General features: G+C 39.9%; 12 protein-coding genes, 1 long non-coding RNA gene, 3 other non-coding genes and 1 pseudogene across 20 annotated transcripts in view; 13 read left to right on the top strand and 4 right to left on the bottom strand.

Annotated features, from left to right (window-relative positions):
• LOC127663050 (activated CDC42 kinase 1-like) overlaps positions 1-19,046 on the bottom strand; it is a 22,318-nt gene extending 3,272 nt beyond the window's left edge. The window contains exons 1-13 of one of the 2 annotated variants that reach the window (XM_052154463.1): positions 18,805-19,046; positions 17,519-17,575; positions 15,309-15,497; positions 14,995-15,065; positions 13,532-13,720; positions 12,367-12,519; positions 11,652-11,929; positions 11,369-11,495; positions 10,349-10,492; positions 6,797-6,891; positions 6,375-6,584; positions 3,897-3,961; positions 413-891 (exon numbers count right to left, since the gene is read on the bottom strand). In XM_052154463.1, the coding sequence (XP_052010423.1) occupies positions 413-891; positions 3,897-3,961; positions 6,375-6,584; positions 6,797-6,891; positions 10,349-10,492; positions 11,369-11,495; positions 11,652-11,929; positions 12,367-12,519; positions 13,532-13,720; positions 14,995-15,065; positions 15,309-15,468 (1,971 nt within the window). In that variant the 5' untranslated portion in view covers positions 15,469-15,497; positions 17,519-17,575; positions 18,805-19,046. The remainder of the gene's footprint in view (positions 1-412; positions 892-3,896; positions 3,962-6,374; positions 6,585-6,796; positions 6,892-10,348; positions 10,493-11,368; positions 11,496-11,651; positions 11,930-12,366; positions 12,520-13,531; positions 13,721-14,994; positions 15,066-15,308; positions 15,498-17,518; positions 17,576-18,804) is intronic. The other variant, XM_052154455.1, reaches the window with a different exon arrangement.
• Positions 19,047-41,946: 22,900 nt separating this feature from the next.
• Positions 41,947-51,348, top strand: LOC127663061 (uncharacterized). The gene is made up of 11 exons (XM_052154476.1): positions 41,947-42,084; positions 42,656-43,396; positions 43,491-43,646; positions 45,200-45,311; positions 45,476-45,623; positions 45,767-45,814; positions 45,948-46,025; positions 48,849-48,986; positions 49,149-49,232; positions 49,347-49,397; positions 50,513-51,348. The coding sequence occupies exons 2-11, from the start codon at positions 42,694-42,696 to the stop codon at positions 50,621-50,623; spliced, it is 1,629 nt and encodes a 542-aa protein (XP_052010436.1). The 5' UTR covers positions 41,947-42,084; positions 42,656-42,693; the 3' UTR covers positions 50,624-51,348.
• Positions 51,349-52,572: 1,224 nt separating this feature from the next.
• Positions 52,573-59,161, top strand: LOC127663069 (eukaryotic initiation factor 4A-I-like). Its single transcript, XM_052154487.1, has 11 exons — positions 52,573-52,664; positions 53,872-53,920; positions 54,069-54,201; positions 54,738-54,877; positions 55,243-55,411; positions 55,633-55,742; positions 56,883-57,026; positions 57,366-57,503; positions 57,597-57,686; positions 57,986-58,065; positions 58,286-59,161. The coding sequence occupies exons 1-11, from the start codon at positions 52,642-52,644 to the stop codon at positions 58,428-58,430; spliced, it is 1,221 nt and encodes a 406-aa protein (XP_052010447.1). The 5' UTR covers positions 52,573-52,641; the 3' UTR covers positions 58,431-59,161.
• On the top strand, positions 57,142-57,277 carry LOC127619837 (small nucleolar RNA SNORD10). Its single transcript, XR_007967625.1, has one exon. It is a non-coding gene; the product is annotated as a small nucleolar RNA SNORD10 (small nucleolar RNA).
• Positions 59,162-66,698: 7,537 nt separating the features above from the next.
• LOC127663103 (transcription factor Sox-19b) lies at positions 66,699-70,245 on the top strand. The gene is made up of 2 exons (XM_052154549.1): positions 66,699-67,645; positions 68,484-70,245. Exons 1-2 carry the CDS (start codon positions 67,026-67,028, stop codon positions 68,728-68,730), a joined length of 867 nt encoding a protein of 288 aa, XP_052010509.1. The 5' UTR covers positions 66,699-67,025; the 3' UTR covers positions 68,731-70,245.
• A 26,511-nt stretch (positions 70,246-96,756) lies between these two features.
• Positions 96,757-98,099, top strand: LOC127663122 (transmembrane 4 L6 family member 1-like). Its single transcript, XM_052154587.1, has 5 exons — positions 96,757-96,948; positions 97,105-97,170; positions 97,368-97,500; positions 97,617-97,807; positions 97,989-98,099. Exons 1-5 carry the CDS (start codon positions 96,757-96,759, stop codon positions 97,995-97,997), a joined length of 591 nt encoding a protein of 196 aa, XP_052010547.1. The 3' UTR covers positions 97,998-98,099.
• A 1,883-nt stretch (positions 98,100-99,982) lies between these two features.
• Positions 99,983-102,483, top strand: LOC127663078 (lysophosphatidic acid receptor 6-like). 2 transcript variants are annotated; one of them, XM_052154508.1, is made up of 3 exons: positions 100,000-100,124; positions 100,879-101,119; positions 101,223-102,483. In XM_052154508.1, exon 3 carries the CDS (start codon positions 101,265-101,267, stop codon positions 102,231-102,233), a length of 969 nt encoding a protein of 322 aa, XP_052010468.1. In that variant the 5' UTR covers positions 100,000-100,124; positions 100,879-101,119; positions 101,223-101,264; the 3' UTR covers positions 102,234-102,483. The 2 variants fall into 2 exon arrangements, with proteins under 2 accessions (XP_052010459.1, XP_052010468.1); XM_052154499.1 differs by lacking the exon at positions 100,879-101,119 and having other exon boundaries at positions 99,983-100,124.
• A 15,155-nt stretch (positions 102,484-117,638) lies between these two features.
• LOC127655159 (transcription factor HES-1-like) lies at positions 117,639-120,390 on the top strand (annotated as a pseudogene).
• Positions 120,391-139,734: 19,344 nt separating this feature from the next.
• On the top strand, positions 139,735-155,098 carry LOC127659633 (galactose-3-O-sulfotransferase 4-like). Of its 2 annotated transcripts, none has more exons than XM_052149548.1 (4): positions 139,735-139,967; positions 148,467-148,577; positions 149,779-150,088; positions 150,972-155,098. In XM_052149548.1, exons 2-4 carry the CDS (start codon positions 148,471-148,473, stop codon positions 151,923-151,925), a joined length of 1,371 nt encoding a protein of 456 aa, XP_052005508.1. In that variant the 5' UTR covers positions 139,735-139,967; positions 148,467-148,470; the 3' UTR covers positions 151,926-155,098. The 2 variants fall into 2 exon arrangements, with proteins under 2 accessions (XP_052005508.1, XP_052005499.1); XM_052149539.1 differs by lacking the exon at positions 139,735-139,967 and adding an exon at positions 147,510-147,854.
• Positions 155,099-155,560: 462 nt separating this feature from the next.
• LOC127660869 (trafficking protein particle complex subunit 14-like) lies at positions 155,561-168,989 on the top strand. The gene is made up of 10 exons (XM_052151322.1): positions 155,561-156,294; positions 158,971-159,066; positions 159,399-159,528; positions 159,816-159,902; positions 162,672-162,792; positions 164,621-164,768; positions 164,882-165,116; positions 165,518-165,654; positions 165,843-166,042; positions 166,438-168,989. The coding sequence occupies exons 1-10, from the start codon at positions 155,779-155,781 to the stop codon at positions 166,589-166,591; spliced, it is 1,824 nt and encodes a 607-aa protein (XP_052007282.1). The 5' UTR covers positions 155,561-155,778; the 3' UTR covers positions 166,592-168,989.
• A 289-nt stretch (positions 168,990-169,278) lies between these two features.
• Positions 169,279-238,722, bottom strand: LOC127655150 (IgGFc-binding protein-like). The gene is given in 99 exon segments (XM_052142797.1): positions 169,279-169,352; positions 169,466-169,512; positions 169,694-169,784; positions 170,145-170,291; positions 170,783-170,918; positions 171,147-171,349; positions 171,984-172,114; positions 172,389-172,550; positions 173,681-173,882; positions 174,067-174,196; positions 174,934-175,181; positions 175,501-175,645; positions 175,930-176,138; positions 176,722-176,993; positions 177,290-177,417; positions 177,578-177,742; positions 178,076-178,317; positions 178,626-178,770; positions 181,958-182,160; positions 182,344-182,520; positions 184,134-184,228; positions 184,420-184,528; positions 184,671-184,848; positions 184,951-185,198; positions 185,364-185,505; positions 188,709-188,911; positions 189,329-189,498; positions 190,294-190,401; positions 190,510-190,653; positions 190,843-190,988; positions 192,053-192,177; positions 197,391-197,507; positions 198,001-198,139; positions 198,219-198,415; positions 198,601-198,742; positions 198,827-198,965; positions 199,070-199,198; positions 199,294-199,442; positions 199,552-199,796; positions 200,781-200,925; positions 201,017-201,210; positions 202,507-202,648; positions 202,733-202,871; positions 202,976-203,104; positions 203,243-203,349; positions 203,460-203,646; positions 203,648-203,702; positions 205,812-205,864; positions 205,866-205,948; positions 206,028-206,224; positions 210,313-210,454; positions 210,539-210,677; positions 210,782-210,910; positions 211,006-211,157; positions 211,267-211,454; positions 211,457-211,510; positions 212,494-212,638; positions 212,730-212,923; positions 213,620-213,758; positions 214,446-214,584; positions 214,744-214,819; positions 215,059-215,065; positions 215,176-215,363; positions 216,543-216,546; positions 216,638-216,831; positions 218,595-218,722; positions 218,818-218,966; positions 219,075-219,261; positions 219,263-219,317; positions 221,429-221,475; positions 221,477-221,565; positions 221,645-221,841; positions 222,027-222,168; positions 222,253-222,391; positions 222,496-222,624; positions 222,720-222,868; positions 222,977-223,164; positions 223,167-223,220; positions 224,205-224,349; positions 224,441-224,637; positions 224,734-224,814; positions 225,931-226,072; positions 226,157-226,295; positions 226,436-226,564; positions 226,660-226,808; positions 226,917-227,161; positions 230,298-230,433; positions 233,678-233,821; positions 233,913-234,106; positions 234,184-234,261; positions 234,387-234,465; positions 234,589-234,686; positions 235,005-235,175; positions 235,277-235,429; positions 235,580-235,664; positions 235,774-236,039; positions 236,446-236,589; positions 237,334-237,359; positions 238,649-238,722. Coding segments are annotated over 99 exon segments (14,031 nt in total).
• A 14,709-nt stretch (positions 238,723-253,431) lies between these two features.
• trnas-uga (transfer RNA serine (anticodon UGA)) lies at positions 253,432-253,513 on the top strand. The gene has a single exon. It is a non-coding gene; the product is annotated as a tRNA-Ser (tRNA).
• Positions 253,514-253,940: 427 nt separating this feature from the next.
• LOC127660954 (uncharacterized) lies at positions 253,941-259,114 on the top strand. Its single transcript, XM_052151460.1, has 8 exons — positions 253,941-254,086; positions 254,207-254,460; positions 255,181-255,319; positions 256,549-256,691; positions 256,977-257,029; positions 257,615-257,739; positions 257,914-258,228; positions 258,464-259,114. The coding sequence occupies exons 2-8, from the start codon at positions 254,246-254,248 to the stop codon at positions 258,815-258,817; spliced, it is 1,344 nt and encodes a 447-aa protein (XP_052007420.1). The 5' UTR covers positions 253,941-254,086; positions 254,207-254,245; the 3' UTR covers positions 258,818-259,114.
• Positions 259,115-259,417: 303 nt separating this feature from the next.
• Positions 259,418-259,491, bottom strand: trnat-agu (transfer RNA threonine (anticodon AGU)). Its single transcript has one exon. It is a non-coding gene; the product is annotated as a tRNA-Thr (tRNA).
• A 6,275-nt stretch (positions 259,492-265,766) lies between these two features.
• On the bottom strand, positions 265,767-269,074 carry LOC127652771 (uncharacterized). Its single transcript, XR_007971755.1, has 3 exons — positions 268,826-269,074; positions 268,430-268,627; positions 265,767-265,928 (listed from the first exon to the last, which is right to left on the bottom strand). It is a non-coding gene; the product is annotated as an uncharacterized LOC127652771 (long non-coding RNA).
• A 7,024-nt stretch (positions 269,075-276,098) lies between these two features.
• LOC127659038 (plasminogen activator inhibitor 1-like) lies at positions 276,099-282,379 on the top strand. The gene is made up of 9 exons (XM_052148665.1): positions 276,099-276,240; positions 277,614-277,856; positions 278,057-278,281; positions 278,399-278,593; positions 278,742-278,940; positions 279,056-279,156; positions 279,264-279,350; positions 279,463-279,546; positions 281,768-282,379. The coding sequence occupies exons 2-9, from the start codon at positions 277,619-277,621 to the stop codon at positions 281,812-281,814; spliced, it is 1,176 nt and encodes a 391-aa protein (XP_052004625.1). The 5' UTR covers positions 276,099-276,240; positions 277,614-277,618; the 3' UTR covers positions 281,815-282,379.
• A 1,972-nt stretch (positions 282,380-284,351) lies between these two features.
• Positions 284,352-288,358, top strand: part of LOC127652224 (AP-1 complex subunit sigma-1A) — a 17,430-nt gene continuing 13,423 nt past the window's right edge. The window contains exon 1 of one of the 2 annotated variants that reach the window (XM_052138366.1): positions 284,352-284,503. In XM_052138366.1, coding sequence (XP_051994326.1) covers positions 284,501-284,503 — 3 coding nt within the window. In that variant the 5' untranslated portion in view covers positions 284,352-284,500. Of the gene's footprint in view, positions 284,504-286,179; positions 286,278-288,358 lie in introns of those variants that run through there. The other variant, XM_052138381.1, reaches the window with a different exon arrangement.

Genomic DNA, 288,358 nt, shown 5'->3' with positions numbered 1-288,358 from the left:
CACATTCAGTTGAGTGTTTACACTACAAGCCCAGTGTGGTCAGATGCATTTTCAACCACCTCTGAATGGTTGAAGTGGACAAATATCAAAAGGCTTTAGACCCTGTTTACACCTGTCTTTAGCATTGTCCCATTGCAAACGGATCGCCCAAACGCATCTTAATACCAGCTGTACACAAGGCCAAGGATGTCCCTTGCAGGTTAAGCTAGTTACAAGGCATGATGGGAACACCAGCACACCAAGATCCAAAACATATACTGGTCACCAGTCTTTTCAGCAGGGTACTTGGAATTGTTTTGCAAGTGAATACGCTTTATAATATCTTGTGTATTACAAATGTGGTCTATACATAATTTTCACAATATAAAATTCGAATCATAATGAAGACAAAAATAAGAAGAAATCTGCATACTTGTGCTATGAGCGCCTCCTTGTCTACTTGTGGTGGGTACCTCTCCTTTGCTTTCTGGCGCTCTCTTTCTTTCTCTTGCTCCCTCTCTCTCTCCTTCTCTTCCTCAAAGCCATCATCTAACTGAGGGCTTGACTTGGCTAATTGGGCCATTCTGGCAAGGTTGTTAGCCATTAAAAATGGTTGCTGTGGTTGTTGTTGGAACTGTTGCTGTAGGTGAGGTTGAGATGGAGGGGTCCAGGCACCAGTGGCTGGGTTTCCTAGTCTCCGATCATGCATCATCATCTGGGGTTTGATGCGTTTGAAGTTGGGGGGTGGTGGCCGTGGTGGCGTGACGACAACAGCATCACTAAATCTGCGGGGGTCTTGGACCAGTTGACCCTGTATGGGTCTGCGGTTATCGGTTCTTTGAGCAACACTCCCACCAGATCGACCTTTGACATGTGAAAGACCAAGGACGGACTCCAGACTCTTTGACATGCCTGAGCATAGAGAGACACAATGAGACACTGCTAATTGAGCAAAACATAAAATATTTTTAAGCCACTTATAACCTCTTTTATAGTAAGTTCCTGTCTTGTGTGCTACTCATATGATAATGGTTGTTATTGTATACATTGTAAAAATAATAATAATTCTCAGGGAACCTTACAAATTTTCTTTATGTTGTAACATCTAAATAAACTAGTTTTATTTAAGTCTAAAATGTTAATCTATTTAAAAAGTTATTTATAGGTTAAACAAAATTATTTTGTGAGTTCAAGTAGGAATAGGTCCACCTGTTCCTAGTACACCAACTGCAGGTTACCACTTATTTACAGTGTATTTTAAGTTCTAACCTGTTACGAATGGAGGCAGCGAAGGCAGACGAGGAGAGTGGATCTAAATGCAGCTTAACTTTATTTAAACAAACCAACAGATAAACACAAAGAAAAAACCCACAATGGGAAAACAGGAAACTAAACACGATGAAACAAAACTGAGAACTCGGGCAGGGAACACATACCAGGCCTAACAACATTCAACAATTGACCGTGGGGAGTGAAAAAAACGGGTTAAAATACATGAACATGGGAAAACAGGGGCCAATGAAAAAACAGAACTCCAACAAGATAACAAGGTAATAAACTAAAACCAAAGGCACACTAACGAGGGCAGGTGAAAGCAATGAACAGAGAACGGAGAAAACGAAGGCTAACAAGAAAACTATGGAACTACAAGGGTGACAAAAGTGAAAACTAAGGAACTACAAAAGTGACAAAAAATGACAAACAAAGGGCAACAGTGAGACAAGACAAGGTATACATAACAGAGCTCCCCCTCAAAGGATCGGATTCCAGACGATCCTAAATAATAAAAAGAAACAAATAAAAGAAGGCACCAGGAGCAGACGGGCAGACCGGGGGGGCACGAGAGCAAGAAGGCAGTCCAGGGGGGCACAAAGGGCAGATCGGCAGTCCAAGGGGGATACAGAAGGGGCTGGGTCAGGGGACCTGGGAGGTGGCCACAGGACAGGGACCGGTTCAGGGGGCCTGGGAGCTGGCCACAGGGCAAGGATAGGTTAGGAGGCCTGGGAGCTGGCCACAGGGCAAGGACAGGTTTGGGGGGCCTGGGAGGCAGTCGAAGGACAGGGGCCGGTCCTGGGGGCCAGGAAGTTGACCACGGGATGTGGATTGGCTTGGGGGACCTGGGAGGTGGCCGCAGGATAGGGACCGGTTCGGGGGCGGAGCCGTAGAAGGCGTAGCCGGGGGAGGCCTTGGAGCCATGGGGGGGCGGAGAAGCCATAGGAGGCGGAGCTGAGGGAAGCCCTGGAGGCTCAGGAGGCGGAGCTGAAGGAGGTTCTGGAGGTTCCGAAGGCGGAGCTGAGGGAGGCTCAGGGGGTGGAGCCATGGGAGGCTCAGGAGGCAGAGCAGAGGGGGACTCGGGAGGCGGAGACCTGGAAGGTTCAGGAGGCGGAGCGGAGGGAGGTAGCGCCGTAGGAGGCTCTAGAGGCGGAGACCTGGAAGGCTCTGGCGGCGGAGCCGAGGGAGGTTGCGCCGCAGGAGGCTCGGGGAGAAGAGCCGTAGGAGGCTCGGGAGGCGGAGCCCGGGAAGGCTCGAGAGACTTGAGGGGCGGAGCCCTAGAAGGCTCGAGAGGCTTGAGGGGGGAGTCCTGGAAGGCTCGAGAGGCTTGAGAGGCGGAGCCCTGGGAGGCTCGAGAGGCGGAGCCCTGGGAGGTTCGAGAGGCTTGAGAGGCGGAGCCCTGGGAGGCTTGAGAGGCTCGGAGGCGGAGCCCTGGGAGGCTCGAGAGGCTTAAGGGGCAGAGCCCTGGAAGGCTTGAGAGGCGGAGCCCTAGGAGGCTCGAGAGACTTGAGAGGCGGAGCCCTGGAAGACTCAGGAGGCGGAGCCCTGGAAGACTCAGGAGGCGGAGCTCTGGGAAGCTCAGGAGGCGGAGATCTGGGAAGCTCGGGAGGAGGAACCCTAGAAGGCTCGGGGGCCTCGAGAGGCTGACGCCGTAGGAGGCGGAGCTGCGGATGGCGGGGCCGAGGCGGAGCCCAAGAAGGCTCTGGAGTCTCTGGGGACAGAGCCGTAGGAGGCTCGGGAGGCGGAGCTCTGGGAAGCTCGAGAGGCGGAGCTCTGGGAAGCTCGGGAGGAGGAGCCCTAGAAGGCTCGAGAGACTTGAGAGAGTTGAGAGGCGGAGCCCTGGAAGGCTCGGGAGGCTCAAGAGGAGCTGCCCTGGGAAACTCTGGAAGAGGAGCCCTAGAAGGCTCGGGGGCCTCGAGAGGCTGACGCCGTAGGAGGATGAGCCGCGGACGGCGGGGCCGCGGCGGGGCCCAAGTAGGCTCTGAGACGGTATAGGCTACAGGCGCTGGCTCTGGGACGGTAGAGGCTACAGGCGCTGGCTCGCTGACCGTGGAAGGCGTGGGCACCGGCTCGCTGACCGTGGAAGGCGTGGGCACAGGCTCGCTGACCGTGGAAGGCGTGGGCACAGGCTCCTTGCAGTAAGCCGCTAGATCCATTTGCGGTCAATCGTTCTGTTACGAATGGAGGCAGCGAAGGCAGACGAGGAGAGTGGATCTAAATGCAGCTTAACTTTATTTAAACAAACCAACAGATAAACACAAAGGAAAAACCCACAATGGGAAAACAGGAAACTAAACACGATGAAACAAAACTGAGAACTCGGGCAGGGAACACATACCAGGCCTAACAACATTCAACAATTTACTGTGGGGAGTGAAAAAACCGGGTTAAAATACATGAACATGGGAAAACAGGGGCCAATGAAAAAACAGAACTCCAACAAGATAACAAGGTAATAAACTAAAACCAAAGGCACACTAATGAGGGCAGGTGAAAGCAATGAACAGAGAACGGAGAAAACGAAGGCTAACAAGAAAACTATGGAACTACAAGGGTGACAAAAGTGAAAACTAAGGAACTCCAAAAGTGACAAAAATGACAAACAAAGGGCAACAGTGAGACAAGACAAGGTATACATAACAAACCTTCCATTTTCTTTAGATTGGAGCCTTCCTTCTCTCTTCCTAATGGAATCCTCAAACTTCCGGGGCTGAAAAAAAGTAACACATGATGCACACATTTACAAACATCACTGTAGCGAAATAATTTATGTAAAAATGTGAGGCCACCTGAAAACAACCAGAAATAGATCTGTATATAGATCTGTAAATAGATCCTACTGTATTTCCTTGCACAACAATATTAACAAAACTTTAATAAAACAAATATTTCATTTCATTCATATAATTAAGCACAGATTTCTCAAATTTAAGTAATCCCCCCTACATACACACATTGAACCCCTTTTTACCTTTATCAGCTGGTGTTGCTATGCCACACTTAATGTGTGGATTCATTATTTTATCACATTTTTCGTGATATTTTTGTTTTGTTTTTATTATATAAAAACAAATACATCTGTAATATGCATTTTTGATGAGGCATTAAGAACTTGAAGCTGAGAATAATTTGAATAAAGAATAACAAACTGTTGAAAAAGAACACTTAATGAAGGCAAATAATTGTTTATTATTGTTTTGTTTATGCTAAATTATAGTCATTTAGAAACAAATGCAGTCAAATGTGGCCTAGAAGTGTGAAGGATGAGCTTGCATTTTTATGAAAAGCAGCTCAGTCCCTGTTTCAATATTCGTCAGGGACAGTCTGAGACTTGTGCTCGGCTGCAGTATTTATTATTTAGCGCTGTGAACTTTGAAAACCCTGCTTCACACAAATATGTGTAGGGTTGGAGGCAGCTCTTTCTTGGTTATCCTCCTAACTCACTGACAGACAATACAACTATTCATAATTACAAATCCCCCATAGCTCCTCTTACACATGGTGTCCCCCTAGGCTCTGTTCTTCGACCACTTCTTTTCACTATTTATATGCTTCCCCTTGGTCACATTATTCGCCATCATGGCCTCAGTAATAACTGATTTATACAGCTTTTCAATCTTATGAAACCCTCCCACACTCTACTTTAACTGCCTGTATCAAATATATAAAAACTGTTTGACCTGCAACTTTCTCAAATTCAACACTGATAAAACTGGGATGATTAATTTTGGCTCACCAATTCTCACTAGAAAAAATACATGTACACTCACTGAGCACTTCATTAGGAACATTATGGTCCTAATAAAGTGCCCAACATGGTCTTCTGCTACATCCCATCTGCCTCAAGGTTCGACATGTTGTGCATTCTGAGATGCTACTCTGCTCACTACAATTGTAAAGAGTGGTTATCTGTTATCTCACTACAATTGTAAAGAGTGGCCATTCTCTGTTGACCTCTCTCATCAACAAGGCATTCATCATTTTAAGTTGCATTGACCCAGAATTACATTGAGTATGCACTAAAGAAAAAGGTCTCTGCTTTCTAATGATATAATACTTCTATTCTTCTATACCAAACCATTGCTGAGATATAATCATTTGAATGTTGGCTGTCATAAAACCTTTTATTTGAGAAAATGGGATATAAAGTTTCCATTCGTGCATCCATGCTGAGATCCCGCATCCACCAGCACTGAAGCAGTTCAATTCTCTGAAATGAGCTGTATCCACTCTGTATCCAATCTGTTGTTGCATCTCTGACAGTGATGGTATTTAAAATTTTTGCAATTTGATCTTCTCTACAGTTAATTTTATCAAGCTAACAAACTATGGACATCGGGTTACTTTCCTGTGGTAAATGTATACAGTTAAGTGAAGGTTGATGACATCATTGACATCTTCCCACAGTTAAAACACTGATTTGCCGATTACATGAGATATGATTATTTCGGCCAATGGCATTGTGTCTTTCAACATCCTATCTGATGTTAAATCATGTGTTTTTCATGTTGTAATTTTGTAGTAAATAGGAATGCTGATCAAAGGAGATCATATGCAGCGCTCTTGGCTGAACTGACAGCAACGTGATTTGACACACCACATTTAAGAGCATAACAACAATATGTATAGTTTGAATTTCATGATAACATTGACATAATTTGAAAGCTGAGACTTTGTATTATCAAACACAAAGTGACCCAAAATGGAATTAAGGCCAAAATGCATGCTTTTTCAATAACGGCCCATTGTGACATACAACTCATTTTGATGGAGTGCGTCATATATGCGTGTTCACGCCCCCCCTTTCAAACCGTCCATGCCCACTAGTTTGAGAACAACTAATTTATCAGACACTTTCATAATTCAAAGTGAATTATCTGTGTTGCTGCATGTAGCAAAGTACATTCAAGATGTTCCATGAAGGCTTGTCCATGTACTGTATATTGTATGTATTGACTTTTTAAATTTTTAGATCAGATGGTTGTTATCTATTAAAGCCAAACATTACCGGCAAAGTTACCCGCTGTTGTCAGGGAAATATAAGCATTTACACTACATGTGAGAACAGATGTTAATACCAGGTGTAAATGGGGCCTATAACTTCATTCAAATATTTTACTCACTCATCTATTCGTTCTGGTGTCCCCCAGCTGCGTCCTGGGTCAGTGTCTCCATGGCCAGTGTGCTGCAGCCTACCTCTAACAGGGGGAGAGATAAGACCAGGACCAGGCCCCAGACCTACTGCTGTGAGAGAGGGGGCTGCCAATGCAGGGGGAAACAAGGCAACACTGAGAGTTCTCTGGTTTTGCCCCTTCCACTCATTCATTTCCAGCCTATGAAAGGGGAGGAGCACAGAAAATACAGAAATCAAAGGACAGTCCATTTTGCAGAGTCTGAGGACCATCAAAGAGCAATATTTAGCTTTCCCGTTTTACTTAACTTCCTTTGCTTTGAACTATTAATGGAATGTTACAATGCCAAAGAGGGCAGGTTAATAGTTTCCCACTTCTTTTATCCTTTTTTGCCTCCCATTCCCCTCACTTACCCATGGTCTATTACGGTCACTAGATCATTTGCCTGTAGAGAGAGTTTTCTGGGCTCTGTAAAGTCTTTCACTGCACGAACCTCCATAGGCTGTGCCTGAAAAATACATGTAAAAGAATGTACAATTAAGAAGGAGAAATGGGATGGAAAATATACCTATACATGTATCATTCAACAATTTGTCTACATGTTCTTGTTTGGAGTTCATACATTCATTGTTCATGTGCTGTTTGCACAATGAGCACTCTTAAGGAAGAACTTGGTCATTGGTTTTGCCAAAAGGGCATAAAATAAAAGTAAAATAAACTAGATATCCACAAGCTATGTGTTGTCCTTTGTTTTTGATTTATGTTTCTGAAATAATCTGTACTTATTACATTTGGACAGACAGAACATCTGATTACAACGTCTACACATACAGTATGTCCACTATTTGTATCAGTGTATACTGTACAGCTGTCACACTCACAGACCGACACTGCTGTGCAATTAAATTTTGCTCCAGTCTATTATTGTGGTATCAACTACAGTATTTTGATAAACTCGCCCCTTAAAGGGATTGTAATTCTCTCATAATTTACTCACGCTTACGCCATCATAGATGTGTATTGACTATTCGGACAATAAAGGGTATAAAGGGAAGCAGGGCAGCGAGTGCCAGTCAGAATTTTTCTTCGGAGCCGAACGGTTATGCAACAGCAAGCGGAGTTCACCACTGTTTCACTCACCTCTACTGGCGATAAGCACTGCTGTTGGATCTACGGCGCATTTCCAGCTGACATTCTCTCTCTCTGCACGCTGTGCAGTCTATGCTGTGCAGTCTGATGACTCATCTGGGCTGGCACCTTCGGCTACACGGAGGTCCCCCAGGTGGACAGAACGGTACTCTCCTCCAGAGCCTTTAGAATGATGTCATCACTGACCTTGAAAGTCTACAGCGCCACCGGACAGGCCGCCTCCGCTCTGCATGCCATGGCTCTCCTGCAAGTTCACCAAGCCAAGGCACTCAAAGATCTGAACCTGGGCTCCGGGGGCATATGGCATCGTCAGCCGTGGCTGCGCTGCGGGCAAGCATGTCTTGATCCTTTCAGACAGCTCCACGATGGTAGTGTACATAAATCGGCAACCGCAACGCGACGGCGGATGCGCTGTCACGGCAGGTTTTGCCCATCGGAGAGTGGAGGCTCCATCTCCAGATGGTCCAGCTGATATGGGACCAATTCAGCAAGGCACAGATAGATCTCTTTGCCTCCCAAGACAACTCCCACTGCCCGCTCTGGTACTCCCTGACAAGAGCTCCTCTCGGCACAGACGCGCTGGCACACAGCTGGCCCCGGGGGCTGCGCAAGTACGCATTTCCCCCAGTGAGTCTTCTTGCACCGGTGCTGTGCAAGATCAGGGAGGACGAGGAACAGGTCATCCTGGTGGCCCCTTACTGGCCAACCCGGGCCTGGTTTTCGAATCTTATGCTCCTCACGACAGCAGCTAACTGGGGACCTTCTTTCTCAGGGACGAGGCACCCTCTGGCATCCGCACCCAGACCTCTGGAACCTCCATGTCTGGCCCCTGGATGGGATGTGGAAAATCTAGTGGATCTACCACCTGCAGTCGTAGACACGATCAACCAAGCCAGAGCTCCCTCCACCAGGCAACTTTACGACCTAAAGTGGCGCTTGTTCGTGAATTGGTGTTCTTCTCAAGCCGAAGACCCACAGAGGTGCGCAGTTCGGTCCTTCATTACTGCAGGATAGGCTGGAGGGGAGGATGTCCCCCTCCACCTTGAAGGTGTATGTAGCTGCTATCGCAGCCCACCACGACGCAATAGATGGCAAGTCCCTAGGAAAGCACAACTTGATTATCAGGTTCCTGAAAGGCGCCCAGAGACTGAACCCTCCCCGGCCTAGCCTGTTCCCCTCCTGGGATCTCTCTGTGGTCCTCTCAGTCCTTTAGAGACCCCCCTTCGAGCCACTTGATTCAGTTGAGCTCAAGGCCCTCTCCCTGAAGACGGCCCTCCTGGTCACGTTAGCCTCCATCATGAGGGTTGGGGGCCTGCATGCGTTCTATCAGCGACACCTACCTGGAGTTCGGTCTGGCACATCGTTATCCTGAGGCCATGACCGGGCTACGTGCCCAAGTTTCCTATGACCCCCTTCGGGGACCAGGTCGTGAGCCTGCAAGCAAGCTGCCCGGGAGCAGGCAGACCCAGCCTTCTCGTTGCTGTGTCCGGTACGTGGTTTGGGTATCTATTTGGACCGCACGCAGAGCTCTAGATTTTCTGAGCAGCTCTTTGTCTGCTTCGGCAGATGGTGGAAATCATCTTGCGGGTTTGAGCACACTCTATGGGAAGTGTGGCATCCTTGTGGGCACTGGCCCATGGCACCTCTTTAGCAGACATCTGCAAAGTAGTGGGCTGGGCAACACCAATACCTTTGCCAGATTTTACAATCTCAGGGTTGAGTCGGTCTCGTCCGTGTTTTATCAGGTCCGTGCCTGTAGAACTCGGTAACACGGCACAACCGACCGTGTGTTCCGCTTCTACACAGCGCCCTTCATCAGGTTGATCTAGTGCGCATTCTATCCCAGGTTAGCCACTAAGCGTCGCTCCCTGGATGTTCTCTTCTATAGCCTTCTGGCCGGCAAATTCAGCAGAGCAATTCGCGGCCAGACCCACTACGAGTCACAGGTGCTCTGTACTGTGTTCGGGCTCCACGGGCTTAGTTCCCTATTCAGGAAAACTCCCCATGATGTATTTCCCGCAGTACGGTCCCCCTGTCGGCGGATCCGCGTTTCCCTTGGGCTGCCCCGCTGCCCTGGTCGCCGTGCTTGTAGAGTCCCCCCTCATTAGGCTAGATCTACCACTGCGCCATTTCCCACGTACGGCTTCACAACCCTCGTGGGGTATTTGCCACATGTTACCTCCCCCTAGACTGGGCAGGATGTGGCCTACGCAAGGTCTTTTCCCCCAGTGAGCGGCAGTTCTGTGGACGAAAATGCCTTGTTGCTGAGAGAAGGTCAACAGAGAATGGCCAGACTGGTTCGAACAGACAAAGTCTGCGGTAACTGAGATAACCACTCTGTACAATTGAGGTGAGAAGAATATAATCTCAGATTGCTATTCTGAGATGCAGAGTAGAGCTGTTTTGGTGGCATGAGGGGGGCCTACACAATATTAGGCAGGTGGTTTTAATGTTATGGCTGATTGGTGTATATTAAACCACTGGAGTCGTATGGATTACTTTTATGCTGCCTTGGTGTGATTTTTGGAGCTTCAAAGTTCTGGCCACCACTCACTTGCGCTGTATGGACCTACTAAGCTGAGATATTCTTCTAAAAACCTTTGTTTGTGCTGAGCAGAAGAAAACTCTATACACATCTGGTATAGAATGAAAATTAGTAAATTATGAGAGAATTAAAATTTTTGGGTGAACTATCATTTTAACAGCATGCAAGAACAAATAGAAAGTCTGGTTGGTTGTTTTACATTACAGCCAGACAGTCTCTTCCTGTCTGAGTCTGTGGTTCTTAGCCGGAGTGACAAATCTGAAACACTGACCTCTGCAACCATGGTGGTTAGCTGTGAGAAGGTCGGTCGGTCAGTAGAATTGCAAGCCCAACATTTACGCATCACAGAATACAACTCCAGTGGACAGTCTGGAGGCCTCTCCAACCGATCACCCCGCTCTACACAATACAGGATCTACACAAAACACAACCCCCATCAATAAGTCCTTAGCAGAGTCAGTCATGATAAAAATCACAAAGAGAAGAAAAGCATTTCACTGTAGATTATTTGATGTAATTTTAAATCTGAGTTCTTTACAATGACCACTTTACATCCACATAAGAAAACGGTTTATTCCAGGATTTCAGCAGAAATTGGTGTTCTGAAATGTCATGTCAACAAGAGCCATTTAAGGGATTAAGAGAAAGTGGTTTAACACACCCAGGTTTCTCCAGAGAACACGGCTGATTTGGCCATGTAAATGCATTAGCGGCATTCTTAAGTTTTTAAAGAGTGCGCATATCCGTGGTACAGACCGGATAACTGACATCATAGGATGCAGCACAACAACAAGTCAACAACAGTGGAAATAATGCAACATTTCTGGGAGTACAGTGGAAAAAGGTCATACACTACAAAATATACCCAATTATAGACAACAATTTAAAATATCGACAACTGTCCCTCATGTCCACATATATGCACTCAAGTACATTGGGAGAATCCCAGAGTTTTAAGTAAGAGAGTAGCTTCACTATTGCAGGGCAATTTCGTGATGGAAAATTAAGGGAACAAAAACAGCAACAACTCTGGAATATTTGGAAATAAAGCAGAGCAACTATAAAATAGCAATGTCTTCTTTGGATCTCAAGGTGTCGCGGGGTGGAGAAAGTTGCTAACTAACCAAGCCACGCGTAATCAGGAGTAAAGAGAAAGCAGATAACACAGTGCATGCAAACACATACACCAATTTAGAATCTTAAGCAGCTTGAAATAAACTGCTTTTTGGTGTAAACGAGCTCAATGTATCACTATTGACATGGGCCATTTAACATACAGTAGGTGACTAACCTGTCTGCCAGAGAGCCCCAGCCAGGGCTCCTCACAATAAGTGAACATTTCCCACAATGTGATACCAAACATCCAGACATCTGAGGCATGAGAGAAAGAACCCACGCGTAAGCTCTCAGGGGCACACCTATAGACAGGAAGATAGGCTGGAATTAATATCCTTGACCACAATATGCCAAATATACCAAGTAGGTAATGGTGACAACTGCTCTTCAATAAGCGCTTTGTTTCTATTCTTTTGCTTCTAAAAATCTAAAATAGCTTTTTCTAGAAAGCCCCTCACCATGCAAAGGGTATGCGTCTGTGTGCTGTCATGACGTAGTGGTCTCTGTCCTGATCCAAGCCTCTCATCAATCCAAAGTCTCCAATCTTCACGTGATCTCTAGAAGCCAAGAGCACATTCCGGGCAGCCAGGTCTCTGTGGATGAAGCGTCTTGACTCTAAGTACGCCATACCTGCAGCAATCTGTGTGCTGAATAGCCAGAGTCGTGAAAGAGAGTATTCTCTCTGTCGAAGGCGTAGTGTGTCATATAAAGAACCAAATGGAGCCAGCTCCGTTACCTGATAAACAAGCATGAAAGTGTAATAACATCATCGGTCATAACCAGCATTATCAGCTCTGCAACTTACTCCACATTTTTAAACAATAATAGCACATTAATACTCACACTACTTGTTACATTTTCAAAACAAATTTCTAGGATTAAAAGTCTTACAGCAGTTATGAAATAAACAATTGAAGAAGTCAAATAATGAAGCAATAACACAGACAACTGTGACTGCAGTGTATGCACCAAGTTCACTATAGAGAAATAGTTTTTTTAGTTTTTCAAGCAATGTTATATTATATAAAAACTCAATTTAACTTCCACTACAGATTTATTAAACATATAAAAAATATGTTCTAATATAAATATGGCATTGAAAGGTAATAAGTTGTTTATAAACAAAAAATCTTATCAAACACATTAGTAAATAATATGCTAAGTTAAAATCACCATTTTAAGTGGTTGAGTAAGGACAACACCATAGAGGCGTATAATGTTGGGATGATCCAGGGATTGCATGGTCGTAACTTCCTGAAGGAAATCGGCCACCATGTCTACCTGTCTGGATGATCCACCCCTTAAGGTTTTTACTGCTACATGCAGCTTAAAAGAGGGAAACAAGACATGATAAAATAATTAGTTATGTTTTAAGCATTCATCTTGAAAAAAAAAATATCAATGCTACTCATATTTGATGTGTAGTTAAAAACCCATTTAATTCCTTTTAAAATCAATTTTGGTATTCTAAGGAAAAGGGATCTGAATTTTCAATGTACTAAAGCAAACATTCCAATGTCATTTTTATTTTTGAAGCCTAATGAAATATTCAAAGGTAATCTTTCTGTCATCATTTACTCACCTTAATGTTGTTCCAAACCTGTATTTTTTTTTTTTTTACAATTCACTTTCACTGGATTCCGTCACAATTAATTTGCATTGAATTGGAAAAAATTCAGATCCCTTTTCCTTAAAATATCAGAATGGAGACAATATCAAATATTCGACAAATACAACTGCCTTCAATTTACTCTTTTTATTTTGGGTATTATTGGGTCCTATTGTAAACGAAAAATGTTGGGAACACCAACAGACCAACAAACATGAACTTCTCAAGACCAGGTACAAATAGCAGGAATATCAAACACTTTAAACAGTACTAACTGAAAGGAGGATATTAGTGATAGACTGATATATCTGCCAGGCTGAATTTTACCATTTTGTTATTATCTGCATTGGCCGAAACACTGTTCGCTTGCCCAATTAGCAAGAGTTTCAACTTTCACTTGTGTCAATTCTACAATCTGGCAATAAATTTGTCAATGGATAGTCAACACTTTCCGTTTTCAAGGATTTTTCTTTTCAAGTTTATGCAAATTTGAGGAGATAGTCCATAAAATAAGAGTTTCACATTAGAGATTTTGGGTACATCTTATTTGCTGTTGTTAAATTGTGAGATTTTTATCTGCATTTATATTTTCCATCCTGCTCTCTACATATCGGTAAAGGCCATTAAAAAACCCATATTGGTCGACCACTAGATGATACTCCTAAGTTATTGCACTTCAAGACTTCAGCTGCTCTGTGAGTATTTGGTCACTAAGGACAACCAACTCACCCCTCGTCCAGTAGCCGTGTGCCATTCTGCTTTCCTAACAACTCCAAAGGAGCCTGAGCCCAGCTTCTCCCCAAAGATCAGTTCACTGTCCTGGATAAGACAGGTGAGAGCACGCCCTGTGTCTGGCCCCTGGCTGGGTCCAACAGCATTTAATTGGTCACTTCCCTCTGGGGTGCGACCATTGAAGATCTATTAGAATTAAGCCAGAAATTAATATGATTGATGGGTCAGGTAGGCTAGTTTATTAAAGGGCACCTATTATGGAATTTAGAAAATGACCTTTCATGTAGTGTGTAACATAGATTTAAGTGAACAAAAACATCCTGCAAAGTTTTATATATGAAAGTTCACCGTAAAAAAAGTTATTGTCTCTCAAAAGTAGGAGTCAACTCTGAGTCAATGTAATGAATCGATTTTCTAACGAGTCATTTTCCTTTTCGTTGTGACGTCAAGACGAAAAGTTATCAAATTGGCCGCGCCCACTCATTGCACGCGCAGACACCAGGGAAAACTTGAAAACATCATGTCGACAACAAGACGCTGTGTTCTGAAGTGCATATCAAAAGCGACCTTTTTCACTGCCCAGGGACGAGCATGTGAAGAATCAGTGGCTAGAGTTTATATTTACAACTATACCACACAAGTATAGCCTGAACCTTCTGCTGTGTTCGCGTCATTTTAATGACGATTGCTTTACGAACATGAATGCTTTCAAGTGTGGATTTGCGAGCCGGTTGATACTGAAGGAAGGTTCAGTACCAAGTTTATTTGGATCAGCTTCCTCCTCCGAATCACAACCTGTAAGTATTATTAATAATTGTTGCTTTTATGTGTTTTTTAGCATGCTTAATAAGTATTTGTGTGTGTTGTGTAAGTTACGCTCAGCGCAGCTTCTAGGTCTCCAATGTCAATTTTTTTGAAATATGTGAAATGTTTGTCGATGTTATTGGAGTTGTCATAAAGAATAGAGCAATAACTTGTAGTAATGCAGTGCTTTACCAATATGTTTATGCGTTGGGCTAACGCAAACAATAACTGATTGGGTGTTTACCACCGAACTTTAGGCTATGATCGCTAACATAAATCAACTCAAATTCCTTCTCTGATTTAGATTTTTTTAACTACAAAGCGGTGATGGGCGTTCCGTTTCCGACAATCTCTGCACAGAGTATACCAATCACAACTGACTGGGTCATCTGACCAATCACCGCAGATAAGCGTCACGCAAAGGAGGGGTTTGGAAAAATGAGTCGTTGAACGAATCATTTGGGAGTCGGTGAGCAAATCAGGTAAACATAAATGCATATTATAAGACAACAAAAGTGTTTTTTGTCATTGCATGCATGTAAAACTGTTGTTGGGGACTCCCAAAACAATATTAGGAACATTTTAAATGCCATAATAGGTGCCCTTTAAGAGAAGTAATAAAAAGAGAGGGTCTGTAAAGGTGTGAAATACTCTACCTTGGTCATCCATGAACGTGGTCGCATGTTGGTTTTATAACGTTTGGCAGCTTCCCATAGTCGTCGCTGTCCTGTTGACAAACAACAATTTAATTCATCAGGTACAATAAATCACAAAATTAAGTAGATAATTTAAACAATGAACTAATACACCAACACACAAACCACATTATATAAAAGGTACTAATGATATCAGAATCATCATAATTACCACTGTAAGGATATGTCGTTTGCAATTTCGCTGCTCAAGTAAATCAAGCCACCCAAATCATATACAATGATCATGAAATAATCAAATGTTTTACACGACAAACCTGGTTTACTAATGCCAATCTGTTCAAGATCTGCTTCTTTAACATAGTTCAGGTGCTCAATATGTGTCACATTGAGTCCGTCACGCATCCTTAGGTAGAATCTCTCCAGCTGCACTTCTGCAAGGAGCTGGTACAGCCACTGAGTGTCATGATCCATCATTATTACACTCTCATTCAGCAACTCTAAACCTGTTGGTCAAATAGAGCAATGACAAAAGGTGTTTTTCAACAGCAGGAACTTTTCCTAGTTCCTGGAACTATTTCAGATTTTCATAGTTTTTCTACCACATGGACCATTTCCATGTGGAACTAAAACCTGAACCTTTTTAGTACCTGTTCCTGAGATGGTACTTTCAAAATGAAGTTGAATGCAACAGCGTTAAAGCAGTCTCTTTTCTGCTCTTGCTCTCCTGTTGTTTTCCTTCTCTTACAAATTTGAGCACATCTTGTCCACAGAGTCATCCATTGTTTATGTTTTGAAGTGAGTCGGCTCGGCTGTTGTCGCATAAAGTTCAGGCATTGCTGCCACAACAGCGTCACATGCTTACGTCAAAGTTTATTTAAATAAAATTTCATGTCCCTGGTGAGAAAACGACGTTTGGAATTTAATCGGAACCGGTTTAGTTCCACAACAAACTTATTTTAGTCCAGGTACTAGTTCCATAATAGTGTGAAAAAATGGCCTTGCAAAAATTGAGAATTCATGAAGATTTTGCTGTAAACTTTCTGCAAATGTACTAATTATTTTCACATGGAAATAAGCTTTGCTGCAAACTTGTAGCAAATTGTCCATTGTTGTCAAAGTTTTGTTGCAAGTTCAGCAGTACCGGTGAAGAGCAGCAAACTTCTGGCAAACATTTGCATGTGAAAGTAACAAGTGGGAAATTTGAGTCAAGTTTATTGCAAATTTGCCTTGGATTTTTGTAAGGGTGCCTTTACATAGATAGAGGAAGAACTTAAAATAAACAATAAAAATACAAGTTTCTTTCCCAAGAAACTTTTAATTGGTCCTGACATATTTAAATGTACTTAAATATTCACTCTAAATAGACACTTACTCACAATTAGAGGCCTCATTGGGTCATTATGGATGCCTGCAGGGAATATGCTGAAAAGCCAATGAGCAATCAAGCTAACAAGAGGGAGTTGAGAGATGTGCGCTCCTCTTAAAGCACATGCTACCCTAAATTAACTGTTCCCACACAAATATCATTACACATAGTAAAAGTATTAAATAAAACCATGTTTATCAATTCATGTTTCTTATTTCACGGTGCCCTCACTGGCCAAAAATGATTTCATTTTAAAGAGAGAACAGACAAAATGAAGAAAAAGAAATACAGAGGGAAAAGAATACAGTACAGAATGGGGTAGAATACATGCTAATCATACCCTGCTTGCTAACAAGGTGCAAAATTGAGAAAGCTGTGGAGCTTATAAACCAAATAAACCACTTTTTTTCAGTGAGTGGATGCCAATGAGTTCAAAGGTATGTGGCCAACCATTACTTCTGGCATGTGTGTAAAAGAGAGAATGATTTACCTGCTCAGCATGATCAAACTCAAAGCAATTAGCAATGCTATGAATGACCACTGTGGCAGCACTGAAAAACTCTAAAATATCAAAACACATGTTTGTGTTGGCCAGGAAATCCCCTTCTAAATGTTTCATACCTTAGGAAAATGTGTGAAAAACATTATTTGGATGATATTTACAAAATTAGTATAAAACAGGATAAAGGATAGTTTTTGTTTGTTTTTTTGCCTGACAAGTACTTTGTCATTCATGTTTCTATGAACCTGCCAATCAATGTTGTATCAGGACATGTACAAGGGGACTGAGCAACTACTGTTCTCTGCAATCCTATGTTTGAAGAACCATGACAACAAAAAGACCCACAAAGACGCATGAGCTTTAGTGAATAATCAGCCAGACAGGTCTAAAACTATGGGGGCTAGCCTGAGCAGGTAACTCAAAATAGGATTCTCCAAGACAACACACCCAAAGTCCACACCCCGAATGACAAGAAAAATGTAGACTAGGTGGGAAACTTCAGGCACCACTGTTTAGTTTATAGGGTCTGTAAACAAATCCTTACAGCCTACTACAGAACCCATGCAAATGTTTTATTTTAACCAGAATATCTTGTGAGGACGGTAAGAGAAAATGTATTTACTATCAGAATATTTTACTCTCACAAGTCAACTTACATGATAAAGCAGTTCTCAGTTGTTTCTGTTTACATTCGATACAGAGCTCCTCTGAAACTGGGTGTGTACAGAGAGATCAGACAGATTATCCTTCGACGTGATGGTAATGAAATACATTTCAAACATTTTTTAAAGTCTTAAAAGCAGAAAGAGGTTCCACAGTGGCGCATTTTTAAGAGTTATGGGGAAATGACATTGATTTCAAACGTGCAACAAACATTTTAAGACTGATATACAGCACATCCTGTTTCCAATATTCTAGGTTCAATAGAAGCTCAATTAACAGCATTTGTGAGGCATCTACAATGGAAGTGAATGGGGCCAATCCGTAAAGATTAAAATATTCACTATTTCAAAAGTGTAGCCACAAGTCGCAAACATTATACGTGTTAACGTGATTTTAGTGTGATAAAATCTCTTACAAACCTTTTCTGTGTAAAGTTATAGCCAATTTTACAACTTTGTTTTCATGATGATATAATGTCAACAACCCCTAAAACCCTTAAACGACTGTAAAAATTACAATTTAAACAACATTATGCCACAAATACTGTCGATTGAGCCTAACTTGTATTGAACTCAGTATTACTTTAAAAGACTTGGAATGTTCGTTCAAAAGGTGCAACTTTAATCACCTTTTATGAGTTATGACTGCTGACTTAATGTTTGGGTCGTTTTCAGTTCTGTGCTGTCATTACTACAATTATATGAGAGATTTGTTGTTGTGCATAAGGTTGTCTGACAACTTTTTCAATATTCAGAATGAGTGTTAAATCAAAAGTTACTCTCAAGTGTGAAACACTTTCAGTGTAATCCATTTTTTCCTGTATACTTCAAAAAAAGAGTAAAGATACATGACATGGTGGAGTGATCTAAGATAACATGAACTGAAAACACATAGCCTGGGCCTGTGTGAAATGTATACAACACAACAAAAAAAATCCATGCATAGCTAATACTTACAGCTCATAAATGAATATAGAGGATTTATTATAACTGACAAGAACGAAAGTCTTAGTTAATGCATGTAATACTACTTATCATCTTAAAGGTGTCACCTTGTGTTATAAGTCAACCATGACAGCAGATAAGGTTTGATAATTGTGCACAGGTAAGATTAATGTATAACAACAAAGCGGAAATGACGCTGTTTGATGAATAACACAATTGTAAATTGTTCATTTTTACCACCCTGCTCTTTTTCTCCGAGTCTTGTACTCTTTTGATTAAAGATATTAATATCATGGCTATTTGCAGTAAATGTTCAAACAAAAGCGTATACTTACAAATCAACGATCGACGTTTGTGCTCTGTGTCGTGTCACTTTTTTAAGCATGTGTCCATTGTAAGAACTCGCTCATTGTCAGTGAGTTCAAACTTACACGCATGTTTATCCGAACCACCAATCTAGTTTTCATTCATTTCACACTCGTTACCAGTCTTCTGTTAGCGTAATTTTGTATGAGAACAGGTGTTTGACTTTGCGTGATTTCAAAGCCTTCGGACTGAACTCTTCCTCACTTCCTCCGCCTCATACAGTTCTCCGCCCTAAGCACCAATACCTGATACTTCCCCGTCTCCACCTGCTGGATTTCTGCTCTCTATTTGACCATACATACCACAATTGATTGTCATGAAGATTTGTGTCCATTAATTTTGTTGATATTCCCTCTAACCCATTTTATCATGCTGTATTCACGTGCATATATGCCTACTGCATCATTACACATAAAAAGCATCAACCAATGTCTTTTTTATTCACCAGCATAATTATAAAATATATTGGTAACACTTTACAATAAGGTTCTATTTGTTAACATTAGTTAACAACATTAGTTCACATGAACAATACTTTTACAGCATTTATTAATCTTGGTTAATGTTAATTTCAACATATACTACTACATTTTCTAAATCAAAAGTTGTATTAGTTAATACTAGTTAATGCACTATGAAAAAAAAACATGAACTAACAATGAACAATTGTATTTTTATTAACAAACCTTAACAAATATTAATAAATGCTGTAAAAAAAAAAGAAGATATATATATAGTTAATTGTTAGTTCATGATACCTAAGGCATTATCTAATGGAACCTTGTTGTAAAGCATATTTTATTAATAAAGACTTCTAAGTGAGTCAAGTTCAGTCAAGTGCCTGCCTTGAGAGAAAAGATGTGCAACTTTTACAGTTTACAAACTTATCTAGTTGTATCTACAATATTTGGACAATATGAGAATTTCCTGAAGAATTATTTTCTTTACTAAATAAAGTCCATTAAATAATTGCATCTAAATAAGACATTCAGTGAGTTTGTTGTTGTTGTTGTGGTGGTAATACTTATTAAAAGTAATGTTCCAGTCAGAGCAAGCATGCGTTAAACTTAACAGTAAACATAATTGACTCTACTTATAAATACTTTGATGTGAAGGATGTGAACACGTGCTTTATGACTAATTATAAACAATACGTGTGAAAATTAGCTTGAAATTATTCTATTAGTCCACTCAGTAATTATGAACTCACGTTTGGCTTACGTAAAATTTTCATGGAAGCACTAATAACAGAGACTGTTTTTCCCCAGTGCCCGTCATTCCTCTCTGATCCTGTCTTTCCAGTTTGACTGGATATTTATGGTCTTTCTTCATGTCACAAAGACTCTCACACGTATATGCAAATGCGCATGCTCAAATGAAATTGTGTAGGCTATTACATTACTAATAGTCAACCTACATTAATAAAAAATCAGAATGAAAAACACTTAATTCCTGGTTCTGTATATTTATCATAAATATCATAAATCATACATAACTATTAAAATACAATGGTTTGGGCTTGCTAACAATAAAAGGAGTATAGTGGGCAGGATACATTATTTCTATAAAAGTGTGCCCACCGGATTGCAGAAACAAGAATAATCTTATATTCTTTTAACAGTGGACATAAAAAAACTGATGTGAGGGACTCTGAGGACATGACGAATTGAATCAATCTGGAATATTATTGGCCCGAGAGGTTTTTCTCCTCTTATTTATATTAGAAATTATTTGTTGTTGTAGTTGTTGATTTTCTCCAATTTCCTCCACTATTTGGAATGCCCAATTCTCAATGCACTCTTAAATCCTCGTGGTGGTGAATTGACTCGCCTCAATCCAGGTGGCGGAGGACGAATTTCAAGGGGTCTTTCACACTGGGCACGTTTGCTGCGGTCAGATTCCGAGTGCGATTGTTCCCGGTGCCCCCCGCGACGTTGGTCTGGTTTCACAGTCATTGATTCTATCGAAACACGGTCCATTTGCGAGTGCGGTAAAGTTAGTTTTATATTTGACATTCCTTTGATATTCGTGACAATACTCATTAAACTCTCCGTGCCTATAACATTTTCAAGCCAAACAAACTTAGACATGCATGAATGGGTTTTCTTTGCCTATAGCACAAAGCTGAATTAAATAAAAAAAATATTTTTTTTCATATAGGCCTACATTTTAATAGCTCTATAAATCAATTAAACAATTTAACCATTTGATATTATGAAATCACAACAAATATGAAATGTTCTTAAAAATATCCCTTTCATGACACAAGGCTCTGTTTGTGGAATTTACATTGTATATGTTTTCAAATAAATATAGTGGTTTAAATATTTGTAATAATCGAATTCCATTAAACTTTAATGACCGTTTGAGCTAGAGACATGAAACCAACTGTAAAACACTCAGAATTTTATTCTTTATATAGCACAAGACTTGTTTTTGGGAGAAAATATTCAGTATTTTGAACATTGAACTATCTATCTATCTGATTACATGATTGACAGCAGAGGGGTTACCAGGATATCATGTTTGGGGGGGGGCATTTGGCTTGTTTGGGGGGGCAACATAAACAATTGAAAAAATCGGCGCAAAATTAAGCTATACTACACACAATCTGTTTTAGTGCATATCTTTTTCTAAACCAGGAACCCAGAGATAGGCACAGGGCCCCTATTAGACTATCACATAAAAGTTAGTTAAACCAGGTCAACATTAATAATATGATGATGATATTATTATTATTTATTATTATTATTGACAGATTCATATATCAGATCACGGTGATTGCCTGGTGATGAGTGACAGGTGTTTGCTTGTGAGAAGACGTGCTACACGAGTAGGCAACCGAGACGAGAGAGTTTTTTAAATGAATCTGAAGTCACGTTTGTATAGACAAGAGGTAAATTAATTTGTTTCTTCTTCTAAGCTGTTCCAGACTTAGGTGCTACTTTTAGGGCTAAAATGCTTTGTGAATTACTCTTAGTAAAACACATTAGGAGTCTAAAGTTATGAAGCTACTTGTAGCCTCTTATAAGATTCTTTGTGAATGCGGCCCCAGGTAAAAATTTTGGATATGCTCATTTGAACGGTATGAGAACAGTATTTTAATGTTATTCTCTGGTTGTAAGTGGCTTTGGATAAAAGTGTCTGCTAAATGAATAAATGTAAATGTAAACAGTAGGCCTATATAAAAGAAAACATAACATATTAGGCTACAGGGGGTCAGGAGACCTAGAGAGTTGAAATAAAAGCTATTTTTGTGAAACTATTAGAATTGAATTATGATATAATTAGCAGAGGCAACATAACTTTTTTTTATTTATTTTTTATTTTTATTATTATTTTACCCTTTTTGTGAACTATTGTAGTACATCCAGTGTATCCTATCTACAGGACCAGTCTGCGGCTAGTCTTGGCAAATTCAGAAACAAACTGATTCATGTCCAGACCTTTTGTGATTTTCTTTTTGTGTGCCAAAATGACCAAATCTCTCTTCCTTGAATGCAGCATTGATCTTCGGAGAGGGGTGAGAATGCGGCTCAAGGTAGAAAAAGAACTTTCACATGCAGCTGAGGACACACCAATGATGAGTGCTGTGACATACAGCTTATGTAAAATGGGGAAGGCCTCTTTGTACTGCTGAATGCACTTGCATACTTCAGAGAGGTTAGCATCAGTGGACAGTTTATTGAGCAATCAATCAATCAATCAATCAAATTTTATTTGTAGAGCGCCTTACAACAGCCAAAAGGTGCACAAGGCGCTTTCCAGTAAAAACATCAATAGACAACAGTATATAAAAAACATAAGTGTACCTAAAAATAGCAATCGAGTCAGGTCGGAGGCTACGTGTTAAAAGCTTGTCTAAATAGATGTGTTTTCAACTGCGATTTAAAAACACTCAACATGGTAATACTTCGTAAGTGTGGTTGAAGTGCGTTCCACAATTTTGGGCCCTGGACGGCAAATGACCAACCTCCAAACTTTTTATATTTAAACTTTGGAATCACCAGAGAGGTGTGTTCAGAGGAGCGCAAGGATCTGGCTGGTTGGTGGACCGTTAGTAATTCTGTGAGATAGGCCGGGGCCAAACCATTAATGGCCTTGAACACGAACAGCAGGACCTTATACTCCACCCTAAACCGCACCGGGAGCCAGTGGAGCGAGCGGAGGATCGGGGTGATATGTGAGCGTTTGGTGGCATTGCAGAGGAGACGTGCTGCTGCGTTTTGTACCAGTTGAAGCCTACTGAGAAGTGATTGATTAAATCCAATGTAGAGGGCATTGCAGTAGTCTATCCTCGAACTGATGAAGGCATGAATGGCTTTTTCAAGGTCAGCTCTGGACAGAAATGGTTTTACCTTACTCAGGAGCCTTAACTGGTAAAAGCTCGCCTTCACAACTGCACTAATCTGTTTATCGTACTGCATACCTTTGTAAAAAGGCAGGCAAAACTGCTAAAAATACCTAGATTTGCCCCTTGAAGGTCTCTGCGTTGTTCTGTCTTTTCTGAACACTGGCAGTTGAGAAAAGTACATGTAATTGTAAAGCATGGGAAATCTGAATGCAGATTCCTATTATTACAGTTACACACATTGAGGTGTGGGATCATCTGACTACAGAGAACCTTGAGCTCTGGGCCAGCCTTCCTTAAATATCCAGACAGAATACACATTGTGTACCAAATGGTATTATCCTTTGTTCAATGAGAATTTGGGGGTGAAAGGGTTCTTGGCTTCCTGGTGTTAAACCTTCAAGGAGGGGGATAGGCCTCCAGAATTATTCAGTATTTGGCATAAACCTTATAACTTTGTTGTCATTAAGTTTTATAAAGCTGGGGACAAAACACTATACCAGACGCACCGAGACATTTTAAATGATACCAAACATGTTACAAAAGTTACATTATTTGTATACATCAGATATGGCCTCTCCGGGAACCAGCACCTTATCGTGGTGGAGAGGTTTGTGTGCCCTTATGATCCTGAGGGTTGTGTTGTCTGGAGCCATGTGCTCCTGGTAGGGTCTCCCAAGGCAAAGTGGTCTCAGGTGAGGGGCCAGACTAAGAATGGTTCACAATGACTCATGAATAAAACGGCAAGAGGAGGAGTTACCCTGCCCGGAGGAAGCCCGGGGCCCCGTCTGGAGCCAGGCCCAGATGGAGGGCTCGTCGGCAGCGCCTGGTGGCGGGCTTGTCACGGAGCCCGGCCGGGCACAGCCCGAAGAAGCGACGTGGAACCCCCTCTACATCCCTTGGGCCCACCACCCATTGGAGGAACCGCAGGAGTCGGGTGTGCTGCCATATGGGCGGCAGTGAAGGCCGTGGGCCTCGGCCGGACCAGACCCGGGCAGCAAAGGCTTGCTCTGGGGGCGTGGAATGTCACCTCACTGGGGGAAGGAGCGGAACTAGTGAGGGAGGTGGAGGCGTTACCAGTTGGATCTGGTGGGGCTTACATCGACGCACAGTTTTGGCTCTGGATCCGTACTCCTGGATAGGGGATGGACTCTATTCTTCTCTGGAGTTTCCCAGGGTGTGAGGCTGACGGGCGGTGTGGGGATACTCCACGAGTCCCGGCTGGCGCCACTACGTTGGAGTTTACCCGGTGGGCGAGAGGGTCAGCCTCCCTACGCCTCACGGGTTGTGGGGAAAACTCTGACTGTTGTCTGTGCATATGCACCGAACAGCAGTTCAGAGTATTCGGCCTTCTTGGAGACCCTGAATGGAGTCCTGAATAGGGCCCGTTGGGGGACTCCATAGTGATGCTGGGTGACTTCAACGCACACGTGGGAAATGACAGGGACACCTGGAAAGGCGTGATTGGGAGGAGCGGCCTCCCTGATCTGAACTCAAGTGGATGTTTGTTATTAGACTTCTGTGCTAGTCATGGATTATCTATAACAAACACCATGTTCGAACATAAGGATGCTCATAAGTGTGCGTGGTACCAGAGCACCCTAGGCGAAGGTCGATGATCGATTTTGTAATCGTGTCATCGGATCTGAGGCCATATGTTTGGACACTTTCGGGTAAAGAGAGGGCAGAGCTGTCAACCGATCACCATCTGGTGGTGAGCTGGGTCAGGGGTGGGGAAAGACTCTGGACAGACCTGGGAAGCCCAAGCGAGTAGTGCAGGTGAACTGGGAGCGTTTGGAGGAGGTCCCTGTCCGTGAGATCTTCAACTCACACCTCCGGTGGAGTTTTTCAGGCATCCCTCGCGGAGGTTGGGGACATTGAACTGGGTGGGCGATGTTCAAAGCTTCCATTGCCGAAGCCGCAGTGGAGAGCTGTGGCCTCAAGGTTTTAGGTGCCGCAAGGGGTGGTAACCCTCGAACACCGTGGTGGACATTGGTGGTCAGGGAAGCCGTCCGACTGAAGAAAGAGGCCTTCCAGGATTTGTTGTCCCGGAGGTCTCCGGAGGCAGTTGCAAGGTACCGACAGGCCCGAAGGGCTGCGGCCTCGGCCGTGAGGGAGGCAAAGCAGTGGGTGTGGGAAAAGTTTGGAGAAGCCATGGAGAAGGACTTTCGGTCCGCACCAAAGTGCTTCTGGAAAACCGTCCGCCACCTTAGGAGGGGGAAACGGGGAACCATTCACGCTGTGGTTGCCCTCTATGGTAGAGGCAGAGCCGGAGGATGATGGGGGATCAGATTCTATTTCCCTGGGGGAGGTCACTGAGGTAGTCAAACAACTCCGCAGTGGCAAAGCCCCGGGGATTGATGAGATCCGACCAGAAATGCTGAAAGCTTTGGATGTGGAGGGGGTGTCATGGATGACACGCCTCTTCAACATTAGCGTGGAAATCTGGGACAGTGCCTAAGGAGTGGCAGAGCGGGGTGGTGGTTCCCCTCTTCAAAAGGGGGATCAGAGAGTGTGTGCCAACTACAGGGGTATCACACTTCTCAGCCTCCCTGGTAAAGTTTACTCCAAGGTGCTGGAGAGGAGGGTTCGGCCGATTGTCGAACCTCGGATTGAAGAGGAACAATGCGGTTTTCGTCCTGGCCGTGGAGCGACGGACCAGATCTTTACTCTTGCAAGGATCCTGGAGGGGGCCTGGGAGTATGCCCATCCGGTCTACATGTGTTTTGTGGATCTGGAGAAGGCGTATGACCGGGTCCCCGGGAGAGACTGTGGGAGGTGCTGCTTGAGAGTACGGGGTGGGGGGTCCCTTCTTAGGGCGATCCAATCCCTGTACGTCCAAAGCGAGAGCTGTGTCCGGGTCCTCGGCACGAAGTCGAGTTCATTCCATGTGGGGTTGGTCTCCGCCAAGGCTGCGCTTTGTCACCAATCCTGTTTGTGATATTCATGGACAGGATATCGAGCGTAGTCGAGGTGGGGAAGGCGTCGTGGTTCAGTGGGCTGGGGATCTCATCGCTGCTTTTTGCAGATGATGTTGTCTTCATGTCATCATCGGTCCGTGACCTTCAGCTCTCACTGGATAAGCTTGGCAGTCGAGTGTGAAGCAGCTGGGATGAGGATTAGCACCTCTAAATCTGAGGCCATGGTTCTCAGCAGGAAACCGATGGAGTCGTACTCCAGGTAGGGAATGAAGTTTTGCCCCAAGTGAAGGAGTTCAAGTACCTCGGGGTCTTGTTCTCGAGTGAGGGGACAATGGAGCGGGAGGTTGGCGGAGAATCGGGGCAGCGAGGCGGTATTGCACTCGCTCTATCGCACCGTTGTCCGCGAAAAGAGAGCTGAGCCGAAGGCAAAGCTCTCAATCTACCGGTCAATTTTTGTTCCTACCCTCACGTATGGTCATGAAGGTTGGGTCATGACCCGAAAGAACTAGGTCGCGAGTACAAGCGGCGAAATGGGCTTCCTCAGAAGGGTGGCGGGCTTCTCCCTTAGAGATAGGGTGAGGAGCTCAGTCATCCGTGAGGAGCTCGGAGTAGAGCCGCTGCTCCTTTGCGTTGAAAGGAGTCAGTTGAGGTGGTTTGGGCATCTGGTAAGGATGCCCCCTGGCCGCCTCCCTAGGGAGGTGTTTCAGGCACGTCCAGCTGGGAGGAGGCCTCGGGGAAGACCAAGGACTAGGTGGAGAGATTACATCTCCACACTGGCCTGGGAACGCCTCGGGGTCCCCCAGTCAGAGTTGATTAATGTGGCTCGGGATAGGGAAGTTTGGGGCCCCCTGCTGGAGCAGCTGCCCCCGCGACCCGACTTCGGATAAGCGGTTGAAGATGGATGGATGGATGGAGATATGGTACATACAGATCTTAGGTGAGTTTGGGGTGATTCTGGGCTTAAAGGGAATGGATGAGGAGGAGGAGAGGGGAGAGGGGAGAGAATGGGACAGATGTGGAAGGGCGACAATGAGGTGTGATTTTTCAGTCTTCGCTCAGTGGGGTGTGGTGCCTCAGGAAGCATTTGCTATTTGCCTTTGAATGCAAACACATTGGCACCCCACCTTACACCTTTGTCAAAAATAACACCCAGGTTACGCACATTGGGTGCAAACTGAGGTGTTAGAGGACCAAAACTGAGAGACCTATTGGATGAGTCCGGATTGAACAGAATGTACTCAGTCTTTCCTTCATTCAGGTGAAGGAAATTATGGGAAAGCCACTGTTTGATGTTCCGAAGGCAGTTATGCAGAGGATCCAGTGCAGAACGATTACTCAGAATCACAGGAAGGTAGATCTGGTGGTCGTCAGCATAGAAATGGAAATTAACATTGTGATTGGAAATGAGTTTACCAAGTGGCAGCATATACAATGAAAATAGAATCGGACCGAGAATGGATCCTTGAGGCACACCGGAAGACAGAGGGGCAACTGAGGAGGAAAAGTCATTAAGCATTACTGAAAAGGTTCTGTTAGTGAGATAAGAAGAGAACCAATTGAGCACCGCTCCCTGCAGACCGACAACATGTTGAAGACAGGAGATAAGAATGGCATGATCCACGGTGTCAAATGCAGCGGTCAGATCCAGTAACACCAAAACCACAGAGCTTTTACAGTCCAGTGGTCCAAGAATGTCATTATGGACCCTCAATTGTGCCGATTCGGTGCTATGTCTAGACCTGAAACCGGACTGAAATTTATCACCAATGACGTGCAGTTGGAGATGAGACTGAAGCTGAGAGAAAACCAGCTTCTCCATCAACTTGGACAGAAATGAGAGGTGAGATATTGGACGGAAGTTGTAAAGTATGGAGGGATCAAGTTTGGATTTCTTGAGCAGCGGTCTAACAATGGCGTGTTTGAGAGCAGCGGGCACAGTGCCCAAACTAAGACAGGTGTTTATGAAGGAGACGAATAAGGGACCTATGATGTCAATAACCTCCTTCAAAATCTTTGCAGGAACAGCATCTAGAGTGCAGGTGGTAGGCTTCAACTCATGGACAGCTTTTTTGAGGTCCACAAGAGAAACAGCCTCAAAGTTCTCCAGCACACATTGCGCCGCTCGGGTGGACATGGCAACAGCAGGGGCTTGTGTGATGGTTTGCCTGACAGACAAAACCTTGTCCAAAAAGTATTGTTTAAATGCATTGCATGTATTTTCAGATACATCATTCAAAGCAACAGACACCGGATTTATAACAGAATTAATAGTGCTGAACAGGATTCTAGGACGGTGGCTGTTGCTATTGATGAGATTAGAAAGGTACTGTCCTTTAGCTTCCTTCACTGCATTCTGATAGGCAAGACTGTCTCTAAACATCTCCAGTGACACCTGCAGCCTATCCTTCTTCCATTTTCATTCAGCCTGTCTACACTGACGCCTGACGACCCTAGTTGTATCATTGAGCCAGGGGTCCATAGGACCTTTGGTCATCTTTACCTTGTAGGGCGCAACAGAGTCCATAATCTGGGAGCAGATGGTGTGGAAGGAGGACAGGAAAAGGTCAGGACATAGAGGCGATGCCAATCCAGCAGTAGAGGTGAAATCAGAAACAGCGAAAGCAGCAACAAAGTCATCAACTGTGGATGAGGTAATGATGCGACGACGATGGGGAGGCGTGGGCGTGGGAGCAGGAGGAACAGCACAGATGTCAAACCGTATGAGAGAGTGGTCAGAGATGGGAAAATCCAGGACCTCACAAGTTGACACTGTCACCCTGCGAGTGATGATTAGGTCAAGAGTGTGCCCTAACCTATGAGTGGGACAGGATATGGACTGAGTCAGATCCAATGAATCTAAAAGTGCCTTAAAATCGTTAGCAGGTTTATCAGAGGGGCAGCAAACATGAATGTTAAAGTCACCACAAATTAGAATATTGTCAAACTTTGCCAAAAACTCTGTCAGAAACTCTGAGAACTCATTTAAAAAATCCCTATTTAATTTAGGCGGCCGATAGATTACTGCACATAAAATAGGAAGCTGGAATACCCTCTAGTGAGCAGCTGGCGGCACTTCAAGGACTGTCTGTGTGTAGTAGCTATCCCCCCGCCCCTACCCGTTTGCCACGGAGTGTTTAAGTAAAGACAGCTAGAGGGGAGGAGTTCCGAAAAGGCACTGACGTCACCTGGGGGAAGCCAGGTTTCGGTGAGAAAAAACAAATTCAGATTGTAAGAGGAGATGACATCGTTGAGAACAAATGTTTTGTTATTGAGCGACCTGGTGTTACAAAGAGCCATGCTGAACGTGGTCGAGTTAACAGGCGGCGATGTCACATGAGGAATTGGACGGAGGTTTCCTTGGACGCAGCACCGGGTGGATGCAATCACTCGGCAGGGACACGAAAATGGAACGCCAGTGTTGGAGCCAACCGGCCGAAGCCACCGATAGCATTCCCGCGATCCTCCAACACTGCCAAGCCCCGATCGATCTCCACTCCTCGGCGATCCAGGTGAGTCCTCAGCCTGACATGTAACCCACCTCTCCGACCGCGTCTTCTGCGGCGCTTACCGCCTGGTGGCAAACAGACAGGGCGTCTCAGGAAAGGAGGAATTAATGTCAATAGTGGCGATGGTTGTTTGAAGGACTGGGCATTTAGGAGGCGATTAGTTGTAAAACACAACTCCAGCAGCATAGTGCGATCATAAACAATAAACGGCGAGACGGTAGCAAAAACAAACATAACAAAACAGAGGAGCAAGTGACAAGCCAAGCATAGCGGCGCCATCTTGATTAATGCAAATCAACATTGCTTTTGCCACAGCAATTTCATTTTGCAAGGTCATACTATTTTGCTCTGTGCCTGCAAGCACTTGAAGTGGCTTCAGGACAGAAAGGTCAAGGAAAGACACTGATTTTGGTAGGAGAAATGATGTTGCCCTCATTAAATCAACATTTCTTTGAGAGAATCTGGTCTCCATCTCCACAATAGCCCTATCAAGAATGTTGAACATAGCCCTTTTAAAAGTCTGATTAGGAGCAGTTTGGTCATCAGAGTCACCACCATGCCCTATTGTAGACAAGATAACACTACTGACAAGTTGTGAATTAACTATCCGTCTCCTTTTAGGTGGGTTGGTAGGCCTTCTTCCACACTGAGAGAAATGCTCCTCCCAGAATGAATCGCATCGCATCTCCTTCAGTGTGACCAGGGAAGCTGTCACCACTTCCCCTGCAGTGCACAAATCCACTGTTTGTGACTGCAGAATTGAATTGGCTGGCTTCAGCACACCAAGCACATGCAGAAGAAACTTGCCAGTGTCAAAGAAGTTCTGTCTGTTAAGCTGGGTCAAAAGACCACATGCCTCTGTGTTAATGTCAAATGGAGCACTGTCATCCTCTGCTATCTCAGACAGAAGCCTACTGATGACATCCTCATTGTGAACAATAGACTTGGTGACATCATAATGACTGGTCCAGCGAATTTCTAGTAGTCTTTTCAGTGTGGGTGTACTGTATCTATTTGCAACATAATGTCTGTGACAAAATGTATTCAGTGAACTGGACCAGTCAAAGAACTTCTTTGCCACAGGTTCTGCATGCATTGCATGTACCACTGCCAAATGGAGTTGGTGGTTGTAGCAGTGCACATATGGGATATCTTTACCCACTTTGTTTTGCAGCAAAGCCTGCACACCGCCCCTCACTCCAGACATGACAGAAGCCCCATCATAACACTGAGACACTAAATTGTCACCATTGTAACCCAGGTCAGACAGATTAGACAGAATTTGGTCACACACATACTCAGCATCAAGCTGATTCAATTCAATGAGGCTGATTAGGTGTTCCTCTGGGATCGAGTTGCGGACAAATCTAATGATGACTGACAAATTCTCAATGTTACACCGATCCCTGGTACCATCACTTTTAATGCAAAGGCCAGGAGAGTCGGCCTCCTCATATTTGGTCTGGATGTCTTTTAGTACCATTTTGGCAAGAGTTTGAATTATCTCGTTCTGAATCAAATTGGATGTGTATTTCGTTTCTGAATGCTTTTTGCAATCTCTGCGAGTTTAGGGTCTTTTTGGAGGGTGTAATCAAATAGCCGAATTAAAAGACCTTCCTCATCCCCACCCCCGTGATGGTGCCCACGTAGAGCAAGTTCATTAACCGCCAGAAACTGAATAACTTCCCCAATACTTTTTACATAATATCTGTTTTTTTCAATGTGAGTTTGACCAAGCTGGTGAAAAATGGTATTATTGGTCTCTGTCCGGCACTGGTATTCCTGCCACGCAGACATGGCTCTGACGTGCGCAGTGCCGGAGGCATGTTTCTGAAAACCACTGTTTTTTATCAGCGCTTTTTTCCAATTTTTGTAGCCTACTTTTGTGAATGCGTCATCTCTTTCCGAATTGGAGACACTAAATTTACAGCAGGGAAAGCAAAAGCTGGCATCACGCAAGACAGAATATTCGAGCCATGGTCGAGACTGATACCAGCCCACATTGAAACACCTGAGAGCCTGTCCAAATGGGCGCTTAGGATAGCTACTTAGCTTGGGCTGGGATGGGCTATACAAATCTAAGTCAGGGGGAACAGACACACTAGAGCTGGAGGTGGATTGTCTGTTTTGGGGAGGGCAGAATGTTGCTGGCTCCGACACAGATGCAGAGCTGGAGGATGGTGCATGTGGATTTTGTGGAGGCCATGCGTTTGGAGGATTAGCCATTGTGGATGCAACAAGGCTCTGCTCAGTGTTGGGAGCAGAGGTACTGGGCTTGTCAGAGGCAGCATGTTCACTGTTACTAGCAGGTGTGCTGAGCTCAACAGAGGCAGCTTGCATGGAGGGTGAATGACAAGGTGCCTGTTTTTTAATGAGCCACTTATGCATTTTTTTATGTTTAATAAAACTGGTCTAATTATTACCTCCAAAATTCTACTTCATTGACTTCAGTGCCAACTTCATTGACTAGAGACTAGCAATTTAAGTGACTAGCAGGTAGCTAAGCAGCCTGAGCTAGGGTATGTTACCCAACAAATTAATAGCCTGCAAAAATGACACAAAAAAGTGCAAACAAAACTTAACTGTTCAAATACAAAACTTTCTTGAAAAGCTTATAAGTACACACTAGCATTAAATGAGAAAATAACAAAGTTGTGAGCAGTGAGCCTTGTAACACGAGCTGCCAACAGATTCAAAATGTGTGCAGAGTGACTGTCTGACTGTGACTACTGCGCACTCTGGTTGTTAATGTGATCCGGCAGCAGACTGACACACACCCAATAATGGCCAATAGAAAAGCAATAGGCTACATTTTTTTTAATGAACGTTCTAGTTAGGACTGTTCGTTTTTTATTTAAGTGGCTACTGGAGGAGTTTTGAGATCTATAATCAAAATAGACTTAGATAAATGTATTTAATTAAATACTACTATTTTTCACAGTCTCATTTTTACTTTAAGACCGGGGTAAAGCAAGGAAATTTTTTTAAATAAAAGTTGCTGATAACTTCTGGATTTGAAATAAAAAAATAGTGAGTATGCCTATGTGTTTCTGGTACAGTACAGCAGTGGATCAGTTAGCCTACAAAGTAACGCAGCATATGTGAAAGCATCTCGCGCTGCTCGTGCACCGCATACAGTGCACTGCACAATGCTTTCTCATCGCCGCACATTCTATCAGCTGCAGTTCTGGTGTCTCGATCAGTCCCCGAAAACTCGAAGTACATTCACATCATATGTTAATGCAGCGGTAGAGTTACACTCACAGGACACTGCACTTATTCGCAATCACAAAAGTTAATTGTTTGCTCGTGCTTTAAAGCTCTGCCAGGTAAACATTTCATTGGCGTTCTGTTCTGACATAATGCACTTTTTCTGAGCGCGTACGCTCGAGTGAAACAGCGCCAAAACTGGATTTTTGTTGTGTCAGACCTCACTCATCTGCTAGCGATGGAAAAATATGCACAAAACAATCCACTTTTAAATTGTAATTTATCATCAGATGGACAGATTATTTCTCAAATTCTCAGGGGAGGCAGAGCTTATCCTAGGGGAGGCACTGCCTCCCCCAGCCTCCCCCTAGACACGCCCCTGATTGACAGACAGACAGACAGACTGACTGACTGACTGACATACAGACAGATTACAAGCACAGTGCACATGAGACTGGCACAATGCAAACATGTCTAGATCGCAAGCGTATTTCCTGACAACTCTTAACACTGTTACAATTAATAAATAATATTTATTTATATATATCTTTATATTACATTACTTTTTATCAAATTGTTATGACCATACCTGTTACATTAATGTGACCTTTATTAGTAAAATACTTTGTCACTGTCCACCACTGTTTATAAGTTGATGTCACATGAACAGATTTTTAATGAGTCTATTGTCTTTGTGTTATGCAAGGCTTTTTTGTCTTTCTTCTTTCCTTCTGTGTACAGTGTGCACTGTATGTTCAAGAGGATGTATCCGTTCTTACAAGGTAATGACCAATTGACCATATTTTTCTGAATTTACTCTATCAATAGATTTATTATTTTATATGTAGCTTTGTTTTTTAAGAGTTTAAAGTGACTTTACAGGGATTACAATTTTATAGACAGGAGGATTGAATTTAATAAAATTTCGTAGAAAGTATTCCGAGAGGACTTGGCTCCGACCTGAGGGAGTACCAGAGCGGGCAATGGGAGTTCTCTTGGGAAGCGAACAGGTCTACCTGTGCTTTGCCATAACGGTCCCAGATCAGCTGGACCACCTGGGGGTGGAGCTCCCTGTTGAGCAGAGCCTGTCGCAACAGCACGTCCGCTGTTGTTTTGAGGCTGCCCGGGATATGTGTGGCGGGATAACTCTAGCTGCGTGACCGTGGCTGAGGATGCCATATGCCTCAGAAGCCTCTGGAACTGTTTTAGAGGGGCCGCAGTGCCTATTTTGAACAACGAGAGGCAATTCTGCACTGGCTGCGCACACTCGTTTGTGAGGCGCACTACCATTGAGACTAAGTCTGACACCATGCCGAGAAAGAGATGCTCTGAACCGGAGAGCTTGCTCTTTTTCCAGTTGACCTGAAGCCCTAGACAGCTGAGGTGCCTGAGCACCTGGTCCCTGTGAGCGCATAGTGCCTCTCGAGAGTGAGCTAGGATCAGCCAGTCATCAAGGTAGTAGAGTATGTGGATGCAAACTTCCCTTAGCGGGGAAAGGGCGGCCTCTGCGACCTTCGTGAAGATGTGAGGGGACAGAGACAGGCCGAAGGGGAGGACCTTGTATTCATAGTAGCATAATAAAAGGAACAATAATGAGACATATTAATTTAAATACATATTTAACATGAAGTTACTATACCATTGAACCCATTGATTTACTACAGTAATATTGTAGTAGTAACAATGGTTAATTGAGTGGTACCTAAATACCATGGATAAAATATACTGTATTGAAATTGTTAATTTTTGTAAGTGTAAACAAAACAGAAGTCTAATCATTTTCTGTTTAGGCAAAAACTAAATAATAATGGTGACTTGAATAATGGCTCAAATTATTATTTTAGATTACCCATTTTATCCCAAGTAATTGCAAAAAAATAAATGTAACAGAAGTCTCGGTATTGGTATCGACAATATTGGACTTGAAATACTGGTATCGGACAGGTGTTTGAGTGGAACTGAAGCAAGTGAGTAAGTTAAGTAAGTGTTGGTTATTGCAGAATTATTGCAGGTTATTTTCCTGCAAATGTAATGATAATCATATTTATATGCCCCAAATATGCTTCCTGATCTGAAACACTTGCATTTTCGCACGAATGTTGCACGAGCCATCACAAAACCACTCGCGTGAAGCTGCATGGCACCGCAGAGCATCTTGCACGCGCAGATCTCGACGGCCCTAGGCTCACAGCAGTTGTGCTTTTCTCCAGACGAAAACAAGGCTTGATGCACTCTGCTCTATCCTACTGCATCTCTGAAGTGCACTCATCACCTGTGCTTACCTCGATATCTCTGTGCTTACCAAAAACAAACAAACAAACATTGTGTTATATATGGGTATGTTGTTACATTATATTGTTTTCCGAGTGAGTGCTTAGCAGTGTGCACATGTCTTCTCTGTTCCAAGATTTAAAAAACATCTTATTGGATATATACATCTCCAGTATTGAATCTGCACGATAACACATATTTTTGGCGACAAGGATCAATGGATATGTTGATGAACGAGCAGTCGGAAAAGACAAAAGACGGAGTTTGTGCACATGTTCCAGTGGATGTCTTTCTGACTTGAGGTGAGAATCAATCGTGGGAGGAATATTGTGAAATCATTGAGCAGTTTTTCAAGGCAAATTGAATAGATGACGGAGACAAACAGAGAGCCATTATGATCAGCGTAGTTTGGGCACCAACATATAGTCTGCTGCATAACCTCTTAAGTCCCGAAAATCCAAAAGACAAAGCATAACAAGTTGTGCTGATATTGAAGAATCACTTCAACCCACAACCAAATTTGATTCACGCACTCATAAGTCGGAAGAGTCTGTAATGGAATATGTTGCAGAGCTGAGAAGATTGGCACAAAACTGCAATTATGGAGCCACACTAGAGCAGATATTGAGAGATCTGATTGTTTGCGGCATCAGTGACGACAGAATTCAATGGAGACTTCCGGCGGAAGCAAATTTAACATTTGACAATGCCTTGAAAATTGCTTTGTATGTGGAAGCTGCAAATAAAAATATTCAAGATTTGCAAAAGCCCTCTTCTGCTGTACGCCACAGAGTGAAAGTCTTCGCAAAGCCACTGCACAGTAAAAAAGATTACCGTACGGACAGTGGACAATGTTAGCGATGTAAAGGCTCGAATCACACAGCTGCTACGTGTAGATATAAAAGTGAGAAGTGTAATAGTTGTGGAAAAATCGGACACATTGTGTGAGCTTGCCGCAATGCCAAAACAAAAGATCTTACGTTAAAAGTAGACACAGCCAAAGCAAACCCATGGCACAAGTCAAACAAAGTGGAAGTGAATGCTAATGAAAATGCCTTTGAGGATGCTTTTGCCCTGGGTTGTCTCACATACCCGCTTGGCAGTATGACCTGCCCAGATCTGCAGAAGCTGAAACCCTACACAGTGGAGTTGAAAAATGGACAGTGGAGTTTACAATGGACAAAATGTAAACTTTGAATTAGCTACAGGATGCTGCCTGACTGTCATGAATTAAGCTTGCTTCAAAGCAACATGCGAAGAATCAAAGAGTATTGAATTAATACCTGAGAAGATCAGGCTGGAGACTTATAATGGTGAACCTATTCATGTAATAGGAGCAGCTTATTTGGATGTTACGTATCACAAGATGAAAAAGAGACTTCCTCTCATTTTTGTAGAGGGGGAGGAACCTAGTTTGCTTAGCAGAGGCTGAATGGAGCAGATAAAGCTGTGTTGGGGTGAAATCCAAAATGTGAGAAAAGGTAAAATGAGGAAACCTATAAAGTGATATTGCAGAATGAGTTTCAAAGTCATGAGGACATTTTCAAAGAGGAATTGGGCACTCTCAAAGGTTCTAAAGCAACAATACATGTTAAACATGGGGCTGTGCCAAGTTTTTTTTGTCCCAGATCGGTACCTTTTGCAATGCGGTCTAAAGTTGATGCTGAAATGAACAACCTGCTTAATGAATGCATAATCACCCCTGTGATGTTCTCGGAGTGTGCAGCGCCAGTTGAACCAATCCTTGATGGGCTCACCTCGTTTCGTGCCGACAGAAATGCAGCTCTGTGCGGTAAGACTCGCGGTGGTGGCTTGTGTGTTTACATCAACACGGAATGGTGCAAGAACTCTATGCTAGACTCTAGCTACTGCTCATCGCTGGTGGAGCTTGTGACTGTTAGATGCAGTCCTTTTTATTTACCATGGGAATTCACTACTGTTATCATAACCGAGTTTACATTCCCCCCAGCGCTAATGCTAAGGAAGCGCTCTGTGAACTGTATGGGGCTATGAGCGAACAGCAGAACGCTCACACTAACGGACTGTTTATTGTCCCCGGAGATTTCAACCTTGCGAATCTCAAGACATCGCTCCCTAAATTCCAGCAGTATGTGGACTTTGCAATGAGAGGGGCGAATGTGCTTGATCTTGTTTACACAAACGTCCCAGGCGCGTACCGCTGCAACTGGATCCTGGACTTCCTGACTGGGAGACCTCAGTCAGTCCGGATCAGAAACAGCATCTCCACCACCACCACACTGAGCACTGGGGCCCCCCCAGGGCTGTGTGCTCAGCCCACTGCTGTTCATTCTGCTGACTCACGACTGTGCAGCAATGCACAACTCAAATCACATCATCAAGTTTGCCGATGACACAACCGTGGTGGGTCTCATCAGCAAGAATGACGAGTCAGCATACAGAGAGGAGGTGCAGTGGCTAACGGACTGGTGTAGAGCCAACAACCTGTCTCTGAATGTCGACAAAACAAAAGAGATGGTTGTTGACTTTAGGAGAGCACAGAGTGACCACTCTCCACTGAACATCGACAGCTCCTCTGTGGAGATTGTCAAGAGCACCAAATTCTTTGGTGTTCACCTGGCGGAGAACCTCACCTGGTCCCTCAACACCAGCTCTATTACCAAGAAAGCCCAGCAGCGTCTCTACTTTCCTCTAAGTCTGAGGAAAGTACATCTCCCGCCCCCATCCTCACTTCATTCTATCGAGGGACTATTGAGAGCATCCGGAGCAGCTGCATCACTACCTGGTTTGGGACTTGCAACGTTTCGGACCGTAAAGCCCTGCAGAGGATAGTGAGGACAGCTGAGAAGATCATCGGGGTCTCTCTTCCCTCCATCAAAGACATTTACAAAAAACACTGCATCCGCAAAGCAACCAGCATTGTGGACGACCCCACACACCCCTCACACAAACTCTTCACCCTCCTGCCGTCTGGCAAGAGGTACCAAAGCATTTGGGCCCTCACGGATAGACTGTGTAACAGCTTCTTCCCCCAAGCCATCAGACTCGTCAATACTCAGAAACTGGTTTGACACACACACACACACACACACACACACACATGTCCTGAGTTGCACTTTAATTTTGTCACTTTATAACTGGCTGCTACCTCAATAACTGCTATGTGCATAGAACACTATCTTATAGTATGTTATGTTTACATTTGGCATTTTTAGAAACTGTCATCTTTTGCACTTCTGTGTACTGGTTGGCGCTGCACTGTCTCTTACTGTGTCTATTGTCCTGTTCATTGTTAGTAATTTATTGTACTGTCCCGTACTTTTTGCACACGTTTGCACGTGCAATGTGGTTCTGGGTTTGTCCCATGTTGTTCCATGGCATAAGGAGGCCATGCCTCTAGTTGAGTGTTCTTTAATTAGCTTTAATTAATTGGGCAAGTCTTACCCTGCAACTCATAAGCCAGGGGAATTGCATCGACAATACAGTGAGAAAGTCTTTGCTTGGAGATGGACATTCATTAATGCAATTATCTAATCAACCAATCACATGGCAGTTGCTTCAATGCATTTAGGGGTGTGGTCCTGGTCAAGACAATCTCCTGAACTCCAAACTGAATGTCAGAATGGGAAAGAAAGGTGATTTAAGCAATTTTGAGCATGGCATGGTTGTTGGTGCCAGACGGGCCGGTCTGAGAATTTCACAATCTGCTCAGTTACTGGGATTTTCACGCACAACCATTTCTAGGGTTTACAAAGAATGGTGTGAAAAGGGAAAAACATCCAGTATGCGGCAGTCCTGTGGGCGAAAAAGCCTCGTTGATGCTAGAGGTCAGAGGAGAATGGGCCGACTGATTCAAGCTGATAGAAGAGCAACTTTGCCTGAAATAACCACTCGTTACAACCGAGGTATGCAGCAAAAGCATTTGTGAAGCCACAACACGCACAACCTTGAGGCGGATGGGCTACAACAGCAGAAGACCCCACCGGGTACCACTCATCTCCACTACAAATAGGAAAAAGAGGCTACAATTTGCAAGAGCTCACCAAAATTGGACAGTTGAAGACTGGAAAAATGTTGCCTGGTCTGATGAGTCTCGATTTCTGTTGAGACATTCAGATGGTAGAGTCAGAATTTGGCGTAAACAGAATGAGAACATGGATCCATCATGCCTTGTTACCACTGTGCAGGCTGGTGGTGGTGGTGTAATGGTGTGGGGGATGTTTTCTTGGCACACTTTAGGCCCCTTAGTGCCAATTGGGCATTGTTTAAATGCCACGGCCTACCTGAGCATTGTTTCTGACCATGTCCATCCCTTTATGGCCACCATGTACCCATCCTCTGATGGCTACTTCCAGCAGGATAATGCACCATGTCACAAAGCTCGAATCATTTCAAATTGGTTTCTTGAACATGAAAATGAGTTCACTGTACTAAAATGGCCCCCACAGTCACCAGAGCTCAACCCAACAGAGCATCTTTGGGATGTGGTGGAACGGGAGCTTCATGCCCTGGATGTGCATCCCACAAATCTCCATCAACTGCAAGATGCTATCCTATCAATATGGGCCAACATTTCTAAAGAATGCTTTCAGCACCTTGTTGAATCAATGCCACGTAGAATTAAGGCAGTTCTGAAGGCGAAAGGGGGGTCAAACACAGTATTAGTATGGTGTTCCTAATAATCCTTTAGGTGAGTGTATATATATATATATTTATTAATATCACACAATATACAACAGTTAGTTCCGGTCCTCAAATCTGATTGGACGAGAGATGTTCCATGAGTACTGATGGTCTGACAGGATCAGCACTCAGACGCTTCACTGTGTGTGTGTATCACTCCGCTTGTGTTCGTGCCATTCTAAACTATGGCGTAAGAGCAGTGCATATCTGTTAGGAGTTAGTCTTTATTTTTGAAATTACATATGTTTGCCAGCAGGTGGTGGCAAAAGATCATTTTTGTGTGTAATATGAGCCTGTTGGTGACATAAATTGAATCTGTTAGTCATTGTTTACATAGAACAGCCCTCTGTGATCGCTCATATTATAAGTGCATTACTTAAGCTAGGACATTGTTTTAAACGGCTTTAAATTAACAATTTCAGGATTAAGGCTCATTGCAGCTGAGAGACACAAAGGACTGTTTGATTACAGAACACCTGCTTTTATAGCAGACAGCTTTGCGCCAAAAGGGGCCAATATTAGCCAATATTAGAATATTGCCATTATTGTAGAGAGGTTTCAACTAGGTTGTGTGGAAGGCACTCCCCATATGCGTTTATAAATGCAATGTCAAGTGTACTGAGACTGAGTAAGGGAACTGGGGATTCACGCAACAAGGGCTACTGGAAGTTTAATGCTGATCTGCTTAGTAATGAAGGATTTTGTGACAGATTAAGAATGTTAACTGAGAATGTCAAAAATAATAAAGAATTAAATTCTAGTGTAAACAGATGGGAATATCTTAAATATGTTAAAAATTCTGGAATTTTCCATTAATTATTCAAATGTAAGGTAAGAAGTCAAAAGCACAATCTTATTTATTTTATAAATAAATACTGCAGTAAAGATACACTTAAGTATTGAACGAGGCGGTGAACTAGGAGGGAGGGCGTCCCCGCAATGGCATTAGCTCCCTCTTCTTCTATATTCTATCTTATTTCTTTGAATAATAGTGATTTTGGAGGTTTACAATTCCATCATTGTTTAAGAAAATGGGCATTGTTCAATTTTTAATTAAGTGTGATTTTTCATATCAATAAGCTTCCTCTGAAACGGTCAAATTTTCATCAGCAAGTTTTATTATATTGTTAATTGGTGCATACACATTTTACTCCCCATAACAATCCAATTTGGAACAATAGATACATCCATCAGCAAAATAATTCATTGTTTTATGAAGAATGGTTTAGTAGAAACTGGTCTGTGAAAGATTTATTGGAAGACAATGGAGAACTTCTAGACTACAATTCTAGACTCTCACACATGAAAAGTATCCTACTTTATGATCAAGTTAACCCACTGTTGTACATTTGAGAAACTAAGTTTGAGGGTGAGAAATTTACCAATAAACACATAAGACAGGTCCTTAATGAACTGATTACCCATATCAGATTCTAAGAAATAAACTACATCATACTTTTAATATACACATTACAAAACATATTAGAACATCTTACTTGAAATTTCTTGTTCCTCCCAAAGCTAAAGGAACTAATTTCAAAATTCTAAATGACATACTAATCAGTTTTTAAGCACAACATTTAATGTTGAAAATGCTCCCTGTAATTTCTGCAATTATTTTACTGAATGTACAGAACGTATTATTGTATGTGAATATTCTGCTGCCTTTTGGAAAAGAGTGCAGGATTGGTTATTAGAAAAGTTGTGATTGATATTACATTCACTTTTGAAAATATAAAAAATGATTCACAAGAAAAGGATTGTTTATTGACTTTTCTGATAAATAATGTTATCATATTGGCCAAATACTTCATCCATAAATGCTGATTTGTCCCCCACTTTTCCTAGTATTTATGAATGAATGAAAACTATATACAGTTGCCCGAAAAGAATACAAATTAAACAAGCTTTGAAATTATTGAAGATTTATCTGTTAAATATACATTTGTATAAAGACCTGGCAATACCCCTGTAATTTCTTTTAATTTTATTTCTGTTGAATTTAATTTTATATACGGTTTTGTGCAGAGTCCTCCATTGTAAATAGTATATGTTGAATGTAAAAGGAATGCATTTTTAGTTGTACTGATTTTGTCTTTTAATATTAATAAAAAAAAATAAAAAAATGTAAAGACCAATGATGTCATCAGTTACGCGCAGCTTGTGTTTATGCTTTCGTATCAAGAACGCGACTGTATTCGTTGAATGAGGTGGAAATCCTTGCAATGCACAATTTGGTTTATGTATCCCAATTTCCTGGAAATTAAAGGCAACGCTGCCGTGTGTGTTAGTTTTAAACTAATATTACTGTAAAACTGCTCGTAAAAGGTGAGTGATATCGGCATAATTCAGAGACGATGCACGACGCAACGTATTTGTTCGCTAGCCAGCTAATCAGAGAAACGACCAGAGCTACAAAAGCAAACATGCATTATATTATGTATAATGCCCTCATTGCATTACACACTTCAAACGTGTGGTTTCCTAGATTGACTATTAAATAGCTAACGAAAGACTTTGATAAGAGATTGTAGGAGTGAAGCTGCATGAAATACGTAGTCTACTATTTCACAATTGCACAACATGAATATATTTGCAAATATAATGCATCATTTTTGGTACACACGCACAGCTGGTTTAATTATTATGATTATGCGTTCTGTCAAACAACACTGTTTAAAACAGCTTTTAATGAAACTTGTTCTATTTCTTACATAGAATTCTGTATTGTAGGCTTTATACTGGAATAAATGAGATAATGTGCAAATCTAAAATGGGTCGATAATTACTTTTTATATACTGTAATATTGATCAAATAGCCTTATTATGTGAATTATCTGCTTGCAACTGAAGATGCCAGGCACTAAATCTACTCAAATGCAAACTTTCACTTTTGCAGGCAGAGAGCTGGCGCAGGTTGCAGGTTGCCAGTGGACTATGAGAGACAGTGGCGTAAGCCTGGCCCAAAACCGCTGGCAGGGGGAACTCTCCCTGACAGTGAGCCAGGAAGCCAGCAGTGTTGGGGGCATGGCAGGTGGTCTAAAAGATCCAAACTCCCCTCCCAACGCCACCAACCCCATCCACCTCAAATTAGGTCACAAGGAGAGGGTCTGGTCTGGAGACTACATAGAACCAGTAGAGATCGATGAAGAAGTTGAATTTGATGAGAATGAAGAAAATGTGGAAGAGGAAGAAGAACAAGATGAGGAAGAGATAGATTCTGAATGTGCTCCATGGGAGGAGAAAGATGACGTGGAAGACTGGCAAATGCCATTTGAATCAAAACCACAAATCATGCATGTTAATAATTATCAGCACCAGCCATCCTCACACGAGGCAGAGGCCAGATTCCTAGCCAGAGACTTTCCTGAGAATCCCTTCCAGATTCGGCTTCATGGGCTAAGACAGCAAAGGCTGAAGAGATGGCGAAGGCTTCGGTCTAGTGCAGGACTGCGTAACAGGCTTGTGCAGAATTGGAAAACATGGAGACAGCGGGCACAGTGGGTTGGCACCTTAGGATATAGAAGGACAAAGAGGTGGCGCCAGTATAGCCTTAATGCCAGCAAGAGACGAGACCAGGATCATTACAACATGGGTTTATTACAAATAGGTTCGGAGACAACAAGCGAAGGACAAACAGGTGAAACAGACATGATCTTTTCTATTTTGTATTTAAAATATTAATAGAATTGTAGTCAAAACTGCATTATATTATGTTCGTTCCCCCTCAACAGAAAACCAGTTCTGTGGTTTCAATGGTTATCATCAGGATTCTCAGTCAAATTTAGTCACAGTCACTGGACGGCGGGAATATCTTTCTATGTTTGACAAGCCTACAACTCAGAAGATGGAGGTGGTCCTCACAGAGGAACACAAGACTTATGTCGAAGGTAGATCTCTGGTTTTACAAGATCTAAAGCAAATTTGTGTTCTGTAAAAGCCACAAAAAAAGACTTACCCTTATTATCTCTTAGGGTAATAAGAAAGCATTTCCAGTGATAATATTTTCATAATAGAGGTTGAAGTGTGTTACAGACAGGGGTTAAATTGGGTTTTTGAGGAGGGGGGATCCCTGACATCTGCCTCCCCCTCCCTTCCCCCATACACACACTCACACACCTTTCTTCCCACTTGGAGCACTGGATTCATTTGTGATCCCTAACCAGGTAGAGAAGTAGACAGCAGAGTGTAATGGAGCATGTGTGTCATGCATCCCATTAAAAGAGTGCCGCTGTAGCTGAATATAGTGGACCAGGTTCCGATACAGACTAGATGGAAGCATTATGCTTATAGGAATAATTCACCGAAAAATCAAAATTATCTCATTTACTCATCCATATGACTCCAGTGGTTAAATGGTGGGTGAGAAACAGATCAATGTTTATGTCCTTTTTTACTACAGGTTATCCTCCCTGCCCAGTAGGTGGCGATATGCATGAAGAATGCAAATCACACAAAAAAAGTGTGAAATTGAAAGTGGATATTTATAATAAAAAAAAGGACTTAAATATTGATCTGTTTCTCAGCCACAGCTGCTTTTAAAGGTATACTGGAGACTGCCTTTTGTGTTTTTGGAGCTTCAAAATTTTGGTTGCCATTCACTTGCGTATGGACCTACAGAGCTGAAATATTCTTCTAAAAATCTTTGTTTGTGTTCAGCAGATGAAAGAAAGTCATACACATCTGGGATGGCATGAGGTAAATGAGTAAATGATGAGAGAATTTTCATTTTTAGATGAACTATCACTTCATGTAATTTACTTTAAAGAACTTTGTGGTGATGTGGCTGAGCGACATCTGTGGAGAGCGAGGCTAGGAGAGGAAGAGCGGTAAGGATTGACACCTGTGGGAAATTATCTCTAACAGCTGTTCTGTGTTACAGTGTGAGCTGGAAAGGGATAAAAAGGTAGTCCAGACTGCTGGAGGAGAGCGACACACAAAGCTATGTGTGTGCGTGTTTATGTTGAGATGAAAAGCTACCAGTTTGTGTTATACTGAAAAGTATTAAAAAATAAAAGGCTTACTTTGGATTGTTCACCTGGCCCCCACTTCCTCCTCTAGTAGGGAGCTTGTGATATTTCAAAAACATTCAAGGTGTTTTCCAGCGAGTACACTTGCTAAATGGAAATCATAAAAAAATTAATAATTTAATGCAGCTGAGCCAGCCTGCTGGAAGTAGAGAAAAGTGATGAACAAACTTCCAATTTTTTCTTTTTTTTTTTTGGAATCAGAGGTGCCGGAATGCAGACCATTCCGCCCTAATTTAAACCCTAGTCACAGTTATGTTGGAAATATTTCAGATTGTTATTTGATTAGACCTGATTTCTAAAAAGATCCAGCCAGTGTTGAAGCAGTTCTATAAATTTCTTCACAGGCTAGTGCTACAATGGGTGAAAGTGTCCTAAACTGTAGTAGCACCTTAATGCATTCATTTATTTTTCAGGTCACCTTGATGAATACCTTCAAAAGTATGGAAGTCTAATTCCTGTACATACAGATGATATTGTTCAGGAACTTAAGAGCATCTTCAATGAGGACTTCTCCCAGCCTCACAGGTCTTGCATATGCACAACCTCAAATACACTCAAAAATACTTTTTTTGTTTTGTGCTGTACCATACACAGCAGCACTGTGGAATAAATTATTTGAATAATACTACAAACATCTATGTTTAAAAGAAAAGATCACATAGATTTTTTTTGTTTCCATGTGCACACAGGAAAGTAGTGGTGCAACATTTAATTCAGTCCTACCAGAGGTCACCAGGGACGGCCATGGTTAAAGGGTTCCGGGTGAATTACAAGCGGCATGTTCTCACAATGGATGATCTTAGCACCCTCTATGGACAGAACTGGCTCAATGACCAGGTCAGTTTTGAGCTATGCAACAACTGCAGCACAAGTTCTGTTATTTGACCCCTTTGGGTTTTTTGTTTTTAGCCCTTTTTCATTTTACTGCTCCTTTCATTCCTGCCTAATGCACATTCTGATCCTTCATCTGATTTTGAAAGGTCATGAACATGTATGGAGACCTTGTGATGGATTCAGTGCTTGAAAAGGTTATTGTTACTCCTTTTTCCAACAATTCTGCCATATAAACCTGTTTGAAAAGTTACTAGTTAAACCTCAGTAACAATGTTTGTAATCTACATATGGATCCTATCTAAGGGCATCTTTCTCCTTCATTTTTAGGTGCACTTCTTTAACAGTTTCTTTTATGACAAATTGAGGACCAAAGGATATGATGGAGTGAAAAGGTGGACAAAGAATGTAAGAAACTGTAAACTTGAAGCTCATATGTAGTACAACAAACAATTTAGGACCGTATGGAAAATGCTAATGAAAACTATTCACCCTCTGCTATATTGAAAGCACTACAAAAACACATTTGATGATTTACCTTGTGAATCTAATCTTTTTTTATTTTTATTTTTTTAAATATACACACTTCAAATCAGACGATTGCAACACTCTTCAAAAAAGTTGGAAAATCGAGTGTTTACCATTGTGTAACATCACCATTTCTTCTCCTAACACTTATTTGTCAGTGCGTTTGGGAACTGAAGACAAGTTTAGCAAGCGGAATTTTCCCCCACTCATCCATTATCCAGGTCTTCAGTTGCACGATTGTACTGGGCCTTCGTTGCCATATTGTGTGCTTCATAATGCGTCACACATTCTCAATTGAGGACCAGTCAGGACTGCGGGTCAATCTAGCTCTTGGACTCTCTGCTTATGCAGCCTTGCACTTGTAATCTGGTCATTATGTGGTTTGGTGTTGTCCTGCTGGAAAACTACTTCTGATTGCGCATGATCTAGTGTTCATTTTGTCAGCATTTGTTTTTTATTTAGTTTTAGTCCTGTGTCAAATGTCCTTGTTAGTTATCATATTTAGTCAAGCTTATTCTGTTTTTTTTTTTACTAATAGTCTGGGCATTTTAGTCTTAGTCAAAGAAAACCCTCAGTATTTTAGTCTAGATTTAGTCAATGAAAACTTTTGACATTTTAGTAATATTTTTGTCACGTTTAGACAGGTGAAACATCAAGAAATCCAAGTGTTGCACTATAAGTAAATCATTGCAATGATTTTAACTTAACACAAACCATGTGTGTCCAGAAAAAGAAAACTAGGTGGTACTTTATGCAGGTTATGCAGGCATGTTACTGCAGACACCTTTTTGGGGTGTGTTTTTGTAGGCAATTGGTTTTTATATCATATTAAAATTAATTTTTATGCCAAATTAAATTCATTTTAATAGTAATGTGAAGGACAAATAAACAGCATTGACACCATGCCAAATATATAAGTCATTGGTCTATACTCAATCTTGCATTACCTTTGCCACTAATTTTCAGTTACTTCACAACAATTTGCTAGCCTATTAGCTTAATGAGTTCGGTTTAACTATAAAACACAGCCTACATAATGTAACGCTACCGCCTTGTCTTAATATAGCTTATTAAGTTGTCTAATATAGTTGTCATTAGTTGTCTTAATATAACTTAAAACAAACAACAACCTAACATTACCACCAAGATGTTAACCTACCTCAATTTCTTTGTGGTTAGCATTCATATCATCGTCTCTTTCTCCCAAATCCAACTGTTGCTGTCATTATTTTATCGCGGCGCCGTTTTGTGGTCTGCATAACGCAGCAGCTCGTTTTTGCTTATCGCGGCCCATTCGGCACGTTTCGCGGCCAACACACCGGCCCGCTCGGTTCTCCCGATGGTCAGTCATATATGTGTGTATATATATATATATATATATATATATATATATATATATATATATATATATTAGTAATTCAGAAAAAAACAGACCATAATATTTTGTCTCTTTTTTTCCCTCGACAGAAATAAAGAGAGAGTTTATTTTTTTAAACTTAATTTTAGTCTTTTTTCGTCAGTAATATTGCATGTTGATATAGTCACTCACATTTAGTGTTTAATGACGTCGGTGCCGTCTCGTTATCGTCTCATCTTAGTCATGGAAAAAAGGGTCGTTGAAGAACATATTTCGTCATAGTTTTCGTTAACGAAATTAACACTAGCATGATCTCCGATCCCTCAGACGTTACTGTCTTTAAAACCGTCATTCTTCTGTAATGGATATCATTATATGGGCTTGCAAATACTTTGGTAAACCTTTGTCAGTCAACACCATTCGCCACTGCACCTACAGATGCAAGTTAAGACTTTACTATGCAAAGCAGATGCCATACATCAACACTGCCCAGCACTGCTGCTGACTTCTCTGGGCTCAGTCTAATTTTGAACAACTTGAACTGTGGAATCGTGTTATATGGTCCAAGTCCACATTTCAAAATGTATTTGGAAAAAAAAATTGTGTCCATTGTGTTCTCCAAACCAAAGAGATAAAGGACCATCCAAGCTGTTAGCATCAGATCCAGAAGCCCATGTCAGTCATGGGAAACTTGCACATCTGTGAGGGCACCTTTAATGCAGAAAGATATGTAAAATTTTGAAGCAACATATTTTGCCATCCAGACACTGTCTTTTCCAGGGACATCCCTGCATTCTCCAGCAGGACAATGCAAAACCACATACTGCATGGATTATAGGTGCATGGCTGCGTAAGCAGAGAGTGCAGCTGCTAGATTGGGCCGACTGCAGTTCTGACCTGTCCTCAATTGAGAATGTGTGGCGAAATACGGTAACGAATGCCCCGCACAATTGCACAGCTGAAGACCTGCATAATGGGGGAAATTCTGCTTGCTAAACTTAAAAACTTATATGTGTTCTGTTCCCAAACACTTAGATGTTACAAAGTTGTCAACGCATCTAATTTTAAATGAGTGTATTTATTAAAATTTATATATATATATATATATATATATATATATATATTATTCACAAGGTAAAAACATCAAACAATGTGTTTTTGCAGTGGTTTAAATGTAGCACAGGATGAATAGAATTTACAAATGACATTTTCTATACTGTCCCAAGTTTTTAGGGGTTGTACATAAATGCAATGCATCTTTTTTTCTCTGTGGAGAAGTGCTGAAGAAGATCAGTACCAATTGTATTGAGATGCTTTAGTATTATTAAAGTTCAAACATGTTTCAGGTGGACATCTTCAAGAAGGACCTGTTGTTGATTCCCATTCATTTAGAAGTACACTGGTCACTAGTTTCAGTTGATATTAAACAGCGCTCCATCACATACTTTGATTCCCAGCGAACCCTTAATCGCCGCTGCCCGAAGGTAAGAGTCCCTCTGTGATTTTGAGTGTCATAATACACAAAGGATTTTGTCCACATGTCATGAACTTTCTTTGGATCTATGTGTAATGGCTACAACACAGTATAATGCATTTTATCGTAACTTAACTTCACTTAGTGACAAACTGACTTTTTTCCTCCATAGCACATTTTAAAATACCTTCAAGCTGAAGCTATAATAAAAGAGCAGAGAAATTTTCTCACAGGATGGAAAGGTTTTTTTAAAATGGTGAGTCCAGACACTGCAGAGGCAGTCAAATTGGCAGCTTGAAGAATTATTTGATTTGTTTAAAGCAGTTCAAATGTTTAAAAGACAACTAATAGAGCTGGTTTTTTGTTACAGAATGTAGGAAGACAGAATAACGACAGTGATTGTGGGGCATTTGTCTTGCAGGTATGTATATACACCATCTTTTAAAATTGCCTGTGGTCTCTGTCCTTGCAAGAATCCATGCAGGTAGTGTTATGGGATTCAGTTTTACTGACTGCTGTTTATCCAGAGTAACGTACTAAGATAAATTATTGTTTTAAGAGAGAGTTCACCCAAAAATTAAAGTTCTGTCATCATTTACTCAACCCCATGCCATCCCAGATATGTTATGTATGACTGACTTTCTTCTATAGAACACAAATAAAGATATTTAGAAGAATATTTCAGCTCTGTTGGTCCACACAATTGATGTGAATGGTAAAAAAAAACTTTGAAGAGCTCATACAAGTAATCAAAAAGACTCCAGTAGTTTAATCAATGTCTTCTGAAGCAATCTAGTTGGTTTTGGGTGAGAACAGACTAAAATGTTAGTAATTTTTCTCTATAAATCTTGACATCAGCCGTCTCTTTGGCGATCATGATTTCAAACTCTATTACACTTCCTAAAGTGCCATCTACTGCTCTGTGAATGCATCAAGCAGTAGGAAGTGTAATCAAGCTTGAAATCTTGATCGTGCCTTAAGACTGCAATGGCAAGATGTTCAGTGAAAAAGGAGTTACATTTTGGCCTGTTGTCACCTGAAATCGATTAGATCATTCCGAAGGCATTGATTAAACCACTGTTTAATCAGTGAGTCAATTGGATTACTTTAATCCCGCCTTTTGGACCTTCACAGTTTTGGTCACCATTCACTTGCATTGTATGGACCTACAGAGATGAAATATTCTTCTAAAAATATTTGTTTGTGTTCTGCAGAAGAAAGTCATCCACATCTGTGATAGCAGTAGGGCGAGTTAATGATGAGGACATTTTTGGTTGAACTATACCTTTAACATGATTAAATTATTGATGTATTATTGGTTTGTCACAATACTCAGAGGTCAGCAATTTTAAATATACTTTTAAAATTGTTTTAATTTACAAGTATCTTATTTCAATGAGTATTCTTCATCTAAAACAACAACATCTGGCCTCCTCAGAGCACTTAGAATACAGAAAAGATATCAAAGCATATTTTTTAGAAGTCCTGCAGTTTCTCACTCATTCTATTTTTTTTTTTTATCCATCTCTTCTCTAGTATTGCAAATGTCTTGCATTGGATCAGCCCTTCACCTTCATTCAACAGGACATGCCCAAGCTGAGGAGACTTATGTACAAAGAACTGTGTCATTGCAAGCTCTCACTGTGATATTGGTGTAAAGACTGCACAGCCAGTGGGGAAAGTGAAACATTTGAAAGATATATTTGTCCAAATGCCTGAGACACGTTACACAAAGGATATGTCATCTTCACACTTTTTTTCGTTTTTATTTTGTACAAGTGTTCTCTCTTGGTAAGTGACACCCAATGTCTTGACTCAAAGAACTGAGACTGAGTTAACTGATAGTTGACAACCTGTCTTATTGTGACATACTGCCTAAATAGAACATTTTCTTTCGTTTTTTTTTCTTTCTTTACTTTCTGTGCTTAAAGATGTTGAAAAATTCCTGATCAAAAGTGTTGTCATGAGAGTACTGTGCTCTGGTGTGAAAAGAGAATCATATATGCAGTTTTGTTTTTAAATAAATCATCTTATGGAAATAATGATCCAAATTTTTGTCAGAAGACATGACTTTGCAATTTATGATTATGTATTATATTAAAATCATCCATGAAGTGTATGCCAGGATAGGACCTGGTGAGCTTACAACCTTTCAGTAAAACTCCCAAGGAAGGTTGATGATGGGTTTCTGAACAAGGTTTAGATGGATGCTTAAGTTATACAGTACAGTGTTCACAGACAAGACACTGTTTCTTCAAAGAGAGATTTTCACTCATTCAAAATATGGAAATGTTACCAGTGGATTTGTATGTTGTTCTTAAAGGGATAGTTCACCCAAAAATTTTAATTCTCTAATAATTTACTCCCTGCAATCCCAGATGTGTATGACTTTCTTCAGCAGAACACAAATTAAGATTTTTAGAAGAACATCTCAGCTCTGTAGGTCCATACAATGCAAGTGAATGGTGACCAAAACTTTGAAGGTCTAAAAGCACATAAAAGTTATCCATACAACTCCAGTGGTTAAATCCATATCTTCAGAAGCAACATGACCGGTTTGGGTAAGAAACAGATCAATATTTGAATCCCTTTGTACTATAAATTCTCTTCCCTGCCCAGTAGGTGGCAATATGCATTAAGAATTAATTGCCTAAAAACAAAGGACTTCAATATTGATCTGTTTCTCACCCACACTTATATCATACTTAAGACATGGATTAAACCACTGGAGTTTTATGGATTACTTTTATGCATCCTTTGTGATTTTTGGAGCTACAAAGTTCTGGCCACCCTTCTCTTGCATTGTATGGACCAACAGAGCTGAGATATACATTTTATATATATATATATAACATAATTTATTTATATATATATATATACATACATACATTTTTTATTTTTTTATCTTCATTTGCGTTCAGCATAAGAAAGAAAGTCCTACACATCTGGGATGGCATGAGGGTGAGTAAATAATGAGATAATTGTAAATTTTGGGTGAATCTATCCCTTTAACGTCTGCGTAAAAACACTAGGTAAGCACTCTGTCAGATCAGTTTTAGGATTTGCTGTGACTCCATGTAACTGGGAAATGAAACGAAATACTTCTGAACTTTGACTCACTAGTGACAATAGACGACTTGATAGTTATTGCAACATTACGTATATTTCCGACTGTATCTTTGGGCAGGGTCAGAGCAATAATTTTGGGTCCTATTCATATGAATAAAATACCGTTTAAAAATTGTTGTGGGCCTCCTTGGACCTGTGTGAATCGTTACCACCTTTCACCCCATTAGCTACGGCCCTGGAGCAGAGGGCAAATAACGGCCGAAGTAATAGTTTAACATACAATCTTAATTTAAAATAGTAACTATGTGTAAGAAACTATTTTGCAACGTTAAACTTCCAAAGGGCGAAAGAACTTTCAGACTCTAGAAAAATCCGTTCGATTTGACACAGAAATGTACGTAGCAACTTTTCGCTTTTCATGACGTATCGAAAGGGACGATTGGAGCAGGGCGGTACTAACCATATGGGCCAATTGGAATTCCTGCTGGGCGGTTCTAAATCCTGATGGACTGGGAAGATGTCCAATGAAGAGCCTTTGGCCGTCGACACTGTACAAGTATTTGCCCGTTTCCGCCACTCTACAGTCCTTTGTAATAATGTCGTCTGAACATGAAGATAGGTAAGGAAACCATGTGTCTGCAGAATTTCTTGTATCGATGCAAATGGTGACCGTTTTGTTGAGAATTTTTGGTCATTATTAATCTCTTGACAGAACTTCTTTGTAAATGTTGATTTTTTTTTATTTATTTTTTTTACTTTCACCAACGATTTAGAAGCGAATACGACCAGCCGGTTAGGTGCGTTCATTTTCTCCCGGTTCCCGCCTCGTTAAAATGAGCTAGAAAGGTGTTTTTTTCAGTGGTTTACGTTTCAGTCATCTTATTTTAGATATAATAGGTAATGTTTGTTGATAAGTGTCCTCTATAAAATGCTTTTATAACGTCTGTTCGACGATCCGTTAGAATGCCGGCTCTCGTGACGCAACGTGTCTCGCGCTAGTTCAGGTCCTCGTGTGACCAGCGAGTCCATGCGGCACATGTCTGCGTACGTCTCCTCACTTGACCTAATTTACCAAAATGTTGAATATTTACTGCAACGTATTAAACACGTGAACTCCGTATCGATGACACTTGTTTAAAACCTGCGAAATGTTAGGTTTGTAGGTGCAGGCCTTTTAAATGAGGAATTATTTTGGGCACATGGCCTTTTCTGGGCGAGACAAAAGAGCAGTGTAGGCCCAAGGCCTCGCCTCTTATAGGCTAATTTTATGAACGATGGAAAATAAAACACATCTATACATATTGAGATGGAAAACTATGTCGGTGGTCAAGGGATTACTAGTGAATCGTACATCTAGATATAAATAGCTTCTTTTTTTTTTCCTTCGCATGAGCGAAATGTCGTGTACGCTTTACGTACATGATCTAATTTTATCCTGCTGTGTTTTAAATAATGTCATGCTTTGTAATGCTCGATGTATTGTTACGGTCTTAATCAATGTGAGTTTGAGAAGCCACGTTGTAAATGGCGCCGAACGAAAATGGCTGCCTCTTGGCCATTTTCTGAAAGTGCGGTGTGGGTTTCTTTTTAGTTTTCAATGTTTAAAGTAAAGCACGGTGACGCACTGCTACAAATTGGTACTATTAGCAAAGAAACGCGCCCTTTAAACGTGACTATGCTTTAATGTATGGGATGTTAGTGTGCAGTTAAATCTAAATGCTGTATAGTGGGGGTGGGTGACCCTAGAATCAAACATAATGCCCTCGAAATCTGTTGTTTAGACTAGGTATGAAGTGTGACCTTAAGAGTTTTCTTCCTTATTTCAGACCCAGAGATAATGGCCCTGAGGGGATGGAGCCAGATGGAGTCATTGAGGTTGGTGTTAAGAGCCATAAGTGTTTATAAGCATGTGTTGGGCACCTGATTACACTGGTAGGCTTGTCAGACTGACTTTTTCTTAAGATGTGTCTTCTGGGTTTTGTCTTTTAGACTGTTTACACCAACTATTAATCTTATTTCACAGAGCAACTGGAAGGAGATCGTTGATAGTTTTGACGAAATGAACTTGCGAGAGGCTCTTCTTAGAGGAATCTATGCTTATGGTTTTGAGAAACCTTCGGCTATTCAGCAGAGGGCAATTCTCCCTTGTATCAAGGGTATGTATAATTATTTACAGTGTCTGAATTGGTGGTTTTAACTGTATTTTAAGATTGCAATTTTGTTCACACCCTTATCAACTGGGCAAGGCAATGTCTTCCAGTGGCACTGTGACCTATATCTGGTAAGGGCAGATGAAATAAAGCCTATACTCATCCCAGTCAACTCATTCCAGTGAGGCATGGACTGTTTCATGCTATGGGCACAAACAATTTAAATTCTATTTTAAGAGATGGCTCATCCAAAAATGAATTAATACTCCCCATCATCTTGTACCATAACTATGTTGTCCTGTTGATCACAAAATATGTTGGGTAGCGTTCACCATTTTCATTTTGGTGACCATACATTGAAAGTTTTGGCAAACTGATGTTCCTTGGGAGAAATGTATACTTGTATGAAAAATGAGGGTGAGTAAACTGCATTTTGTGGGGGGTGGTGAGCTATCCTTTTAGCCTGTCTCCAACCACTAAAAATCCATGTGATTTTTGTTTTAAAGATTGGCATTGGTTAATATTGTGCCGTTGTTGTGCAGGGTATGATGTCATCGCACAGGCTCAGTCTGGCACAGGAAAGACAGCTACCTTTGCCATCTCTATCCTGCAGCAGGTTGATGTTGAGCTGAAGGCTACACAAGCTATGGTACTGGCTCCTACCAGAGAGCTGGCCCAACAGGTGAGAGAACCATTCATGTTCAACTGCTGCAGTGCTCATTTTCGTCCTGAATTGCTTAGGAGGTGTGGAAAGGGAAAAGTGTAGGATACGCTTTCCAGAATGCTCTTTGCTTGACATAAGCACCCCCTATCAACTGGGCAAGGCAGTGTCTGTCAGTGACACCAAGTCCTATATCTGTTAGGGGAAGAAGAAATGAAGGCCATATTCATCCCAGTCAACTCAACATAATGAGATAAAGACTGTTTCATGCTATGGGCACAGACGCATCGCCTGATGCTTGCAAGCTATGTTGATTCTTCTCCTATTACTCCAGGAGGTTGTATATGGTTTATCTTGTGGGGTTAATTCTAAAATGTCTTCCTCAGATTCAGAAGGTGGTCCTGGCTCTTGGAGACTACATGGGTGCTACCTGCCATGCCTGCATTGGTGGCACCAACGTCCGCAATGATGTTCAGAAGCTTCAGGCAGATGTGCCCCATATAGTGGTTGGGACACCTGGTCGTGTTTTTGACATGCTCAACCGTAGATATCTCTGTAAGTACAGATGATGGTCATTTGATGTTTAAGCATTTAATTTCCTTGACGTGGTTTTGTTTTTAGCTATACAACACTTGTGTAGTAAAAAATAAAAATCACCTGCACTACAAATAAATGTACATTAGCTTGATGTTGTACATTCTCTGTTCTGAAATGACCGTGGTTGTAGTCACCTCAACATTTGCTTTATCTTTGAGATTAGGTTTTTTTTTTTTCAGCTCCTAAATATATAAAGCAGTTTGCGCTGGATGAGGCAGATGAAATGTTAAGTCGTGGTTTCAAGGACCAAATCTATGAGATCTTTCAGAAGTTGGCCACAGATACTCAGGTAAACTAATCCAAATCAGTTCTCTATCAATAAGCAGTTGGCTATAGATACGCTGGTTAACTAATCGGTGGTTTGCTGATATTCTTACTTTATCTGCATCGGCTGATACATTTTCCCCTTTGGCCTTTTTGTTTCTTGAAGGCACTGCAAATTGCATGTGAAGCAACTGATACATGTAAATGACCATTCGTGGTTCGTTTTGTTTGATGCCATAGTGTTACTATAATAATAGACCGTGTGCAACACTGACTCATCTAAACAGTCAACATGTCAGAGCTGCTTCATTCTGTACTCTAACAGTCTCTCCTCAATAGTTCCCTGTAACTTTTCTAATGATAAAAGGCAAATGTCATAAAATGTGAGTGCAACTTCAAAGTAAAAGCAGTTCACGGTTTTTAGAAGTGTCTTATTCACTATGCACTGTATGTGCAATTTAGTTTGATTCGGTATTTGAGACTGCGATTTGCTAACGTGGACATGACATCCATGTTTGCTGGACTATGGTGTATACTGCTTTTTTATATATATATATATATATATATATATATATATATATATATATATATCTCACCTTTCTAATATAACAATTTCTTCATGCACTAACTACTAAAGTTTGAAGACTTCACTGAAGTCAAAAGGAACCGCTTTCTTTACTTTTTACAAAGTTAAAAAAAAAAATTTTTTAGCAATTATATATATTTTATGGGCCACCCTGCCCTCTGGATATTTGCATCAGCGATTTAAAAAAAAAAAAAAAAAATCAGTTGATCACAAACTAATCACCTCAGTTCTGTCAGTAAGCAGTTTAATTTTATCTTTCTGTTGTAAGTCTGTAATGTGTCAAGTTTCTTGATCATTTAGGCGAAGCTCGATTTGTATTTTCTGTACTGTTGCCGCACCAAAGTTCCCTCTCCCACCAGCTTTGTCTGTTGTGATGGGAATCAAGTTCTTTGGTAGAGAATCAAAACTGCTCTCCACAGTGATTGGGTTCTTGTGTCCCTCTTCATAACTATTAAGCAGTTGACATTTTATGCCATTGGCAAATCAATTAGCTTTGACTTGAGTCTCCAGGTTGTGGTGAAGTGTTCATTTTTCTAGTTGCTTGCTGAGACCATAATGAAAATGTTTTAATTTTTCCAGGTGATTCTGTTGTCTGCCACCATGCCTCAAGAGGTGCTGGAGGTGACTACAAAATTCATGCGGGATCCTATTCGTATCCTGGTCAAGAAAGAAGAACTGACTCTCGAGGGTATCCGGCAGTTCTACATTAATGTTGAGAAAGAGGTAAGAGTTTAATTTTGCAATGCTTGATTCACTTATTTAAGTTGCTAGAGGGGAAATCTAACTTGTGAGTTATCAATACAACTTGGTGTTAATTTGCAACTAATGACGTGAAGCTGTTTTGTGATGATCCCCATGCGTGTCAACTGATCCCAGACTCCCTGCAGTGCTCAATGTCTGATTGGCGTTTTGCTAAACAGTGCATTTGAGCATGTAGGACTCTAGGAACATGATCTTGACTTAAGTCTGAGAACAGCACCATCCAGGTCCAAGGCTAATGTTGGTGTTGAAGCAATTGTTCAGGAATGCTTGCTCTATTTGTAAGTTTTCTCTTTCTTTCAGGAGTGGAAGTTGGACACCCTTTGTGATCTCTACGAAACACTGACTATCACTCAGGCGGTGATCTTCATCAACACTCGCCGGAAGGTGGATTGGTTGACTGAGAAAATGCATGCGAGGGACTTCACAGTTTCTGCACTGGTGGGTGTGCCAATAATGTGCAGTGACCTTTAGTTTTCCATAAGCCCTTTGATATGTACCATCAACTCTTTTGGCACTCTTGTGACCTCGTAGCATGGTGACATGGAACAAAAGGAGAGGGACATCATTATGAAAGAGTTCAGATCTGGTTCCAGCAGAGTCCTCATCACTACTGACTTGCTGGTGAGCAATCTTCCTCTACCCACAGTTCAGAGCCCACACCAAAGTTCCCTCCCTGCCAGCAATTTGTGCTGTTATTGGAATGAAGTACTTTGGGAGAATATTCTAACTGCTCTCCACTGTGACTGGGTCCCCAAGTCCCTCAACACAACTATAAAGCAGCTGACATTCATATACACTTGTTTTTAATTGATTTTTCAAACAATTTTAAATGTCATTCAGTTAAAGATTTTCAACCTTTCATTCATGGATTTGAAAGTAATTTGGCTTTAGTGATTGACTGTACTTTTACTGTTTGTCAGGCAAGAGGCATTGATGTGCAGCAAGTTTCCCTGGTCATCAACTATGATCTTCCAACCAACAGGGAGAACTATATCCATCGGTGAGTCTTTGATAAGGCTTGGTGATAAAATATTTTTTAGTCATGTACCTTATTTAGAACTAAATCATAAACTTGAGTGTACTTCAAATTAAAAGGTGTCTTTCCCTGTGAGGTTCACTTGTAAACAAACAAGTTATATTTGCATTCATTCTTGAGGTCTAACAAACTTAAGGAAAGCATTTTCTTCCTCCATTAATGGCTTGATGCTTTACTTGTGCAGAATTGGACGTGGTGGTCGTTTTGGCAGAAAGGGTGTTGCTATCAACATGATCACCGAAGATGACAAGCGCACGCTCCGAGACATTGAAACCTTCTACAATACTACGGTGGAGGAAATGCCCTTGAACGTTGCAGATCTGATCTAAGGCCACTGCCTCATCCTTTCCTCCCCTTCGATTCCCATTTGTTTTCCTTTAAGACTCATTCCAACCCACACCCCTTTTTCATGTAACCCCCACCCCCTCACAAATCAAGTACTGTCACTTTTGAAGGCAAGATATTCTCTTGTGAATCTTGTGTAACATGTTGGCTTCGTCAGTGAATACTCCATTTTAGGATCAGAATTCACGGGATTACTCTTGTAAGGCCCATTTAAATCTTGCCCAGTTCTCTGAATGGTGCCATCTACTAGTCAAGTGGAAGCATTACAGGGCTTATTTGCATGTGTAGTGTAAATGTTAATGGACTGACTGTTGAAGTGGATTTGATATGCCCTGCTTCTCTTGAGAGTGTTGGTCAAACCATATTTGAGATGTGACTGTTTACATTGGAATAAATAAAAAAACAGTTGGGGCAAGGCATGTAAATTACAGAATGATTTGATTGTTTTACATGGGGGACTTGGACTTTGGCTACAGATGTCAAGTCACTGCCATTTGCTTCACAGAAGCATGAGTAGTTATACATGATCTGCTTGAGCAGCAACATGCTTCTGCTCAATAGAATGAGGGACAAACCTAATTGCAGAATGTGGTCAAAGTCAATTTTCCCCACTGTCCAAATTCTTTTGTTACATCTCTTGTATTGTCCTGTTTGTGTTCGCTTGTAGCTTTTTGATTTTTCTAAATATGCTTTACTCTGGTGGGGCAGGTGGCATTAGAAATGGATTTTGGATGGCTGGCAACAGCCCACCATTGTGTTGGCTCAGATGTTCTCTGCATCAAAGTCCTGTATTGTGGAGTGATGCTCCTAAAACCTACCTCACCAAAATGTGTTGGAGAGGTCTAGATATGTAAAGGACCAAACTGCAGTAGTAGAGTATATAGAAATTATTCTTTTTTTTTTTTTTTTTTTTTATTGTTCAAATATGTCTGTCTTTTGGGTGGGTTTGGAAGTGGGGTTTGCAGTCAGTGATGTTTTTTTTTTTTTAAAACAAATTTATTACAAATGTGATTATTAACCTTTTGAGACAGAAGCCATGTATTAAATCTTTTCTACATTGGACTCTGTATAGTATTTATTTTAATGGTTTGAAATAAAAGTATTTCCCATTTTTAACATGCTAAACTGCTTAGTGGTTTGTGTTAAGCTTCCAAGAAATCAACTATTACAGTAAAAAGATGTGAAAAATTAGGAAATCGAAGTATGTTCATGGTTTTGTGGCCTACTTAAGCTTTTTTTTTTTCTCTCTGGTTCTGTTTAAAGCTTAATGTGTAAATGCCTTTGCCATATGTTTCTTTATCAAAATTGAATTGTGTATCTTTGGATGTTTGATCTGTTTTTAGGGTTTGGACAAGATAAATGTTTCAGTCATCCTAAAATGTCTACACTAAAGATTAGTCATCATGCCTGTTGTCATGTAATGAAACAGCAGTTTGTTTTGATGCATTCATACATTTTGCCTTCCTCTGGCCTTGCAGTCATTATGGCAAAAATCTCATTTAAATAAAACAATTAGAGATGGTAGTGTGTACGTTAATAACTAAATAGAACTGATTAAAGTTTCAAGGGTTTGAGCATTTGTTTTAAGAGAAAGCCAGTTCCTTTTGTCTAAGGTGTCAATGTACCATTCTAAAAGCCGTCCAGTTGCTTATAGAATGAGTTGCATGTTTTAATATTTTCAAGAATAACATTTTGATTATTAGTAAATAAATGGTAAATGCTGTTTAATTATGCCGGGTTTAGTACAATTCATACTTGTTTTTAATTCTGTGCGTTTGGAACAGTGCCTGGTAGATTACTTAAGAATTGCAATCTGGTACTGATTGCAAATTACATTACAAAAATTGCAATGTATGATGTAATCATTTGGATTATTATTTTCACTGATTAATATGTACACATTTAATCCATTAAAAGTAACTAATGTTTAAGAGTATTTAAAATGTAATTTAATCTAAGTACAAATGACATGTAATCCATTTCTACCCAGCTCTGTTTTAGAATAACATTATGAGTTAATGGTGACAATTTTTATTTTCGGGTGAACTATTCCTTTAATGAGTACGTGCATCGATATGCATATCACAAGTACCATAATATTGAAGGTTTATAATGCTAGGTTTCCATATAGACCAAACTCCTGATAGGTGCCACATTTGAGTCAAGATATTGCTCTATATAGCTTATCAAATGGCAAGTTCTTAGTGTGTCCACAAGAGGGCAGATAAGTAAGCCATGTGCACTAAAAGAAGAAAAGGGACCTTTTCAGCTGTGCCACAAACTAGGGCTGCATACCAATTAGATTCAGAGACTTGTCGTTCCGTCATTCCAATAGATGAGTATATTCAGTGTTGTGTATTGAAGTATATGTAACACTAGATGGCGCTGTGTACTTATAGAGGATACGGAGAGCGGAGGAAGCGAGTTATGAAGAGTTGTGAGATGTAGCCTACAATAAAGAGCTTGTAGGTAATACGAGAATCCTGAAATTATTCTGGTAAATACACCACGATTAGGAAACGCTAAATTCATATGTATGTGAGCCAATAGGTATTCAAACAATTGGATGGCCTGGCATTACAATTCTATGGCTGCAACTTTTGATCACTTCAGCGGGATTGCTTCACCAACTTCTCCTGACAGAATGAATAGGTTCTCATTCACCTGTCCATCACACAAACACTATGTTAATTTCCGCATCATGTACCCCTGTCCCCATGCCATTCAATTCTCAGTATCAATCCCCTCTCTTTCCAGTCCTTTTATATCCACAACCTTCATTTCCAACATTATCCCTCCTATCACAGGCCACCAATGGATACATTTCAACCTTTACCCTCCATCTTGCCAAGTGTTGTACACCTTATGAGAAATGTTTTGATTATATGTGCCCAGTGTAGGTGGCCCTACAAACATTTTCACCGTCTGCATGGTAACCCCCCACCACTTCCCCCTCTACACCCCCCGTAAAGGGCCTGCCAGGGTCTTTCTGTGCAGTGATGGATGGCTAGGAGCCTGAAGCCCCGATTTACATAAGAAGGGAGAGAACAGAGGCCCCATTCAGCCAGTCTGTCAGTGAGGAATCGGGGACAAACTGCACTCTCTCCAAGTTGCCCTCTTCTCCTCTCAGGCTGTCTTTTCTTCTTTATCTTTGCCATTCCCCCTTCTCCGAAAGCGTTTCCTCATCCGTCCTCCTTTCTTCAAGCTATTGTAATTTATTGTGAACTCAGTAGTTTCATTTTTGGGCCACTCAATTATTCCATTGAGTTTACCAATTGAAGACTAAATTTGTATTTGTTTTGATGATTTCATATTTATGTGGCATTTAAATTGTCATTGTTAGTAGATTAAAAAAAGAGAAGTTATGGTATGCATTGCTATTTTAAAAATGATACGTTGCATGCTGGGTCCAACTACAGTTTCGCCTTCCAAAACGGTCAGAAATCTAGGGGTAACATTGATGATGAGCTAAATTTCACAGACCACATTTCAAAGACTGCAAGATCATGTAGATTTACTCTCTACAATATCAGGAAGATAAGACCCTTCCTCTCTGTACATGCCACACAACTGCTCGTTCAGTCACTTGTCATAACTATGACTGTGCTACTGTAACTCTCTCATTGCAGGCCTTTCTGCATGTGCTATTAAACCTCTCCAAATGATCCAGAATGCAGCAGCACGTCTGGTCTTTAATGAACCTAAGAGAACACATGTTACACCACTCTTTGTCTCTCTCCACTGGCTGCTGGTTCATGCACGTAAAAAATTCAAGGCCCTGATGCTGGCATACAAAACAGTCACTAGGACTGCTCCAGCATACCTAAAAACATTTATGCAGAGCTACGTTCCCACCAGAAGCCTGCGGTCGGCTAAGGAATATCGCCTTGTCGTACCAAAACAAAGAGGCACCAAAACACTTTCCCGGACTTTCAGTTTCATCATACCACGGTGGTGGAATGACCTTCCCAACTCAATCCGGGAAGCTAACTCACTCTCTATCTTCAAAAAACGGCTAAAAACACATCTTTTCCAAAAGCACTTAACCGGACACAAAAAAAAAAAAAAAAAAAAAATATATATATATATTATTTACAATTCTTGTTGCACTTAAAACCATTTTGTATACTATTCTGATGATAGTGAAACTTTGTAGTATGGCACTTTTCGTACCACTGTCTCCTTAAGATGATTTGCTTATGTTTTCCTCTTTTGTAAGTCGCTCTGGATAAAAGCGTCTGCCAAATGAATAAATGTAAATGTAAATGCTGGAGTTTCAACATTGTAAATCATCTAGAAAACCCTCAACATATTTTTACTTTTTTATATTTCCAACAGACTAACAATATTGAATTCAATTATAAATTATATCAAAATATCAATTATCTAGGTTATGTTTTAAAAGTTTTATGATTTGCTAAATTTAAATATTAACAATTAAGATTTAGTTGATGGTGCTTCTAAAAATTAAAACTTGCACCGTTTCGGACCGCAAAGCCTTGCAGAGGATAGTGAGGACAGCTGAGAAGATAATTTGGGTTTCTCTTCCCTCCATCAAAGACATTTACAAAAAACACTGCATCCGCAAAGCAACCAGCATTGTGGACGACCCCACACACCCCTCACACAAACTCTTCACCCTCCTGCCATCTGGCAAGAGGTACCAAAGCATTTGGGCCCTCACGGATAGACTGTGTAACAGCTTCTTCCCCCAAGCCATCAGACTCCTCAATACTCAGAGACTGGACTAACACACACACACACACACACACACACACACACACACACACACACACACACACACACACACACACACACACACACACACACACACACACACACACACACACACACACACACACACACACACACACACACACACACACGTGTCCTGAGTTGCACTTGAATTGTGTCACTTTATAACTGTCTGCCACCTCAATAACAGAACACTATCTCATAGTATGTTATGTTTACATTTTTAGAAACTGTCATCGTTTTGCACTACTGTGTACTGGTCGGCGCTGCACTGTCTATTTTCCTGTTCATTGTTTGTAATTTATTGTACTGTCACGTACTTTTTGCACAAGTTTGCACGTGCACTTTATATAGGTATGTTATTTAGTCTGTGTAGTCTCATGTGGTTCTGGGTTTGTCCTATGTTGTTTTATGTAGCACCATGGTCCTGGAGGAACGTTGTCTCGTTTCACTGTGTACTGTACTAACTGTATATGGTTGAACGACAATAAAAACCACTTGACTTGACTAAAAGATTTTACATTTGAAAGAATATTGCGGGTTCAATACAAATAAAGCTCAATCAATAGCATTTGTGGCGTAATGATGATTACGATATTTTGACTCATCCCCTTTAAAGAAAGCACAAATAAAGGTGACATTGAGGTACTCACAATTTAAGTGAATAGGGCCAATTTTTGGACGGTTTAAAGGCAGAAATGTGAAGCTTATTTGTAAATTAATTCTGTTAAAAATCCAAATGTGTTATTTGAGATGTGAAGTTGTTTAAATAGTCATTTTTACAGTCGTTTAAGGGTTTTAGTTGTTGTTGACATAACACTGTAATGGCAACTAAGTTGTAAAATTGCCTATAACTTTACACAGAAAAGGTTAGTAAGCAATGGTATCACAATAATATCATGTTAACATGCATATTGTTTAAATCTTGTGGCTATACTTCAGAAACAGTGAGTATTTTAATGTTTATCGATTGACCATTCACTTGTAAGTGCCTCACTTCAACACAGATTTGTGCTTTTTTTTTCAGAATAGGAGGGGCAAGTTGAAATACATTTTTGTGGAAATGAATATAATGACACATATGATTGAGCTTAACTTGTATTGAATAGTAAATGTATACAAACTTAAATAATTAAAAAATGTTTGCTAAATTTGATACATTTACTGACAACAAGATTCTTGAAATAGACTTGACCAAATGTTCTCTCCTGTTAAAACAAGCTAGTGTTAAACTGCTTTGTTTCTAATGAGAGGACTTGACAAAATATTTATATGAAACTTTCTTAAAATATTTCAAACCTACTTCATTTTTAAAACAAGTTAGTATATTTTGGATAGTCTTCATGAACCTTCACTTTAGTTCTTGCCATTAGAATGTAAGAATTATACCACTGAAAAGCATTCCTTGTAAATATGAAAACTAAAGATGATTTAATGGTCAAATCTAACATAAAGTTGTCTGATAAGTATATATTTGTACATCTGAAATTGAAGTACAGCATTATTACCATCTGATACAAACAAACAAATAAGCAAAAACAGTCAAGTCAACAGTCAACAAACAAGAACAGTCTAGTATTTATTTTTCTCAGTCTGAGAAATTTCATGTTGATTCTGTGCACTCTTGTACAGGTTCATTCAAGTAGCTCTGTTTGAGCAGCTTAGTGCCCAGCTGAATGGTGGTTATCTTTTGTGCGCTTTGGAAAAACAACTGTGTTGTAACTTGTTGTAGACACATATTCAAACTCATGAAAACACTGGTTTTTAAAAGTGTTAATATAGTCATACAGAGACATGTGGAGCACATGTGTATGCAGACATGAGGTAGTATTTGAGCATTCTGATTGTCAGGTTTTGCAACAAAGTTAAACTTGAAATCACTAATTGTCTGGAACAGCCAACAGAAAAACAATGTTATAAACAAACTAAACACCATCTTAATGAAAATGTAAAACAAAAATGTTTGTGAGGGTTGGGTTTAGAGATAGGGGATAGAATTCTTTTTTATCGCAGTATAAAAACAATAGAAGTAAACAAAACATGGAAAACAAACATATGTAAGTACTGCATATAAAAAATTGTTTTATCTTCAAGCTGTCAACCCATCTTGGTCAGAACGTAAATGGGACAAAGGAAGAGGATGGAAGAAAGTGTTGGGCACCCTCCATAAAGAGGTTTTCTGTTTGTCCAAAAAGGTTTACTGGATACGGTTATAAGAATAATAAAGCCCCATAATTTGTGGTTTGATTGGCACACAGGTGTAACTGTCAGTCACGAATAGAGGCTACTCACATGGTTCACAAAGCACCTGCACACTCACCAGCACTCACACACACCTGTCTACAAATAACAAATAAATTAATAAATAAATCTTACAAGCTTTGTACCCACACCTGAAAATCCCCCAATTTGTGAAATGCACATATCGTAAATTATCATTAAAAAAAAGTAATGGCACACTGCCTGCTGTACTTGATCTGTGACATGAAAACAAGTATTTGTATACACTCGAAACCTCTTTGGATACCTCTTTGGTTGAACTTGATTCATTCGTGGACATGTTCCACATAAATTTTCCTAACTTAAAATTCATATGTAAATAACTAGTGAAAGTAAATGTTAGCATGTTAAATACATAAGAGTAGTTTAGTAACTATGCTAGGGGTAGCACATAAACTACTAATTGAAGTGAGTAATTAATTTAATGTGTGAAATCTGTCCTCTTCACCATAATGGTAACACCCAAAACTCCAACATAACAGAAGCTCTACTAAATCTCAACAGATCAAAACACAGAAAATAAGAACTGATTTTAACATTTACTCTCCCTATCAAGTCCCAGCAAAGCATGCTTGTTAATGGAAATCCCCTGTCCTGTTTATTCAATACTACATTAACACCACAAAAAGTATTCATGTAGTCCTAACTCAACTGGATTAAGTAAACTCCCATTTTACAAATGTACTGTCAGACATTTAACATAAATGCACTTAGAAAACACACATATTGGAAAAACACACAATTTAACAATGTTTTGCACTGCAAATTACCACAACAACAAAAACATCTCCCCCTCTGATTTCCCTTGTTCCCATGACCCAAGGATGAAAGGGTTAAGGTCTTTTGCGACCACAATATAAGCCACAGAACGGTGTGAAGTGAAACTATAGTCAAAGAAAGTGATTCATGGAACAAAGCAAGCAACGTTTGTGTACACTTTTTCAAAGACCTTTTTCAAAGAACACATATATCTCTGGTGTCATGGTCACAGCCATTCAAAAAACAAAAATATATAATTTATAGTAATAAATAATTAATATTCTCTGAACAATAACACGAGCCTCGATTTCGTCCACTTTCAACAAGTAATCGGCTAGACGCCTACGTAAAATGCCACACCCCTACAACTGTTATGTAAATAAGCAAAGAGAAAGCTTTTGAGCATTCATTGGTCAGACTTGGAATACAATTATACAATTGGTGCAGCGTGGACTACAAGCTATTGCTACTCAACAAGTGGTTCGTGGAAAGAGTTGAGTTGTGAGAGACAAATAGCTGTGATTGAGTCACATTTCGCGCCCTTTTTTTTTTTTTTACTATATCTTAGAAGAAGAAAAAAAATTACTTTTTATTCAAGGAAATGTTAATGAAAGTTTTGGTTCATGCTGAAATTATTTTCTGATAGCTGCTTTTTTGGCGTTTCACTTGGTCAGACAATCCCGGCTGTAAAGAGACTTCACCTGCGCCGGATTTGTTTGACCTGATTAGACTAGTTTGGCCACTATTAATTGGCTGCATTACGCATTGAGACTCCACTGTGTATCATGATGTACAGCATGATGGAGCATGAAATGAAGACCGCGGGTCAACCCCATTCTTTCCAGCACAGTCCAGGGATGTCTCCTGCGGTCAGCGGGGTTGGATCAAAAACGGTCTGTCCACCCGGCGGCGACCCTATGGACAAAGTGAAGCGTCCCATGAATGCGTTTATGGTGTGGTCGCGGGGTCAGCGGAGAAAAATGGCACAGGAAAACCCCAAAATGCACAACTCCGAGATAAGCAAACGCCTCGGGGCGGAATGGAAACTTATGACGGACGTGGAGAAGCGACCATTCATCGACGAGGCCAAACGATTGCGCGCCGTACACATGAAGGAATATCCCGATTATAAATATAAACCTCGGCGCAAGACTAAACCTCTCCTCAAGAGGGACACTCTAGTAGGCAAATATCCACTCGCGGCCGGCAACATGTTGGCATCCGCCGTGGCCCAGGGACAAGTTGGGAGCCCGAGAATGGACAGTTATGGCTGGGGTCATACAGGTGCTTATATGGGCATGCAGGGGGAAACTCTGGGTTACCCGCCGCAACTGCACCGCTACGAACTGTCAGCTCTTCAGTACCCCTCAGCACAGACATACATGAACGGCGTCAGCTCTTACAGGTTTGTGTGGTTCTTTTTATTTGGGAAAGCATGCTTAATAAACTCCAGGAACAAGAATTTGTCCTGTATGACATGGAAACAGCATTGATGACCATACACCGCTTAAATTCACCTGTTTACCCTGCTTTAAGCAAGTGGAGGAAACAAAAAAGCTGTCAACAATCCAAAGCGTGTCTGTTTAAATTTGTATTTTTAATTCTAGTATTTAAATTTACAGGTAACACTTTACAATTAAATTCAGTTTGACAACATTAGTAAATGCATTGGTTATCACAGTGTGTGTGTGTGTGTGTGTGTGTGTGTGTGTGTGTGTGTGTGTGTGTATACATTACACATACAGCATTTTATTCAGCTTTCATGTTAGTTAATAAAAATACAAGTGTTCATGCTAGTTTATAGTACATTAATGTTAACATATACAACTTGTGATTTAAAAAATGTATTAGTATGTTGGCTTGAACCCATTGTAATACATCTAAAAGTGTTGTTCGGTGTGTGTGTGTGTGTGTGAAAGTTTCAATGAAGTTGACATTTCTTAAACCACATTATGTGCTGAATGTGAACTCCTAACTAGTCACTTAATTTGATCATGTACATTTATTCCGCAATTATTTATAGATTTTTTTTTTTCTTAGTCACCACGTTTAAGCTGTGTAGACTTGTTATTTGCTTGTCAGCATTACTTGGACCAAATGTACAAGCGTTTATGTACGGATGGTAGACTCTCAAATTGCCATGGTTTTTGTGTTTAATGATAACCATGCAGTGCAGATTTCTGTAAAATTAGACAACCAACATAATTTATATCCTCTAATTGGTAACTTTGTTTTGTCCACAGCCAAATGTCCTATACTGGCAGCCATCAGCAGCCCAGTCCAGTGATGTCTATGGTTAAACCTGAACCCTTATCCCATTCCCCTAGTGGAGCACCAAACCACCATCGTGGGGGTTTTCAAGGGGAACTGAGGGACATGATCAGCATGTATATTCCAGGGGGTGACAACAGTGATGGCTCAAACCAGAGGGCTTACCCTGGTGTCCAGCAGCACTATCTTGGTGGAACTGTTCCCCTCACTCACATCTGAAGTTTGAGAAACTAGCTGGACACTTTCAGGGACCATTGTGCCACATATAGCCTTTATGGATTACTGATGGATGATTGGAATGCTTTTGGTCATTTGCTACCTCCCTTGAAGTATGCTGAACCTTTTATAGAAAATGTAGATGTACTGTTTTCTCACTGTCTTTCACACTTCATTTCACAATTTCTCATGATGGACGTTGTCAGTTTGCCTTTTTTTTTATTTTAAATGCACACTTTTTTTTTTTTTATGAATGTGTATTAGCACAGAGTTGCCCTTTGTTCTCAAACTAATATTGGGTTTTGTTGTGCTCTGTGTCATTTTGAACACTAGCTGTTTATGCAGCTGTGGGCAATCATGATCAGAAATCTAACTTTGGTAAGGAACAGGGCAGAACATTGGGCACTCCTAAAACAGGTCGGCCAGTTATGATCGCAATGGCCAGTGACATACAGTCCATGTGAGGAGTGTGAGAACTAGCTTTGTTTGTGATTCCTGATTTCCCTTGTATGCCTAAACCTGCTTGACCCATCATCCACTACATACTGTGCCAAGTTGACCTTTTTAAAGTAGAGTTGTTGTTTTTTTTTTTTAAAAACACACTGTATTGGATGTGACTTATTTTGGACAATCTCAGGTTTTTCTTCACAGAAATGGAGGGAGGATGACAGCAGCTGTAACATTGCTGCCTCTATTTGTCATTTCATTTAGCTGTCACTAACTGCTTTTTAAGTTTTCCTCTTAACTGATGGATCATTTTATTCACCATATTAGTGTGAGCATGCTTCAGGTTTGTGAATTCTGTTGTAGTCTCCAAGGAAATTGCACTCTTATAATGTTCTTTTCAAAATGCTAAATGTAGTGTGTGGGTTTTTTTTTTTAAAAAAACATTTCAGCCTTTCCATCTTCTGGGTCAAACTGATCCTCTGAAGGCACTGATCTTCACTCTGTCAATGCACTTCATTAGACTAGGCTATTTAGAATATTTATAGACCATTAGACCGTTTAATCTGGTCTTTCTCATTCTGACATGGCATTAAGCACAACTTTAATGTTCTTCAATGGAGAACACTTGACTGAAATTATTTGAGGAGCATGGATTTTGTTCTACTGTGGTCTTGGTAATTCCTCAAGTCCTTGCAGCAAAACGTTTAAAATGCTTATGTCAAAGTCTTTGAATTTGTTTTAAAATCTGTAAATTGTATTAATGGCAGTCAATAATATAGTTTTTTCAGTCTGTGTAGGACCATTTTAAAGCAGCTAGTTACTAATGTTTTTGTCAGTTCTGTGGTAATTTAAGAATGAAATGCATGTTTACATTGCCATCAAAGTAAGTTTACAGATTGTGGTTTAAATTTTAAGACACTTTAAGTGGTTTTAATCTAGGTTATACATGGCTTTAATTTTTTGAACTGTGTGTGTATATTTCTTGATTTGTGTGGCTCTTATAAGGGCCAATTTTACATAATTGCAACAAAACCCAAAATAAAAATGATATCAATGACACATCTCTGGTCTCATGCTTTATGTTGAACAAATCTTTGTTAAAGTTAAATGTGATCAAATCAAGAAGCACAGCTCTGGGAAGTGAATTAAGGCCAATCTGTAAATGTTAAAATTCGGTTTCAAACATACAGCCACAAGATGTAAACTATGTGTGTTAACGTAATTTATTGTGATTTAACATTGCTTAACCTTTTCTGTGTAAAGTTATAGCCAGTTTTACAACTTTGTTGCCATTTCATAACACCATAAATCCCTAAATGTCCATAAAACTGACAATTTAAACCACTTTACGGCTTGAAAAATGCACAAGTTTTAGCAGAATAAATAATGTATGTGTTTTTTTAAGCTTTTAAATGTGTTAATTTAAACACTCCAAAAATTGGCCCCATTGTAACTTTGATTTTTGCACTTGGAGCAGTAAATTATAGGTCAAATTTTTTTTATTTTTTATTATTATTGAAAAGAGGGTCCCTGCAAATACTGAGTCAAGTGGCTTTGTATAAAAACTCAATTAAGTATGGCACCAGTTTTAAGAAGGCAGCCCTGATAGCACACCGACATCTTTTTGATGTGTGCTTGAATCTGGAAGACATATTTTTTACATTTGCGCATCTGTAATACTCTGAGACATTTCCTCTCTGATGTCAAAAGATAAGTTAACAGATGACAGACTTATATGATTTAAAATATTTGTAAATCTGATGTTTTGAAGATGTCCATTAGATCGATGCTTTCCAGATGAAAAGATACAACAGACATCTTGGAGGTGTACGTGTGGGAGCTGACCTCAAGGCAAACGTTCCTTTCATGATTTCTGCTAGATGAAAAATAAAAGCAATATTTTGAAGAAAAATACTGAAATGTATTATGTATTTCCTGGTGTGTTCGAAAATAGCAATACATCTTTTTTTTCTGAGGTATCTAAATGTTATTGCCCTTTTTTAGGCTTAAAATGCACCAGGGAGGTCTGAGAAACTATGTATGTGCAACTCACAGTGCACCCCCCCTCTCAATGTTAATTTGAAAGTACTTTATTGGCATGATTGTGATTACATACAATATTGCCAAAGCATTAATACACAAAACAGATAATGACAAGACAAATAATAATAAAACAGTACAAATAACAATAAAGATAGAATTAAAATAAGGTGCCAGGTAGTGAATCAAATAAAAACTACAATAATTATATACACTATACAAAATAAAATAAAATACGCATTTAACAGGACATTATGAACATAAGAAAATGAAAGTAATGTGAATGAAGTACATTAAGGCAGTAATTGGTTTCTGAGGGTGTGCAGCTCAAAATTGAATTTAGCTGCAACTGATGCATGATGGTCCTCCCCCAGTAACACCAGCATCTGATCTGTTTCTGCTGAACTGGAAAACTGTGGCATGAGGTTTGAGAGTTTGTGGAGGTATTTCTCTCTCACCTCTGTAAATTTCTCACAGTGAAGGAGAAAGTGTGTCTCTGTCTCGACCTCACCCGTGTCACAGTGAGCACAGACTCATTCTTCCTTTGGCCAGACTGTGATCACTGATCCTGTATTTGGAGAGGATCTGTCTCTGTTTTGGATCTCTCTCTCTCTCTCTCTCTCTCTCTCGCTCTCTCTCTCTCTCTCTCTCTCTCTCTCTCTCTCTCTCTCTCTCTCTCTCTCTCTCTCTCTCTCTCATATGTTAAATGCAGACCATTTAACATCTATATATCTATATATCTATCTGTCTGTCTGTCTATCTGTCTATCTCCAGATTAAAATCGGGTTGTTGTCCCGGTCGTAATTGGCCGTTTCGGAGGCACATTGTCCGTTGCTTTTGAGCTCGCAGGTGTACATAGTAGGACTAAGCCACTGAATACGGAGAGGCTCCCTTGGACCACTTTGTTCTCCTTTCTCGCTTCCCGCTGCGCAGAAAATTAGCGTTACAGTCGTCTCTCCGCGTTTTCTCTTCGGATTTAACCCCTTCACCTCCTAATGTCATTCTCATGAAAATGTAAGGGCTCGCTGCCGCTAATCGGAGGGTGAAGGGAGGGGGTGGGATGAGGGTGAACTTTCATTTACTCTGATAAAGTTCGGGCGTGTTCTCAAGCATTAGATGCAATCTAAGTAATATATCGTCCAATGCATACTTGTTTAAAATTCTAAAAGGGAGAAAATCAAGCCCACTTTGTTCTCGAAAGAGCTGCATATGCGCTTATCTCGTTTGACGGCTTTGACTATGGGGTGGCAGGGGGGTAAAAGGGCGAATATGGGCGTAGAAAAAGGTGGGGGTGCTGGATTTTCTGGTGAGAAACATACGATCTCTTAGCAACGACTAGTGAGGCTTCAACAAACTGTTACCGTGGAAAGTCGTGGGTGGCCAGTTTGAAGATAAAAGCAAAAATTCGGTGTCAAGGAATTGACTGAATGAATTGGCACGATTGTTGCTGTAATTTGTTCAGATTTTTTTCTTCCCTTCCAAAATAAAAGATGACAATCCGTTGACAGCCCTGTTACTGTTTCGTCATAAAACCCGGAAACGACATATTAATGGTTGCTCTGGAGACTCGGGGGTGCGTATTATTTACATGCATTCCGAAGGAAGTCTAAAGAGCCGCTCCCCTCCTGCACGCACACAAGATATTGACGCTTCACTGCCCAACAGGTGAAATGAAAACAGCCATGAACGTGGTGATTACGAATATGAACGGACAAAATTACTGTTAAATGTTGACTTTATATTCCTTCATAAACATTTAGCCTACATTTAAAATAAATTAATAAATAAATTATACACAAAACACAAAAAGTCACATAAGCAGGTGACCTGCACCTAAGTGTAGATTCTGATCAAGCCTAGCTTGCAGCATGGTAAATTGTTGGCCACAGCCAAGTTCAGTATTTTAAGTAGAGTAGTTCACCCAAAAAATAATGAGTTTTTAATGAATCTTCACCCAGCTAATGACAGTTCATTGTGACCACATCTGTCAAGCTGGCAGTACGATGCATTCACAATATTCTGTGGCTTCTGAAACATACAACAGTTTTGTGTGAGGAACAGAAATTAGGTTGTTATTCACTGATAATATTCCTCTGCCGCTGCTCAAATCTCATTCTACATCCCGCAAATTCAAATCTGTGTGTCACGCTCGCTAATGAAAAATGTAAGAACTAGGCTTGAGGTCGATGCCTTTTTCACGCATTGATAAGAAAATGTTCCCAAAGATTATTAAAATATATCTGCATTTTTTTTTTATCAGATAGAAATAGGGCTGCTCGTTGTAAAATTGTATTTACTAGTTGTATTTGCCTCTTCAAACATATTTCTCAACACAACTTTTGGCGGACAACATGGAGCATTCTAAAATTAGAAACAATTATTTTCTATGGAAGTACTCACACATACGACACGCCTATGACTCCTAGCTACTTACAACTCTGGAGGCTGCTCAAAATTCTGTAGTGCCATGGAGTGCAACTCACATAGTTTTCCATTAAATCAACCCAAATCATTATCAAAGGACAACTATTATTTATTCTAGCCATTACTGGATGATATATTGTGTATATGTATCTTTTATATAGCCTACACATTGTATTTTCTATTACAAGTATGTCTTGCTGTGGTTTGACAACTTGAATGAAATCTCTACAAAGGTACAAAGAAATTGCATAATAAATGTCGCCATTTCTAATCGTTCAGTTTGCATAATTGCACCAGTTTCATAAACTAACCTGCATCAATGTCACTTTGTTTCTTCTCGAGGAAATACAAAACCCTCATAACTTTTGTGTGTATGGTGACTCGATTTACAACTTTGGATTGCCACCTGTACCACATCGACACGTCCTTCAGTATTAAGTACAGTAAATGTTATATCACCCCCTCATGGTCTCCCGAAGCTATTTCGCCAGACTACATTAAACAGAAAGAAAACACAAAGTGAATTGGAAAGTACACAAATTAGGCTTCTGATTTAAATGTCAGTTTATGTTAATATATCGATGCCACACAAACGTGTCAATAAAATAATGTGCTGATAATTAATTGATATATCAATATTTTATGATATGCCTGGTAAGTACCAATGCCGTTTTCCCATCAATTACATAAAGACTGCTGTTACATGATGAGGTGTAATTTTTTTAATCTGAACGTGATCGTGAATGGAATTTCAGTGCTTTGGTGGAGGGGAAGATTATTAGTGAATAATAACTTATATTTCTCACACAAAGCCATCGTCTGACTTCAAATATTGGGCACAAGTCATATGGATTACTTTTATGATGCTGTTCTGGTGTCCTTTTTAGAGCTTGACAGCTATGGTCACTAAATGTAAACTATGAACTTGTTTGCAAAAGAGTTGCAAAATATTCCTCAAAATTTCTCCTTTTGTGTTACAAAGAAAACAAAAACAGCATACAGGTTTGGAAAAAAGTGAGGGTGAGTAAATAATAACTTTTTTGGGTGAATAATTTTTTTAAGCAAGCTTTATGCCAGTTTAATTCTTAAACTGTCCATGGTTTAAAGGTTTTACACTAAAAAAGGATTAAATCCAGGGCCATTGTTCAGTGGGGACAAGGTGGGGGATGGGGGGGCACCAAAGGTCCTCTAGGCCCACCCATAACAATATTGTGCAGGCCCCTGTGAATTTTAGTGATGGCCCTGATAATAAGACCTGCTTCATCACTCACCTGTACAATGGCTTGTCAGTCATGCCTCAAACGTTGTGTACACACAGGTGAGTGAGTGTGCGTAATTTTTTTCTCTCCCTTTTTTAACAGAGCTGCAACGGTTGGTTGAAATGCCACCAGCGCTGGATACACGCATGTGTGTGAGTCAGCCTAGATGAGTACAGCCTGTCACGCAATAACAGGAGGGTGGCAAGACTCATCTGATAACAGTGTATGTTGTGTCTGCCACTTACCAAATGTAGAAATTTCTAGACAAAAAATATGCAACCTGTTGAAGCAGCCTTATTTTACTAATATATATATATATATATATATATATATATATATATATATATATATATATATATATATATATATATATAAATATTAGATTTATTTTGTATTTTTTTATTAATGCATTTCAATTTCATTCTTTTACTTTTGGCTGCTCCCATTACATATTTGACTTGGCACATGTTTTACACCAGTGGCTGGGGGACTCTCACTCACACTAACGGGGCAATTTAGAGTCTCATATTCACTTAACCTACATGTTTTTGGACTTGTGGAGGAAACCCACGCAAGCACGGGGAGAACATGCAAACTCCACACAGAAAGGCTCAGTTGAGCCGGGATTCAAAACCGGGACCTTCTTGCTGTGAGGTGACAGTGCTAACTACTAATATAATTTAATTTAGTTAAAGATTACACAATTACATTTTATAAAAATTTAAATCAAACAAAAAATAGGCTAAAATATATTTTGAATGTTTGAAAATCAGCCCTGAATCCATTTAGATGTGGTATATTCATTACCTAGTGGTATATCCATTACCCAGTTCTGAATAAAATGAGACACACAGATTCCAGCTTGTCAACAAAACATATCTACTTCAAAGAAGTGGCATAGAGCTAAAACGGTAGTCAACCAGCTTTATCTTACATCATGGTTGGCAAAGCTAGTGCTATAACCATTTGTTTACATGGAGATAACTTTGATAACCCCTGTAAATTAGGTGTTATGTCATAATTAATCTAAGAAGCTGAAGAAGAATTTGAGTATATGGTTATTACATTCAGTTTATACAGCTTTTGTAAAGACATCCATCTAATGCTTGTTTACATGGACCAACAATCTTGTGTACAGTGGAACACAAAATGTGTCCTATATGATTGGCCCCTCTTTAAGCCCATTTAATAATCTCTCAAAGAGGGCTTGACCAAACTAGGAGAACATCAGTTTTGGTATGTTGAATGTGCTCTATAACAGAGACCCCAAACTTTAAAACCCACCTTTCTGAGCAGATGTAGCAGGCTTTGACGGAGCACGTGTACATTTCTGTTGGGTTAATGTGTTTAATAGAGGAAGTGTTTGCCCAGCGATGAAAGAGTGATTGACAGCTAACACTAATGAGTGCACCACACCCTGGGCTAGACTGGTCTTGCAGCAAAGTGAGGGAGAATGAGGTGGGGTGAAATGGAGAGGCAGAGTGAAACAAGATACTCAAGGTGACTATTTCCCAATAAAAGCTAAAGACCTGTGATTTTATAGTGTATCGAATGTTACATTACAGTTTGTTTTGCAGATTAACTTTTGTGATGTTAGCATTCTTTGTGCTTTCACGCAAAAGAAGCCGAGATCTAAAGATCTTGAGAGTCTCTGACAATCCGGTCTGATACATGTAATATGCTTTTTATAGGCTGGATGAAGTATTTTCAAGCACGCAACATACAGTAAGTGGTGAGGTGATGCGTACTGCTGATTAAGAGATATGGATATGGGAAACACTCTCTTCTCAGGTGAGGTGAGATAAGAACATGGACAAAACACAGCTTGCAAGGCTTCCCAGTAGACCAGGGAAAAAGATGTAAGACCTCACCATCAGAGAAAACAAACGCTCTGTGAAAGACATCCCAAAACACAAATATTTCTAGTTCTAAATTGAGATCACATTCCTTTCTAGCAGTTGTATCTACTTTTGGATCCTGTTATCCAACAGTATGCATCATAATAGCAAATAGCATAAATTACTTTTATGAGAAAGCGTCTGCCAAGAGCATAATGGAAAATTGGTGTGTTTTATATTATTGGAAAAAAAGAGCCATCAAGTCTGACAATTTCTGCTACCCGTGATGTATATGGGAACAACACTAGCTATGAAACTGAACATAATGTTAACATAAATCATAAATCATGTCAAGGCTGCACAAATATCCAATAAAATAATCAATATATAATTTGCTACCTTAAGGAGAACTGACTCATTAATAAGGAGAGGATGCACACAGGGGCAAAAAGTAGTCTTTATAGGTGAAGTGTGTAGTTATTTTTTTCAATGCTACAATACAATTTTAGCCTAATGTTCAGAGACAGCAAAACCATTGGTTGGTTGATTTCCCTGAAATTGTAAACACTGGCTCCATCAAAAGTTTGTTTGAGCATCCTGGCTAGCCAATTGCAGATGAGAGGCGTGACTATCATTTACTGATAAACAGGAACTAAGCTGGAACTGGGGTGTGTGTGTGTGTAGCCTATGTATTGACACGTTTTAAACACCTATGGTGCTCATCCAAAGGTCCGACTGGTCTTTAGGGAGCAGAATCAAACTGTAATGCTTTAAAATGAGGTAAACTTAAGAATAGTTTAATACAATATAATTTGAATAAACATATGCAAATTATGTTAACTTTGACAGCCCTAAAATTACATTTAGTAAAAAAAAAAAAAAAAAATCTTAAATTGTCCACAGACCCCACAGAGTCTATTTTTGGCCCCCTTGAAAATCCTTGAGCTAAATGATAAAAACTCCTCACATCTGTATATGGAGTGACTCTTTGCCTCTCCCTGGTGGTATAAATATGTATCACAATCATATTCAACCCATATTCAGTCCTTTAAAAAGACAATTTAAAAAAAGAATATAAACTTTTATTAAACTGTCGACAAGTGTATGCAGCTTACAGGAAATGCTTTCTAAGAAAAAAAACAAAAAAAAAAGGAAAAAAAAAAACTATTAACTAGTTATCTGATGGGAATGTTTTACTCAGTGGTCAAAAGCATTCAAATGAATTTCCTTTCACTTGGAGACAGCTTGAAACAACTTGCATTTGATGGCTTTAAAAAAGAGAAAGTGATTTGTAGTACATTTGACCCAGTTCAAACTATTATATACAATTCATCCGTCATTCAAAATGACATTTGACAGCATTGATACTTCCTACTGAAATACAATAGAATAGTGACACACTAAAAAAAACTGATCCATAACATTAAGACAAATCCTTTATTTTGTCTACCACAAAATAATATCTTCCCTAAGGCTAACAGCTCTGAATTTCTGGAAAACATAAATAGTGTTCATGGGGGTAAATTTGTCTACATAGAGGGGACAACCAATGATGGGAACTATTTAATTCTAGCAGGAAACCTTTTAGCATACGATGACAAATGTAAATTTTCACAAACATTTATAATTCTAGAATTGTAATCTCATTTCAATCTGCTGTGTTGCCCCACAGATCTGGTGTTGAGTTCAAAATCTATGCCATATCAAAATAATTTATATTTGTAATACATTACTAAATTAGTATTTATTTTGATAGATAAGAGCTGCCACCAAGTGTAGCAGTCGCTCCCTGACCAACCAATCCTTCAAGACCTCAACAGAAATGAAGGAGAATAATTGGGAAAAGAACAATTTCTAGTACATAGGCTTTGGCAAATATACAGTTAGCAGGGTGATGTCATAGGCAAGACAGTATGTCAATAATATTTTTTTATTTTTTATTTTTATTAAAATAATTACACAAGTTTGTAGGTGTGGGGTTGAAATAAAAAAAAATAAAAAAATACCATAATCACTGTTCCCTTCCCCGAGCTAAGAAAATGGTCCAAGTGCTGAATATGTAGCCCACTACCTAAACAAAGATTACTGTATACAGACTTTTTGGTCCATTTAAAAGAACCTGAAATACATTAATGTTTATACAGTATTCGTACAAGCCTGTTTGTGCATGCTGCATGATATGTTAAAAATTCCTTTAACAACTGATCAAGGGACAGATCTCAATTTGAATAGAACCCTCATTTTGATTAGGAGACATTTCACCCTAAATCTGCTGTTCAGAGCACATAGTGGTCAGTGAATTAGAAATCTGCCTGCGTGTTGCCTTTTTTTACTCAGCCTTCTTCTTAAGGGCAGGACTGCTTTTCCAATAATAAAGGACCTGAGCAGCGATCACACCATTACAACAAGAGGAAATTATGTAGGTGACAGCCATGAGGGTATCTGTTTCCTGTTCAGAGACATATCAACCTAAATTATTACAGTAACAAAGTCACTGCTCTATTGGACCTATGAGGAAATTATGAAAGAAAAAAATTGGCATGTGGTTGGGTACATTTCAAACTAATTTAAAATTCAAAACTTGATGAAGGTCAATTGTAAGATACTAAGCTATGACAAAACCAACAATCTAAGGTATTGCATGGTAATTCTTTACTGTTGTTATACCTGCACTGTAGTAAATATACATGCAAGGGAACCTGCAAACAGCAGAAACACTGAGATGGAAGACAGCTGCCCAGTGTGGCCATTTCGGTAGTTGGTTCCAGCCAAATGAATTAACTGAAGACAGAAAAAATCTGATAGATGCATTTCTACTGGGTCAATGGTTAAACAGGGCTTATCCAGCTTACCAATTATGATGGCTGGCATATTGGAGGCCTACATGGTAGTGACAATAGACAGGGGGGTCAAGGGAGAGATGAGAACTGCCAACAGACCAAGGTAGACTAGCAGAAACACCAAACCTGAGAAAAACCATATCCATCAGCATAGCCAAAATTTAAAAACAAAATAAATGACACATGAAATGAAAATTCCTATATATGTGCTATATATATATATATAGCACAGACCTTTAAAGGAAGAGAGAGATGTGACCCTGTAATTACATATCTATATATATTTATGTGTGTGTGTGTGTGTGTGCCATATTTGTACTTTTTAAAATCCAAAATGTTAATGTAACTTCAACAGCAGCACAACCTTACTGCATAATAGTTGTCTTATATGATGCCATCACTAGGCTGCTTTATTTAACAGTGAGTTCATTTCTTTCAGGTGTGAGGATGGTGGATCAGGAAAGACAGGGGAAGGCAACAGGTAGGTCTAACATTAGGTGGAAGTGTAGAGGGAGCCACTTGATACCAACAGATTAATTTATTAATATTATTGATATGGAAAAAGTAATATGGACTACACAAAACTAAATGTCCAGTATGGTTTGAAGTTATGTTGACCAACCTATCTTCCAAATGTAACAGTAGCCCTGAGAGTTTTCCTGACAATGCCTATGACAGTTGCCTCTGCGGAGAGATCATTCAGCAAGCTAAAGCTGATAAAGACATACCTTCGTTCCAACATGAGTAATGATCGCTTAACCCAATTAGCAGTCATTTCAATTGAAAACAGTGTGGCACGAACCATTTCATTCGATGCAAAACTAGATAAATGGGCAAGTGAAAAGGCACGCCATGTTACAATTTAGTAGAAACTAAAGAGTGCTTTTGAATGTTTGGTAGCAACATTGTTACTTGGATTGGGCATCGAGAATCGGTGACTGACTAGTTCTAACTGTTTATTCTGTTTGTTACTGTTTATTCTGTTTGTAACTTTTTATTATTTGTTAACATTGTTAATAATATATATATATATATATATATATATATATATATATATATATATATATATATATATATATATATATATGTACATATATACCGTAGGCCTACAGTGGCTGTCTGATATACTTTCAAATAAACCTTTATTATTTGAAACCCATACATGATGATGTCCGGCAAACTTATTTATTTATAAGTGGGGTGTGGGGCGCCAAAATTGTTGCTGCATACCCCTCTAACACTGGGTAGTTGCACCCCTGCTGATGCTCAATAACCATGGACATCTACTTTTGTTTTTGGTGATTATCTTTGTGCATATAGGAAAAAAGGACATAAATATTTATTTTTTCTCACCCAGACTTATCATATCACTTCTGAAGACATGAATTTAACCACTGGAGTCTTATGGATTGATTTTATGCTGCCTTTGTGTGCTTTTTGGACCTTCAACATTTGGTACCCATTAATTTGCATTTTATGGACCAACAGAACAGATATATTCTTCTGAAAATATTCATTTGCATTCAGCAGAAGTCATACACATCTGGGATTACATGAGGGTGAGTAAATGATGAGAGAAATTTCATTTTTGGGTTGAACTGTTCCTTTAAAATTGCAAGCGGAAAGCATTTAATTTCTTTATTCCCCCTTTTTTCCCCAGTCAGTTGCTAAGAGAAGTCCATGGTTGTTGAATGTCAGCCCATGATTACAAATGCCATATTTATACATATATTTTTTTTTAATTTTCGAGAAATTTCATTTTTGGCCGAACTTTCCCTTTACGGTTCTGAAATGCCATTCAAATTTGGAAGAACTGTTTAAGACAATTAAGATCTAAAAGACTAACAAACTTTATGTTTACATTTCTTTGTGTTTGTTTCATTTACTTAGACAGCCTGACAGTATCCAGACTTCTGCCTTCAAAATGTTTCATAAACAACTGAGATCAGCAAACTTCAGATCAGCCCCAAGTTCAGATAGTTTTATGGAAATTGTTGATGAATAATGAAGACAGGATGGCACTTGCATCCAGTAAGTATGTGCCGTGTATTTGTTTACGCCTCTTTACACCGTGAAGCTGACCAGTGATCCCGCCTTTTCTTCGCAGAATTTATTCATAGAAATGTAATACGTGTAATAAAATCGTTGTTATTAAAAATGTCTGTTGTCCATAAGAGAGAGCCAAGACAATGAATAGTACAATCGATTCCTAAAGTGACAAGTGCACTGATAGAAGTTCACTCACTGAATCGCTATCGAGTTAAAACTAGGGCTGCACCTAACGATATTTTTTTTTATTGATTAATCTAACGATAATTTTTCCGATTAGTCGATTAATCTAACGACTAATTTGCTGATTTTTTGAAAGATTTGTTATTATTATTTCTTGATTAATATAACAATTAATTAACCCAAAATAAATATAAGAAACTAGTCTCATTAATATTTCAATATTTTAATAAATGTTCTTCTCTTAAACAAACAAATGTACAAGAAACAAAGTGTGCACTGTAGGGCATTATTCTGCAACAAAAATAGCCCTGTTTTAACTGGTAATCTCCATTTTACAGTCCAACATTAATTTTATTTTGGAGAGATTATATGTTGGACTGCTAAACTCGAGGTTGCACAATGTTTTGATATTCCTCCTGAAAGTGACTTGAATTTTACATTTGATTCATTTATTTTGTTGTTGGATTGCAAAATGTAGATTACGTACTTTAATTTCATTTTGGAGTGATTTTAAGTAAGAACTTGTTCAATTCGAGTAAAAGGAAAGTGCAATCTACATTTAGCAATCCAACAACAAAATTAATGAAATAAAATTTAAAATTCAAGTCACTTTCAGGAGGAATATCAAAACATTGTGCAACCTCGAGTTTAGCAGTCCAACATAAAATTATTTTACAGAAAAATGTTTGCAATTTGAGTAACACTTAAATGTTTTTCTAACAGGAATAACTAAAACTTGTGCATTCTTAAACAACTCTCAGTAAAAGAAACATTTGTAACAAAACATTTCAAGGTAGGAACCTATATTATGAAAATTAGGGTCAGGATTGTGAAATTTGGCTGACAATTAATTGTCAAACAAATAATTGTGATTATGACTATGATTACTGTTTTAGGACTATGACGATTCATTGTCTGTTTTAGGTGTTTCACGAATATGACGATACAAACTCACTATGTGTGCTTCATGCACACAACAAAGTAATTTATACAAATTTATCTTTATATAATTAAAAATTAATATTTTAATTATCAAAATATGTCTAAATAACTAAAATATATCTCTCTTATTTGTCCGATTTACTTTTGATCCATTGGACTTTCAATGTTTTGTTTTGCTTCTTTTGTAACCCAACTAACCTGTATTATATAATATAATATAATATAATATATTATATTATAATATAATATAATATTATATTATATTATATTATATTATATTATATTATATTATATTATGCAATAGTAAAATATATCTGCCTTAAATTTTTCACTTTCACACATTATTTTAAGGCTCTCTGGTTAACTCAAAAGCCCTTATTTCTCATGAAGGAAAACGACTCGGTTACTAACGTAACCTCGGTTCCCTGAGAGGAGGGAACGAGTATTGCGTAAGTAGCTTACGCTATGGGAAAACTCAGTTTCTCGAGAAATATTGAAGTCTTTATGTAAAATGCATTGCAGCTGCACAGCAGACAGTAATGAGCGAGGCAGCTCGGTCATTGGCTGTGCTGCGGCAACTGCTCGAACCAATGGGCGCGCGCCTCGCGTTTGCGCGCTCAGAGCCCGCCGAAATTAGCATAGCCAGGCTATATAATGGGCACCCCGTCATACGAGTTCCTTTAGGTTCAATCGACTGAAGCGAACTGACCAAGCACAAGCACGGCAGCTTACGCAATACTCGTTTCCTCCTCTCAGGGAACCGAGGTTACGTCGTTCCCTATCGAGAGGTCTCTCCTATTGCGTAAGTAGCTTACGCTATGGGAACACCATGTAAAACGCCGTGCGTGCTGACTTCGCTCTATAAAGCCAGAGGCAGATGCCTGAGCCTTAAAGCAAAGTGATTATTCCACGAGCCGGCCAACGGCGAGCTACATAATGGGATAGTATAGAGCGCCCTTCCAAGGTGGTCCATGGTGGGGCGCTCATAGTACAAACACTAGCACATATCTTATGTACTGAGTTTTCTATGTGCTGATATGCATAAAAAATCCTTTAAGTCAGTCAGAGACGGATAATGTTCAGCATATACATACTCCAGTCCATTCTACAGTCAGGCTGATAGAATGTTGGAATGCAATGAGGGGACCTGTAGGTTATAAAACCTGATAAATGTCGAAGGCGAGGCCCAGCCCGCCGCCGCACAAATATCTTAAATGGGTATCCCACTCGACCAAGCCCACGAGGAGGCCATGCTCCTCGTAGAGTGAGCTCTGACGCCTAAGGGGCATTGAAGGCCCTTGGCTTCATAAGCTAGCGCTATAGCATCCACTATCCAGCGAGATAGTCTTTGCTTTGAGACTGCGAGACCTTTAGTGCGGCCGCCAAAGCATACGAATAATTGTTCCGTCTGTCTGAACAGGGCAGAACGTTCCAAATATACTCTGAGCGCCCTGACGGGCAGAGTAAATTAGCGTCGCTTTCGTCTGCTGGGGACGATAGGCTGCCAGAGATATCACCTGTGCTCTGAAGGGTGTGGAGAGCACTTTAGGAATATACCCGTGCTTTGGCCTAAGGACAACTCTGCAGTCGTTAGGTCCAAATTCCAGGCAAGCAGCGCTTGATGACAGCGCGTGCAGGTCGCCCACTCTCTTGACTGAAGCGGCGCCAGCAAGAGCGCAGTTTTGCTGTTTAAGGTGCACGGTTCGGAGAGGTTCTAACAGGGCACTCTTGAGTGCGTCCAGGACCGTGGCCAGGTCCCAGATCGGCACCGAGGGGGGGCGAGGAGGGTTCATCCTCCTAGCGCCTCTTAGGAAACGAATGATTAGATCGTTTTTCCCTAATGAATGTCATTTATCAGGATTGTGCGACGCCGCTATGGCAGCCACATAGACTTTGAGCGTGGAGGGTGTGCGACCCGCCTCCAGCAGCTCTTGCAAAAAGGCGAGTACACTTGGTATCTCACACGATTTGGGGTTCAAGCTCTTGGTATCACACCAGTCACTGAACACTTTCCACTTTTGGGAATATAAGCACCTCGTAGAGGGTGCTCGCGCCTCAGTGATGGTTCTCAAAACTCCACTGGGGAGGTTCTCGGGAACCGTTGAGGGGCCATGCATGGAGGGCCCTCCATAGAGTGCAGGGAGCTCAACCTAAGTCCACCCTGGCGATTTATATACGAAACTACCGTCATGTTGTCCGTTCGGACCAGGACGTGTTCGTTTTTCAGGTACGGAAGCAGGGCTCTGAGAGCCAAGGCGACCGCCTTCATTTCCAGACAGTTTATATGTAGGCGCTTTTCCGGGTTTGACCAAAAGCTGGAGACAGGCCTGCCCTCGTAAAGGGCCCCCCATCCTATTTTGGAGGCATCTGTCGTAATCATTTTTCTCCGCGTGTTCACGCCCAGACTCACGCCGGTTTGATACCAGTTGATGGCTTTCCAGGGCGTCAGGGCTTTTATACAGCCGTGATTCGCTCTGATCAAAAAGTGGCCCGAGCGCCACGCGTGAGTGGGGACACGGCTCTTGAGCCAGCGCTGGAGAGGACGCATGTGCAACAATCCTAGCTGGAGTACAGCTGATGCCGAGGCTATGAGACCGAGCATTCTTTGAAATCGTTTGACGGGGGCGCGCGCGCCCTTTCTGAATGATGTTGCAAGGCCTCGAATAGAGAGCGCACGCTCTGATGAGAGGTGCGCTGTCATCTGCACTGAGTCTAGCACTATTCCCAGAAGAGATATTCTGGCTGGGGGATAGCACGCTCTTTGCAAAATTGATTCTCAGACCCAGGCATTCTAGATGGCTGATAATCCAAGATCTGTGCGTCGTTAACTGACCCTCTGATTGTGCTATGATTAGCCAATCATCGAGGTAATTCAGTATTCGCACTCCCCGCTGTTTCAGGGGGGAAAGTGCCGCGTCCATACATTTCGTGCATGTACGGGGGGCCAATGGTAGGCCGAATGGTAGTACTGTGTACTGGTATGACTGTCCCTTGAAAGCGAATCTCAGAAAAGGCCTGTGATGAGGCGCTATCGGAATGTGAAATTAAGCGTCTTTCAAATCCACTGATAGAAACCAACCCCCGGGGCGAGCTTGCGCGAGGATATGTTTGGTTGTTAACATTCTGAACGAGCAAATCATAAAAGCTTTGTTCAGATGTCTGAGATCTAGGATGGGGCGGAGGCCACCGTCCTTTTTCAGGACGAGAAAATAGCGGCTGTAAAAACCCGCCTCGCTTCATAGAGGGAGGAACAGTTTCTATAGCGCCCTTCTCTATCAGTTCGAGCACCTCGGTGCGTAGAACATGTGACACATCTTTCCTCACTTTCGTCTCGACCACCGCTGAAAAGCGGGGTGGTCTGCGGCGAATTGAAGTGAGTAACCGTGTTTTATTATGTTCAAAACCCATTTTGGCATGTCGGGGATTTTTTCCCAGGCTTTTGCTCGCACAGATATGGGCTGAATGTTGGCTGGGGGCGTGTCGCAGTGACGTATGGGCCCCACCGGCAAATTGCCTTGTGCTAACATTGAGTTTACAGCTTCCAGAGGCGCAGGTGCGCGCTGAGCAGCCGTGTTGAGCTTACAGGCACGCACGCTATCTCCGTAATGCTCGCATCGTGAGCTGGAGAAATGTTTGAAACTGTATAGACAGTGTTTACAGGTGGGGGTGCATACATTGTAATAGGCACGCGCGCCACTTTCATAAAGCTTCCCGCTCTTAGCGGGGAGTTTCTTGAGAAGAGCTTGAGAAGTGGTTCATCTTCACACACTCTCAAGAGCGCTGCTCTTGTGACGTCAGCGGTGCGGTTCCCTGAGATGTTTGGAGTTCAAGTGAATGAGACACAAGTGCTTTTTCCTCCGCGCTCACTGGCGAGTCAAATGTTAAAATTGAGTTGCCAGTGGCTAATAACAGACGTTTTTGGTCGCATAGTGCGAAATTTACTCGCAATGTATTGGGCTGCGTGGCCGGTAAACAGAAAATATAAAACGGCCAAATAACAAAATTAGATGACACATGGTGTAACACATGGTGTTACATTAGCAGTGGTGCAGAAATTACTTTTAACATGGGGGCGATGATGAAACATTTAGAAAATCTATTTTAAGTGACTACTACAGAAACACGTGTTGCAATACTAGCTATCATGTTTGGGTGGGGACAAAAATTAAACAGGACTTATGGTGCTGCCGTCTTGACAAGCGCTCAGGGATGCTTTCACTTCAAGTGTTCATTCATGGCGGTTGTATGGCTGTGATAAGCCATTTCCAATTTTCATTTCTTACACAGCACCACATCGTTGGTTCTCCGGCTAAAATACTCACACGCTTTAGATCACCATGGGCAAGTTTTTTTAGCTGCAGTTTTTTCTTCGGGGAATCCATGCTTAAACTCAGTGCTGTCATTTTAATTATTCCATTGCGACACACTTATGCAAATCGATGTATTTCCATAATTGATTACATCGATGAATCGTCCCAGCCCTAGTTAAAACTAAACTAGTAAAATGTGCTCTTACCGTGCAGAGGTTTAAACTGTATGAAAAGCTTGTCATAACATTTTCCGGCATTAAATAATTGACAAGTACATCTCTAAAGGATCCATGAATGATGCTTTTTTTTTTTTTTTTTTATATATCCGGTGTCATTTATTGAAGCTTGGCCCTACGCATTTTTTAAAAATTTAAACTGTATATTAACATACATTAGATCAAGAGAAAATTCCACAGGCCTAATCAACATTGTATAATTTCCATCTCAGGTACAAAGGATTCAGTTCCATAAATGATGTTGCCAAAGCTACTTTCGATGCCGCCATGATGCAACACGTCAATTCAGCCCCTGACTTGAGGCACTTAAAGGGAGGTTTTGAGTTCAAAACAAGTTATTGTTTTGAACTTGTATGTCATTTTTTTTTTATAAATAAAAAGAAAGGAAAAAAGAAGCAAAACTCGAGCGTACAGAAGGCCTAACAATAGAATTGGGCCAATTTCTGGAGGGTTTAAAGGCAGAAATGTGAAGCTTATTATTTTATAAAAGCACTTACATTAATTCTTCTGTTAAAACTCATGTATTATTTGAGCTGAAAAGTTGTTTAAATAAAGTAATTTTAAGGTTTTAGAGTTTGTTAACATTACATCATTATGGCAAGTTTAGTAAGCGATTTTATCACCCTAAAACCATGATAGCATGCATATTGTTTACATCTTGTGGCTATACTTTTGAAACAGTGAGTATTTTAAGGTTTACAAATTGGTCCCATTCACTTCCATTGTAAGTTCCTCACTGGAATACAGATTTTGGCTTTTTTTTAAAGAAAAGGAGGGGCAAGGATTTGCATGGCACCATGCAAGGGTCTGACGTGTGTACGGCAAGCTCTATGCACTTTGCTAGTTTTTAATACTTTTTGTGTCATAAACCGGTGAGATTTGATACACCCTGTTACATACTGTTCTATGAGGACAATATGTCAAAGAATTATAAATCCTCAGGCTCTGGAGACATTAAAAGACGTGCTTACGTGCTCAAGCTGATACCCCTGACAGGGCTGCAGACTGGGGACTGCAGTTTGGATGGTGTGCTCGGAGAGATTCAGTGTCAACTGTTGAGCATGTCGACAATGCTGGTGAAGGTCATTGCTGACTTGGAGGATCTTGCTGTAATATGTCAATCGATCACTGACATGGAGACAAAGTTCTCTGAGTTGGTTACAAGAGTGGGGGACGTCAAGAAACGGATAGATTATCTGGAGTCATCGGAGAGGGAATTAGTTGCTAATCCGCTAGCAAACAAGACAGACTTGGAGTGCATTTGGGAAATGTTGGAAGATCTTGAGAATTGTAACTGGCAAAACAGCTGCCAAATTGTTGGAATTCCTGAGAACGAAGAAGGCAGAGATATGGTGAAATTCCAAGACGAGCTCTTCCCGAGTCTGCTCGTCATAACAGGCCATAAGCTGGAAATCGAGTGAGCACACAGAGTTCCGGCTTCGAGATCTGCTGAGGGAGACAGGCCCGATCAATTCTGGCCAAATTTATGATCATCCGATAAAGATCTTGTGTTACACGAAGTGAGGAGTAAAGGAAGGCTTTCTTGGAAGAACCACAGCATTTTCTTGTTCCCAGACTTTGCCAATTCGACAAGAGAGAAATGTGATCTATTCAAGGAATACAAGAAACTCTTACATCATTGGAATGTTGCTTTTGCACTGATATTCCTGGCCAAATTGAGAATAGATGTTAAGGATGGCCGCAAAATATTTAGTTGCCCACAGCAAGCGATGTCCTTCATAAGGTCAATGGAAAGAGTAAGTCATTGTGTGATGATCTCAATGCAGCCGAGTGGACCTGACTCAATGAACATTTATTTGACCGTCTGAGGAGACTGGGTGCCTCCTTTGTTTCTTTTTGTGTTGGTGCTGCCTAACAGCTGCAGTGTGTTTTGTGGAATAACACTTGGGAGAGTATGTGGATGAATCTGCACGTTCTCTGCGCTTATGATGGAGTATGTTTTGTGGAATATTTCTTTCAAATCATTAGAGTGATTAGGGCATGTGTTACTCATGTAACAGCCGAATGGGCCTGACTCAGTGAACATTTGTTTGACTGGACAAGGAAACTGATCAGCCTTTTTTTTTTGTGCTGGTTTCGCTAGTGGCTGAAGCTTGTTTTGTGGAGGAACACAACTTTGAGACAGTTATGTGGATGAATCTACATGCTCTTTGTGCTTATGCCTCATATTGACTGAGATTGGAGTCTTGAGATCTATTGACAATTTGGTTTAACATTTTGGGATTCCCAGACCTCAGTTCTATAGGTATACAGTTGCACCACCTGCTCTGTATTGTTTTTGGGAGTAGCACACACCCCTTTAGAGCGGCAGATACTCTGGGAGTGGTGATTACTGCTTTTGGAAAAGGTCATGAGGTATCAGTGTGTTACTCCCTGCTAATTCAGAGTCTGGGGTGGAGCTTCAACTTCTCTCAAGTGATTATGGGAGAAAGATTTAAACTTGGTATTGGAGGACTAGTGTGGGCTAGGATTCTCAAAAATGTAAAGGCTACGTCTAGAGATGCAAGGGTGCACCTTATGCAATTTAAAATTGTACATAGATTTTACTGAACCCCCACTAGATTGTATAGGCTTGGTCTTAAAGGCGTACCCACCTGCTGAATAATTTGATTTCGTATTTTCTGTTATGTTATATTTATTTTGTGAATGGAATCAATAAAAATTGTTCATAACAACAAATACCAGAAAAGCTTGAGCTTGAGAAGGAAGTGTAAGTGTAAGTGTAGCCTACATGATGATAAAGACAAATACACTAGTAAATCATACAAGAACAGACAAAATGCAACCAAGATTATAAAATGAGACCGATGGCAATGGAAGCAAATATTTTCAAAATGTAAGAGCATTTGACTGGCCTGATATGAAAGCAAAGGTGAGCTTCTTTCTTGTGAAATTACATCTTCACGTCTTAGCTGATATTTAGATTATTACACACTGCTGATTTGACCTCAGTGACTTCCCGTAGAACTTGAAGAAGCTGCAGTAAAACCTAAAGTGTAGAAAGTGTTTTAGTGAACACAAATTACACCTACTATATCTGACAAATGGACAAGCATCGCACAATAAGAAAAAGTGAGTCTGGCATCAATCACTACATATCTGGCCAACCTTATTGCATCTTGGTGTTAAATGAGGGTTACTGCACAGTTCAACCCAATGGTTCCTTCAAAGCTGATGGTACTATTTCTTTAATTACTGATCCAAGAATTTTTTTTATTATTTTATTTTAAGTTGAAATGATGAAACAATAGATGTTTGATTTGAAATTAAGATAGCAAATTATTTGGACACTTGAAAATGGCTTCATGAAAGATCACTGTTCAAGGGTTTTTGTTTTATGTTTGCAATCCTTTAGAGAACTTGACAATGTCAGGGCATAATCAACAAGTTCATGTAAAAGCTGTGGTGAAAGTTTCCACCAAGTTTCGGCCACCAAAGCATTGAGTTTTTCTCCACACGGTAAAACAATATCCTGTTAAATTTATGGTAAAAAAAAACGAACAGCTGTGGTTGCCAGAAATTCACCATAAAAAATACATTAAACACCTTTCAGGCTTACTGGAATGAAATTTTGATGCCTGTATATTTTACAGTGCATTACTGTAATTTATATGATTAAATAATAAACTTGATATATTAACCTTCTGAAAATGTAAAAATCTGCTTTTTACTTAATAAGGTATTGTTAAGCACCATAAAGTTCATCAATAGAGGCCCTTCCTGAAGCAAAGACCAATAAACATGCAGAGACAGTGCTCAGTGTCACTCACACAAACACTAAACACCATCAGGGTATCACATGTGAAATTAAAATAATGTAATAAATATGAACTACACTACATCAAATATAACACAGAATACCACAAAGTACATAACTGATATAAAAAATAAGAATAACTATTCCCATAAAATATAATGAAATTAACTGGGTCACGCAGGGAATTCTGGGAACGCTTGATTATTGTTTTTTACTGATACAATAATTTACCATAAAAAGTACATGTAATCCCTTGTTAAACCTAATATACATTTTTACTGTTAATTATACAGAAAATAATATATATATTTTTCCAAATGTTAATGTAAAACTACATGTATTATCCCTTTAAATATATTAAAATGTTTTACCATATATTTTATGGTAACTACCTGTTAACAGTTATATTACTGTTTTTTTTACTGTAGCATTTTTACAGTCTTTTACCCTTAAAATTATTATTATTATTATAATAATTTTTTCAGTGCATTGGAACATTGATAATCTGACATTTTCATTTCCATTTCATCCCATAGGTGCTCTATAGGGTTTAGGTCAGGGCAATACATTTACTTTTTTGTGAAGTATTCTTTCAAAAAGCGGCTGGTATGATTTGGATTGTTAACCTCTTGAAAGATCCACTTCTTTCTTCGCTTATTTCTGTAAGTTTGAATTCTGGATGCAAATTTGTGGTCTTTCTATGCACTTTCTTTTGCAAATTACATCTTGGCTTTCTGATTCTTTAAAGGAATATTCCGGTTTCAATACAAGTTAAATTCAATCGACAGCAATTGTGGCATAATATTGATTATCACACAAATTAATTTTGACTTGACTTGATATATATAAAATGTGGTTTACAGTGAGGCACTTACAATGGAAGTAAATGGGGCCAATCTGTAAACATTAAAATACTCAATGTATAAAAAATATAGCCACACGATGTGAAAATATTTTTAACATGATTTTTTGTGATGAAATAGGACACTATAAAATAAAGTGTAAACTAAATACTTTAAAATTACTTTATGTATTTTATTAGTTATTAAAAAAATTTAATGAGGAAAAAAATTACAGAGTTTACCTTTAAGTCAATACACACAGCTGTTAAATCTGATGTGTGTTGAAATTTGTTAATATATGGAAAACATACAATATAATTGAAATACAAGAGATCAACCGACAGATGGCGATACAGACTGCTGATGTAATCATTCCTGGACATGGGCCATTGTTTAGGGTGCACAGAGAATAGCATTGACATAAACCCCAAAGCTGAAGTTAGCCTGAATTAAGATAAGGCACATATGAATCGTTGATCCAGATGAATACATTATTTTCTTTACTACTGTGATGCAGCGATGTTCCAATAATAACTCCATTCAGATCATATTTCATAGATGTACTTAAAAATGGGTTACTAACAATTATTTTTTTGTTAAATAAGGGTATTTGTGACTAAGTACAATAATATTATTATAAACTTGATTGATAATTTTTTTGTAGACAAACTTTGAAGTTGGTTTGAAAAAGCCTTTTCTGAAAATTGTAAAAAGTTTTAAAAGCTTAGATATATAGATAGATAGATAGATAGATAGATATATACAGTAGATAGATGAACACTGTATGCCAAATTTTAAAATACATCACTTATCTATGATAAACACTACATGAATCTGATTCCAAAAAATAAAAGGGAGATATGATAACAGAAATGAAAATATTTAAAAGTTATTTTCAATACACTGATCACCATTTTAAATCATAATATATGAAAACATTACATTAAAATCAGTTTATGTGTAGGGTCTAAATTTCCCTTAATGCTGACAGAGCGTTATTGTTGTGCATAAAACATGTGCATAAAACAATGCAAGGAATGCAAAAAAAATGCTAAATAAGCAGGATCACTTAGTACATCATGTCCTGCACAATAGAGGAGGTAGAGCAGGCATGGGAAAAGTTGTTTGGGACAGGGGCTACATCACGCTTAAAAAGGAATAATTCACCCAAAAATTAAAATTATCTCATCATTTACTCACCCTTATTCCATACTAGATGTGTATGACTAAGTGAATGTGAAAGTGAATCGGTGCTAAAATACTGAAGCTCCACAAATCACATAAATCAGCATAAAAGTAGTTTAATCCATGTGCCTCCAGTGGTTTAATCCATGTCTTCATAAGCAATATGATAGATGTGGTGAGAAACAGATCAAAATGTAATTACTTTTTTACTATTAATTCTCCTTCTAGATCATTTTATTGCCCAGCCCTATTGATAACATTGCATTAATCTCTGACAGCAGCCCAACAATCTCAGTGATAGATAGTTAAATTGCACATTATAGACACAAAATCTAGTAAGAAGAAATATGAAATTTACCTCGATATGTTTCTTCAAATTAGAGGCAGGATTAATGCTGATATCTGGCTTGAACATGTTAAACTCACATAACACAATCAAGCTATTGGTCTTTTTCACTGCGAAAAACCCTTCCAGGTGCGGCCGGTTATATTCAGCTGTAAGCTGTGCTTGAGGCATTCTCCACATCCATAACCACTTGAGTATTTGTAATTTGTTACTTTACACCCCTGGCTAAGTGTTGCTAGCATGTTTTTGCACATAGCTAAGTGTTGCTAAAATGTTATAGCACTTAGCTAGAATTAGCATGTTTTAGCATGCCGATAAGCTTTGCTAGCATATTTATTGCATGTTTTAGTAGGTTGCAAGGGTGTTCTGGCTAATTGCTAATGAGTTTAAGGAGAGAGAGAGAGAGAGAGAGAGAGAGAGAGAGGGAGGGAGGGAGAGAGAGAGAGAGAGAGAGAGAATAGAGCAGTTTAAAGCTTGTGTACATTTGAAATTTGACTGATGACGTTTGAATGTCTTGGCTCAGTTGAACATTCTGTCAATGTAAATGAATGGGATTTTACTGGTTTTTGATTGTCTCTGTGCAGAAACCGTAAGTCCAAAAATATATGGCATAAAGCTTCAGAACAGCCTGAAGGTCTGTAGCGAGTTTGGTGGATGTAGCTTAAAAACTTTAGGAGGAGTTTGTCATGTTCACTGTTGTCTTTTGTTTTTGTGCTGTTATTTTGAAGTTTAGTTTAGTTACTGTTTCCTGTTTGGTTTTTGTAGTCTTCTGTAGTTTCTTTTTATGATTGGTTTTCCCCTGATTGGTTCTCCTTCCCTGATTGTTTCCCCAGGTGTCCCTCATTCCCTTGTTTGTTCCTTCTGTATTTAAACCCTGGTTCTTTGTTCACTCTTTGTCGATTGTTGATGTTTCTGGATGCTTGTTTTGCCTGTTTCCCAGTTTATGTCCTCCGTGTTTTTGTTCCTCCGTGTTTTGTTTTATTTTTCCCATTGTGGCTATTTCCTTTGTTCCTGTTTTGTTGTGTTGTCATTTTTGCTTAAATAAAGACCCACTGCAGTTAGATCCTCGTCTGCCTTCCTGCTCATCCTTACGGAGTTACTCTTGATAATTTATTAAAAATAGTAAAACAGTAGGCTGGCTTTTTCCAACCAACCTAATTACAGTGGAATCCTGAGGACCAGATTGCTCTAATCTAGGTATGATATGTACTCAAGTCATTCATGAATGTTTGGCTTTACACCCTAATGTCAGTTTTTCAGCTATACCTACCTATTTTGACTGTTAAGTGTACTACTGACCCACTGGCAATTTTAAATAATTTCAGGCTTCAGGCTTTTTCATGAGACACAAGATTATTATAGTAGATGTCAGATGTTGTGACTCACTCTTACTCAAACCAATACTCACCAAAGCAAGGTAAAGATTGTCTCACCAAAAATGTACATTAAAGAATCTTTGGTTTGACATTTTATGTGTGCCATTTTATTTGTTTATACTGGTAAGAAAATATAAATGCTTCTGTTCAGAAAAAAGGTCATACTATCACAATTCAATGTGTGTAACCTGTAGTATGTAAGCCTTTACTCTTGGGCAGTTAGCAGTTGTGTTATAAATAGTTGAATAGTGTTGCAATTAAATAATAAAAGACCAGTTACATTTACATGTCTTGCTATATGGTCTTTCACTCATTGCTTCATACTAAAACCATACCCCATATATTCACTGCCTTCATGCCATTAAATCATGAATTGTGCTGCTGTTCTTGTACTCCTCAGCCCAAAACTTTAAATGTAGAGTGTAAAAATTATGTTTTTCCGCTTCTCAAATCTGCTTTTGATATGAATTCTTAACCAATTTTAGTTTGAGAAGAATACATTGACTCCACTCAAGTATTGTCAAGAATAATTTAAGTACTTGCTCCTACGTTTTAGTGAAATTTTACAATACATTTATTCATACATCAAAATTCATACATTTACAGTATGTATGGTTACATGAGTAATTACAAAACAAGCTTAAAACAATGGCTTTGATAGCAGTAGGAATCTAAGTGGTAAAACACTGTACATGTATTCCAAATCCAAAACCTGATCTCATTTCTTATATTCTACTTACCAATTTGTAGAAGGTTTATCTTCATTCATGCTAAGTTAAGTTAAGTTTAGGTAAGGTCTTTCATTTCAAGGTGAAATCTCAGTGGTTAACCAAAAAGTGTGAAAAAGTGAGTGCTCAGTCTGTGAGATCCCAGCACACTTTTCATTAATGAAATGCCGGCTTGTTTTTATGATGTAAGAGTGTTGTGGGTATATTTCACTCAACAAAGTTAATTTTCTTAGTTTATTTTAATGTTATGTTTTTAAGATTGTATGAAGAATGAGATGAGATTAAGACTAACAGTCTTAAGGACTGTTTGTACTTTTACTAACAGTACATTTTAGTATTTATTTTAATTGTGTATTATTATTTTCCTTTACACAAACCCATATAGCCTTTACCATGTTACTATCCAACAAATAGAAATATTAGCGTATTTGTACCTTGATCCGTGATCCCAATTGACTTGACGTAATCTCTGTTGTCATCACATTAAATTAGAAAAAAAAAAAATCTGATCCAATAATATGAACTTTGTCAGAGTTTCCACAGTTGGTTTATAGACTTTCTGATTAGAGAGATTGTGGCATCTGTAAATTAGTGTGGAAAGAGGTTCAGAGTTCAACCCTGTCCTATAGGGATAGAAACAAAAGCCTACACCTTCAGGCATAACAGCAGATAAAGTTCATTATGATTTCCACAACCAAAGACTGTTGTTATAGTTTTACAATTGCCTTTATTATGCCTGAGTTTAATTTATAAGCATTAAGATATACTGTAACACTTCCATTAATAGAGATCATTGCAATTAGATCTCATGCAATCTAATATGTAGTGATTAATCTGATAATTTTTTATCGTTTGCAAATTCATATTTGGGTAGAAATGCTCATGTAGATAATTGATTGATGATGTCAAAAGCAACATGTAAGGATTGACTATCTCAGCCTCTAGGTCTCACAGTTTTCTGTCCAGGCCATTCAAAGTACAAATCTTATTTTATGGCAACTATTGTAATATGTGATAAAGATATGACATCAGCACCGGAGCTGACGACCTGTATGTGTGATGGTCTGATGACGTACAGTCTTTATGATCATCCCTTTCCTCGGATTAGTACTAAAGAAGAAGGGCTGGCATCAAAATTTTGACAACCTATAAAGGGTTACACTTTCAAAGTCTGCAACTGCCTTACTATAACTTAATAATTACATCATGTGTACAGGAAAGTGCTCCAAGTGTATTGGCATCAGTCTCTATCCACTGGTACTGGTGTCAATCATCTGTAACATTGTTCTGTTCTTCCCTGATTTGAAAAGCATTTATGCCCAACAGGAAACAGAGGGACTTTACCGTCTCACGGATGAGGTAAAATACATGGGAGGTATTATTGGAGGTGGCATCTTGGTGAGTGACAGCTAAAGAAAATGATACATTGTCCTCAAACCTTTTTCGATGAGTTTTCAATTGACATTTCTAGTGTTGTCCAACTTCTTGGACCCAAGAATATTACGGCTATTCCAGGGCTCTAAAATTCATTGCATTTCTATGTTTGTCTTTAAGGTGTTGATCCCTGCGATTCACATCCACAGCACAGGGAGGCAAGGCTGTTGTGCAAATCGCTGTGGGGTGAGTTCTGCTGAACTAGATAAAATAGTGTCATAGCTAAATAATCAACTTACTTTAAAAGACATATTCCTAATTTTAACTTTGTTATAAACAAGATCATTAAGTCGTTATGACCAAATATACTTTCCTACATTCTTCTGTGTAGTGACCCTTTACTGTAGTTCACCTTTGTTAGTTGTGTTCACTTTATCCATTAGATGTTCCTCTCCATTATCTTTGCTGCAATTGGAGTGGTTGGAGGGCTGTACAGTGCCATTGTAGCTGCTGTTGGATTGGTTGATGGGCCAGTTTGCATGAATGAGATTGGCGTCTGGGGCAGACCTTTCAAAATAGGTTTGAAACTTAAATTTTAAATTTTAATGGTGTACATCAAATTTGCTGTGTGAAATGCTACTGAACTGAGAAGACGTTTTTTGTTTGTTTGTTTGTTTTTGCTTTTTAATCTTGCAGCAGTGAAAGCTACTTGGGAAACTCTGACATTTGGGACAGTTGCAAAGAGCCACAATATGTAGTGGAGTTTAACCTTGGCCTGTTTAGTGCCCTTCTGGTGGCTGGATTTTTAGAAGTAGTACTCTGTGGATTCCAGATGTTCAATGGCCTGTTCGGCTGCATCTGTGGTACATGTAGTAACAAAGAGGTAAATAAACTTGATTTCTATAGGCCGATGCACTACTCATTTAATGTCTTTGCCTCTGAATTTAAAATTGTCTTGCAATAATGGCAGTAATATATTGTTTGTAGTTATGTTATGGTTTTAGCACACTGTCTTATTAAATGTTCTTATACATAGTGGGCCTAAATTATTTTTTATTCCTTAGGTGGCATGAACTTAAAAATGACAACAGACTAAATAAAAGTGAAGAAATGGTCCAGATTTATTTCCACACCCTACACATTCTCCTTTTCCTCATTATGAATTAGTAACCATCAGCTGATGTGAAATTTAAAGGGGTCATGACATGGGTTTTTTTATTGTATTATTATGTTCCCTTAGGTGCAATTATAGTATTAATATATTTTTTTTTAAGAAAAACTTTTAAAATCTAGTGATTTATGACCTTTTCCCACCCTGCTTCTCATCCTCTGATTCAAACAGTCTGTTTTGGGGGCGTTTTCCATTTAAGACTTCAGTGTTAACGCCCACTGTTATGATTGGCTAACGTCAGTGCCTATGTATCAATTATTGACGCCCCAGCAGAACAATATGCAAGTAAACTAAGTAAAAACACTGTGATTATTCATAATGAATGAAATTGCGCTTTAAAAAGTAGTTTAAAGTTTAAAATAGATTACTTACATTTTGCGTCGTCGTTGTTCCCAGAATAGTCGGCACAGACTTATCTTTGAGCAACAGTTTTCTGGCAAAGCCAGCATCATATTGAGATTTGTTCTCAAAACAGTCATCCTTAAAATGTACAGAACAAACGCTTAAGTTAACACTGCCGTGACTGGGACGTCCGCAAAAAATAAACTGCATCCATTTTTCCCTGACGTCTGGATCTTTCGGCAGCTTATTCAGAGGTTTTGTTTGACCACAGCCAGGAACAGCACATCTGTGTGGCATCGTAATTTTCCTGTGCACAAGTAGTCTCTGTCAGAGCTCGCTGTCCATCGACTGAACACTTGTGAGGCGACGGCGATACTGAAATGAGCGTAGTTGTCTTGCGCTTAAAGCGTAGTTATCTTGTGCTGGAGGCGGTCATATGCAAACGCTGGTACGTCACTTCTAACCGTCACGTCACTTCTAACCATGAATCCAGAACGAGCTGTATTTTGAGCTTGATTAAATAAATTATTCGTTTAGAATGGGGAGGACGTCTTAAAATATTAAACTTGCAGGACGTTTTAATGATACAAAGACCTCTTATATACCAAAAGATCAAGGCAAATTTGGTTTCTCATGTCATGACCCCTTTAACACAATTAAACAAGACTTTCTCCACTGATGCCATATTATGTATTTCTGTTTAAATATGTCAATACTGAGTGTTAAAACATACATGTTTGTAAAATCATGCATATTTTTATATTGTGAATATAATATTGTGTACCTTAAGATAGTTTAATGTGTTAATGTTAGTGCTTGTATGTCAAAAACTGTTTAATTTGTTCATATCAATGCATTCAAATTTGCATAACAAAATGTATTAATATTAGATTATATAAATTACATTATATTACATTTATTACATTTAATAAATAAAATAGTTTGTTTTAAATTGGTTTCTGCATTATTTCTTTACAAGCATATCAAGAGTGTTAAAAACAACACTGTTAAGAAACTCTTCTCTGCTTAGATCTGCCCCTTTCATAGTGTTGTGACAGGGAGTGGGGGGTTGATTACAATAAAAGATATGGGAAGGATTGGCAGTATCATCCTCTTTATGAGGTAGCCATTTATTTGACTATATATGATCTAAATGTATGTGCAAAACATGTTAAACATATGCTAACAATTTAAGGCTTTGTCAATTTGCATTTCTATTTTGTAATTTCTTGGACAGATTGCATAACTGCAGGTCCCTTTTGCAGATAAAAACATTTCAGGCTTTAGCTGTTGGTCATAGTATTGCATTTTAACTGACTTCCTTTGTGTGTGTGTGTGATTAAAACAGCTTTTTCTATTGTATTGAATGTTCCTCTTCTTTTAAGTGGTCATTTTTGTGACCTATTACTGAGGGACAGTGTTGAAGTCTGTGTCAGTATTTTTTGCATGAATATGTATGCAGTATTTGACTTGATTAACACAACTGTAATTCAGGTACTATAAATAGTGTAGGAGAACTAGAAAAGAGAAACCATGAGGTGTTAACTCTGGCTCTATACCACAAACACATTTCCTGAAAAGGAGGTGAGGTGTGACTGCAAACATAAGAGCAGTGCTGTTTATTTATTTATTTATTTTTGGCATCAGGACCAACAGAAGAAACTGTCCTCTTCTAGAAACCCGAATGGTGAGTGTAATAACAACATAATCCACATGATCATTTTCTTTGCGTTTTTTTAAAAGATCATTTTGACAAAAAATTAAGCTTTGTGAAATGCACTAGCTATTTTAAGGAACGATTTATTCATTAAAACTTGGGTCAGTGTCTGGGTCAGAATGAACAATGAATTATTGCACACATCTGATATACTGAATATTAAATGCAAGTGTATTCCATGTAGGTGTACTATTTTTTTGTACTACATTTCACAAAAAACAAGAATAATTCATGACCTAATTAGAATTTTAAACAAACCAAAGCCATGTGTAAGCAGCAAAGCTAAATAAAACATGTATGCTTTATCAATACATTTGAAGAATTTAACTGTGGAGCTACTGTAATTATAGAAAACTTTGAAGTTCTGATGTTGAAATGGTTTCAGGAATTATTGATGACTTGCCTCTTGTCAGGTTAATAGATGAAAATGTTTTAAAGTTTTAAAAATGTTTTATCTGTTGTTTATAATTGTCCAAGCTGGTCAGCTGTACATTTTACAAAAGCATTGCTTTAATAGATGCCACAATAGAGCACATAGTAATACTGCGCAATGAGAAGGAATTGGTGAAGAGAGATCTGGTGCTATTGCACTTAACACAGCGAGTGACTAAAAGAGGTTCAGAGAGAACAAAGGACAGTGAAAAGGGTGTCAAAGTGTACAACTTTTGAACGGAGGGCTGAATTGAGAGGTTTTCATTCCTCTTCATGTTTTTTTTTAATTCAGGCTCCCTTGTGCAAGAAAGAAAATTATTTGCAATAACAAGAACAAACGTGTGGGTGGAATATGACCAGACTGGCAAGATCTTTGATGCATATGTGCCCTTTCTGAGAAATTTCTTGCCACTTTAACTGTAGATGTACATCCGCTCACCATATATCGGTTTCTAAACTCTGTGAGAAGTAGCAGAAAGAGTTGCTCTCAGACCTGACACAACCTACACTACGCTAAACCTCTGCACACAACTGTAAGAAAGATCACTTACATTTGAAATGCACTTTTGCCATTTTTAAGCACAAATATTTTTGCTAACATTCATAACACAACAATTTGTTTCTCTGTTATTACAGGTCATTACAGACTATTCAAGAAGATACATCCTTAAAGCAGCAATGTCAAATTGTACTTCTCAGAATACAACACAAGGCCAAGTGGATGTGGTTTTTGTCAGTGTGTACGCATTGGTCTTTGTTGCTGGATTAGCTCTCAACCTCACAGCACTTATAATATTTTTACTTAACTCTAAATTACGGTTGCATACCACCGTCTACATGATCCACCTAGCCTTTGCAGACCTTCTTCTGGTTTGTACCCTTCCTGTGCGGATCTATTACCATGGGGGTTTTAGGGAACTGCCACTGAAAATCTGTGAGTTTACTGGTCTAATACTGTTAGCTAACATGTATGGAAGCATCTTCCTCCTCACCTGTATTAGCTTTGACCGCTGCATAGCAGTCTGCTTCCCACTGTCTTCTCGAGTTCGTGAGGGTCGCAAGAAAGCATGGTGTGTTTGTCTGGGGATTTGGCTCCTAACTTTAGGAACAAGCTTGCCAATCTACTTCAAAGATCAGCCCATTGCTCACATCAACAGCTCTTCCAATACAGAGCACTGTTTTGAGAGATTTCCTAAATATGCCACTCAACCAGCTGCTCTCATTTCCACACTAATTGTTGGTTTTGGGATCCCATTAACTGTTATGATTCTCAGCTCATGGGGGCTCCTCCAGGCTTTAAGTAAAAGCACTGCTGCCCAGAATAGTGAGCTAGTAGACAGCGGCAGGATCAAGAGGATGATAACGACTAACTTGGCGATCTTTCTGTTCTGTTTTCTGCCATATCATTTTATGCTATTGCTGCTGTATGTTTATACAGATTCTAGTCTGCAATGCTCACTAGTACCGGTTTACCATTACAGCCTCATGATAGCTTGCCTGAATGCAATGCTGGACCCCCTTGCTTACTACTTCACCACAGAGACTTTCCGCAGGAAAATAGATGTAGAAGCTGTACGAAAAATATGGCAAATGAACAGTCACTGCTCTGAAGGGAACAACTGCCCTCCAGCCCCCCTCACTACATAAGCATGGACCCTTTTCACATTTCCTGGTTTGGAATGCAGAGGTAAACTGTAGGGTGCATGGTGGGGTCTAATAGAAAGACCCCTCCCTCTATTATGACAGAGAAAGAGACAGATTACAAATTTACTTTCACTCCATCAGCAGCTGCACTTGAAACCTCATCACAGCAGTGTTGACTGGTTGTTGTTTTTATATACATGCCGGGGTAATTTATGACAAAGAATAATGTTAGAACTGTACATCAAATCATAATATATATATATATATATATATAAAGTTTAATGTTAATCTTTATCTCTCCATTTGATTGAGGACTCTGGTTCAAAGTTCTGTTCTTTGATTTGTGTACAGCTGTGTTGTGTTCTGTTGTTACAATCTCTGTGGCAGACCTGTTTTTACATTAAAAATAAAACTATAAAAAAATGTGTTTTCATCTCGCAATTGGATGAAGTGTAGCCTACTGTAACATGAACGTGCACATGAGAGCATCATTCGATTTCGGTTTCAAGTTTTAGTCCTTTTGAAACTTGAAGAGGTGATCACCTTAAAATGCCATTGTATGTGTTAAAAATTGTGTTAAGAAAAAGAATGTCTTAAGGGGTTATAAAAATACAGGGGTGAGTAAACAATGAACTATCCCTTTAATTATTAATATCCTTTAAGTTTGCAGTAGTGGTTTTTGGAAGTTTTGTTGTTTTTCAAATGTTAATATTTGCAACCAGAGGTGCAAAAAACATATGCAAGGTATGCAATTAAGGTAGTGGATACATCCTCGAAAAAGGGAAGTTGCGCCCTGTTTGCAACTAATTTGTAAATATTTGTAAGATAAAATAAACTGCAATCAAGACATATAAAAGATAATGTTGTTATTTTAAAGACACTTGAACTTATATATTATAGAAATATAATATAATATACTATAATGAAATATATTATAGTAGGATTTTAGTCAGGATTTAAAAAAATACATTGTTTGAAAATACGTAGCTTGGATTTGATGTTTTTATTTTTCAAATTGTAATATTTGTTAAGTAATTTGTAAATATCTGTATGACAAAATTAACTGGAATTTTTATAAATGCTAAATAATGTTATTGCTTTTTCCAGAGAATGGTTTATCTCTGTTTGCTAAAGTCAGAAATGTATCAAATGCATTTTATTTAAATTAGAAGTTTGAAGTTAGTTTCTCAAGCCACCAAAACCCTTTTCCTGCCAGGCATGTTTTCACACAGTTCCCCATCAGAGTCTATGCCGAGTACAACTTGAATCTAATTAACAAATGAAACAGGTTAATTTCAATGGGTAAAACTCTACTTTGTTTATTTGGTTTTATTGTAATTCCTTTACTGGCTTGAAATCATTTCTGAAGACTTCATTGTCATGGTAAGAACTCCCAGAGGCAGATGGATGGACTCAGTCGCAGGGTTTATTGACAAGGAAAGGGGTGAGAGGTGCAACAAACAAAGGTGAAGTATTTCAAAAACAGGTAGGCCTATGACACGAACAGCAGGTGAGTAAACTCTAAACAGGGTAATTAACAAAGTGTAGATGATCAGAAAACTTTCAACAGTCTTTTGGTCTTTGTAGGAATCATGACAAACAATGGGAGGAATACACAGAGGATGAAACATACACCAAACTCAGACGATGGGAACGAATAATAAGGTAGATAAACAAACTGGTAAGTATAGAAGTAGCTAGTGACTCCGTAGTCTTAGGGTGCACATAGAAGCATGGGCGTAGCCAGCTATGAGGTCCGGGCCTCAGTCATTTTTTCATATGCAAAAATAAATGTAGAGGCTATGTACAACTGAATAAAAATATAAGCGGTTGATAATTCTTTGAGTGTCTGCATGCATGTATAATTTAGTTTAGACAGTTGGAAGTCATTTTTGTTAAACTTAAAGCATATATTTATAATCGCAAAAGAATGATATTGAACTTATGTCAATGATATTTAGTTGTTTTGGTTCGGGTTGTCCCAGTAGCCAAACTTTGGTCATACCAGTAGGATAGAGTGGGGGAAAATGCCCCCCTTAAGGAAAATGTGACATTACTGTGAAACAAAAAATAAATGTGACTAGAATTGCCATCCCAGATTTGAGTGACTGTGGCAGGAGTTATTTACCAAATAATAAAATTGCTCAGCCTTCATGATTAATTACTATTTTGACAAAAGGGGCGTTTTGCCACAGCGGTGGGGTAAAACGCCCCCAAGGTGGGGTAAAATGCCCCCTTTCATAATAGCCAGTTTGCTTCATAGATCAGCAGCAAGACTATTGTTTTTAATCTCTAAAAGTAAAAGGCAAGTAATGTATCAACATGTAGCCTATATATATATTAATGTTTATTTCAGGAATATTTTTTACATTTGATATTACATATAACATATAACTAAGACATACAAACAAATATGTTATAATTAATAAATCAAGGTCTTTGGGGGACTCCAAATTGATGGGCTGCTGCCTTCAAAGCAGTTCCCCCTTCAATAGCTCTGAGGGTATTTTGTAGAGCTTGCTCTGTATAAGCACCACGGTTACTTTGTCTCTTATATGTCCGCATCTATAAGGAGAGAAAAAAATATATATGAGGTTGAAATTTCTACAATAGGCCTACATGGGGTTGATAATTGATGTATTTGTTCACCACTATCATCAAAACAAACAGAAAACCCTAAATAAATATTAAACTTATAAATTAGTATATTTATGTAGTGAAATATATTCAATAAATGCATTAAAAGCCACTGTTTTATCCTTGTGACACCTAACCACCTTCCATCAGCTGACTGTGCTAGCAAGCTAACTAGCTTATGCTCACTTGAGGTAATTTTTTCATGATTTGTTCAAATATTTTGATTTTACCACCTAGTTATCCTGCATTAAGTGTAAAACAAAGGATTTGATAGACAGAAATGTGTTATTATAGTAATTATGATAGAGAGAAACTATGCCCCCTGGGGGGTGTTTTACCCCTCAGCGTAGGCGGCGTTTTACCCCACAAGCTATGACCTTAAAAAATAGTTTAATTTAAAAAATATAATTATATTCCTTATAAATAACATATGCTCTCAAACTACAGACTTCACTGTTCATCTATCATACATCACTGCGATATCCTGCAGAACAATATTCTCTTAAAAACTTGTTTAATAATATCTGAAAATTATAGCGCTTACCATGTAATCCTCTTCTCTTCAAATACGCCGCTGGTGTCAGCTTATCCATGGAGATTTGTTTATCCCCGTTGTCAACGTAGTTCATAGCAACAGTAAAAATGTATCTTGACTCCCTCTAGTGGTTATTTTGGGGAAAACAGGTGGGGGGCGTTCTCTTACGAGAGGTTCGGTTTTGCATACTTCGAGTCGAGCCCGCAGGGTCGACATCGGAAGCTCCTCGCAGAGGTCGCATCCGCCGTCAGCGAGGGCGAGCTCTGCATGCCCCAGTCCCAGGCAGAGAGCGCAGATGATGTGTCGGTCTCCGGCGCTGAGAGGAGCGCGGCATGAGCCGCAGGAAGTGCGAGGCATCTTTAAAAAGACGCTCGATACTCTTTTGTGAAGTTCGCTGAGAAACTTAGCTTGCTCTAAAAAAGGATACGTCGCCGGATATTTAATAAAAATATTTTATTAAAGTTTCCAACAGAAAGGAAGCTGGAAGCAGGTTGGCAGTCCAGGTAAATCAGCTTTTATTCAAGCATTCAGCTTCACAGACAAAGTATAGGCTTTTCAGCTTCACAAACACAAAACAAACTTCATAGATACAGAAGTGGCTTTTCAGCTTCACACAACTCTCCCTCACTGGCGTTCTCTGTGGCCTTTTCAAGCCCATCTCCGGTGTCACTGTAACGAGAAACAGGTGTTATGCATCATTAATCACCAGATGATTGCCCTTACCGCTTCCTCTCTCCTCAGGGACAGACACATGACCACTCCCACTCCCACTCCACAATTTTCTAAACATGCCAGAAACTAATTAGTTCCATTTAGTTAAAGTGAAGTTGGTTATAGATGGTACAAAACATTTAGAAGTATGCAATTTAGAAAACTCTCCATTGGTTCTGTTATCTCAGAAGTTTGGCCTATATAATTGTTTGGTGTGGTGGTTAGCACTGTTGCAGGGTTTGGGTCCCAACCAGGTAATCTAAATATCTTGCTCAACAGAATAGTGCATGTGACCCAAATTATAATCCAATTAAAAGAAAACAGCCATTGATGGAACAAAATTTGAAAATAAGAATGATGTAAGACATTAAGACAAGTTATTTTATTCTGCTTAGAGTTTTAATTGGAAATATACATTTTAGACTGTAGTAGTATACTAACTATCATGCATTGCATTACAGAAATAGTTCACCCCAAAAAGATAATCTTTAGTAATTCTCTCATCATTTCCTCATCCTTATGTCATCTTAAACTCCCATGACAGAACACTGACTTTCCTGTCTTCTAGGAAATCATGCACCGAACGAGCAGTATGGCTGGTGGCATTGTCATGCTGGAGGGTCATGTCAGGATGAGCCTGCAGGATAGGTACCACATGAGGGAGGAGGATGTCCCTGTAATGCACAGCGTTGAGATTGCCTGCAATGACGGCAAGCTCAGTCCGTTGACCAGACCATGATGGACCCTCCACCTCCAAATTGATCCCTCTCCAGAGTACAGGCCTCAGTGTAACACTCATTCCTTCGACCATCAACCCTGGTGAGACAAAACCACGACTCATCGGTGAAGAGCACTTTTTACCAGTCCTGTCTTGTCCAGTGAAGGTGTGTGCCCACAGGCAACGTTGGTGCCGGTGATGTTTGGTAAGGACCTGCCTTACAACATGCCTACAAGCCCTCAGTCCAGCCTCTCTCAGCCTATTGTGGACAGTCTGAGCACTGCTGGAGGGATTGTGCATTCCTGGTTTAACTCGGGCAGTTGTTGTTTCCATCCTGTACCTGTCCTGCAGGTGTGATATTCAGATGTACCGATCCTGTGCAGGTGTTGTTACACATGGTCTACCACAGCAAGGACAATCAGCTGTCCTTCCTGTCTCCATGTAGCACTGTCTTGGATGTCTCACAGTACGGACATTGCAATTAATTGCCCTGGCCACATCTGCAATCCTCATGCCTCCATGCAGCAGGTGCCTAAGGCATGTTCACGCAGATGAGCAGGGACCCTGGGTATCTTTCTTTTGGTGTTTTTCAGAGTCGGTAGAAAGGTCTCTATTGTGTCCTAAGTTTTTATAACATTGACCTTAATTGCCATAGCTGTGTGACCTTATACCATTTGTAAGCTGTTAGTGTCTTAATGACCGTTCCACAGGTGCATGTTTGTTAATTGTTTATGGTTCATTGAACAAGCATGGAAAACTTTGTTTAAACACTTTACAATAAAGATCTGAAGAATTTTGTAAAATAACTTTTTTAATTACAGTGTCTTGAAAAGGGGACGTTTCTATTTTTGCTGAGTTAATAAATAAATAAATATATACTATAGTGTAAGTTAATGTGTGATGGTAAAATGTGTTACATTTGTAATCCATTCTTCTGGACATTAAAAAAAAGTTATATATTTAGACAAATGATCTACTGACATCAGTGTATTATTAACATCAACTTTGAACACTATATTTTATTAGTTTCTTATGTAGACAAAATACATTCAACTGTAAACTAAAAACTGAAGTCTAAATTCAAATGGACCTATTCTTCATTTATTTAGTTTACAGCTAAATTAATTTTGTCTTAATAACTTCTTACCGATGGGTGGCGTCGACGAGCCAACAACGCACGCCTCAAAGTCGTGAAAAATAAAATTTTCTTCACAAGAAAATCGAATTCACCAGAAACAAGACGGAGTACATTTTTTGCATCAAGTTTGCCTCTGGACTCGGATGGAGGACTCCGATAAGAAGAACCCAGCGAAAATGTGTGCTTGTGCACTTGGGTTGGTTTTTGTTGGTTTTTTACTTTTCTACAATGTATTTTAATAATAAGATATATAGTAGCATACAATAGCGTTTTCATTACTGTTATCTTTATTAACACAGAGTAAACAGTTATATTATCTTTTTATGAAAAATAAAACGTAAACATGACAAATTGAAGTAATGTATCTATCATTAATGTAATATGCATATCAAATGAACAAGTGAAAAGATTAACTGTATTATGATCATTGAATTATGATTCTTTTTTTTATTAACGCAAAAATAAAATATTTAATTGCCTATTATATATATATATATATATATATATATAGGTGTTGGTCATATAATTAGAATATCATCAAAAAAATTATTTCAGCAATTCCATTCAAAAAGTGAAACTTGGATAATGTATACATTCATTCCACACAGACTGATATATTTCAAGTGTTCATTCCTTTTAATTGATGATTATGACTGACAACTAATGAAAACCCCCAAAATCAGTATCAATATTGAAGACACCGGGTGCCACACTCTAATCAGCTAATTAACTCAAAACACCTGCAAAGGCCTTTAAATGGTCTCTCAGTCTAGTTCTGTAGACTACACAATCATGGGGAAGACTGCTGACTTGACAGCAGTCCAAAAGATGACCATTGACACCTTGCACAAGGAGGGCAAGAGACAAAAGGTCATTGCTAAAGAGGCTGGCTGTTCACAGAGCTCTGTGTCCAAGCACATTAATAGAGGCGAAGGGAAGGAAAAGATGTGGTAGAAAAAAGTGTACAACCAATAGGGATAACCGCACCCTGGAGAGGATTGTGAAACAAAACCCATTCAAAAATGTGGGGGAGATTCACAAAGAGTGGACTGCAGCTGGAGTCAGTGCTTCAAGAACCACCACGCACAGACGTATGCAAGACATGGGTTTCAGCTGTCACATTCCTTGTGTCAAGCCACTCTTGAACAAGACACAGCGTCAGAACACAAAAAGGACTGGACTGCTGCGGAGTGGTCCAAAGTTATGTTCTCTGATGAAAGTAAATTTTGCATTTCCTTTGGAAATCAAGGACCCAGAGTCTGGAGGAAGAGAGGAGAGACACAGAATCCATGTTGCTTGAAGTCCAGTGTAAAGTTTCCACAGTCAGTGATGGTTTGGGGTGCCATGTCATGTGCTGGTGTTGGTCCATTGTGTTTTCTGAGGTCCAAGGTCAATGCAGACGTCTACAAGGAAGTTTTGGAGCACTTCATGCTTCCTGCTGCTGACCAACTTTATGGAGATGCAGATTTAATTTTCCAAAAGGATGTTGGCACCTGCACACAGTGCCAAAGCTACCAGTACCTGGTTTAAGGACCATGGTATCCCTGTTCTTAATTGGCCAGCAAACTCACCTGACCTTAACCCTAGAAAATCTATGGGGTATTGTGAAGAGGAAGATGCGATACGCCAGACCCAACAATGCAGAAGAGCTGAAGGCCACTATCAGAGCAACCTGTGCTCTCATAACACCCGAGCAGTGCCACAGACTGATCGACTCCATGCCACGCCACATTGGTGCAGTAATTCAGGCAAAATGAGCCCCAACTAAGTATTGAGTGCTGTACATGCTCATACATTTCATGTTCATACTTTTCAGTTGGCCAACATTTCTAAAAATCCTTTTTTTGTATTGGTCTTAAGTAATATTCTAATTTTCGAAGATACTGAATTTGGGTTCTCTTACGAGAGGTTCTCTCGTATTGCGTAAGGTAGCTTACGCTACGGGAAAGATTAATTTTTTCTGAGATATTGAAGCCAAAAAATTATCCTTAATTTTGTATCATTTGTCAACGCAGTGCAGCAACTGCAGACCTTGAGCGGGCTAGCTAGCGAGCTCATTGGTTGCTCTGCGGCAACTGCTGTAGACGAACTTGGGCAAACTCGCGTCCAATGAGAGGCGTCCACGCGCTTACTGCATCAAAGCCCGCCAAAATGGCCGTGGCTAGAGTGCATATAAGCGTAGTTCATAGGCTGGAACCCTGATTTTCATCTCTTCAGCGAAGCTCTTCGCATCTCTGAACTGGAAGCCGCGTCGTTCGAGGGGCATCTAGCAAGCTTGGACAGCACTCGAAGAAGCCTTTCAGATGAACAGCCTCACGCCTCACGAGAGTGCTAGGTTACATGGCCTCAGCCGCAGCAGTACTTCAGCTGGGTTTACTGCGCATGCGCCCGCTTCAGCATTGGCTAAACACCCGCGCGTCCACCAGCCGATCAAGGTGACTCAGACCTGTATTTCAGCTCTGCAGCCCTGGACAGTGGCCGAATGGTATCAGCGGGGAGTGACGATGGGAGCTGTATCTTGCTGAAAAGTCATCTCGACAGACGCGTCCAACACGGGTTGGGGCGCGGTCTGCGAGGGCTCTCCGGTTTTTGGCCTATGGTCAGTTCAGGAAAAGCTCCTTCACATAAATTGTCTGGAAATGATAGTGGTCGAGTACGCGCTTGTGTGCTTTTTCCCGGTCATTCAGGGTCACCACGTCCTGGTCCGTTAGGACAACAGATCTGTGGTATCCTACCTAAACCGTCAGGGCGGTGTCAGATCCAGGAACCTCTTCCATCTGACGAAACGCATACTGAGTTGGTCCCAGTGCCACCTGCGCTCGCTGAGGGCGACGCACGTGCCAGGCCACCTGAACGACGGCCCAGACAGACTGTCCAGAGACAATATTCCTCCAGGGGAATGGTCCCTGCATGCTCAAACAGTCCAGAAGTTATGCCGCATATTCGGCAGAGCAGAGATAGACCTCTTTGCGTCAGAAGAGAACTCTCACTGCCCAATATTTTTCTTGAAAGCGAGGGCAGCTGGCCCAGGACTGGCCCAACCGCCCGCTTTACGCCTTCCCTCCCGTCTCGCTATTGCCACAGGTAATGCAGAGGATCAGGGAAATGCGTCACTCGGTGCTCTGGCTCTGCCAGAAGGGGTAATAAACACCATCATACACGCTAGAGCCCCTTCCACGAGAAGACTCTATGCGTCAAAATGGTCTGTGTTTTAAAAATGGTGCACCGACAGAGACCTGGACCCACGGACATGTGGGGTGTCATCGCTGCTCGTGTTTTTACAAGAGCTGCTGGATAAGGGCAGATCCCCATCCACGCTCAAAGTGTATGTGGCGGCCGTCGCGCCTTCGCCGAACCCCTGCACGGCCAGTCACTGGGAAAAAGCGAGCTGGTCATCCGGCTTCCTCAAGGGAGCTAGAAGGATGACCCCCGCGCCCCATCGGTTCCTATCTGGGATCTTTCTATAGTTCTCGAAACTATGAAAGCCCCCCTTTCGAACCGCTTCAATCCGTGGATTTGAAATACCTTTCACTCTAAACCGTTTTTCTGACTGCCCTGTCATCAGTCAAACGTGTGGGAGACCTTCACGCGCTGTCTGTCAGCGCTGCGTGTCTTGAGTTTGGACCAAGTGACTCCAAGGTCATTTTAAAGCCTAGACACAGCTATGTTCCCAAGGTGATCGGTACTCCTTTCAGAGCACAGGTCATTTCCCTATCGGCGCTGCCAGCATCCGCTAGCGAAAGCGACGCCAATCTCCTTTGCCCAGTCAGAGCACTGAGATTGTATACTGCGCGCTCCACCTCTTTCAGACGCTCTGAGCAGCTTTTCGTTTCGTTCGGAGGGCGCACCAAAGGTCTCGCCGCCTCGAAACAGACACTGTCTAGATGGATAGTGGACGCTATTGCTGCCGCATACGCGTCAAAAGACCTGCCATGCCCATTGGGCATTAGGGCTCACTCCACTAGAGGCATGGCCTCATCGTGGGCATGGTCCAGCGGGATTTCCATTCACAACATATGTGAGGCAGCGGGCTGGGCTTCCCCCTCCAACTTTGTCAGATTTTACAATCTGGAAGTGCCCGCCCTGCAGGCAAAACTACTAGCGGTTTAATACGCTACAGCTCCCCTGGTGAGCTGCACTGATGGGACTCATTCCACACAGACCGGCACCGCCGCTGTGTCGTTCCTTCCCACTATGTGCTTATGTATTACACACACACTGGCCCGCACTCTTGCCGGCCAAATATTATTTCCCCACTCACAAGGGCTCCCCGGGTCCCCCACCCCGGGGCTCATGCAGTGGATGCTTGGCGCGACGGCGTTGACAATGGGTTCCGTAGCGTAAGCTAGCTTACGCATATACGAGAGAACCTCTCGTAAGAGAACGAATCGGTTACCTAACGTAACCTCGGTTCTCTCTAGATGAGGGAACGAGTATTGCGTAGCCGCCGTGCTTCGCGCCACGCAGCGACTTTCGCTTCATTCAATGAAAACCAGGGTTCCGGCCTCACGAACTACGCTTATATGCACTCTAGCCACGCCCATTTTGGCGGGCTTTGATGCAGTAGCGCGCGGACGCCTCTCATTGGACGCGAGTTCGCTCAAGTTCGATCTATAGGCTGCAGCAGTTGCCGCAGAGCAACCAATGAGCTCGCTAGCTAGCCCGCTCAAGGTCTGCAGTTGTTCACCTCTACACACAAGCATTACACTTCCCATGTCCCGATCAGAGCCCACTCACATAAAGCGGACACAGCCCGCTCGAGTGTTAGAGTCAATAAGCGGCTCACGAATACGTCGCGTGCGCCCATTCTCTGCCCGCTCTGTCACACGGCCAGCAAACACTTCTCTGTATGTAAGTCCCGTGCCCGTGACTATGCTCGCAGCATCACTTAACAGATGTGACTCTTTCCCCATTCACCTCAATCGGAAGTCACTCACAGAACAGCCTGTCCCTGCTGTCTGCGAGCAGTCATGCATAAGCACAGTAAGCGCTCACACATTCTGTTCAGCGCTGTGTGCAGCAATCAGGGCGATTTGGCCATTCACCCTCTAGCGTTATGCTTCAAAGCGTGGGAAGCTATCCCAGGGATATCCAAATGGGTGTTAAGCACAATAAAACAGGGCTATTTGCTACAGTTCGATCGCCGCCCTCCCGCTTCAGAGCTGGCTCGAAACTATTGTGAACACGGAAGCAGCCTGCATGCTTCAGCTCAGAAATAGCAAACCTTCTGTGCAAAAGGGCTATAGAGAAGTGCCGCCTTAGCTGAGCGAGTCGGGGTTTTACAGCCATTATTTTCTTGTTCCCAAGAAAGACGGCGGCCTCAGACCAATATTAGATCTCAAGGGTTTGAACAAGGTGCTTGCAAAAGACCGTTCAAAATGCTTACAATCAGGAAACTCCTCGCGCATACGGCGCCAGGGGACTAGTTTATCTCTCTCGATCTGAAAGATGCCTACTTTCAGATTCAGATAAATCCCGTCACAGGCCATTCTTGAGATTAGCCGACGGCCAGGTTTATCAATACACCGTCCTTCCGTTCGGCCTGTCTTTAGCACCCGTACTTTCACGAAGTGCATGGATCGCGGCGCTTGCACCCCTCGTGAGTCAGGGCTTGCGAATTCTGAACTATTTGGACGACTGGCTGATTATGGCACAGTCACATACGGAGCTTCTGTCTCACAGAACAGTTCTCCTCAGCCATCTGAACAGTTTGGGTCTTGTAGTCAACTGGACCAAGTGCTCACTACAGCCCAGTCAGGCAATTTCCTTCCTTGGAATAGAACTAGACTCCGTGGCAATGACGGCTCGCTTATCTACACAGCGTGCGCGCCGTGTTCAGCGACTAGCCGCGTCCTTTCAGATGAACAGCCTCACGCCTCTGAAAAAATTTCAGAGAGTGCTAGGTTACATGGCCTCAGCCGCAGCAGTACTTCAGCTGGGTTTACTGCGCATGCGCCCGCTTCAGCATTGGCTAAACACCCGCGCGTCCACCAGCCGATCAAGGTGACTCAGACCTGTATTTCAGCTCTGCAGCCCTGGACAGTGGCCGAATGGTATCAGCGGGGAGTGACGATGGGAGCTGTATCTTGCCGAAAACTCATCTCGACAGACGCGTCCAACACGGGTTGGGGCGCGGTCTGCGAGGGCTCTCCGGTTTTTGGCCTATGGTCAGTTCAGGAAAAGCTCCTTCACATAAATTGTCTGGAAATGATAGCGGTCGAGTACGCGCTTGTGTGCTTTTTCCCGGTCATTCAGGGTCACCACGTCCTGGTCCGTTAGGACAACAGATCTGTGGTATCCTACCTAAACCGTCAGGGCGGTGTCAGATCCAGGAACCTCTTCCATCTGACGAAACGCATACTGAGTTGGTCCCAGTGCCACCTGCGCTCGCTGAGGGCGACGCGCGTGCCAGGCCACCTGAGCGGCGGCCCAGACAGACTGTCCAGAGACAATATTCCTCCAGGGAATGGTTCCTGCATGCTCAAACAGTCCAGAAGTTATGCCGCATATTCGGCAGAGCAGAGATAGACCTCTTTGCGTCAGAAGAGAACTCTCACTGCCCAATATTTTTCTTGAAAAGCGAGGACGCGCTGGCCCAGGACTGGCCCAACCGCCCGCTTTACGCCTTCCCTCCCGTCTCGCTATTGCCACAGGTAATGCAGAGGATCAGGGAAATGCGTCACTCGGTGCTCTGGCTCTGCCAGAAGGGGTAATAAACACCATCATACACGCTAGAGCCCCTTCCACGAGAAGACTCTATGCGTCAAAATGGTCTGTGTTTTAAAAATGGTGCACCGACAGAGACCTGGACCCACGGACATGTGGGGTGTCATCGCTGCTCGTGTTTTTACAAGAGCTGCTGGATAAGGGCAGATCCCCATCCACGCTCAAAGTGTATGTGGCGGCCGTCGCGGCCTTCGCCGAACCCCTGCACGGCCAGTCACTGGGAAAAAATGAGCTGGTCATCCGCTTCCTCAAGGGAGCTAGAAGGATGACCCCCCCCGCGCCCCCCATCGGTTCCTATCTGGGATCTTTCTATAGTTCTCGAAACTATGAAAGCCCCCCTTTCGAACCGCTTCAATCCGTGGATTTGAAATACCTTTCACTCTAAACCGTTTTTCTGACTGCCCTGTCATCAGTCAAACGTGTGGGAGACCTTCACGCGCTGTCTGTCAGCGCTGCGTGTCTTGAGTTTGGACCAAGTGACTCCAAGGTCATTTTAAAGCCTAGACACAGCTATGTTCCCAAGGTGATCGGTACTCCTTTCAGAGCACAGGTCATTTCCCTATCGGCGCTGCCAGCATCCGATAGCGAAAGCGACGCCAATCTCCTTTGCCCAGTCAGAGCACTGAGATTGTATACTGCGCGCTCCACCTCTTTCAGACGCTCTGAGCAGCTTTTCGTTTCGTTCGAGGGCGCACCAAAGGTCTCGCCGCCTCGAAACAGACACTGTCTAGATGGATAGTGGACGCTATTGCTGCCGCATACTGGCGTCAAAAGACCTGCCATGCCCGTTGGGCATTAGGGCTCACTCCACTAGAGGCATGGCCTCATCGTGGGCATGGTCCAGCGGGATTTCCATTCACGACATATGTGAGGCAGCGGGCTGGGCTTCCCCCTCCACCTTTGTCAGATTTTACAATCTGGAAGTGCCCGCCCTGCAGGCAAAACTACTAGCGGTTTAATACGCTACAGCTCCCCTGGTGAGCTGCACTGATGGGACTCATTCCACACAGACCGGCACCGCCGCTGTGTCGTTCCCTTCCCACTATGTGCTTATGTATTACACACACACTGGCCCGCACTCTTGCCGGCCAAATATTATTTCCCCACTCACAAGGGCTCCCCGGGTCCCCCACCCCGGGGCTCATGCAGTGGATGCTTGGCGCGCACGGCGTTGACAATGGGTTCCCGTAGCGTAAGCTAGCTTACGCAATACTGAGAGAACCTCTCGTAAGAGAACGAATCGGTTACCTAACGTAACCTCGGTTCTCTCTAGATGAGGGAACGAGTATTGCGTAGCCGGCCGCTGTTCGCGCCACGAGCGACTTTCGCTTCATTCAATGAAAACCAGGGTTCCGGCCTCACGAACTACGCTTATATGCACTCTAGCCACGCCCATTTTGGCGGGCTTTGATGCAGTAGCGCGGACGCCTCTCATTGGACGCGAGTTCGCCCAAGTTCGTCTATAGGCTGCAGCAGTTGCCGCAGAGCAACCAATGAGCTCGCTAGCTAGCCCGCTCAAGGTCTGCAGTTGCTGCACTGCGTTGACAAATGATACAAAATTAAGGATAATTTTTTGGCTTCAATATCTCAGAAAAGATGAATCTTTCCCGTAGTGTAAGCTAGCTTACGCAATACTCGTTCCCTCATCTAGAGAGAACCGAGGTTACGTTAGGTAACCGAGTCGATTTTCATTAGTTGTCAATTAAATGAAATAAACATTTGAAATATATCAGTGTATGTGTAATGAATGAATATAATATCCAAGAGTTACTGAAATAAATCAACTTTTTGATGATATTCTAATTATATGACCAGCACCTGTATGTATCTATATATACAGCTCCCGAGTGTTCTCTGGCGCATGGAATTTACGTCAACGTCTGAAAACGCGCTCTCAGTTCGTTCATTCGCTGCTGAAATATAGTACACTCACAGCTATTCACTAGGAAATAGTGAATGAGTGAACGAGTGGATGATTTTAGACACAGCATAAGATTTTTTGCTATTGTTCCTCTGTCTTTGTTAGGTTAGCATAGTCCATTCTTGTTTTGTTTGCATATTACAAATAACTTTGCATGAAGTCAAATTAAATATTCAGAATGCACCACTCCAATAATATGTCCTTTATGACAGGATAAGGAACAAAACCAATGTGGCACATCAGTGGACTTAATTAAAAATTCACTCTTTTAGCTATCCACAGGTGCATCCTAATTGTGATAACATTTTAGCTAAAATTGTTCCTAAAGAAGTTAAGATCAAGTTTCAATTGTAAGCTTGTATGGTAATCAAATTTTTCAGCTGAGACAAATACGTATAACTATTTCTGACAGTGGGTCATACGGATGGGCGATACCACTTATTTTCTTTTCGATCAGATACCAAGTATTTTTAGGTCAGTATCGCCGATGTCGATACCAATGCAGATGCCTCTAATAATTTGACAAATAAACAAAGTCTTTGGATAAAATATATAACTTAAATTATTACTTACATTTTGTATATATTTATAGGCCTAAGCAGAAATTATTAGGCTGCTTTGTTTACCTTTTAAAAATGTGTAAGTACAAGCAACATATAAAACCACAAAAGTAACCATAGGTATTAACATATGGTAACTATTACTTAAACCAAGTAACAATATGAATACTAAAGTAATGCTGTAGCAAAACCATGGTTAATTTAATGCAAAAAAAAAATAAATACATTAAAAAAAAACAATATGGTTCTACAGTCGTGGTTACAAGTCATTGTTAATACAATATTACTACAGTAAATCCATGGGTAGTTTTCATAAGGGTATCGTTTATTAACGAGGATTAAAGAACATTATCAATGTTTTAACACCTCTGCAATTAAATAAGCCTGTAAAAATGGTCACACAAGCCCACTATAATACATGTCATGTCTAGGTTTGTCATTACATAGTGTGAATAACTCCAGATGATGTTTTTCTGTCATTACCTCAGTAAACCACTGCCCCTGTTTGAACGAGCATTATGACTGAAAGGGTGAGCACTGTCTGCTGGTGTCTTTTAGCATTTCTGTGCGTCAATATGAGCGGAAGCCTTGATAGAGAAGAAACGAAGAGAGCGGATAAACTCAAGCCTTGCGCAACTTAAGGGCATTATAGTTCATGCCTACAATTTGGATGTAAGTGAAACAAGTTAAATACACAACAACAAAATATTAACATTATGTATCTCTTTGTACCAGTATGAAGTTATTTTTGTTTATATTTATATTAAATTTAATTTAATTTTCCTGACCTGTCCCACAGCAATCTAAATTGGAGAAGGCTGATGTTCTTGAGAACAGTTCAGCACATGGAAAACCTTCAAAAAGGCAATGGACAAGGTTAGTCTTTATGTGTTAAATATAATTTAGCTCAAAGATTCAATGTCCATAGCATTTCATTTTTAAACCGTATTAACTATCAGTTTTGGGAAAGTTACTTGAAAAAAATGTATCCATTACAAATGACTAATTACTTTTCTAAAATTGTAATCGGAATATTATTCTGATTACTGTATGGAGCAGTTATTCAATTTCTAATTACTTTAAAGTTACTTTTTTAGAACCCTTTCACAGAAAGTGTTTGTTTTTCCACTGAATAAAAAAATAATGTGTATATTTCTTCCGTGTTCATTGTTGCCCAGAAGTCATACACCGAAGCCGAATACCTTATTCGGAAAGGCACGGATAATGACTTCAAAACGAATAACGAATTCATCCGAAAAATATATATATTTTTTTTATTTGACTGACTATCCAAAAAGCACAAGTATAAAGGGAAATTTTAAATAAACTTATCCAAAATACAATGAATTTATGAATCTGTGCAGCCAATATTTTACAACTTTATGAATAAAAATGTGCACGGTGTGATTTCCGATCGGATGGCTGCGGTCTCGACTCATTTGTGGTCTTTGTTAATTGTGCATGTCTGGAGCTTGTCAATGTAACATTAACTAAGATACGACATTATTTCAACTTTCCACTTCTTGAAATGTCTAATGTAATATATGTGATTCACACATAATTCCCATGTATTTATTTATAGCCTAAACCTTAGCGCGATGTTAAATTCCTGACACGAAGTGTTGATTTCACGTCGGAGCTCTTCTAGCCATCTCTCAAAGTTGATCACATTTCTATTCACATCAGCGATTATGGTTATTTACTGGTTTTGACTTAATTCCAAAAAAAAGTTAAAATGCTCCATAGAGTATTCATCTATTAGGAATACTACTTCTTATGGAAAATGAAGAAACTGAAACATTATTTTTTTCTTCTTCTTTAAACTGTGCTGAATTTGAAAATGTTAAGTGTTCTTGAACTCTGGTAAGGTGCTATATGAATTTAACATTATTATTATTATTATTATTATTTAACTAAATAATGGTCTCCTTTCATTAAAATTCCTGATAGATTTATGGGAAATTCATGTGTTTGTGGGCTATATTGATTTTCTTTAAAGGTTTGAAATTGTATTTATTATCCACTGCAAAAAGGTGTGCTTGACATTTCACATTTTGCTTGACAACTCATTCTGTTATACATGTACAGACAAATAAAAATGATTTCATGCAGATATTAATATCTGAAATACCAGGAGAAACCTAAGTTAACAACATATTCCACTGTTAATGCAGCCTACAAATTCAGCATCATCTAGTAAGAAAAAAAAGAATAAAATAATATTTAAAAAAAAATTATAATTGCATATTATTACTATTATTATTATTATTAGTCTATTATTATGAAAAAGCATATACAAGGCATATTTTATTAATAGAAACTAAAAAGAGTAATACTTAAAAATGGGCGTTTCATTTAATTTTGACGCACTTCCTGTTTAAGCCCCGCCAAACCCGGTTCTTTCTGAATACAGAGACAGATACAGATCATTTTGTCATATGAAAAGATACAGATATAAATACAGATAATGCCTCCACTGCACACACCTACTCAGCACCACACATTTATCTCTTATAATTACTTAATAATAGCATTATTGAAAGTCAGTAACTGTAATCTGATTACAAGAATTTAAAATGTAATGTTCCTTTTATTTTATTTTTTAAAACAATCAGATTATAGCCAACACTGCTCAATATTATTTCAAACATATAGATGGACAGTCCCTACTGATCTCTCGGTGGAATTCATGATTGACAAAATGTTTAAAAGAAATCAGACCCTTGTTATACATGTATCACTTTGCTTTGATTTTCAGTTGGTAGTCACAGACCAGGCACTGGGTTAGAGTCTCGACAAAGATACAGTAGTGGTTATATTCATTGCATGCACAAGGTGAATAACTTGCTCCTGAGCTGCCCTGGGATGGACAAGTCTATTGGCACAAGTCTGCTAAACCATTTGCTGAAATCTTTGGCAAATATTAGTACTGAGGCCAGTAGCATGAGTTCTGTTGGCACCTCCAGGCCTCTTCCAATATCCCCTACACATTCCCTCTAAGCCTGATCTCCTTACAGTCCCACCCTCTCCGCCTGCACACCCCTCCCTACTCTCCTTCCCACTCTCCTAGAGTCCAACTCATTAGAGAGCGAAGTTACGACATACACAGAGAACAGCTCTCTTCACCCAGGTCTCCTTCCCCTCAGCATCTGGGACAATCAGCCCTTCCCCCTTCATTCCTTGGGGTGATCCCTCCATGTGGAGGCCCTGCTGAATGAATCCAGCCCAGCCCACATTTGCCTTTCCTGGCCTGCACTCCCATACCAAATCATTTCCATTACATTTGATCTCTTGAGAGGTCGGAGTGCTTTCCATTCAGAGGGGGCTGGATACATAATATTGGGTTACACAGTCTTCCTGTGTTTTGTGGTATCATTTGAAGCACTGTACTGCATGTTTGGTTGATTATGCTGTTTGCATGCTTTGAGGGTATGAATAAAAATGTTTGATGACACCAAAGTCACCCTCTTTGACTGACATTACGATATTGTATGTTAGTGTTCATTTAGAGGAATTGCAGTCTTGACTGCTTTTAGCACAACTGAATGTCTTGTATTGGGCAATATTAGATTACCTTAGGGGGCTTTGTTTGTGTTGATTTTTTTTCTCTCTTACCTTTTTAATTTTTCATATTATTTTACATTGTTAAGTTGTAGAAATTTAATATTTTGGACATGTAATAAAGGGGTTCTGTTGAAATTCTTACCTAAAATGCAAATCTCTGTAATCTGTGGACCAATAATGGCTTAGAATGTGTAAAATGGAGGAGATGAACATCTCAGCCGTTTAGGGCTTCAGGTCAACTGGGAAAAGAGCAAGCTCGCCCCGGTTCAGAGCATCTCTTTTATCTGCATGGAGTTAGAATCAGTCTCAATGTCAATGCGCCTCACCAACGAGCACGCGCAGTCAGTGCTGAAATGCCTCGCCGCCTTCAGGCGTGAGTTTTTCTGTTTCTGCTGTTCTCGATGGAGAATATAATGCGCCAGAGATAAAGTTGCTCAAGATCCACAAAATGAAAAACCATTAATGCATCTGACCAGTAACCAAACTACAAATAAAGAATGATACAAGCAACATTTTCTCCATTATCTAGGAAAACCATACTATTACTTTGCTTTTAGATGTCACTTGTAACATGCCACTTGAGAGGTGCAGCTCGTGCCAACCAGATGCTACACTTTCATGCCAAAATAATCAAACTGCCCCCTAATGGATTGCTCCTCACTTCCCTAGTGTCCCACTACATCTGAAAATACATTTTTCACATCTGGGAAAAACATTGATCCCCTAACTGCCCCCCTCATTCACTGGAAATAAACCATGTAGGGCAGGGATGCTCAATCTTGTGCCTGGACATTTACATCTTTATCTTTAGTTCAGCTTGTGATCATACTCAACACTTGGTAATTGCTTTTGCAAAGTTAGTCTTATAAAGTAGGCTACTACAAAGAATGGGCTTTATTCATGTTGTGTGACCATCCAGGCTGTGCAGTCTGGAAACCAGTTTGGGCCTTGTGATCCCCTGATTCCCCTTGAGGTTCATTATTGAGTATCAGCTGGCGGGGAGAGTGTTCAGAGATGAATGGGGCGTTTGTTTGGCTTTGGATATTGTATGCAAGGGAAACAGATGGGGGTTGCATAACTTGGGTGTACAGTGGTGCATAAAACGTTGGGAGTTCTTTAGCTTCCTAGCAAAGCAACAGAGCCTAAATTTTTTTTTCATACTTAAAAGAAAAATATACTTACAGTTGAAGTCAGAAGTTTACATACACCTTAGTCAAATAAATTTAAACTCAGTTTTTCACAATTCCTGACATTTAATTGTAGAAAACTTTACCCGTCTTAGGTCAGTTAGGATCACTACTTTATTTTAAGAATGTGAAATGTCAGAATAATTGTAGAGAGAATTGTTTATTTCAGCTTTTATTTCTTTCATCACATTCCCAGTGGATCATAAGTTTACATACACTTTGTTAGTATTTGGTAGCAATGCCTTTAAATTGTCTAACTTGGTTCAAACTTTATGACTAGCCTTCCACAAGCTTCTCACAATGAAATTTTTTCCCATTCCTCCAGACAGAACTGATGTAACTAAGTCAGGTTTGTAGGTCTCCTTGCTTTTTCAGTTCTGCCCACATATTTTCTATCAGATTGAGGTCAGGGCTTTGTGATGGCCACTCCAATACCTTGACTTTGTTGTCCTTAAGCCATTTTGCCACAACTTTGGTGTATGCTTGTCCATTTGGAAGAGCCATTTGAGACTGAGCTTTAACTTCCTGGCTGATGTCTTGAGATTTTGATTCAATAGATTCACATAATTTTCCTTCCTCATGATGCCATCTATTTTGTGAAGTGCACAAGTCCCTCCTGCAGCAAAGCACCCCCACAACATGATGTTGCCACTCCCATGCTTCATGGTTGGGATGGGGTAATTTGGCTTACAAGACTCACCCTTTTTCCTTCAAAAATAACGATGGTCATTAGGGCCAAACAGCTGCATTTTTGTTTCATCAGACCAGAAGAAATTTCTTAAAAAAAGTAAGATCGTTGTCCTTATGTGCACTTGCAAACTGTAGTCTGGCTTTTTTATGGCAGTTTTGGAGCAGTTGTTTCTTCCTTGCTGAGCACCCTTTCAGTTTATTTCGATATAGGACTCGTTTTACTGTGGATATAGATACTTGTCTACCTGTTTCCTCCAGCATTTTCACAAGGCCCTTTGCTGATGTTCTGGGATTGAATTGCACTTTTCGGCACCAAACTACATTAATCTCTAGAAGACATAATGCATCTCCTTCCTGAACAGTATGATGGCTGCATCGTCCCATGGTGTTTGTACTTGCATACTATTGTTTGTACAGATGAACAGTGGTACCTTCCAGCAATTGGAAGATTGCTCCCAAAGATGAACTAGACTTGTAAGGTCCACAATTTTTTTTCTGAGGTCTTGGCTGATTTCTTTTGATTTTCTAATGATGTAAAGCAAAGAGGCACAGAGTTTGAAGGTAGGCCTTAAAATACATCCACAGGCACACCTCCAATTGACTCCAATTAGCCTATCAGAAGCTGTCTTTTTCTGGAATTTTCCACGCTGCTTATAGGAACAGTTAACTTCTGACCCACTGGAATTGTTATATTCAATTAAAAGTGAAATAATCTGTAAACAATTGTTAGAAAAAAATATTTGTGTCATGTACAAAGTAGATGTCCTAGATTACTTGAGAAAACTATAGTTTGCTAATATGAAATCTGTGGAGTGGTTAAAAAATGTGTTTGAATGGCTTCAACCTAAGTGTATGTAAACCTCTGACTTCAACTGTACATATAACACTGAAGATCTCAAATTGAATGTCAGTAATGAATGAAAGTTTGTTGGTCTATCACAAGTCACTTTTTTTGTAACAATACCACTCAAATGTTGTATGTTATCAAGATGTTACAGCATATGTTACAGATGAAAAACAGAATAAAGTTGCACTCACTCCTTTGCAGACTGAAGAGAGCATGCCGCGCGGGCACACTTCAAGCGCTGACAGACAGGGATACAGTAATGGAATGTATGGGGGTTGGGACAGATGGATAGTATTTGTATGCATAGATGAGGAAGTCAACTTCTTAAACCAGTTAGAGCACGGTTATTACACTTTAACGGATTGTCAGCTACCTTAGTGTACATCATCAACATAAAACTTCAGTAGGAGTAAAATCTTTCTTTGGCAGGGAGAGCTGCTATATGAGGATACCGTATGTGATGTATTTATCATATTTCTAATATATTGGAGCTGGATGTGATGATAACGGATCGCATTTGAGAGTTGGCTTTGACGTTGTGGATCTCGTCTGAGAGCTGCCGTAACATTTACTGATCACATCTGAAAGCTGGTTATGGAGTTACTGGATCGCGTGTGAGAGCTGGCTGTGACATTAATGGATCGCGTGTGAGAGCTGGCTGTGATTTTAACAGATCGCGTGTGAGAGCTGGCTGTGATGTTAATGGATCGTGTGTGAAATCTGGCTGTGATTTAAATGGATCGCGTGTGAGAGCAGGATGTGATGTTGACTGATCGCATGTGAGAGCTGGCTGTGACGTTAATGGATCGTGTGTGAAATCTGGCTGTGATTTAAATGGATCGCGTGTGAGAGCAGGATGTGATGTTGACTGATCGCATGTGAGAGCTGGCTGTGACGTTAATGGATCGTGTGTGAGAGCTGGCTGTGATTTTAATGGATCGCTTGTGAGAGCTGGCTGTGATTTTAACAGATAGCGTGTGAGAGCAGGATGTGATGTTAACGGATCACATGTGATAGCTGGCTGTGACGTTAATGGAACGCGTATGAGAGCTGGCTATGAAGTTAAGGGATCACATGTGAGAACTGGCTGTGACGTTAATGGATCGCACGTGAGAGCTGGCTGTGACATTAAAGGATCACATGCGAGAGCTAGTGGTGACGTTAACGGATCGCATGTGAGAGCTGGCTATGACATTAACGGATCGCGTGTGAGAACTGGATTGACGTTAATGGATCACATGTGAGAACTTGCAGTGATGTTGATGGATCTAGGTGAGAGCTGCGTTTTGCATAGACAGATTTAGTTAAGAGAGGTGTATTGCTTTGACAGATCTAGGTGAGATCTGGATGTGATGTTAATTGATCGAGGGTGAGAGCTGGCTGTGACGATAACGGATCACGTATGAGAGCTGGCTTTGACGTTAAGGGATCGCTCGCGTGTGAGAACTGGATGTGGTGTTATGGATCTCATCTGAGAGCTGGCCGTGACATTTACTGATCTCATCTGAAAGCTGGCTGTGACGTGAATGGATCGCATGTGAGAGCTGGCTGTGACGTTAACAGATTGTGTGTGTGAGAGCAGGCTGTGAAATTAATGGATGGCATGAGAGAGCTGTCTGTGACATTAATGGATCGCGTGTGAGAGCAGGATGTGATGTTAACGGATCGCATGTGATAGCTGGCTGTGACGTTAATGGAACGCGTATGAGAGCTGGCTATGACATTAACGGATCGCGTGTGAGAACTGCGATTGACGTTAATGGATCACATGTGAGAACTGGCAGAGATGTTGATGGATCTAGGTGAGAGCTGCGTTTTGCATAGACGGATCTAGTTAAGAGAGGTGTATTGCTTTGACAGATCTAGGTGAGATCTGGATGTGGTGTTATGGATCTCGTCTGAGAGCTGGCCGTGACTTTTACTGATCTCATCTGAAAGCTGGCTGTGACGTGAATGGATCGCATGTGAGAGCTGGCTGTGACGTTAACAGATTGTGTGTGTGAGAGCAGGCTGTGAAATTAATGGATGGCATGAGAGAGCTGTCTGTGACATTAATGGATCGCGTGTGAGAGCTGGCTGTAATTTTAACGGATCACGTGTGAGAGAAGGATGTGATTTTAACGGATTGCGTGTGAGAGAAGGATGTGATTTTAACGGATTGCGTGTGAGAGAAGGATGTGATTTTAACGGATTGCGTGTGAGAGAAGGATGTGATTTTAACGGATTGCATGTGAGAGAAGGATGTGATGATAACGGATTGCATGTGAGAGCTGGCTGTGACGTTAACAGATCGCATGTGCGAGCTGGCTGTGACGTTAACGGATCGCATGTGAGAGCTGGCCGTGACGTTAATGGTTCACATGTGAGAGCTAGCTGTGACGTTAAAGGATTGCGTGTGAGAGCTGGCTGTAATTTTAAGGGATCGTGTGTGAGAGCTAGATGTGATGATAACAGATTGCGTATGAGAACTGGATGTGACGTTAACGGATTCGCATGTGAGAGCTGGCTGTGAAGTTAACGGATCTCGTGGGAAAGCTGGCTGTGACGTTAACTGACCGTGTCTGAGAGTTGGCTGTGACGTTAACAGATCGCATGTGAGAGCTGGCTGTGATGTTAACTGTTCGTGTCTAAGATCTGGCTGTGAAGTTAACAGATCTCGTGGGAGAGCTGGCTGTGATGTTAACTGACCGTGTCTGAGAGTTGGCTGTGACATTAACAGATCCCGTGTGAGATCTGGCTGTGACGTTAACTGACCGTGTCTGAGAGTTGGCTGTGACGTTAACAGATCCCGTGTGAGATCTGGCTGTGACGTTAACGGATCGCATGCAAGAGCTGGCGATAAAGTTAACGGATCACGCGTGAGATCTGGCTGTGACGTTAACAGATTGCATGCAAGAGCTGGCGGTAAAGTTAACAGATCGCGTATGAGAGCTGGATTTGACTTTAACGGATCGCATGTGAGAACTGGCTGTGATGTTGATGGATCTAGGTGAGAGCTATGATTTGCCTTGAAGGATCTAGTTGAGAGCTGTGTTCTGGGGTTTTCCGCAGACTACAACGAACACATTGGAGACAACACTTCTCTACTCCTCGTGCCAGGCCCAGCCAAAAGAAGAGTCGACGTACCAAACCCAGGACCTTCTCCACCCCAAGATGTCCAGCCTGGTCATGCACCCATTCCAAAACTTGATTCTGCAGACAATGGGGCACTATCACTTGTTTCATCTGGTCAAGAGTCTTTGGATCGCATACCTCTCTGCAAAGCAACCTCCCCTCAACACATATGCGAGTCCAATGTCGTAGCAACATCTGGGTTGACCGATCTTCTGCTGCTCGCTCTTTTGGGGCAGGCCCTCTCCCTCTGTCCCTGTAGACCCATAACCTTGACACTACAGGATCTGTACGTTGGGCCCTGACCCAATCGGCCAGAAGACTGGGGCCAAGTCTGTCCTCTGGATTTTTCTGTGCTGCTATTCCACCATCCCGGCATTCCTTAAGATGCTCCCTCACTGGAACAAAAGCCTGCACACAGGCACAAACTACTTCAGGTGCCACATATCCGATCCAACCACAAGGGGCTACCCAGTCCTCGGCTGGGCTACCTTCCGTTTCACCCCTAGGCCACCTGGACAGGGCATCAGCATTTCCATTCGTCCGCCCAGATCTATAGCGCACCTCAAACTGGAACCCTGCCAGCTGGGCTGCCTACCGCTGCTCCACTGCACCTAGGTTTGCTGTATTCAAATGATCCAATGGATTATTATCTGTGAACACAGTAAAGGGAGACACATAGATATTCTGTAAACTTTTCCACTATGGCCCATTTTAAGGCCAGCAATTCCAGTTTGAATGAGCTGTAGTTTTTATCATTCCTTTCAGCTGGACGGAGGCTTCTACTTGCATAAGCAATCACTTTCTCCTGCCCCTCCTGTACCTGTGCCAGCACTGCCCCAAACCTTTCTGGCTAGATTAGTGTACAACACGAATGGCAACTGAAAGTCAGCATATGTCAATATTGGTGCTTGTAAGAGGCTGAATTTTAATTTCTTGAAAGCTGTATCCTGTGCCTCTCCCCATGCCCAATGAACTTTTCTACCTGGAGCAGATTGGGTGCACCTCTTTGATGTACCCCACATCATTGAATTCAGGGGTGCTGCAATCTGGGCAAAATCTTTGATAAAATGCCTGTAGTATCCCGCTAGGCCCAAGAAAGCCCGAAGTTGAGTAATATTCTGAGGAGTTGTCCAGGCCTCCACTGCCCGCAGTTTCTCTGGGTCTGGTGAAACGCCACCTTCTGCAATCACATGGCCTAAATACTGGACTTTAGTCTGAAAAAGAGAATACTTGATGGGTTTAACTTTTAAGCCATAATTCCCCAGACGACTGAAAACCAAATCCAGGTGGGAAATATGATCCTCAAAGGATGGGGAATTATATCATCCAAATAAAGCAGCAGTGTTTCAAAATTTTGGTCACCCAGGCAGCTCTCCACCAGTCTCTGAAAAGTTCCTGGGGCATTACATACCACCATCGGCATCCAATTAAATTCAAATAGCCCCATCGGAGTCACAAAAGCAGTCTTTTCTTTGTCAGCTGGGTGCACCCCCCACCTGCCAATACCCATGTGCTAAATCTAATGTTGAAAACATGCTAGATTTTTTCAATGAAGCCAATGATTCCTCAATTCTGGGGAGTGGGTATGCATCTTTATGGGTAACACCATTCAGCCGCCTGTAGTCTACGCAGAAACGAAGGGTGCCGTCCTTCTTTCTTACCAGCACTACAGGTACTGCCCAAGGACTATAGCTTTCCCTAATGATCCCATGGTCCATCATATTCCCCAAAAACCACCTGACCTCTTGGTACAATTTTGGTGGAATTCTACTATATCGTTCTCTAATTGGCGCAGAATCACCTGTAGGTATGACATGTTGGACCTTATCAGTATACCCATAATCTTCATCATGTTCTGAAAAAACCTTCTAATGCTTAGATAATAATTTGGTAATCATCTCCTGTTGTTCAATGGTAAATTGTAACGGCTCTACTCTAAAGAAACAGCTACCGGCCAAGACGCATGTTCTGATGGTAATTCCTGCACTCTAGTCTGCCTGACCCCTACCTCCACGGTCTCCTCATCCAATGGTCTTAACTCTACTTCTCCTTGAGATTTCAAAGGGCATAACTCTACATCAAAAATATGCCCTATCCGACAACACTTAAAAAGTGTCACTGGAGCTGGGGAAAGGTTCAATATTCAGACCATAACTCTACCCTTTGACACTGTACTAAGTGACAGGGCTACCAGTAACTGCCCTGGCAAAGCATCTTCTTGGAGAGGCTCTACCAAGCCCACATAGTCCTTTCCATCAGGTAGTAAACGTGCACAGGCCTCTACCACAACCTCCGAATGAGCTGGAATAACCTTCAGTCTTCCCTGTGGCCAATAAATAGAACTTACCTGCCCTAACTCATCAGCAAACTTTAACAAATCTTCACACACAGAGAACATTTGACGTCACACCTTAACTTGGGCTACACTTTCTAACCCCGAACAACTGTCCCCAGGCTGCGTCATCAAAAATTCTCTACATTCTCTGATTACATTCATGCCAATCAATCCCGGATACGATGACCCACAGGAATCTTTAACAAACAATACTCCTCTTTTTGGTATTATTTCTCCACATATATTTAAGTCCACCTCAATATACCCAATGTATGGAATAACTAACCCATTAGCAGCTACCAGATTAAACTTTTGAATGGGTGGCCGTCCAGTTTCAAAATGTTTCTTAAAGTAACTTTCTGTCAATGTCGTCACTTGTGACCCAGTATCAATTAAACAAGGTGTTTTAACCCCTTGTATAACTACTTCGACTACCGGACATTGCCCTATTAAATGTTCTTTGTTCTCTAATTGGCCACTACCCAAAATACCCACTGTTTGGGCCTGCACAGTGGGTTTTATTAGTTTAAAGACCCCTGTGCTCCATCCGCAACCCTACAACGCCTTTCAATGTGGCCAACTCGCTTACAACGACGGCAAATAGGTCTTCCCCGATGGTCGAATTGATCAGAGTCTCTTCGGCCTCCCCTTAACTCATTCCTAGTTCCTGCACTTTCGCTTCTTGGTAGTAGATTCTGTACCCCCTCACGCACTTCTTTAATCATTCCAGCCAAAATTTCTTTTATTTCACCATTCAACTGCAAAAACACCTCCTGTCTAATTTCCTTAACTAAATTTGTTGTATCCAGGCGAGGTATTACCTGCACTGTTGTGGCTACTGCTTGTGCTATTTCCCCAAACTCATCGGCTCGTAAAATTGCTTCCTGTTTAACCTCTAAAAAAGCAACATTGGGTCTAGCTCGAACCATTCTCCGGAGTTCCCTACGCAATCCTACATCCGACAGTCCTGAAATAAATTGATCTCGTAAAATATTACCCCCAGTAGTACCATCCCCCCTACCTCCAAGACGGTTACTTAATTCTTGAAGTGCCAGGGCAAACTGTCTAACATTCTCATTAGTCCTTTGTTTACGAGTGAAAAATTGTGACTGAAGATTAGCAAGGGGGACTAAATCTCCATAAATGCCTTTTAAAAAGGTCAAAATCTACTCAACAGTTACACGCTGGGCTGCCGGCAAAGCTAGTACTTCCCTCTTTGCTTCGCCCTCCAGATTACTTATAAGAGCTGAAACCTTTTGTACGTCAGAAAAAGGATATATGTTAAACATTGATGTCTGAGCGGTAAGCCACCCCTGAAAACAATTCTGAATAGTTTGTTCACCATTAAATTTTGGACCCCATAGTGTCCCTATCATCAAAGGAAACATAACCGTATTTGTATTAGCTGCCTGGCTCTGATCTATATTAGAGGATGCGCCATCTGCCTCCTGCTGCTGATGAGTGGAAGGTGGCTCCCCTAATTGTTGTGCAGTTGACATTTTTCTTGACCACTGCCCAAGGTCCAGACTGCCGAAACTACGCCAAGTTGTAACAGAACAAAAGTCAGAATAAAGACTCATATACAGGTTCTTTACTGGACCATTAATTTGGTGTGGGCATCAGCAACCAAGAAAAACGCTTCACGGCCCCATGCTTGGTTCAATTATATATAACAATTTTATTTATACAAAAAGGTATTTGTGGCAGCGGGGGGCGTGGTCAAGCGCCCATCTGGGAGAGAAAAGCGGTAAGGGCGCTTACACCTGAGCTAGATTATGTCTAACACCTGTGTCTAATTGCAGTAGCGTGAGGAGAGCGGCATAAAAAGCAGCAAACGGAGAGCCTCGAGAGGGAGAGCCCGACACCAAGCCAAGAGAAACGAATTGTGTGATAATATTGTGTGAAAGTAAAAAAAGATTAAAAGAAGCCTTACCTTTGACGCTGTTTCCTGTCCCTTCCTTAGTGGAAAGTGTTACACTGGTGCCGGAACCCTGGAAAAATAGGATTTTTTTTTCCAAACTATGGAAAAGAGTCGCCCCATAGAGTCCTCCCAGCTGGCGGAAGTCCTCCAGTCCATCGCTACACTCCATCAAAGCCACCAACAATCCCTGCTTGAGCTCCGGCAAGACCAGGATCGTCGGTTCTTCGAAATCATGTGGGCTCAAGCAGAGGACCGGCTCGCTATCTGGAGCCTCCTCAGCCAGGAGGCCGCTCCAGCCGCAGCCGCAGCCGCGACCCCGGACACCCGCGCCACACTGCCCCCGCCCGCGTTACAGAAGATGGGGCCGGCAGATGATCCAGAGGCGTTCGTCGATTTATTTGAACATACGCCGGAAATTTGGGGTTGGCCACAAGACCAGTGGGCAGCCTGCCTAGTCCCTCTCTTGTCCGGGGAAGCACAACTCGCGGCGCAACAACTGCCGGCAACAAGCCTCCTGGCCTATGCAGACCTGAGGAAAGCCATCCTGCAACGGGTTGGTCGGAGCCCGGAAGAAAATCGCCAGCTCTTCCGGGCTATGAAACTGGATAAGTCCGACCGCCCGTTTGCGTTCGCCCAGCGGCTCCGTGATGCCTGTCGGAGGTATCACGGGGGGCCGCGACGTCGAGGGACTTATCGATCAGGTGGTACTGGAGCAGTTTGTTCAGCGCTTGCCCAGGAGAACGGCGGAGTGGGTCCATTGCCACCGCCCGGCGTCGCTGGAGGAGGCCGTTCGTCTTGCGGAGGACCACATGGTGGCGATTCCAAGAGCGGATGAGCTCTCTCTCTCTCTCTCCCCTTCCCCTGTGTCTTCCCCTGTTTTTTCCCCCTCCCCTGTGCCCTCTCGCTCTGCTCTCTCCCCAGGGCCCGTTCCTGCCCTGCGCAGGCGTGGAGGATTCCCGAGATCAACTTCCCGGCCGTGGGAGAACCCGCCTACCCCTTCTCCGTCCTTCAGCCACTCTCCTCCTCAGGTGGGGGCGCCCGCCAGCACGGGTGCGGCCGTGGCGCCTGGGCCGGCCTGCTGGAGGTGCGGAGACCCGGACCACTTCCGGGATCAGTGTCCGCTGATGGAGGTGGGGACAGTGGTGCGGGTCTCCGATGTCCCGCAGGCTGACCCGATCGGGCTGGAGCGTACCGGATTCCGGTAAGGATCCAGGGGGGTACATACCAAGCATTGTTGGATACCGGCTGTGACTAGACCACCATCCACCAATGCTTGGTTCAACCCGGGGCTTTGGGCTCAGCTAAACGGGTGAGGGTGAGGTGTGTGCATGGGGATGTTCACAAGTATCCCATGGTGACTTTGGCGATCAAATTCCGGGGAGAAAAACATAGTGTGGAGGCAGTGGTTAGTTCCCGCCTCACCCATCCGCTAATCTTGGGTACTGATTGGCCGAATTTTAGAAATTTATTGGAGGGAGTTTGTGCGGATGGGTCCTGCATGAAAGTGAAGAGATGTGTGATGTGTGATGCTTTGGCGGGGGAGGCGGAGCCAGGGCTGTCCTCGGCTGCTCCGAATGACGAGGGAAGGGGCGAGGTTGTCGCCCCCCCTCTCAGGGAATTCCCGGAGGGGGACTTCCCCTTGGAGCAGTCGCGGGATGAAACCCTTAAGCATGCTTTTGACCAAGTGAGAGTAATCGATGGTCAACAAATCCGGCCGGGCGTTGCCGTTTCATATCCATATTTTTCGGTCATTAAAGATCGGTTGTACAGAGTGATGCAGGACGCTCAAACAAAGGAGGAGGTGACACAATTGTTGATTCCACGGAGCCACCGGGAAATGGTTTTCCAGGCGGCTCACTATAATCCTATGGCCGGTCACTTAGGGGAAAGGAAGACACTTCTCCGTCTAATAGTCCGTTTCTATTGGCCGGGCATTGGCGGCGACGTCCGCAGGTAGTGTGCGGCGTGACGCGAATGTCAGCTGGTAAACCCACCGGCCACCCCAAAAGCGCCTTTGCGCCCCCTTCCATTGATCGAGGTTCCCTTCGAGAGAATTGGAATGGACCTCGTCGGGCCATTAGAACGGACGGCACGCAGACATCGCTTTGTGTTAGTCCTGGTGGATTACGCAACGCGGTATCCGGAAGCAGTGCCTTTGAGCAACATCTCAGCACGTAGTGTTGCCGGGGCACTCTTCAAGATAATCTCCCGGGTGGGGGTTCCGAAAGAAATCCTCACCGACCAAGGCACTACTTTTATGTCACGAACACTTCGCAAACTTTACGAACTCTTGGGCATTAAGTCGATTTGCACTAGCGTGTACCATCCTCAGACAGATGGACTGGTGGAACGATTTAATAAAACGCTCAAAAATATGATTTGTAAATTCGTACACGAAGACGCTAGGAATTGGGATAAGTGGCTGGACCCCCTGTTATTCGCAGTACGAGAGGTCCCGCAAGCCTCCACAGGGTTTTCCCCATTTGAGCTGCTGTACGGGCGATGCCCATGCGGGGTCCTCGACGTCATCCGTGAAGCTTGGGAGGAGGGACCTTCTAATAGTAAAAATGAAATTCAATACGTTCTTGATCTTCGAGCAAAGCTCCACACACTGGGGCAATTAACACAGGAGAATTTGCTCCAGGCTCAAGAACGCCAACGCCGGCTGTATGACAGGGGTGCTCAGCTACGGGAATTTGCACCAGGAGATAATGTCCTTATATTACTCCCAACATCGAGCTCGAAATTACTCGCCAAATGGCAAGGACCCTTTGAGGTCACACGACGAGTAGGGGATCTAGATTATGAGGTTAAACGTACCGATAGAGGGGGCGCGCGTCAAATATATCACCTCAACCTCCTGAAATTGTGGAGAGAAGAGGCGGCCTCTGTGACGTTGGCAACGGTAGTTCCGGAGAGGGCGGAGCTCGGACCGGAGGTAAACAAAGCCTGCAATCCTAACACCCCGGTTCCTTGTGGAGACCACCTCTCGCCGTGCCAACTCGCAGAGGTTTCCGAACTACAAAAGGAGTTTGCAGACATGTTTTCTCCTCTACCGGGCCGCACAAACGTCATACAACACCACATCGAGACCGAGCCGGGTGTGATGGTACGTTGCCGCCCCTATCGCTTGCCCGAACATAAAAAGAAAGTAGTTCGGGAAGAATTGGACGCGATGCTTGAGATGGGAGTAATAGAAGAATCCCACAGCGATTGGTCCAGCCCGGTCGTCCTTGTTCCCAAGAGCGACGGGTCTGTATGTTTCTGTGTGGATTATAGAAAGGTCAACGCAGTGTCCAAATTTGACGCGTACCCAATGCCCCGTGTTGATGAACTGCTCGATCGGTTAGGTACTGCTCGGTTTTACTCGACCTTGGATCTAACGAAGCGTTATTGGCAGATCCCCTTGACACCAATATCCCACGAAAAAACGGCCTTCACCACGCCGTTTGGATTACACCAATTCGTGACACTTCCTTTCGGTTTGTTCGGGGCACCAGCCACGTTTCAGCGTCTCATGGATAGGATCCTCAGACCGCATACTGCTTACGCCGCTGCCTATCTAGACGATATCATCATTTATATGATGCAATGATTGGCAGCAGCACATGCAACATCTGAGGGCCGTCCTGAGATCGCTGCGGCGGGCGGGGCTCACGGCCAACCCGAAAACGTGCGTGGTTGGGCGTGTGGAGGTACGGTATCTGGGGTTCCACTTGGATCATGGCCAGGTGCATCCCCAAATTGACAAGACCGCGGCGATTGCGACTTGCCCTAGACCCAAGACCAAAAAGGGGGTGAGGCAGTTCCTGGGGCTGGCTGGCTATTACAGAAGATTTGTGCCTAATTATTCGGATGTCACCAGCCCGCTGACTGACCTCACTAAAAAGGGGGCTCCAGATCCGGTCCAATGGTCGGAGCAGTGCCAACAGGCGTTTACACAGATTAAAGCTGCACTTTGTGGGGGGCCGCTTTTGCATGAACCTGACTTCTCTCTCCCTTTTGTTTTGCAGACGGACGCTTCAGACAGAGGGCTGGGGGCCGTACTCTCGCAGGTGGTGGAGGGAGTGTCTGGCCATCAAGTGGGCGGTCCTCACTCTCCGATACTACCTGCTGGGGCGGGCCTTCACCCTCTGCTTGGATCATGCCCCACTGCAGTGGCTCCACCGCATGAAAGATACTAACGCCCGGATCACCCGTTGGTATCTGGCCCTCCAGCCTTTTAAGTTCAAGGTGGTCCACAGACCGGGGGTGCAGATGGCTGCCGCTGACTTCCTCTCCAGGAATGGGGGGGGGAATGGTAGGCAGGCCGGATGATGCCCCGGCCTGAGTCGGGCGGTGGGGGTATGTGGCAGCGGGGGCGTGGTCAAGCGCCCGTCTGGGAGAGAAAAGCGGTAAGGGCGCTTACACCTGAGCTAGATTATGTCTAACACCTGTGTCTAATTGCAGTAGCGTGAGGAGAGCGGCATAAAATGCAGCAAACGGAGAGCCTCGAGAGGGAGAGCCCGACACCAAGCCAAGAGAAACGAATTGTGTGATAATATTGTGTGAAAGTAAAAAAAGATTAAAAGAAGCCTTACCTTTGACACTGTTTCCTGTCCCTTCCTTAGTGGAAAGTGTTACAGTATTAAAATCTAAAACACTGTAGGGAGCAGCAGGTTAAGAACCATCATACATGCATGAGATGTTAAGAGCCTTAAATTGTTTAGATGTTCAACCATAAATTTACAGGCTTTTAAACTGCAAACACATCAACATACCAGATAGAGTAGAGAAGGCATGGAAATTGGGAAAATAACCTGCCCTCATACCCCCACTGAATCACACGCACACACAAATTACAAGCGCCGGGGGCCACTGGTTAATACTCCCAATCAGACCCTGCACCTCGGCAAAAATAAATTCCAACCAGTCAAACATTAATTCATAAATTTAAAATACCTTAAATCCAGACAGCTGGCCTCCTTACCTGCTACCGGACGTGGGTACTTTGCTCGGAGAAACATCAAGGACGGCCGCACCCAAAATCACTCCGACATCCAATTGTCCCTCCCAATTTACTTACAAGCCGCAATACGACCCCCCATCTGAGGGTTGTCCCCCCCTAAAATATCATTAAAATATGTGTATTGTAAATAATATAATGATAGATTCTTAAAATAATGGTTTAAGAAATAAAATAATACAAATGCAAACAGGGCAACAACAAAAAACCCCTTGGTGTCCACTTCAAAAAATTGCTCTTGAGAATTGTTATGTTTATTGTCCCCCCCCCCAACATTTTGATGACATTTTCGCCCCTGCATATCACTGGTATCAAAAACCTAACTCTAACCTAACCCTTTAACCCATTGTATCCATATGAATTTATTTAACTGATTATAACTTATTACTAAACTAATCTTTGTGGAGTAAACAAAAAAATTCACCCCCCAAAATACAAATCTTTCATTATTTACTGACCCTAATGTCATCCCAGATGTTCCTGACTTTCTTTGTTCTGCTGAACACAAACAAAGATATTAGAAGAATCTGTCAGATCTGTAAGTCCATAGAATGCAAGTCGTCACAGTACAAAACATTTAAGCTCCAAAAAGCACATGAAGGCATCTTGACATTAGCAGTCTCCTTGCTGGTCTTTCCTGTACACTGCAATTGCAAGATTTTTTGTGAAAAAGGAGTTACATTTTTGTCAGTTCTCGCCCAAAAGTCTAAAAAAAAAAAAAAAAAGATATTAATTAAGCCACTTATTGATTACTTTCTGGTGCCTTTATGTGCTTTTGGAGCTTCAATGCTTTGGACCTTGACCTTGACTTGTGTTGTATGAAGCTACATACCTGAGATATCCTTGTAAATCCATGTTTGTGTTCAGCAGAGGAAAGAAGGTCATAAACATCTGGTATGGCATGAGGGTGAGTAGATAATTTTCATATTTGGGGAAATTATCTCTTTAAATGTTTCACTGGGATGTGTGGCTCTTTCATGAACACCGGTGAGAAAAGCAATATTTAAAAAAAAATTACAGGACTTTGAGGTGGAATGTTTGTAAATGTTATATAATTATTTATGATGTAACAGTGTATAAGACACTTTATTTCAAATACTTTGTAGATATTTTCTAGAGAATAATTGTTCCTCTGGGATTTTGTGAAAGAGACGCTTGAAGTCATCCTAAGCTTTCTATAAAGGTGTAAAGTTAGGTTATGTGTGTTTAGGTCATAATTACATCCATAAAAAAATATAACATTCACCCAAGAGTATTAAAAACAAAAATTAATTTGAGATGATTTTTATTTTATTTTAGTTAGTTTTGGGGTTATAAAAAATGTATTTAATTTATTTGTATTTTTTCCCCAATCATTTTACTTTTTTTTTTTTTTTTTTTTATTTCATGAGAATTGTTTTAGTTGGTTTTCATTTAGATTTTTTTTAACTGTATTACTGATTACTAAATAGATTACTTTGCATTTTATTGTCATTTGTTTCATTTAATATTTAGTCCTTTCAGATGGAAAACATTTAAACATATAAATGATGTGATCCAAAGTGCATTTGAACAGCGGTGAAACACTTTCTTATGATGTGTTACATTCATACGAGGAGACAGAGAAGTAAGGAGACAGGTTTAAAGTATGTTTGGAACAGAAGAAATAGAAATAAACCTTGTGTAAATTGTCAGCATTACGCATTACGCTACGCTAAGAAATATGCTATTTCTAGCCATTTTACATGCACGTTACCAGGAATGATCATATTTTTTTATCAAGAAAATTCATGTTGGATCATAATTTCTTTTTTCTAGTCAGACCTTTGATATTAGGGCAAAAATCTTATTCTTGATAATAATTTTTTTTATTAATTTCCTGTAAAAATATCTAAAAATCCTTAAAACACAATCAATTTGAACTTGTTTTAGAAACAACACTGCATAAGATATTTAGGTTTATATAGAGAACGTATTTTTAACATGTGTATTTTGTCTTACTGTATTGGCAGAATTTTTATAGTCAAGTGAAAAAAATCTACCAGTGCTGATGAAGTAATCCAAAGTATTTAGAATATGTTACTGACCTTGAGTAATCTAATGAAATACATAAAAAATTACATTTTACTACATGTATTCTGTCATCTGTAGTGGAATACATTTCAAAAGGAACCCTCCCAACCCTGCATCCAGGATATTTGCACATTGCAAGCAAAGTTTTGCTAAATCCACTGGCGCCTATAGACATTGCGCATCTTACACGAAAATGGCAAAAATGTCTGGCCATGTCCACTGACTTTGCATGTATGGCTTATGGAATTGCGCTAAGCTTATCACTAACACTCTTAAAATAGAGCCCCATATCACTAAAATAATGCAAATTCATCTACTTGAATAAATACTGTGTTAACCATTATGAATAAAATGAAAACCATGAATAAAATATGTGTTTTAAATTTTTATCATGTGTGCAATATGCCAAATAACACACATTAATAATGGTGTAAATATATACAGACATACATTATATACTGTATATGTACAAGGCATGTGTGTGTATACAGTATGTGTGTGTCTGTTTAGATATATTAAGTTTAAACGTAAAAACTGCATGATGGTAATGAATTATGTATTATTTTTATATCTGATGTGCTAGCCAATTCAGCCAAAATACTGATGTGCCAAACAACCACAAAATCAATATGGCAACATACGCCAATCACAATCTCTCCATGAAAAATGTTGGCCCCCTACTGTTGCTCAAGCAGGTTTACAAATCATCAACATAACATAGTTATCAAATTACCAGAAAATTACTATGTGGCAACTAACCCCTGTTACCGACGAACCACAGTAACCCCAATAAATTGTTATAGTTTATAGGCTGGTGTGTGATTTTTCCCTTTTTCCATCTGTACTCCCAATAATGTTTTGTTTATTTATTCAAGTATTTTTGGCTTATTAATATGGTGTTTGGCTGTATGTATCCCATGACATATGCTAGTCTAGTAGCAGGATTCCCAAGTACAATCCTCTGAATGTTAATATACCATAATATAATATTTTGACATCAAAATCTAACATTCAATTAGCTAGATTTGAGAAAAGTTTTGGATTAAAATCATTATGGTGTTTCCATATTCAGTTACAGAGTCTCAGTGCAATATGACAGATCTACAGTGTTGTATAGTGAAAATATATAGCTTTTGTTATGACAGTAAACAAATGTTTTTCACTCTTTTTCAAAACATCTTTTTTTTTATTTATTTTTTTTCACCCCAGTCTTTGTGTATCACAGCGTATAAAACAATAAACATATTTGTTTGCAAAGTTTTTGTGGTTTGCAAAAGCACTGACTTGTTTTTATGTGTTTGTTTGTGTGCCACTCCACCCCTATTTATTTAGCCTGTTTTATTTGTCTATAAGATGTTGTGCTTATCTCTCCTAATAATACCACAAAAAGCAATACATGTAGAAAATAATATGCTTACTAGTTTTGCTGTCACCATCACTTACTTTAAAAAATCTCCTTAAAAAATACTCTCTTGTTGTGATTTTTGTATAAAAATGTATGAAATTTAGTTTTAATGTAAGTAAAAGAGAGCATGCCAACTATCGATAGCCAATCAAATGAGTGAGCTGAATCAATAGGAGGATTGTATAATTTGCAGGCAAAATAATCTTGTTAAGCTTGTATGGATGACGACTGTCAGATGACCTTTGCTGCTAAAAGGCGGATTTCAGTAGTCATCCGAACCATTTTGTTTGGAACTTTTAATTCTTTAAAAGACAAAGAGAACACTTGTTTAAAGATTAAGAAATGTATACGCCCTTAAGAAATATTTAAAACAAGACTAAAGATCGCAAGAGAGTCGCAAGAAATGGTGACGCTGACAGATCGAGAGGGAGGAGCAGGTCGAGTGAGAGCTGCCTGCGGTGGTGGCAGGTCTCCATGGCAGGAAAGATTTTACCCCCCTCTCCAAAATGTTGTAGCATTCGTTGCCAGTTCACAGTGAGGTTGGTGCACAACGAGAGACCCTCACAGGCTTGATTTACAGGGAATGCTGGAGTACTGTCCGAACTAATATTTCATCGCATTTAGAGGAAAGGACTAACAAAACATTTGTTGACGCTCCTGAGACATTCTGGGTGAGTAGACCTTCCGTATGAATAATAATAGTGAACAAATCGATTAACAATTGCGTTAAGATTGATCTTAAAGTAAGCTACCTTTTCTCTGAACTTGCTCATACATGTTACATACAATCTTCTTATTTTGAGGACGCCTGGGTTTAAATTTTGGAATAGAGCAGTCCGACCCCGAACACATACGTCACTGCTACTATTATTTATCTTTTACGGAAACCACACTCTTAGAACAGATGTGTTAAAAACAACACATAATGTGTTAAATTTTAACACATGTGCTGAATCAGCTCAGGGACAACACATATTGTGTAAAATTTGACACAACTTATGTGTCCCTTTCTTTAACACATCTTTTGTGTCAACTAGGTCAACACAAAGATGTGTTATTTTTACACAAAGATGTGTTTACTTGTGTTTGGATGGATTAATGTGGAATTAAAAATGTATGATTAAAACATTTTGTGTAGACAATTTACACATGTGCAATCAAGAAAGAAACATGTACATTTGTTCATGTAAATTTATTACAGATTAGATTTGTTTCACATAAAAAAAAACTGATTAAATCCGTTTCTGTTATCCGTAATACATTAGACTTAAACCAATCATCTATTTGAATTACTGAGTTCATATGTGAAGACAATTTTGGTTTTAGGGACTCATCAATATAACAAAATAGTTAACTTTATAACTCTGTAAGTGAATACTTTGGATTGTTAAAATGTCCACAACCATAAAACAGTGCACTTTTATCTTAATTTTTACCAACACATTTACCATGTCTATTCTGATATAACGTCGAAACAGAATACATGGCATTGAAAACATAAAAACAGGTAATGGGCAACATTCGTCATCTTAGTGTTTTCAACATTTAACAATTGGAAAGTTGCGTCACAAGTGCAAAACACATTTACATGAACTAACATTCAAGCTATACAATTTTGTACCTTGGGATCAAATACAGCTCACTGGTGTCAAGGCTTGTCATAATATCTAAAGGCCGGAAATCTGAAGTTTCAGCCAGTGTAATCAGTTCATATTCTTTTGTTCTTTGGACTGCATAGGCATAAAAATGGTCATCAAAGTACTTGACGCTTAGGATCCTCACAAACAAAAGAATCGACTCATTTATTGCCTGTGGCAAGATATGAATGACTTCACCAAACAAACGTTCATCTCTATGGTCTGTTCCCAGTGGCAGTATAGAACCAGTTCTATAAGCCTGCCCACATACATCAACACTGTGAGACACAAATATGGTACTGGTCAAAGAAAGGTCAGTTTCAAGAGTTAAGTTTGACATGTACTTTTGTCATACGGGCTACACCCTAAAGCCCTTTTCTGTTGCCATAGTCATCCCAAGGAATCGAATAGATTATTGGGTCTATTAGTGAAGGTAAGCTTGTATAGAAGCTGACAAATTTGTAAAGAAGTGGTTTGGCCTCATGAGAAAAGCTTTTGGAACAAGGGTGGAAAATCTAAGAAAAGGTTTGTTGATTGAGGTTTCAGATTTTCCACTCAATTCTTTAACATGCAGCTCTCAACTTTTAGATAAAACAAAGTACTACCAACTGATGACTTTCTCTCCAGTTTGGTTTCAATAAAGGATTGTCTCTCTCTCACACAGTAAGCTTAAAAAACTTGACTGAAAGTATAGTGCAAACTTTAGCCTATGGAATTAAATCTTCCATCTGTATAATAATACAACACAAATAATAATAAATAATAAAAAAAAAACTTGTGAAAGGCAGCTTTATTTCATGAATTAGGTGTGCCATATGGTAAAACAATTATGTGACCACATTCTGTTTACATGTCCTGACATTTGTATTGTAAATGTAGCCCCATTGTGCTTGCTGAGTCTGTCTCTGAGCTTTCTTGCATAAGTATCATGATAAATAATAGAAATGCATACTAACAGTGACATGTTTCGCCTTGGTCAAATATTACAATTATGATTGGAGAAACTGGGGCAGATATGCAATCAATCGTGCCTGGCTGGTTTATGGAGTTTCTGCATCAATAGGCATGAAAGAGTTAGATAAATTGCTTTCTTTCTTTACTGATCTTCTCTTCTCATAATTGATGTTGGGATTTGTTAAAGAGAAAAATATAGCTCAAGAGCATTAAAAAGGAAAGACTCTTAAATTCATTTCATCAGGAGGATTATTGAAAAGCTAAATTAGTAACACACGCAGACACTTCTTGAGGAAAACATTTTCCCTAAACCTTCTTTATTAATTTTATTATAAATTCACAAGACTGCTTGAAAAGATTGTTAATCCATCCCTTGTTGATGCTGGGAAGGCAGAGGTATCTGGTGATGGGCCAGAGGTCTGCCACAGTTAAACGATTAGAGGGTTTAGGTCTATATATAGGCATGCTTCTGGAGAACTACCTCAATGCAATGTAGTTCAGTAGGGCAGCCTATAGAATGATCCATATAGAACCCAACATGTACATATAACACATAACCTACATGTGGTTAACAACAAAAATGTCTTGACATTTTACAATGACTTGTAATCAAGTCAAGCCTTACAGTTGCTTTTGACCTTTTCACGTTCTCCTCGGTAAAGGAAATACTACGAGACTACTTATGAGCTCTGAAATGCTTATTATGTTCTTTATATTAGATGCATTAAATAACAATATATTACTGCAGCAAATGCTTGCATATGCAGACTGTTTCAAGATATTACTTTAATATACCGTAACATTATTCTGGCTACAGCTTGTCATCTGAATTATTTTATTATAAGCTGCAGTCTAGTCTACTAAACAGTGTGCAGTGGGGTAGCGTGATGTTGGTAACAGTCAGCTCAGGCTTCAGCAAACCACTAGAGCATTTCACTGTATGAAATGTCACAGTCAAAACCATAGTCCCCCCACTCAAGCTATAGCAACTTTTCGCCTGCTCCCCCAACAAGTAACCCTAGGTTCGTATGTTAAACATCACTGCTGTATTCAACTCATTATGGAGGATTTCATTTCTTTTAAGGCTAAATATGAAAATAACATTAATCAAAATTTGGTCATCATTTACTCATTGCTTTATCATTATTTTGTTTGCTGTGGGACACATAAAGAGTTTTCAGAACTCAGATCAACAGAGTTGTGGCTCTAAAAACAAGAAAGGCACAATAAAAATGATCATAATATTAATCCATTCTTTTTATGCACTATATTCCTAGTCTTCTGAAGTCATATGATAGTTTTTTGAGGAACAGACCCAAATGATCATTGCCACCATTAGGCATAAGACTGGGTAACATTTTTTTATTTTCTGAAGCATCACAAACTCCATCTCAACTTGATATCGAGTTTTAAATCCCAAAATTGATCTTTTGCTATATGTGGCAACCCTCCACAATGAGAGAAAATCAAATTTGCATTATGTGACTAAAAATGCTTGATGATACATTTTCAGATTTCACTCACCACTGATTGTGTAGTTTTGTAATTTGTCATAAAAAAATCCTTGCATCCGAAATTGTGTCCTGTCAGAGTGTGTACTGTATTTGATGAAGATTGAACTTCTCAGCCAGTAAAACAGTACAATCTTTAGGTTGCAACTCAAGACATGACCAGACAGGCGAGTAGTGTGAATAGATTCTAAACATACAGTACGTCATTTGGGGAGGGGGGTTATTGTCTTGTGACCAGATTATATGACGTAAGAATAACAAACGCAAAAATAATCCACTCTGTTTTTTTAAACTAGCACTATTTAAGCACAAGAAACAATGGTCTTGGTATATAAACTGCCTGGCCAAAAAAAATTAAATAAAAATAAAAATAAATGCAGTTCATTATTGCAGTGATTAATATGTTTCAGCTGGCAACAATTATTTTAACCCTAACTGATGCAGTGTGTAGCTTTCCGTTTCTTAAACAACCATGTTGGAAGACGTATCCCGTGGTCGTGGAAGCAAGGTGCAAATTATTGGCCTGCATCAAGCAAAGAAAGCAACTAAGGAGATCACTGAAATCACTGGAATTGGGTTAAGAACTGTCCAACGCATTATTGAAACCTGGAAGGATAGTTGTGAACCATCAGCTTCGCGGAAGAAATGTGGTCAGAAAAAAATTAATGATTGTGATTTGAGATCACTAAAATGCTTGGTGAAGTCACATTCTAAAAAGACAACAGTAGAACTCACAGCTATGTTTAATAGTGAAAGTAAGAGCATTTCCACATGAGCAAATGTAACGAGAACTGATTGGTAGCCGTGTGGCCACAAGAAAGCCAATTGTTAGGGAGGCTAATTGGAAAAAACAACTTAAATTTGCCAAGGAGCAATGGAAAAAGGTCATGTGGTCTGATGAGTCCAGATTTACCCTATTCCAAAGTGATGGGCACATCAGTGTATGAAGAGAAGCGCATGAAGCGATGCACCCGTCATGCATAGTGCCCACTGTACAAGCCTCTGGAGGCAGTGCTATTGTCTGGGGTTGTTTTAATTGGTCAGATCTAGGCTCAGCAATGTTATGCGGCAATAATATGAAGCCAGCTGAATACCTGAATGTTCTAAATGATCAGGTTATCCCATTAATTAATTTTTTTCTTCTCTGATGGCACGGGCATATTCCAGAGCGACAATGCCAAGATTCATCGAGCTCAAATTGTGGAAGAGTGGTTCAGGGAGCATGAGGAATCATTCTTACACATGAATTGTCCACCACAGAGTCCTGACTTTAGCCCCATTGAAAGTCATTTGGATGTGCTGGAGAAGACTTTACGTAGTTTTTCAACTCTCCCGTCATCAATACAAGATCTTGGCCACGGCATGGAAATAAATGTTGTAACATAGCAGAAGGTTGTCGAAACAATGCCACGATTAATGCACTGTAAACCCTAAAGTTGTCGTTACTATAAAATTCAAGTTGTTTTAATTATTATTGAAAATGTCAAGTTTTGGACTCATAACTCAAATATTTAAGTTAATTGAACTTATTTTTCTTAAAAATCCACAGACTTAATGATAATAGTGATAATAACCACCGAGTACAAAACTGAGGCTATGGTTAGCATGTGGAGTGGTTGCAGAAGACTTTGATGTACAGTGAACTAGTGCATACTTACGAGTTGAATTTGTGCCTCAGTACACTGTGAAGAAGGTACATAAAGGAATGGATTAGTGTTTCTTACAGGATTCTATTTACTGGACCAGTATGTACTGATTATTTTAGTCAACACCCAAAAGTGTTCCCAATAATCTTTCTGTGCAGTGGAGAGGAATTTTAAACTAGTTACAAGTACCACAGTGACATAGTTATGTGAAAACCACACACTCTTAAAGAAAGAATGCGTTGGATTTATATGATAATGAGGAATGTGGGCAAATGTGATTCATAGCTTGGAGAACAACAGAAATCCATCAGCATATTTAGCTACATCACATTTTTTTCAGTTAATGATTGAAACTCAGCAATAACAAGTATTTTATAAATGTGATGGGCATGCCTAAGCTTTCAAATAGTTATCACCTGAGTTGCAACAACTAATTAATAAAATAAACATATCATAAAACAAAACAAAAATCAATAATGAAAATACAGCAATCGTCAGTGAATTTCATTATGAATTGTTGGTGTCAGGTGCTTTGACAGATTCCTTCTGCTGTTTAATTAGCTTCAGAGATGTTTATCCCCAGACCATTACTTACATTTGATATATTCTTATTTGTAAATATTACAATATTGCAAATATTACATAAACTCTTTTTTTTATTATTTATATTTATAAATAAGATAGCACACGCACATCTCTTAGATGTTTTGAGATCTTTTATCTGGAAAGCATCACATTCTAATGAATGGTGAAAAAGGAGTTATTTTGGTATTTTCTCACCCAAAACCAACAGGATTGCTTCAGAAGACATGGATTAAACCACTGGATTCTTATGGCTTTAATGCTGCCTTTATGTGTTTTTTGGAGCTTCAACTTTTTTATTCACCATTCACTTATATTATATAGATACAAGACTGAGATATTCTTCTAAAAATCTTCGTTTGAGTTGAGCAGAAGGAAGAAAGTCATACACATCTGGGATGACATGGGGGTGAGTAAATGATGAGAGAATTTTCATTTTTGGGTGAACAATGCCTTAAAACAACAGTACACGTTGAAGAGACTGCAAAGCCCTCACAGCGATTCCCGTCAAAAAATAAAGATTGACTGTACGTGAATAAGGTCTATAGCAATCTCATGGTAATGATAGAAGTTGTTGTTTGATTTTATGCACATTTACAATTAAATCCACCTCACTGTCTCTTACCGCTTGCGAGCATAAAGCCTACTTGACGTCACCTCGACACATAGCATCAAACTGGTCCCTAAACACCCGCCCACAGTGACACACACACACGCACACACACACACACAAACACTCTCTCTCTCTCTCTCTCTCTCTCTACACACACGCACACTCTCTCTCTCTCTACAAAAACAAAGCAGTCCATTTTCTCCGTCCAATCCAACCAATAGTATCCAGCTGCAGACCCGCAGCACCACCAGTTTCAGAACCCCAGCGCCAGAACCTGAAGTGAGGGGCGGAGCTTACGTTCGAAACCGAGTAGCGTCACCTAATGTTTTGGAGCGTAGTTTGCTTTTATTACAAACGAAACATCATACTTTATACGTATGTTATAATGATTATTTAAGGTACAGTACAATAAGCACTTTAAAACATTAATCTTGTGTAATATAATTGTATATAGTTATCCGTTTCATTGTATTATGAGAGTTTCTTCCTGATCATGATGGTGAAACAAAATGCTTGAAACTTATGGGCATTTTATATAAAATATACTTTATTTCACAAGAACATGTGCAGCATGCATTTTTCTTTATGTAAAATAAAACATGTCAAAAAACTAAAAAAGAGAGAAAATTCAGCATAATTTTAAAAGAAACAATACAAATATATACAACAAATGACCAATTCACCCCTAGGCCCGTTTTATCATGACAATCCTGTATAAATTAAACTTAAAATGTATCAAATGAGGAATTCACTCTCAGACCCATTTTGTCCTTACATTCTTGCTAAAATAACTCCATGTCATCCCTGAACACAAAATGAAATAGATAGGGCTCTCTGGAAGCTTCTGAATGTTCCAGGAGATTGTTGCGGGCCTTTTCCTTGTGGTCTTCATTCATTCGAAATGTCTCTACAAGAGATGAAAGCACCACACAATAACCTCAACGTAAAAAAAAACCTCAACTATAAGGTAACATTAACTCACAAACAATGCATATAACAGAGGAACGTGGAACAAACACTTTAACACCTTCACAAGATGTCTTCAAAACGTCACCGCAAGGCTCATTTACAACACGCAAAAATGTATCGAACCATCCGTAGATTTTTTTTTTTAATACAGTAAAGTATGACAACATATTCAAGCTTCATTAAGATGATAAAGTTAATGCACAAATTAAATATTTAGCAGATAAACGCTGAACTTAATATATGCGATAATTTTCCCAACATGATGTCAAAAACGTTAGACAACGTTACACAACTCACCATTCTCTCCGTCATGCTTGTCTCATTGTCAATAACTCCGCCCCTCACTTCAGGTTCTGGCGCTGGGGTTCTGAAACTGGTGGTTCTGCGGGTCTGCAGCTGGATTGCTGTGTTGTGGAAGCTGAAGGAAAGCGCATGCATGCCAAGCAAACGAGGAATTGAACGCATTTGACGACAATCCCGCAGTATTGTTGCACACGATATGCATTGATGGATCAGTTACATTACATCGTCGGGTGGTTTTGAAAGGCATCGGCCGAGGTGTCCGAGATGCACTGTGGCTATTACGAAGCGCTGATCTATAGTGATACCGGCCGTGTTTTATCATGGTTTGCAGAGGGTCATCTCGGTAAGTGTGTCCTGCTCAGAAAAGCAGCAAACAGCGGCGATTGACACCGGCCGCTCGGCGCAATCTGTGATTTATGAGAGCGGCTGCCTGTCTTTGTCCGACGGAATTCTGCTACACCCTTTTGAAAACAAAGTCCATGTTTTTACCTCTTTACCTTCTTAAACCAGGAGGTATCAGGGCTGCATACTTTTCCTCAGCAGATGTGTTCATGCAAACAAATTGGAGTTTTCACTGAAGCATAAATTGTATCAAAACCTGTTTGGCAGTGTAGGTTACACGTTACAGTTTATGTATACAGGCATGTGATTTAGTTACTTTTTCGTGTAGTTCTGCATTGAATATTACTAGGAATGCTTTTTACATGCACAGTGCCTGTTGTTTTGACAAAGAGCATCAACAAATGACAACAAATACAATAACATGTTCTAGTTGTCTTTTGTTTCCTGCTCATATCTAATATCTTCAGTTTTTTTCTGCCACTTGAATTTGTCTCACAATCTCACCTTTTGTTTTTATGCTCTTTTTTATTATTATTAACATTTCACTCTCCTGCTACATTGTACTATTTCACAAACAAGTCTAATAGTCCTTCTCTCCTTCTCCTAATCATAGGAGAATGCGGTGGCTGGGATGTTATCGGCTGGGGCCCATGTGGAAAGGACTCCTGATATTTGTTGTCATTGCTTTTGCAGGGCAGCTTCTGGAAGTCATCTTAAATAAGAGGTAAGAAAATGTTTCCATTCCTTGATTCTTTCCTTTACAAGTACACTGAAAGTTTGTGCTTCATGTGGTTACTAAATCTAAATAAGCTGTTCACTAATAATTCCTGAATCAACCCGACTACATTAGGTTAAACCAACAAAACAAATTTTATGGGTTAGATCATGTAGAAATAGCTCCTTAAAGTAGGCCTATCAATTGCAGGTTACCACTTTTTACAGTGTACCTGACTTCCTCATTCCCTCTCATTTTCTGATATATTCATGTACACCAATCTTTTAGAAGCATTGTATGGATCTATTTCCTGCTACAATGTTTTGAGAGTAGAAACATACTGTAAAAGTCATCCGTGGCAAAAATGTGTTTAAATGCTTTTCTGTGTGGGAAACACAGTTCTCATAAAGCCCATATGATGCCATATTATGTACAATATTACACTAAAACAAGGATGTTTTAACTTTTCTGATAACTCGTGTTTAAACTCTGCATATATTTAGCAATTCAGTATTCCATAAATGTTAGCTAATTATCTGAATCCAACAAATGTTCTCATCATTTACTCACTCATGCCATCCCAGATGTGTATGACTTACTTTCTTCTGCAGAACACAAACAAAGATTTGTAAGCTTTATGCTAATCTTTTATCAATTTTTTGTTTATTATCTACTTCCTCCATCACTTTCTTCTTTCAGTTTGCTCAATGATTTCTCTTGTGTACTCTTCATTATTAGCTACAACCTGACTGGCCTATCTATCTTTTTTAGTTTGTATTCCATTGAGTCAGGTGTTTACATGGTTTCTCTCTTAATTTATGGAGTGCTAGTCTTAGCCTTTTGGGGGCCTCAAGGAAAGTGTTGTGTGGGGCCACAGTCAGTGTGTTCGTAACCCCCAAAACGATTCCCCACCCTTTAAGCCTTTCTCGGAGAGCACTTTCAAAGTAAAACAACATACAGCGATATTAAGGAACATTGGTATTTATTACTTTTTATACTGACAATAAATCCTGGGATCAGGGGCCTTACTCAACTTGCATAGATTGTGTATAGGGAGGACCGACCCTTACTGCATGTCTTTTTCACATTTTACTTTCATTGATTCTTCATTTCACTCATCATTTTCCTTAGTGGATTCAGTGTTACTTGAGAGGATTAATTCTGCTTCTCATGATACATTTTCTGTCACTTGTTTCTTTTTCGACGTTAGCTGGATGCAGCCAGAGAGGCCTCGTTCCTTCTATGCTCATCCCTTTGAGAATTTCCAAGGGCCCTCACTGGGATCTTGTCAGCCCCACACCCACATCATGTTCTTGAAGACTCACAAGACAGCCAGCAGTACAATTCTCAATATTCTCTATCGCTTTGGAGAGGAGCGGGGCCTTAAATTTGCCCTGCCTGTTGGGTACCAATTCAGCTACCCACTTCCTTTTATCGCCCAGAGGGTGAAAGGTTACAGAGGTCATCACATAGCAGCATTTGACATCATTGGAAACCATATGCGGCTCAACAAACCAGAGGTATAGCACACAGTATAGCTAGCTTTTTCTTGGACAATTTAGTGGGAATCATGCTGATTTGATAACATTAATTGTAAAATTGTACTATTTTCATAGCATCTTAATTCTTTTGGACATGCTGAAGTTAGTTTGTCCAAAACATACTTTACACAAGTAAGTGAACGCAGACTCTTCTAGCTCTTTAAGCTTAATTTTGTTATATTGTTGTAATGTTAACACAATTGGTGCTACAGTATAGCGGACATTAGTGGGAACTTCCTCATCTATGGAGACTTTTCTCTTTCAAGCCTACTGTTATCATGGCAGAGCAACAGTTTGAAGATAATATTTTATAGCAAGTAAGGTAAATTTAATACATTTATAGCAACTTACCTGAATAACACATCCAGTTTAATGGATGCCTTTTACAGACTTTTGAAGGTAACTCTATCGCCCCCTTGAGTACTGATGTTTGTTACTGCTACAGTAATGCAAGAATGTATGGAGGCCCAAAGTGTACAGGGTGGGATTTTTTGTTTTCCTGTATTATGATATGGTTTAACTATAAATATCTCTAAAAAGTTTACTATAAAAATATGGTTACTATAGTAAAACCATGGATCTGTAAGATCCATCATCTGTAAGAATGCAAGTTAAGCATGCACAACTGGACCGTGTGCAGGCAATGCACTGGCCTAGCACTGAAAAGTGCATACGTATAACTGATTCTGGTCTTAATTTCACCAACTGTTGAACCAATATTTATAACTTTAATAAATCAGTGATCTGAACTTTTGAGCAGAAAAAGTGTATAAATCTTTTCTTCTATTATATTTATATTCTAATGATGAATTTAGTCACATGATTACTTAATACTTTTATTCTCTTTTTCAACTTTTTACAGGTTGAAAAGGTCATGCCAGCTGACACCTTCTATTTTTCTATCCTTCGAGATCCTGTGGCGTTAGCGGAATCCTCCTACGCCTATTACAAAAATGTTGTCCCTGCTTTCAGGCGTGCCAAGGGGCTGGGTGATTTTGCAGACAACCCCCGTAAGTACTATGATCCCAGACTCCGAAACAACCATTATGCCCGCAACTTGCTCTGGTTCGACTTTGGTCTGGATAACAATGCTAACTACAGCTTGCCCCTGGTCAAACGTGGTGTGGAATCAGTGCGTCGGAACTTCAAGCTAATCCTTCTGTCTGAGTATTTTGACCAGTCTATGGTGCTGCTCCGCCATGCTCTCTGCTGGCCACTAGATGCTGTGGTTTCTTTTAGCCTAAACGCCCGACAGCAAGTGCCCAGTGGAAGGTCAGGATGGGTGGGTAAGGCTGCACCTCCAGCCCCTTTGGCCTTAACAGACAGGCAAAGACTGAAATTACGGGAGTGGAACACCCTAGATTGGCACCTTTACCAAGCTTTCAACCTCACGTTCTGGCAGGAAGTAGAGCACTTTGGGCATAATCGAATGGAGGCAGAGGTGGCCTTGCTTAGGACGAGACGAGAGGTCCTTGCTCGCGTCTGCTTACGTGATGGTGGCCGACCTATAGAGGCCAGTCGCATCCGGGACAAGACCATCCGTCCCTTCCAGAGTGGATTAGTGAAGATCTTAGGTTATGAGCTGCAGCCTGGACTGGATAATGCAACATGGGAAGCTTGCCTATGCATGATCAGGCCTGAGATTCAGTACAAAGACTTACTGGATCTTCGTCAGTTCCCTCGATCCCAGAATCCCCCAGTAAGGAGGGAGACCTCAATATTTAGGACTGAAGACCAAGAGGGGATGAGGTTGGTCGAGAAAGACTGGGATGAGAGAGTGCTGCTTTGGAATCAATCATTAAAGCAGGTTGATTAAAAAGTAAGGCTTCGCTAGTGAGTTAGTAGCACCTTTTGTCTCAAGGTCAGGAGGAGTTCTGACCCATATTTGGCTCAGCAGGGCCACTGTGCTGCACTAATAGAGGTGAAGTGATATCCAAGACTTGCAACAGAACACTTTGCCATTGGCTGTTCCTCATTTTGCCCTTCTAAACTCTTATTTTATACAATACAAGGTTTCACGGGGAAGCAAGAGGTCTAGTGTTCATTGAAATGACTAGGTTGATAAATGGTGCAGACATGCATATGTTAACAATGGTTATAAGGTAGAAAATATGATGTGCTGCTATTCTTTCCATGATGAACCATGATGTATGGTACAAAAACAACTAAGTGGTTCTATGCAGTGTTTCAAATATACTGTTAAAAATGCACTTTCTCACTCAGTACCAACATACACAAACATATACATAGGTGTCTGCTTTGGAATCAAAATTAAATAACAAGCTTCACTGTCCAGCACACAACACTAAAGAAGAATCAAACAATACTGTTCATAGTGGCAAGGATTTGATTTAACAGCCATTTATATGGGTAAATGTTCAACAGGAATTAATAGTGTGTGGATTACACTAGAAAGAGGAATACACTACACTTTGCTTTTTATGCCGCACATTAAGATATTAGAACTGGGAACTGGTAAAAGCCATGAAAGCAGGCCTGCCATAGTCACACATGTGGTCTATGACACAAGATAAGCTGTAACAACTCTTCACATGGGTCTGTGAGAATGACATCTCCAGTTTAACACTGTGAAACAATGTTTACCATGCATGAAAGACAAAATGGACTTGTAGATTTGTATCTTAATTGGGCAATGCACTTCCTGTTATAGTATGTTTTCTAGAGACAAAATCTAAATAGATAGTGAATGTTCATTGGCATGGTAAATGCTGTCATGTCAGAGGCCTGTCATAGACACTTTAATGTGTCAACCAGGAAACTCCACCTCAAATTCCAAATCTTAAAAATGATTATTTTGCCTTAAAATTAGTACATTTGGGAAGCAATGCTTTAATATAGAATCTTGCTGTATTTATTATGCATTTGTATAAATTTTTCTGTGTACCTACGGCATTTATGCCATCAAGCTAAAATGTTTTTGTTATTGTGAGTGCTGAGAAAAATTTGTATAGAATTTGTATATGTGACTGGAATGCACTGTGCAAATAGCCCCATGTATGAACAACCAACTTGTCTTGTGTAAAAATTCCAGTGCAGAGGAATTGACATCTTACATTGCTTAATTTATTTTCTTTGTTCTAATTCAATCATTATTGAGACAAGAGAAGAAAAAACACGATATCTATGGTTATTGTTGTGTGATTGCTATGCATGGAAATGCATAGCAATCATTCATTTGTTTAGTTGACATACTGTTTAATATTTTGATATGCATAGTAATATGATTATATAATTGCCAGTTAATTAACCAGGAAATTCTCCATCTTAATTATTGACACAGCTTGTGTGTTTGGAACTCACGTGCAATTGTTATTGATTGAAATTGCTGGTGGAGTTGTTTCACCAAATATTTTTTTAAACCAAATTCCAATCTGATATAGTTTAGTTTTTTGTTTTTAAATTATAATAATAAAAAAATAATACTGAGAAATCAAATACATTGGGGCTACAAGAAAAAAGACTTTGTAAAAGTAAAATTCTAAAGTTTGCTGTCATTTCAAGTAAAGTGTTCAGTAAATATGGCTAGGGGTGATAGAAGCAAAATTTTATTATGAAAATATATTTAACTTTTTTTATTTATTTATTTTACTTTTATTCACATTATTGTGGAGAACACTCTTTAATCTGAATCAGTTTAAGATTGGTAATATTGTGCTGTATTAATGCATGTCTTACGAATCAGGTTCGGTGTCTTCATAACCCTTTAGTTGGATTACCTGTGGACCTGGTACTGCAATTTAAAGATAAACCAAAGAGGGACTGATGTTTCTGTGCTTGGAAAATCTTATGAAAAAGAAATTGGTTAGTAAATTAATCCTGCAGGCTCACAAAGGGGCAAACACAGATCAGCTAAATTGTACGTCTTTGCAGATTTTACATACAGTAGCTGACATTAAAAATAATCTAATTAGCTAGTTAATTAAAAAGTGTGCTTTCCAAATGAAAAAGATGCTGCACTGCTCTCACAACAGCATGAACAGTATATTAGTCAGTATGAGTTTAATTTGAACAAGACAAATAAACTAATTGAAAACATCTATTCTGCACTTTTGAGGCCATTTTATTAAGTGATTTACAACATGGTATTTCAGTTCAGTTTTCTCTTGACTGAGATTTCTTTTATTTTTTTACTTTGTAATCAGTTATATTTATTATTTATTTAACCATATTTATTGTGTCTTTTGTTTCTTAAATATATTGGGAAACCTGTGTAAATATTTGGAAGTATGGCAACTCTTATTAGGTAATAAAATACAACTTTTTCAGTAATTGTAGTGAATTGACATTTCTGTGTGATGAACATGTTAATGATGTTTATCATCTATAAGGTAACTTCTGAAGGATGCATATTTGAAACACAATGAAGGAGCTGAAACCACAAGTATACATACCTCCATGTGCATTTTCAGTCTGTGCCATTCTTTGTAGCTTACCATGAGCACAATTGGCACATGGAGCACTTAAAATCTAATAAATGGACCTTAGATATTTTTTTAAGGCAATTGTTTTACATGCTTTTTCTAAGTAAACATACTTATTTGGCTGAACTTAATTTTTAAAGTAAAGTTAACTAGTAACAAGTAAACTTTACTTATCTCTGACTGAAGCATAATTTGTTTTTATATGAATTGAGGACGTATTTTACAGCATTAGATCTATTATGATTGGAATATTGGTTTGCCATATGGCACATTAGATTCTCCTCAGTACTTTTTGACATTTCAAGTACTGTTTAATTAGGACAACTTAAATGTTTTTATTAATGACAACATAAGGGTTTAGAGAGTAAAGGTAAATTAATAAAACTAGTAAGAATAGTAAAAAATTAAGTTGAAGATGAGTCAACTATTTTTTAAAATTTGAGATATTTATTAGTATTTACAGTTTTTTTTTTTTTTTTGCATGTTATGATTCAAGATTTTGGGCTTGTGTGCAGACATTCAGTTTCAAATTTGGACAATTTGCTAATCCAAGCTCCCTTCAATAAAATACCTGAACAACAATTTGTATCGATGATTTTATCAATTCTGAAATCTGAAGCTTGATAGTTCACAATAAACATTTGCTCATAAATGAAACAGTGTTTTTGTTGTAAATTATTTTCACAATTGTATAAATATAAATATTTATTATTGAAATTATACCATAGTTAATAATATAATCAGGTCAATTACAAACTAGATCATATATTGTTATTGTTGTTATGATGATACAGTATATTAACAATAATCAAATTATTGAATACAGTTAGTATATTAGTTAATATTAATGATTATATTAATATGAATTAAGTTGTACCAACATCTAGCTTTTACAGCTTGAAGATCATTGTTTACTTTACTCGACAAACAACTATTCTCGCCTAGTTTTGATCACGCTCTGCTCCATCTCATCTCGATAATGATGCCTGCCATATCGCGCACTAGTATGTATGCGCGAACAGAGACTCATGTGGGGCAAAACAAAGATGAGTGTATTTTTTCCCGTTTTGATCACTCGTAACATTCCTTGAATTGAAAAATACGGATTTATTTGATCCATTATCCCATTTCTTTGAATGGGAGTGTTATTTGCAGGCTGAACAGGCTAACCGGATCCCTTCTCTGTTTGCTGCTGTGCAGTGTCAGTGTGTGTGTGGGGGGGGGGTCATGGTGTTAATGATGGAATCGCAATGCGAATACTTTATGTATTTCCCTGCCGTCCCCATCTCAGATCTGTCGGACCCGGCTAGATATCGCACGCTTCCGCGTCGCAGCCATCTCTATCTCGGGGAAACCGTGCGCTTTCTTCTGGTTTTGCGCTCTCAGAACGTCGCATCTGGTTCAGGATCCTCATCTTCCACTGGCACTGCGGCTGCTGTTGATGGCAGCAGCGGGACGGAGCATCACAACAGTCGCTCTTGGAGAGAGCTGGCCGACACTCTCTGCGCCGTGGCCAGCGTTTGCCCCGGCGACAACAGACAGCGAAGTCAGCCTTTGTATCATGACTACCACAGCAGCGGGGACGAGTGTGTGGAGGACACGGACGATGATGATGCTGCTGCGGATGTGGGCAGCGCAGGTAGAGGGGGCCCGAGGTTCCGGGGCTTCAGGGAATGCAAGCCGCTCCTCATTCACAACAGCTCGAGCAACGGCGTGAGGGAATTCCGCAAGGCTCCTGTGCAGGTGCTGTGGTGGACTGTAGATTTTCTAAGTACAGATAAAACTGAGTGTGCATTCAAATAGATTGAACGTTATCTTTATCAGCAAGGAAGTGTTGACATTTCCTGTGTTGTAAACTACTGTTTGCTTCAGATATGTGTGTTAAAGGCTGGAAAACATGCAGAACATAATGCTTTAAAAATATATCTAATAGCAGGTAGTCACACTGTTTCAAAATGGCTAAAGGGATAGTTCACCCAAAAATGATTTTTTCGTTTTCTCATTTTCTCACCCTCATGCCATCCCATGTATGACTTTCTTTCTTAGGCTGAACACAAATTAAGATTTTTAGAATATTTCAGCTCTATAGGTCCATACAATGCAAGTGAATGGTGGCCAGAACTTTGAAGTCCCAAAAAAACTATAAAGGCAGCATAAAAGTAATCCATATGACTCCAGTGGTTAAATCCATTTCTTTAAAAGTGTTATGATATTTGTGAGTGAGAAACAGATTAATATTGAAGTCCTTTTTTTTTTTTTTACTATAAATATCCACTTTCACCTTCTTTTGTTTTTGGCAATTCACATTCTTCATGCATATCGCCACCTACTGGGCAGGGAGGATAATTTATAGTAAAAAAAAGTTTTTTAAATATTGATTTGTTGGTTTCCCATCCACACATCATATTGTTTCTGAACTGAAGTTATTTATTTAACCACTGAAGTCTTATGGATTACTTTTATGCTGCCTTTATATGCTTTTTGAAACTTCTGAGTTCTGGCCACCGGTCACTTACATTTCTTGGACCTACAGAGCAGAGATATTCTTCTAAAAAACTTTTTTTGTATTCAGCAGAAGAATGAAAGTCATACACATCTGGGATGGCATGAGGGTAAATGATGAGTAAGTAAATGATGAGAGAATTTTCATTTTTGGGTGAACTGTCCCTTTACCTAATTCATCTGTCTGGTCAGCGTGCAAAATATTTTTGTAACAGATTGGAAATAACATCTATAGAAACAAATTTTTTTCAATGCAATCTTTCACATGGTTTTTAATAGTAATTTGAGTTGAGGACAAATTCTTCATACTTAACAAGTGTGTGACAGCACATCAAGGTACATTCGGTGATTTCAGAAATAATTCAGACCCCTAAATGTTTTCACATTTTGCTATGTTGCAGCCTTATGCTAATATGCTTCAAATACAACAACAACAACAAAAAAAAAAAAACAGATCAATCTACACTCCATACCCCATAATGACAAAGCAAAAACCAGATTTGGATTAACTTTTAAAATGTATCAAAAAGAAAAAACTGAAATATCACATTGAGATGAAAAATCTCATCTCATTTCTCTGGATCATATTTGAGATGTTTCTACACTTTGATTGGAGTCCATCAGTGGCAAATTAAATTGATTAGACATTATTTGGAAAGGCAAACACCTGTCTATATAAGGTCTCACAGCAGAAAATGCATATCAGAGCAAAAACCAAACCATGAGGTCAAATGAACTGCTTGCAGAGCTCAGAGACAGGATTGTGTTGAGGTACAGATCTGGGGAAGACTACAAAAAAAAGAAAAACAATCAGCTACATTGAAGGTTCCCAAGAGCACAGTGGCCTCCATAATTCTTAAATAGAAGAAGTTTGGAACAATAAGGACTCTTTCTTGAGCTGGACAACAGAGATCATGTGGGGAGAAACTTGCAGAAGGACAACCGTCAATGCAACACTCCACCAATCTGGGCTTTATAACAGAGGCTAGACGGAACCCTCTCCTCAGTGCAAGAGACATAAACAAGCACCTAAAGGACTCTCAGACTGTGAGAAATAAGATTCTCTTGTCTGATTAAATGAAGATTGAACTGTTTGGCCTCAATTCCAAGCATCATGTCTGGAGGAAACTGCTCATTACCTGCACCAATACCATCCCAACGGTGAAGCATGGTGGTGGTAGCATCATGCTGCGGGGTGTTTTTCAGTATCAGGGATTAGTCAAGGTTTTAGGAAAGCTTAATGCAGCAAAATACAAAGATCTCCTTAATGAAAACCTGGTCTAGTGTGCTCAGGACCTCAGCCTGGGCAAAAGGTTCACCTTCCAACAGGTCAATGACCCCAAGCACACAGCCAAGACAACACGAGTGGCTTGGGGACAACTTTGTGAATGTCCTTCAGTGGTGCAGCCAGAGCCCGGACTTTAACCCAATCGAACATCTCTGGAGAGACCTGAAAATGGCTGTCCACCGACGGTCCCCATCCAACCTGACAGAGCTTGAGAGGATCTGCTGACAACAATGACAGAAAATCTCCAAATCCAAGTGTGCAACGCTTGTTGGATCATAACTAAAAATATTTGAGGCTGTAACCACTGCCAAAGGTGCTTCAACTAAGTACTGAGTGGTCTGAATACTTTATAAATGCACTATATAGCAAATCAAGGTGATTAGTATACCAAACAGATTGCACAGATTAGGAAAGTACAACCCACAATGTGAAATAAGGGCTTAGTCTCCTGTTTGCTCTGCTTTCAGTCACACCCAGTAGTGCAAACCTTTTTTTAAATGTGCCTCTCTAGGGCTAGAAGCTGAAAAATTACAGATTCATGCAGTAGGGCAAGGTTGTGTAGCTAATGAAAATAATATACAGACCCTGTCTCACTTTGAAGTGTTTCTTTGACCCTTTTTGTTACTTAGTCTCCTGTGGATGAGCCAGTTGTTTTAAACGACGAGGTAATCTTTCCTCTGACTGTGTCTCTGGATAAACTCCCTGTCAACACTCTCAAAGTGAAGGTATGAGTAGTGTGTGTGTGTGTGTGTGTGTGTGTGTGTGTGTGTGTGTGTATGTTTACGCATACATTTATCCATGTGTATCAGTACCCTATACAGTATTTGATAAGGACAGTATGTCTTCTTTCATCACATACATTATTTGACACTCTTGTTTTTGGTGCACATAATGTTTCTGCTGACCTAGAGCTGTTTGTGTAAGGTTCTTATGCAAAGGATTATGTCTGTGAAGCAATCTAGATGAAAACAAACACCAGTGCACATGCAATGCCACATTACCTCACAATAAAGTGTGTTGCTGATTATACCAGATTGTATTGTGTACCTGAATGCAGATAATAGTGACTGTGTGGAAGCAAGAAGAGGGGAAAGCAGAGATCCAAGAACATGGCTACCTCAGCATCCTCCAACAGAAAAGCCCCTGCCAAACATTCCGCCAGGACTTGAACACCTTCAAAGCCCAGGGTGAGCTTTTGCTTCCATCAGCACAATACTGCACAATATTATTTTGGATTCAGCAGTACCTCAGGTAACTCAGACTGAATGGTTCCCTGTTGTCACTTTATCCTAGATTCTCCTTCCTTTCCTTATTTGTAATATCTTGTTTTGGTGTGTTCATGTAGTGTCATGTTTTTACTGTTGTATTTTATATTATTTCATGGATTTTTCTAGGCATTTTAAACCTTTTCATTTGTTCATTTTAGATATAGACTGTTTTTATTAAACTCTTTTTCTTTTTCTTTTGCTAACAGTCAGCACCACTCTTAATGTCCTGCCCCCTCCCACAGTGAAGTGCCAGCAAATGACTGTTTCAGGGAGACACTTAACCGTCCTGAAAGGTAATGTCTGCTCTTTCTTTTTTTTTTTTATCTCTGTATCTACTGTATATTGTTTACAAAGTGCATCTGTTTTAATCATTAAAGGGGTTATGTCATGCATTTTTGTTTACTTTATTATTTTCCTTGAGGTTCACTTATAATTTTAATAAATGTTTTTGCACAAAAATCAGTCATAATATAGTTTGGCATGACCTTTTTCCATGCTGTCTCAGGCCCTCAGTCTGAAGCTCTTGGTTTTCTGTGCTGTCCTTTTTAAGTCTTCAATGTACACTAACTGAGCACTTTATTAGGAACACCTTCAGTTAATTTTCACATAAACCATCCGAATGGGGAAAAAATGTGATCTCAGTGATTTCGACAATGGCATAATTGCTGGTGCCAGAGGGGCTGATTTGAGTATTTATGTAACTGTTGATCTCCTGGGATTTTCATGCATAACAGTCTCTAGAGTTTACTCAGAATGGTGCCACAAAACATCCAGTGAATGTCAGATTTGTGGACTGAAACACCTTGTTGATGAGAGAGGTCAACGAAGAATGTTCAGACTGGTTCGAACTGACAGAAAGTCTACGGAAACTCTGATAACCAGATTAGCATCTCAGCATGCACAACACATAGACCCTTGAGGGGGGATGCGCTACAACAGCAGAAGACCACATCGAGCACTTTATTAGGACCATAGTGTTATGATTGGCTAACATCTTTGAAGTTCAAACACCCCCCACCAACACTCGTGGGACTGTTTTTGCCAAGAATAAAAGAATAAAAACGTGCAAGCAATTTACAAAACCCCCTGAAAGCACTGGGGCCTGGGTAGCTCCGTGAATATTGACGCTGACTACAACCCTTGGAGTCGCGAGTTCGAATCCAGGGCTGCTGAGTGACTGCTGAGTCTCCTAAGCAACCAAATTGGCCTGGTTGCTTGGGAGAGTAGAGTCACACGCGGTGTCATGCACAGTAAGCCACGTGCTAAGATGCGTGGATTCACTGTCTCAGAAGCAAAGGCAACTAAGACTTGTCCTCCGCCACCAGGATTGAGTTGAGTAACCGTGCCACCACAAGGACCTACTAAGTAGTGGGAATTGGGCATTCCAAATTGGGGAGAAAAAGCGGATAAAAAAAAAAAAAAACATTCCCCTGAAAGCACTCAGTCCAGGAAGTAATTAATAACTATATGTCCTAATTTATGTGGAGTACGCTATCAAACTACTACAGTTGTTCCGACTGAAATAACAATCGAAAACTGAACAAAGTCGGCACACTGTTGCTCCCAAATACTTATATTATTAGGCATTCAAGATATGGTGATACGATAATGATATATATAAATACAGTCGACCGGGGTGTTCGCCTCCCATGTAATGCGGAATACGGGATGTTCGCCGGGTGGGGAGTCGCTCCACCTGTCGAACGGAGTAGGGATTGCCCTCGTTTTTTTTACATAAATAAATAAAGAATAATGCATGTACCGATGCATTCTTTCGGCCAAAATACATGTTGTACTACATCATTGTCTTTCTTTGCACTCCGTGCTATGTGTTCTTGCATAATACAATTATTTAATCTCAAAACAATATTTCATAAGAAATTGTGTATTTTTTTTGAGAAGTAACCATGTAATAAGCACAATCTGCTCCGTGTTGGAGTCCTGATCATAGTTTAGTTTGCGATTAAAACAGCTGACTATACAATTCCTTACATGTCAAACAGACACAAACAGAAACAAGAGTATTATTATTTGTTGGTCATTGACATTACTGTCGTGTCCAATGTAGTTAGCACTGGTCCATATTTCGATACAAGTTTCTTTGCAAAGTCTGAATCATAATAGTTCTCAAAAGTATCCTTAGAGAAATGTGCCAAACAAAACATATAAACCACATTGAATGATTGGATAAAAAATTACTTGCAGCCACTCTTTTCTAATATTGTCATCCTTCAAAAGGCTATGCATAGATGCTAAATTTCCACTGCCAGGAATGGCACAACCTTTTTGAATCTTCCTTGACATCGTTATCTCTTTGTTTGTTAAATAACTGATACAGCAGTGGTCCCTCTGGGTGTATAGTAATGGCCCTACCTGTCCAGATCTCATCACTGACTGACTGCACACCAGTGGGCAAACCAAAGAGGCAATGATGTAATAGGAGGCATTGATCTTTTGCTGTGGAAGTGGCCATGCATTAATGAAGTGATTTAGGGAAGTCGCGGAAATGGAGAACAAACCATTTTTGTAACTTGGTGTTAACAAATGCCCTTTTTGAATTAGGGAGTAAGTTTTGAGTTCTGAAACTTAAAGTATGTTTTTAATAAACTCTTAAATGTCAAAAGATCAAGGACATTTTGATTTCTTAATGAAATGACCCATTTAATGCAATTGTGATTCTCATTGTCCTGAAATCTTATTGTTTCAAAATACATTTGAAGTGGTCACAATATCTTTTTCATAGCTGTGTGTGGCTGTGTGTCTTCTTAATATGATATCGTTGGTATCTCACTGCCTAGTCTTCAAGGGAGGATGTATTTATTTGCTTGTGTTTTTGCAAGAATATATTTTCTCTAAGCTTGTCAGAATTGTATCATTGTGCCGTTTCATGCTAATAAACAGCAGCTTAACAACCACAAAACTTCTCAGAATTGCTACAGCGGTCAGTAGACTTTCGGTAGGTTTTTACCTTGCACTTTCTGTTTGAGCTTTGTGGCTTCCTGTGTCTTTACCTATCAGACGTTCTTTTTGTGCAAGTATGCATGAACATCTGATGCTTTCAGTGTTAAACAGGAGTTCTCAAGAGGAAGTGTGTGTTCGTGATGTCAGAATCCTCCCTAACTTCAATGCCTCATACTTACCAATGATGCCAGATGGCTCAGTTCTGCTGGTTGACAATGTTTGGTAAGATAAATATTTTTATGTAAGATATTACACATGTATTGATATTCCTCAAACATTCTCGTTACAGTTTGTTCTAAACCCCTACAGCTCAAAACACTTGCTACACCAACCCCATTCAATTTTTTTTTGTTGATGATGATTTCAGCCTTAGGTGTGCTATCTGTTTTATATTTTCGTCAACTTTTTACTTTTTAAGAAATTTATTTTTAAAGTTTGAAAATGTCCCTTTTGTTTTAAATTCATAGAATATCAAGTATTCAAACTGTAATAACAGTGATTTCATTGTAAGTTTTGCATACTAAATTCTGGTTGATCTTGTCTAACTTCAACATTTTTAACCATTTATTCTTGTGTGAAGGTGATTGAAAACAAGACACATGCTTAGTGTCATGACAACAGCAATGCTCTGATACGGTGTTTTATTTACACAGAACAAAACCCCAAAACCTAAGCTTCCCTAAATCTGTTCTGTTGCACCTTGCAAACACTGGTATTTCCTTAAATGCAAATCTAGTTGCTATTTGTGATGGCGAACAGGGGAAATAAAACCATGCATATATGTTACTGGAAGGGATATAAAATAGATAATTTGTTAAAAATAAATAATCTCTCTGCATGTTTAAAAATATCTTGGAGTTTTGCCCAAGTCAGATTCATCTGAGAGAGATCTGTTCATATTGATGCATTACATTAAATTACATTGCATTATAATATGTAATATACAAGGGAGTGGATTTACTGTACAGAGAATGGAGACTGCACTTGCAAGCAGTGAGCCAGGTATGGGAGAGATATGGGTTATGCTGCTGTATCTCGTTGCATCGTCCATCTCTTCATTTACTCACTGCAGTCTGAACCAGTCAAAAGCAAAACCACTCAAGAGAGACCTAGCATGTGCGCGAAAGAGACTGAACGGCAGCTAGAGAAAATAGTTTTGAGATTTTAAACTTCAGCAAATGAAACGTCAGCATTCAAGACCTTAAATATCTGTATTTAAAGTATCTAATAATGCATTGGCAAATTCCAATAAAGCTTGATATAAACTAAATCTGCCCATTTGATACTATTATTAAAAAAGTCCACTTGAAAACGTCAGGAGATTTTGCGCAACTTTTAATTACAGAATGTTAAATGATTTTATGGCATGTAAAAATATACTTTTATCAAAGATTTATACCTGTAAAATTTGTCTAATTTTACTCTATTGTAACAATGCTGATGCTTTTAATGATGTGATATACCCAAGTGCTGTTTATTATAAATCATGATAACCAGAAATCCTAACTATAAACGTGAATAAAAAAAAACATAAACAAGAACGACTCAACTATGGACTTGACATGAACAAAAAAACAAAGTTACATTAGCAATAGCTCACAAGAGACAATGGCAAACATGAGGGCTTAAATACACAAACGTGGGTAACAAGAAAACCAATGAACAGACAGAACTATAAACAAGATAACAAGATTATTAAACTAAACCAATGACAAACTAGTACTGATAACAAAGTAATCAAACAATTGACTAATGAAAACAAGATCACATGAGGGAACAGGAAATCACATGACATGACAACAGGAACTAGATTTTAAAAATAAAAGACATGAAAACAATATATACTCCTAATATATTTCTAATTATATATTATTGTTTGTTTTAATGTACCATATACCAGGATTAATCGTGATTTATCTCAGAAAACTGTTTAATGATTTAAATAAAAAAATAAAAAAACTGTTAAACTGATTTAATAAATTACATTGTTTTGTTGATTCTATTCTATTATATTGATGATTTACCCCTTTGTTTATTTGGTTTTCTTCAGTCATCAGTCAGGAGCGGTTGCTATGGCGTCATTTTATAGGATGGACAGTGAATCTAGCCATCTTCCCAGCTTGCTCAATGCTTTGGAAGAGCAGAACTTTCTCTTTCAATTGCAGCTCAGTAACCAGCCACAGGATGATTCAAGTGAGGTGGGCCATTATGACAGCTCGAATTATGTTGGACAATCTTGTGTGGTACACCCCAAAAAATTTATCACTAGGCCTTTACACATTTATCTTTTTTGTGTGTCTTTTTGGTGCAGGGATTGGAGGTGCCATTGGTTGCAGTCTTACAGTGGTCCACTTCTAAACTGCCCTTCACCAATTCTATTTACACTCACTATAGTCTCCCTAGCGTGAGGCTGGACCGGCCACGCTTCATCATGACTGCCAGCTGTCCCAGTGCCGTCAAGGCCCATGAGCATTTCCGGGTGCGATACACTCTACTCAACAACCTTCAGGACTTCCTTGCTGTCCGATTAGTCTGGACACCTGAAGGTGAGAAAGGGAAAAAAAGAGGTTGGGCGTGCATGGAGGATGTTTGAAGAAGGCCGAGAGAGATTTGTCGGATCCTGTTTAGCAGGAAGCAAGTGAAAAAGAAAAGGCCGAAATGAAAGGTCAGAGGACGTTGGGGAATGAGAAAATTGACAGTAAATTTAAAAGTGTTGTGTTAGTGGTTTAGAAAAACATATACATCATTCAGAGAGAAAAAGTACTAGAAGAGACTGCTCTTGAAATTATGGGAAGGACGAGATCAGGACACAACCAGGGCCAGATCTGAATCAACATCTCCCACATTAGCACCACAAAACAATGCACCTAGAGCATGTGTGTTAACCATTTTTACATTGCTGTCTATGTCCTTATAGTTTTTCAATTCTCCTCTGTCGTCTTCACAGGTCGAGCGCAGAAAGAGGACCCTGCAGTAAATGCAGTAGTGTGTCATTCTCCTCTCAGCAACCTAGGATACTGTCGGAAAGGCAGTACCATCTCCGTCAGTGTGGCTTTCCAGATACTCAGAGCAGGACTTTTTGAGGTGAAGAGATTTTGTATGTGTGTGGTCCTATGTGTGCATGTGAAAGGACTATTGCATTGCTCATAACCTCTTTCGATGAAGAGATAAACTTTGCCTCCAACAAATACCTTGAGTTCGGACTGAATTTGGGCTTGCTGGATCCACACACATAAATTCACGCGTTTCTACCATTCCTCTCTGTATTTCAGTTGAGTCAGCACATGAAGCTGAAGCTACAGTTCACAGCATCCGTATCCAACCCTCCCCCTGATGCCCGACCTTTGTCTCGCAAGAACAGTCCTTCCAGCCCAGCAGTCAGAGACATTCTGGACCGACATCAGGCCAGTCTTAGTCTGGGCCGCTCTCAGTCCTTCTCGCACCAGCAACCATCCAAATTCCACCTCACGAGGTATAGAGTTAAATGTGTGCATGTAGACACTGACATGATTGTCACTTGTCACTTTACCATTGACCTCTGCTGTTTTTATACTGAGCTAATTTTTATTTTTTATCCCCTTTACTAACCTACCCCAAAACCTAACTTTCAGAAATTCTTTTGCATTTTCAGATTTTCATTACATGACATTACATTGACATTACACACAGTGTTAATTATTTCAGGTTTTACTATCATCCAGGACATTTTGTCCCAATATAGGCCATACCTGATTTACACACTTTTACACTCTGTGTAAGAAAAATGTAAACATGCTCTCCTCGTGATTTAGGTTTGTAATTAGGATAACTACTAGCCAGTGGAAAACATAAACTTTCTCATAAAACTGTGTCTATGTGTTATCACAGGACAGGCAGTGTTATGGAGCGCAGGGCCATCACCCCTCCTGTGGGCTCTCCTGTTGGTCGTCCCCTATACCTCCCTCCAGACCGGAACATTCTTTCACTCGACAAAATTGCCAAGCGTGAGTGCAAGGTGCTCGTATTGGATTCACACACTTAAATACACACATGCAGAGGAGGTGGGAAATTATTGATCTTAGGTACATAATAATGTGTCATAGAGTATATTTAAAAAAAATGTTTAAATCCATGGACTTTAGGTTTTATTACAATATGTTTTTATGCTGTTGTCTTTTTACCTGGTTTCATTGTTTACATGCTGTACAGTATGGTTCTTTAAAATAATTTCAATGCTTTATGTGCAGCCACTGTTTTTGAATGAAAGGATGAAAAACATTCACATGCACATACAGTATGTCACAGGGTTTTTTTTTTTTGTGGCTTATCTGTAGGAAATTTCACTGGAGACATGAAGTTCTGAAACTTGTGTTGCTTAAAGATAAAATGGTGTATTCATGATTGTTTAAGAGGAGATGGGTAAATACCCCATTTTGAAAGCGTGTAATGAGCGATTAGTGTTTTCTTTTCTCTCCATATATGCTACTTAGTATTGGATAGATATTTTGGACATTTTACATTTCATTTGTCAACTCTGCCAAAATTCCCCTGCCCATTCTATCTTTTTGCATTCCAGTAATTTGCTTTACTTTGTGAAAGTGCTTTTATTATTTTGATAGTTTTTCTTAATTACTTTAAAGATTGTTTTCAAAGAAGCAGTTTTCAGTCATGTTTAAACTGAATTTTATTTGATCTGATGGTGAAGTATATCTGCATTATTCTGCCCTGCAGTGTAACTGCATGTCACCAATATTCACACTTCCTTTCTGAATAGTTGGTAGTGACTTGTTGGTAAATTTATATTTATATTATGTTTAAATTATTTCACTGTTATAAATTCCTCAAGCTGTGTTCAGCATTGTACAGCATTCCCATATGTTCTCACACAAACGTTTGAGGCCTTAGAGCTGGCAAATTAAGTCACTTCCAGTTCTTAATGGTGGACACTGTTTTATTTATGCTTCTTCTTTTATGACTAAGCAATATTCTGTGTATCACATTACTATAATAACATGACTGAGAGGCATGTTGCATCACATTCAGTGTTCTGCAGAATATATGATCATCAGATGTAGGATCATCTTTCTTTTGCCCCAGAATGACCTTTGCCATCTCCCACTAGATGTATAAACCGATTCCAGGTTAGCATCAGAGCAGATGCTATTTCTAAGGATTTCTATGCATTTACATTGACCATGCATGTTTTAGAGAGAGATGCATATCTACAACCCCTTTGGCTGTACTGGTAATCAATAATCAACTGACGTAACGCATCACCCCATCTTGCCATTTAATGGGTTTTTATTGATTTATTTGCATCAGTGTTACATATCTGTGCATTTTTGTGGAGTGTGAGTTTGTGGTCCTGCTATAAAACTACTGAAAAATCATTGGGACTGAAAAAAATGTGTAGAATATTGCACTTTGGTTTTATATTATTTTGAAATTTCTATTTGAGGTCCTTGTCAGCGGATACAGGATTTTGAATGTTTACATTTAAGACTAAAATGTTAGGAAAGACGTCTGTTATTCTGAGGAATCATAATAGACTGATCCATCTGACATCACAAAATGTTATGTCAAAACCATGTTGTGGAACAACAATATGTATGTATTATATTTTAATGTCAACAAAAGATGTATTTTAATTATCTAATTTAAACCATTTGCCTTACACAATCCATAACTGCATCCTAGCCAGCCTAGTTTATTTTTCAGACTACATGGCTTTAGAGGCATCAAAAGACTGCATTTCATTTGAAAAATGATGTTCAGTTTTGTGTAAGGTAAGCAATTTATTTGAAATGTTCTAACTTATTGTTTTTTTAGAAAAATAAATGTTCTGAAGACTTTTTGTGCGCTGCTGTTCAACACTGTTAATTGAGAACATTGGCATTAGTTTTCTTTCCTCTTGACAAGGCAAATCACAAACTGGCATATTTTGCATAATTGGCTGTGAAAAATCTGTTTGGCAGGGATGAGAAATGTCAGCTGCAACCATTGGATTTACTCCCAGTCTATAAATACACAGAGGTTAAAAGTTGCTCAAAAGTTTGTGAAACTGATAGCACTTGTGTTGTTCCCAGGTATAAGTCTGAGGCAATATATGTTGAGTATTGAGCGTTTGGACAGCATTGTGTATTGCCAAGAAGTGCAAAGATGTTCTTCTGGAGGGAAATCCTTTTGGCACTCCTTAGTCATTATGAAAGCTTGTAAAGCATGACAAATGTTACTCTTTTTTTTCTTTGAAGTGCTGCATTGTCTCTTTTTTGTTTTTATATGCCTTGAATTACATTTTAACACTTTTGTGAACATTTCAAACAGCATTGTTGGAAATGTTGGTTATTGAATTGTTGCACTCTTTATGAACAAGTTCAATAAATAAATCCATGGCATAAAATGTTTAAATTTTAATAAAATGATAAAAGCACAGAAAATGCTTTCAGTAGGAAAAAAAATCTCATTTATTTCACATAGGACACACACACACACACCGCGCGCGCACACGATAATTGCACTTGCTTCCCCAATCATAACACATTTCACCCCAAAAATTACAACAAAGTTTGCATTTAAGATTATGTTAATTATTAACAGAAATGTAGGATTTGCCAGTTACTGCACATATTCCACAAAGACACATTCAGAAGTCAATAAATATAAAAACATTTGAATTTTAGCAGATCAAAAAACAATTATTATTATTTTTTTTATATTTAAATTTGCATTTCACAATTTTGTAGCATTTAGCACGCTGTTCGGCTCCTGCTTTCTAACAACTTCTAGATTTTCATAGGGATGATCTGTGGACAAATTTAGAAATAGTATGAATATAGTTTAGAATAATGTGATGACTGTTAGTGCTAAATTAAAACATAGAAAAATAAAATAGATCAATTATTCAATAATCACATACCTGCTTTCAGCTCAAGTTTACTTGAATCATAACCAGAACTTTTGCGGCTGTTTAATAGAAATCAATAATTAGGATTCATAAGAATTAATCATGAATTACCTTAAAAACCTTTTCAAAGTTGTAATACGTTTCAAATGTGTGCTTAGCTTTAAACATTTTTAACATTATTGCAAGATCAACATTTTAAGTGTCTTACATCTGATCTAATTTTTTTTAAATGGGCTTTACCTGTGTTTCTTGCAAATGCACGCAATTGTTGTGACTATAAGGATGATGCCAAGGGGCACAAATACTCCAATCAAAATAATACTTGTTTCATCTATAAAACAGCAAGCAGTAAAAACTGTTATTACATAACATTTGCATACATTTGTATTTCCTAATAATTAAACAACTTTTTTCCTAATAAGTATACATGTGTAGTTACATTAAGAGTGGTAAACTTAATTGATTATTGCAATGTAATTACATTATTAATTTGAGCATAAAATATAATATTCAATAGAATTAAATTAGGCCAAATACTTCAGTTAAACAGATAAAGACACTGCTTTTGATGAACATGTCTTCAGTGAATATTATTACAATGATATACTATGGCTATACTAAATGTACCTGAATCCTATTCAGGGTGTTTTACACAATGTACTGTCAAAATAGTTTATTCACAATTACTTGCCTAAGCCTTTTGGAGGGGAGGGGATTTTCAAAATATCACAGTTTTTGCCCTCAAAGTCCTGGACACAAGTGCAGGCATACCCAGAACCATTTGATGTCTCCACACAGGTACCTTCATTTAGACAGGGTGAGCTCAAACATGGACTCACTGAGAGAGAGAGAGAGAGAGAGAGAGAGAGAGAGAGAGAGAGAGAGAGAGAGAGAGAGAGAGAGAGAGAGAGAGAGAGAGAGAGAGAGAGAGAGAGAGAGAGAGAGAGAGAGATTTGATCTGAACTTAAATATCAGTGCATTACTCATCTGAAACACCTGTTCACTTTTATTTGGAACAACCCTTGAACTACTATCTCCTTCCTGTAATGCCCTTCAAAGGTGCAAAAATACCATCTGGAATTCGGCAGTTGTCAGACAGTAAACAGTATCAATGTTGCTTCGCAACAAAAATAGTGATCAGTTATGGGTGCTGCACAGTAATACAAAGAGTAGCTTGGTGAAGAGATCATAACCGCTTTATCATGAATAAAGCACGGCTATTGACCAATCAGCATACTTTCCAATTTAACTAATTAACATGAAATATTTTCAATAATATGGTTTTAATATAATAACAGCGTGAGTAATCGTGATCAAGGAAGGACTCACTTTTATAGCAGTCACGTTTGGTGTCAAACACCGTACAAATATCTGTTTCTCCACAGCTCCTCGGTTGGCAAACAGCACCAGTGATGGTACATATACAACTCTGTGAGCAATCATCAGTCACAAACATCTCCTTTAGCTGTGTGGAAGCATATATAGAAAGATGATCAGCTAGTACAATATATTTTTACATCTTGGTTTTAAAATCATTTTACATAACTTCTAACAAGTGTCGCAACCACCAACCCCAACATATTGTCTAAACTTAATTATATTTGCCCTCCCCCCAACCCAAATTCTGAAAATGTGGTTGAATCCTTGCTTTTAACCTTTCTTTTTAGTATCGTACATGCATTAAAATGCCTACCGTATAGTAACGACCCAGGTAAGTGCATCCACATTGGTTGAAAGGCACACAATCATTGTCACTCAGAGCAAAGCCTGGGGCGCATTGGCATCCCTCCACACATTCAGTCTGCTCACACTCTGAGGGAGCTGCCAAGTCTGCACAGGATGCTGGGCATGGTGTCATACAGGTTGAATAGGTGCTGTTGGCCACACATTCCAGAACTGAAGGACGGACACACACACACACACACACACACACACACACACACACACACACACACACACACACACACACACACACACACACACACACACAGACAGTCAGGATTGAAACCAAAAATCACATTCAATTATAAGAAATATGCACTCTTAATGCCTATATAATTTTAGGAAACAATTTGGAAGGTTTCTGTCTCTTTGTGCATAATATAAGATACATTATCTGCATTTTGTGGACCAGCCAATGATCCCCATAAGGCAAATTGCTTAATATACAAACAAACATACTAAATTGCTCAATAAAAAAAATTTAATAAATGTACTTGATTGACAACCTCAGAGCACATGGTAGGTCTGTTTTTAAAGGTTTATAAGTCATGGTTCAAAATCAATATAATGGGATTTTTTGTTCAGGAACCCAACTGGTGCGCTCTATAGAAGTCAATAAAATGTCCTCACCATAATATAAAAACAAAGACACATTTACACACACACACACACACACACACACACACACACACACACACACACACACACACACAAACATATATATGTGTTTGTGTGTGTGTTTTATAGTTAGAAACTGGGAGAAATGTATGCTATTTGTGTGCATAATGTGTGAATTTGTCTGTCATACCACAATCCATCTGTTGTCTCCACTGCCCAAGTTTGACACCCACTTCTTGGCAAGCCTGAGCATAGACAGCATAGTTTTCACAGCGCAGAACTAAACTGCCCTGCTCTGCACACAGGTCAAACACACAGTCCCTGCAAAGCACATATACACATTGGTCATGAAGGACTGTTCATCTATACCAACATGCACATTACACAATATCTCAGTCAGTCACTTTTTACATTCACATGTTCTCATTCATTCACACCCACTCCCCACTTACATTATTCTTCTCTTTCTATCATTATCAGACAGTTATATCAGATGTGTTCTCAGGAGATTGACGCATACTTGTTTTCACACAAGCACATAAACACACACACACACACACACACACACACACACGCACACACACACATTACTCACTCTTGGAACTCGTCTGGAGAAATCTTAGCATGGCAGGTGGCAAAAGGACCTGCAGGGTCACTTAGAGCTCCACACTGGTAATTCCCATTCAGCTCAGCCAGCTGAGCATCAGTACAGCCTGTCGTCGCAAAGCCTGAATCTGGAACTTCCTCTACTTCACGTCTATTAATAGATGAGTATTAGTCTAGTAGTAGTAAACCATTTAATGTTATTATCTAATGGTGGTGTGCAAACACTTCATAAAACTGAAGGAAATGTAATAAGTTTGTAAGTTAATGGAGGCATATGGCTAAACCACATGACAATTATCATTCCAGTATATTCATAAATGTATAAATGACCCAAGTTCAGCCATGAAACTCTGTGGTTCTCGAGCTTGTATCTGTAAGGCCAATCGGCTCACTCACATGTGACATGTTAAGAAGGCAACTAAGCTTGCATGGTGTAAGCTGATTGGTGCTTTGACATATAATGGGGTAGCCAATCATCTTGCATCTATCTCCTTACATAAAATTTAAATGACTCAGTTTTGCAGTCAAGTCAGTTTCACTGCAGCACACTTTGAGAGATTTTCTCTCTAAAAATGCTATTTGCTCAGGTGGTTTGCTGGGGTTTTTCAGCTTGCAACTTAAGATCTGCTTTTGGCCATGGCACATACAAGCGCAACTTTAACAAGGGAAGCCGTAGGCAAATCTGGCTGCTACACAGTTGCTTTTAGGACATTAGATTAAATTCCACACATAGCTGGTCTAAATCACTAGTTAAATAAACTCTTGGTTTTCCTGGTTCAGGTATACATTATGAGTTAGGTCACTAGCCGTTTAAGCCCTTCGGCCAAGAAGCCCGAGGTACAATGTATTTAATTAATTAGCATTATGCCATTTGGCCTGTGACCATAGGCACACGTTGCTAGCATACACTCGGTGCATGTGACTCTTCGGGGCAGCAGCAGTACACAAGTCTTGCCTATAGATCTGCTTTGTTGGAGAGTTGTTTTTTGTTTTTGTGTTATTAGTCTTGTGCAGACTTTTCTGCTTTGTTGGGGGACTCTTTGTAATGTATATTTGTGCAGCAGCATGTTCATACATGTTAGATGCAGCATGTCTTGTGTTTTGTCTAATTGTGAAGTGTATTCTATGGATTTTCTAGCAATAGCAAGTCTTCGTACTTTTCTGTAGCAGCATTGTAGCAGATCTAGTTCTCCAAGACCAATGTTTGACATTAACATGCCAAATCTTTCAGAGAGTTCTCATGACTGAACCTTCATAACAGATAACGGGAGTCTCCCTTACTTGTGCAGGTGCACCATTTTTGGTAGGGATGCACCACGAACACCCGCTCCATCTTTGTAATTTACTCTCCAGCTGTCTCCAAATTCTTTGAGGTTGCGGGTAATCGTGCCATCTGGTTTTATGTACTCATTATTGGAGCGTCCATCATAATTACCACACAGACCAAGCACACGAGATTTATATACACTGGGCAGAGTCACCACTTCAGGAGATGGGGAGAGAGAGAGAGTTTTTGATTATATACTTGTCCTTAGAAATATGCAACACATGAAAGCTTGGCATGACATTAATTGACAGCTGCACCATATAGTTTGGCCAAGTGCAAAATGCTCTCTGTTTTAATTTCTCTGGTGCTAATATTTAATTTGTGAGGTGCATTTTTTCACCTGCTTGGGTGTTGCCATCAAAACGCACTGAAAGGCCAAAGTCTGTTGAGAGCATTACAAAGCGAGACTTCATTTTTATAGTAACTCCTTTTATAGGACTGTAGGGTGGAGAAATTCTCTCGCCATTGACCTAATCGAAGAAAACAATGCAAAAAAGACTCAGCCTACAGACTACAATATATAGGGACTGTATTTCAAAGCACAGTTGTCATGTTTATTCTGTTGGTTCCTGTTTTTCATGTCTCTTATTTTGGAAAGTTCATGTCATGTTTTGTTCCTGTTTCCTTGTCATGTGATCTTCCTGTTTCCCTCCATGTTCAAGTGTCTTGTTTTCATTTGTTCATTGTTTGATTACTTTGTTATCAGTTCTAGTTTGGTTTTAGTTTATTGTTTAGAGTTCTGTTTGTTCATTGGCTTATGTTTCCCCATGTCCATGTATTTAAGCCCTCATGTTTGCCATTGTCTCTTGTCTAGTATTGACGTATGTATATGTAGCCATGTTTAAGTCAAGCCATGTTTAGGTTTAGTTTAGTTCATGTGTTGAGTTAGAGTTTTCACAACTGTAAATAAACTGCACTTGGGTTCTTCAATTCACGGCATCGTCTTTGTCATTGCCATTGCCAGCTACAAGTGTTACAACAGTGCATATTGGTCCCAATTGAACCACACACAATTTATCTTTGAAAACATGTGGAATCTCCATCATAAACTGTTAAAGCCCTAATAATTTCTGTGCTGCAAATGATGTTCAATTTGCAGAGTTAAGTTATCTGATACAGACATTCCACTATATTGTGTATTGCCCAAAAAATACATGAATCCATATTATAGCAGTGATTTTAAAGTCATGTCCCATGACTCTCTCACCAGCACTTTCTTCTTCTGTAGAATGTGGACACTGATGCCATACACATCCACGTAGACATCATGCAAGAGAGACGCGTGGCTGAAAATTCCTTGACGTTGATTTTTGCCGCGGACAATGAAAGGGGTAAGGGAACTGGGCAGATTGTTGCCTTGGGTTAACACATAGGTATAGAGTCCTTGGTAGTGGTGATTGTATTTGTCAAAGGTGCGATAGTGAGGATCCCCTGCAATATTGCAGTCATCAAATTCTATGAGAAGTAAAATTAAGAAGTTAGCAGTCATTACTGAAATTTGACCTTTGGTCATGAAAGATTCCATAATGTAGCTGTACTTACTTTTTCAGATCAGTATTCAAATAATACATTAGAGAATGAATTGAATGTAAACTAAGAAATAGACTTAGTTTACATACATTGACAAAGCTAAAATGCAAAACATATAGGTAGATCTTTCAGTACTTTCAGATCATAAAAAGTAATTTTCAACTTTTGCTCACTGTGATGGCCTGATTCAGGTAATTTTCTCTTATTTGGAATATTTCACATTGCAAAATTTTCCTGAACTCACGCTCCACTTTGCAGTGACGGTCTCCATCCTTGTCAAGAGCACAGATTGAGCTGTCGTCACATTCGAAAGGCTTACAAGATAGCACTCCTCCAAGGCTGCAGCTGCACTTCTGGTCACAGCGGTCTGTTATCCATGAATCTCCCACCTGAAATACATGACTGCCATTATTGTAACATTTAATTATCTTTCTGGCACTTTATTTCAAGTATCATTTAATGCCTTTGAGCATTATTAATTTACACAGGGAATAATTTCAGTTATGAGCTGTGTTTAAAGTGTAGTTTTTTAGCTTTCAAAGAAAGTAGATAGATTTGAGAGGTCTAGGTATTTCTGTCAACTATCATGTTGTTCTCGCAAACGTTTCTTTAAGTTGAGGAAAACGGTAACATATTATCAGTTGTTTTGTTGAGATCTCCAACGTTTACTCACATCATGATACTCTCCATTGTGGTCAACACATCCGCAGCTTGAGAGGGGAACACACTTGCCGTCACTTAACACGAAACCTGCATCGCACTGACAGCCCTCTATACAGCTGTTGGGTGGCAATGGGCAGAATATGGGGAAGAGGTCAGCACAAGTGGGAGGACATGGCACTGTGCAGTCAGAGAAGTGGCTGTTGGGATGGCATGGGTGAGCTGGAGATATACAAAGAAAGGAGCTATGATGCATTGTATGTGAATTACAAAGTTTAAGAGGCCATTTCTATGAAAAATTATGCATTAGCATTCATTAACATTTTAATTATTATTAAATTATGATAAGCCTTAATGTTATCTTGGAAAAGTGTGGTGATGCACAGATATGTACATCTGTAGTTCTGAACTGGTTTGTTTAAGGATCCAGATTTGATATCAAGTGGCGACCCAACACTGTAAAATAAATGTTATCGTACAAATGTACTAAACATTTACATTAACTCCATAGGCCAACCAACATGCAAAATTGTTAACATGGCATAGGCTGAATAGGAAAACTGCCAATTTTGTAAAAGCTAAACAACAGCAAAAGTGTGATTTACCAGCCTAACATATGGAACAAACTTTGCATTAGTCATATTACTAAATGACTTATTAATTTATAGCAAAATATTGTAAACATTGATTGGACACACTACAACTCACTAGTTGCAAGAGTTCATAAATGCTAACCAGATTACTCTTCTCCTTTTACCCACACTCTCATCACATCTCTGTCCATCCCTTGGTCTCTTTTACTTACAACAGAAAGTGTTGTTTCTCCAGCTGATTGTGACTCCAGCACTCTGACAGGCCTGGGCGTAAGCCTCAATGTTATCACACAGAGTTGAATGCATGCCGTTATATTCACACATGTCATATATGCAGTTGCTCAGGAAGGCCTCTGGAGGAATGAGAGAGTGACAGGTCTTGAAGCGATCGGACAGGATAGGCTCTGCACACTGTGACCTGTAGGCTTCTTCCTCAACCTCATCACAGTTGGGATTGACATCAGGTCGTAAATCAGGTTGGCAGCTATGGTTGGGGGAAAGAGGAACAGATGAATACAACAGAAAAAATTAAGACAAATGTGACCTGTTTCATAATTTTAAGTCAGACTTACACATAAAACACATTGAGTTTTATACAATAAAGTTAAAAGGAAAGTCTCAGGCAACATTTAAATGATTTTACATTTTTGGTTTAAAATTAATTGAAAAAAATAAAAATAAAGTAAGCTGAAAGCGTGATTATTTTGCTCATATTCATATAATCATTCTATCTAGGTATTTCTATTTCTGTAATATGAATCTGGTTGTTATGGTACTCACCCAGGATCACTGTCTCCCTCTGCCTTCCAGCTATCACCAAGCTCAATGACATCTTTGGCTAGTTTGCCATTGGGCATCAAATTATCGTCAGAGGAATCACTATTGTAGTTACCACACATACCACAAACCTAAATTGGAAAAGTGAAAGAATGAGGAAAGCATAACTGTGATTGTGTAGTCTGTTTCGGACACAAGAAAATGTTGTCCTTGAACATTCTGGCTGGTTTGTAAGACATACATCAAGTAGGGTGAAGATCTAGTTTTGTATTTTGCTGTGCAGTTTGATACCTTGTTGAAATAGTCTCCTGGTACTGTGATCTCAATATGGTGCACTCCATCAAACTTCACGATCAGGCCAAAGTCAGTGTCCAGTACGCTGTTTACTCCACTGGTAAATACCCGTGCCTTGGCTTCAGTGATTTCATAGGGGGTTTTTATCCTGCGTTCATTCAGCTAGTTCGTCGTGGATCAAAGAGATGAGATTACAGGCCAGAAATTTTGCTAGTATGTCATAGAAACATAATAAATTTTTTGCTTTGTTCAGTTTACTAACTCTATTCTTTAATGTCACCGTATCTATGCTGTACACATAATGATCCCACTGATTATGCATTTTTTTTCATCTTATTGATTTCTTATCTATTATACAACAGTTCTCGATTATATCCTCATACACAATGTCTTAGAGAAATAATCTGCATAACGTGCAATTAATGCATAGTGCATAGGTACATATCCTACTCTATGTATTCCTCAGTCCATCCCTCCCTCTTTCATTGGACTCACCATTATTCTGCCATTCTTGCTGAGTGTGATGTTGGCAGTGGGCAGATAGATGGTCACTGAACGAACATATGAAGCTTTAGGCTGACCACGTTCTTCATTCTTAGCCACAATGGTGAAGGGTTTCACCATCGAGCTGTTGCATATCGCCACCAGTGTGTAAGTGCAGGTACCCATGTAAGTGTGCATAATGCCATCAAAGGTGTAGTAGTGAGGATCACCAGCAATGTGGCAAATGCCCATTCCTGAACAGAAGGAAGGTGGCAAGGTTAGCTTTTCATAGTAACTCTTATTATTATATTTGACAAATACACATGTATTTGTATATCCTGTATATTATTGATTATGATAATGTCACCCTAATGTCAGTTTGATTATAGCTAAAAAAAAAGCTAAAATTCAATCAAGATCAATTCAATTCAGTTTCACATAACTGATCACCAAACTGTAACCAAATTGACCAATGATAATAATAATAAAAAATAAATTAATAAGACAATAAGATTTACTATATAGAAAAAAGATAATTCTTTGTAATTGGTAGAGCATGTACCCGTGTTCACACAGCCCAGCTGACCCTCATTGACTTTACATTTCTGAGCAGGGCCACACACCCAAGCCTCACATGTCACAGTATTGAAAGGTGAACACACGCAGCGCTCTGTGCAGTCATCTTTGGTGAACCAGCTGTCTCCAACCTGAAAAACACATGGATATGTTACACAGTTTAAATATCAAAAAGAGGTAGAGCTTGAACTAGAAATTAAAATGGGATGAAATTGAACTATGTAGATTTATCTTTATTGTTTTTTTTGTTATTTCACACAACAAACAAAGAAATGCAAAACATATATGGACAGAATAAACATTAACATTTCTCCCATAATCTCTTGAGAGAAGTTAAAGCTCCATCCCCCAGACTCTGAATTAGCGGTTAGTAATACACTGATGCCTCATGACCTTTTAAAAAAGCAGTAATCACCACTCCCAGAGTGATCTGCCACTTTAGGGGTGTGTTTGCTACTCCCAAAACTAGTACAGAGCAGGTGGCGCAGCTGTAAATACCTAAAGAACTGAGATCTGGGAATCCCAAAATGTTGAACTAAATTTTCAAAGAATCTCATCACTCCACTCTCATATAGGTCACAGTGTATTAACCTCCCTCACAATCCACTCTGACCCACAGAAAGGGGACTTATTAATACATAATTTTGGGTTCAGCCATGTGCTTGAGGCAACATTTAATAAATGTCAGAATTAAACACTATGGACATTTTGTCCATACCGAGTGCAAATGCGAGTGTAACATAACTTCTCTGATTAGTTTGATAGAAAGGCTTTGCTATAGGGTTGTGCCAATGAACGATATCATCGTCCATCGTGATGGCTGACCAACATCACGATGTAGAGCCACCATCGTGATGCCACACCCCCTTTTGCGAGTCTTGCTAGTGTGACTCACTAATCCTAGTCTCTTCTATAGTTAACCTAAAAACTTTGCAGGGATTGCTCTGTAAATTAAATTGAGAATATAACTAATGCATATATGCTATTTTAAATACTGTAGTATATGCCAGAGACGTGACGTGTTAGTCTGTGAAAATACCGTGTCAGGCAGGCTACACAAATATTGATCTTGACATTGTTAGCTTCTTGTCTTTTTTTTACATGTCTTACACTGTACATTTAGATTAAAATATTTTATGTTGTAGGCTACAAGAAAATAGCCTTTATTAATTAATTATTAGTAGTTGTAGTGTCTCAGAAAATCTTGCTCATTGTCAAATAGCACTTGTATACACTGAAGCGGCAGTTTAAGATAAACCCAGACCAGCGAACGTCAAATAACTTTTGTCTGGTTAATACTTTTAAAGAAAAATTTCCTTGGCCATAAATCCATAATGTCAAATCAAATGAAAGAAACAAGGTGAATATGAATAACACACATTTATTAAAACATAGAAGAACAACAAATAAAGAACAAGAAAAGGGAAACAACACTCAGACCGAAACTCGGCATTAACATTTCACTTATAATTACCAGCACAATTAACTTCAGCACAGGCTACAAAATAAATTTTGTTATTGAAATATTGTAAAGTGGTCATATGAACTACACAAATGAATGTTTAAAAAATAATATGCAAAATCGAATAGCTCCGCAACGGATGGCGAAAAATGCGTAAAGAAGTCTAATATCTTTCACCATAGACCATGTTTAAATTTCGATATTTATGGCCAGAAATACCAACATATTCACTTTATCTGGTTTTAATAAGCTGCGGATTGGAGCAACTACACTACCCGCTGTGCTGAAGACCCGCTCTGATGGAGTACTGGTAGCACATATGCACAGATATTTCCGTGCTAATCTTGCCATGAACGGAAACCTTTTGTCGTTCGTTTTCCACCAAGTCAGCGGGTCCTCTTCCCCATCAATGGCCATTTCCTGCAGGTACATGGTCATTTCTGCCTCGACCTTTTGCTCATCAATGAGTAAAATAACGAAATTATAGTTTTTAAGTGGAAAATAGTATTTATGTAAAGAGATATATTAAAATAAAAAGTGCACAACACTTCTTAAGTGAAAGCTAAAAAAAAAAATGCTTCACGTGTCATGCAACCTACTGATAAAGCGCCGACGAGTCATTAATTGGGTTAGTAAAATAACGAAATAATAATTTTTCATATCATTTTTGAAAATTATATGAAATTATATTAATATAATCTGCTATCATCCAACAACAAAGTCAAGCATCTACAGCTTGCCAGACTCTACTGGAACTTCAATTGTGACTGGGTTCCATGGTCAGATGGAAAGAAAATAAATAAATAAACACAAAGATGAAGTACCCAATGTCCACGGTTAGATGTGGTGCTGGATATTTAATGTTGTGGGGCAGTTTTTCTGCCAGATATCCTGGACCTCTTGTTCGGATAAATTACATCACAAACTCTATTAAATACCAAAAGATTTAAAAAAAAAAAAAAAAAAAAAGCGAAACCCGGCTGCCTCTGCCAGAAAGTTTACAATGGGCCCTGGATGTATCTTCCAGCAGGATAATGATCAAAATCAATACAAAACTCACTGACCACAAAATCAAGGTTCTGCCATGGCCACCCCAGTCCCCTGACCTGAACCCCATAGAAAATGTGTGGGGTGAACTGAAGAGGAGAGTCCATCAACATGGACCTCTGAATTTTTAAGGATCTGTTGAGATTATGGATGGAGGAATGGTCTCAGATCCATTTCCATGTGTTCTCCAACCTCATTATGCATTATAAGAGAAGAATCAGAGCTATCTTGGCTACACAATTCAGAGCTATTATCCACAATTTATTTATTTGTAATTAGGGAGAAATTTTGTAGTACTTTATAGAATAAAACAAAATTGTTAACATACCAAACGCATACCTATAAATAGTAAATCCAATGAAACTGATAATTTTGCAGTGGTCTCTTAATGTTTTCCAGAGGTGCATCTGTGTGTGTGTGTGTGTATGTGTTTTATATAAATATATTTAAAAAAAATCATAATTTTATTAGCATGTAATTCTGGTTCTGTTTGCTCTGTCTCCCAGCAGAAAGTCTTATTTCAATCCATTAGATGGCAGCAAGTACTAGAAAACATTCCATCATAATATGCAAATCTGAATTGTAGGTAGAGCTCTAACACATTTCCACCCTCATAAATGTGCTTGTCCATAGACATTCAGTCTAATTTTCAGTTCATGCACCACCCCCATTGTTTCATAGAATATATCAGCCTCTGAGTGGACTAGAATCTCAATCTAGGTAACAATTGCTGGTTACCACCACTTTTACAGTGTAAGCGAACATATTAGACACTTTATTTATGATTATGGGAAAACAAAACAACTCACAGGCCTGTAGTTGTTGTCCTTGTCAGTGCAACCACACTCACTGAAGGGTACACACTTGTCTCCACTGAGCACCAAACCAGTGTCACACACACATCCCTCAACAAAGGGCTTATTACAGGTGCCTTCAGATCCAGGGTCTTGACAACTGGCTGGACAAGCAGTACCACGCGTCTCATAGTGACTACCAACCGGACATTTCATAGCTGGGGAAAAAACAGAAAGAAAGAAGGGGTGTTAAATTTCTAATTACTGGAATGATAAGAACAAAAGAAAATGAATGGGAAGGGGGGGGGGGCTTTACAGAATGCCTGTGTACTACCACAAACTGACACACACCCACACTGCCACAGGCACAGAAAGATGCATGTGCATTCTCAAACACTTACGACAGAAGGTGTTATTCCTCCAGTTAATTGGCACCCCAGCTTGAGCGCACAGGTAGGCATAGCTTTCAGTAGCTTGGCACAGTGCCACTACACCACCATCAGTGCCACACTGATCAAACACACAATTCTCAAAGTAAGGACCAGGAGGCACAACTGCATGACATGGCTTGAAGATTCCTGGGAACAAAAATTATGAATAGATCTTAATGCTGGGGCAAAACAGCCCTTAACTAAGAAATGGAAATGGAAATGGAAAGCCATGAACAGATGTACTAAGATAATTTTTAGGGTAGGCAGCAGTATTTCCCACAATTTCTCCAAGGTAGAATGATAAATACATTAAACAAACTCAAGAATGCCAGGATAAATATGGCAAACATTGCAAATGTCAACAGACCTTAAACAAGCAATCAAACTTGAGCAGAATCCACACAATTTATAAACAATATGTAAACCAACAAGATTACAAGCAATAACAATTACAAACACAAATTTGGCTAAATGTTGACTCTGTGAGTATGAGCCAGTATTTATATGTACAACAAATAACCTGAGTGTGAAGGGAACACATTACATTTACATTTACATTTATTCATTTGGCAGACACTTTTATCCAAAGCGACTTACAAAAGAGGAAGAACATCAGCGAATCATCTTAGGGAGACAGTGGTACAAAAAGTGCCATATTACAAAGTTTCACTATCATCATAATAGTATACAAAACAGATTTAAGTGCAACAAGAAATGTAAATCTATATATATATATATATATATATATATATATATATATATATATTTTTTTTTTTTTTTTTTTATTGACCGGTTAAGTGCTTTTGGAAAAGATGTGTTTTTAGCCGTTTTTTGAAGATAGAGAGTGAGTTAGCTTCCCGGATTGAGTTGGGAAGGTCATTCCACCACCGTGGTATGATGAAACTGAAAGTCCGGGAAAGTGTTTCGGTGCCTCTTTGTTTTGGTACGACAAGGCGACGTTCCTTAGCCGACTGCAGGCTTCTGGTGGGAACGTAGCTCTGCATAAATGTTTTTAGGTATGCTGGAGCAGACCCAGTGACTGTTTTATATGCCAGCATCAGGGCCTTGAATTTTTTACGTGCATGAACCAGCAGCCAGTGGAGAGAGACAAAGAGTGGTGTAACATGTGTTCTCTTAGGTTCATTAAAGACCAGACGTGCTGCTGCATTCTGGATCATTTGGAGAGGTGTAATAGCACATGCAGGAAGGCCTGCAATGAGAGCGATACAGTAGTCCATACAACACATACATTTGCTTTTATTGGTGTTATACAATAGCTAATAATTGACAATTAATATATGTACTGTATATAGACATTTGTCAAATGATTATATCCTGTAACTGAACACTGAATATTGATGTGACAGGGCAGAGGGCGGGGCCGGGTCGTGATGCTACACACCGGCCCCTAATTAGGCTAATCATGCCTCAGAGAGGGATAAAGGCCAACTGGAGACTGCAGTGGGACAGGGAGAGAGAGAGAGATTTACGGGAAGCTGTCCGACACCTTTGTATGTTTGTCTTTATGTTTAGTTTTTCATTAAACTATTATTTATATCGTCAAGTCGGTTCTCACCTCCTCCTTTCCCTTTAACCCATTTACACCTGATTTGACATTAAATGTAAAAAAAACAGAAATAAAAAGACATACTAAACTAAAAATACGAATTCTAAATTGTGGTAAAAACACAAGCTAAACGGTTTTCTGTGACCTCAGCATCAAAGCATTTAAAATGTATGCATCAGTGCATGAGTCTCACCATTGAGGTCGGTAATCATGCCACAGCTAGTAGGTTTTTGAGCTTCACTTTGGATCTTGTCATCACATTCAATGTCTCCTCCTCCGTGAATACAACTGGAAGAGTATACATGAATGATTAAATCTTCAGTGATAGAAATATGTCTTTAGATGAAGGTTAAACAAGTCACACATTTCCTTTCTGCCTTATTTCTCTTTCCTAACCTGTTGTCTTAATTCATTCATCACACAATAGAAACATGTTTATATCGCTTTTGTGAAATTCATGGTTAATTTTTAACACTTACTCTGGCCTGTCATCGGGCACCTGCCAACTCTCTCCAAGCTCATTGGTGCTGTCTGTTGGGTTCCCGTCAGGCTTGATGTTGTCATCATTATGATTACCATTAAAATTTCCTAGCATATATTAGTAAGATTAATCAAGATAGACAGTCTGACTATTTAGAATTGGTTAGTAGAATTAGTAGAATATGTATAAATATAAAAGTTATTAAATACCATACATTTGTGAGTTAATTAGATTTGGAAATTTTCTTACCACACAGTCCACATAACAGGCCACTGTAGGAGGAAGGTAGGTTGACATCGGCATGATGATTTCCATCAAATCTGATGAACAATCCGAAGTCTGTCTCGAGCACCACAAATTTGCCACTTAGGAAGATCTTAATATCATTTGGAAGTGTGACAGGCACAGTGACCTGAACTCCATTTACCTGCAGAAAGTAAAAAAATAATTTAAGCATGTGAATACAGGCTTGTTCCCATATCCTTTAATCTGTCATTTGGGTCTCACAAACCCCTGAAATGTCTCTTACCTGAACTTTTCGGCCTTTGCCCAGATTCACCTTCATGCCATGGACATTGATAATGACAGATCTTACATAAGACACTTTCTTATTATTGTCTCTATGCTCGTTCTGTGTCTCAACAGTGAAGTATGGCAAGCCAGAGGTCTCATTACAGGGCTTTGTAAGAGTGTAGGAGCAGGAGCCCATGTAGTGATGTACTTTCTTATCAAAGGAGGTGTAGTGAGGGTCACCAGAGACCGAACAAATGCCTGTATCTAAAAAGATATGGAGAGAAAAAATTCAGAAAGATTAGTCCCAGATCATGTTGTCAATACTGTGAACATGTTTGTGCAGAATTCACATGGGGGTGTATCATGTGATAAGCTATGTAGACACCTTTACACAGTTTGTACAGTATAAGCTAGTACTAGCATTTTTACCAAGTGGTTTGCAGCCGTAGTTTCCATTCTGAAGTTGGCAGCTCTCAGTAGGCAAACAGCTGGTGTCTAAACACTGGATAATTCCTCCAACCTGACATGTACACTTGTGAATACAGCCCTCAAGATACCAGCTCTCATTCACCTAAATATAATAATATTGATAGAAATGAGTAAGAAATGTATCAACCAAGCACGCTATCACACCTGTTTTTCAAACCTTAAAACTGATTGGCAGTAAAAGAAAGATAAAAAAAAAAAAAGTTTAATTCTTTCTATTAGCCTGTTTCCTTCAGATACTCAATTAGGTGACTGTATATTCCCTGTGATGCCTCTCCAAGGAGGTTTCTTATAATGACATATAGCTCAGCTTTCTTTAATACTGATATCCTTCTTTCCTCCTCATATCCTCTCCATTCCAGCAGCACATTCTAAACAGATTCAGAGTGACCACAGTGTGCACATCTACCAGTTGGGTGTTTACTTATTTTATGAAGTGTCTGATTAAGTCCAATATGTCCCATCCTGAGACGGGTAATGACTGCTTCTTCCTTTCAGTTCCTGCCCGGCCTCCTTCCCAAAACAACACGATTCTGGATATTATAAAGATATCTGCCTGTATCATTTATGTCCCAGTATTCGTGCCAAAGTTTCCCCACTGGACTCTTTCTGTTTGCTTTGCCCTCATCTTTACTCAGCGGAATTTTCATGTTTAATGTTTGCAATTTGAGTGATTGCTTAGCTAATTTGTCAAAAACCTAATTTCCTTCTTCTGCTACATGAGCAGGAACCCAAGCAAAGCAAACCGTCAGACCCTTATTGTGTAGTTCGCATATTAAATTATGAATTTCAAATAGACGATCTTGTCTGCGTGATTTCACAGATCTAATGCTTGTGAGTGCTGCCCAACTCTCAGATGCAATTAGAGCATTATTAACGTTGTTTACTTCAAACCAATGCAAAGCTAATACAATAGCAACAAGCTCAACTGCATATACTGATAGGTGATCGGTAGGCAGTACTTTCCGTAATTTCTACCTCATACTGTGGGATGAAAACTGCAGCTCCAGTACGTCCAGTCTCTGTGTCTTTTGAGCCATCTGTAAATAACATCAGCTAATCTACAAAGTGCTGTTCAATGTATTTTTGTGCTACCCTCCCAGCAGGTACCTGTTTGGATTTGTTCCTCAGTTGTTACTGAATATTTAAATCTATTGATGGCATCACAAATAACCATAGAAGAATAACTGAAGATGGAGCTGTCAGACTGTATTGTATGTTACATGAACCATAATTGTCTGCTTTTATATTTCCTATCCATCCAAGAAATCTGATCACATTGAAGTGTTTGGCGATATAATTTCAAGGATACTGCCTTATGGTGTCTAGAAAAACAAATCTTAAAAACCTATTAAGATCCTTGCCATTTTTGGGGATTTCCGCCTGGATTTGGCCTACCCAAATTAAAAAGCTTCCCATTCCCACATACTTTGGCCTAAATACACAGTTTTGGTGTCATTTTACAGGAAACCCTTTGAAGTTGCATAAAACACTGCTAAAAATGAAAAAAAAAAAAATTAAATATATGTTGTCTGAACAGTAATAACCCTCCTAAAAAAAGAGGCGCTTTTTGATTTTTTTTATATAAATTCATTTTTGAAAGTGTATAACTCAAGCCCTGTTTGCCATAGCAGCATGCAGACAGTTTTGGCTGTTTCCACTAGATGTCAGCAAATACCTGAAAAAGGAATTCTGTCTGTATCATGTTTTATTTAATATCTATTTAAATGTATCTGAAGGGAGGAATATTACCTTTTTTTGGTGTACTTTCCACCTACCCAAATCTAAAGTCTCCCCATACCCATATACAGTGCTATAAATGCAAAATCCCAGTGTAATTTTACAGAAAACCCTTTGTCATTACATAAAACACTGTTGAAAGTGGTAAATATGCGCTCAGGTGTCTGGTGAGACGCGTCTGTGTGTTTTGTGCACGTAACCTACCTAGTGATCACTTCACAGTCAGGATGCAATATCACAGCCCCTGATTGGTCTATTTGATCTTGAGAGACATTGCCGGAAAGCGGAGGGTCTAAGCTTTACGGCAATATATGCTTTATCCGGATCGGATGTTTACATATTTTCCTGGATTGTTGAATATCATATAACATTACTTTGTGGTGTTTCTGCACTCACGTGACATATGGAGGGATTACTTGGGCACACAACCACAGAAAACACTGAAAAACGGCTCATTTTGCAGAGAATAACCTAAGGTAAAGGATTATGTATCTGTGGCTAACTGTGCTGTCTAGTGCGAGTAGCACGGCAAATATTCAATAATTTCACTTGTATGTTTACAAATGTTGATTGTATACCTCATGATTCATTCGAAGTGTATTAGATATGTGATTATACCTCAATAAAAAGACTTATTGGAACTTCTTACTGGCAATGAGAGCTTTCATTTGATACATGGTTTGTACATGTGCGTCATATTTGAGCTGATATGAGACATATGTATTCAAAAAGCATACATAATTATGACCACGACTTTTGATGGGTGGAACTATGTAATTTATTGTAAATAAGTTACTTAGTGTAAAACAAATGCCAAAGTGATGCATATCTCAAGAAAGTAGACATTCTAAGCTTTCAAATGGTACCAGATATGAGCTCGTAACTCCTCCGCATACATTTAAAATTGGAAGTACATTATTACTGACGTAATTTTAAATCCCGGATCCGGGATCGTGGATTTTAACTAAGTGTGACGCTATCAAAACATTCCTGTTTGTTTGAGGTATTCTTCCAGCCCAACGCTGCAACATATCACACTCAACCAATGGCATGAGTTTGGGGTGGGATTACCTGTTTGTACAACCAATGGAAGACAGGGGGATATTTCTGGAAATTGTTTGAAAACTTTTTTTCCCTTTTTTTTTTTTTTTTGAAGTTCCATTTGGTGACAGTAGTGGAGGAAATTACACACTTCCACTTTAAAGGGTTAGTTGTTACAAACCTCATTGTATGGTTAGTTGTTACAACTTTCATTGTATGGTAAAACGATGCAGTTAAGGTGAATGGTGACCGAGGTTGTCAGTAACTAAAATTCTGCCTAACATCCGATAATGTGATACAAGAAAGAAAGTAAATAAGTTTAAAACAACATGAGGGAAGACTCTTCATTTTATGGGATGAACTATCCCTTTTACTCGTGTTTGTGTGTGTGTGTGTGTATGTATATATATATATATATATATATATATACATATAAAGAAGCATTTCCAGAAACTGTGCTTTGCGTTAGTACATCTGCGTGTATGCTTGCAATGCATTTAAACTCACAGGGTGGTAGGAGCCTGAAGAGTCCACACAGCCACAGTCTCTAACAGACACACATTTGTTGTCGCTGAGGACAAAGCCAGGGTCACACTCACAGCCTTCAACACACTTCTCACTGCAGCCTGGCAATCCGTTGATACCCAGACAAGTCTCCGGACAGGAGCTCACACATATAGAGTAATGGCTGTTAGGTTGGCATAACAAAACTGTGGAAAAATGGGGGAAACTTTGTCATTTAATGACAGTGAAATTGAGGTCAAAGTGGGGATGCAGGTTCGAGTGTGGACTACAGTACGTTGTTTCCCCTTCTCTCTCGGACTGCTATCGTATCTCACACCACTGGCCTGGCCTGGGCATGAAAAACCCATAAAAAAATAGAAGTTTAAAGCTTACATAAGTGTTGAACTTTGCTATTCCAACCTCCTGAACTGCATTCACATCAACAATATAGTTTATGCATTAGAAAGAGTTGACAGCAGACTTGTCACTAGTACTTATAAATGTGATGCGTGCATGATGGATAAAAGTTACCAAATTATACTGCTTTATACCTTTAAACTAATACTGCTTTATACCTTCTGCACTTCATGCTGTGTGATTTAATATGTGAGTGTATTACTTACAGCAGAAATCTGGCTTCCTCCACTGATGGACAGGTGCACCTGCACTCAGGCAAACATCGGTATAAGCCTGAAGGTGGTCACAGAGCGCCTGCTGCAGCCCCTGATAACGGCACATATCAAACACACATCTCTGGAAGAAAGGCAATGGGTCCACCACATTGATACAGTCCCTGTGAGAAGCATAGTATGTGTACAATGGTTAAGCACTAATATAATTTTAGGGTCTTGTTAGCTCATTTTAAAAAGAGTTTTAAATTTAGAGCACACATATTTGTCATGAACCAAACTGTTTCATTTCGAATGGAAGGATTCAACATGGATTTTCTAGTCTTTGGGAATTTCATTGGAATGCTTGGCTTGGTTTGTTTGGCTTGGTTTTCGTGCAAAATGTGTAATAGGCCAATACACTTATTTGTTTTCGTTGGAAAACTCCATTTTACAGTTTACTAATGTCATTTAGTTTCAAAAGTATGTGGTTAAGGTGAGCATTTTCAAAAGTCTTGAAAAATCTTTCAAAAGTAATTTTCAAAGTTTTCCTATACCGAAAACATCATTCTAGTGTATGAGAGGCACATATGTAACGAAATGAATGTGATGACATTCAGGGCTCTTGAACTGCTGGTCAAATCGTCTTTCATTTTTATTCGAACCTTCAACTGATTTTGATGAAATATCTGCGCACATTCATCACACATCAGAGCGCTCGCTGTGTACAAGTCAGCAGTGAATTTAACACATAATGGTGACTTTAAAAACACCCTGTGGTGAGTTAATGTTAAACGATGCCAACAGATGCATTAATACGGCCCTTCATTTCTTATTTGTTCATCTGTATTTAACAACACGGAATGGTGACTTTAACACTTAACGTTGGGTGTTTTTTTATATGTGTTTCATGGAGTGCATCCCTAAATTTTCCACGCTTGAGGTGTAAATCTCAGTTTGTGCGAGACATCAGTCCTAACCTAAATGGTCCATTTGTGTCAGTTATTCTTCCACAATTCTCTGAATTAGAGACCACATCCTCCAGCTCAGGATCACAGGGTGGGCCATGCCCGGTGTCAGGCTTGCATCTAAAAACCAAACACAGATCTGTGTTACAGAAGTAGACGTAATCCTCAAAACATCGTCCTGCCTTAACAGTTAAGCAGATAAAATAAAGAAGTGTGAGAGGTACTTACGTTTCATCCACATCATCATCAGTTTGCCAGCTGTTGCCAAACTGATCTGAGCTTTCAGCTTGTGAGCCATCTGGCTTAGTGAAGTCATTATTGGGGTTTCCATCATAGTCCCCACACAGGCCACACATCTGGTCATAGTAGGAACTGAGTCAGAGACAGAGATATTAGTGCAAGTATAATCATTTCCCTGGAAACATTTTCCGATTTACTTTTGAGAGATTTACTCTTGGCCCATAGCCCCTTACAATCATCATGGAGCTTTGTGTTTCCAGCTATATACTTCAGGGCAAATAGATGGATGTATTCCAGTGGGGTTTAATAGAGCTTCAGTACCTGGGTACAGTGATCTTGGCATAATGGTTGCCGTCCCACTGCACCTCAAAGCCGAATGGAGTAGTGAGGATAACATATAGCCCAGCAAGAGAGAGAGACATGAGTGGAGATGGGGAGTGGGGAAGGGACACCTTCTGTCCATTCACCTGGATGTGTGGATAAGAGAAAAACATCCACAGAAGTGGATTGAAGGAAAAGGTTATTTTTTTATAAAAAAAAAGAATTGTAGGATTTTGTTTGTTTTGCTATAGAAATAAGATTGTTCTTGGAAAAATGCACAGAGTGATAAAGTGATAAGGGTGAAAGAAAGAACAGACAATTAACAGATTAGAAATAACTGAAAGAAACTATCAAAGATGAGCAGAGGGTCATGAAAATTAATATGTGCATTCACTTAATCCTTGAGATTATATTCTTAGAGACTACAATGTATTTTAGCTGTTGAATTTCAATCTAATTTCTTAACCTCAAGATTACAGAATGCCTTCATTATAATAATAATTAATAGCCCCTAATAATTTTATTTTTAAAAGGACATTTTAGCCATTTAGCACAAAGTGCTTCACAAAACATAGAATAAAACACAACACATTCACGTAGTAATAAAAGCAAGTCTATACAAATGAGTTTTTAAATGAGACTTAAAAACAGACACAGATTCAGCAGATCTAATATCCCAGGCTTTTCCAGAATCATGGGGCCTTCACTACAAACACTGATCACCTTTAGTTTTGCATTTGGATCTTGGAACAGCCAACAGTTCACGACAAGACGATCTAAGAGGTCTAACTGTATCACAATGTTTAAAAGTTCTGCTATGTATTCTGGCACCAAACTTACATGTAGTTAATAAAATCTTAAAATCAACTCTAAAATGAATTGGTAACCAATGCAATGAAGCTAAAACTGGAGTTTCTTGCAGCATTTTGCACTGATTGTGGCCATGCATAAGTGTGTTGATTTAAAATTGATTACAATAATTACAATAATCAAGGCGAGACGAAATTAAAGCCTGTATAAAAGTTTCTCTGTATCCTCGAAACTTAAGACATGTCTAAACTTTCAAATGTCCCTTAACTGATAAAGACAAGACTGATCTAACTTTCTGAAGTGATATTAAAAACTTTAAAATGATGTCATAGTACACGCCCATATTTATATTGGGGAAGTAAATAGAGATTAAATGATGACAGTTGTTGTGGATACTGACCAAAGTTCTCCTGCTTTTCATCATTGTCACAGTGACATCATTGACAGTCACATGCAATTTCCTCAGGTAAGAAAGACCAGAAAATCCTCTCTCTTCATTTTTACCCTCTACTGAGAACCAAGACCCTGCAGAGACAGAAGAGAGAAAAGAATAACTTATTTAAAGTGTAGGCTACTTATAAACAGGGACATACACTTACTGAGCAATTTATTAAGAACGCTTGTAAAGCTTCTTATTCAAGTGATTATCTAAGCAGCCAATCCTGTGGCAGCAGTACAATGCATAAAAGCACGCAGATAGAACCAGTGCTGGTGCAGGGCTGTCTACAGAGATTCTGCAGAGGACGGCCTGGTCCAAAAAGAGCATTGAAGTATTAGAAGTATGAGGTCAGTGAAAATTTAAAATTTCTCTTGAGATGACAAGATCTTGAGGAAATCGAACTGGAAATGGATCAGAGGCTAAAAGAGGAGTTGAAGACACAGGTGAAGATGAGGACGGAATGGAGGTAGGATGGACACAGGTAGAGGGAAGGACAGGAAAATATGCAACAAAAAAGAAAAAAAAAAGGGAAAGAGGAAGGATCGGAAACTTTGTTCCCTAGATAGTGAGGGAGAAGAAGTTGAAATGAATTCCAGTTAATACTGAAATTTAAAGAAAAAAATGGTATAGCTGGAATGAATCCAATGGCATTGACTCGTGAATTAAGGGAACTAGCAGGTGAAATGAAATTATCTAAAATATTAGAGGATGGCGCATTGAAGATAGCATGCAATAACGAAGAGCAGAAAAATAAAGCGATAAAACCAAAAATGGTGGGCAAACAAATGGTAATGAACTATAAGATGGTCAAAATGTATGGGTGTATGGAGTGATATCTGGGGTCCCTTTGGAAGGTACAATGGAGGAACTAAAAAATAATTTTAAAGGAGGGAAAATAACGGAAGCAAGTTGATTGCAAGTGAACAGAGAAGGGAGCAGAATCAATAGTTTGTCAGTGCGACTGATGTAGGAAGGTAAAGATTTACCAGATCATATAAAATAGGTTTAATTATCTACCCAGGATGGATGTACGGTATGTGGCTCCCCCTCTGAGATGTTATAATAGCCAAAGATATGGGCATATTGCGACAGTATGTAAAGCAAAGACAAGGTGCGCATGCTGTAGAGGAGAACATGAGTATGGGAAGTGTGAAGTAGGAGCAGAAGTGAAATGCTGTAATTGAGGGAGAAACCACAGCATGGCATATGAAGGATGTGTGGTCAGGAAAAGGGCGGTGAAGATACAACAAGAAAAAGTAAAGCATAATATGACACATGCGGAAGCAATAAAAGCAGTTGATTCAAGGAATAAGCAAGTGGAAAGGAAAAAATGGGAAATGATAAAGGAAATAAAGAAACAAGGAGATTAAATAGTGAGCTTCGTGCTCTTTGTAGAAGAAGTAATTAATTGCACAGCCCAGACAGAAAGAATAACTGAAATGATTCAGATCATAATAAAAGCAGAGAGATTTCTAGATATAAGAGGATTGACATGGTAAAGGACTTATAACGGACATTCAACGAAGTCAGGAGTCATGGGTTGATAACACTGATTATATATAATCAATATACATTGATTATATATTGATACAATGGAATGCAATAAGTCTATATGTTACTGGTAAATAATTTAAAGGGTATATAAATCATATGGGAAATAAACCAGACATAATATGTATAACATGGTTGAATCCTAGGATAGATTTTGTTTTAAAAGGATGTACAAGTGTAAGAAGAGACAGGGAAGAAGACCTTTTATAGAATCTTGGAAAAAGGAGAAATAATGGAATATATAGTAGTGGAAATATGGATAGAAAAGAAGAAATATGTAATTATAAACTTCTATAACCCATGCCAAAAATTAACAATGGAGAATTTAGAAATATAAAAGGTCAAAGTGGTGAAAGGGTGATATGGTGTGGGGATTTTAATGTGCATAACACGTTATGGGTGGAGAAAGAACAGATACAAATGGAATGATGATTGAAGAATTGATGAAAGCGAAAAACATGGAATGCTTATATGATGGGAATAGTACTCGGGTGGATGTGAAACGTCATGGTTACTGTTGTAACCTCTGTTCGGGTTGAGAGTCTGATGGCAGGAAGGGGTGATAAACACATGGTATATGCGGAGCCATGCCCATCTCAGGACTCGAGTCTGGAGCCAGTGCTGAAGCTGACTCATATGCATAAACCACAGTGCCGTGACCGCCGCAGAGGATGCCATATGCCTCAGGATTCTCTGGAAATGTTTTAGAGGAATCGCCGTGCCTGACTTGAACAAGCTGAGGCATTTCAGCACTGACTGCGTGCTTGTTGGTGAGGCGCGCTACCATTGAGACTGAGTCTAACTCCATGCCGAGAAAAGAGATGCTCTGAACCGGGGTGAGCTTGCGCATTTCCCAGTTGACATGAAGCCCTAAGTGGCTGAGGTGCCTGAGCACCTGGTCCCTGTGGACGCATAGTAACTCTTGGGAGTGGGCCAGGATAAGCCAGTCCTCGAGGTAGTTGAGTATGCGGATGCCCGAGGGACAAGGGCTGCCTCTGCGACCTTCGTGAGGACACGAGGGGACAGGGACATGCCGGAGGGGAGGACCTTGTACTGATACGCCTGGCCGTCGAACACGAACCGTAGAAAGGGTCGTGTCGAGACAAGATAGAGACGTGGAAGTACGCATCCTTCAGGTCTGCCGCTGCGAACCAATCTTGATGCCGGACGCAAGTTAAGAAGTATCTTTTTCATGAGCATTTTGAATGGGAGTTTGTGCAAGGCCCGGTTGAGAACACGCAAGTCCAAGATCGGTAGTAAGCCGCCACCTTTCTTAGGTATAATGAATTAAGGGCTGTAGAGACCCTTACTTCTATTGCATCTTTAAGTAGAAGGGTCATGATCTCTGCACGCAGGGTGTTGGCATCTTCACCGTGCACTGAGGTAAAGCGGACGCCACCGAAAGAGGGCGGGGCACCGGGTAGCTGTGAGGACGGCATTTGCGGGCCAGGTGACCCAGGGAGAGAGGAAATTGCTCTATAATTGAGAATGTGAGAACCGCAGCCCGAAGGGGGTGCGGCAAAGAAAATACCTTTAACTGAAGGTTCTCCTCCCGGCCCTCCACCGGAGGACGGAGTTGTCTGCTTACCAGCTCCGGAGCAAACATGTTGTTCCCTGGGTCATCCGTATCAGGAACGCTTGGGAGCCTGCTGGGTCCTCGAGGACGTTCGAGAAACGGGGGGGGGCGTGCGTTTCCTGTGGGGCGCTCGACACTGGGGCTGAGAGCTGGGCCCAGGTTGAAGCGGAGCTACCTGACATTTGGAAGCCTCAGGGGGGTACCCTCGGTGAGCAGACGGAGCACGCCCCGTGTTGGTAAGGCGGCAGGGCATGATGTGGCCTCCGTCTGTTTCTTCACCGCTGAGAATTGCTGGGCGAAGTCGTCAATGGTATCGCCGATATAGATCAAGCTGGGAGACAGGGGAATTTGAGAAAGCGTGCTTAGTCTACCTCCCATATCTCGACCAGGTCCAGCCATAGATTACTCTGCTGGACCACAAAGGTGGTCATTGCCCGTCCGAGTGCCGGCGCTGTGACCTTCGTGACCCCGGGGTGCACAATCGGTCAAGCGCAGTTCCTGCAGCACAACAGGAACAGGACTACCCAAGTGCAGATCTTCAAGTGCCTTGGCCTGGTGGATTGCAGGGGGGCCATGGCATGCAGGGCAGAGACAGCTTGGAGCCGCTCCGCCGTCGAGGGTAGTGAGAGCGGAGGAGCGAGGAAGCCGGTTTCGGGCAATAAAACGTGCCCTCTACGGCTTCGTCAACTCGTCATGCACTTCCGGGAAGAAAGGAACCGGTGGAGTGTGGCTGTGAGCGGCGCCCTCACCTGGGGAACCAATCGTCTAGCCGTGAGGGTTGAGTGGGAGACAGAGGGTTCCAGTTAGGCCCTGCTGTGCAGAGAAGGAGAAAGCCGCTGATATGTGCCAAGATCCAACAGCATACGCTCTATAGAGATGAAGTGAACAATCAGTGACTACAACTGATCACACAACCGCTTGGCTCAGAAGGAAAATTCTGAATAGTCTGCCAATTTCTCATTGGCCTTTTCTCAAGTTCAGAGATGCACGAGGCTCTCAAGAGAGACCCATAGTGTCGCTTCTTCGACACAACTTCGAAGTGAGCGACAGACGGGGAATCTCAGTTAGGTAAATTAGAAAGAATACAATCTCAAGCATTAAAAATATATTGTGGAGCATATACATCTTCTCCAATTCTGGCTTTGCAGGTGGAGTTGGGTGAGATGCAAATGTACTTAAGAAGACAGCAATTAATAATGTAATTATGGGTTAATATAAAAGGAACGAAAGATAAGCACCTGACAAAAAAGGGGTTAGAAGCATGTTGTGAACATCGAAAAGGATAGGAAACTAGCTTTGGTAGGATTATTGAAGATTTAGTTCAAGAAAAGAAATTAAAGGAGTATAAAGTTGCATCAATAGCAACTTTACCTCCAACTCCATTATGTTTTGAAAGTAAAATTTGTATGGGTGCATGCTCATGTAGGAGTGAAAGGAAATGAAGAAGCAGACAAATTGGCAAAAAAAGCAATGATGAAAGAAGACATCGACATCATATAGTAGATCAGAAATTAAAGCAATAATTAAAAAGAAAATAATGCAAAAGTGGCAAAACTATTGAGATAAGTTTTGCCACTTTGTGAGATATTTTGAGATATTGTAAGGAAAAGGGAAGACATTTATATTCAGTACAACCACTGGTTGGTAGAGGAAGGATATCAGTGGGAAGAAGGAAAGAAGAATGTATTATATCAAGACTCAAGAATCAAGAGTTAAATGCAACAATGCATTTAATAGGAAAACATCCAACAGGGTTTGCAGCTGGTGTGGTGTTAAGGAGTCAGTAGAACATGTAATAATGCAGTGCAAAATATGCAGAAGAAAGAAACAAATTAGTAGAAGAATTACAAAAGAAAGGAGAGCAACAAATAACATTAAGTTTGAATCCAACAATAGAAAGTAATATACTATTACAGTTTCTTAAAAGTTCAAATCTGATTGAAAGAATATAGCTAAAATGGAGGAATTGAACATGCATTGCCATTGGAAGATTTTAGTCCTGATAAGTCTGGGGAAGTATATAGTAGGAAAGTCTCTGATCCACTACCAACAGTAGAATGCAATATCTATAAGAATGCAAACTGCCAATAAAAAAACAAGACGAAAAAGAAGCGCTGGTTTAGTAACTGCTCTTTGCCTTTGAAGTGCAGCCTGGCTTTAGTCGTTGCTTACTTGTTTTGTTTTTACAGGTGCGTGCCAGAGTGTAGGTGCAAGTGCCCATGAAGCTGTAGAATTTTCCATCAAATGTGTTATAATGAGGGTCACCAGAAATAATACAATCTTGAGAACCTGGGGAATTGAGAAAAGAGATTGAGTGCAAAACTGAGAAAGTATTTTTTAAACATCATCCAATTGTTGCGACCCAAGGTGTAGTTCATCCAAATTGATCATTCTGTTATTGTTTACTCAACCATGAAAGTTTTCAAAAACCAAATTACTTTCTTTCTTCCATTGAAAACAAAAAAAGACTGCTAGACCACTGCAGTGAAAATGAATGGTGACTGAGCCTAACATCTCCTTTTGTGCATCACACAATAAAGTAATTCAGATTTGGAACAACATGATGGTGAGTGAATGATGACAACATTAACATTTTTGGGGAACTATCCCTTTAATAGAAAAAACAAAACAGCAAAATGTAAAGTCCAATAATATACTGTCACACAATATTTGTAAATAATGAAGTGCATGTTATATAATGATATGGTTGAGTGTAATGCAATGCAACCTGCTATAACCATGGTATTATACTTTATATTAGTGAGTTAACCAAAGTATTCACCATCAGGGTAACATCCAATTATTCCACCCTGTACACCACATTGTTCGTTCGGGGGGCACTCAGCAGCATTGCATGTAACGAATGGAGGGTCACACCTACACTGTAGCTCACAGTCCTTAGAGTAGAACTCTTGACCTGGCTAAAACCATGGAGAGAGTAAATATCATATTAGTACAGTGTTAAACACAAACAGTCACACATGTTTACAATTCCCTCACCTGGTAATACTGTCCATTATACGTGCAGCCACATGTATTTGCTTCCACACACATGCCAGCACTGAGGATATATCCAGGGTCACAAAGACACCCTTCAGAACAAGGCCCGGTGCACTGATGTGGTGGAATTGGAGTACAGGAAGGCTGGCAAATCGGGACGCATGATTCAAAGTGGCTATTGTCTGGGCATTTCAGAGCTGTAGTGGAAGACTGTGTGTTAACCTGTGGTATATTCTCGACAATGAAATGTTTGCAAAAACAGTGTTGTGCAACACATCTAATCACAATTGCATCTTTACACTATAGACATTATGAGAAGTAGTCAACACTTTTCGATTAGAGTTTATGGTTTCCCAGAGGACAATGTAATTTTCAGACGTACGACAGAAGGTGCTGTTTCTCCAGGGCCCAATTGTGATGCCACGTTCCTGACATTTGTGAACATATGCCTCTAGTGCTTCGCACAATGGGGACTGAGCACCATCCAGCTCACACACATCAAACAAACAGTCTTGGAAGAAACCCTGTACACACACAAAGGGTTAAGGTAGTATATGTTAAACTGATTAACTTATGCATAACAAATGAACAGATTCGATTTCACTCACATTGGGATTGACTTTTGGATGGCAAGCAGCAAATGGACCATTGCGGTCCAATATGACACCACAGTAAGCAGGCCCTTCATACAAGTCCTGCTCAGTATCTGTGCACCCTGGGCTCGGGTCTACCACTGTCTTATCGCAGCTGAAGCGCAGAAACAAAGACGAGTCATCTTCTATGATGTCCATTAATGGTCAACAAAAATAAGTCTTGCCCAGTAATAATGTGTGCTTTGCACATTGTCTTACTCAGGGTCTGTGTTCCAACTGTTGGCGAAGTCAGTGGGCTTTTTGACCAGTTCACCAGTGGGGGTACGGAAGTCGTCCTTAGGGTCTCCATTGTAGTCGCCACACAGTCCACAAAGTTTGTCCTCATAGCTGTAAATTGATCACAAACAAACCGTTGTATGAAAATGCTGTTAAAGACCACTTAGAGTCTTTTAGACTAAGGCTTTTAAAAGACTCATACTCACTCCTTTATAACTTTAATATCCATAAAGTGGTTTCCATCATAACGTACAGTTACGCCAAAGTTCAAGGCCACTGTGTAGTGTACGCCAGACTTAAAAATGTCAACACCATTGACAGGACTAAAAGGAACATTCACATTGGTACCAGTCACCTGAGAAAAATCCGAAAAACAAACTGTAAGTTTAAATGTGCCTCAAAAACAAAAATATTTGAAATATAGAATAGTGTATAATATCACAAATAATATCTTTTTCACTTACCTGCACAATCCCTCCTTTCAGAATGGACACTTTGACTCCCAGTGCATGGACATGTACTGCTTTTACATAACTGATATGAGGATTGTTGTAGCGATTCTCATTGTCTGTGTACACAGCGAAGTAAGGAACATCTGTGCTGTTACAAGGCTCGGACATCAGGTAAGAGCAATTTCCCATGAAGTCATAGCGCTGGTTATCAAAGGTGGTGTAATGGGGGTCACCAGAGGAAACACATGTGGAGGTCCCTATAAGTGAACAACCACTTGGTGTCAGACGTAAGTATTGATAATATAAATAAAGCATTATTTAAATGCAAGATGCATCAGGAAACAAATGTGTATGTACGAACAGTTACAAGATTTCAAGATGAGAATTGACAGCTCTTATGACAAAATTGTTTAAGTAGGAGATGGCATAAAATCTGAAAACAAGGCTTTGTGCTTTGAAACATGATGGAAGTGCAATTGCAAGAGCAGTTCAAGAGAAAATTCTCTCATCATTACGCACCCTCCTGCCAACCCAGATGTGTATGACTTTCTTCTGCTGAACACAAACGAAGGATTTTAGAAGAACATCTCAGCTCTCTAGGTCCATACAATGCAAGTGAATGGTGATCAGGCCTTTGAAGCTTCAAAAAGGAGATGGTGTCAGCATAAAGGTAATCCATCAGACTCCAGTGGTTTAACCAATGTCTTCTGATGCGATCCAGTTGGATTTGTGTGAGAACAGGCCAAAATGTAAGTCCTTTTTCACTGTACATCTTGCCATTGCAATCTTTGGGCACGATCGCGATCAAGCTCGATTAGACTTCCTAGTGCTTGACACATACACGGTGCGATAAATAGTCCTATAGGAAGTGATCGCCAAGGAAACTGCTGTCAAGATGTGCAGTGGAAAAGGAGTTACATTTAGGTCTGTTCTCACCTAAAACCAACTTGATCGCTTCAGGGGAAACTGATTAAACCACTGGAGTCCACGCTGAAGTTTAGGCTGACTTTATCTCTTTTTTGGAGCTTCAAAGGCCTGATCACCATTCACTTGCATTGTATTGGCCTCACGGAGCTTAGATATTGTGTTCAGCAGAAAAAAGAAAGTCATACACATCTTAGATGGCATGAGGGTGAGTAAATGATTAGAGAATTTTCATTTTTGGTGAACTAATCCTACCACTGACAATTGTCAGTTGTAATAATTATGGATTAAGGAAAGATTGCAGTTCTATACAGTACCTTTAGGGTAACAGCCATGCACTCCACCGACCTCCCGACATTCTTCTGTCACAAGGTCACAGGTGTTGTCCACACAGTCAAAAGTGTAGTTGCCCGCATAGCGACACAACTTGGAGCATCCGTTTCCCAATATGATCTCACCAGGCTGAGTGCAAACACAGACCGTGTTTAGAGTCAAGACTATAGTCACAGAACTGGATTAAAATGAAGCCTCACTTGAATGACAATTCACACACCTCAAAGTAATTGTTGTCTTCATCTAGACAGCCACACTGCTCAATAGGAACACAGCGTTTTCCACGGAAAACAAATCCTGGTTTACAGAAGCAGCCACTGATGCAAGAACCACTGCAGTTGGTGGAGGGTTCTTTGCAGCTAGGAATACAGGCTGGTCCACATTCAATGTACTCAGAATATGGAGGGCATGTCACTGTGGGAAGATATTAAAGGTTGTTTAGCTATATACTGTACATATATTATAATTTCTAAAACTTTTCTAAGAAAATAATTTGAACACCAACACCAATATGTGGTGTCGGTGTTGGTTTTGGAGTAGTTGGCTTATTTGTTGGTTGTTGTGATTTGGATGGTTTAGGAGTTGATGGACTCGCTGGGGGATTGAGAAAAGATACTGAGTGCAAAATTGAGTAACAAAATGTAAACCCATCAGCCATGTGTTTCTACCCAAGGGATAGTTCAATCAAAAATGAAATGTATGTCATTTACTCAACCATAAACGTTTTCCAAACCCCTGTGACTTTCTTTCTTCCGTGAAACACCAAAATATTTGTTATGCAGAATGGTAGCTCCCTACAGTAAAAGCTGAATGGTGACTAAGCCTAAACATTTTGCCTAACATCATCTTTTGTGCATCACAAAATAAAGTCATACAGATTTGAAACAGCATGACGGTGAATAAATGACAATATTTTCATTTTTGAGGAACTATCCCTTTAACAGCTAAATAAAATAGCTATGTTCAAAGTCCAATAATATGCTGTCACACAATATTTGTAAATAATGAAAGGCCTGTTATGTAATGATGTTGTTGCGTGTAATGCAATGCAATGCAACCTGCTATAACCATGGTATTATTCTTTATATTAGTAAGTTAACCAAAGTATTCACCATCAGGGTAACATCCAATTATTCCACCCTGTACACCACATTGTTCGCTCGGGGCACTCAGCAGCATTGCATGTAACGAATGGAGGGTCACACCTACACTGTAGCTCACAGTCCTTAGAGTAGAACTCTTGACCTGGCTAAAACCATGGAGAGAGTAAATATCATATTAGTACAGTGTTAAACACAAACAGTCACACATGTTTACAATTCCCTCACCTGGTAATACTGTCCATTATATGTGCAGCCACATGTATTTGCTTCCACACACATGCCAGCACTGAGGATATATCCAGGGTCACAAAGACACCCTTCAGAACAAGGCCCGGTGCACTGATGTGGTGGAATTGGAGTACAGGAAGGCTGGCAAATCGGGACGCATGATTCAAAGTGGCTATTGTCTGGGCATTTCAGAGCTGTAGTGGAAGACTGTGTGTTAACCTGTGGTATATTCTCGACAATGCAACGTTTGCAAAAACAGTGTAGTGCAACACATCTAATCACAATGGCATCTTTACACTATAGACATTATGAGAAGTAGTCAACACTTTTCGATTAGAGTTTATGGTTTCCCAGAGGACAATGTAATTTTCAGACGTACGACAGAAGGTGCTGTTTCTCCAGGGCCCAATTGTGATGCCACGTTCCTGACATTTGTGAACATATGCCTCTAGTGCTTCGCACAATGGGGACTGAGAACCATCCAGCTCACAAACATCAAACAAACAGTCTTGGAAGAAACCCTGTACACACACACAGGGTTAAGGTATTATATGTTAAACTGATTAACTTATGCATAACAAATGAACAGATTCGATTTCACTCACATTGGGATTGACTTTTGGATGGCAAGCAGCAAATGGACCATTGCGGTCCAATATGACACCACAGTAAGCAGGCCCTTCATACAAGTCCTGCTCAGTATCTGTGCACCCTGGGCTCGGGTCTACCACTGTCTTATCGCAGCTGAAGCGCAGAAACAAAGACGAGTCATCTTCTATGATGTCCATTAATGGTCAACAAAAATAAGTCTTGCTCAGTTATAATGTGTGCTTTGCACATTGTCTTACACAGGGTCTGTGTTCCAACTGTTGGCGAAGTCAGTGGGCTTTTTGACCAGTTCACCAGTGGGGGTACGGAAGTCATCCTTAGGGTCTCCATTGTAGTCGCCACACAGTCCACAAAGTTTGTCCTCATAGCTGTAAATTGATCACAAACAAACTGTTGTATGAAAATGCTGTTAAAGACCACTTAGAGTCTTTTAGACTAAGGCTTTTAAAAGACTCATACTCACTCCTTTATAACTTTAATATCCATAAAGTGGTTTCCATCATAACGCTACAGTTACGCCAAAGTTCAAGGCCACTGTGTAGTGTACGCCAGACTTAAAAATGTCAACACCATTGACAGGACTAAAAGGAACATTCACATTGGTACCAGTCACCTGAGAAAAATCCGAAAAACAAACTGTAAGTTTAAATGTGCCTCAAAAACAAAAAATATTTGAAATATAGAATAGTGTATAATATCACAAATAATATCTTTTTCACTTACCTGCACAATCCCTCCTTTCAGAATGGACACTTTGACTCCCAGTGCATGGACATGTACTGCTTTTACATAACTGATATGAGGATTGTTGTAGCGATTCTCATTGTCTGTGTATACAGCTAAGTAAGGAACATCTGTGCTGTTACAAGGCTCGGACATCAGGTAAGAGCAATTTCCCATGAAGTCATAGCTGGTTATCAAAGGTGGTGTAATGAGGGTCACCAGAGGAAACACATGTGGAGGTCCCTATAAGTGAACAACCACTTGGTGTCAGACGTAAGTATTGATAATATAAATAAAGCATTATTTAAATGCAAGATGCATCAGGAAACAAATGTGTATGTACGAACAGTTACAAGATTTCAAGATGAGAATTGACAGCTCTTATGACAAAATTGTTTAAGTAGGAGATGGCATAAAATCTGAAAACAAGGCTTTGTGCTTTGAAACATGATGGAAGTGCAATTGCAAGAGCAGTTCAAGAGAAAATTCTCTCATCATTACGCACCCTCCTGCCAACCCAGATGTGTATGACTTTCTTCTGCTGAACACAAACGAAGGATTTTAGAAGAACATCTCAGCTCTCTAGGTCCATACAATGCAAGTGAATGGTGATCAGGACTTTGAAGCTTCAAAAAGGAGATGGTGTCAGCAGAAAGGTAATCCATCAGACTCCAGTGGTTTAACCAATGTCTTCTGATGCGATCCAGTTGGATTTGTGTGAGAACAGGCCAAAATGTAAGTCCTTTTTCACTGTACATCTTGCCATTGCAATCTTTGGGCACGATCGCGATCAAGCTCGATTAGACTTCCTAGTGCTTGACGCATACACGGTCGCGATAAATAGTCCTATAGGAAGTGATCGCCAAGGAAACTGCTGTCAAGATGTGCAGTGGAAAAGGAGTTACATTTAGGTCTGTTCTCACCTAAAACCAACTTGATCGCCTCAGGGAAACTGATTAAACCACTGGAGTCCACGCTGAAGTTTAGGCTGACTTTATCTCTTTTTGGAGCTTCAAAGGCCTGATCACCATTCACTTGCATTGTATTGGCCTCACGGAGCTTAGATATTGTGTTCAGCAGAAAAAAAGAAAGTCATACACATCTTAGATGGCATGAGGGTGAGTAAATGATTAGAGAATTTTCATTTTTGGTGAACTAATCCTACCACTGACAATTGTCAGTTGTAATAATTATGGATTAAGGAAAGATTGCAGTTCTATACAGTACCTTTAGGGTAACAGCCATGCACTCCACCGACCTCCCGACATTCTTCTGTCACAAGGTCACAGGTGTTGTCCACACAGTCAAAAGTGTAGTTGCCCGCATAGCGACACAACTTGGAGCATCCGTTTCCCAATATGATCTCACCAGGCTGAGTGCAAACACAGACCGTGTTTAGAGTCAAGACTATAGTCACAGAACTGGATTAAAATGAAGCCTCACTTGAATGACAATTCACACACCTCAAAGTAATTGTTGTCTTCATCTAGACAGCCACACTGCTCAATAGGAACACAGCGTTTTCCACGGAAAACAAATCCTGGTTTACAGAAGCAGCCACTGATGCAAGAACCACTGCAGTTGGTGGAGGGTTCTTTGCAGCTAGGAATACAGGCTGGTCCACATTCAATGTACTCAGAATATGGAGGGCATGTCACTGTGGGAAGATATTAAAGGTTGTTTAGCTATATACTGTACATATATTATAATTTCTAAAACTTTTCTAAGAAAATAATTTGAACACCAACACCAATATGTGGTGTCGGTGTTGGTTTTGGAGTAGTTGGCTTATTTGTTGGTTGTTGTGATTTGGATGGTTTAGGAGTTGATGGACTCGCTGGGGATTGAGAAAAGATACTGAGTGCAAAATTGAGTAAAAAATGTAAACCCATCAGCCATGTGTTTCTACCCAAGGGATAGTTCAATCAAAAATGAAATGTATGTCATTTACTCAACCATAAACGTTTTCCAAACCCCTGTGACTTTCTTTCTTCCGTGAAACACCAAAATATTTGTTATGCAGAATGGTAGCTCCCTACAGTAAAAGCGAATGGTGACTAAGCCTAAACATTTTGCCTAACATCATCTTTTGTGCATCACAAAATAAAGTCATACAGATTTGAAACAGCATGACGGTGAATAAATGACAAGATTTTCATTTTTGAGGAACTATCCCTTTAACAGCTAAATAAAATAGCTATGTTCAAAGTCCAATAATATGCTGCCACACAATATTTGTAAATAATGAAAGGCCTGTTATGTAATGATGTTGTTGCGTGTAATGCAATGCAATGCAACCTGCTATAACCATGGTATTATTCTTTATATTAGTAAGTTAACCAAAGTATTCACCATCAGGGTAACATCCAATTATTCCACCCTGTACACCACATTGTTCGTTCGGGGCACTCAGCAGCATTGCATGTAACGAATGGAGGGTCACACCTACACTGTAGCTCACAGTCCTTAGAGTAGAACTCTTGACCTGGCTAAAACCATGGAGAGAGTAAATATCATATTAGTACAGTGTTAAACACAAACAGTCACACATGTTTACAATTCCCTCACCTGGTAATACTGTCCATTATACGTGCAGCCACATGTATTTGCTTCCACACACATGCCAGCACTGAGGATATATCCAGGGTCACAAAGACACCCTTCAGAACAAGGCCCGGTGCACTGATGTGGTGGAATTGGAGTACAGGAAGGCTGGCAAATCGGGACGCATGATTCAAAGTGGCTATTGTCTGGGCATTTCAGAGCTGTAGTGGAAGACTGTGTGTTAACCTGTGGTATATTCTCGACAATGCAACGTTTGCAAAAACAATGTAGTGCAACACATCTAATCACAATGGCATCTTTACACTATAGACATTATGAGAAGTAGTCAACACTTTTCGATTAGAGTTTATGGTTTCCCAGAGGACAATGTAATTTTCAGACGCATCGACAGAAGGTGCTGTTTCTCCAGGGCCCAATTGTGATGCCACGTTCCTGACATTTGTGAACATATGCCTCTAGTGCTTCGCACAATGGGGACTGAGAACCATCCAGCTCACAAACATCAAACAAACAGTCTTGGAAGAAACCCTGTACACACACACAGGGTTAAGGTATTATATGTTAAACTGATTAACTTATGCATAACAAATGAACAGATTCGATTTCACTCACATTGGGATTGACTTTTGGATGGCAAGCAGCAAATGGACCATTGCGGTCCAATATGACACCACAGTAAGCAGGCCCTTCATACAAGTCCTGCTCAGTATCTGTGCACCCTGGGCTCGGGTCTACCACTGTCTTATCGCAGCTGAAGCGCAGAAACAAAGACGAGTCATCTTCTATGATGTCCATTAATGGTCAACAAAAATAAGTCTTGCTCAGTTATAATGTGTGCTTTGCACATTGTCTTACACAGGGTCTGTGTTCCAACTGTTGGCGAAGTCAGTGGGCTTTTGACCAGTTCACCAGTGGGGGTACGGAAGTCATCCTTAGGGTCTCCATTGTAGTCGCCACACAGTCCACAAAGTTTGTCCTCATAGCTGTAAATTGATCACAAACAAACTGTTGTATGAAAATGCTGTTAAAGACCACTTAGAGTCTTTTAGACTAAGGCTTTTAAAAGACTCATACTCACTCCTTTATAACTTTAATATCCATAAAGTGGTTTCCATCATAACGTACAGTTACGCCAAAGTTCAAGGCCACTGTGTAGTGTACGCCAGACTTAAAAATGTCAACACCATTGACAGGACTAAAAGGAACATTCACATTGGTACCAGTCACCTGAGAAAAATCCGAAAAACAAACTGTAAGTTTAAATGTGCCTCAAAAACAAAAATATTTGAAATATAGAATAGTGTATAATATCACAAATAATATCTTTTTCACTTACCTGCACAATCCCTCCTTTCAGAATGGACACTTTGACTCCCAGTGCATGGACATGTACTGCTTTTACATAACTGATATGAGGATTGTTGTAGCGATTCTCATTGTCTGTGTATACAGCCAAGTAAGGAACATCTGTGCTGTTACAAGGCTCGGACATCAGGTAAGAGCAATTTCCCATGAAGTCATAAGCTGGTTATCAAAGGTGGTGTAATGAGGGTCACCAGAGGAAACACATGTGGAGGTCCCTATAAGTGAACAACCACTTGGTGTCAGGCGTAAGTATTGATAATATAAATAAAGCATTATTTAAATGCAAGATGCATCAGGAAACAAATGTGTATGTACGAACAGTTACAAGATTTCAAGATGAGAATTGACAGCTCTTATGACAAAATTGTTTAAGTAGGAGATGGCATAAAATCTGAAAACAAGGCTTTGTGCTTTGAAACATGATGGAAGTGCAATTGCAAGAGCAGTTCAAGAGAAAATTCTCTCATCATTACGCACCCTCCTGCCAACCCAGATGTGTATGACTTTCTTCTGCTGAACACAAACGAAGGATTTTAGAAGAACATCTCAGCTCTCTAGGTCCATACAATGCAAGTGAATGGTGATCAGGCCTTTGAAGCTTCAAAAAAGGAGATGGTGTCAGCAGAAAGGTAATCCATCAGACTCCAGTGGTTTAACCAATGTCTTCTGATGCGATCCAGTTGGATTTGTGTGAGAACAGGCCAAAATGTAAGTCCTTTTTCACTGTACATCTTGCCATTGCAATCTTTGGGCACGATCGCGATCAAGCTCGATTAGACTTCCTAGTGCTTGACGCATACACGGTGCGATAAATAGTCCTATAGGAAGTGATCGCCAAGGAAACTGCTGTCAAGATGTGCAGTGGAAAAGGAGTTACATTTAGGTCTGTTCTCACCTAAAACCAACTTGATCGCTTCAGGGGAAACTGATTAAACCACTGGAGTCCACGCTGAAGTTTAGGCTGACTTTATCTCTTTTTTGGAGCTTCAAAGGCCTGATCACCATTCACTTGCATTGTATTGGCCTACGGAGCTTAGATATTGTGTTCAGCAGAAAAAAAAGAAAGTCATACACATCTTAGATGGCATGAGGGTGAGTAAATGATTAGAGAATTTTCATTTTTGGTGAACTAATCCTACCACTGACAATTGTCAGTTGTAATAATTATGGATTAAGGAAAGATTGCAGTTCTATACAGTACCTTTAGGGTAACAGCCATGCACTCCGCCGACCTCCCGACATTCTTCTGTCACAAGGTCACAGGTGTTGTCCACACAGTCAAAAGTGTAGTTGCCCGCACAGCGACACAACTTGGAGCATCCGTTTCCCAATATGATCTCACCAGGCTGAGTGCAAACACAGACCGTGTTTAGAGTCAAGACTATAGTCACAGAACTGGATTAAAATGAAGCCTCACTTGAATGACAATTCACACACCTCAAAGTAATTGTTGTCTTCATCTAGACAGCCACACTGCTCAATAGGAACACAGCGTTTTCCACGGAAAACAAATCCTGGTTTACAGAAGCAGCCACTGATGCAAGAACCACTGCAGTTGGTGGAGGGTTCTTTGCAGCTAGGAATACAGGCTGGTCCACATTCAATGTACTCAGAATATGGAGGGCATGTCACTGTGGGAAGATATTAAAGGTTGTTTAGCTATATACTGTACATATATTATAATTTCTAAAACTTTTCTAAGAAAATAATTTGAACACCAACACCAATATGTGGTGTCGGTGTTGGTTTTGGAGTAGTTGGCTTATTTGTTGGTTGTTGTGATTTGGATGGTTTAGGAGTTGATGGACTCGCTGGGGGATTGAGAAAAGATACTGAGTGCAAAATTGAGTAAAAAATGTAAACCCATCAGCCATGTGTTTCTACCCAAGGGATAGTTCAATCAAAAATGAAATGTATGTCATTTACTCAACCATAAACGTTTTCCAAACCCCTGTGACTTTCTTTCTTCCGTGAAACACCAAAATATTTGTTATGCAGAATGGTAGCTCCCTACAGTAAAAGCGAATGGTGACTAAGCCTAAACATTTTGCCTAACATCATCTTTTGTGCATCACAAAATAAAGTCATACAGATTTGAAACAGCATGACGGTGAATAAATGACAAGATTTTCATTTTGAGGAACTATCCCTTTAACAGCTAAATAAAATAGCTATGTTCAAAGTCCAATAATATGCTGCCACACAATATTTGTAAATAATGAAAGGCCTGTTATGTAATGATGTTGTTGCGTGTAATGCAATGCAATGCAACCTGCTATAACCATGGTATTATTCTTTATATTAGTAAGTTAACCAAAGTATTCACCATCAGGGTAACATCCAATTATTCCACCCTGTACACCACATTGTTCGTTCGGGGCACTCAGCAGCATTGCATGTAACGAATGGAGGGTCACACCTACACTGTAGCTCACAGTCCTTAGAGTAGAACTCTTGACCTGGCTAAAACCATGGAGAGAGTAAATATCATATTAGTACAGTGTTAAACACAAACAGTCACACATGTTTACAATTCCCTCACCTGGTAATACTGTCCATTATACGTGCAGCCACATGTATTTGCTTCCACACACATGCCAGCACTGAGGATATATCCAGGGTCACAAAGACACCCTTCAGAACAAGGCCCGTGCACTGATGTGGTGGAATTGGAGTACAGGAAGGCTGGCAAATCGGGACGCATGATTCAAAGTGGCTATTGTCTGGGCATTTCAGAGCTGTAGTGGAAGACTGTGTGTTAACCTGTGGTATATTCTCGACAATGCAACGTTTGCAAAAACAATGTAGTGCAACACATCTAATCACAATGGCATCTTTACACTATAGACATTATGAGAAGTAGTCAACACTTTTCGATTAGAGTTTATGGTTTCCCAGAGGACAATGTAATTTTCAGACGTACGACAGAAGGTGCTGTTTCTCCAGGGCCCAATTGTGATGCCACGTTCCTGACATTTGTGAACATATGCCTCTAGTGCTTCGCACAATGGGGACTGAGAACCATCCAGCTCACAAACATCAAACAAACAGTCTTGGAAGAAACCCTGTACACACACACAGGGTTAAGGTATTATATGTTAAACTGATTAACTTATGCATAACAAATGAACAGATTCGATTTCACTCACATTGGGATTGACTTTTGGATGGCAAGCAGCAAATGGACCATTACGGTCCAATATGACACCACAGTAAGCAGGCCCTTCATACAAGTCCTGCTCAGTATCTGTGCACCCTGGGCTCGGGTCTACCACTGTCTTATCGCAGCTGAAGCGCAGAAACAAAGACGAGTCATCTTCTATGATGTCCATTAATGGTCAACAAAAATAAGTCTTGCTCAGTTATAATGTGTGCTTTGCACATTGTCTTACACAGGGTCTGTGTTCCAACTGTTGGCGAAGTCAGTGGGCTTTTTGACCAGTTCACCAGTGGGGGTACGGAAGTCATCCTTAGGGTCTCCATTGTAGTCGCCACACAGTCCACAAAGTTTGTCCTCATAGCTGTAAATTGATCACAAACAAACTGTTGTATGAAAATGCTGTTAAAGACCACTTAGAGTCTTTTAGACTAAGGCTTTTAAAAGACTCATACTCACTCCTTTATAACTTTAATATCCATAAAGTGGTTTCCATCATAACGCATACAGTTACGCCTAAAGTTCAAGGCCACTGTGTAGTGTACGCCAGACTTAAAAATGTCAACACCATTGACAGGACTAAAAGGAACATTCACATTGGTACCAGTCACCTGAGAAAAATCCGAAAAACAAACTGTAAGTTTAAATGTGCCTCAAAAACAAAAATATTTGAAATATAGAATAGTGTATAATATCACAAATAATATCTTTTTCACTTACCTGCACAATCCCTCCTTTCAGAATGGACACTTTGACTCCCAGTGCATGGACATGTACTGCTTTTACATAACTGATATGAGGATTGTTGTAGCGATTCTCATTGTCTGTGTATACAGCCAAGTAAGGAACATCTGTGCTGTTACAAGGCTCGGACATCAGGTAAGAGCAATTTCCCATGAAGTCATAAGCTGGTTATCAAAGGTGGTGTAATGAGGGTCACCAGAGGAAACACATGTGGAGGTCCCTATAAGTGAACAACCACTTGGTGTCAGACGTAAGTATTGATAATATAAATAAAGCATTATTTAAATGCAAGATGCATCAGGAAACAAATGTGTATGTACGAACAGTTACAAGATTTCAAGATGAGAATTGACAGCTCTTATGACAAAATTGTTTAAGTAGGAGATGGCATAAAATCTGAAAACAAGGCTTTGTGCTTTGAAACATGATGGAAGTGCAATTGCAAGAGCAGTTCAAGAGAAAATTCTCTCATCATTACGCACCCTCCTGCCAACCCAGATGTGTATGACTTTCTTCTGCTGAACACAAACGAAGGATTTTAGAAGAACATCTCAGCTCTCTAGGTCCATACAATGCAAGTGAATGGTGATCAGGCCTTTGAAGCTTCAAAAAAGGAGATGGTGTCAGCAGAAAGGTAATCCATCAGACTCCAGTGGTTTAACCAATGTCTTCTGATGCGATCCAGTTGGATTTGTGTGAGAACAGGCCAAAATGTAAGTCCTTTTTCACTGTACATCTTGCCATTGCAATCTTTGGGCACGATCGCGATCAAGCTCGATTAGACTTCCTAGTGCTTGACGCATACACGGTGCGATAAATAGTCCTATAGGAAGTGATCGCCAAGGAAACTGCTGTCAAGATGTGCAGTGGAAAAGGAGTTACATTTAGGTCTGTTCTCACCTAAAACCAACTTGATCGCTTCAGGGAAACTGATTAAACCACTGGAGTCCACGCTGAAGTTTAGGCTGACTTTATCTCTTTTTGGAGCTTCAAAGGCCTGATCACCATTCACTTGCATTGTATTGGCCTCACGGAGCTTAGATATTGTGTTCAGCAGAAAAAAGAAAGTCATACACATCTTAGATGGCATGAGGGTGAGTAAATGATTAGAGAATTTTCATTTTTGGTGAACTAATCCTACCACTGACAATTGTCAGTTGTAATAATTATGGATTAAGGAAAGATTGCAGTTCTATACAGTACCTTTAGGGTAACAGCCATGCACTCCGCCGACCTCCCGACATTCTTCTGTCACAAGGTCACAGGTGTTGTCCACACAGTCAAAAGTGTAGTTGCCCGCACAGCGACACAACTTGGAGCATCCGTTTCCCAATATGATCTCACCAGGCTGAGTGCAAACACAGACCGTGTTTAGAGTCAAGAATATAGTCACAGAACTGGATTAAAATGAAGCCTCACTTGAATGACAATTCACACACCTCAAAGTAATTGTTGTCTTCATCTAGACAGCCACACTGCTCAATAGGAACACAGCGTTTTCCACGGAAAACAAATCCTGGTTTACAGAAGCAGCCACTGATGCAAGAACCACTGCAGTTGGTGGAGGGTTCTTTGCAGCTAGGAATACAGGCTGGTCCACATTCAATGTACTCAGAATATGGAGGGCATGTCACTGTGGGAAGATATTAAAGGTTGTTTAGCTATATACTGTACATATATTATAATTTCTAAAACTTTTCTAAGAAAATAATTTGAACACCAACACCAATATGTGGTGTCGGTGTTGGTTTTGGAGTAGTTGGCTTATTTGTTGGTTGTTGTGATTTGGATGGTTTAGGAGTTGATGGACTCGCTGGGGGATTGAGAAAAGATACTGAGTGCAAAATTGAGTAAAAAATGTAAACCCATCAGCCATGTGTTTCTACCCAAGGGATAGTTCAATCAAAAATGAAATGTATGTCATTTACTCAACCATAAACGTTTTCCAAACCCCTGTGACTTTCTTTCTTCCGTGAAACACCAAAATATTTGTTATGCAGAATGGTAGCTCCCTACAGTAAAAGCGAATGGTGACTAAGCCTAAACATTTTGCCTAACATCATCTTTTGTGCATCACAAAATAAAGTCATACAGATTTGAAACAGCATGACGGTGAATAAATGACAATATTTTCATTTTTGAGGAACTATCCCTTTAACAGCTAAATAAAATAGCTATGTTCAAAGTCCAATAATATGCTGCCACACAATATTTGTAAATAATGAAAGGCCTGTTATGTAATGATGTTGTTGCGTGTAATGCAATGCAATGCAGCCTGCTATAACCATGGTATTATTCTTTATATTAGTAAGTTAACCAAAGTATTCACCATCAGGGTAACATCCAATTATTCCACCCTGTACACCACATTGTTCGTTCGGGGGGCACTCAGCAGCATTGCATGTAACGAATGGAGGGTCACACCTACACTGTAGCTCACAGTCCTTAGAGTAGAACTCTTGACCTGGCTAAAACCATGGAGAGAGTAAATATCATATTAGTACAGTGTTAAACACAAACAGTCACACATGTTTACAATTCCCTCACCTGGTAATACTGTCCATTATACGTGCAGCCACATGTATTTGCTTCCACACACATGCCAGCACTGAGGATATATCCAGGGTCACAAAGACACCCTTCAGAACAAGGCCCGGTGCACTGATGTGGTGGAATTGGAGTACAGGAAGGCTGGCAAATCGGGACGCATGATTCAAAGTGGCTATTGTCTGGGCATTTCAGAGCTGTAGTGGAAGACTGTGTGTTAACCTGTGGTATATTCTCGACAATGCAACGTTTGCAAAAACAGTGTAGTGCAACACATCTAATCACAATGGCATCTTTACACTATAGACATTATGAGAAGTAGTCAACACTTTTCGATTAGAGTTTATGGTTTCCCAGAGGACAATGTAATTTTCAGACGTACGACAGAAGGTGCTGTTTCTCCAGGGCCCAATTGTGATGCCACGTTCCTGACATTTGTGAACATATGCCTCTAGTGCTTAGCACAATGTGGACTGAGAACCATCCAGCTCACAAACATCAAACAAACAGTCTTGGAAGAAACCCTGTACACACACACAGGGTTAAGGTATTATATGTTAAACTGATTAACTTATGCATAACAAATGAACAGATTCGATTTCACTCACATTGGGATTGACTTTTGGATGGCAAGCAGCAAATGGACCATTGCGGTCCAATATGACACCACAGTAAGCAGGCCCTTCATACAAGTCCTGCTCAGTATCTGTGCACCCTGGGCTCGGGTCTACCACTGTCTTATCGCAGCTGAAGCGCAGAAACAAAGACGAGTCATCTTCTATGATGTCCATTAATGGTCAACAAAAATAAGTCTTGCTCAGTTATAATGTGTGCTTTGCACATTGTCTTACACAGGGTCTGTGTTCCAACTGTTGGCGAAGTCAGTGGGCTTTTTGACCAGTTCACCAGTGGGGAGTACGGAAGTCATCCTTAGGGTCTCCATTGTAGTCAGCCACACAGTCCACAAAGTTTGTCCTCATAGCTGTAAATTGATCACAAACAAACTGTTGTATGAAAATGCTGTTAAAGACCACTTAGAGTCTTTTAGACTAAGGCTTTTAAAAGACTCATACTCACTCCTTTATAACTTTAATATCCATAAAGTGGTTTCCATCATAACGCATACAGTTACGCCAAAGTTCAAGGCCACTGTGTAGTGTACGCCAGACTTAAAAATGTCAACACCATTGACAGGACTAAAAGGAACATTCACATTGGTACCAGTCACCTGAGAAAAATCCGAAAAACAAACTGTAAGTTTAAATGTGCCTCAAAAACAAAAAATATTTGAAATATAGAATAGTGTATAATATCACAAATAATATCTTTTTCACTTACCTGCACAATCCCTCCTTTCAGAATGGACACTTTGACTCCCAGTGCATGGACATGTACTGCTTTTACATAACTGATATGAGGATTGTTGTAGCGATTCTCATTGTCTGTGTATACAGCTAAGTAAGGAACATCTGTGCTGTTACAAGGCTCGGACATCAGGTAAGAGCAATTTCCCATGAAGTCATAAGCTGGTTATCAAAGGTGGTGTAATGAGGGTCACCAGAGGAAACACATGTGGAGGTCCCTATAAGTGAACAACCACTTGGTGTCAGACGTAAGTATTGATAATATAAATAAAGCATTATTTAAATGCAAGATGCATCAGGAAACAAATGTGTATGTACTGAACAGTTACAAGATTTCAAGATGAGAATTGACAGCTCTTATGACAAAATTGTTTAAGTAGGAGATGGCATAAAATCTGAAAACAAGGCTTTGTGCTTTGAAACATGATGGAAGTGCAATTGCAAGAGCAGTTCAGAGAAAATTCTCTCATCATTACGCACCCTCCTGCCAACCCAGATGTGTATGACTTTCTTCTGCTGAACACAAACGAAGGATTTTAGAAGAACATCTCAGCTCTCTAGGTCCATACAATGCAAGTGAATGGTGATCAGGCCTTTGAAGCTTCAAAAAAGGAGATGGTGTCAGCATAAAGGTAATCCATCAGACTCCAGTGGTTTAACCAATGTCTTCTGATGCGATCCAGTTGGATTTGTGTGAGAACAGGCCAAAATGCAAGTCCTTTTTCACTGTACATCTTGCCATTGCAATCTTTGGGCACGATCGCGATCAAGCTCGATTAGACTTCCTAGTGCTTGACGCATACACGGTGCGATAAATAGTCCTATAGGAAGTGATCGCCAAGGAAACTGCTGTCAAGATGTGCAGTGGAAAAGGAGTTACATTTAGGTCTGTTCTCACCTAAAACCAACTTGATCGCTTCAGGGGAAACTGATTAAACCACTGGAGTCCACGCTGAAGTTTAGGCTGACTTTATCTCTTTTTGGAGCTTCAAAGGCCTGATCACCATTCACTTGCATTGTATTGGCCTCACGGAGCTTAGATATTGTGTTCAGCAGAAAAAAGAAAGTCATACACATCTTAGATGGCATGAGGGTGAGTAAATGATTAGAGAATTTTCATTTTTGGTGAACTAATCCTACCACTGACAATTGTCAGTTGTAATAATTATGGATTAAGGAAAGATTGCAGTTCTATACAGTACCTTTAGGGTAACAGCCATGCACTCCACCGACCTCCGACATTCTTCTGTCACAAGGTCACAGGTGTTGTCCACACAGTCAAAAGTGTAGTTGCCCGCTAGCGACACAACTTGGAGCATCCGTTTCCCAATATGATCTCACCAGGCTGAGTGCAAACACAGACCGTGTTTAGAGTCAAGAATATAGTCACAGAACTGGATTAAAATGAAGCCTCACTTGAATGACAATTCACACACCTCAAAGTAATTGTTGTCTTCATCTAGACAGCCACACTGCTCAATAGGAACACAGCGTTTTCCACGGAAAACAAATCCTGGTTTACAGAAGCAGCCACTGATGCAAGAACCACTGCAGTTGGTGGAGGGTTCTTTGCAGCTAGGAATACAGGCTGGTCCACATTCAATGTACTCAGAATATGGAGGGCATGTCACTGTGGGAAGATATTAAAGGTTGTTTAGCTATATACTGTACATATATTATAATTTCTAAAACTTTTCTAAGAAAATAATTTGAACACCAACACCAATATGTGGTGTCGGTGTTGGTTTTGGAGTAGTTGGCTTATTTGTTGGTTGTTGTGATTTGGATGGTTTAGGAGTTGATGGACTCGCTGGGGGATTGAGAAAAGATACTGAGTGCAAAATTGAGTAAAAAATGTAAACCCATCAGCCATGTGTTTCTACCCAAGGGATAGTTCAATCAAAAATGAAATGTATGTCATTTACTCAACCATAAACGTTTTCCAAACCCCTGTGACTTTCTTTCTTCCGTGAAACACCAAAATATTTGTTATGCAGAATGGTAGCTCCCTACAGTAAAAGCGAATGGTGACTAAGCCTAAACATTTTGCCTAACATCATCTTTTGTGCATCACAAAATAAAGTCATACAGATTTGAAACAGCATGACGGTGAATAAATGACAATATTTTCATTTTTGAGGAACTATCCCTTTAACAGCTAAATAAAATAGCTATGTTCAAAGTCCAATAATATGCTGCCACACAATATTTGTAAATAATGAAAGGCCTGTTATGTAATGATGTTGTTGCGTGTAATGCAATGCAATGCAACCTGCTATAACCATGGTATTATTCTTTATATTAGTAAGTTAACCAAAGTATTCACCATCAGGGTAACATCCAATTATTCCACCCTGTACACCACATTGTTCGTTCGGGGCACTCAGCAGCATTGCATGTAACGAATGGAGGGTCACACCTACACTGTAGCTCACAGTCCTTAGAGTAGAACTCTTGACCTGGCTAAAACCATGGAGAGAGTAAATATCATATTAGTACAGTGTTAAACACAAACAGTCACACATGTTTACAATTCCCTCACCTGGTAATACTGTCCATTATACGTGCAGCCACATGTATTTGCTTCCACACACATGCCAGCACTGAGGATATATCCAGGGTCACAAAGACACCCTTCAGAACAAGGCCCGGTGCACTGATGTGGTGGAATTGGAGTACAGGAAGGCTGGCAAATCGGGACGCATGATTCAAAGTGGCTATTGTCTGGGCATTTCAGAGCTGTAGTGGAAGACTGTGTGTTAACCTGTGGTATATTCTCGACAATGCAACGTTTGCAAAAACAGTGTAGTGCAACACATCTAATCACAATGGCATCTTTACACTATAGACATTATGAGAAGTAGTCAACACTTTTCGATTAGAGTTTATGGTTTCCCAGAGGACAATGTAATTTTCAGACGTACGACAGAAGGTGCTGTTTCTCCAGGGCCCAATTGTGATGCCACGTTCCTGACATTTGTGAACATATGCCTCTAGTGCTTAGCACAATGGGGACTGAGAACCATCCAGCTCACAAACATCAAACAAACAGTCTTGGAAGAAACCCTGTACACACACACAGGGTTAAGGTATTATATGTTAAACTGATTAACTTATGCATAACAAATGAACAGATTCGATTTCACTCACATTGGGATTGACTTTTGGATGGCAAGCAGCAAATGGACCATTGCGGTCCAATATGACACCACAGTAAGCAGGCCCTTCATACAAGTCCTGCTCAGTATCTGTGCACCCTGGGCTCGGGTCTACCACTGTCTTATCGCAGCTGAAGCGCAGAAACAAAGACGAGTCATCTTCTATGATGTCCATTAATGGTCAACAAAAATAAGTCTTGCTCAGTTATAATGTGTGCTTTGCACATTGTCTTACACAGGGTCTGTGTTCCAACTGTTGGCGAAGTCAGTGGGCTTTTGACCAGTTCACCAGTGGGGGTACGGAAGTCATCCTTAGGGTCTCCATTGTAGTCGCCACACAGTCCACAAAGTTTGTCCTCATAGCTGTAAATTGATCACAAACAAACTGTTGTATGAAAATGCTGTTAAAGACCACTTAGAGTCTTTTAGACTAAGGCTTTTAAAAGACTCATACTCACTCCTTTATAACTTTAATATCCATAAAGTGGTTTCCATCATAACGTACAGTTACGTCAAAGTTCAAGGCCACTGTGTAGTGTACGCCAGACTTAAAAATGTCAACACCATTGACAGGACTAAAAGGAACATTCACATTGGTACCAGTCACCTGAGAAAATCCGAAAAACAAACTGTAAGTTTAAATGTGCCTCAAAAACAAAAATATTTGAAATATAGAATAGTGTATAATATCACAAATAATATCTTTTTCACTTACCTGCACAATCCCTCCTTTCAGAATGGACACTTTGACTCCCAGTGCATGGACATGTACTGCTTTTACATAACTGATATGAGGATTGTTGTAGCGATTCTCATTGTCTGTGTATACAGCTAAGTAAGGAACATCTGTGCTGTTACAAGGCTCGGACATCAGGTAAGAGCAATTTCCCATGAAGTCATAGCTGGTTATCAAAGGTGGTGTAATGAGGGTCACCAGAGGAAACACATGTGGAGGTCCCTATAAGTGAACAACCACTTGGTGTCAGACGTAAGTATTGATAATATAAATAAAGCATTATTTAAATGCAAGATGCATCAGGAAACAAATGTGTATGTACGTAACAGTTACAAGATTTCAAGATGAGAATTGACAGCTCTTATGACAAAATTGTTTAAGTAGGAGATGGCATAAAATCTGAAAACAAGGCTTTGTGCTTTGAAACATGATGGAAGTGCAATTGCAAGAGCAGTTCAAGAGAAAATTCTCTCATCATTACGCACCCTCCTGCCAACCCAGATGTGTATGACTTTCTTCTGCTGAACACAAACGAAGGATTTTAGAAGAACATCTCAGCTCTCTAGGTCCATACAATGCAAGTGAATGGTGATCAGGCCTTTGAAGCTTCAAAAAAGGAGATGGTGTCAGCAGAAAGGTAATCCATCAGACTCCAGTGGTTTAACCAATGTCTTCTGATGCGATCCAGTTGGATTTGTGTGAGAACAGGCCAAAATGTAAGTCCTTTTTCACTGTACATCTTGCCATTGCAATCTTTGGGCACGATCGCGATCAAGCTCGATTAGACTTCCTAGTGCTTGACGCATACACGGTGCGATAAATAGTCCTATAGGAAGTGATCGCCAAGGAAACTGCTGTCAAGATGTGCAGTGGAAAAGGAGTTACATTTAGGTCTGTTCTCACCTAAAACCAACTTGATCGCCTCAGGGAAACTGATTAAACCACTGGAGTCCACGCTGAAGTTTAGGCTGACTTTATCTCTTTTTGGAGCTTCAAAGGCCTGATCACCATTCACTTGCATTGTATTGGCCTCACGGAGCTTAGATATTGTGTTCAGCAGAAAAAAGAAAGTCATACACATCTTAGATGGCATGAGGGTGAGTAAATGATTAGAGAATTTTCATTTTTGGTGAACTAATCCTACCACTGACAATTGTCAGTTGTAATAATTATGGATTAAGGAAAGATTGCAGTTCTATACAGTACCTTTAGGGTAACAGCCATGCACTCCACCGACCTCCCGACATTCTTCTGTCACAAGGTCACAGGTGTTGTCCACACAGTCAAAAGTGTAGTTGCCCGCATAGCTGACACAACTTGGAGCATCCGTTTCCCAATATGATCTCACCAGGCTGAGTGCAAACACAGACCGTGTTTAGAGTCAAGACTATAGTCACAGAACTGGATTAAAATGAAGCCTCACTTGAATGACAATTCACACACCTCAAAGTAATTGTTGTCTTCATCTAGACAGCCACACTGCTCAATAGGAACACAGCGTTTTCCACGGAAAACAAATCCTGGTTTACAGAAGCAGCCACTGATGCAAGAACCACTGCAGTTGGTGGAGGGTTCTTTGCAGCTAGGAATACAGGCTGGTCCACATTCAATGTACTCAGAATATGGAGGGCATGTCACTGTGGGAAGATATTAAAGGTTGTTTAGCTATATACTGTACATATATTATAATTTCTAAAACTTTTCTAAGAAAATAATTTGAACACCAACACCAATATGTGGTGTCGGTGTTGGTTTTGGAGTAGTTGGCTTATTTGTTGGTTGTTGTGATTTGGATGGTTTAGGAGTTGATGGACTCGCTGGGGGATTGAGAAAAGATACTGAGTGCAAAATTGAGTAAAAAATGTAAACCCATCAGCCATGTGTTTCTACCCAAGGGATAGTTCAATCAAAAATGAAATGTATGTCATTTACTCAACCATAAACGTTTTCCAAACCCCTGTGACTTTCTTTCTTCCGTGAAACACCAAAATATTTGTTATGCAGAATGGTAGCTCCCTACAGTAAAAGCGAATGGTGACTAAGCCTAAACATTTTGCCTAACATCATCTTTTGTGCATCACAAAATAAAGTCATACAGATTTGAAACAGCATGACGGTGAATAAATGACAAGATTTTCATTTTTGAGGAACTATCCCTTTAACAGCTAAATAAAATAGCTATGTTCAAAGTCCAATAATATGCTGCCACACAATATTTGTAAATAATGAAAGGCCTGTTATGTAATGATGTTGTTGCGTGTAATGCAATGCAATGCAACCTGCTATAACCATGGTATTATTCTTTATATTAGTAAGTTAACCAAAGTATTCACCATCAGGGTAACATCCAATTATTCCACCCTGTACACCACATTGTTCGTTCGGGGCACTCAGCAGCATTGCATGTAACGAATGGAGGGTCACACCTACACTGTAGCTCACAGTCCTTAGAGTAGAACTCTTGACCTGGCTAAAACCATGGAGAGAGTAAATATCATATTAGTACAGTGTTAAACACAAACAGTCACACATGTTTACAATTCCCTCACCTGGTAATACTGTCCATTATACGTGCAGCCACATGTATTTGCTTCCACACACATGCCAGCACTGAGGATATATCCAGGGTCACAAAGACACCCTTCAGAACAAGGCCCGGTGCACTGATGTGGTGGAATTGGAGTACAGGAAGGCTGGCAAATCGGGACGCATGATTCAAAGTGGCTATTGTCTGGGCATTTCAGAGCTGTAGTGGAAGACTGTGTGTTAACCTGTGGTATATTCTCGACAATGCAACGTTTGCAAAAACAGTGTAGTGCAACACATCTAATCACAATGGCATCTTTACACTATAGACATTATGAGAAGTAGTCAACACTTTTCGATTAGAGTTTATGGTTTCCCAGAGGACAATGTAATTTTCAGACGTACGACAGAAGGTGCTGTTTCTCCAGGGCCCAATTGTGATGCCACGTTCCTGACATTTGTGAACATATGCCTCTAGTGCTTCGCACAATGTGGACTGAGAACCATCCAGCTCACAAACATCAAACAAACAGTCTTGGAAGAAACCCTGTACACACACACAGGGTTAAGGTATTATATGTTAAACTGATTAACTTATGCATAACAAATGAACAGATTCGATTTCACTCACATTGGGATTGACTTTTGGATGGCAAGCAGCAAATGGACCATTGCGGTCCAATATGACACCACAGTAAGCAGGCCCTTCATACAAGTCCTGCTCAGTATCTGTGCACCCTGGGCTCGGGTCTACCACTGTCTTATCGCAGCTGAAGCGCAGAAACAAAGACGAGTCATCTTCTATGATGTCCATTAATGGTCAACAAAAATAAGTCTTGCTCAGTTATAATGTGTGCTTTGCACATTGTCTTACACAGGGTCTGTGTTCCAACTGTTGGCGAAGTCAGTGGGCTTTTTGACCAGTTCACCAGTGGGAGTACGGAAGTCATCCTTAGGGTCTCCATTGTAGTCGCCACACAGTCCACAAAGTTTGTCCTCATAGCTGTAAATTGATCACAAACAAACTGTTGTATGAAAATGCTGTTAAAGACCACTTAGAGTCTTTTAGACTAAGGCTTTTAAAAGACTCATACTCACTCCTTTATAACTTTAATATCCATAAAGTGGTTTCCATCATAACGTACAGTTACGCCAAAGTTCAAGGCCACTGTGTAGTGTACGCCAGACTTAAAAATGTCAACACCATTGACAGGACTAAAAGGAACATTCACATTGGTACCAGTCACCTGAGAAAATCCGAAAAACAAACTGTAAGTTTAAATGTGCCTCAAAAACAAAAATATTTGAAATATAGAATAGTGTATAATATCACAAATAATATCTTTTTCACTTACCTGCACAATCCCTCCTTTCAGAATGGACACTTTGACTCCCAGTGCATGGACATGTACTGCTTTTACATAACTGATATGAGGATTGTTGTAGCGATTCTCATTGTCTGTGTATACAGCTAAGTAAGGAACATCTGTGCTGTTACAAGGCTCGGACATCAGGTAAGAGCAATTTCCCATGAAGTCATAAGCTGGTTATCAAAGGTGGTGTAATGAGGGTCACCAGAGGAAACACATGTGGAGGTCCCTATAAGTGAACAACCACTTGGTGTCAGACGTAAGTATTGATAATATAAATAAAGCATTATTTAAATGCAAGATGCATCAGGAAACAAATGTGTATGTACGAACAGTTACAAGATTTCAAGATGAGAATTGACAGCTCTTATGACAAAATTGTTTAAGTAGGAGATGGCATAAAATCTGAAAACAAGGCTTTGTGCTTTGAAACATGATGGAAGTGCAATTGCAAGAGCAGTTCAAGAGAAAATTCTCTCATCATTACGCACCCTCCTGCCAACCCAGATGTGTATGACTTTCTTCTGCTGAACACAAACGAAGGATTTTAGAAGAACATCTCAGCTCTCTAGGTCCATACAATGCAAGTGAATGGTGATCAGGCCTTTGAAGCTTCAAAAAGGAGATGGTGTCAGCAGAAAGGTAATCCATCAGACTCCAGTGGTTTAACCAATGTCTTCTGATGCGATCCAGTTGGATTTGTGTGAGAACAGGCCAAAATGTAAGTCCTTTTTCACTGTACATCTTGCCATTGCAATCTTTGGGCACGATCGCGATCAAGCTCGATTAGACTTCCTAGTGCTTGACGCATACACGGTGCGATAAATAGTCCTATAGGAAGTGATCGCCAAGGAAACTGCTGTCAATATGTGCAGTGGAAAAGGAGTTACATTTAGGTCTGTTCTCACCTAAAACCAATTTGATCGCTTCAGGGGAAACTGATTAAACCACTGGAGTCCACGCTGAAGTTTAGGCTGACTTTATCTCTTTTTTGGAGCTTCAAAGGCCTGATCACCATTCACTTGCATTGTATTGGCCTCACGGAGCTTAGATATTGTGTTCAGCAGAAAAAAGAAAGTCATACACATCTTAGATGGCATGAGGGTGAGTAAATGATTAGAGAATTTTCATTTTTGGTGAACTAATCCTACCACTGACAATTGTCAGTTGTAATAATTATGGATTAAGGAAAGATTGCAGTTCTATACAGTACCTTTAGGGTAACAGCCATGCACTCCGCCGACCTCCCGACATTCTTCTGTCACAAGGTCACAGGTGTTGTCCACACAGTCAAAAGTGTAGTTGCCCGCACAGCGACACAACTTGGAGCATCCGTTTCCCAATATGATCTCACCAGGCTGAGTGCAAACACAGACCGTGTCTAGAGTCAAGACTATAGTCACAGAACTGGATTAAAATGAAACCTCACTTGAATGACAATTCACACACCTCAAAGTAATTGTTGTCTTCATCTAGACAGCCACACTGCTCAATAGGAACACAGCGTTTTCCACGGAAAACAAATCCTGGTTTACAGAAGCAGCCACTGATGCAAGAACCACTGCAGTTGGTGGAGGGTTCTTTGCAGCTAGGAATACAGGCTGGTCCACATTCAATGTACTCAGAATCTGGAGGGCATGTCACTGTGGGAAGATATTAAAGGTTGTTTAGCTATATACTGTACATATATTATAATTTCTAAAACTTTTCTAAGAAAATAATTTGAACACCAACACCAATATGTGGTGTCGGTGTTGGTTTTGGAGTAGTTGGCTTATTTGTTGGTTGTTGTGATTTGGATGGTTTAGGAGTTGATGGACTCGCTGGGGGATTGAGAAAAGATACTGAGTGCAAAATTGAGTAAAAAAATGTAAACCCATCAGCCATGTGTTTCTACCCAAGGGATAGTTCAATCAAAAATGAAATGTATGTCATTTACTCAACCATAAACGTTTTCCAAACCCCTGTGACTTTCTTTCTTCCGTGAAACACCAAAATATTTGTTATGCAGAATGGTAGCTCCCTACAGTAAAAGCGAATGGTGACTAAGCCTAAACATTTTGCCTAACATCATCTTTTGTGCATCACAAAATGAAGTCATACAGATTTGAAACAGCATGACGGTGAATAAATGACAAGATTTTCATTTTTGAGGAACTATCCCTTTAACAGCTAAATAAAATAGCTATGTTCAAAGTCCAATAATATGCTGCCACACAATATTTGTAAATAATGAAAGGCATGTTATGTAATGATGTTGTTGCGTGTAATGCAATGCAAGGCAACCTGCTATAACCATGGTATTATTCTTTATATTAGTAAGTTAACCAAAGTATTCACCATCAGGGTAACATCCAATTATTCCACCCTGTACACCACATTGTTCGTTCGGGGGGCACTCAGCAGCATTGCATGTAACGAATGGAGGGTCACACCTACACTGTAGCTCACAGTCCTTAGAGTAGAACTCTTGACCTGGCTAAAACCATGGAGAGAGTAAATATCATATTAGTACAGTGTTAAACACAAACAGTCACACATGTTTACAATTCCCTCACCTGGTAATACTGTCCATTATACGTGCAGCCACATGTATTTGCTTCCACACACATGCCAGCACTGAGGATATATCCAGGGTCACAAAGACACCCTTCAGAACAAGGCCGGTGCACTGATGTGGTGGAATTGGAGTACAGGAAGGCTGGCAAATCGGGACGCATGATTCAAAGTGGCTATTGTCTGGGCATTTCAGAGCTGTAGTGGAAGACTGTGTGTTAACCTGTGGTATATTCTCGACAATGCAACGTTTGCAAAAACAGTGTAGTGCAACACATCTAATCACAATGGCATCTTTACACTATAGACATTATGAGAAGTAGACAACACTTTTCGATTAGAGTTTATGGTTTCCCAGAGGACAATGTAATTTTCAGACGTACGACAGAAGGTGCTGTTTCTCCAGGGCCCAATTGTGATGCCACGTTCCTGACATTTGTGAACATATGCCTCTAGTGCTTCGCACAATGGGGACTGAGCACCATTCAGCTCACAAACATCAAACAAACAGTCTTGGAAGAAACCCTGTACACACACACAGGGTTAAGGTATTATATGTTAAACTGATGAACTTATGCATAACAAATGAACAGATTCGATTTCACTCACATTGGGATTGACTTTTGGATGGCAAGCAGCAAATGGACCATTGCGGTCCAATATGACACCACAGTAAGCAGGCCCTTCATACAAGTCCTGCTCAGTATCTGTACACCCTGGGCTCGGGTCTACCACTGTCTTATCGCAGCTGAAGGGCATAAACAAAGACAAGTCATCTTCTATGATGTCCATTAATGTTTGGACATCTAAGTCCTTCTATGATGTCCATTTGTTGACACAAAACAAAGTCTTGCTCAGTAATAAGGTGTACATTGCACATCGTCTTACTCAGGGTCTTTGTTCCAACTGTTGGCGAAGTCAGTGGGCTTTTTGACCAGTTCACCAGTGGGGGTACGGAAGTCATCCTTAGGGTCTCCATTGTAGTCGCCACACAGTCCACAAAGTTTGTCCTCATAGCTGTAAATTGATCACAAACAAACCGTTGTATGAAAATGCTGTTAAAGACCACTTAGAGTCTTTTAGACTAAGGCTTTTAAAAGACTCATACTCACTCCTTTATAACTTTAATATCCATAAAGTGGTTTCCATCATAACGTACAGTTACGCCAAAGTTCAAGGCCACTGTGTAGTGTACGCCAGACTTAAAAATGTCAACACCATTGACAGGACTAAAAGGAACATTCACATTGGTACCATTCACCTGAGAAAAATCAGAAAACAAACTGTAAGTTTAAATGTGCCTCAAAAACAAAAATATTTGAAATATAGTATAGTGTATAATATCACAAATAATATCTTTTTCACTTACCTGCACAATCCCTCCTTTCAGAATGGACACTTTGACTCCCAGTGCATGGACATGTACTGCTTTTACATAACTGATATGAGGATTGTTGTAGCGATTCTCATTGTCTGTGTATACAGCGAAGTAAGGAACATCTGTGCTGTTACAAGGCTCGGACATCAGGTAAGAGCAATTTCCCATGAAGTCATAGCGCTGGTTATCAAAGGTGGTGTAATGGGGGTCACCAGAGGAAACACATGTGGAGGTCCCTATAAGTGAACAACCACTTGGTGTCAGACGTAAGTATTGATAATATAAATAAAGCATTATTTAAATGCAAGATGCATCAGGAAACAAATGTGTATGTACGAACAGTTACAAGATTTCAAGATGAGAATTGACAGCTCTAATGACAAATGTAACGAACCCCGCTCCTTCGGTTCGCCCCTCTCCCTCGAGCTCACACGCTCGTTCTGCTCCCTCGAGCTCACACGCTCGTTCTGCTCCCTCGAGCTCACACGCTCGTTCTGCTTCCTCGAGCTCACATGCTCGTTCCCAATCTCCCACCTCGGGCTCACATGCCCGCTCCCAATCGCCAGAGTATTGAATACACCTGCACTCGTCTCAATCACCCCTTCATTGTATACACCTGCACTCGTCCCATCACCTAGTTATTTGTTTCACCTGCACCGCTCGTTTGTTCCCCTATATTTATCACGACCCTTTCGTCTCACTCGTGTTGGTTATTGTTTAGTTACCCCTTCGCTTTGCCAGCTCTAGTGTTCCCCTAGCTCCCCTGTTTATTCTACCTGTTAGTTTTACTCGCTATTCTGATTCTGTTTACCCGGCTTCGACCTTACGCTTTCCTCGACCACTCTATTTGTAGATTTGCCCCTTTGCCTTATCCTGATTCCCCGGCTTCGACCTTACGCTCCCCTTGACTACTCTTCTTCTGGATTTTCCCTATTGTACTTTTGCCTGCTCTTAATAAAAGCAGTTTTCATCTACTTTGTGACTGTCTCTTCTTGTGCGGGTTACAGAATAACCAACCTTACAGAAGACAGTCACAATGAAAGCCGCCGAGGATTTCCGCAGCTCACTAGAGCGGATATGCACGGCGCTTTCTGCCCAGGGATCTACCATTGGCAAACACGACCAAGCACTCACGGCTCAGGGACAGCAAATACAAGAAATGCAAACGGTATGTGCTATTTCCGATCAGATTTTTCCTGTGCCACCTGTGTCTGTCCCTGTGTCCGTTGATGTTCCTACTGTGTTTCCCAGCGCTGCGAGCTTTCAAACCCCCGAGCGGTTTGATGGTTCGTCAGATGCTTGTCAGGGGTTTTTGATGCAATGCACTGTATATATGACTTATCACCCCCTTTTGCACACTGACTGTGAGAAAGTGTGTTTTGTTATCTCCCTGCTCTCGGGCAAAGCACGGCAATGGGCTACCGCATTGTGGACTGCCAATAGCCCCCTTTTATTGTCGTATGATCAATTTTGTCACCAGATTGCTGTGGTTTTTAATCACCCGGCAGCTGGCAGAGATATAGGCAGCCGCCTCGTGTTTTTAAAACAGGCGTCACGCACAGCCGCTGCCTTTGCACTCGATTTCCGCACCCTTGCCGCGGGTAGCGGGTGGAGCGACCCAGCCTTGTTGACTGTGTACCGCCTGGGGTTGAATGACCGGCTCCAAATGGAATTAGCATGCCGAGGAGAATCGCTGTCACTGGAGGACTACCTTCAGCTCTCCATCACTGTGGACAACCTGCTTCGGGACCGTGCTTATCGGAGCCCTTCTGTCGTCCACGAGCCTTCTACGGTTCTCAACCCGCCCAAACCCATAACTCCCGAGCGCTCTTCCACAGCCGAGCCCATGCAACTTGGTCGCGCTCCACTAACCCAAGCAGAACGAACCAGACGGTTGACACTGAACCTCTGCCTGTACTGCGGCACCCCGGGTCACTGCATTGACTCCTGCCCAGCCGGTCCTCGGCGTTCCCTCTCCAGAAGCCAGGTGAGAACATCTGTCTTTCTCAACGTTACCCAGAAACAACTCTGCCTCCCAGTAATGTTGAGTTTTAACGATGTCTCCTTTTCTACCCCAGCCCTAGTGGATTCCGGGGCAGCGGGAAATTTTTTAGACGATGGCTTGGTCCAGAAGCTATCCATCCCACTCAGTCCGGTCATGCCCCCCCTCAGAGTTAACTCTCTGGATGGGGCACCCCTCGGATCGGGCCTCATTTCCATCCGGACCATGCCATTGTCCCTCCAAGTGGACTTATTTCACACGGCGCTAATCCAATTTTTTATAGTACACTCACCCAGAGACCCTGTAGTTTTAGGCCACCCCTGGTTGGCGCTTCATGACCCCCACATTTCCTGGCGTACAGGGGAGCTGTTGCGCTGGACCGACCACTGCCTATCACACTGCATTTCCCTTCCTGTGTCCTCCACCTCCGTAGAGAGCCCCGAAGTAAACTCCTCTGTCACCATCCCTCCTGAATACCCTTCTTTTGCTGACGTGTTCGAGAAGACCCAGGTTAGTCTTCCCCCCCACCGTAGCGTGGACTGCGCCATCGAGCTCCTTCCGGGGTCCCCACTCCCCAAGAGCCGAGTCTACCCCCTAAAATTACCCGAAACTAAAGCCATGGAAGACTACATTGATGAGGCACTCAAACTAGGCATCATCCGGCCGTCCACCTCCCCGGTGGCGTCCGGCTTCTTTTTCGTGGGCAAAAAGGACGGCGGACTTCGCCCCTGCATCGATTACCGGGCCCTAAACAAGGCCACCATGAAGTTCACCTACCCCCTACCTCTCATCCAACCGTCCCTCGAACAGGTCAGTAAGGCGAAGGTATTCACCAAACTCGATCTCAGAAGTGCGTACAACCTTGTGCGCATCCGCAAGGGGGACGAATGGAAGACGGCGTTCATCACCACCAGGGGGCACTACGAGTATTTGGTGATGCCGTACGGCCTCGCCAACTCCCCTTCAGTGTTCCAGTCGTTTATGAACGACGTCTTCCGAGACATGCTAGACCTCTTCCTCATCGTCTACATCGACGACCTGTTAATATACTCCGCTACACTCTCTGAACACACCGTCCACTTCTCGAGGGTGTTACAGAGACTACGAGAGCACGACCTATTCGTGAAGGCAGAGAAGTGTGCCTTTCACCGCCCCTCCGTCTCCTTCTTGGGTTACGTCCTGTCAGCAGGAACTATGGAGATGGAGACTGACAAAGTTGCCGCAGTCCTATCTTGGCCCGAACCTAGTACGCTCAAGGAGCTCCAACGGTTCCTGGGTTTTGCCAATTACTACCGGCATTTCATTAGAGACTTCGGCAAAATCACCGCACCCCTCACTTCTCTCACACGAGGCAACCCGAAGTTCCTCACCTGGAACACACCCGCCCGACAAGCCTTCCAGGCCCTTAAGGAGGCCTTCATGACCTCCCCAGTCCTGCGGCAGCCCGATCCCACTCTCCCGTTCGTGGTAGAGGTAGATGCCTCTGAGGTAGGGGTGGGGGCTGTACTTTCCCAACCACACGGGACTCCTGCCAAGTTATACCCGTGTGCGTTCTACTCTCACAAGCTGTCCTCCCCCGAACAGAACTACGACATCGGGAATAGAGAGCTGCTGGCCATCAAGCTGGCCCTGGAGAAATGGCGCCATTGGCTGGAGGGCTCTAGGTTCCCCTTTGTCGTTTTCACCGACCACAAGAACCTAGAGTACCTCCGCGCCGCCAAGAGGTTAAACCCTCGACAGGCCAGGTGGGCTATGTTCTTCACCCGATTTCACGTTTCGTCCGGGCTCCCAGAACCTCAAGGCGGACATACTTTCTCGCCTGTTCAGCCATGGCTCCCTGAGTCAGAAATCATTCTCCCCACGTCGTGCGTCTTTGCACCCGTTCAGTGGGAACTGACGGAGGCCATCCTGCAGGCTCAAGGCGACGAGCCCGCACCTCCTCAAACCCCCCCAACAAGGTATATGTCCCCACCATTATTCGCCCTCAACTGATGCAGTGGGTACATACTACACTTTGTTCTGGCCACCCGGGAATTACCCGGTCTACCGAGCTGCTCGCTAGGAGATATTGGTGGCCCTCACTCAAAGACGACATTCACGACTTTGTCCTTTCATGTCCCGTCTGTGCCCAGTCCAAGACGCCTCGTCACCTTCCTGCAGGTCTCCTCCAGCCATTACCAGTACCTGACCGACCGTGGTCCCATATTGCTATGGACTTCATCACGGACTTGCCCCCCTCCGACGGCCGGACCGAGATCCTTGTGGTCATAGACCGTTTTTCAAAAATGTGCCGCCTGATTCCTCTGCCCGGGTTGCCCAACGCGACACAACTGGCCGACCTGGTGATCACCCACATCTTCCGTAACTTCGGTATTCCCGAGGAGATCACCTCTGATCGGGGTACCCAATTCACACCTCGCTTCTGGCGAGCTTTCAGCGACAGGCTGGGTGTCCAACTCAACTTCTCCTCGGGATACCACCCCCAAACCAATGGCCAAACCGAGCGTCTCAATCAAGAGATAGGCAGGTACCTGAGGGCCTACTGCGCCCAAAACCAGGGCAGTTTGCACACCTACCTCCCCTGGGCCGAATACGCCCAGAACAGCCTTGTCAGCTCATCGACACACCTCACCCCCTTCCAATGCGTCCTGGGCTACCAACCACCTCTGTTCCCGTGGGAAGCTGACCCCAGCGACGTTCCGGCGGTGGATGCCTGGGCCCAGAGGAGTGCCCAGGTCTGGAGAGCCACCCACGACCGGATACAACGTTCCGTCCAAACCCAGAAGGCTAAGTCAGACCGCCCGACGCCGTCCCTGCCCCCTGTTCCATCCGGGTCAAAGGGTTTGGCTCTCCACCCGAGACATCCGTCTCCGGCTCCCGTCGAAAAAACTCAGTCCCAAGTATGTTGGCCCTTTTAAAATTATTTCACGCATTAACCCTGTCACATACAAATTACTTTTACCACCCCGCTACAAAATTTGTTCTGTGTTTCATGTTTCCCTTCTTAAACCAGTGCACTACAGCCTCATGTTTCCACCCACGGCAGCCCAGATACCCCCTCCACCACTCGATGTCGGTAGTCAACCCGCCTATACGGTCCGGGCTCTGCTAGACTCCCGACGTCGGGGAGGCGAGCTGCAGTACCTGGTTGACTGGGAGGGCTACGGACCTGAGGAGACCTGTCCTGGATCCAGCTCTTAAGCTGGACTACCATCACCAGCATCCCGATCGTCCCGCACCACTTCCCAGAGGTCGCGCTCCTCGCAACCGAGCGCGGCCGTCAGGAGCCATCCGTAGCAGAGGGGGGAGTACTGTAACAAACCCCGCTCCTTCGGTTCGCCCCGCTCCCTCGAGCTCACACGCTCATTCTGCTCCCTCGAGCTCACACGCTCGTTCTGCTTCCTCAAGCTCACATGCTCGTTCCCAATCTCCCCCCTCGGGCTCACATGCCCGCTCCCAATCGCCAGAGTATTGAATACACCTGCACTCGTCTCAATCACCCCTTCATTGTATACACCTGCACTTGTCCCATCACCTAGTTATTCGTTTCACCTGCACCGCTCGTTTGTTCCCCTATATTTATCACGACCCTTTCGTCTCACTCGTGTTGGTTATTGTTTAGTTACCCCTTCGCTTTGCCAGCTCTAGTGTTCCCCTAGCTCCCCTGTTTATTCTACCTGTTAGTATTACTCGCTATTCTGATTCTGATTACCCGGCTTCGACCTTACGCTTTCCTCGACCACTCTATTTGTAGATTTGCCCCTTTGCCTTATCCTGATTCCCCGGCTTCGACCTTACGCTCCCCTTGACTACTCTTCTTCTGGATTTTCCCTATTGTACTTTTGCCTGCTCTTAATAAAAGCAGTTTTCATCTACTTTGTTACTGTCTCTTCTTGTGCGGGTTACAACAAAATTGTTTAAGTAGGAGATGGCACAAAATCTGAAAACAAAGATTTGTGCTTTGAAACATGATGAAAGTGCAATTGCAAGAGCAGTTCAAGAGAAAATTCTCTCATCATTTACGCACCCTCATGCCAACCCAGATGTGTATGACTTTCTTCTGCTGAACACAAACGAAGGATTTTAGAAGAACATCTCAGCTCTCAAGGTCCATACAATGCAAGTGAATGGTGATCAGGCCTTTGAAGCTTCAAAAAAGGAGATGGTGTCAGCATAAAGGTAATCCATCAGACTCCAGTGGTTTCACCAATGTCTTCTGATGCGATCCAGTTGGATTTGTGTGAGAACAGGCCAAAATGTAAGTCCTTTTTCACTGTACATCTTGCCATTGCAATCTTTGGGCACGATCGCGATCAAGCTCGATTAGACTTCCTAGTGCTTGACGCATACACGGTGCGATAAATAGTCCTATAGGAAGTGATCGCCAAGGAAACTGCTGTCAAGATGTGCAGTGGAAAAGGAGTTACATTTAGGTCTGTTCTCACCCAAAACCAACTTGATCGCTTCAGGGGAAACTGATTAAACCACTGGAGTCCACGCTGAAGTTTAGGCTGACTTTATCTCTTTTTTGGAGCTTCAAAGGCCTGATCACCATTCACTTGCATTGTATTGGCCTCACGGAGCTTAGATATTGTGTTCAGCAGAAAAAAGAAAGTCATACACATCTTAGATGGCATGAGGGTGAGTAAATGATTAGAGAATTTTCATTTTTGGTGAACTAATCCTACCACTGACAATTGTCAGTTGTAATAATTATGGATTAAGGAAAGATTGCAGTTCTATACAGTACCTTTAGGGTAACAGCCATGCACTCCACGACCTCCCGACATTCTTCTGTCACAAGGTCACAGGTGTTGTCCACACAGTCAAAAGTGTAGTTGCTCGCACAGCGACACAACTTGGAGCATCCGTTTCCCAATATGATCTCACCAGGCTGAGTGCAAACACAGACCGTGTTTAGAGTCAAGACTATAGTCACAGAACTGGATTAAAATGAAGCCTCACTTGAATGACAATTCACACACCTCAAAGTAATTGTTGTCTTCATCTAGACAGCCACACTGCTCAATAGGAACACAGCGTTTTCCACGGAAAACAAATCCTGGTTTACAGAAGCAGCCACTGATGCAAGAACCACTGCAGTTGGTGGAGGGTTCTTTGCAGCTAGGAATACAGGCTGGTCCACATTCAATGTACTCAGAATCTGGAGGGCATGTCACTGTGGGAAGATATTAAAGGTTGTTTAGCTATATCCAAATGTATTTATTTTTACTTTTGTTAAGAAAATATACATACCTGTTGTGGTTGGTTTTGCCGTGGATTGTTTAGGTGTTGTGGGTTGGGGTGTGGAAGGTTTAGGTGTTGGAATTTCATCTAAACAAAAGTGTTTAAACAACAATTAGAATGAAATTTTGACAGATGATTGTGCAATTGTCTTTGACAAGTGGGACTGACGTTTAGACACAGTAATATGAAATATGGCTTTTTCTGCCACCTACCTTTACAAGTGGTAATGCAGACACTATCAATTGCAATATCCGTTTTCTCTGTTTCCCCATAAACACCAACAATTACAAACTGAAATGAAAATGTGATTAGCAGTGTAAACACACACATCTTTTTCGTATTTTAAGTGGATCAGATCAATGTGTCAAATTTAAAAAAGCTTATTCATGAATTTCTAATTTAGAAAAAACTGACCTGCACATTTGCAGTATCAGTGTAGCGAACCATTGCTGGCTTCCAACCCTGACCTTGATTTCCTTTGAGGCTGAAAATAGGGGTTCCAAGTGCCCCACCTACAGATAAATTTTATATAAATATCTGAGAAACTGTTTTTATTAATGAATTAATTGTGTGTTACTGTATTTATTCTAATAACATTAAATATCTGTAAAGTTTATAATGTGTAGAAAAATATTTCAGACAATTTATTAATCACTAGTTATAATAACTTCTAGAAATCTAGAAATATTATATATCTCATGTGAGGATTACATTGCTTGAACATATAAATATGATCTTTATTATATTATTTCATAATTTTCCTTTGAATTTACCAGTGCCTTAATACTACAGTCTGTAATGTACTACAACAAAAGATTGTGGCATCTTACCAGCAGTGACTGCATGGACCTGAAGCACCATTTCGGAGGCTGTGCCATACAAATAGTAATGGAAGTCCAGCTGTAGGCAACCAGAGGAAGCATCTGAGGTAGAGTGGCTCCAGAGCTGAGCTGATGCTCCTTCCACACTGTAGAAGGAGTCCATTAACAAATATCTCCCCACTGCATTGGGAAAAAAAAAGTTTGAAACGACATGGAATGTTGAACAAAAAATAAATAATTGTTGTCTTAATCAAAGCCACAGTGTGCAATGATGTCCTCACATCCTGGTTTGGAGAAGTCGTCTTCAGGGCCAGTGTCTGGTGTATCTGTTTGCCCAACCCAAAACTCCCAGCCATCGATATCCTCATCATCAGGTACTATATTCATCCAGCCACATAATTCACTGTCATCGAAATCACACCCAGCTAAACACCCTGTATAAACAAAAATAAAGGTCCATTCTAGATTTGCGTTGTGCAGAAAGCTAATTCTAAAACAATATTATTTATCATATGATTATATATTAATGGGTCTGTATTTCAATGTGCATCTTTGTAACATGCAATGAGAGTGGGTTTAAGTACCAGGGCAGGCTCCTTCAGTGATGACAATATTATCCAGGGCAGTGTCACATGATGAAGAATTTCCTCGCATTGCTTCAAACACAATCTATTAGAGAAAATGTTATATTTTGCATTTAAAAAGTTGCCAACATGTTAAAGCCTTAACGCTCAACAAACAGTCATACATGTACACTTTAATCAGCACTAGCACTCACCTGAACGGTCTGTCCGGCTGGTATGGGTACTGTGACAGAGGCCCCAAGCCATGAAGGGCTTTGGATTCCCATTTTCTGCCACAGATTTTCCTCAGAGCCGGTATATTTGGCCAACACAGTCAGTGTATTTCTGCTGTCACTGCCATACATATAGTAGTAGAACTGTACACAGATTTCAGCAGGCCCATTGTTAATTGTCTGGCTGAGTAGACGTGATTTCTGTCCATTCACAATGTTGTCAGCCTCGTGATATATGTAATAGCCAGCTATGGGGAAAATGATTACATTTAAGAATGGATGAAGGCAAGAAAATAAAAATATTCTACTCTTAACCTAATACTAAATTAGTGGTGACCTAATCGTAGCCCAACATAAGAAATTAACCTCCAAAGTGAGTTAGTAGCCTAGATTCCTCAATGAATGCAGGGCCATAGTATGTGAGATCATAACCTTCTATATAATCATGTAGCAATGCGATTAACTCGGTGTTGCTTCGAGGGGATTGTCCCTTTAGTTAATGTTGTAATTTTGTAGAAATTTCTGTGCACTGTATTTTCTCTCATTTTGAAAATTGTAAAAGTGTCTGCTAAAATCATTCTTTAATGAATGAGCATCTTCAGTTGAGTGACTGATCACTGTACTGTTGTTCCTTGGTGAGGCACTCATACTCACATCCATCAGGATAGTCTCCATTGGGTCCAGTGCCTAGTGTTGGGGTGGATCCTGTATTACGTGTCCAATCATTCTGATCTGAAATGTCTTGTTGGAAGTTGCAGAAAGGTTCTTCGTTGTTGTTGAAGTCACATGAGGACAACACTGCTTCAAAAGATAAATAAGACCTTTTTGTTTGAAACTATTTTCAGTGGTTAAAATTGTATATGTGTATTTTGGGGGGCAGTAGCACAATTATTTCCCCCCTTGGCTTAGACATCCTCAATATTTAGAAATGTTCTACATCACTGGCTATATTTCAAAGTGCTTTTTTTTTTTTTTTCAAAATAAATATTTAAGGACATTATTTTAAATCAAATAAAACAAATAAATTAATAGAATAAAATAAAAAAAAAACAGATCTAAAATGAGAAATCAATAATAGCTCACATTTTATTGTATTCAGAATTTCCAATTCCATAAATGTTCTTATAATAAGTTGTACATGTATATTAACTATAGATATGCTTTATGGGGGCATACCATGCTCCACACATATACAGCCAATTCTTGTATTTTGTAATGTCATGGCTATGTGCTGGATTGCAAGCTTGTAAGAGGTTTGTGAAATGCTAAGCATGTGATGAAGCTTTAATTGTTTTATTTTTGCTGTAATTTGTTTTTGCAATAGAACAAAGTCTCCCCAGTGTTTACATCAGTGAAAGACATGCATGAAAATCTTCTATACATACATTTAGATCTAATAATGGTAGCTCATATTGTTTTATTGAACATTTGAAAAAGAAAAGAGAAATAAATGGTTGGAAAATGTCAGGAAGACTTTGAGCAAAGAGGTCATTTCATGGTTAAACACTGTCCTCATAACATTTTATATCATAAATAACTTACCAGCATCTCTCTGAGTCAAATCATATCTAAAGAAAAAAAAAAAGAAGCTGTTAAACTAATACCAGAAAAGGAGAAATGGCTAGTATATCATATTAACAGCCTAATCTGTTTTTCTCTTTGTTTCTCTCTCTCTCTCTCTCTCTCTCTCTCTCTCTCTCTCTCTCTCTCTCTCTCTCTCTCTAAAGGCATATAAATGTGTAATTCAGATATTACATAATAATTGCCATCGTCACAACATAACGCCTTTATACCTAATATAATTTACTACCTTAATTATGTTTCATCAGTTTAACAAAGATGAAGCTTTGTTTTTGATTAAAAAGCACTATTTTAATCAGATATAATCAGATATTAAATATCAAGTAAATTAATAAATGTATTAGTCATTTTGTACTCATTATGATTTTTCACTTTTTTGTACATTGCAATAAAAAAAGGGGAAAACAGAAAACATTCATTTTATTTGATCCCAAAACACTAAATAGTAACAAAAACTACCATAGCGCCATCCTAAACACCTGTTTGTCACTATGCACCGCTAGATCTTCCTGATCCATGAGATAGATCTTTGCGTGTGGTGTCTAAAGGGCAATTTTAGCTAATTTTTTATTGCAAATGTATGTAGCTAATGAAAATCTACAGACGAAATACTTATTTATCATTTTCAGTTTTGTTCAAGGTTAATCAAATGTATATATATATTTATAAAACTGTCCAATAAGTGAATGGATTGTATTTGGGGTAATATCTTTTTTTTTTCGATCTTCAAAATTTTGTTACCAGAAAAAAAAAGAAGTAAATTTTCCTTGAGGCGTGCCTTAAACCCTGCTGTACACTAAATTTCAATGAAGTGAAATACACTATGCTTCAGAAATGTGTTTGATGTGAAAAAATACAGTATTAATACCTTGACACTAAAGTTTTGACAAATTGTGCATTACCCAAATTCTGATATATTAACTTGCATTCACCCATACAAGTTGTTTGTGTGTTGCCAGAAACAAGTTGTTTTCCTTATTAGTTGATCTTATTAACTGACTGCTCTACTTTTATGACTGGTAAAGTTTCCAAATGTATTTAAATATGATCTAGCATGTAGAATGGCATAGCTGAAGTCTGCTGAACACAAATGGATGAAAATGAATATGCTTAATTATCTAATATTTTACTGAATATGGTTCATACAGTCAAAAATAAATAAAAAAAGAAATGTGAAAAAAAAAATTGTTAATAGCATCAAATTGAGAATTAAGCTTAAATTCTCATGATTGCTGATATGTACTAAATTATTAAATAATAATTATGAGCTTCTCACCTATTCACATCGTCGTCTTTGGTATAGCAACCTTTTAACCATATTAAGACTAGTAGTAACTCCAGACGTCCCATGTCTGGGTTATTGGATGGTGTTGGGCTCACTAAGACAGAACCAAGAGATCTGTGATAGTTTATAAAGGAACAGTTACACAGTTAGTGAGGGAGTTCATATGAAGGAGTGTATAATTTTTTTTTATCACTTACATATATACTTTTACATAGCTCATTGCAAAACCAATTTGATTAATCAGTAACTGCTTTAAAATGTCCAGGGTGTGTTCTCCCTATCCTCTTCGTGCTTATGGGAGGAAGGGCATATCAGAAGAGAGTTATGCAGTTCAGCTCAACATAGACTGTATTGCATAAGGGCTTTCATGTCTTTTTTTTTTTTTTCATCTTTTCTATCACCATTTTTCACAGTGATTTTTTGACAGGTCTGAATAGCACTATCAATTAATTCTTTATTGGTATTAAGAAACTTTGAGTTTATGAAAGAATTATCCTTTGATAACTATTGCAAAAACTGTTTAAAGTACAGGGTCCTAATCTGTAAATATAGGGAAAACACTCAATGCCTGCACTTCAAGCTCGATAAATAATTTTTATAGAATCATTATTTCATGAATGCACAGATCATTAAAGGAATTTTCTGGGTTCTGGGTTCAGCTCAATCGACAGGATTTGCAGCAGAGCATTTACCACAAAAACAATTTGTTTAAAAAAGAGAGTAAAATCTAAGTTGGGCATTTACTATGGAAGTGAATGGGGCCAATATTTGGAGGGTTTAAAGGCAGAAATGTGAAGCTTATGATTTTATAAAAGCACATACATGAATACTTCTGTTAAAACTGATGTATTATTTGAGCTGTTAAGTTGTTTAAATCATTGTTTTTGCAGTTGTTTTATGGTTTTAGTGTTCATGGCATGGCAACAAAGTTATAAAATAGAAAATAACTTTACACAGAAAAGGTTAGTAAGCGATTTTGTCACACACAATCAGGTTAACACACATATTGTTTATGTCTTGTGGCTATACTTTTGAAACAAATGTATTTAACATTTACGGATTGGCCCCCATTCTCTTCCATTGTAAGTGTCTCGCTGTTACCCCATTTTTACTTTTTTTTAAAGAAAAGGAGGGGCAAGTCTAAACATATTTTTGTGGTAATCAACAATTTTCCACACATGCTGTTGATGGAGCTTGACTCGTATTGAAATATTTCTTCTGCTGCAGGGGAGGTCCAAATAGGTCATCATAGGAGATCAAACATGATCATTAAATGATTGGCCAAAAAAAAAAAAAAAAAAAGATTTTGTGTGTAGGAATTATATTTTAAATTATATTAAAAATAAATGCAGGTTTAGTCTTCCTTTATTGGATGACACAAACACAATAAATCATGTGTGCCTAAATATATTTAATTCAAATGAAATTATTTGATTAATTCAATTATATTTATCAGCCTTGTAGTTGCTGATGCAAGTAAGCAGTTATCAAAAACATAATGTCTCACTGAGATAATGACTGTTATAATTATTACAATATATAACATTACTGTGACTAGTAGCATACCCTTTTATATCACTGTTATTCCACTCTGTCTTTTTATAATACATGTATGTTTATGATGCTTGTAAATAGAAGCACCCTGAGGTGTTCTGTTCCACCGCAGGCCCAGCTCATCAACGTAATCACACTCTAAGATGAAGAATATTGCCAGTCTAAATGTAAAAAAGCGGATTGTTGGTGACACATTATAATAACTATCATTAACAGGTCATTCACAAACATTATTACATTAATAGAGCTGTTAGCTCTTTGTCTGTTAAACCTTTGAATGAAACTTGACTCATATGCGAGTAAATACACTGTGAAATGTAGTAACAATGCAATTAACAATTTTTTTATATGTGTAACCTAGGTTGATTCAGGCATCTTAAATTATATTTTGACTTGAATCAAACCAGTTAATCAGTTAATTTAGATGATACCACATGAAGCTTACAGTGTACAAAAAATACCTATAACTTTTATAATGTTCATTTACATTTAAACACATGCAAGCTGCATAACAATGTCAAATTTTACTAATAACAGACAACCTTGAAATTTATGACTGATTTAATTATTTTTGTCATGATTCAGTAAGTTTCAGATTGGGCAATTCTTTTACTGCAATCAAATCCTTGGCATCTGTTTATGTGGCTGATGCATCATTTTGAGGTAGATCCTTTTCATATTTGGCATTTAAACTATGGAATAGTCTCCCTAACACTGTTCAAGATGCAGACACACTCAAGTCTAGACTAAAGTCTAGACTATTTAGCCAGGCATATACACCTAATTTATCCTTCAACTCACAGTTAGGCTGCTTTAGTTAGGTCTGCCAGAACCAGAAACCAGAAACATTGATTATGATCTATAATTCTGCAATAAATTTTATGGCATCTATGCTTATATTATTTTATTTGCTTCCCTGTCTTAACCTCGGATATCCTATCCTGCGGCCACAAGAACCGGCTAGATCCAGCTCCATTCCTGCTTCATGTTGGACTCCAGTGCTACCTGTCACTGGGTGATGATGACTAAATGCAGCCGGTGCCAGCCAAACATCACTTCAGTCTATTATGATGGACTTCAGAGGATGAACTGATGCCAACGCCAACGCCGCTTAATATGCCATTGCATGCCTAAACCTTGGACTTAGGATAGACCTCACCGGAGTTACCGGCCAGGTTGAACTGCGATGCACCTAACCGATCTCTGCCTACGTCACCTCGGTCTAATGATGGACAACTCTCTTGAAATGGAATACATGGACTATCAATAACTTGCCAACAAAAGCCTTCATCAGCCAACTAACAAGGACTATTGCATCTATGTGAACTTCTGCAGTTAATCCAAGATGGACTTCAAAGACATTAGTCATTAATCTTAAAGTTCATACAAAATCTATGTTTAAACACTGACCCTTAACACTTACTTAGTTTAATAATTTTAAACCATGACTTTCACTATACATAAATAATATTGGCATTATATTCATGATGTTAGCCAGAGGGGAACTGGCCCCCACAGTGAGTCTAGTTTCTCCCAAGGTTATTTTTCTCCCTTTAACCAACATCTAATAGAGTTTTGTGTTCCTTGACACAGTCACCTTTCACAGTTTAATTTTCTGTTAATACCTGATCTTCTGTAAAGCTGCTTTGAAACGATGTATGTTGTGAAAGGCGCTATAGAAATAAAAATGACTTGACTTGACTTTTGACTGCAAATTTCTCGAAAGTTAATAATCTTACAATTATACAAGTGGGGAAATCTATATGTGTACACAAACAATTAGTGTCATTTGACGTCTTTGTAGATATTTTACACTCTGAAATCTCGCTGAATTAGTTTGAGTTTAAGGTCCTGACACACCCCCCTGCAATTGCTAATATAGTGATGCATGTGTTCCTTATGATGTATATGCTTCTCATACAGACAACACAGACACCAATCACCCATTCTAGTTTGTACTGCAGGAGGCTTTTTTTTTTATAATTGTCATTGCTTAAAACATTAACAAGTTCCCAGATCTGTCCGGAACTAATGTGGTAAGCAGTGCTAAACCTTTGTCCTTTATAGCGTATTATGGTAGATTATAATCCTCTGTGTCATAGCTGTATCATAAGCTGTACCACTCATAAAGCTCAGCATAAATACATAAGCATTATGGAATCATCTGTAAAAAAGAAAAGGCTAATAATTAGCAAATTATACGATCAGTATCTTTACGCAAAATCACTTAATTTTAGAGTCATATGTACACACAAATTAGACCTCTCTCAATCATCACTTACTTCAGTCACCTTTCTTCCAGATCCTTCTTTTTACATGATATATATATATATATATATATATATATATATATATATATATATATATATACATATACTGTATAATATATCACCTCTGTTCTTCCTTGTATCTAATAAATGTTTTCTGTCATAACTACAAAATGCTCAGCAAGAACCCTCCCACATATGGAATTTCACTTTGTTTCTCATGTGCATGTCTGTGATATGGTATTAATTCCCCCAATCAAACAGCACAAATATATTGCACCACTATGTTATTGCAGTAATAGAGCATGCTCCGAAATGATACAATATTGGCAAATTGTGATCCTCCATGCCAATATTGGCATAGAGTTATGCTTCCATTTTAGGGGCTATTGAGATCTGGAGTAAACTCAGAACAGCCACACATAGAATTTCATGACAGTTCACATGATTGTGATGGAAAGTTCACTGAATTATGACCTCATATAGTAAGACAGCGATGCAGCTGATTCCAGTAATCACAGTCTTGCAGCTATGTGCTTTACAACATCACATTTCCTTCCTGAATTTGGTGCACAGCTCCTGGTTTTGTTATATAAAAACTTGACAACTCCATTTCTCTGGTGGCCGACTTCTTCACTAGCACGATTAAGTCAATGCAGTTAGTCAAGAACGTTGGCGATGCATCTGGTCTTCAAACAACCAAAGTGGGCCCACTTCACTCCCTTCTTGAACTCACTCCACTGGCTACCTGTTGCTGCTCACATCAATATCAAGGCTTTGACTTTGGCCTTCAGGACAGCTGATGGAACAGCACTCTCTTACTTCAACTCACTCCTCCAGGTCTATGTCCCCTCTCGCTCTCTGTGATCAAAGGATGAGCCATGGCTGGTGTTTTCCTTGCAACAAGGCACAAAGTTACTCTACAGATCATTCACATTCTTGGTTTCTCAGTGGTGGAATGAGCTTCCAGTCCCCTCCCGATCTGTTGAGGGCTTCTCAACATGAAAAAACAGCCGAAGCACTTGCTCTACAGTATATATGTATATATATATATATATATATATATATATATATATATATATATATATATATATATATATATTTATGGGCACTTTTGGCCTTAACTTAACTCTTTAAGACTTTTTACTTTACACTTTTCACACTCTCTAGCTATTATTTTTCTTAAATACACACAATTAAATACGTTCATTTTTTCACATGTTTTGCATTATTTGACATTTCCACCTTGTTTGCATGTTATGCACAAATAAGATATTCTGTTCACAAGAGATATTTACCCAAGCTTGCTTGTTTGTTTTATTCACACATCACTTCTTGCATGCTCTTCACTGACACTGATGTTTTCATGGTTAACAAGAGGCCTTACACTAACTCTAAATAAAACTTTATTAGTGGCGAAATAATTGGTTGTGATGGAAAAACCGCCACAACTGTGAGACTATCGTAATTTGTGTAAAAATTGAATTATTTTTACACAATAGATACTGAAATGTGTTGTGTTTATTTCACAATTTGTTTATATTGTCATAGTTTCAAGAAGGTAAAAAGTAATATTTTATTAAGTGAATGTTAATATTGTAAGATTGAAAATCTGTACTCTTAATTCTGTACTCAAATATCAGGAAAGCATAAGGCCTTTGTAACGTTAGTAGGAGGAGGCAGACGAGGAGTGCGGATCTAAGTGCAGGTTTTATTTATCAAGGTGAAAACAAGACAGACAGGAACAAAGGAAACATCCACGATGGGAAAAACATGAAAACATCAAAAGGGTACATGAAGGGTACAGGGTATACTGGGCTGAACATCGACTTCCAGACATCTACAAACAATGATCGACAGAGGAATGGAGGAACAGCAGGTTTTAAATACACAGAGACACGATAATGACAAAATGATAATTAGGTGAGAACAATAACACGGGGCTGGCAGTGATGAGGGCCGGGAATCATGGGAATTGTAATTTGAGACACGGGGCAGACAACCAGGAATCGTAACATAACCCCCCCCTCTAAGGAGCGGATACTAGACGCTCCTAAAAAAGAAAAAAAATACCCAAAAAACTAAATCGTCCAAGGAGTGGGGGCACAGGGGCAAACAGACAGTACAAGGGGCCACAAGGGGCAGACAGACAGTCCAAGGGGGCACAATGGGCAGACAGACAGTCCAAGGGGGCACAGCAGGCAAGCGGGCAGTCCACGGAGGCATAATGGGCAGACCGGCAGCCAGGCAGACCAAGGGGCACAGAGAGCAATCAGGCAGTCCATGGGGACACAAGGGGCAGACAGGCAGTCCAGGGGGGCACAGAGGGCAGGCAGGCAGTCCAAGAAGGCCACAAGACAGGGACATGTTCAGGAGGCCTGGGAGCTGGCCACAGGGCAAGGACAGGTTCAGGAGGCCTGGGAGCCGGCCGCAGGGTAGGGTCTGGGTCTGGAGGCCAGGGAGTCAGTCACAGGACAGGTTCGGAAGGTCTGGAGCTGAGGGAGGCTCAGGAGGCGGAGCCATGGAAGGCTCAGGAGGCATATCCGAGGGAGGCTCAGGAGGCGGAGCCGTGGGAGGCTCAGGAGGTGGAGCTAAGGGAGGCTCTGGAGGTGGAGCCGAGGGAGGCGGTGGCGCAGAAGGCTCTGGAGGTGGAGCTGAGGGAGGCTCTGGAGGCAGAGCCGAGGGAGGCGGTGGCATAGAAGGCTCTGAAGGCGGAGCCGAGGGAGGTTCAGGAGGGGGTGCCGTGGAAAGCTCTGGGATTGAAGTCGTGGAAGGCTCGAGGGGCGGAGCCAAGGAAGGCTCGAGAGGCGGAGCCCTGGGAGGCTCAGGAGGCGGAGCTGAGGGATGCTTGGGAGGTGGAGCCGAGGGAGGCGGAGCACGGGGCAGACAACAAGGAATCGTAACAGCCTTACTGATCACACCCTGATTCCGGTGGACCTAATGTGGTTTTCACATATTATTGGCTTGCTTTGTTGAAAAAACAATGACACTATATAATTTGTTCCATTATATGTTGTCTACAATTACCTTATGAATAACGAACGGTATGATGAAGATGAAAATCTGCTAGTCAAAAATATAATTTCAAATCAGCTTGCATTCAATGGTGGAGCATATTTTCTGTATGTTGGTGCAAGTGAGAAAGACTGGATGGTCTAAGCTACAGAAGTTGGATATAGAATCGATGATCAAAGAAATAGATTAAATTGGCCCAAAATTGTGAATATCATATGAAATAAATACATTTTCAGTTTCCCATTTCATAGCCTCACTACATTATTATTGAAATAATATTTGAGATTGTATGTGTCATTTAGAACATAACGACTCGGTTACTAATGTAACCTCGGTTCCCTGAGAGGAGGGAACGAGTATTGCGTAAGTAGCTTACGCTATGGGAAAACTCCGTTTCTCGAGAAATATTGAAGTCTTTATGTAAAACGCATTGCAGCTGCACAGCAGACAGTAATGAGCGAGGCAGCTCGGTCATTGGCTGTGCTGCGGCAACTGCTCGAACCAATGACGGGGCGACTCTGAACGCGCGACCAATGGGCGCGTGCCTCGCGTTCGCGTGCTCAGAGCCCGCCGAAATTAGCATAGCCAGGCTACATAATGGGCACCCCGTCATGCGAGTTTCTTTAGGTTCAATCGACTGAAGCAAACTGACCAAGCACAAGCACGGCAGCTTACGCAATACTCGTTCCCTCCTCTCAGGGAACCGAGGTTACGTTAGTAACCGAGTCGTTCCCTATCGAGAGGTCTCTCCTATTGCGTAAGTAGCTTACGCTATGGGAACACCCTGCAAAACGCCGTGCGTGCTGACTTCGCTCTATAAAGCCAGAAGCAGATGCCTGAGACTTAAAGTAAAGTGATTATTCCACAAGCCGGCCAACGTTGAGCTATATAATGGGATAACACAGAGCGCCTTTGCCCCAAGGTGGGGCGCTCATTGTACAAACACAAGCACATATCTTATGTACTGAGTTTTCTATGTACTGGTACGCATAAAAAATCCTCTAAGTCGGTCAGAGACGGACCTTATAAGGGAGGAGACAATGCCCAGCATATACATACTCTATTCCATTCTATAGTCAGGCTGATAGAATGTTGGAATGTAATGAGGGGACCTGTAGGTTATAAAACCTGATAAATGTCGAAGGCGAGGCCCAGCCTGCCGCCGCACAAATATCTTCAATGGGTATCCCACTCGACCACGCCCACGAGGAGGCCATGCTCCTCATAGAGTGAGCTCTGACGCCTAAGGGGCATTGAAGGCCCTTGGCTTTATAAGCCAGCGCTATAGCATCCACTATCCAGCGCGATATTCTTTGCTTTGAAACTGCAAGACCTTTAGTGCGGCCGCCAAAGCATACGAATAATTGTTCCGTCTGTCTGAACAGGGCAGAACGTTCCAAATATACTCTGAGCGCCCTGATCGGGCAGAGTAAATTAGCGTCGCTTTCGTCTGCCGGGGACGATAGCGCTGCCAGAGATATCACCTGTACTCTGAAGGGTGTAGAGAGCACTTTAGGAATATACCTGTGCTTTGGCCTAAGGACAACTCTGCAGTCGTTAGGTCCAAATTCCAGGCAAGCAGCGCTTGATGACAGCACGTGCAGGTCGCCCACTCTCTTGACTGAAGCGAGTGCCAGCAAGAGCGTGGTTTTGAGGGCTGTTTAAGGTGCACGGTTCGGAGAGGTTCGAACGGGGCACCCTTGAGTGCGTCCAGGACCATGGCCAGGTCCCAGATCGGCACCAAGGGGGCGAGGAGGGTTCATCCTCCTAGGTTTCTCTCGCACCGTCCACTGAGGAGAGCGAGGAAGAAAAAGAAGGCTTTAGGCGAGCAGAGTGCGGGGCTTTCCACGACTTCGTGAGTTCGTCGTGGACTTCGGGGAAGAAAGGAGAGGGTCTCTGTCGGGGGGCCTGCCGGCACCCCTGCAGGAACCACTCGTCCAGCCGGCTGCGGGCGGGTTCTTCTGGAGAAGACCAATCGAGCCTGAGGTCTTCCACGGCCTTGGACAGGATACGGACGATCTCAGAGTCCATGTTGGTGCCCGCGCTCGTGTCCGCTGATGTCGATGGCACGGGGTTGAACGAGCCCGGCCAGACGTCGGATGCAGCGTTAATAGAAAAGCTGTCATCCTTTTCATCGTCGTCCCCTGACGTGCCAAACGAGACAAGATCCACTGCTCTGTTGGAGGGGTGCAGGTCCGCTCTCGTGAAATGGACTGGCGGCGGGGAGATCTCTGGTAGCGGTGACGCACGCGGGGACTGGGCCGGCGTGACATCACCGAAGTCTACGTGCTCCGGCAGCCTCTGTGAGCGGCGCTTATTCTTGCGCGGCTCGAACAGAGGTGGCAGCACAGTGGAAGCAGGCTCGTTTGTGGCGAAAGCGGAAAAGCGAGCGCGCAGCTCGGCGAGGCCCAGGGAGTCGCATTCGGGGCATCCGCCCTGAATGAGTGCAGCTTCTGCGTGGTCCGGTCCCAGGCAGCGAGTGCAAATGACGTGCCGATCTCCGTCAGGATGAGGGCCTCTGCACGAGGCGCAGGCTGAAAGCATTTGAAACAACGCATTGAAAAATTGCTCTTTTACTTTAAAAAGCATTGCGGGGGCGAGCGCTTGCAGTAAAGGATATGCGATGCGCGCCGGATGTTGTAGCAGAAGGCTTCGAAGGCGGCTGAAGGCGCCGGCGTCCTCTTAGCAGTCCTGCTGTAGGCTTTTCGACGGCGAAAGACTCCAACAATCTGGAGGATCCAGCGAAGAGAAGGTCTTCGCTGAAGGAGATTAAATCTAAAGAAACTCGCATGACGGGGTGCCCATTATATAGCCTGGCTATGCTAATTTTGGCGGGCTCTGAGCACGCGAACGCGAGGCGAGCGCCCATTGGTCGCGCGTTCAGAGTCGCCCCGTCATTGGTTCGAGCAGTTGCCGCAGCACAGCCAATGACCGAGCTGCCTCGCTCATTACTGTCTGCTGTGCAGCTGCAATGTTTATCCCGTGTTTTGTTTATCTGGTTTTGATCTTGGACTGTTCTTGTACTTCTGATTATTGCTGCCTGCCCTGAATTCTGCCTGTTGTCTGGATTACCCCTGCTGTTTCTTCTGCCTTGCTCTGTCTGCCCTGTTTGACCCAGCCTGTACGACCTTCCTTATTAAAAGCTGCAAATGGATCCTACTGAGTCTAGTGAATCATTACAGAAGACTTCGCCAACAACCGATCCAGCAGCAGTCATGCAACTGACCACTGAACTCACAACCCAAGCTTCTCGTCTGAACCTGCATCACCAACAATTGAATCATCTGACTACACTCACTGAACAACTCGTACGAGGGTTGCAGGAACTTCGTACAGCAGTTGTTAATGCGCCAAGTACTCCCGCCGCCCCACCACCTCAAAGTGATCCTTCAAATACAGTGAGTACATCAGTTAATCCTCGGCTCGCTTTCCCTGACAAATTTGATGGCACTCCTACTAAATGTAAAGGTTTCCTACTACAATGCACGCTCTTCGTTGACCAACAACCCACTCTTTATTCCACCAACGCCAGCCGCATTGCATTTGTCTGTTCTCTGCTCACCGGCAGAGCACTAGAGTGGGCCACCGCCGTTTGGAGACCAGAGGGCTCCCCATTTGCTTCGTTTGAAGACTTTATTCAACAGTTTCGTCAAGTTTTTGAACATACCACAGAAGGAGGAGATGCTGGAGAACAACTCTTAATTCTCACCCAAGGGAGGAAAACTACAGCTGAATATGCTCTCACGTTTCACACGCTCGCTGCCCAAACCAACTGGGTCGAAAATACATTGAAAACTCTCTTCAGGAAGGGACTAACAGTTGAACTTCAGTCCGAGTTAGCCTGTCGAGACGAGGGAAAGAACTTGAACGGATATATAGCTCTGGCCATTCAAGTCGACAACCTTATGCGGTCCAGACGTACCACCCGAGCACCAGTCCATTACTTACCCGAGGCAGCAGCAACTCACGAACCTATGCAGATCGGATTCACTCATCTTACTCCAGAGGAACGTGAATGTAGAATGCAGAATCAGCTGTGCATGTACTATGGTCAGCCTGGACACATGAAGCTCTCCTGTCCTGTCCGACCTTCTAATCGCAATCAATCGGTGAGTCATCGGGGAAAACATCTAAATTCTGCATCCAGTTTCTCTCTCCCTATTCGTTTGACCACTCAAGTTCAAATTACTGATACTACAGCATTGATAGGCTCTGGAGCAGCGGGAAACTTCATTTCTCATTCATTTGCCAAGCAATGTAACCTCAAAATAAACCCATGTCATTCTTCCCTAACAGTGGAGGCGCTAGACGGACGTCCCCTCGGAGAGGGTACGGTCCGGAGGAGCAATCCTGGGTCAATTCAAGGGATATCTTGGACCCCACTCTTACTGAGGAGTTTCATAGGATGCACCCGGAGAGACCGGCCCCTCGACCCCGTGGAAGACCCCGACGTCAGTTGCCTCCTCGCGTCAGGAGCCGCTCTCAGGGGGGGGGGCTCTGTCACAGAGGAGGCTCCCGTACCACCTCCTCTCTGCCACCAGAGGGAGCCTTCTCCGGAATATTAACTATTGGCTCTGAACTCAAATTCCCATAATACCTCTTACCTGGGACTGATTGCGCTTCACACCTGCACTGCATTTACACACACACATATAAGACACTCTCACTCACCACTTCTCTGCGAAGTCTTGATTTGCCTTGGTTATCAATTCTGAGCGTTTATCCCGTGTTTTGTTTATCTGGTTTTGATCTTGGACTGTTCTTGTACTTCTGATTATTGCTGCCTGCCCTGAATTCTGCCTGTTGTCTGGATTACCCCTGCTGTTTCTTCTGCCTTGCTCTGTCTGCCCTGTTTGACCCAGCCTGTACGACCTTCTTTATTAAAAGCTGCAAATGGATCCTACTGAGTCTAGTGAATCATTCACAATGGTCTGAAAATACAGGTGTGTAAGTGAGTTGCACACTTGGCATACAGTCAGTTTTCGGCATCATAGTTTTAAGTGAATAATTTAACTTGTGGTTTAGTTCTCCTATTGAACACTTGCTAAGCTTTTTTTTATTATTATTATTGTGCTTTGTTTGTAAATGTAATTTAAGGCTCATCATTATTTTCTGTGAAAGAGAATGGGGCTCTGGGTTTTCAAGATCTAGTGATGTTAGTAAATTTGTATTTCTCTGATGTTGATGATAATATAAAAGAAAATGTTAACTGATTTAGAAAAGTTGCTAATTTTTTACTCTTTGGTTCTTTATCAACTACTTTACATACGTAAAGGTCTATATCCACAATAATGACAAAACATAAATTAATAAGGAAATATAACAACATTTACAAATGTGCATGTTGTTTTGACATGACAATAAGCATAAGAAAAGGTTAAAATGACAGAAGTAATACAGATTCAAGATAATAAAACATCCAGCTCATTCATAAAGAACTGACAAAAGGTGTATTGGGGACCAGAAGTCTTTTTGTTCTTCATGCTGAGAAGCCAGCCAAGTACTGAATGAAAGGTAATGATAACACACAGCTCTCCCCATGTATTAGATACCCAGGAGTGCCTGTAACTTCTTCAGTGTGACTATATTCACACATACATGACCTTTGTTCTTTTATGAAACAATAACCCCATGATATTGTGTGTTTTGGAACAGCCTGCACACACTGTAAAACATTTAATTGCATTTTATCCAGCTTATGGGTTTTATTTTAGTCACAGACACTTGGAAATGTGAACTACTTTCATGTAACAAGAAGCACTCTTATAAAAATAAAAAATAAAATAATTACATTAAATTAAGACCGTAAGACTTCAGGATGAATTAAGGATGAATGGGCTCAGTAAAACAAGGTGCACAAAGGCACAAAATAGAAAACAAACCGTCGTCCTCATTCAGCAGTCAAATACATTTAGGGTGCAGAACCCATGGTCCTGGGCTCAAGAACTTTCCATGACATAGGCTGTGGTCGTGTTTTGGATGTGTTAAGTCTGAAAATATTAGTGAGCTAAGTTGTGAATACATTCTTTAAATGAACAAAAAGTTAGCTTTTATTCTTACAATTTCTTTCTCTCAAATTTATGAAACTAGCCTCATTAGTGAATTAATTTCACCAAAAAAATATATATATATCTGAATATGGAAGGGGTACCCTATGGAGGACTAAACATGCAAAAATAATAAATAAATACATAAATAAATAAATGTAATAATAAGAAAATAAATAAAGGATAAAATGTCTTGATAAAAAAAATATAATACGTTTTTAATGAAAGTTATTCCTGAATTTATTTTTGTATGACTTTTTTTTCCTTTATTTATTATTTTCTCTTTTTATTTATTATTTTCTCTTTTTATTTTTATTCTTTAAAAAAAAAATATTCTTTCATTTGTTTTTTGTTTTTTTAATTATTTATGCATTCATTTATTTTTATATTTATTTATTCCCACATGTATTTATTTCTATATTTAAATATTCCCACATGTATTTATTTTTGTATTTATTCTTACATTTCTGTCTCTTGTATGATAATGATGTGGGCGGGTCCTGCTTACCATTGGTTTATTGTAGATTGAAGCGTGTGCTCGATTACTCTTGACTTGTTTTGATGTGACGTTAGGTCATAGCCATATTGCGTGTAAACTATAGCTATTTGTGGGGCTATAAACATAAGAGCTTCAGTCAAGCCAATATTTATTGGTTATACTACAATCACAAAATAAATGGGGAGCTGTTTCTTCAACAAATCCACAAAATGAGCAAGTTTCTTAAATTATATGATTTAACCTTGTCCTTTTCTTTTTTGTGTGTGTGTGTGTATATAACTTCATATTTTGATGTCTGCAAATTCATAATATTGTTTTCTGTTATTATGATTGTTCATTGTAAAAGATACAACCATGCTTCATTTCCCTGATCGTTTATGCATGTATATAAATCTATAGCTGACGCTTCACATATCTAGAGAGTTGCGCGCCATGCTAATGAAGTGGATAATCACGCATCAAATAAATGTTTAATTTAGAGTAGAAGTGCTTATTGATGGTTTAGGAAAGCTGTATGCCGGTATGAATGTAGAAGCACATCCTGGATTGATAAACTCTCTGCAAAACGTTTCCCTGCATATTCTAAATCTGTGCGAGTCAGGGGGTGCTGAGGTGGGAAGTCCATCTGCTCCCGATAATACTATTGAGCTCTCGACCAATGATGCACTGGAGCTCCGCAAGGACCGCCTCCCTCATTTACATGTTGCACACAGAAAAGTAAAAATAAATACATGTATAAATAAATAAATATATATGGGAATATATAAATATGGAAATAAATATATGTGGGAATAAATAAATATAAAAAATAAATGAACACATAAATAAAAAAATATGCAAAATAAATGAATAAATAATTAAAAGCTAAAAAGAATAAAAATAAAGTTAAAAATAAATATAGAAAATAATAAAGGAATAAAGTCATACAATAATAAATTCAGGAATAAATTTAATTAAAAACTAATTATATTTATTTTATCAAGACATTTATTCCTTTATTTATTTTTGTATTATTACATTTATTCATTTATTATTTATGCATGTTTAGTCCTCCATAATCACCTAACCTTGATCATCACGTGACACCCTGTTTGATGAAAATAGGAAAGTAGGACAGTTTTTGTGGGAGGTCTGTTCAAGCTGCATTTGTCCCCAGCATTCATTAACGGTACGATTTAAGCAAAGTTAACTCAGAATGCAATCATTTAAAGTAATGATTGATGTGGGAATTATTACATATAGATGCAATTAACAAAAACAACATTAGCCTGCGCTGTGATTAGTGAGCTAGATATTAATTTATAATTTACCTCGTTATAAAGTGATTTATTAATTTATTTCAGTCACCCATATGAAACGTAATACTGTCGGATGTCAACAACTTATACATGTGCTGCGATGGCCGAGTGGTTAAGGCGTTGGACTTGAAATCCAATGGGGTCTCCCCGCGCAGGTTCGAACCCTGCTCGCAGCGAAGATGAGTCGTTTTGAGGAGGCAATTAAAATCGCACTTTGCAAGTTAAGAAACGTAATGAATTAAAGAATGTAATAAAGCACACAGATGTTTGGTAGGAAAAAGCTCAATATATCTATTGCGGTCAAATACATTACTGTAGTACCAGCAAATCGTCTGTAGGTGATGCGCTTTCTCCACTGAAAAAGCTGTCTGTATCGTGCCCATATTTTTTAAAAGTATTATGTAAGTGTGGAAGTAAATTCTGTAGATTTCCTTCTGCACGTATGACAAAACTTCAATGCAAAAGTTTTTAAGAACATTCCTTTTTTTAATTACATGCACATATCTTTAGTTGCTATCTAAAATGTATTGGAGTTTTACTTTAGTGTTTTCTATGTCCAGTTGCAACGAAAGAGGGCCTGCAAAACACGAAGGGTTAATTCGATTGAGCTGCCTGTGTCGCAGCTGGAAAGATTCCAGTCCGTCTCCGTTATAACCTAATTAAACGAGCAACAGTCATTGACTTTGAGAGACGGACAGACCCCAGTACTGGTCACTCGAAGACAGCTGTAGGTACCAACTTGCAAAATAGTAAGTAGAGTTAGACATTGATGATATATGAAATATGTCATTGTAAACCAAGGCAAACAACCATATCAAGACGTTTTTCCACCAAGGCATTAATGTTCGTTTTTTCTTTTTTTTCTTCAGGTGTCCACTTTATATATTATATCTAGATTTAGCATTAGGATGGCTGGTATTGGCAAGCTGCGCGTCGCTGTCATCGGGGCTGGTGCTGCGGGACTGTGCGCGGCCCGTCATCTTCTCTCCCGTCCCGACACCTTTGCACCACCTGTAGTGTTCGAGCTCACCAAGAACGTTGGAGGGACATGGGTCTATGAGGAAAGAGTGGGATATTACGACAATGGTTTACCTATCCACAGCAGCATGTACAGGGACCTCAGGTGAATCTTGAAGCTGTCACAACTTACATGATGACTTAAAAGTTATAACGTTTTCTGGTTACTTTACCACACAGTACAAATTGCAAGCAGTATTATGAAGTCTATTAGAAAATTCAGCAAATTGCAGTCTATTTTTACATTTTTAAGTTTTGATTTATTTCAAATCAAAATGTATTATTTTTTACCTGTCACAGAAGTAAATAAAATAGGCCTACTTAACATGTGCTATAATTGTACTGTTCATATACAGTAGTATTGTACTGTATGTGTGTACTGCAATGCACACATAGCCTTTATGTGTATTTGCAAGCCATGTAGATGAACTCAACAACGGTATACTTTAAAATTTTTGACAAAATATTTGGTGTCATTCAGTGTTTTAAGCACATTTACTACATGCCATATGCAACACACTCCCACGCGAAATCGTAAGGGTTTGTACAATGTTTCTAAATTTGACTAATTCAGACAATGATGTTGCTGGATACGAATGAAATCGTACGAAATCATATGAAATAGCCAACTCATAAATATGTACCAATTTTCATGAGATTGGTTTGACCACAAGGATTGTGGTTTCACTTTTTACTGAATTTGATTACTTATTAATACTGATGGTTTTATTTTCACAAAGTTTCACTGCCTTCTGATTCATTTTAAGTCTTTAAAGCTGTATTATACTTATATTTTGTGTTTCCATGTATTCCTCTGACATGACAGAACCAATATTCCCAAGGAGGTGATGTCTTTCCCTGACTTTCCTTTCGCAAAGCATCTTCCCTCTTTTGTCCATCACACAGAGGTGCGGAAGTACCTTGAGCAGTACTGTGATCATTTTCGTCTGTGGGACCACATAAAGGTGAAATAAAGTACTTGGCCTTTTTCTAGAAATAAGGGATGCACTGATGTATCTGCTGCCGATGTTTATCAGACAATTACTGACCAAATTAAAACCATCAGCAAATTGGTATTAAGAATGAAAATGCATATATGAAAAACGAATGGTTTATTTATAATTAATTAATAATAGACTTTGTAAAAACTCTGTGAATTCAAATGCACAATCCTGGTATAATAATAGCCAGAATATGTAGAAGGGTTGGCACTCCTAAGAACATCTAATATTTCAATATTAGTCTTTCTCATTCTCATGTTAATCCGGGAAAACACCATAAGCGGACGTGACAGTTGTGAAAGTGGCACTTATCTATAGAATACTTGATGAGGGAAACCATTCAAACCATTTGTTGAAACCTGCAGACTTTGACTTCTGAGACATCAGTACGATATCAATTAATGCTGCACGATTTATTGAATTAAGACTGAAATTGTAGTATGGTCTTGTGCAATTACTAAAAAAAAGAAACACAAAAATGTTTGTAAAAACAGAAGTGCAAAATTGATTTAGAAAATTGTCCATATCAATCATCATATTTAGTCATGTTTGGTATATTTTTAAATATTTATATCTAGTATGTATCTTTCACTGTGGCTCTCTTTGAAATGTTCACCTGTCATGTGTTCAACACATACAATCCAGGTTCAGTGCAAATCATTTATTGTTAGATCAGTAAAAAAGCTTTTGTAAATCATAATTCCTAAGTAAAACAGTAATATTATGATATAATAAGTAGTAAGTTGCTAAATGTCGGTATCTGCCTATAGTTTTTTGTAAATATCTGTATTGTATTGGCCAAAAATTGCATCCCTATTAAAAATAATAGCCAATTTACTTACATAAAAATACAGCTCTTTGTGCACATTTAAGTGATACCTAGTAAATTAGGGATTTAGAAACAATGTACCTTGAATAGTGTTTGTCAGATAATCATTAATTTCATTGTTTGTGACCAATCAGTCTGCGTTACTGAAAATCTGATAACACTGTGTTTGATTGTTTGGTCAGAAATCACACAGCTTATCTTTACTGTACATTTATGATCAGTCACTGAAATTTCAAAGTGGAAAACTGCTGGAGAATTAATGGCCACCTTGCCAATGGCTGACTGTTTCTGATGTTTTGCTTCACAAATGGTCAGTCAAAATCTAAAGAAAGTATTAAAAAGTGTTTTTCTCTTATCCACCAAGTTTGGCACCACGGTGGCCTTGGTGACTCCAGTAGAAGTAAAGGGTGGTTGGAATGGACTGGCTTGGAATGTCACTTCCAATGATGGCCTAGACCATTGCAAATCCATTACAGAGAGATTCGATGCTGTTATGGTGTGTAATGGGTAAGTGAACAGTGAAATGAATGATGTCCCTCACCACATTCCTTTGAGCAATGTGCTGTAATAGTTAAAATTGTACATGGTTAGATCAATAAGGACATTGGGTAAGTGGATTAAACAGTAACTCATGATGCAACAAGACTGTATTTCACTCAATAATGTATAGTTTAAAGGCAAATTGTCAGATTTCAGAGTCAGATTTATTTAATAATTTGTAGTGAAAATGTGTTATGTAGAAGTGACAGAGTCTACTGTCTTACAAATCAAATGAGATGTGTTTTTTTCCAGACATTTCTATGACCCTTACATCCCTGCAATACCTGGACTGGAAAAATTCAAAGGTTTCCCCTTCCATACATTATATAGTACATACTTTTGTGAAGTAAAATAACATCTTACAGCTTAAAGACCAAGTATCTGTGTGCTGACACTGAAATGTGCCTAGACTTGCAAATTCCTATGAAGTGCTTTGCTGTTGCAACATGTTATCAGTTTATCAGCATGGGGGTTTACTGAGAAAAGCTTTAGATGGAACCATGTATTTGGTTGGAAAGCACTTTCGGTTAATCATTATATGACTTAACAATTATCAGTTATGTTAATTATGTTAGTAATTACAACTTTTTATTTCTTGCTCTGATGAGATTGGAGTTACAAATATAATGAGCTTGCAGGAATTCATTGTATGAGTGAAAGATAGCAAGCTAGATTTTAAATGATAAAAATGCTCTTTACATTCATTAATGCATTCTTATTCGGATTTGTGTAGCATGTTTTTGTGTTGCATATTTAGTAATCGGTTTTGCTATCAAGCATGAACAAAAATGTAATGTTTTGTGCACTTTTAAATGGCATTACTGTAATCATGCAAAACCAATGCATGTCCAGATGTGTCTGTATTCGTTTATCGCTGTGTTTTTCTGTAGGGACTCTGATGCACAGTCATAATTACCGTAGTGCTGAACCTTTGGTGGGAAAGTCAGTGGTGCTACTGGGAGCTGGTCTCTCTGGATTAGATATTGCAATGGAGCTCTCCAGTGTTGACGCTAAAGTAAATTGTTTTGTGTGGTTTAATTTGAGTGAACATATTACATATATACTAATATTATTTAGAAGAGCATTACTTTTAGAATGCTTAGTTCTGCAAAATTCCATCTAAATTATTTTATCTGGAATTTCTTTGCTTCTCTACTTTTATTTACCTTGTACTGTTATTTACCCCCAGGTTATTCTTAGTCATGGACAGCGCCCTTTGACCTGCCCTCTTCCTCCAGGAGTCCAGCAGGCTCCTCCGGTAACCTCTGTACTAGATGATGGCTCTCTAGAGTTCAAAGATGGGGAGAAGGCCAAGCCAGAGGTGTTTTTGTTCTGCACAGGCTACAACTTCACTTTCCCTTTCCTGGATGACAAAGTGGGTGTAAGAGTCCAGGAGCACCTGGTCTGGCCACTCTATAAATTCCTAATACCTCCGGCCTACCCATCACTCTTTATAGTGGGTATCTGCAGAGCTATATGCCCCTTCCCACATTTCCATGTTCAGGTGAGTGGAGTGGCAAGGGAAGGCAAGTGATATTTTTATTGAGGGAACATATATGACTTAATGAGTATTATGAGTATCTTTTGTAATACAATTCCATTTTATATTCTTTAGATTTTTTGCATCTACTTTTAAATTCTTATAACATGTCTTTGTGTTTAGGTGATATTTTGAAGGTTTAATTTTTTACTTGTTTGTGCCTCTTTTCTATCTGTTCCACCACTCACTTCTTCCCCAGACTCAGTTCGTCCTGTCAGTGTTGGATGGTTCTTTCCCTCTTCCGTCACGTCAGGAAATGGAGAGAGACATTGAATTGGACATTGCTGCCCGCTGTACCCGTGGGATTGCCACCCGCCATATCCTTAAACTGGATTCTGAGCAGTGGGCCTACAACGATGAGCTTGCCCACCTGGGAGGATTCCAACCCCTCCCACGTTATTGGAGCAACCTTTATGAATCCAACAAGGTGTTCCGCGCGCGAGACATGCTCAATTACAAAACCTACAACTACACTGTCTCTGATGACATGGAGTGGAATGTGCAGGATTTGCATGGCAAGCAGTTGAAGAAACCTCTGGCTATTAAAAAATGATTCCAGGCTGTGATGGGAAAATACCCCATTATTTCAGGTGCTAGCAAGCATGTGCCAATGTAGCAAGTAAAATTAGGATATTAACAAATTGTTCATTATTCTGACTACCGTAATATGTTTTCCAGATTTAAAAATTTCTAACCATACTTTTTTATTTGTATTTTTTATAAAAAGCTAAGTTGTCCCATACAAAAATTATTAATGAAATAATTTGGTTCTATTACAAATAATATGTTTCTGGTCTTATTATTTGTAACAAGCGCACAATAAAAAATGCATGTAAAAAAATAAATGAACTTAAACAATGTGTACTCAATTATCTGTAAAAAATATAATTTTAAACATATGAAGTGTCATCAAGATTATGACCATAATTTTGCTCTTGCCATTAGAAGAAATGGTTTTCGTTACATGTGAATGTTTGGTTCAAAAACTTTTTACAGCAGTCATAAATTGTAACGTAATATGACAATGATTATCCATATTTCAGAACATCTGTTCATTATGTCAGACAGGTAACAGAAATTGCAAGAGATTATTTGCAAGCACAGTAGCGACAATGTAAATTGTGATGTGTTATCATTTGCATAAAATGCCAAAAGGCACCGCTGGGATTCGAACCCAGGATCTCCTGTTTACTAGACAGGCGCTTTAACCAACTAAGCCACGGCGCCCCGTGTGAGAAAGACAGAATTATGATAATAAGAATATAATGATAATGCATTTATTGAATATTTTGGTTAGATATTTTGCTTTCAGATTTGAAACTTCGACGTAATCGAACTTAATCTCAAAAACAACACCGAGCAGCCATAATCTTTCGTAATACTCGTGTACTTTGATACTGCAATGAGTTACTGGCAGAATAGACAATCTAACAATATAGAAAATCTAGCGTTAAATCACTTTCGCCAGCAAGCACTTTCTGGCAGTTTTACTTAAGTGTATTGTACATCACGGAACAACTTTATGGGAACCCAGTTGATTCACTGCCTTATTTATTACAGAATGCTAATGCTAATAATGCCATACGGCGAATAATGCTCCAGCCACACGATGGCAGCACACCTTGCACGACCACGAGTAGGCGTCACAGATGTTTTTGCTCTGATGAAGTCTCTTGATAGTAATTCACTGCAACACGTTTGAATCACTAGAAATGGAAAACGTTGGAGCTGTTGAAATCACGATTAATTAAACCGATATTAAATCATAGCTGGAACAACTCAGTCACATAAAGTAGCAAAATCCTGACTCACTGCAGTTTTTTCCATTGTAAGCCAATTTCAATTGTAAGCAAATTTTAATTTTGCCATCTCAAATATTGGGTCTGCAGGGTTCTCTGGCTAAAGACCATGTATTATTCTTTCAACCGCTTCATCAACCTTATTTCTCAGAAATGTCATAGTCCTGCTTTTATTCCAACAGAATCACACATTCATAGATGAATGTACTAAACTGAGTCACAGCCGACTAACAGAAGAAAGGGATGGATTCAATGTGAAACTGGTCTTGAAAAAAACATTTTATACACACACACACACAACACTTAGTTCCGGTCCTCAAATCTGATTGGACGAGAGACGTTCCATGAGCACTGATGGTCTGACAGGATCAGCACTCAGACGCTTCACTGTGTGTATCACTCCGCTTGTGTTAGTGCCATTCTAAACTATGGCGTAAGAGCAGTGCATAAGTGTTAGCAGTTTCTGTCTTTATTTTTGAAATTACATATGTTAGCCAGCAGGTGGTGGCAAAAGATAATTTTTGTGTGTAATATGAGCCAGTTGGTGACGTAAAATGAATCCGTTAGTCATTGTTTACATAGAACAGCCCTCTGTGATCACTCCTATTATAAGAACATTACTTAAGCTATGACATTGTTTTAAACGGCTTTAAATGAACAATTTCAGGATTAAGGCTCATTGCAGCTGAGAGAAACAAAGGACTGTTTGATTACAGAACTGGAGGCTCTTACCGAGTTTCCACATTGTATACACACTGTTTAAAAATGGCGGGGGACATCGCTGTTTTTATAGTGATCGCCTCTTGCGCAGCTACATGTAATAGGGAGAAATACCCCAGCTTGGATGCTATTTTTCCACTGAGAAAGCTGACCTTAAGAACGCTGACAGCATATCTGCTTGGGAGTGGCAACAGGTGATCACACAGGCCCCATCTCTCTGTCCGTCTGTCTGTCTGTCGCTCTCTCTCTAACACATACACACACACAGTGTTGCCAACTATTTTCAATGGAAAGTAGCTAAAGCCTGCTCGAAAAGTAGCTAAATGTCACCAGATAACGTCATGCGTCATTAGCATATTAATGACGTCATCGTGTCGTATTTGCATTCTGCCTAATTTGTCGGTACTGTAGCCTACTTCAGTTTATAATAACGGTTATCTCCCCTAAACCGTGCTCATACTGTTTTTATATAAGTATATAGCCGAATGTCCAGTAAAACGGTTCTCAATTACATATTTTCTGTTAGACAACGGAACGGAACGGAACTTAGCTAACGTTACATGTTTATGAGTTTGAAGAAGGTTTATTGTTGTGTTTGGATAAGTAAAATGTATAGAGTCTGTAAATATACGATCTGAAGTCGGAGAGTTCAGAAACCGAACCGGAATTAACAAAAACTCTGATTAGTAGTGAATATAAGCGCATGCCAAGAAAAAACGGTCAAATTAAATGTTTTGAATTAAAACAAAGGAGAAGGTAGCTGCTATGTGATCACTGATTGGTTCCTGCTAACACAGCGTGCACATGCGCAGCTCATTCATGTCTATGTCCGCTGGCGTGCAGTCAACGGAATGTGCTGCTCCTCTCAGCCGCTCACTGAACAGAGCAGACGCAGTGGGGAAGTAAGACCTCACGCTTGCAGTACTGGCGATATTTGGAATTTGGAAAGTTGCTAAGGTTTGTCCTAAAAGTCGCTAGATTTGTCGCTAGTCGCTTTTTTGAAAAAATGTCACTAAAGGGGTCTGAAAAGTCGCTAAAAATAGCGACAAAGTCGCTAAGTTGGCAACAATGCACACACACACCCATCATTCCATCCTTGTTTATCCAATAACTTGTTAGAAACAGCACAAGCCGTGATTATATTTCTGAAGTGAACGTTTTGAATTACTAACGGAGGTTTAGACGCATCATTTGTTTTGAACCAGCAACAGCAGATTCTGATCCGTAGTGTAATAAAGTAGTTCCATGCACAAATGCTTTTTTTATGACCTTACTAAACTTAAATGTAATTGTTCAATGAACTGTTGTATATAATCAATATCACACGGGCAAGATTGCAACGGAATTACAGCAGTGCTGATGTAAGGCCATATAGCACTCTTGCCCGTGTGATAGAAGTGGAATGTTATGCAATGGCCAAGTCAATCACCTGACCTGAATCCGATTGAGCATGCATTTCACTTGCTGAAGACAAAACTGAAGGGAAAATGCCCCAAGAACAAGCAGGAACTGAAGACAGTTGCAGTAGAGGCCTGGCAGAGCATCACCAGGGATGAAACCCAGCGTCTGGTGATGTCTATGCGTTCCAGACTTCAGGCTGTAATTGACTGCAAAGGATTTGCAACCAAGTATTAAAAAGTGAAAGTTTGATTTATGATTGTTAATCTGTCCCATTACTTTTGGTCCCTTGAAAAGTGGGAGGCATATACAAACTGTTGTAATTCCTACACTGTTCACCTGATTTGGATGTAAATACCCTCAAATTAAAGCTGAAAGTCTGCAGTTAAAGCACATCTTGTTCGTTTCATTTCAAATCCATTGTGGTGGTGTATAGAGCCAAAAAGATTAGAATTGTGTCGATGTCCCAATATTTATGGACCTGACTGTATATTATTATTTGTAGTGACAACTATTAGAATCTATTCTAGCAGGGTGGCAACCCAGATGGCATGTAGTAATCGCCCGGGCTTGGAGGCCTGGCGGCCTAATTTATTTTGACAAAATTCTACACACTAAAAATTATTTTAAGAGTTACGCATTTAAATTTCATGACAAAATTCTATAAATTAAATTGAGTAATCTTTAACAAAATTAAATAAAAATATATTCAGTTTTATAATAGGGCTGCACAATTAATCAAAATAAAATCGAAACCGCGATACAACCTTCTGCAATTATTAAATTCCAAAGGGCTGTGATTTAATTAAATAAATAAATAGTCTGCTCCCTTCACAATGTATTTGCGCTGCTCTGTCTATATTAAATCAGAGCATTGTTACAGTGTTTTCAGAGTGGTTTTGTGCTCCACAACTCCCTCTCATGCTTAGAGTAACAGAAGTGCTCTTGAGTATTATCTGCAGTAGCAGCATCTCAGTCTCCGCAAGGCACAGGTATCATGATAATAACGCAGAATACAAGATTGGGTATAATTCAAACATCTTTATTAAATGATTGCTGGGCAAACAGTATTAACAGAAACACCTGTAGAGTCCAGAAACATCTCTTCATTCTCCTGTTATTTGTTTACCTCACTTATTACACTCCCAGCGGAAACAAGTGAAAGCGGAACTAATATTACCAACATCCAACAAAATGAAAAGGAAGGAACATACATATAATAAATCTATATCAAATAGTTTATTTACTTTAATATGGTGCATTGCTAAATTAAATATAATAAAAGAATGACATAAATGGTGACAAACTAGTAAAAATCTTCACTTTAAATTAAATTGCACAAATGGGTTATCAGTTCAACAATGTTTGACATTAAGCCTCATTCTTTAGGACTATCTTATATACAGTAAAGAATAGTTTGTATAAGGCTACTAGTTTTTAAGGCCTAGAATAAAGAGTAACATTTATATTTTAAAATTATATTTTGTGTATATGGAATTATTGACTGATGGTTTTACTGACAGTGAAATGTAGTTAACCGTAACATTGAGCAGAAAGCTTTCATATAACCAGTATTGACAGAGCTACTGATAAAAAGTTAAATGATCAGCATCAATTGATGAGATGAAAAGAACATCGGAGATCAATATCGGATATTAAAATCCTGATTTGAGCATCCTTAATATTCAAGTTGACTGTTTCAAAAACTAATGTTGATAATTAGTGGGCTGAGATCCCGTCACAAAATGGACAAAAACAGGTACACGGAGGATGGTAACATTTGGATATGAAGAAGACTTTGTTTCACTGTTTATATATTTATTTGTTTGTATAGTCTGGAGAAGAAAAGGTGAACGCTACCATGAGTCCTGTGTCGTGGCAACAGTGAAGCATCCTGAGACCATCCATGTGTGGGGTTGCTTTACATCCAAGGGAGTGGGCTCTCTCACAATTCTGCCCAAAATCACTGCCATGAATAAAGAATGGTATCAAAACGTCCTGCAAGAGCAACTTCTCCCAATGATCCAGGAGCAGTTTGGTGATGATGATCCGTGCATTTTCCAGCATGATGCAGCACCATGTCACAAGGCAAGAGTGATAATGGAGTGGCTCGGAGATCATTACATTGAAATTTTGGATCCGTGGCCAGGCAACTCCCCGGATCTTAATTCCATAGAGAATCTGTGGTCAATCCTCAAAAGGCGAGTGGACAAGCAGAAGCCCACAAATTGTGATCATCTCCAAGGCAAGATCCATCTTATAAGGCTAGAATGGATCGCCATCAGTCAGGATTTGGCATGCCAGAGCAAATTGTAGAGGTTATGAAGAACAAGGGTCAACACTGTAAATATTGACTCTTTGCTTATATTTCATGTTTTTGCCAATAAAAGCCTTTAAAACTTACGAAATGCTTATCATTGTTTTCCAGTATACCATAGAAACATGTGAAAAAATGATCTGCAAATACTGAAGCAGCAAACTTTGCAAAACACAAAGTCACTGCCAATACTTTTGGCCACAGCTGTAGTCTAATCATTTCTAATGAATGTAACAATTACTACTTCATTAAATGCAATACTATAATAATATACTATATTACAAAAATGTATAGTACAATGTACAGATACATAATTGCTTCATTAATTTCATGAAGGAAATATCTAAAAATTGTTCAATAACTTAAGCATACAGTTCTTTTTTAATGGCATTTGACATGACAATATATATATATATATATATATATATATATATATATATATATATATATATATATATATATATAGGTGTCGCGAAGAAAGAAAGGAAGAAACAGCATATTTAATATATACTATCGTAATATAGTTTAACAGTAACATGTTTAGTGATTTTTTTTTGTTAAATCGTAAAATCCCATCAATTTTTAATGTATTGCAATGTACAAAATGAAAAGTCGAAGTTGCCATTTAAAAAGTTTATTCATCAACAACAACAAAGACTTCCTGGGGAGGTTAGGTGGGATCTGTCACACTCTGGCCATGATGGTTCCCCCCTTCCTCCGTCTGTGTGTCATGTCTGCCTGTGCCTGTGTTTCCCTCTCATTTCTCACAGGTGCTGTTGTCATAGCAACGTTGATTGCATAGCTCGTTAACAGATCTGCAGCACCTGTGTACCGTTATTTTCTCCTATTTAAACTCTCCTCTGTCTTGTGTTCGCTGCTCATTTGTTTTATTTATTGGCGAGTCAGTGTGTCATGCACCCAATCTGTCAGTTTGACCATAGAAGTCTTGGGTCGGTTCTAATATTTTACTAGTTCAGATTTGAGTTTACTTTTTCCTCCATTGGGAGAGTTTTTGTTTGTATTTTTTCTCTTTGTCTCATGAAGCCTTTTAGGTCCATCTCTGCATTTGGGTCCTTCACCTCTGCAATGTTACTGTGACATATGTCACGGATTGAAGGATAGGACCCAAATGCAGGAAGGAAGTAAAGGGCTTTATTACAAAATAAATACAAATACAAACCAAAACTCCCACAAGGGAGAAAAATAGAATAATCCACTTCAAAGACCAACCAACCAAAAACTGACCGGAGTCTTCAGGAAATCCCAGGAATACATTGACTGGAGATCACATGACTCACATTAGACTCAACAAAACAAACTGGCACAGAACAAAAGTGGGACGTAAGTAGCAAAAAGGTAGATAGGGAGCAGGTGCCATTGATGATGTTAGTTGGAGAACGAGCTGTTTTAACGGATCTGTCATTCTCCACCTGCAAGACACAAGAGGGCGTGAGAGTGCATGAGAGTCAAGGCAACACAGAAAAAACATAGATAAGACAAACATATAGTCAGGGGAGGAACAGTCAGGCCAGACTGTGACAGTTCTTCTCCCCTGATGGATGCCTCCTGGCATCCACAACAGACATACCAACACAAAGGGAACTGACCAAAGAGGGAGGGAAGAAAGACAAGACGTGGAGCATGAGTGTCCAGATCCCGACACTTAACCCGAAACTGAAACATAAAAACCGACCGAAGAGCACATGGAAAGGAAACCACAACCTGAAGCTGTGTGCTCACACAGAGGGAAAAAACAAGAACAGGTAGAGCACATGGTCAGGAGAGAACCCCTGGGCCATGCACTCAACACAGACACAGAAAAAGAGTGACAGGATCCTGACAACACAAAAACCCAGAGTGACAGGATACTGACACTACCTCCTCTCAAAGGGATGCCTCCTGGCATCCAAAAAGAGGAACATAACAGACAAACAAAAGAAAGGGAGTGGAACCAGGGAGGAACTGGCAGGGCAGTCCAAGGTGGAACCAGAGGTAGGGACAGGGAGGAGGTTTAAGGAAGAGTGTGGGGTCTGGCAGGAGGCTTCAGAGAGGGAACTGGGTCTGGTGGCCTTGGAAGGGGCCTCAGGAAAGGGACAGGGTCTGGTGGCCAGGGATGGGGATCCAGGTATTGGATGGGGTCTGGATGCCTGGGAGGAGGGTTCAGGTAGGGGGCATGGTCAGGCAGCCGGGGAGAAGGCCTGAGGAAGGGAAAAAGGGTGGAGAGGAGGATGAGAAGGGCAGGAAGGGCATAGGCAGACTGAGCGCCGGACACTGGAGACTGAGCAGACTGAGCGTTGGACTTTGGGATCTGAACAGTCTGGAGAGCGGCTGCAAGGAACCGGACCAACATAAGAGCAACTACAGGGACCTAGGCATAAGGGTAGTGGGTGAGATCAGTGAAGGCTGCTGGGAGCTGGACAGGGCCAGATGCGGTGGTGGGCACTGTGTAGGCATCAGGCTTAGTGGCGGCTGCTGTACAGGGTTCCGAATGGACATGGGTGACCACTGGGCAGTGTACAGTCTAGGTGTGGGCAGCCGCTGGGCAGAGGTCAGACTGGACATCGACAGTCACTGAACAGGGGTCTGACTGGCCGCTGGTGTCGGATTTGTGCTGGTAACTGGACTGAGCAAAGGGCTGGTCGACGGCCACAGAGAACAGGACAGGCTCATCGACAGCCTCAGGAAACTTGACAGATAACCAGGGGGAACTGGACCAGTTGTGTAGTGACCGACATGGTCGGGAGTGCTGGCAGCGACTGAGGTATGGCCTCCGTGAGCGCTAGTAAAGAATGGGACTGGCCTCCGTGACCGCTGGCAAAGACTGGGGAATGGCCTTCATGGCCATGAGCACTTGCAACGGCGGGGAGTGATGCATTGATGCTAACAGCAGCAGTGGTATGGCCTCCGTGGCCGTGGAAATTGGCAATGGCAGGGGAATATCTTCCATGGCCATAGAATCTGGTAATGGCAGGGAAACAGCCTCTGTGGCCGTGGACATTGGCAACGACAGGGGAATGGCTTCCATGGCCGTAGACTCTGAAAAAGGTGGGGGAACGGCCTCCATGGCCATGAGGGCTGACAGCGGCAGGGGAACAGCCTCCATGGCCGTGGACACTGGTAGTGACTGGGGTTGGGTGCCTTACTCTGCTTCCTTTTCCTTCTCCTCCGGACAGTCAGAAGCACTGCAGTTGGTGGGTGGCAATGGGAACAGCCGCCGCCTCCTAGCGGTCGGCAACAGTAATGGCCGGCATCTCCTGGCAGACAGCAGAGGGCTCCTCCGCCTCCTAGCGGACAACAGAGGGCTCTTCTTCCTCCTGGTGGTCAGCATCAGGCTCCTCCACCTCCTGGCAGTCAGCAGCGGGCTTCTCCGCCTTCTGGGGTCAGCAGCAAGCTCCTCCACCTCCTTGCGGTCAGCCTTGAGCTTCCTCCTCCAACGACAACTAGAAGCTCGAGAAGTGCCCGGGGGAAGAACAGAGCACAGGCTGAGAGGTGTTTCGCAAGATGGCAGACATGGTCCACCAGATACCAAAAGTGTAAAAACAAAAATCTTGTCTAAGCCCGAAAGGAAGAGCTGTTTCAACCCGGTCTCGTCAAAGCACCACACTTGAGGCTCACTGACCAGCTTCATAGCGTATACGCCAAAACCATGACCGTTCTGAGAGCTGGCCATGGTGTGGTAGAGCTGGGCTGTACCTTGAGAGACCTGTTCCTGTTGGGCTGGAGCAGGATTAAAAAAAATGCCCCTTGCCTTTGCTGTGTCAATGGTGGCCAGTTTGTAATGTAATGGATTGAAGGATAGGACCCAAATGCAGGAAGGCAAGTAAAGTGCTTTTTTACAAAATAAATACAAATAACAAACCAAAACTCCCACAAGGTGGAAAAACAGAATACAGAATAATCAACTTCCAAGACCAACCAACCAAAAACCAACCAAAGTCTTCAGGAAATCCCAGGAATACATCGACTGGAGATCACACGACCTACACCAGACTCAACAAAGCAAACTGGCACAGAACAGGACACAAGTGGGACTTAAGTAGGAAAAGTTAGATGGGGGAAGATGCCTCTGATGTTAACTGGAGAAGGAGCTGTTGCCCGGGTAACGGATCTGTCGTTCTCCACATGGCACCTGCAAGAGACAAGAGGGCATGAGACAAAAGGCAACACAGGAAAAAACGCACAGATGAGACAAACAGATAGTCAAGCCAGACTGTGACAACATGCCTGTCAAGGCAAGTACAGTATTTATGCTGTAATGGTCATAGTGCTTTACCACAGGAAAAGTCTATTGTCAAATTCAAATTTTTCTACCCACACTCCATCTTACCTGCAGATGTTTCATTTGGAGCCACACTTCAAGCTTGTAAAAAGTCAGCATGAGTCTATGGTGGGATATTACTCTTCTCTTATTCTGTTTTCTTCTCCAGACACTGCCTTAACCATCTTAAACCATGACTATGTGGGAACACACTGTATCAAGGTGAGTGGAGATGAGAATAAAAACAACAGCATACATTCTTCATAAGTGTGTGATTCAGCAGCTCCACTGACTGCTAAACACTGAGTCATAAATGTGCAGACACATACACATGCACATACATGCTACATGTTTTCTCTTTTGTTGACACTGAAGGAATCTGAGTTTATAAAATTTCTAGAGCAAAATGCCTGATAAGGACATATGACTTGATTTAAGAGGCATGTGGCTATGCCTTGGTGAAGGTTAAGCTTGAAAAGTTATGTAATTGTCAAGATGTGTTATTCTGTGACCTGTGCAAGGAGCTTGACATTACCTAATTTTTGTGTGTTAAGAACATTGTGTGCATGTATAAATTTGCATACTAATTTATAAGGACCACAAGATTAATAAGTGTCTCCTAGACTGGTTTGCTATTGTGGTCTGCTCAGTAAGCACACTTGTCAGTTACTTTTATTTTGTAAAGACAATACAGTATGTGCTGTTTATGCATGCAGATGATAAGAACATTCTGACCACAGATTGTACTCCGACTGAAACAACTATGCCTCTCTTGGCAAAGCATTCCACAAAACAGGCTGACACAAGTTGTGGCTCTCAAGACTTCCAACCTTACGACTCCCAGCTGAATCATCTGTAGACAAATTATTTTCCTCTACATTTTGTAAGATAATGGGAGTCTGATGTTTATCTTGTGGTGTATTTGGGTTTGTCAGATTTTGCTTTGCTATGTTATGGATAACAACATGGAACATTACAAATAATTTATACTGTATTTTATAACTAAGGGGTAACTATTCTAATATTACATGGTATATGACAATATACTATGCTAAACAACAATCTTACTTTGAGACATACACCACATACCTTTTTGTAATAAAAGTGTACCTACACATATAGGCTACTGTACGTAATTTTTAACTATGCAGTAAATATTATTACAGGATACATGAGTTTTATTTTTCCTTCACTACTGTCATCTGATGGAGTTTTGGTTCCTTGCCATTGTCACCTTTAGCTTGCTAATTGGGGGCTTAAATGACTGTTGATATTCAGAAAATATTATCAAACTAACTGAATTGACACACTGGAATGAGAACACAAAACTTGAACTGAATAGAGCTGAATAATTACATTACCATCTTGAGCTGCCTTCTAGCTGAAATTGAAGTATTTTTAATAATTTATTCATTTTGAAACATTACTGTTATTTTTCTGTTTATTACTGTGAAGCTGCTTTGAAACAAAGCACTTAACTTTTCATGATGGAGATATTATGTGGTATGTTTGACTTGCTAAACACCAATCGTTTGGGAGCAATTTGTACCTTTTTGTAATTAAATATAGATGTATATGTATATATATGTAGATAGATAGATAGATAGATATAGATATATATAATATAATATAATACCTATGTAAAAATGTACGCAGTGTATGTTCTTGCTAAATTGCTCGCAAACATAAGATTATTGTTTAGCATAGTAGGTCATACATACCACGTAATATTATAATATTTACCTCTTAGTTATAAAATACTTGCAGTATAAATTATTTGCAATTTTCCAGGTTGTTACCCCTTTATTCCCCAAACTTTGCATATTGCTCCCTTATACCTACACGTAAGTAATTTATATGTACACTATTATTAGAAAAAGGTACGCTGTAAATTCGGTGTACTTAGCTGGTTAATAATGCAACAGTGTATTATTAATATTATTATTATTTAACAGGAAAGGCAGCTCTCAGGCATCTTTTCCTTGTCATTATCGACACTGGCATGCTTTAGGGGGTTAAAGGCACTATTCTGGGTACAACTGCTAAACAAATAAAATGGAAACAAATAAAAATACATATTTTGGGGAATTGATCAAAACATTCACGTTCAACATTTGTCAAATGAGGAACATTAAGCATATCTATTTCAAAGTTAATTGAAATGTCAACAGTCATTGTCTCATTGTCATTGTCCTTCAGAAAATTCCACACTTCCTAGCAGCAACTATCAACCATCTAGGCAAACATGTATTTTCGGGGAAAAGTTAAGAGTCAGTAATGGTTCAGTTTTCCTGTTTACCCCTTGTAGATTTGTGCTCACTCTCTACCCACAACCTCACTGTACTGTTAGCTGGATTTGTAAATGTGCTTTGAGCTCAGAGGTGAGACACAGGACATGTTTTTTTGTTTTGTTCTTCCAATGCTACACTCTCTCTTCATTGGTCATATCCTGTGCCTTATCTTATTTGGTAAGAGCTTTGTTGTTCAAATGCAGTCATTGTACAAAAATATCAGTTTGCTTGCGGAGACCATAAACACTTTCTTTTTGAATTTGTGGTTGATCACGTGCCAGGTTTGAAATATAACAACATAAACAGTGACACATTTGATGGTCGGTGAGCTGGTGAGCAGTACTGCAACAGACTACTGTTTTTATGTGTACAATTTGGTATGGTTACAAAAAGCAAATCTTTCAGATTTGAAAGAAACATGAGTTCAGCCTCTTAATAGTCAATGAAAGGATTAGGTGAGAGAGAAAACATTTTGATAAATTACAGTTAAGAGAATGTTCACCTCAATGTAAGTTTATTGAATTGTGCACTAATTTCAAATAGTCGATTTTTAAACAATATAAGAATTTTTAATTAAAGGAATATTCCAGGTTCAATACAAGTTAAGTTCAATCAACAGCACTTGTGGCATTATGTTGATAACAACAAAAATAATTTGGACTTGTACCTCCTTTTCTTAAAAAAAAAAAAAAAAAAAGAAGAAAAAGATAAAATCAAGGTTATATTGAGACACTTACAATGAAAATTAATGATACCAATTTTTGGAGGGTTTAAAGCCAAAAATGTGAAGCTTATAACTTTATTAAAGCACTGTTAAAACTCTGGTGTTATTTGAGCTGTAAAGTTGTTTTAATCTTTAATCATTACATAGTCATGTCAACAAAGTTGTAAATTCAGCTTTACCTTTACATAGAAAAGGTTAGTAAGTGATGTTATCACACTAAACTCATGTTTACACACATATTGTTTATGTATTGTGACAATACTTTTTAAACGGTGAGCATTTTAATGTTTACGAATTGGCCCTAATCACCTCCATTGTAAGTGTCTCACTGTAACCCAGATTTTTTTTTTTTTTTTTTTTTTAAGAGAACGAGGGGCAAGGCAATATACATTTTTGTGGTAGTCAATATTATGCCACAAATGCTGATGAATATTCCTTTTGTATGTTAAGAAACAATGATATTCTGTAAACTTCACACTCAAAATGGAGTGTATTTAAGTATTGCTTTCTCTAGAGAATACAAATTCATCATCAGTTAAGGCTGCAAATCATCACTTTCTCAATGGTTTCATTGTGAACAATGCAAGTGGTGAAGGGCCAGGGAACACCCAATATCCCACTTACACATCATTCTTTTTCATCTGCTCATCCTTTTACCCACTGTTTCCCTTAGCCTCTTCCTCTTACTCATCCCCTTATGATAAAAAAAGGAGAACCTCACATAATCACATTTTTACTTTCTCCATTTTCAAAACCATCTGGCTATAATTACCCACTCTGCTTTGCTTATTGCTATATAGCTTTTAACAAGTTTCCTGGCTACAGGATAGCAATTAAATGGTATGACATGCCAGATAATTTCTGCAATTGGAATATATAATTTTTTTTACATTTCTACAGTTGGGGGTGCCATGTGCTGATGCCCAATATTTATATATGCATGTAGTTCATAAGATGTGTCAAATATAATTGTGAAGGTAATGCAGACATCTGGAAAGAACATACATTTTTTTTAATTTCCTGTTCATCGTCAAGTCAGCACAATTAATTCCTAAAGTTTTATTTTAGCCCTGAGCAATGAATTATACTCATCAACAGCTATTTTTGTTCTGTGATTCTGAATGAACCACTCCATGTCTCTGAAGACAGAGGCAACAGTTTCTGTCAAGATCTGCTCTTCTCTACTGTATCTCTCCATCAACCCACAGCACAATGCTCCCACATTTGTTTAGTGTTCCCACTACTTCACAACATCTGCTGTCTGTCGCTCACTGTCCAGCTGTATTTTATCAGTTATTAGTCATAATGACCACAAACAAATAATTTCAATATTTTTAGACTGTTTGTAGGAGCTCCCTAACAACAGAATACAACAATGTTATAATTTAACATGTTGTCAACTACCCCACCCTGAAAGTCATTGTAAAGTATATTGATTGGTGGGCCATGGGTGAGTCATATTTGACTCAAATTAGTTTTATACAAATTTATTCAGATTAAAAAATATATTACACATGTTGTTGATTTGCTTATAAATAATATCAAATTAATAATAATATTCAAATGATTTGTTTTAGCCCGGTTGTAGAAAATATCACACTAGAGAAACTGCCCTTCTTATGGTGTTGTATTGATGGTGGAAGATGCTGGAGAATGCTCCATTGTGTAGTTGTTTAATTTAACTGCAGCAATTGATACATTTGATTATTCAGTTTTATTTGATACATGGAAGAGATGGGTGCGGACATACGAGATTTGTTTCCTACTTAAATGTGTTGTGTCTGTTGGAGTTGATATGTCCTCCTCTTCAAACAATTAACTGTGGTGTCCTGCAAGGATCCCTGTTAGGGCCAATATTGTTTTCATTATACATGCTACCACTTGGTTCTGTGTTTTGAAAATACAACATCAATTTTCATTGCTATGCAGATGACATGCAATTGTATTTATCATTGAAATCAAGCACCTTAATATTTAGCAGAATTTTTAAGACCTTATGAAATGGTTAGACTTCCCAGATCTTCTTGTTATGAACTGTTGGCTATTCCAATATCCAGATAAAAACTAAATGTGAAAGAGCATTTGTATTGAATGCCCCACAATTATGGAACAGCAAGTCCTGGGATATTAGATCTGCTGAATCTGTGACTGCTTTTAAGTCTCGTTTTAAAAACTAATTTTTACAGACTTGCTTTTATTATTATGTGAACGTGTTGTGTTTTACTGCATGTGTTGCTTTTATTACTATGTAAATATGTGGGGTTTTACTGTATGTGTTTTTGATTTTATGTTTTGTGAAGCACATCATTTATTATGTATTATTCTGTAAGAATACTTTTGGTTGAGTTACATCATCAGCTTTCTCAGTTTTACCCTCCCAGGGGAAGGGATTGAGAGTTTTTGAATATTGTATAATTTTAGGAGTGCTTACATAGTCTCCTAAAATGTGGTTTGGAATCTTTTCCAGACTTTTCTTGGTTGGTTGCCTATGGTTACAGTGACACTAAGCTAATTGAATCCCCATGTTCATTCATACAACTGGGAAATGGAGTGACTGTTTCCTTTGAGAGCTGTGAGTCCAATTTTCCATTCACAACTACATAGTAGCTACCATGTTTACTGGAGCAGAGGCACAGTTGACATGACAACATGATGTTATAATGATTTGAAAGAGGCTAAAGGTAAAACATTACTGTAACACATCGGTTTTCTCTCACAATAAGGGTATTAATTATATAATCAATGATAGTAGGCTACCATTTATAGCAGAATTACATTTAGATAATTATATTAGTGTGAGAAATTAAATATAAATTCAGTTGTGTATGTATATAGAGATAATTACTCTTTGTCAATCATCAGTTAGAAGAGACATTTAACATGTGGTGCAGACACATGAAAACGAAGGCATACAAAACAACATTAAACTTAATTAAAGCATGACATCATGGTTTCAGAGTATACAGACTTTATGGTATGTACATTTTTATTTTGACACTTAATTGTCTGGTTCTTTAAAGTTCTCACTTACTTTACATTTAGTTGCTAAGGCGACCGATTTTGTATTGCAGTAAAGAGTGGGTGAGTACTTTAACATTCTGGGCTGCATTTCTTTTTTTTTGTTTTTGTTTGTTTGTATATGCCCTGTTGCATATACATGCTACTCTGCAGTCAGGCAGTCTTTCTTTTCACATTCAGTCTGTACTTCTGTATTCCCTAAACACTTTTTGGCTTGAATGCAAAGCTCATACCAGGGATAAATTAATGTGACCTGGAACATAGCTCCAAGTTATTTTATCTTTTTTTCCAGCTTTCCCATGTCTCTTGTCCTTCTGTCCCTAGACATCTAGCTATTCTTTGTACTGTTAGAATGTAGCCTTCTTTATGAGCATGTGCGATGGAATGTGTTTTCTGTAGAACCAAATATGGTGATGTGATGTATCATTTATCCCAAAGGTGAGTCAAGGTCTGTGCTTAATGTTCTTAATTTCTCCAGATGAGAAACCTATTTTTATAGTCTTTATGGATCCCAAACAGCAAGAGTGATAAGGGGATGGATTAAGTCAACCTTTATTTTAAGCACATAGATGTTACAGGAATATTTCAGTTCCAATACAAGTTAAGCTCAATCAACAAATTTTGGGGCAAAATGTTACAGGTTACAGCTAGTTGCAGTAAGGCACTTACAATGGAAGTGATATAACTTTACACAGATAGGGTTAGTAAACGATTTTATCACTCTAAAATCTTGTTAATATGTATGATGCCATTTGTATTTTAGTGGCCCCATTCACCTTCGTTTTAAGTGCCTTACAGTAATCAATATTTAAGGTCAAAATATTTTTGAGTCCTGTTGGTGGCATTATTAAACTTTGGAAGTGGAATGTTAAGGAATCTTTGTAACTGTGTGCTGCTCATACATGTTCTGATCGTGTGGGACAGTGATTATATTAAACAATTGTTAATTCAAGACTACATAAGAGAATTGGCTGTTTTATTTGTTCATTTCCCGATTTCATTATGTATTTCTTGTTTTAAGCCTCACTTATTTATTTGATTGTGCATTTAGTCTTTCAAAAGTACACACATTACAATCTGAATGTGAGCGTTTTCTTATAGGAAGAAGCTTTCATGACTGAGGTGCCATAAAGACCATTCAAAACTGTCAGTGACTGCCCACTTAGACTAAACATACTGAATGACTTAACTGTCCAACAGACAGTCCAGTAAAAAGCAAACATAAAGACAGAGGTTTGTGTAAAAGAGGGGTAGAGGGAGACTGAAAAGGCAGACAAGGATGACTTCATAACTTCCGTTAGTGAGTATGCGTGCAAAAAGGGGAGGTCTCGAGACCTTTAAATAGCAGCAGAAACACTCTAAGCTGCTCTGTGTTTGCTCAGCATTGGAAGAACACACAACGACAAGCTAAATCTTTTCAAGAAGCTCTACACAAGGAAAACTTCTTTCAGGTAACTTTGTATGCTTGTGCTGCCTCTTGCAAATGGACTCAAACTTATTAGAGCCTTTTGATAATTAATGTAGAATGACTAAACCATTTATAGTTTTAAAGTTTTGGTAACATTAAGCTCAAGTGGCTGATTGCCCATAGTTACACTTAATATAATACATATTGCATGTGTTAAGCACACATTTTGGTCTAAACAGCATGGGCAGAACTGAATAAGCAGTGTTTGAAATGTACTACTTATTATTCATTTGTTGACCTGAGTAACAGATAGACGCATTTCACAATGCTATGAGCCTTTCAAATTTGGTGAATAGTTTATTTTTATTATGGCTTTGTCTAAATTATGTAAAAAAATATCATGTATTGTAGTGACCTGTAGATAAACATGTGAGGCATGAAAAAGTGAGTCAAGTTAGACAAACAGAGACTGCATGGTACTGGGTTTGAACAGTGGGTGTTGTGTCTAGTACAGGTGTGGGTATGCCTGCCCCTCAAACAAGCACTTGACATTTCACAAGTTAAGGAAGTTAAGAAACAAGGTTTTTTTTGTTGATTTGTTTTTGAAGGACTTTTAAACATGCTGTTGTAGTTCCAGAGCAATATGCCAATCTGCTTAGGTGAACTTAATTTAAATGAATAGTTCACCATAAAATGAAAATTCTCTCATAATTTTCTGCAGAACACAAACAAAGACTTTTAGAAGAATATATCAGCTCTGTAGATCCATACAATACAAATGAATGGTGACCAAAATTTGAAGTTCCAAAAAGCCCATAAATGCAGCACAAAAGTAATCCACATGACTTCATGTCTTCTGAAGCGATCCAAACAGTTTTGGTTGAGAGCATGCAAAAAAATACAACTCCCTTTTCACGATAAAGCTTAACTTCAGCTGTCTCTTTGGCAAGCTTGATTACACTTCCTAGCACTACCTAGCGCTTTGCAAAATCATCAAGTACTAGGAACTACAATCAAGCTTGAAATTATGATCATTCCTAGAGACTGCAATGGCAAGGTGTACTGTGATATTTTGGTCTGTTTTCAATTAAAATTGATTAGAAATCTTAAGGAGACATGGATTAAACCACTGGAGTCGTGTGGATTATTTTTATTCTGCCTTTGTGTGTTTTTTGGAGCTTTGTGGTTTTGGTCACCATTCGCTTGCATTGTGAGTAAATGTTGGGAGAATTTAAATTTTTGGGTGAACTATTCTTTTAACATCTATATAAGTTATCTTTACACAATGCACAACACTCTTCAGATTTAAATAGAAATTTAAGATGAAATGCAGAAATGCTCTTTAAAGATTATCCTTCACTTATCATTTCTTATTTAGATTAACACAATTGACATGTCTCTTCTCGTCCTCACTAGTCAGAATGCAGTACCTGATTATGCTGGTCTTAGCCCTTTGTGGGACAAGCTTGTGCAACCGGCTTCAGGAGCAACAGACAGATTTTGGGCTGCGGTTGTTCTCTGAAGCCGTCCAGACTTCACCGGACAGAAACCTGGCTCTCTCTCCCTTTGGCATCTCCTCAGTGCTAGGCATGGCTCAACTGGGTGCCTATGACAGCACCCTTCAAATGCTCACCTCCAAGATGGGCTACTCATTGCAAGGTAGCTGGATAAAAACAATACTGTATATTTAATTAAAAATGAACTGATAATAAGTTCTGGGACTGCTTTGAAGAATCATTATTCAAATAATACAATTTAAATTAAGCAAAACCATTTAAAAATCTAGCTTATTCATCTATTATATGTATAAAGGTATAAAGAAGGTATACAGTTGTTTTTCTAAACTCTCTCTTTTATAGCTCGAGGAATGCCAAAGCTACAGAGGCTTCTCCAGAGAGATCTGGCCAGTGAAGAGGGAGTGGAGGTGGCCAGTGGTGTCATGGTAGACAGGAAGGTAGTCTTGGAAAAGGTCTTTAGGCATAGCCTGAACAAAGCATTCCAGAGCGTCCCGCACCAAATAGACTTCAGCAAGTCAGAGAATGCACGGAAGGTGATCAACTCCTGGACATCTGATCACACTGCAGGTTAGCAATTGTGTGTGGGCCACTGATTCAAATTAAAGTTAATGCTGTTTTTGGCTTTCCTGAAGCTCACTCAACTTACACTCTTTCAAAGATACCTAACTTGGTTTTACTTCTTAGGAATGATTCCTGACTTCCTTCCATCTGATGTCCTGAGTGAGCAAACACGCTTAGTCCTCTTGAATGCTCTCCATTTCCATGGGCTCTGGAAGACACCATTTGACCCTAAACTGACTATGGAACAGCTCTTTCACAGAGTCAATGGCAGTGCTGTATCTGTTCCAATGATGAGAATGACTCAAAAATTTAACTATGGTGAGAGTCAAGAATTTGTTTAAAGTAAATGTATTTATGTTCAGGAAATGTTAATGTTCAGTATTTGATTAAATCTAACAATTGTCTTATGCTTTCTGGAGTATTAATGTCCCGTAAAAGGTTATTATGAACTTTTACCTCCATCTAGGTGAATTTGTGACTGAGGAAGGTATGGACTATGATGTCATTGAGGTGCCTTATGAGGGGGAGTCACTTAGCATGCTTCTGGTGATGCCATTTGAGAGGGATGTGCCTCTGTTTGCTTTGAACAAAGAGCTGAGCAGCAGCAGGATTAACCAATGGAGAAAAGATATGAGAAAGGTTAATAAACAACTGGCTATTCCAAGGTAATAGAGAAATGACTTTCAATTATTTACATGAATGTATTTTGATTTGATATTGTGTTAAACACCTAAGACAGAGAAAGTCTAATGTATTTGCTTGTAATTGTGATATATTCAGGTTCTCCGTGGATTCAAACATTGACCTGAAGTCCACACTAAGCAAAATGGGTCTTGGAGACATCTTTAGCCAGAGCAAAGCCGATTTCTCACGTATTACCAGTGAGTTTGGCAATTATCAGGTGTTTTAGGAATAAGTATTAATGAATTCACTTTTTCAGTTTTGGTGGATTTGATATAGTTGTATCTCTGTCTTATTGTCCTCTTAGCTGAGGAGCCTTTATGTGTATCCAAGATCTTTCACAGAGTAAAAATTGAGGTAAATGAAGAAGGAACCAAAGGCTCATCTGCAACAGGTACAGACAATAATGACTGAATTACAACCTACAAAAGACATTCTATAGCATTAACAGTTATAATAATTAATTCAAAACATAGTTTAAATGTAATTTTTCTGTGGTTTCACAGCGGCTGTCATCTACTCTCGCATGGCTGTAGAAAAGATCACACTGGATCGGCCATTCTATTTCCTCATTCAGCACAAACCAACTGGTCAGTTTTGCTTTCAGTCACTTTAAAGTTAAGCTCAATCGACAGCTTTTGTTGCATAATGTTGATTACCACAACAAATGATTTCCACTTGACCCTCATTTATAAAAAATAAATAAATAAATAATAAAAATCCTAGTTCCAGTGGAAGGGAATGGGGCCAGTCAATAAACAGTAAACATTATACTGTATGTGTAAACATGATTTTAGTGTGATTTTAGTGCAAAGTTATACCCAATATTACAACTTCAATCAAACTAAAATCAAGCAATAATTTTATTTTTGTTAAGGCATTTATACAACTCAAAATGACAATTGAAATAATCTTTTAATGACTGAAAAGGAATAGGCTTCTCACCTGTCTAAATTAAAAAATTATTATATCTCTCTTTAAATATTTCCATTTACAGTCCATTTCACAACTCACAAGGAGATAAAAAGTTCAACATAAATCTAGCTTTATAAAATGAATCATTTAACTACAGAAATAAATTATTTTGATCAAACTTGCTATAAATAGTACATTTCAAAATACAAATACAAACATGTATAAATAAACAGTATAAATAATGCAATGTACCTATCAACCCATTCTTTCATACTTTTTCATCACTTCAAGGTTACACATTCTCTTAAATGTATTAATTGTTTCACACATTTTTAGTTCATTTTTTATCTTTTCCCGTAACTCCACTCATTTTATTGCGTTACATCTATTTTTCAAATCAATCCGAACTCTACTCTTCTTAAATATACATATTTCTTTCAAGTTATAATGACTCTCTCTCATAAAAACATATTTTGTACACGTTTTGGTAGTAAACAATTGTGTTCTTTTATAAATTATTTGAACAACACTGAAGTCCACAAGATCTATACATTTCTAAATCTGTCATTTTACTAATAAATTATTTGATGGTTCTCTATAAATACTTCTAGTAATGATTCTTATTGCTTTCTTATTGCTTTCTTTTGGAGCAGAAATATGTATATGTTTTTTAAGTGTTTCCCCAAACTGCAACAATGTGTGTAAAGACCATTTCAAGAATGTAAAGAAAAAAAGAAGGAATTAGAACGGTCCAAACGCATTTCTGGATCCTTTCAAGAAAGTCTCTTTTAGATCTAAAATCTCCCAAAAAAAAAAAAAAAAAAAAAAAACGGAATCTGGGGCCTTTGTGGTGGAAAGGGCTTTGAGAAGGAAGAGTAGTGAAGATAGTTGAAGGTCCATGTGATAGTGGGTGGGATCTCGGTGACTGTGATGAGCTCCCCTCCTTGGTCTGAGGCACGTAGGGCAGCAGCTTCTTTTTTTCTTTTTTATTGATGCTCAAAACCATACAGTAAGTAGTAACAGTCAACAACAAAATAAATAAAAAAAAAAAAAAAAGTGAAAAAACAAAACTAAAAGCTGGGGTGCACATAATATAAAATTTTACATATTGACAAATTATAATGATTAGGCCTACATGCCATTGAATAAAGGAAAAGAATTGCAAACAGATAATGTTTTTAAGGCTTTTTTGTTCTCAGACAATTTAATTGAAATTAGGTATTTTTTCAAACGGAAAAACGTCACCACCACAGGCGACGATGATCCACGGGAGAGGCGTATTATACAACTGGTATAATAAATTGTGCGTCTTTAACTCCGATTACGCGAAATAATAATTTTTTTACAATCTTGTATAGCTAATGCACACGCAAGTTCTCACGTTGATTGACAGGCGATTTCTATATCTAAAAAGTGGTTGGCTCTTTCACCAGTAAGGCGGGACTTCCTTTCTACATCCGTTTACCGTTGTCTGCCGTACGGCGTTCCTATTTTTCCCATTCATTTTTATAGAAGTGGCCCATCTCTGCTAAATAATCTCTGTTTTGACGAGCTGGAGATGTTTATGGCCAGTGACATTACTTGACGTCACCAACGAACAGTCCTTGAAATGGTCTATGAGAACCAATAATTGAACAATACAAGTAGGCCTATACAGTGCATTTTCATTTAACAAATCCTTGACTTAATTGTTAACATAATGTTTACGTCTTGTGGCTATACATTTGAAATGGTGTGTATTTTAATGTTTATTGTCTGGCCTTTTCACTTCCATTGTAAGTGCTTTACTGTAACTACAATTCTTGCTATTAATTTTTGTGTTTTTAATTTTGTGTTTAAATACATTTTTCATGTTGTCATTCGTCTCCCGTAATATTCATATCCCTAACTTTACAGGTGCGCTGTTATTCACGGGTCAAGTTAACCAACCTCAAGAATATTAATTGACCACATTTGTGTTTGAAGTAAACGGCCAAGCAAAAGGACCAAGGAAACTGCCAACAGATTGGCAGACAACATACTACTGAAGACAAGAGATGCTTTGATTTATATTCTTACTGTAAATGAAATGAAAAAATTAAAACCCCTGTATGTCATTTGTTTATTGGCTAGAAGTTCCAAACTTCTATAAATAATGTACTAACAAGGTTACACAAACAAGGTCAGTGCTATAGTGGAGGACAGTTATTGGCTCTAAAATGAAAACATGACTGGATGAAGGCCAGCTTATGTTTGATGGATTAGAAACACATTTTAATGAACATAAATTTAAAGCTGCAGAACAGAGATTAGTGATGTTACATGCACTTACAATTTGAAGAAATTTGTATTTTATAGGGAGAAAATGTTTGATGATTGAGTTTCATTTTATGTTTATTATGCTTATATTTTTTTAAAAGTTGTATTTTACAGTATTTATCTTAATTTATTGTTGGAGTTCATATTTTCCTAAAGATTGTACATTGTATCGTTTGCTTGTTTCCCTTTATAATAAAAGAGTCAAACACGTTTACCTTTTTATGAAATTACTTTGAAGCTAGCGACATCTTGTGTTCAAATTTGTGCACGGTCATACAATATAACACAAAGCTTGCAGAAATAACAGTACTTTCAGATAAACTTAATACGTAGGCAACTCTGATGAAAATATGCTTGCCTCGAGCTGGAACCTTTTCTTGTTGTTTGATGATGGTGATAATGAAAGACCAAACTGAACTGTAGAAGTCAAGGCTATCACTGATTCCAGGGTTAATGGAATATTCCGGGTTTTACTCATGTTGACAGCATTTTTGACATAATGTTGATTACCACAAAAAATTGACTTTCTCCTTTTAAAAAGAAAAAAAAAATAAGAAGCAAAAATCGAGGTCACAGTGAGACACTTACAATGGAAGTGAATGGGGACAATTTTTGGAGGGTTTAAAGGCAGACATTTGAAGTTAAAAATTGTATAAAAGTACTTGAATTAACTTTTTTACACAAAAAATCTGGCAGCTGTGGTTGTCAGAATAATTATGTAAAAAATACAGTTAAAATGTAAACCACTTTACAGAACAACCTGTACATTTGACAGTTTAAAATGGTTGTAATTTACACACTGGCACTGTAAAAAAAAAAACATCTGTTAAATTTACAGTAACAAAAATTCATAAACATGCCTTCTGAAACTGTAAAAATCTGTTGTTTATTTTATAATGTAGCCTATTTGCTAAACACCATTCTGTAACTACAGAAGTGCACATGATGACATGAAGTTCATCAATAGGCTCTTCTAGGAATAATAACCAATAAACATAGACAGTGCTCAATATCACTCACACAAACACTAAACACCATCATGGTAACACATATGAGATTTAAATAATGCAGTAAACATGAACTAAATTACATCAAATATAACACAGAACACCCCAGTGTATGTAACTGATATTACAAATAAAAAACATAACTATTCCCATAAAATATAAAGAAATGTAATGGGTCATGCAGGGAATTCTGGTAACCCCTGATTACAGTTTTTTACTGTAATTTTAACAATAATTTACTGTAAAAACGTACATGTACTCTCTTGTTCTTTTTACCATTAATTATACAAGAAAATCTTACTTTTTGCATTTAAATAATAAAATTTTTACATCATTTTATTGTAAAAACTAATGTATTGACTTTAAAAAATTTTTAAAACATTTTACTGTATATTTTACAGTTAATTTGTTAATCAATTAAAATTTTATTTCTTTAGCATTTTTACAGTATTTTACTATTTTTTTTACAGTGTAGCCTACTGTTAAAACTCATGTATTATTTGAGCAGTAAAGTTGTTTAAATCGTCATTTTACAGTAATTTTACATATTAAATGTAACGTCATGGCAACAAAAAAGGTAAAATTGGTTCTAACTTTACACAGAAAAGGTTAGAAAGTGATTTTATCGCACTAAAATCATGTTAACATGCATATTGTTTAGATCATGTGGCTATACTTTTGAAAAAGTTAGTATTTTAATGTTTATGGATTGGCCCCATTCACTTCCATTATAAGTGCCTCACTGCAGATTTTTGCTTTTTTTTTTATTAAAGAAAAGGAGGTATGAGTCAAAATTATGTTTGTGGTAATCAACATTATGTCACAAATGCTGTCGATTGATCTTAATTTGTATTGAATCCTGAATATTCCTTTACACGCATATTTATTTAGGCGGGGGGCTTGCCATATCATATGGCATTTTTGGCTTGCCATATCTTCGTTACCATGGCAACATGAATCCCCCATTTGTCATGGCAACAACATTTGAATATCTTATACAATCATGATGTCAGAGAGGCAAAGCTGTTAAGTATCACAAATAGTCGAGAAAGACACTTTTATTACTTTCGAAAATGCGAATATATTAGCAAACACTGGAAGCAAGCACTGAATTTCTGCACGAAAGCTTGTGCTGGAGACAGGAACGCGCAGAGCGCATGCGCGCTTCCGGTGATGACGCTACCTATACTCCATCAATGTGGCTCTCCAAGCTGTGAAACTACGAGCACTGCATTAGACATGTATTGATAATATATTTCGGTATTTCGCAAAAAGGGTTTGCTATTCATTGAAATTGCCTGACCGTTCTCCATAAGTCGTCAAAATGGTAAGTTAATATCTTATAGTGATAATAACCTATACTTTACAAGCAGAGCTAGCTAGCTAACTGAATCCAAGTGAGTACAGTCAGTCACCTGGACACCACAAAACCTGTTTAAAGTTTCTCATCTAACACCTCTCCCCTGTCAGACTCCACGTAGTCTGCTCATTTTTGACGCTTCGTGTGTTTTACATTTCTAGAACAAACCGTTTTTTAATATGTAATTTTCTAAAGCGTTTGTTCACAACCCTGTCAGTTTGACAGCCGGGATCGATGAATTAAATTTACTAAATGAATTAATCATTTCAGCGTTATTGGCAGATTTGTGGTCATACAGAGCATTTCCAAAAGTTTTGACTTTCCGTTTAATTAGAGATTATTCTTTTTAAAGTTCTCTTTTAACTCTTTTTTTTCGACCCGGAAACGGTTGTCTGCGTGCTTCTGTGTGTCTCAGTAATGTGATGTCTGATCACTTCGGAATTGTAATCTGATACTGATTACAAATTATACGACTAAATTGTAAGAATTTACGTAATCTATTAGATGACTGTTTTAGGTAATCTATTTTGATTACTTTTGGATTACCTCTGAATTTCTTTTAATGCCACATGCATTTTAGTAGGATAATTATGTACCATTTTGAAATAATGTTGCTTAAATTAATTTAAGAAAAGTTAATGAAACAATTTAGTAGACGATTAACATGCATGTCTTATGGGAGACTTTCTAGAATTATGGACTGTTAACTGGGGCTTGTTTAACAAATGTGGTCTTTAGTGGTCGAACTATATGGGGGTTTTTAATGGCTGATGATGATATCCAGAGAGCAGGGTGGCCAATACAATGCAGATATTTCACACAATTTAATATAGTAAATAACTTAAAATTGATTAAAAATGATTAAACTCTTATTTAGCACTATATTTACTCAATGTCACACAACTCTAATTTTGTAAAAAGTATCTGAAATAATAATAATCTATTTTAAATAGAAGAAAGAAGTTTCTTATGATTTCTGTTTAGTCATCAAATTTGTGTAATTTATTTGCACATGAAGAAATTGTTACTATATTAGGTAGAAGGACATGACAGTACACACAGTAGTCCAGCAACCATAGATGGCATATTTACGTTAGCAGTTGCATTTTCCAAAAATACTGAATAAAACAAATTATACACACAGTGCATAATGAATAAGACATTTAATTCTAGCACACGTGAAGTGCTTTTATTTGCACCAGAGACTATTTAGACGGGCCACTTCTATTAAAATGAATGGGAGAAATTAGAATGTAAATAAGAAGTCCTGCCTTACAGGTAATCCTTTTAGATACAGACATCGCCTGTTTATCACCTTGATGATACCAGTGTTGTCAGATTGTACTGCTGATTTGAAATGTTCTTTGATCATAATCTTGACCAACCATTTGGGAGATTTCAGTCTTTCCCCATTCAAGTAGATATGAGTTGCACTGCTCTGGCATGACTGGAAATAGCCACCCGAGAGCATTTCAAACATGGCCGACAGTGGACTGACTTGCTAGAAAGAGTTTGGTTGCACTCACACGCTCATGCGTATCCAGCCCGAGCAGCAATATCCTAACATTTTAAATGGCTGGATCGCCTGCTTGGATTGTCATACACTGACTGTCATGATTTGTGAATCAAAGGAAAATTTGATCCTGATCCTGAAGTTTTGATTCTGGCTGATAGAATGCATGCATCAGAGGAAGATATTAGAAGAGGACTCGACAGAAAGAAAACAATGGATATACATGAGGTTCGTGAAGTACATCTGTTTAAACAAGACATCTGCATGTTTGCAGATAGTATATAATAGAAGTTTTATTGATAATTACCTTTTTATTATTAGACAAAATGTAAAGGGAACTGCTTAGGAGAGGCTGATAGAATACATGCTGTAGAGGTAAATAAATGAGCACTCCAGATGATGCTGGATCTGCTGAAGTTGTGTGAGGTTGGTTTAATACATCTGTTTAAACAAGATATGTGCATATTAGCAGATTGTATTTATGATAGTAGTTTTATTGATCTTTGCCTTTTTAGCATTGGACAAAACAGTCAAAAGTTGCAGGGAACTGTTGAAGAGAGAGGGAGAGAAAATGAAACATTCGAACACTTTAACATTATGAGCTCAAACGTGTCTATTGTGGCTCTGGTATGCAGACCGTTTAAATGAGACTGTGGTGCACACCGATCTATTATTGTAGTAATACAATGGCACGTAATAACAAAACAAACCAATTGCAAGCAGGCAATTTTCAGCACCCTCAAGAAAAAAATTGTCCAAACAGGAAAATGTATCGATAGATGAGATAATTAAAAAAGTCAGAATATTGGCCGATTTATCAGCCTCTGCGATATATCGGTCGACCACTAGTGGCCTCACTCCAGCAATTTTGGCATTACAAACATCATCCATGTAAGGTAACAAAAAACTAATTTTACCTCACTAATGCAATCGGTTGGGCATTTATGATTGTATTAGTTTGAAAGTAGGAAATTGTTTGTATTTGGGTATTTTGATTGACGAAACCTTTCCAAAGACATAGTGACACATGGTTAAATGTCACTTAGAGTGATAATTCAAATAATTACAAAAATGTGTTGGTCCGGAGTTGGTTAGATATTAGGGATGGGCTTGAGTACCTGAGTACTTGAAAGTGACAGAAATGATCGAAAATGCTTGACGTGACTTTTCACTGAAATCCAAATTCAGTGACAACTACCTGACAAATATACGTATCAAAGAGGGGCCTTATTTTTAATTTTGAGATTGATTACTGTAAGGGGGTCTAAAGAGAAAGGAGGCAGTGAGAAGCCACTTAACAATATAAATAATGTTTAATGATAAACTTAACCAAAAACACATAACCACACACAGGGCAGCTGCCCGTAATTCTCTCTCTCTCTTGAACTGTCGTCACTGGCCGCATTTATCCCTCGCGTGCCCCATCAGGCTGATTGGGGACCAGGGTTGTGTCATTCCAGCTTGGCCCCACCCTCCTCCACTCTACAATTACGTTGTCATTTTCAGCGGTACTTTGATTGTCCACAGAGATGTCTCATAGCAACCAAACTGATAAACAATGCTGCAATGCTAGTGTTTGATCTACAGGTTTATGATAATCAAAAGAAAGTTTAATCCACCATGTTTTGAACATCTTTCTCTGCACACGTTTGCTAAACAGGTTTTATTGTCATATAATATAGAAACTTTGACTCATTAATGTATATTATTTAATAAAAGTGCAGGTTCATCATTGACTGTAAATCTCCCTCTGTGCCAACATGTCACACACCTGCATTTCAGCTAAATTAGAGCTGAATATTTCAGCATGAATACCGGTTTCACGGTTTGAAAATTGACGGTTATCATACCATGTACATTTGCCTATCTACGTTATTGAGGAAAAAATGCAACCGGACGGAGAATCTCACATGCGCATGTCTTTTATTCCTTGTCTGCCTGTCAGACTCGTCAACTTGCGACACGCACTTTTGCGAGGGGGTCTGACATGAGTATGTGTGTGAGTTAAGCAGTGTTTCTCAACTGGTCTATTCGGACTGGGTCGCAGACAGCAGGGAAATAACAATGCCATGGTGCTCCCATTGAAGATATTTCGGTCGGCCGCCCAAGTGATAGACTATTGAGGACTGCCGACGCAGATTTAATGATAATCTTGCAAACAGCTAAAGCAGACATGGGCAACATACGGCCCGCAGCTCATTTATCGTAAAAGCATATTTATTTTTCATTGGATATTTCAGTTAACTTGCATTGGGACCTAACGCGTCTCCACAAGCATTTAACATGCTCAGGGTTGCCAGATAAGAGAC

The sequence above is a fragment of the Xyrauchen texanus genome, chromosome 2 (assembly GCF_025860055.1).
Source record: "Xyrauchen texanus isolate HMW12.3.18 chromosome 2, RBS_HiC_50CHRs, whole genome shotgun sequence".
NCBI classification, from domain to species: domain Eukaryota; kingdom Metazoa; phylum Chordata; class Actinopteri; order Cypriniformes; family Catostomidae; genus Xyrauchen; species Xyrauchen texanus.
The sequence above is the reverse complement of the archived record's forward strand: the minus strand, read 5'-3'. Positions and strand labels throughout refer to the sequence as shown.

Excerpts from the sequence above, each read along its gene's own strand:
- LOC127663061 (XM_052154476.1), top strand. The coding sequence starts at position 42,694 with ATGAGAGACAGTGGCGTAAGCCTGGCCCAAAACCGCTGGCAGGGGGAA. Across the intron at positions 46,026-48,848 it reads TGAAAAGGTGGACAAAGAAT|GTGGACATCTTCAAGAAGGA; the intron begins GTAAGAAACTGT and ends AACATGTTTCAG. Across the intron at positions 49,233-49,346 it reads GGAAAGGTTTTTTTAAAATG|AATGTAGGAAGACAGAATAA; the intron begins GTGAGTCCAGAC and ends TTTTTGTTACAG.
- LOC127663069 (XM_052154487.1), top strand. The coding sequence starts at position 52,642 with ATGTCGTCTGAACATGAAGATAG. Across the intron at positions 53,921-54,068 it reads AGCCAGATGGAGTCATTGAG|AGCAACTGGAAGGAGATCGT; the intron begins GTTGGTGTTAAG and ends CTTATTTCACAG. Across the intron at positions 55,743-56,882 it reads AGTTGGCCACAGATACTCAG|GTGATTCTGTTGTCTGCCAC; the intron begins GTAAACTAATCC and ends TAATTTTTCCAG.
- LOC127663103 (XM_052154549.1), top strand. The coding sequence starts at position 67,026 with ATGATGTACAGCATGATGGAGCATGAAATGAAGACCGCGGGTCAACCC. Across the intron at positions 67,646-68,483 it reads AACGGCGTCAGCTCTTACAG|CCAAATGTCCTATACTGGCA; the intron begins GTTTGTGTGGTT and ends TTTTGTCCACAG.
- LOC127663122 (XM_052154587.1), top strand. The coding sequence starts at position 96,757 with ATGTGTACAGGAAAGTGCTCCAAGTGTATTGGCATCAGTCTCTATCCA. Across the intron at positions 97,171-97,367 it reads GTTGTGCAAATCGCTGTGGG|ATGTTCCTCTCCATTATCTT; the intron begins GTGAGTTCTGCT and ends TTTATCCATTAG. Across the intron at positions 97,501-97,616 it reads CTGGGGCAGACCTTTCAAAA|GCAGCAGTGAAAGCTACTTG; the intron begins TAGGTTTGAAAC and ends CTTTTTAATCTT.
- LOC127659633 (XM_052149539.1), top strand. The coding sequence starts at position 147,832 with ATGGTTTGCAGAGGGTCATCTCG. Across the intron at positions 148,578-149,778 it reads GAAGTCATCTTAAATAAGAG|CTGGATGCAGCCAGAGAGGC; the intron begins GTAAGAAAATGT and ends TTTCGACGTTAG. Across the intron at positions 150,089-150,971 it reads TGCGGCTCAACAAACCAGAG|GTTGAAAAGGTCATGCCAGC; the intron begins GTATAGCACACA and ends AACTTTTTACAG.
- LOC127660869 (XM_052151322.1), top strand. The coding sequence starts at position 155,779 with ATGGTGTTAATGATGGAATCGCAATGCGAATACTTTATGTATTTCCCT. Across the intron at positions 156,295-158,970 it reads TCCGCAAGGCTCCTGTGCAG|TCTCCTGTGGATGAGCCAGT; the intron begins GTGCTGTGGTGG and ends TTTGTTACTTAG. Across the intron at positions 159,903-162,671 it reads ACACTTAACCGTCCTGAAAG|TGTTAAACAGGAGTTCTCAA; the intron begins GTAATGTCTGCT and ends TGATGCTTTCAG.
- LOC127660954 (XM_052151460.1), top strand. The coding sequence starts at position 254,246 with ATGGCTGGTATTGGCAAGCTGCGCGTCGCTGTCATCGGGGCTGGTGCT. Across the intron at positions 255,320-256,548 it reads GTCTGTGGGACCACATAAAG|TTTGGCACCACGGTGGCCTT; the intron begins GTGAAATAAAGT and ends TTATCCACCAAG. Across the intron at positions 256,692-256,976 it reads GCTGTTATGGTGTGTAATGG|ACATTTCTATGACCCTTACA; the intron begins GTAAGTGAACAG and ends GTTTTTTTCCAG.
- LOC127659038 (XM_052148665.1), top strand. The coding sequence starts at position 277,619 with ATGCAGTACCTGATTATGCTGGTCTTAGCCCTTTGTGGGACAAGCTTG. Across the intron at positions 277,857-278,056 it reads GATGGGCTACTCATTGCAAG|CTCGAGGAATGCCAAAGCTA; the intron begins GTAGCTGGATAA and ends TCTCTTTTATAG. Across the intron at positions 278,282-278,398 it reads GACATCTGATCACACTGCAG|GAATGATTCCTGACTTCCTT; the intron begins GTTAGCAATTGT and ends TTTACTTCTTAG.